The 288,358-nt window shown below is 43.0% G+C and overlaps 4 protein-coding genes and 1 non-coding gene across 8 annotated transcripts; 1 reads left to right on the forward strand and 4 right to left on the reverse strand.

The window, feature by feature from the left end:
• Nucleotides 1–2,325: 2,325 nt before the first annotated feature.
• Itih4 (inter-alpha-trypsin inhibitor heavy chain 4) lies at nt 2,326–18,252 on the reverse strand. Of its 2 annotated transcripts, none has more exons than XM_051204769.1 (23): nt 18,093–18,252; nt 16,846–17,006; nt 15,173–15,277; nt 14,891–15,053; nt 14,643–14,753; nt 14,054–14,182; nt 13,342–13,458; nt 12,990–13,158; nt 12,785–12,910; nt 12,424–12,605; nt 12,153–12,338; nt 9,626–9,765; nt 9,266–9,420; nt 8,988–9,014; nt 8,700–8,756; nt 8,147–8,320; nt 7,416–7,478; nt 7,063–7,095; nt 6,864–6,977; nt 6,097–6,265; nt 3,128–3,282; nt 2,917–3,013; nt 2,326–2,535 (listed from the first exon to the last, which is right to left on the reverse strand). In XM_051204769.1, exons 1-23 carry the CDS (start codon nt 18,180–18,182, stop codon nt 2,466–2,468), a joined length of 2,793 nt encoding a protein of 930 aa, XP_051060726.1. In that variant the 5' UTR covers nt 18,183–18,252; the 3' UTR covers nt 2,326–2,465. The 2 variants fall into 2 exon arrangements, with proteins under 2 accessions (XP_051060726.1, XP_051060725.1); XM_051204768.1 differs by having other exon boundaries at nt 8,147–8,323.
• A 2,079-nt stretch (nt 18,253–20,331) lies between these two features.
• Nucleotides 20,332–70,010, reverse strand: LOC127236823 (store-operated calcium entry regulator STIMATE). The gene is made up of 10 exons (XM_051204664.1): nt 69,722–70,010; nt 38,901–38,949; nt 37,390–37,485; nt 35,204–35,325; nt 30,795–30,907; nt 29,764–29,841; nt 28,801–28,950; nt 27,168–27,275; nt 20,970–21,102; nt 20,332–20,833 (listed from the first exon to the last, which is right to left on the reverse strand). The coding sequence occupies exons 1-10, from the start codon at nt 69,879–69,881 to the stop codon at nt 20,727–20,729; spliced, it is 1,116 nt and encodes a 371-aa protein (XP_051060621.1). The 5' UTR covers nt 69,882–70,010; the 3' UTR covers nt 20,332–20,726.
• Nucleotides 70,011–76,049: 6,039 nt separating this feature from the next.
• Sfmbt1 (Scm like with four mbt domains 1) lies at nt 76,050–190,236 on the reverse strand. Of its 3 annotated transcripts, none has more exons than XM_051204779.1 (21): nt 190,177–190,236; nt 133,965–134,102; nt 130,287–130,381; nt 126,987–127,227; nt 117,672–117,760; nt 114,280–114,526; nt 113,469–113,563; nt 112,502–112,603; nt 110,781–110,931; nt 106,929–107,011; nt 103,513–103,639; nt 102,286–102,399; nt 100,234–100,276; nt 97,787–97,848; nt 96,927–97,066; nt 85,075–85,184; nt 83,929–84,104; nt 80,746–80,924; nt 80,321–80,566; nt 78,817–78,945; nt 76,050–77,800 (listed from the first exon to the last, which is right to left on the reverse strand). In XM_051204779.1, exons 2-21 carry the CDS (start codon nt 133,990–133,992, stop codon nt 77,660–77,662), a joined length of 2,598 nt encoding a protein of 865 aa, XP_051060736.1. In that variant the 5' UTR covers nt 133,993–134,102; nt 190,177–190,236; the 3' UTR covers nt 76,050–77,659. The 3 variants fall into 3 exon arrangements, with proteins under 3 accessions (XP_051060736.1, XP_051060734.1, XP_051060735.1); XM_051204777.1 differs by having other exon boundaries at nt 97,787–97,854; XM_051204778.1 differs by having other exon boundaries at nt 97,787–97,854; nt 190,047–190,188.
• A 29,459-nt stretch (nt 190,237–219,695) lies between these two features.
• LOC127236869 (U6 spliceosomal RNA) lies at nt 219,696–219,802 on the forward strand. Its single transcript, XR_007835809.1, has one exon. It is a non-coding gene; the product is annotated as a U6 spliceosomal RNA (small nuclear RNA).
• Nucleotides 219,803–227,050: 7,248 nt separating this feature from the next.
• On the reverse strand, nt 227,051–263,839 carry Rft1 (RFT1 homolog). The gene is made up of 13 exons (XM_051204738.1): nt 263,754–263,839; nt 259,412–259,497; nt 257,570–257,686; nt 256,425–256,614; nt 255,008–255,109; nt 251,091–251,228; nt 242,087–242,165; nt 239,202–239,252; nt 238,315–238,445; nt 235,837–235,981; nt 233,929–234,034; nt 228,578–228,827; nt 227,051–228,109 (listed from the first exon to the last, which is right to left on the reverse strand). Exons 1-13 carry the CDS (start codon nt 263,817–263,819, stop codon nt 227,942–227,944), a joined length of 1,629 nt encoding a protein of 542 aa, XP_051060695.1. The 5' UTR covers nt 263,820–263,839; the 3' UTR covers nt 227,051–227,941.
• Between the last annotated feature and the right edge of the window lie 24,519 nt (nt 263,840–288,358).

Raw genomic sequence — 288,358 nt, forward strand, 5'->3', positions numbered from 1 at the left:
CAAGTCTCAGAAAGAGACAGCAAATGCTCTTAAGCACAGATCCAGCTCTCCAGCCCCCAGGGATGAGACCTTGAGTCATCCTCCATGATGGGTGGGTTTTACAGTGATGCTGTGTCCTTGAAGTCACGGAGTCACACACGCTCTTGCATGTAACCCTCATCCATGCCTTTGTAAATACTCACTAAGCACATTTACCAACTAGACTAGTGTTGGTGGGTACGTCTGAGGAGCTGCAGTCAGCAATGGATTGTATGGAACAAACTCCACCAGAAAACAAAGTTATGATGGATGCATCCTGGATAGCCAAAGCCATGGGCAGATTGTCTCCAGAATGCCCCTTGCCACGGTGTGATTACATATGTATTGTGTGATTTTTCTTGGGAAAATCTCACTCCTCACTGGACAATTTACTTGCTGATCATAATGAAGATGTATTTTATAAGAGCAATGATGAGATGATTAGTTAGATCTATTATTTAATGAGACTTTCTGAGTTAGCCTAAAAGATACAGATGGTTAGGACAGTTAAGATGATCAGGGACAAGACTTAGATTATTCTTCCAATTGTTCCAATAAGAGATACAAAGAAGGCAAACATGGGCTAGAAGTCACTTTCTCTTTTGTTAGATGTGAGATTTGCAGAGAATGGAAAATAAGAACAAGGAGGTTTCCTGCATTGTAGACCCATGGATTCTGCCTGTGGGGAAACAGGCTGATGGTTATAGAAAACAATCATGTCCCTACACCCAAGGTTAGGGCTGAGGTCCCTTGGTCATGTCACTTATAGAATTAACCACGGGCTGTAAGGATGGAAAAATACAGCCTAATTCTCCAATGACCCCAGGAAGCTAGAAGTTTAAACCTTAAATTCCAGACCCTGCCCTCAGCCAGTAAATAGGTAAAAGGCCACATTCTTTGCTGTACTCACAGGGCCTGTGAGCTTTGTTGCCCTACCCAGGAACCAGAGAGAATTCAAACCTCCAGGGCTACAGAAAACTGATTGGTCTATAAAGTGCGGGCTTGGATGGTTTAAATTGGTTGGTCTGTATTGCATGGGCTCTGGATGCTATGAGATGATTGGTTTAAGATGCAGGGGCTTTGTTGTAATCCTATAAAAGCTGTCTTACTTCCGCCCTCGTGGTCCTTAGTCCTCTGCCCCAGCTTGGCGCATGACTGTGGACCCCAGTGCACTTGGAATATAAAAGACCTCATGCTTTTACATCAAGACCGCTTCTCATGAGTGATTGGGGGGGGGGCGCCTTTCCTGAGTTGGGGCGTGAGAGTCCACGCTCTGTGGGTCTTTCAGGGCTCTGGTTGTAAAAAGAAATTAAACAACCCTACTTTGTGTACAGGAAAGTAGATGACTGGCTGATCCACTTGTTTAAAGTTTCTCTAGAGTAGAATTAAGAATAGAAATCTGCTACCCTGAAACTGCAAACAGATGCCTGCCAGTGCAGAAACAGCTGGTTTAGCTTGCTTCAAACTTTGCTAACCGGTAATAAAAGAATCATTGCTTTGGGGTGAAGATGTTATGGGGGGAAAGCTGATAAAAAGAACAATGTGCCAGGAGGTGGTGGCTGTGGCCTTTAATCCCAGCACTGGGGGGGGGGGGGGAGCAGTCAGAGGCAGGCGGATCTCTGTGAGTTTGAGACCAGCCTGGTTAGTTTAACTGCTTGTGGGCTTCTAAGGAAAACATGTAATTGTGATCTTAATGTGATTTTGTCTCATGTAAAGATTTTAATTTTTTTTTGTTAGAAATACGTAACTTGTGGTAATCTTTTCTTATGTAGAAATTTTTGTCTTAAGCGTAATAAAAGGGATAAGGGAAAAATGTAAGGCTAAAAAACAGGGCATCTGGAAGAGAGAAAAAGAAAACCAAGAACTAAACCTTGACCCTCAGGGGGAAAAAACCCGCCACAGTTCCCTTCAGCTTCTCTAAGCTGCTGAAAGTTGGTCTCCCTGCAGCAGACTAGGGTGGAACCCGTTCTTTGATCTGTCATCAGCACCCTCTTTGCAATAAAAGACATTCATCACATTCACACAACTGTGCAACCCAGTGGAGTGTTCCTGAGTCAAAGGTGGCACCCATGGCCCAGGCAACCACGAAGTAGCCAGGACTCTGCTCTTTCTGGAGCACACTCCAGTCTGCGGCAGCATTGACATTTTGAATGGCTGGCTTTATATTCCTGTGACAAAGGCAAAGGTAGGGCTGAAAATCGCCCCAGGCTACTGAAGACCAGTTGTGAAAGAGTCTAATTTTCTATGAGGCAGAATATTCAGGCTGGGAGCCTAAGTCCCCCAGGACCCTGGCCACATGGAGTCATGACACCAAGTCCCTGGGTTCACACCACCCTTCTTTATTGCTGGTAAGTGAGAATCCTCTTCTCCATTGAGATCTAGGCCTCACTGGTGGCTCTGTTGGCATGTGTCTGCATACAACGGCAGCATGGCAGGGAATACTCTTCCTATATCTTCACAGTCCAGCAGGAAATATCTGTTCCCTTGGACCCTTCCTGGTATTTCAATCTGAGCTGTCTGGGGTGGGAGATAACAGAACAATATAACTAGGTGGTCAACACATCTCAGGCAAGATGAAAGAGATGGGAAACAGCTGCAGACATGAACATGGAGCTAGGGAGACTCAGCATCCCTCAGAATCCCCTCTGACACAGGTCAGGAAGGCCCATTTGCCCTAAGGGTTATTCAAGGGACTTGGCATGGGAGGTCTTCTGGGCCCAGGACTTTGGGACCCTGGGGAAGGGAGAAGAAGAACATGCTACTGCCCACAGCCCAGAGCCTGTGTGTTTTATGTGAGTCTAGGCTGAAACACCCTGTCATCTGTTTTTAGTTCCCAAGCGAGGGGACCAGAGTGCAGATCCATAAATCCCAGCTCTCACCCTCCTCATCCCCACCTACCTGGTAGCAGAGTACTCTGTTCCCTGAACTCTGAGTGTCCGTATTGTGTCATCTGATCCAACTGGTGGATCCCAGATGATACCCTGGTAAAACCGACCTGAGATAAAAGGGTAGGTCAGTGAGGGATACAGACAGCGAGGGCGGTGGGGACATTGTGCAAGGAAACGGCCTGAGCTCAGTCAGAGGCAGTTTCTAAGGGCAAGTGGAGTACCGAGTTCCCCATAAGTGCGGTTGGAGAAGTGTTGAGTGTCATGCACAAGGAGCATCAGTCCCTTCTGAGGCTCATCCATGGGCACGAGGGCAATGTCCACTCTGTCTGGGCCACTGAGCCGTAGGAGTCCCATCTTGTCCATGGTCATCTTCAAGCTGCAGAGAAATCCCAAACCCTGAGCAGGAAGGAAGAGACACCTGTGTGGAGCCTCAGTAGGCAGGACAAAAGTGTTGAGGGGGTGGGTGGGGGTGGGGGCTCTCCTCTCGACCAGGAAGTCATTGTGTGGCCTCTGGCAGAGAATCCCTTAAATCTCCTAGGCTCGGCTTTGTCACTGGGAGAATAGCACCAAGGTGAGCTTAACGATGCCTGATTTTTATCGCACCATTCATAAAACAGAATTATAATTTCTTCCCTCTGGTTTTAAATTTGGTTTCTCACAAATGAATTTTATACGCTTTTATTGGGGGTGATGGGTAACAGTCATTGTCAGTTTGATCAGACTGAGAAACACCTGGAATATTAGTAAAATTCATCTCTGGATGTATCTAAAGGGATATTTCTGGAGGTTAAAGGAAGACCCATTCTGAACATGGACCACACTATCTCAAAAACTGGGGCTTGGATGGAATAAAAGGGAGAAAGTTCTTTCTTGTGGGCATTCTCTGCCCTGGGCTGTTGTGCTGGAGCTACTCTGTTCTCCATGCACTCCTGCCTGATGGACTGGAACCTCTGATGTGCAAAGAGTAAATCCTCCCTCCCTTAAGATATTCCCTGGAGTTTCTGCTCTCACAGCAGCAGCAGAGTCTCATACACCTGCCCTGATCCCTATGTTTTTATAGCTGGTGCCACGGTTTTAGATGACTAATGTTAAACAATGCATTTTCACATGTGTAGGGGAAGTCTTTTCTCATTCTGTCTCATCAAGTAGAGGAAGAACCTGCTGTTCCTCTTTATTGTTGAGATTAAAAGGTGTCACTATGCTTACCTTGAAAGAAAACCATACCCTTTATTAAAATTAAAACCTTCCTTTTTAATTAGACAAAAAGAGAGAAATGCTGTGGGGTAATCCTTTTGTTCACTGCAAAGATTTGTCACTCAAATTTGTTTACTAAAAAGCTGATTGGCTGGTAGCCAGGCAGGAAGTATAGATGGGACAAACCAAACTAAGGATGCTGGGATGAAGAAGGGCAGAGTCAGGGGAGATGCTAGCAGACACAGAGAACACAGGGCATGTAGAAAACGAGGCAACAAGCCATGGGCCACAGGATAGAGAGGCTACTAACAAGCCTGAGCTATTATTGGCTGAGAATTTATAGTTGACATTAAGTTTCTGTGTTGGTTATTTGGGAACTGGCAATCAGGAAAGAAATGTCCATCTACAAAGGGCATTCCAACACAGGTCTGGAATTCCCACATAAAATCTAATTAAAAAAAAAAAAGAATTCTAAACACACAGAAACAGAACCAAGAGCAATTTCCTAGTCTCTCATGCTGGCTGCAGTATAGGGACCTGTCTCCTGGCTGCTGCCTATGGGCTTCAGCCACCAGTGTACCATGAGATAAGCCAAGTGGCAAATTCTTGCAGTCTCTCATGCTGGCTTCAGTACAGAAAAGCATTCCCCAGTTTAAAGGCAGAAAAAGGTTACAGATATACAGTAAATACAGATTCAGATGAGGGAGACCTCTGAATGGGTTATAGTAGGTTTAAAAATATACACAGGCTTGAGCGAGAGAGGAGAGAAAGAGTACAGTCTCAGACAAAAAATTACAGTTTTAAAATAAGGTAAAGTCCTTAAAAAAGGACTAGAGTAATAAAAATACAATAAGCCATGTAAAGATAGAAAATACAGAGTCTGGATACTGTATGCTATTGTGTTGTCTTTGGATTTTTTTGACTGCTGTGAAAGGAGCCATAGCTGCTAAAACACATTCAATTATGAAAGCTGCTAAATTAAACCAACCTCCACATTGTGACACTGGGAGGACCTCAGGTGAGCACACTGGATTTTCTGTGTGTTTGCTTACTTGTCAAATGTGAACAAGGCCCTGCTAAAGGCCTGGCAAGATGGAAACACACAGGACCCTTTGCTTGGGAAAAGATAGGCTGTGGAGTAGCTGGAAACACAGAGGGCATAGTGCAAAGGGTCTTCAGCCTCCTGTGACTCAGCAAACTAGAGAGCTGTCTTCAAAAAGCCTACAGTGGGACCGTGATGCTCCCCAGAATCACGGTTTGCCTCCATTTCCTACTAGCTTCCAAACATGTGATATCAGGTAAACAAACAGCTCTATCCCTGCCAAAGCTTCAGATAGGTTGATGACTGATTTTAATTGTCATTTTGATGGGGTGTGAAATACTTAGGAGATCATAAAGAAATATTTTTGAGTGTGTTCATAAAGGCATGTTAGATAGCAACTCATCAGGGAAGATTGACCTGAATATAGGTAGCAACATACAATAGGGTAGGGGCCCAGAGGGGCAAAAAAAAAAAAAAAACCAGGAAAAAAACGTTTGCTAGACAGGCATGTGCTCCTTTGCTTTCTCTACCTCTTAGCTCCTTCTCACACTTCCCACTGTCATGATCTGCCTCTCCATGCCCATGGACTTCCTTTCCATGGGTCCCCCAGGCCTCTGACCGAGTCTGGAGGAGTCTATCTAGTGATTCCTAAGAGAAAAAAAAAAAGACTTGAAGAATCGTATGGCTTATGAACACAGGATTGGCTCCAAAGCTAGATCCAAACCACAGCATATTTCCATGGTCTACTGACCTAGGTTAGTGATGAGGTCCAGGTCCCAGGACAATGCTTCCAGGACATTAGGAATTTACCCATTCTACCAGGAGTGCAGCCCACTATAGGGGACTCATAACCAACCATTTCATCTGTGGCCCCTGGCCACCCCTTATCACCAGCATCACAGTCGGTACAGCCTGAGAGGCCACATACACCTGGAACCCCACCCTGGGACTTACCCAGGTAATACAAAGAACAGTGTCTGCTTCCATTTGTACTCAGAGTTTTTTCGGTCCCGTGTCACCACCAAGCGTTCAGGGGTTGCGTGGATATGCAGGTGAGGCTTCTGGATGTTCACTTTGATCCATGAGAACCCGCCTTTCCCATACTCACCAGCAACAAAAAGCCCTAAGAAGACCAGACCAGAGAGTTCAGAGTCAATTCTGAGTAATGGCCTGAGAGGGGGCTCCCTGACTATGTCTTTCTGGGCACTGGAGCAGAAGGGTCACTCTTCAGTCCACTGAGCAATACTTCCTCCCCAGGTTTGGCTTTTCTCCTTTTTCTTCCCCATTTTTGAGACAAGATCTCACCTAGCAGCCCAGGCTGGCCTACACACTCACTACGTGGACCAAGTGGCTCTCAGAGGAATGAAGGAGTTGTGACTGTCCCAGAGTACTTAGGTCAGCACAAACATTGATGACTGCTGTATAGCCCTGTGCCTGCCAGGACACTTCGGCTTGATCAGTGAGATCATTCCAGGATTAGTGAGTGGGAATCTGGCTCCCCTCCTCCGTACTGAGACACTGGGCACCTGTGTTCCTCAGCTCTGGCTCCTCTGCCTGGGACACCCTTACCCTTTTCTTGGCTCATCTGACAATCCTGGGTGACCCTGAGGAGCTCCTGGTGAAAGGGACATGGGCCCACGATGGGTACCTTGCTGTGGTTAGGGGTAAGTCATATGTCTGGGGTCTGATTTCTATGTGGATACCTGGGATTTAGCCCTTACCCTGCTCAGGGTCTTCAAACAGCTTCAAAGCCTCCCTAGAACGTATATCCACACAGAGCTGGTCCACACTGGATCCAGGAAGCGGCAAGATGATAGGAAAATGCTGGGATTGGGCTGAAATAGCCAGGACACAGTTCCTGGGTCAGCAAGCGTCTAGGGGGGCAAGGGTGAGGTGGGGTGCTGGAAGGGGACTAATTACCTGGCTGTGGGAGTTCATCCGGAATGGTGCTGTCTAAAAGAAGGGAGAAAAGGTCTGGGTTCCGGTAGTTTCTTTCTGGGAAAAAGGGCATTGTGGGTGGAGTAGTGGTGGGTGACTGTGGCTAGGGCTCTTTCCACTCAAACATGTAGAATACTGTGTAACAGGTTATAGAGACCCAAGGCTCCCCTTATCTCCAGGGCTCCCTGATTTCCAGTATCTCCCAGAGCTGCTGCGGGAGTTCTGGCTTGGGTGTCTTATGCTTGTGTTTGTTTCCGGTGCTGGGAAGCAGATCCAGGGACTTGCACACTCCAGGCAAACGGTCTATTCCCGAGCTACATCCCTAACCCCAGTACCTTTATCTGTTTTCTTTGTGCTTTGTAACACAGCTTGACTTGAAACCACAGGAGCTGCTGTTGCTGAGGTGAGTGTGAGCACAGGAACAGGCATGGAGATGAAGGGAGAGGTGGTTAGGACACACGGCCTGCTGCACCTACAGGGCCCCTGCCCTTCTTGTCCATGGAGCTCAGCCCCACAGGGCAGGGGAGAGGTAAGATCAGTCTGACTGAGTCTGACTTCACACAGGGCATGGGAAGCAGCACAAGGGGCGGTCGTTGACTTTACAAATGGGGAAGGCTTCCTTTTCCATCACAGGGAGCGGAGCTTCAGAGAAAACAAAGGATGCAGAGGACAAAAGCCTGGTGTCCGTTAACTGGTGGGGAAAGAATTGACCATGGTGGTCCAAAGAGCCTTGCAACGAGTCCTCCTGGGCTCCAGGGTTCACCAGGGAGGGAACCCTGTCAAGGCTTGTGGGAGGGCAACCTAGGGACAGAGCAAGAGCCAGGGCACACAACACATGCCTGACACAAAATGCTGCAGACAAGGCAAAGGGGAGGCTGGCTGAGGGGTGGAAAAGCAAGGGTAGCTATTGGAAATGACACTCACCCCAGCCCTGGGTCCTGTCTCTGCTTTAGGACCTGCTTTCTTTGCAGTTGTCCTTGCCTAGCCTGTGGTTGCTTTCTCTCCCTCTATGGGTCAGAGTGACAGAGAGGAAGGCCATTGTAGGTCAGAAAGGAAGGGGGCTCACATAAGTGAGGCTGGTCTGGTATCCTTCCCATTAAACGATTCAGGCTGGGATTGAAGCCAACAAAGCTAGCAGTAAGGTAAAGATCACCAGGGGGTCCACGAAGTCCAGGAAATTTGTGTTCTCTAAGTGCAGTGCCAGCATCATCCAGTTTTGGGTCCTTGCGGAACTTAGTTCCTACTTTAAAAACATTGACATGAGCAGTGTTCTCACAGAGAATGTCCTGGGTCCCTATAGCCAGGACTAGGAACCTTATGCCAGGAGTAGGGTACAGAGAAGGCACATAGCCTCTGTTTCCCTGCTGGAGAGCCTCCCCTAGCCAGGAGAACTTTTCCCCTGGACTGTGCCACTTAAATTACCCTGATTATTAAATCCCTTTCTCTAGGTCAAGCAAGGTTCTAGATGGCCAACTTCTAATTAAACACACCTGATCTGCTACCAGTCACGTGAACTAGGTAGGCTAGGCACTATCCTTCTACAGCCAAGCGCAGAGCCCAGCCTATATCCTGCCACAGTCCTACAAACCTCCCCTTTCTATCCCTTCTTCCATTGTAACCTGCTGGTTGGAGCGGTCCAGGTCTTCTGGCACGAGACTTGAAAAAATGGGCTTGACCTGAAAGACAGTGAGACTTGTGTTTACTCCTCGAAGCCAGCTCTCTAGAGCCCCATCTGGACAGGGGCTGTGTACCAAGAGTCCAGGTCAAGACCTGAGGGGCAGCTAGTATTTGAGTGAGCAAGTGACTAAGCAAACTATGAGTTTGGTCAGATAACACCAGCTCCTGGCCACAGGGAGAGCACACTGGCGACTGCACAGAGGCCAGCTTTTGAGCTATTGGGCCCTTACCTCTTAAGACACTCCTTAGTCCATTATCTGTACAAAGCAAAAGAAAAGGAAAGGGAGGTATTATGGGGTGGTTTTGCCAATTCGAAATGCTTATGTTTAAACTTGCTTCCCCAGCTACAGACTACAGGTGCATGCAGCGAATCTCGGGGCCTGCAAGACCCGTTCTCAGTTTCCTCCTCAGTGGCCTGAGATGGGGCTCCCTGGGTATCTGGGAGTCTGTGGATGGTAGGGGCTTGGTCATAAGGCGGTGGAGCATCAAGACCCAGGGTCACACTCACCAGCTTCCACTGGCTTCCCAGCAACTTGAAATTGTTCTTGGCCTTCAGGTTTGGTGACCACCATATGTGTAAGAGGAGTGACAAAACTGTATTTGAGTGACAAATTCAGAGCTTGGGACTCAAGGGCCTTTAACTCATCACCTGATGCTGAGACCCTGCGGGTTGAAGACGTAAGAGCTTAGGAGGCCCCTGAGTATCTTGGCTGTCTCCCTCCCACTGGCCCCTTGGGAGAATGTGGAGTTGGGAGAATGTCATACTTGGTAGATAACCTGTACCAACTGTACCTGCCCCACCACCCAAAGTTTTATTGATATCATGTGAAGCCCACTGCAGTGGCTCACAAGGCTCAGGGTCACTCACATCTGTTCCAGCTGTTGGTGTATGGTTAGTAATGCCCAGAGTCTCTCCATGAAGTTGTGAAAGATGTACTTGGGGCTCTGGAACTCCTCCTCCTTTTGGGCTACTCTGGCTTCCGTTTGGAAGGTGATGTTCTGCTTATGCTGAAAAGGGGAATCAACCCAAGGGAGAGAGGGAGGGGGGTCTGATGTCTACAGCTGAGCAGGATTGAGAGTTCTAATGAATTAGAACCCTGCCTGGGACTGGGGCCAGGCCAGGGCATGGAGCAACTACGAGGGCTTCATTCCTTTTGAGTATTGTGTGGGTAGGGAGGGAATTCAGGAGTATGAGGGTCTCCCACAGATCATCTGCGGTAAAAGGGAGGCGGGGAGAAATGTTAGCAGCTGTCCAGGCATAGGGAGACAGCTGCATAGCCAGGAGCTTGGGTCAGCTGACCTTTCATAAGAAGGGAGACAACTTCTAGGCCAGTGCAGAAGGAAGGCATCTCAGACACAGCATGGAACAGAAAGAGTCCCCTTCCCCCAAACACAGGGAAAAGGAAAAGAAAGAGAAGGCTTCCTGAGCAGTCAGCAGTAGAGATGGGACTAGAACTTCAGAACTGCAGCAAGCTGCTAGCTCCACAGTGCCCCTCTGCTGGGGCTGGCCTCTGTGTGAGGAAAACAGGAAATCTGTACCTCCCTCCATTTGGCTGCTTTCTTCCCAGGGAAAAGGTGGTCATGGTCTTAGCCTGGTTAAGCTTGGAGCCTAGGAAATGGTTCTGAGAGCAGAGGTGCCCCAAGCCCTTTTTATCAGAAGGACAGCCTTGTGTAAGCCCTGTGTAAGCTTCTGCCCATCCTGCTGGTATTGGCCTCTCCCAGACTCTTACCCAGGGCCTGGCTTGCCAAAGCTTTGGTACATGAAGACCATAAGCATGAGTTCGAATGGACGAACATTTGCATGGGCTAACCCAAGAACTGAGCATGGTGGCACCAGCCTGTGGGTCTAGCTACTCAGGAGGCTGACATGGGGGGGTTAGAAAGCCAAGGCCTGTCTGGGCTACAGGGTGAGTTCAAGGCCGTCTTGGGGAACTTACCAAGGTCTTGTCTCAAAATAAAAAGTAAAAAGAGGAACAGGGATATAGCTTAATGGTAGGATAATTTGCTTGGGGCCCTAGATTCAATTCCCAGTACTAAAAGAAAAGAAACGTGTAAGCAACCCCATCCCTTAGGTTTGACATCTGAGTCATGTTTGTGTTTACAAGGGGCCAGTATTCCTTAGTAACTCTATGAAGCAGTCATGTGAGTTAGACACATTTGTAATCAGGAGGAAAGTGATGCACTAGGAGCTTAAGCAATTTCCTTACTTCTCACCTATGGAAGGTGATGGAGCTTGGTTTAAAGATGGGTTGTTTGTTTGGCCACATAGTCTTTAGGAACAGTCCTACCACTTGGCTGCGTCTAAGACAAGGCTCTGTGTCCCCCATACTTGATGGGAGATGTCATTCTATAAATATGTTTCTCTTATTGGTTAAAAAACTCTGTTGGCCAATAGGAAAGCAAGATATGTGGGACCAGGAGACTGGGAGATTCTGGGAGAGGTAATAGAAAGAGAGTCAAGATGTAGGATGTGAGAAAAGAGGTCTAGACCTTCTCTCCAGTAAGATAAGACCATGTGGAAACACTTAGATTGATAGAAATGGGTTAATATTTAAGACAGAGCTAGCCAATAAGAAGCTCTAGCCATTGGCCAACAGCTTTATAACCAATAGAGTCTCTCCGTGTTATTTTGGGACTGATGTGCCTCTGGGACCAGGCTGGCAACAAACTGCTTGTAACACATATCCATTGTCATTCTCTGCAGACAAGGTGCCTTGCAGGCATACGAGCCTAACAGCCCTTCCTCACTTCTAGGTTCAGCCCCATTCCTACTTATCACTCGATCTTAGCAGGCTGAAGGCCTGGGTACGTGCTGTCAGGAACAGTCTAGGCTGTCTTTCCACTTGTTTACAAGTTGTCTGTCCTAGAAGGGTAAGGAGGGTTGGCCTTATTTACCGCTGCAGCCCTCAACCTAAAGACTCTGTTTTTTTTTTTTTTTTATTTATCTGTGAGATGGCATGCTGAACCTCCAGCACCCAGGGGCAGAGAAGTCTGAGCAAGGTTGGGGTTCTATGAGATGCCTAGTCCTTGGTCTACTCACATTTTTCTCTGTCTACCCACACCCTCAAAGGCCTAGCATGAGGAGAAAAGGAACTGGCACTAGGAAGGAACACCTGCTATCACTGTACGAGCAAGGGGAGGCAAGCGGCAGCGGGCAGAGCCAGTCTTCAGTCCCTGCATGTGCTAGGTTCTCTTGTGAGCATCACTACATTGTTTTATTGGAGTGATACCATGAACCCATGCAGCTGGGGCTGGTGTCCTTCAGGAAAACCCTTTGACACTCACTCAGGATCAGTCAGCTGGGACTTGAGCCCAGTCCCTCTGGCTGCAAATGAGGAGGCTGCCCAGGTGACCCCAGCTACCCCTTGGCTCCAGGATGATTGAGCCACACTCACCATCTGCCCACTGATTTTGGCTGAGAGGACATCAAGACCCTGGTCCTGGAGCTTCCCAGCCACCACCATCTCTGAGCCCTTAAAGTGGTGTCGGAAGTTGTCCTGCGTGACCACCTCCACGGCATTACTGGGGTATTCAAAGGCCACCGACAACAGCAGCGGGTTGGCTACTTCGTGGTAGAAGTCCTATGGGGTGGCATAATATGTCACAAAGGGCAGGCAAACAGGGTCTTCCTGACTGTCTGTATCCCACCTTGGACTGAACTGGTACCTGGAGCTGCAGTGCAGAGTCTGAGTCCTCATAGATGCGCCGGGCCAGGCCACCATTGTCCTGTGCCAGCTTCTCCAGGAAAGAATAGTGGACATCAAAACCAAAGCCCAAGCAAAAGAGGCTGTACTGGTCGTTGATGGCTTCCTGTACATTCTTCCGGATATTTGCGGGATTGGTCTCCCCTAGACTCATGAATTTGGGGAGAGGACGAGAATGGAATCATTTGCTCAATGGATGTTTCTGAACCAAAGGGGTCTCGAGGACTCTCCTTCTCTCTGCCCCAGGTTTCATAGCCCGCCTGGAAACAGTTCCAGCCTTGTTCCATGTCTAGCATGCCCCCAGAATGCCACTGCGTCCTCACCTTCAGTGGGTTCACCGTCCGTGAGCAGGATAATAAGGGAGACACTCCCCGAGGGCAGTAGCTCAGCCTGGTTGCTGCTATCTAGCAGTTTCACAGCCAATAGCATTGCATCGTTGATGTTGGTCCCTGAAGGGCTCATAGTCAGGGTTGATCCCAGTTAGTGATCATGGAAGTCCCCAGCCTCCCACGATGCAGAGACACTCACCTCCTTGAGCACGGATCTTGGAAGCATACTCTGTGGCCCTTTTCAAGTTCTCTTCTGAGGCTTCCACCAGATATGATGCCCATTGGGTTGCTTCCCAATTGAACACAATGAGGTTGAACTGGTCTTTGGGGCTGAGGTCATTCAAGATCTTGATTAGGGCTTCTCGAGTCTAATGGGGGGGGGGGGTGAGAAGACAAGGCAGGTGACTCAGAGGAGCTCAAAGGTGTGTGGTCCTGGTATCTCGGATGGGCTCATGGAGTATGCTTTGGGCCAGACTTGGTCCTAGGAAGCCCCCACCCAGGATGCCGTAACAGGTCAGGCTAATGATGATCCCAGTGTTCAGGAGACCTACCTGCTGGATTTTCTTGCCTGACATAGATCCACTTTTATCAATGACAAAGATCACATTCTTGGGCATTGTAGGAAGATCCTCAGGGGCGAAGTGGTGCACAAAGTAGCCGTTCTCAATCTGTGGCCAGAGTAAGAGCGCACCCAGGTGACCAGAACTTTAAGCCTTGCCATACTTCTGCCAGACCACTGCATCCCAAACCCCTGGTTCCTGTGTTCCCCTTTTATGACTCCTCTCCAACCCCAGCTCCTTAGGTCTCTGAAATCCCCACCACTTTTCAAAGCTCAGCCTCTTGTTGGCAGAAGACGTCCATGTTCATGTATAGCCCTAGAAGTCTCTCCACAACTTTGTCCCCTGTTTTAGTATTTGAAGCAGCTTATACTAAAAGACATGACGAACCCAATATCCATCAAGAGGGAATGCTGGGAAAGCAGGGAGTAAAAGGGAGCACAAATGCTGAACACAGCTGCTGGACTTGCATATTCGACTGAGCTAGGAGCCTCTGGGTGACAACCTCAGTGAGAAGGCCCACAAAGCACTTCTTTGCAGAGAGAAACTTTTCCTGCCTCCAGAAAGGGAATAGTATTCATGGTCACCACAGCTGAACTGCCTATCTTCTGTGTGAGCCAGCCCCTAGTGCACACTATGAAGGAGGGGCCATCATTTTCCTGTTCCAGACTCTGAGGTTTCGCTGCCTTGCCTGGAGTCCACCCACCTGAATGGAGCCCCCAGAGACAGACCGGTCCACATCATAGCGGACGATGAAGTTCCCATCCAGGACTGTGTCCTGCTCATTTTGAGACTTTTGTTGCTGGGAAAGTGTTGGCTTGAACCGGATATGTGCCTGGAGGAGCAATCAGAGCTGATGCTGGAGGAGCAGTGAGGCCAACATCCCCTTCTATGTGCACACTGAGAAATCAGATTCCATATGCAACCATGAGTGAACATTCTAGGGGATGTGTGTTCTGAGCCGAAAGGGGATTGCTTCCATTTGGTGTGCGCGTGAGGACATGTTCTGGGGACATGTAAGCATCTGGGCTCAGGACAATCCAGTTATCTCTTTTGAGGACCCTCCCACCAGTCTACCCTCCAAGCTTGTCCCCCTGTAAACCTAAGCTCCTACAAGAGGCCCACTGGCCCTCTCCAGGTCTTGCTATCCTGTCTTCTTGGCACTGGCATGGATACAGATCTCAGAAGCCTTCCCAGCTCAGAGAACTTCCAACTGTTTGGGAATCTAGACCATAGTCGGCTGGACTAAAGACTGGCCCTGGGGTGTCCTCACTTGGTGGTCATAGCAGGCCCACCTTGGTCTTGTTCTGTGAGGTGGTAAGGGCGTCTGCCAGCTCCTGGGTCATGAAGGTACTCTCTGTCTCCAGCAATCTGATACCCTGAGGCTCGAAGATGTGGATATCCATCTGTAAGCAAGCAAGATATGGGTCACCAGGGGACCCATGAGGTAGGCTGTGCCCCCAGGAAGCTAGGCGGCAAGGAGAGGTTGCCTTAGCTGGGAAGGAACATCTAGAGGGCTTCCTGGAGAGGGCGGTGCAGGTACCTGAAGGTGCTTGACCAGCTGCTGTGGCTTCACTTTGAGGAGTAGCTCATATGTTCCCAGTCGCCGTCTGAGCAGTTCCTGGTATACCAGTTCAAAGGTAATCTTGGCATTAGGGGCCACAGTGACTGACACTTCGAACTGCTCTGTCTGTCTCCCAGCGGTCCTGGAGGATATGAACAAGAACCCACTGGGTCAGGTAGGGGATGGCTGCTGGAGGGGAGCATGGCTAAAGGCCAAGGTAGGGACATCTCTACGTGGATGCACCCTTTCCCACAGGCTCACTTGACGAGGCCAGCGCTCTCTCCGCGGCTTACTGCTGCACTGTACTGCTCCTGGGCTGCAGCCTTGTCTTGGACAATCCCTGGGTAAGTCACACCATCGATGACCCTAGGTAGGGAGGAGAACAGCTAAGAACCTTTTTAGAAGGGCCTTTCTAGAATCTGGGGAGCTTCTTTATGTGACCCCTGTCTTTGTTTGTCTAAGGGCACTGCCTTTATCATGCACTTACTGTGTAGAAGGCTTTATGTTCAACACTGTGAGAGGCTTTCAGCTGCCCTGAGACATACACGGTGTTAGCACACGTGGATTCTACTGCAGGGACAGGGCAGAAGTTTGCAGAGGAGGCTAAACTTAGCCCACATTCCGAGCTGCCCCATGACCCTTGCGAACTATTCTGATGCTCGAGAACAACACAATAATGAATTGTTTTTTACCCAGCCCTGAATCTACCTCTTGTGGGGCCAGACTTGAGCAAGAGGGAGACACAGGGATGCAAGCTGTGATCCAATTCTCTGCAGCTTCTTCCTCACCCCTCCTGCTTAGGATGGGTGTTTGCAGGGAGCCTGGCATCTTTGGAAGCAGGTTTTGGCTCCTAGTGGTGGAAGCAAGCTTCTAGCTGTCATCCTTTTAGGTTGAGAAGGAACTGCTAGGGCCATTTTTCTGCACAGAAAGTGGCTGTTTCTGGCATTCTTTGTGGGGTGAATAGGGACCAGAAAATGAATACCATTCGTTCTGGGAGTGGTGTGCAGAGAGGGGGTGGTGGGAAGGCACCTAGCTAAGTACACAGAACAGGCACATTTCTCTCACTTCTCTGGTCATGGTGCAACTCTGGGTCAGAATGGGGATGAACAGGAAGTCAGGCTCCTTCTGTTTGATGGAAAGTTCATAGTTTCTCCAGATGCTCTGCTGAGATTCCTGGCCAGGGCAGGGGACAGGGAAACCTGCCCTGCATTTCTGTGTCTCAGGCAGTGGAAAGATCTGGGGGTCCACTGGCCTAGGCTCCAGGGTCAGGAAACAGAAACTGTTCTAGGATGGGGGTGGGTGGGGAGAAAGGGAGGAGCCAACCATAGGGAACCTAGCCCCTCCCCTGCAATTTCCCAGAAATACCCACCCTAGCCTTCGCTCTCACTCTCCTCCACCTCAATGTACCCTCCCTCTCCAGGAGGCCAGGGCCAAGCCTGGATTTTCCCCAAGTTTAATAAACATTGCAAAATAGATCAGGGCGGGGGTGTGCAGGAAGGCAGAGGGCAAGTAAGGACTCCTGCCAGCTCAGAGTCCTTCTGGCATCTTCTGAGGAAACAGATCTGCCTGCCCTGTGCAGCGACTAAGAAGACCCCAGGAGTTAGGGCTTATATTTGCCCAGCTGGAATCTGATTTTGGTGACTTCCTGGGCCTAGCTCTGGCCTGGAGTTGTGCTAAGCTTGTACTTCTCAAAGGCAGAGATTCCAAGATGCTGTGGTTTTGGCCTGCCACCTTGCAGTATTTAGTGAGGAGGCTGAATAACAGACAGGAGGGAGGGACAGAATTCTCACAGGGCTTCATAACATCCCTGTTCCCTGTGAGGCTGACAGGTGGAGTAGTGCCCCAAGGAACCAGCTTCTGGAACGACGTTTCAGGCCCAAACAGATGGAGTTGCAGGGCTGGGTTGTGGATTGGAAGAGGTAGAAGCCACCTACATGGAGAAGTTGGTGATGAAGGCTTTCCTGGGTAGCTCTATTTGGAAGGTAGCTTCTTGAACAGAGTTGGCTCTGTTGACCACCCGGCTGGTAACCACAGTATGGGCAAATCGGGAAGACACTTGGGAGTCCACTGTGAGGCTGTAGATATCGATGCCATTCTGGACAAGTGAAGGGGAAGAGGCAGGGCTTCAACAGTAGGCTTTGACTCTGGTCACAGACAAACTCCACCCATCCTCTGACACAGATACTGACCAGGCTGAACCCTGTCAGACATTTCTCATGTGAACATCTGTCTGAAGTCAGAGGCAGCTGTGGACCTCATTACCCATAAGACAGCACCATAAAGCAGGACTCCAGAGCCCCCATGGGAAATAGCAAGCACATGGGGTTAGGTTAATAGTTCAAGTCTGGCAGGATCACACTTGGACAGAGGTGAGAGGTCTGGAGTCAGGGACCTTGTGTCCAGGCTGAGCTCTGGCTAGTAAAAGGGCGGTGAACAAGCTCTTTGATTTTTGGAAATTCTGAGCTTCATGAAAACAGGTCGCTAAGGAGTGACAACATTCTTCATCCATTTTGCCTGCCGTGGATCCTCTGTGTCCCAACCACTCCACAGGGCTACTAGATGCTGGCAATTCCTTAAGAAAGGATATGACCACACATACAGCCCTATGCTCCCCTACCTGCTCCGTGTGTCATGCTACACACACACTGTTCAGATACTCATGGTCACCTGCCCTAGTTTAGCACAGAGGGACAGACAGCACGACTTATTAGCAAGGCTAAATGTCAGCTCTGCACCAAGTGTGGCACTGAAGGCTTCCTAGGCATTATGGGCTTGACTCTCAGCCAGCACAGCTGAGTTGGTTATATTATTACTCTCTTTCAGACGAGGAAACTGACAGACAGAACATATAAATAATTCCCAGAAGCCACTCATCCAGGACAGGAGAGCTGGGCTTGTACAGCCACACTCTGATCTACTTGGCACTGTCAGCCTCAAGGGGCAATTGGCTAGACTTTCCTTCATCTATAAAGCAGCAAGCATAGGATCACTCCTTATGTTAAGTGAAGAATCTGTAAGGATCTCTGGGTAGTGCCTGGTGAATAGTCAGCACCATGTCTTTGCACACACACCAACCTGCACACACCCAGAGGCCCTCTCTGGCTTCCCAGATGTGTTTACTCATTCCCTAGCTCACACCGCATGCACAGGCATACAAAGAGGCACCTATGGGTACTGTTACCTTTTTGGCAGTGGTGGTCTGAAGCACAGCCAGCAGCGAGGGCAGGACCAGCACAATGTTCCACATGTGGGCAGGGGCTGGGCTCTTCATTGGTCTTCAGTTGCTTGCCAGGCTGCTTCTGAACCTGAGAGCAGGTGGGGTATAAATTGGTAACTTGCTGGGTGTTCTGCCCCTACTGGCGCAAGTTCTGGGAAATAGGGGTTTCCAAGCCAAAAATCCCAGAGGCCTCAGATAAGGAGACAAATGACCTATGTCCAGTAAACTTTGCTGACAACAGGACATACTCTGAGGAAAGGTAGGCTCAGGTTGGAGCTGGGTATTCGCTTCCCTTCTGCAAGCTCCAAATTTCCAGGAATCTCAACCTCACACAAGCCATCCTCCATGCTTTGTAGTCTCAGAGGCACCCAACAATCAGGCCAGTCTGCTCTTCATGAGTCTAGCCTGGGAGGAAATAGCAGCTTCACTAGGAAGACTGGGCCTGGAAAGGATACCCCACATGGCTTCCTGGAAGAGATAGACATGTCCAGGGTCCCAGAGACATCGAGAGGACTAGAGGTGTCTGAAGACACCAACATGGATGCTGGCCCAGGAGCCTCTGCCCATCTGGTTCAAGGTTGCTGTTTGGGTCCTATTACTGTAAATGGACTTTAGGTTCAAGCCAAGCAGACCCCCAAAAAGTTCTGCCATTTGACAACACCCAAGAGCTGTAAAGATGCATATCCTGAACCCAGAACTGTGATGCTGGACAGTCTCCGCAGGAAGGTGGGACACAAAAGAGCTGGTTGCACATGGTTCCTAAGAGTTGTAGAGTTGTGTACAGGTAGTGTGGTGGCCTGATTCTGTCGCAGCAGGACCATGAGAGTGTTAAGTACTGCTAGTGGTTTTTCTCAATATGTCCTTGATATAGTTGAAGTACTGTTTTATATAACAAGCCATGGTGATATGAACCAACACTGGGACTTGGTGAAGCTGGTGTTGATGTGCTTTTGTGGCTCTGGATAGGGCCACTCCTGGGTCTATGGATATGAAAGAGTGGCCAGCTGCTGGTGTGCTATCACCAGCAGCTGGCTAAAGGCTGGTGATGTCTGGCCCTGGACAGGGTACCATAGACTTTGAAACAATTTCTATTGCTTCCATTAAAACCTTCCCTTTCCTTGCAAGGCTGTGGCCAGAGGTCACTTCGGTGCACCTGCTCACCCTCTTGGCCCTGGATGGGACACAGGGGGCACAGCTCTTCTGGGAAGAACTTTCTTAAGAGGTCCAATGAGCAAATATAGGCTCTGTTCCCACAGAAGGTTTGCTCCTCTGGGACACAGGAATAGGCCAGTCTGGAGCCAGAGCTACATAAGGCCAGGCTGGCTAGGACATGCAAAACATCCTGAAAAAGTTCAACCTGCTCAGGGCACACAAGAGGCTTCCCAGGAGCAGTGGTCCATGAGCCAGGCCCTGCTTTCAGAAGGAGCCATTCTTAGCCTGCCTGTGGTCTTGCCATCCCATCAGGCAGGCTTTCAGTCTCCTCAAACTGACACAGCACACACAGGACACAGGTCTGAAGAGGTCACACATAGCTAGGAACCTGGTGTCTCACACCCCAGACAACACTCTTGGGTGGTGGAGTCCAGGAAACTCACTGACACTGGACAGAGGAACCACACCTACTTTTGACTTTGAGGTGGGGACATTCAGTAAAGCATCAGTCTAACATAGGTGCAATGGGATGGGCATTGAGGACCTTGGAACATCTCAGTGGCTTCCATGGCAGGCAGAGGGAGCTAGGCTCCTAAGATGGAGAAGTGTCACTGTGACATGCTTTATGGACTAGGCATCAACTCAACTCTCCTGTTGCATATGATGGGAAACCAGAGGCTAGTTTTAAAACTTTTATTTCAGAGGCCAGAAAAAGGTGACAGAGTAAATGGTTGTGAGCCACCATGTGGATACTGGGAATGGAACTGGGGTCCTCTGCAGAAACATCAAGTATTCCTAACTGTGGTACTATCTCTCCAGCCCTGAAATGGAGGATTAGAAAGAACAGAAGCTGGGTGTAGTGATGCATACCTTTAATCCCAGCACTGGAGGTAGAGGCAGGGGGATCTCGGTAAGTTCAAGGCCAGCCTGGTCTACAGAATAAGTTCCAGGACAGCCAGGACTGTTACACAGAGAAACCCTGTGTGTGTGTGTGTGTGTGTGTGTGTGTGTGTGTGTGTGCGCGCGCGCGCGTGTGTGTGTGTGTGTGTGAGAGAGAGAGAGAGAGGGAGGGAGGGAGAGAGAGAGGGAGGGAGAGGTCTACAGTCATCAGGTTTGAACCATATCTAAGGCTTTTTCTAGTACATCTCAAACACCCTGAAAGCACACACATTATTCACCGGATGTATTATATCTCCATAGTTCCTCTTTCTCAGCAGTTAGTAGCCATGGCCACTGACCAGCTGGCACCTTCCCAAGGTTGGAGCCACCCTCTTTATTGGTGTTTCCAAGGTGCTGGGAAAGAAGGGCTGGGTTGTGGGGAGTCATGATGATCTGGAGTCTGGAGGCAGCAGGGGAAAGGCATCTTCCAGCATTAAAAAAAAAAAAAAAAAGCTCGTGGGAAAGGCTCCCGTGTCCTGGTGTTTGGAGTGGTGCAGTGTGCACTTCTCAGCCAAAGACGCTCTTGGCAGGTCCCTCTTTGGGCTTCTCAAAGACTGTTTCGGTACCTGTGCGATTTCGGCTGAACACAGATGGGGCAGCTGAGCCTGCTTGCTCTGTAGGTAAGAGATACGAGAGTGGCATCAGGCAATGGTTAAGGCTCTTTATGCAGGCCCAGAAACCCTCAACACCTCTCAGCTACCCCTGGGAGACACATCTCCAACCCCACCACATGCCCTGGAGTATACTCACCACAGTCCCGCATGACCTGGTATGTCTTAGACTTGATCTCCTGGTTCTTGGCCAGGTTCCCTCGGGCCCCCTTCAAGTCTTCTTCCTTCACAGGGGGGCGCTTCTTCTTGATGGGGTCTTCAGGGCTGCCAACCTTGGGAGGCCCAGAGTCTCACATTTCGAGGCCTTGAGGTGAGCCCCTCCAACTGTGGCAGGCTCCCAGATCATTGACCTCAGTCAAGTCAAAGCCCACTCCTTTCCCAGCCCCTGAAAGTCCTCTGCCCTCTTGGTCTGGCTTGGAGGTCTCGTCTTTGGCCCATAGACAGAGAGCTCCTGGGGGTGGTGGCCACTGCATCTTCATACTGGCCTGTCTGTCTAGCCAAATTCAGGGCAGGGTATAAGGGGCAGATAGCAGAGGGGGAATGGATGGACTTCAAGACTGAGCAGCCCTAGGGAGTCTGTTGAGTCCTAAAACCTGTTTACTGGGGAGCAGAGTCCCATAAGGACCACCCCGTTTCCCCAAACCAAACACTGGTATTTTCCATTATTGTGTTTGGAATGGGGACAGCCACGGAGCAAGCAGCAAAGGACAATGTGCTGTTCTGTCTGCCCCTGTAGAGCCGGGAAAGCCAGACTGCTTATCCAGCCCCTCAACCCCAGGCGCCTGTGAGGCTGACACCTTAGTCCTTCTTAAGCCCTGCAGGCAGCTGCAGGGTTTCCCTCACTGGCCTGGGCTGAGCTCCCAGGGGAGCCAGGGAGACATGGGCCTGCTCAGAGACACACCCTGCTAGGGAAGCAGAAGGACACAGAACTGTGACCTATAGGTACAGCCACCCTCCCCCGCCCTTCCTCCAGATTACAAATGCATACAACTGGACACATTAAGCTATCAAAGCCTGCTCCCCCATACTCATACAAAAGCACACACAGTTCTAAGTAAGTCCTCCCCAATCCCCAACACCTCACAAGTCCTGGGACCACCAAGGCCATTCACCAGAGCCTGGGGACCCAGGGTGTCCTTTTCCAGGCCAGTCTCCCAGGGCTGCAGTGCCGCCTGTTGGGCTGGGCTTTTAGTTCAAAGCAGATACCACCAGTCCGTGTCCAGCCTTGCCTCTCCCAACTCCCTTGGCACCAGCTGGCCCCCACTGGGCCTTCTTACCTCAGACATGGTAGATGCCCAGCAAGTTCTCTCTCTGTAGGTAACTCTGGCAGGCAGTAGCCACAGGAGGAGAACTGTGTGAAGCCCAACCCTCAGGAACTTATATAGCCTGCTTGTCTGTCCTGGCAGTCACTCCCCTGCTTTGGAAGCTCCGATGATTCAGATCCACACAGCCACTAGCTGGCGTTTATTCTTGGAGATGATGGGCAGCGGCCCTGGCGAGAGTAGACAGCTGGGGGTACCCGTGCTTTTGGAACAGCTGCTCAATTTGCAGGTGGAAGGTACTGGTACTGTGTCCAGAGTGTGTTTATGAATGTGAACCCTGCAATGTGTGTGACGTCTGGGCGGGCTGACTGCAAGAATGCATCCCAGTGACAGGGTGGAAGGGGAAATCTCTGAACCAGGGTGGATGCTCTGAGCTTGTTTGTCTTTCTCTTCTACCCCTGAATTCCAGCGGAAATAGCTTTCCCATCTTGGCACACTGACAGGGCAGAAACTTCCTATCTGCTGCTTGGAAGCGGTTCTCAGGGTGAGCACAGATGATTCTCAGTGAGCAGCCACCACTGTTCACAGCAGAGACACCAAGGCTGAGGAGGTGCTGGGAAGCTGGTGTGTTGCACTTGCTGATGCTCTGGTCCTCTACCCTACCAGACCTGGGGCAAGTTTAGTAAAGGGACAAAGTAAGGCAGGGTATGGGCCCAGGAAAGACCGGGAGGAGACCATGCTTGCTGGTGAAGGTCTAGAGAGGGCTGCTGCCCAAGATGGGAACTGGATAGCTAAAGCACTGTTCTTTAGGGAGAGAGCAATGTCCACTTCAGATTTTAAGCTGTAGGGAAAAGGAAGGACAAGGCTCCCTTGGAAAGCCCTTTAGTACTCCCAATAGCCTCATCTTTGCATGCAAAGATCACCCCGGGAACACGTGGGGACCCTAAGCCTGAGGTGGGCAGTGGTAGATGTGGGTCAGAGTTCGGTCTTTTGTTAGACCTATCTCAGCTTCCTCCAGGCTACAAGGGACATTATTCTTACCCTGAAGGTTCCAGGCAGATGAATTCCAACCAGGTACTAACATACAGTTATCCTAAATATCACTGCATGGCTGTTGTACCTCAAACTCCACCCCAGCCTCTGCTCTCTGGTCCTGCTTCCTGGCAGGTCAATGCCGGCACTACCAGGTCTAGGTTGGAATAAGTGTTGATCTGAGCAACACCAGTGGCTCCAAAGAGAAGCCAGGCAGACCATGCCTTGTGAGGAGTGCCCACAGCTAGTTCTGTCCTCATGGACAAGGATATGGAATGTTCACCTCAACCCCACCCCCCACCCCCCAGCAGGTAAACTGGCTTAGATGCTCATCAGCAAGGAAGATGGCTAGATGATGTTTGGTTTCTTTTCTTGCAGATTTGGCCCCTTAGCTGCCAGAAGGTATCAGAAGGTTTATTAGCCCCCTGAGCTATTTCAGTTCCAGAGGACACAATCAATGACCACAAAAGTAATTGTTTCTTTCTTCTTCTTTTTTTAAATTAGTAAGATGTGAAACTTTATTGTAAGCCAATTTACAATATAAGTACGCCATCTTCCCCGCCATCTAAAAAATGTGTTTCTGTGACTCAGTGCCACTGATTAAACTCTCCACAGGACAGGCAGCTGAAATGGGGACAGTTTTCTTCACATAGGTCTGACTTCTAATAAATCCTATGGAAAGAAAAATTAAAAACCAAACCAGGCAGCCAACCAACCAGTCCACTCTCAGAACTCAGGGCGCTGAAAGCAAGGCTAACCACATGTTCCTCGATACAAACAAGTGTCTCACCAGAAGCTGGGTGAAACTTCATTTAAGATAGGTGTTCTGCACCTGGGGGCCAAATGACACTTTCCCAGGGCTCACCTAAGACCATCTGGAAATACATTTACATTACAATTCATAACAGTAGCAAAATTACAGTTATGAAATAGCAACAAAAATAACCTTATGGTTAGGAGTCACCACAACATGAGGAACTGTATTAAAGGGTTGCAGTATTAGGAAGGCTGAGGACCACCGACTTACATCCTACAAGGTGGTTGCTGCCAGGCATGGCAGGAGGGACAGTCTGGGTCTGCCCCTTCCAGGGTCCTGGGGCACCTGTTTAGTGTGGACCCTGAGCTGTAGCCTGCACTGCCAAAGGAAGGTACAACTTGAATTTGAGCTTTTTTGTTTTCCCTGAGGAAAGAGGCACAGTACCTGAGGTGAGCACATAGCTCCTTGTTGCTAGGGAGTTCACAATTTAAAGTCTGAGGCAGGAAGCTACCAGCATGTTCCAGGGTGGAGGGGCCACAGAGTCTCACTTCACACATCCTCTGGTACACAGACTGAGAAGTCACTGCCACACAGGACCTCACCATTCACTGTTGCCTTTATCAAAGCCCCACCAACAGCCAAAATGAAGTTAAAATAAAAAATAACCACCATCTCTGAGTTAGGTGTCAGCTCTCTCTCATCGGTTTATTTCTGTTAGTTACAAGACTCATTCATCACTCTGGCTCGAAAGTTTCCAAGGGCAGCTTGGCCAAGACACTGATTTGGACAAATCAGATTGACAGCACTTCCTTTTTCTCCTCCGTAGCTTTGACGTCTGCCAAAAGCCAGTAAGGGTCCCACCTCATAAGGCACCTTGGAATAAGTGATGGGGACACTCATTCCAGGGAGGTGGACAGCTTGGGAAGAAAGACATCCTGACCAGAGCCCTCTACACCCACTCTAGTGAGGCAGTCCACCACGCTAACAGAAATGCCTCAGCAACCACTGGAGACTCTCCTGAGGGATGTAGAATTGTGTGAGCATGTGTGCTCATGCTGCATGTATGCACACACACATCCACACAGGAAGAGGGGAGGGCAAACACACCAAGCCTGCACAGACAGGCTCCAGGGTCAGAGAGCTGTTGGACCTCCTTTCCGACTGAGCCAGCTTCCCAGGGCAGCTCAGATGGTAGCCCTTAGTGAAAATCAGGGTGCAGAAGGAACCTACACTCACTCACTTCCCCTGTCCTTCAGGCCCTGTGCCTGGGAGCAGGGAGAGCCTTAGAGAATACCTCCACGAGGCCTGTGCAACTGGAGATTCCATCCTTCTCGGTGGTTCCCCCACCTCTGTGTGGTTTGGAAACTCTAGGAGCTCAAGTCTGAAATGAGGCTCCAACCCTGAGCTCCAGAAGGGTGGCAGGGGTGGGTGCAGCACAGGTTATCTCTAGCGCAGTGAAACAGAAGGGGATGTGAGGATGACAGCAGCAATGTCACCAGGGCTGCCCATCTTCCCACAACACTCAGTGCAACCTCACTAGACAAGGGGAAGGGAAGGCCATGGCTGTAGGATAGAGAAGAAACAAGAACAATGCAGGGCCTGAGCAATCTGTCTCACAGGTTGCTGGCCTCCAGCAGCAATCTCTCTTCTCAGTGGTGCTTGCACTAGAAGATAAGCCTAGAGACACTCCAGGACATACCCTCTGTTTAGGACTAGTACGACTTCAAGGGGCAGATGACAGCTCCAGGTACCCTGCATAAGGGCTGGGTTCACATGCCACAAGCATGCAGATCCCCAATGCTCAGGTGAAACACATTCTCATGTAGGTTTACAAGGATGAGGAGAGTTTGCTCCTTTGTGCCTGCCTCTCCTAAGGCCTAAACCCACGAAGCAATGGGGTGTTCTTGTGCCCCTTACCACTGTGCCTGCTTGTGGGACTGACAAGACATCGGACAACTCCAACCTGCTGCTTCTACACCGGGGACAGTGCAGGGTCAGCATGTATCACCAGGAAGTGGCTGTATCCACCAAGGAGGAGCCACAGTTACTACGGACACAGTGAGGCATAGCTCTCTCTCACTGGTACCCGCTCTGCCCCCCCCCCCACTTCGCAACTCTGGAGGTGTGACAACAGGCTTCTCTGGCCAGGCAGAATTCCCCAGACAGCTGAGCAAGCAAGCAGGTGACAGGCACTAAGGCAAAGGTTGGCTCTGCAAGCCACCTACACTGGCTGGACGGCTCTAACATTTGCAATTTGGAGGCTCTGAGAGAGGCAGGAAACCAACAGGAGTAGCCTGGTGGTCCTGCAGCCTCTGGACCCACATGTGTAACTCTTGAGCTCCTTCCTCAATCAACTTTAATCAAAGCCTCTGACATGCCAGCTTATATGCGCTGGCAGGGCTCTGTTCCCACACACTGGAGCACACAGATCCACCCTGAACAGCTGCCTCCTGCCCAGAGCTGACCTTAACACACTGGGTTTCTGATCACAGATAAAGGTTATCTACCCTTCCACCAGGATGCTTTACCTCATCACTAGATGTTACCTAACGATATTCCCAACTAAAAAACTTCTGACTTTTACCCACCTCCCACCAGCTCATAACCCATGAAAGGCAAACAAATCCATTTCTTTGGGGATTAAAAAGAGTTTTTAAATACAGTAGTATGAAAATATAACTTAAAAAATATAAAAGTCAAACAGCATACGGAAGACTTAAAAATCTGTTTGCCCATTAGACGCATAGATACTTTGTAGGAAATAAACACATACTCAAAAAACAGTAACACTGTCACAGCTCATAAAACTGGCTTTAGAAATAAAGAGTTACAAAAGCCATTTTGAGTAAGAAAGCATTCCTGTTCCAACTTGGGCCAACCAGTGGCTGTTAACCCCAAGCATGTCCCATGTCCACAAGGCCCGGCCTCAGCACGAGGCTCCGCAACAGTCTATGTGTGCTGTTTTCTTCTACCATGCCACCTGGTCAGACATATGACAGGGGTGTCACAACACCCCAAAGGGACGACAACAAACAAACAAAGCTCTTCGCTTGCATATTTGGTCAGTGTTTGTAGTGCAACTGAGCGGGACCTCCAGCTGCCCACAGCCCTCTCAGGCACAGGCCCTCTTCCCTCTTTTCAGTCACAGTAGTCTGGGGGTGGGTGGAGAGTGGGCAGAGACAGCAAGAGGAGTGGAGGTAGAAGAGGAAGGTAGAGAGAGAGGGAAGGATGCTGCTGGAGGGCTGGGTCCCGTGACTGTCATCCGCAGCGGGGGAATGTGTCATACAGGCAGCCCAAAGCGGTGCTTCTTCTTCACAGGCTTGTGGGGGGTCAGTCTGCGGAGGTCCTCCTCGGCATCAGACTCCTCCATTTCGTCGTCAGCCGAGATCAGGATCTGAGGTGGTGAAGAGGCAAGGCCTAAGACGGCAGCGGCAGTACTTCCCGTGCTGTGCTTGCCTTCCTTGGAGGCCTCAAGTCTCCCACGTCCTTACAGGGGGGTTGTGGGGAGTGCACCCTTCCAGGGAGATGTGCTACCCCTCACCTGCCGATGTACCAATGCTCCCTTTCCCATGCCTTCATCCAACTTCCAGCCAGACCCAAATCCTATCAGAGCCAACTAGATACACGGAAGCTCAGGGTTCTGGACTGCCTTAAATACAGTCTCTTTCAAACAGACATGGAGTCACCCCAGGAACCACACAAGGCTTGCAATTTAAACAGCCTGTCTTGAGCTAACTCTGTCACTCCTGAAGATGAAGAGGGAAACTTACTCTACTCATCCATGCCGCTGAGACACTGAGGACAAATTTGCTCATTCGCTGCCACAGCTGCTTGGTCTCACACTTCTGAGAACCATGGGAATATCAGAACAGCCCACAAGAAGGTTTAAGGGCAGGGGAATGTGATCCCTACTTCAGGAGTGGGGCAGGCAGCCTCACCACCCTTCCTGTAGACTGAATCAATTGATTAATCGCTCCCTCCTATGGCCAATGTGAATTTCACTTTATTATCAGAGGTCAAACCATGTTGTTATGAGTGCCCGTGAGTGTAGTTTCTACTTTATGGCTATTTGTCATTCATCCAGACTACCCAGGGTTCTTCTCCAGGGTTGCTGCTTAATCTTAGATACAGGACACACTGCAAGTGCAATGATGAGCTATTTGTGCATTTTCTTTTCCTCATCCTCAGGCAGCAGCAATCCTGGTCACTTTTTCTTCCTTCCTTCTTCTTTTTTTTTTTTTTTTTTTTTTTTTTGATAGGATCTCCTATAAAGCCCTTTCTTGCCTGGAACTTGCTCTGTAGACCAGGCTGACCTCACACTTACAGAAATCTGAGTGTCTCTACTTTTCAAGTGCAGGATTAAAGCCGTGTACCACCAAGCTTGGCACTATGGGAGTTTCCTCAGGCCAACCCAGCTGCAACATGCTGAGGCACAAAGGTAAAATGAGCAGCTGGAACACACGCCCTGCCCGCGGCTTTATCTATGCCTACTGCTTCCTTACATCAGGCCATCACAGTTAGACCCCAGCAGATAAAGGAAGATGAGGTTATCTCTGTGAGGTGTAGCTAGTCCTATATTTTAGAAGCTTACAGCCAACACCTCCCTAGTGGAGGACAGGACGCCAGGTATCTCCAGGCTTCCCTGGAATAAGATGCATTTCACCTTACCTGGCTGTCTCCATTGCTAGTCCCCAGGGGCTGCCTGTGGCCAGTCACTTGACTACCTACGGCATCAAGTGGCAGCACTGGCTGGGCAAGGCTCGGAGTGACCTGGACTCCTGGTCAGCTCAGCATTCTCCTTCCCCTGACTAGTATTGTGAGTCAGCATTCAGGAGATGAGATGCACATGTGAGACCTGAGGCTCCTGGAGCCCAAGGTACGATGGCTAGGCCCTTGGGGAGGGTCAAGCAGACTCCTACCTCAGACTCAGACTCCTCATGGGATGCCGCCCTGCGGTAGCGAACCTTGCTCCCATTCCTTGAGTCCTGGTTGGCTTCTCTTTCTTCTAGTTTAGCTTTCGTCTTCCCCTTTCTCATGAGGAAATTGTCTACTACCCAGAACATGAAAGCCTGTGGGAAGGAAAAGTGCAGGTTACTCTGGATAAGCCAAACAAAGCAGAGAAGAAGGATCCATACCCACCCTTCAATAGAGGTAAGAAGAGAACCTCACTCAGCCCTGGTTATCTCCCGGAACATTCAAGAGAAATCATCACTCTACCCCTTTCCTGGGCTTTATTATCAGAAAACAGCAGGGTAATTCTTGCTGGGACTTATGGGCTTTGTTGTATTATAACAGGCAGGTGGATCTCTGTGAGTTCAAGGACAGCCAGGGCTATGTAGAAAGACCCTGTCTCAAAAAAACAGCACAACAAACCAACCAACCACCCAGGCAGACTGTTTTGGGCCTAGAACCAATGTCTCCAACTACATGCAATGAGCCCTTGCAGGTCCTTCACAGGGAGCCCCTGACCCCCTCAGCACTCCATACCACTGGCTCTCACTTCTGGCCACTGTGCTCATGAGTTTCTCTGATGTCTGTACTCAGCAATAACTTTCTGGAGAACAGTTGAAATGATCCTGATCTAGAAGTTACTATCACACATAGCCTGGGATATTTCAGTGGGAAGTGGCCCAGCAGGGAGGCAAGTCATACTTCCTAGGATCCCTCATCTGAACTAGGGGACCTGGAGAGGGCACCTGAAGTCTGAGGAAGGACTCCCATCATTTCCAAGACTGGTTATGGGATGGGAAGTAGCAACTGTTTACAGATAGAAAGGTCTGTCTGGGGGCTTAGGGTGACTTCTGTGTCATACTCAGAGCTCTCAATAGGAACCCTTGAAGGCAGAGTACAAACTGGGGTAAAACACACAACAAGGCACTGACATTGACAAAGAAGGGAACTATCAGCATGACGATGGCCAGCTTCAGGTCTGGGTTTTCAATTGGATTCAATAGGGCCACCTGCAGGAAGAAACAGACAGTGAGGAGGGGACCACAGGGCAGCACACACAGAGCCGCTGGAAACAACCCCTTACACCCATGGCTGCACAGACTCTAGATCTGACCACTGATCAGAGCCACTTTGGGTCATTCGTACTCCAGCAGCTTTCCCCTTGTGGTGGACTTGAGGTCACGGAGTCAGATCCAAGTGGGACCTACATCCAGTAGCGAGCAGCCTGAAGCCCTGGGGAGTTGCAGCAGTAGGCAGGTGCCTTAGGGGACTGGAGGGAGGAAATTCAGTGGGTGGTCATCGGACGCCTGGACAAGGGAGTGCTATAGCACTCCGCAGCAGAAATCCCGTACAGCTATCACCGCAAGCACAGCAACTCTGAAGTACTTCGGCTTATTTTCTTAAAAAGGTAAACTTTCATCCACAGATAAAACCAAGGAAAGCCATATCTAAGCCACACGTTCTAGAAGGCTCCTTGGTTGTTTTATATGGGAATGAGTGGCATAGGTTTATCTAGGTAGCACTGGGGTCAGAGGGCAAAGGGAAGAGCTGGGAAAACCATGGGCTCTCTCAGGTATAAATACATAGGTGTGGACCCAATGGCTTCAGCTGAACTAGCTAGCCCAGACACATGTGTGAAGGATGTTTGCCAGTGTAAGTAACAGTCACAGTTACAAAGTCTGAAGACTAACCAGACCAAGCAACACACCAGAAGGGACTGTGTTTCCAGTAAGTTTGTACATCCCCACAGTTTAATCTAGAGAAGACATGTATTTACATAAAGTGCACAGACGTCAAGTACAGGAATGACAAGTTAATGCTCCTGTAAATAGCTGCTCTATCAGACCAAATCCAGGACACTTGTGGAGCTAAAACACAAGCGAGCAGCTGGGGCTGGGGTGACTGGGATGCTGTCTGCCTGGCTTAGCTGGGAGCTGCAGAGAAGCAGGGGAAGGAGGCAAACCTTTTTCCACTGGAGTATGAGCAGAACGATGAAGACGACAGACTTTTCAAAGATCATGATCACGATGTAAAGGGCACACTGCCCCACCCAGGCCCCACACTGCAGAGGGTCTCCTACAAGGACAGGTAGGTGCTTAGCCTCATGAGCCCAGGATCTGGGTAGGGTAACAACACCGCCCCCCCGTCCCCCCCCCCCCCCCCCCGCTAGCTGTGTCCCAGAGCCCTGGCTCCGAGGCACTTCCTGAGTCCCTAAAGCTCTACCACTCATCTCACTCCTAAAACAGGAGGTGCTCTGAATAAAGTCCTAATTTGGATATACCAGATTGTTTTCCTTTCAAAATATGGTAGGATAGAGTCAAAGGCACTAAAGTTAGTAAGAGCGGGCTGCTGGCTCTCTGGGTGAAGCAAGAGCACTATTATTATCGAGTTGACTTCCCTGGTGACTAGTGCCGTCCTTCCCTTTCTCTGTTCACGATGAGGCTGACACTGTAATTATAAATACAGTAATCGACCTCTTGGTCCACCACCCACTTCTTATGCCATTACCCCCATCCCTGCTGTCTTCAGTTCTGAGAACATCAAGCTGACATAGAGAAACTCAGATTCCAACTGAATTAATGTAAAAGAATGAAAAGTTAATGGTTTCAGGGCCTTTTCAAAGAATTAAAACAAAAACAAATTTGGGGGAGCAACCTAATTAACCCTGGCTAGGACAAAGAAAACAGAAGCCCTCATGACAGGAGGCAGTGGGAACAGGCTGAGGCCAGCAGCTATGAGGGAGGTTTGTCTGTGATTCTGTCAGTGACTATGCTTAACAAATGACTAGGAAGGCCCTAACTGTTCACCATGGGGGGCATTTGGGCCCCAAAGCACCTCTAGAATGTTTCAAAAAAGGGACTCAATGAAGGGTGGAGGACCAGTCTCTCTAGAGATGACCGAGTGGCAGGTAGAGCCTTAGGACAGGACTCCTCAAAGTGGGGGAGTGGGTGCCAGGGCTGTGTCCTGGACGCTCAACAGAGCAGTCTGTGCTCCACTGACCAAAGCGGGCAATTTAACATTCCAGGGAGGCTGTGAGAAGAGAATCTGGTCTGGAGAGAAATTTCCAACTTGTCATTTGATTCTTCTGTTTCTATAGCAACCCCAGGCATTCATGCTGCAGGTCCCAGCCCTGCCTGGGCCTGCAAGCTGAACATAGTGCAAACAAGTGAATGCCTTTACACAGCTGTCATGGACAAAGACCAGGCTATGCTGTTCCCTTTTCTGGACAATGCTAGGAGAAGGGCAGAAAGCGTGCAGAAACACACTGCTTGTTCTAATGGCTTCCTGTTTACCTCCACACTGGGGCAGGGCACTGAGCTGCAGTACAGCTCCTCAGAAGCACCACCCTCCTGGCAAAGTTACCAATGCAACTTTTGCAATGCTTTTGGTAAACCACCTGACCTTACTGAGAGCAGTTCACCTGAACAGGAGAAGAAACTATTTGCTCAAACTTTCAAGCAGGAATAGTGGTACCCATGAAGGAAGTACCACTGGGAAATGTCTGAAAAGGGACTGGTTTGGCTGGAAGTAGGCAGACAAGTAACACCATCTGTTTACTGTCACAAGAATACTCGCTTGCTCAGAGTGTACATTCATTCCATGTGCTCGTAAGCTGTGAGCAACTGATAACAGAGAAATGTTTTTTCTCTGCTTTCTGAGTTTGTTTATACAGTGGAGTTGCCACTGCCTTTTGTTTTTGATACTAAAATAAAAACATTCAAAACCAAAGAGGGAAAAAGCACCTGTGCCCAGCTGATGCACCTCCTCCCCTCCTGTGTATCCAGGTCACAGGTCACTGAAGCTGGGCTGAGTGCACACACGATCGTTTGTTTGCTTATTTCTGTTCCCTTGAGAGTTTTTTAAATGCCCCCTGAAGTTTGTCTCTACAGGACAAATACAGTTAATAAGCATGGCCATGTGTCCTGTTTTCTATTGTAGTGGACAACCTCAGGAACATTGGTTTGTTTTGGTAAATTATTCTCTCAGGCTAAGTTATAGGAATAGGGACCAAAAAAGAGACATCTGTGCTGAGAAACTTCCAGAAGGGAACGTTTAGATGGAGCAGCTGGAAAGTCCATGCCATACAGTGCTGCCAAACACCGCCTTATTTTCAGGGCATGAGAAGCTTGCTCAGCGACTACAGATGTCACAGTTTACTCAGAAACTATTCACCCCTCAAACCAAATAACTCTGCCTCATGTTCCAAGTCCTAAGACTTCTTCTAGGAACCAAGCAAGATATCTAGAGAGCAAACATCTCTTCTTTGTTTACCGGAGAGCTGTGGGGCCTACATGGAGTTCCTGCCTCAATTGGACAGGTAAATTCACAAGTGTAGAAGGCAGAACAATGGTCCTGCAAAGATATCCACATCTCAATCTCCGGAACCCATGCTAAGTGCTGTGACCTAGCCAAGGGGGAATTCTGGCTGTTATGGAAGTAAGGTTGTGATTCAGACTCTAAATGGACTATCTGGAGTGTCTAGGTGCACTCAGGGTAATCACAGAGCTCTTCAAGGTAGAAGGTCAGACTGACAGACCATGAGAACAACTTAGCTACTGGCGTTGAGAGTGGAGGAAGAGAGTCATGAGCCAAGGGACTCAGATAGAACTAGATAGAGGCTGGGCAGGGCAACAGAACAACCATCCTTATCACCTACTGATGTCTCCATGTTAATCCAACAGAACTGGGTTGATTCCTAGAGGAACTATGGATTAAATCAATGGGCTAGTCTTAAGACCCCAAGGTTTCGTTGATTCGACACAGCAGCAACAGCAAACAAGGGCAATCGACAACTGCAAAGCAGCAGGTTACTGGGGGAGATAGCCTAGGACAGGGGGACTTGGGATGGCCCTTGACAAAGGGACATTTTCTCAGGAGGCACTCTGGCTTGAAGACTTGGTTTCCAACAGCAGTGATGGGATTAAGGGAGTGGGCCAAGAGGACAGGACTCACACATAGCCACTGCCTTCCTCCTTTCTCTCCATCCTTAGGTAGGTAGACAAAACTTGCTTCAGAACAAGCAATACTCTTAACACCTGGCATACCAGGACCAGACCCGACCTCTGTTCTCAGTCAATAGTTGATTGTGGAGAATTCACATTATCACCAGTCAGCAAAGGTGCACTGTGAGTGAGCAGTGTTGGCGGAGGCAGTGGAAGGTTCCAGGACTCTTGGTGCAGAGGCAAAAGCCCTCAAACATGCCCCAACTGGGTATGTCATTTAGCTCCTCTAGTTGCCCGTTTTATAAATGAGAATGTGTTGTGGTCCATTTCTGTCAGGCAAGCTGAGAGCTCTATGACTTGGGCATTGCAGAAGCCTTTCCTTCAGCCCTGTGGCACATACTGTGTTGGACACTATCTTAAGTCAGTGACTCATCAGCATCAAGTAACAGGCTAAGAAAAGTCCTCCCCTGAGATCATCTTCCCTCACTGAAGACAAACAATTACTTAAGATTTCTAGAAATACCCAAGGTACACCACAGCCAGCTCCACCAATCATGTGCCCTTTTAAACTGTCAGAGATCTTCATCCACCTGGAAGTGAGTAGGTCTCTGGGCCCAGAGCCATGCGCTGTTTGGGTGGCATGACAAGGAAAGGGGAATGTGGATCCAGATTTCTACCCACAACCATTGAGCTTGCTTGCCCCGGTGCCCTCTTGTGGTGAAGCTCTACTAACATTGTTCCAGAAGAGAAGCTATGCACTAGCAGCTCCTATCAAGGCCACCTTCAACTATTCCTCATGCTTATGGCTGACTTAAAAGAAGTTTCTTACTCAAGATGTGACAAGGGTATCTTACAAGGTAGGCCAGCACCTACAAGTTGCCGGTCTGAAGCCTTGTATCTGAGTGATGACCTCATGTTTGAGTGATTGGGGCATCCATATTTTAGGTGGGGGGCAAGTCTACAGTTAGAAGAAGCAAGACAACTTGACCTCAGAGGGGATGCACACTCCAGTACTTGCCATGTGAACTCTACTCTGTCAACAGAGTATCCTAGTGACAGGGCAAACACAGTGTGTAGCAGAAAGGGCAGGCTTTCACCCCATGGACTGCTTCTCCAAGAAGACTTGCTTCATCCCTAAGGTGATGGGCAGGTGAGGTACGATCTTTGGGAGCCCCAGCAGAATGAGGTGTCTCTGCAGTACTGCGAGGAACCACAAGTGCCTCCGGCAGAAGAGCCGTCCCTGGCTTCTGCTACCTTTTCTCCCACAAAAGTGAGGGTCTGCCCCCAGGAAAGCGATACTCAGACCCTAAAACAAACCCATTTATGTTTACACATGAAGACAATCAACAGCTCCTAGCCCTCCAGATTTCAGAGCTACACAGGGTAAAGTAGTCCCCAACATGCTCCACCCAGTGTCCATGGGCATTACCATATTCTCCAAAACGCAGGGATTCCCACTGCTGCCACTCCACCAAGACACTGACAGCACGTACGCCCACATAAATGAGAAGCATGCCTACAGTGGCGTCCAGAAGAAAGTTGATGAGGTACCTAGAAAGAGAGGCCATACCAGCATGGTCAGGGAGTAAGAGCCACAAGCTAGGGCCTCAGTGCAGCACTTATCAGGGTCTGGGGTAAAGGCTGACAGACCAGACTCTGACCTTACTCGGGGAGAGTGGTACCCTTACATGTATTCATGCAAGAGGCTTTAGAAGTGGTGGTGCCTGTCTCCAGGTGTCTGAAAAGGTGCTAATATTAAAAACTTGAAGAACAAGAAAGAAGGACAAAGAAACTATAAATTTCAAGTTTATGTGCCAAGGCCAAGATTCAGTAGAAGACAGCATACCTGGTAGTAGCTAAGGAAACTGACAGGAAATCAAAATACAATTGACCACAATAAATCCATTAAACGAGTCTGCTCATTCCCTCATGGTTAGGGTCTCATGGGGTCATAGAACTGTGCCACATTCCCAGAACATTCAAGGAAAATGGTTTCTGAGACTTCCTAGACAAAGTAGACAGGGCCACACGGACACATGCTCCTCCCTACCTGTGATTGTGTGTGCAAATGGGAGTCCAGCTCCTATATAGGCTAGAGAAATACTTCATCACAGCCTCACTCCCAGCCTCGACCTTCATATTTCAGAGAGCCCTCTGCGACCGTGAGAAAAGGCCAGAGTATTGGAGGAAGCAGGTGGGGAGGCACGCCACAGTGACCACACATTCCTATAAGGTTTGTTTCCATTTTCCTGTCACAAACCCTTTTTCTGACTAATGGAAAGCACTGTGTTTACCTGTCCTCCCTCAGAGGCCCTATACCCAGATCTAACTGAGCACTGCTGGACAGGATCCAGCTATCTAGGGCAGACTAAGTGGGAAAGAGACCACTGAGGCAGGTCCTGACCTAAGATACCACATGGTTCTGAACTCCCTATAGATAAGCTCAAGGACAACTCAGCTTCAAGGAGCTTCCATGTTGCTAGAGCCTGGGACACTTTATATATAGACTAGCAGACCTCTGCCCCAGTCTGGGCTTTGTGAAATGCACAAGGCTCCAATATGGGGGCAGCCTACTGTGCTACTGGGTCCCTAGAACCAAAACACAGAGAGGGAGGCAGGCAGCTTGCTTTTCCCAATTAAAGACACAAGAGGTCACTCTCAGACCAGAGTCAGGAAGAACTGTCACTGCTTCCATGGCAACTTGTACTCTGGCAGGAGGCTAGTCCTCTGACACTTCACATCTAATTGATGAGGAATGCTATTCACACCTGCATTTACACATCTGAGAAAGCCTGAGAAATATCAAGGACAATGATATATCCAGTCTTGTATTTATAAACTTGCCAAATACTTTCTGAGCCCACTGTGTGCTATCCTTGGAAACTAAGACCAAATTTTTACACTCTGTATTCAACACAGGGGCTCCATTCAGGCATCAGAGCATCATGGGGACTTGGGTGCATGCTGGTTTAAGTCTAGCCCCACCACCTCTGCAGTGTGTGAACTTTAAGTACTATAATCTTTTTGTGCCTCCAACTTGAAGTTGGAGACAGGAAGTAAGAGTTGGGGTTGGGGTAAAACCTCTATCTTTCTGTTTGCTAGGGGAATGGCCACTCCCCTGACCAGTAAGAAGCACAACATCTTAAGGCATGGTTAAGGCATTGCTCTGGGCGTCAAGTGAAAAGCAGTGCACACTGACAGTCAGAACAGTGGATGCTCAGGTCAGAGGTCAGTAACGCTCAACAACTGCCTGTGAGCATCTCAGCACATCAAAAAGCCTATGTGCCCTGTAACTGGCAGAGATGCTTTTGCAGTGTTATCCTGTCCTGCTTTGGGTGGGGTGCTGGGAACATGGAACTCCTAGGACACCAGAAAGACAAAGGACTGAACTTGGACTGATTAGCAGAAAGCCAACACACAAAGTAACCGTCAAAGTCCCGAGAGCCAACCAAAAGCTGAGTATATAAACTCATGAAGGCATGCATAGAATGAAACTAGAGAGGAATCCAGAAGGGAAGGGATGGGTGCCTCCCCCAAGCAAGAGGGCTGCACTAGTAAGGGAGGGAAGGCCAGTCCATATTTTCAACTGAGGTCAAAGTAAAATACAAGACTCACAGTGAACAAGGGTCCTCTTCAGTGAGATCTGCTAGGTACACATTTGCAAAGTGAATGAACAGCATCCCTATGGCTTGTTTGGAAGTGTCTAAAAACCTGCATAAAACAGAACCAGCAAATGTTACCAACGTCATAGGACAGCGGCAACCACTTTGGAGAAAACAACCACCAGACCAATCACCCTGACCAAGCTTGAAAATAATCTCTAAACCCAGGGAAGGAAGAGACAGACATCGAAAGATACCGTGCTTAAGATGCGGAGGACCTCAGATCTAGTCTTCGAGGTGTTCCTTACTAACTAGGAGAGCAGGGCTAAATGCCCAGATTTGGGAGAATCAATGACCGAGTGAGTACAAATGAGAGTTCTCAACATGTGGGAGTATTGTTTTTTACATGCCTGACAACTTTAATTGACATGATAATGACGTTTCTTCTGAAGGAGAGTGGATGTTTCCTTAGGGCAGGAGTAAGTTTAGTGTGGCCCACACTATTACCCGAAGCCTGCCTGTCTCCTTCAAAATGACTTACTGTTTGGGAGTTTCGTCCTTGGAATCTATTTCTGAAGCTTTACCACCACATAATGAACACACAGCTGCTACTGCAGGGTCATCCTACACAAAATGAGTATGTTTGATATTCATGTATCTACACTAAACACTTGATTTCCACCCCTGACCCAGAGTCCCAAACTCCCTGTAACTTCCCACGTGCTGGAGGTGTGAGGAATGTCTTTTGTACTAATACTTGGTTTTGGTCCCAGGTCCCTTCACAGAACTCCCAGTCCTTTGGGCTGTCCTGGGTGATGAGAGCATCTTTTGTTCTAAAAAGTTGACTAGTTCCTAGAGAGCTTTAGGATGGGGAAAGCCCTGAAAGACTAAGACATGATTAAACCAAAACCCACAATACTCCAGAGAAAAGACAAGTCAGTCAGACAAGTCTAGTGATCTTAAAACATGGGGCCTGGAGTATTCTGGAAGTGGTACAGAAAGGATAGTGTACTCTTAAAGCCAAAGTCCCAGAACTGTGCTCTGGAACATCCCAGATCACTGAACCTCTCCGTCTAGTCTGTGTCCTTCATAATAAACCAGGAAATGTAAATACTATTTCCTTGAGTTCTGAGTCATATTCGGTAGGGGGTATTCTAAGGATGCAGACTAATCTCCAAATAAATTTGTATTTGCTTACACATACAGACTGTAGAAGTCAAGAATGTAAGCATAATCTCATAGCAAGTCAATATGAAGAGGCACACAGCAGAGGCTGTTGAGTTTGTACTGACTTCCATCTTGTAGTACCAAGAGAAACATTGTAAATAAAAGGAGGGGGTAAAAAAAAAATAGGACTGCTTTCATATTATAAAGCATGCCTACTAATTAACTCAAATGAAAAATTCCACATATTTTATAGAATATGTAATTTCTCCTAATCCAGACCCATCTGCGGTCAGTCCCCAAACCAAACCCCAACACAGCAAAAGCTACCTAGGGATGGGTCAGCACTTCAGTACATACCATATCCTCCATGGGCGTCTTTCATGCTTTGGTTCTCTGAAGCGTTTAACTGGAAGAATAGACAGACATCAGTGGTTTCTCAAACCAACAGCAAAGCAAAGTACATACACAAGTTGGGTTGCCAGTCCACATGTTACTTACATTGATTGCTAAGCTAAAAATACTTTGTTAGCACAGGAGAACATATATTGCTCAGTGAAGGTTATAGAGAGCCAGTGCTGGTGTCTGTCAGCATGGACTCTTCAGAACTTATCACCGTGTGTGCAAACCTGCATTTCCCCTTGTGACAAAGCTCACTTGGGTAATTACTAGAAACAACAAAGAATGATGTAGTTGCTTCTATCTCTAGCATATGTTCTGTCTGAAGACAATCCACCCACTTACTCCAAGTCAAGCCACACACTGGGGATACAAATGTAAAGTTAGCTATCTAGGAGACAAAGGAGAGCTATGTAACTGTACAGGATGGAAAATGCTAGAAAAGAGACCAATCTGAGGCTAGAAGCAGTAGTTGGGACAGGCTTCCTTAATGGAAATGAAGTAGCCAAGCTGAGTAAGAGCTTGCTGAAAGACCAGAGAGAAGACACTGAGCAGACAACAGCTTCAGGAGCTCACAGGTGCAGCAACAGAAACATGGCTGTGTGTTTGGAATAATTTAGTTTGCCTCACTAGGAGTAGATAACAAGAAAGCCTGCTGCAGGTGAACATGAACCAAATTGCATGGGGGGTGGGGGGTGGGGGTTGGGGGGGCGTGAATACTGGTCAAGGGGTCTATAGGAAAGGAAGAGCCAGGGGAGACTAAGCAGAGCTGGCTTAGAAAAGCAGCCCCAAGAACTGTGAAGACATGGGAGGAGGTACTGAGAAAGGATGCTGGCTGTGTACACAACTCTGGAAGAGACAGCGACAACCTGCTCAACCTTGGCTGGCAAAGGACTCACCGGATTTGCACCTGTGCCTGAGTTGTCTGGGCTCACTGTCTAGAACGGAAGAAATAAAGTCTCACTGCTACAGGCATCCCCTGAAGCTCTCGGCAACATTCCACAAGTAAAACAATCACCAGAAGTGCTGCTTGTGTGAGATTTACCCCACACCAAAGTGCTAAGAGAGGAACAGACTGACTCAAGCCATGAAAGGTCCCTAATCACAGCTGGTAGGAGGAGAGTACCCACTTGTGGAGAAATCCAGAGCTGTCAGAGGGACCCTGCTCTCTGGATAAATAGAGCCGTCCACATTTGGCAGGGCAAAGCTGCCTATGCAAAGGCTGAAGTAACAAGCCTGGTGTTTGGGATGAAAGCTAGTGGGACTGTAAGGAAGCCTGTTGTGTCCTTGACACTCACAGACCCAAAACCTCAACCCTGCCAAAGAACCTCAGGCCGAAGCCAAAGGCTCTGCTGGCCTGAATGGCTCTTGAAATCAGTTTTTCTCCTAGAAGCAGGCCAAGTCTCATCAAGGCGTTGAGGCTCACAAGAGGAAGGTCTAGAAACTTCCAGCTGGGGCCAGAGCGAGCCACTTCATGCTTACCACTTCTATTCTCCCCATTATTATTATTGTTTTAATTTTTGTTGTTGCTGTTTCTCAAGACAGGGTTTCTCTGTGTAGCCCTGGCTGGACTCAAACTCAGAGGTCTGCCTGCCTCTGCCTCCTCAGTGCTGAGGTTAAAGGCGTGGGCCACCATGCCCAGCTCCCTCTTCACCATTTGCATTCACCTAATGTCTCCTGTTTAAAAAGCACTATCAAAGTATTAACCACCCACATACTTTTACATTACATTCCTTCAAGTGCAAAGTATGCACTCTGTAAATATTAATGCTGATGTACCAAGATGTATAGGGTTACTGTTACAATAAAAACCCTGGAAACAGACTGTCAATAAATATTAACAGGACTAAGTATATATAATGTGACATAACACACACACACTAATCCTAGACACTGTTAAAAAAAAGGTAGATCTAAACAATTAATTAATAACTTAATATGGAGACACTTTCAAATTATATTAGTAAATCAATACATATATGAATATGTCCATAGATAAACGGACTTTTATGTAACTTGTCCCAGTCAGGAGTAAATGAGACAAAGTCCTTGCCTTCTGTACATGGGAGGGCTGACTGAGACACGGGATACCCCATTGTGTGGAGGTGAACTCTGCAGCAGGGCAGAGGCTCTGGGAAGTAGAGTATGACCTATTTGTGAAGGTTCTAGGTCATATAACAGCGTAGTCAAACACCTTTTCCCTGCAGCCACAGCAAGTGCTTCTCCTTTCTCCCGTGTTGGTGGGTGCTTTATGGTGCTGCTGTGCTATCAGCAGGGTAAAGGGAGTGATGTGCCAGCAGGAAGACCCACCAGACACCCTGGGTCAAAGGACAGCTTGCTCACATGCTGCCAGGGGACTGAGAAGAAGGAAGGAGATTCCAGCTGCTTTTTAAACCTTGAGTAAAGGTCATGAAAGAAATAATGGTGGGGAGGCCTCTGTTGGTGGGAATTCAAACTTGTCCCGTGGGACCCTGCGTTTCATCTGAATGCTGTAATTCAGGGACAAAGAACCCTGGGAAGACAAGTCTCTGCTGGTAAAAAGCCAGGAGTTTCCACTAAAAACAAAGTTAGCAAGAGCTGGAAGCAAAGTCTCCAGGAGCTTGACTAGCCCTTCCAGGGCAAAGGGAGGACAAGCCAGCAAGCTAGAGACTTGGTGGCCCTGGCCAGCAGCACTTTTCTCTCACACAGGACACCAAACTGCTTCAAGGCCATGGAGAGATCCTAAGCAGGCTCTTGATCTTTTGTGTACACATGCCCTGAAGAGACAGACAGACACAGGGTTTCCAGCCTCTGAAAGAAGAGTCAAGAGTTTGGGCTTAAGACACAGAGGTGGTTTTGATCCTGTCTCTGCCTCTAAATTGCAAATTAGTACCCCCCCCCACACACACGAAAGAGAGGGAAGGACAGATGGAGGGAGGGTGTACCCTTAAGGATTACCAGCTTTGGGAATTCTTTGGGAATACCACCTCCAGTTGGGGATTGAGGGATGGAGGGAGAGTATGGGGAAAGACGACTGGAATAGGGGGACAGTTAGGGGATGATGTGGAAACTTAGAGCAATAGAGACTTTCTGGGACCTCTGAGGGTGACCCTATCTAAGACTCCTAGTAATGGAGGATACAGAGCCTGAACCGGTCATCTCCTGTAACCAGCAACTTCCAGTGGCAGGGCTGAGACAACACCCCAGCCACAAAACCTTTCACCTGCACCTGTCCTACTTGCAAGATATACTGGAGTAGTGGCGGCTCAGAGTATGTGGAAGTCCAACGACTGGTCTAACCTGAGGCCCAAACCAGGAGAGGGAGCTCGTGTTCTATACTGTGGAGGGCCAAGAACTGGAAGCTGGATGGCTGAGACTTAGAGCCAAACACAACTGGCAAACAAACAATGAATGATTCCTAATGATATTCTGCTGTACTCATGGATTGGTGCCTAGCCAATAATTATTACAGGGGTTTCCTCCAGCAGCTGATGGGAGCAGATGCAGAGACCCACAGGCAAACATTAGGCAGAGCTCAGGGAACCCCACAGAAATGGGTGGGGGGCCCACGGGGGGGGGGGAGGAAGAAAGGATTGTAGGAGCCGGAGGGGCCAAGGACACCATAAGAACACAGCCCACAGAATCAACTAAGCAGAGCTCACACAGCCTGAAGCAGCAGCTACAGAGCCTGCGTGGGTCTGTCTGCACATGGTCCTCTGCAAACATGCTTAGTGTTTTTGTGGGACTCCTATCAGTGGGAGTGGGGCTGTCTCTGACTCTTTTGCCTGCTCTTGAGACCCTTTTCCTCCTACTGGTTTGGCTGGCCCAGCCTTGATAGGAGGGTCTGTGCCCAGTCTTACTGTATCTTATGTAGTATTTGGTTGATGCCACAGGGAGACCTGCTGCTTTTTGAAAGGAAATGAAAGAGCAGTGGATGGGGGGAGGTGTCCTGGAGGAGAGGAGGGAGGGGAGACTGAAGTCAGGATGTACTGTAAGAGAGAGGAATAAATAAAATGAAAAAAGGCTACAACAGAATTACCAGCTTATCAAGATTAAAGGAGAGAGTATAGGACTGGCATAAAACACGAGCTTAGGAAATCAAAGTTTACTCCACCGCCCCTGGTTCTCAGTCTTCTCACCTCTTCTCTGGGTTCACCTTCCCAGTCACAGGCTGCACCCCACATTGGCTTCAGGAGTGTATGTGCTTGGCTGCAGGCTTAGGAGCCTGGGCCTCCCCAACTGTGCTCCCTACTCATTCTAGCTTTTCAATGGCATGAACGCTTCTTTGGCTCATTCTCTCTCAACCCTTGGGAAGCTAGTCTCTTAGACATCCATGCTGAGGAAGTGGCAGTTCCCACACCAGCCACTGATGGACCTTCTGGACACATTCCTTTGCTCATATCTACTATCTAACTGATCCAGGCCTTCATGATTTGTATTCCTGTGTTGAGAGTGTTCTGACACGCCTACCTGCTCGTCCACCAGCCTGTGCCCACACTTGTGGTGAGCACATACAACAATGTACAGGGACTGACTTGATTAAAATGTCTCTCATCTCCTCCAACCTTATTCACTTTTGAATTAAAATACACCTTTTAGAAAATGTACATAAACAGGAAATATATTTAAGGTATGTGTTTCCCTGTTTGAGACAGGATCTTGCTGGAGAGTATAGGTTGGCCTTGAATTGGAGATCCTCCATCTCAGCCTCCTAAGTGTTGGGATTGCAAGTGTGCACACTATGAATAGTCCTGATTTTTTTCTTTTTCTGGTAGCATTTTTATGAAATACCTTTTCAATCTCTTTTCTGATCTGATATAAGCAGCATATACATGAGTTTTTGTTATGAGTAATTTTTCCCTGCCGGTCTGGTCCCACCGTGGTGCCAGCCCCAAATAACATAAAAGAGATGCTGCATTAGATATAATTTTGTTGGCCAATTACTAGTTTCTTATTGGCTAGATCTGTCTTAAATATTAACCACGTTTCTGTTAATCTAAGTATTTCCACATGGTCTTATCTTACTAGAGAGAGGGGCGGGCTTTCTGCTCTCTCCGTCCTCCATATTGAATCTTCTCCCTACTCCTTCCAGAATCCTCCTTGTCTCCTAGTCTCGGCTATCTTGCTTTCCTATTGGTCAACAGTACTTTATTCATTAACCAATAAGAGAAACATATTTACAGAATGACATCTTCCATCAAGTTTTTCCTGAAATCTAGTTCATTATAATATGCTCAAACATAGCTCCTGAATCTCTAAACAGCCTACCTATAACTGCTGCCACCTCCTGTCCTAAAGGACAGTGACATATCAATCACAGGACAACTGAATAACAGCATTTCAGGGACTAGAAAACAGAGATGCAGATGCTACCTTTCAAGAGGAACCTTTCCAATAACCCTTGAGAACGACACCACAGGAACAAACATCACATGTCTGTCCAGCACGAGTCATCCTCAGCAAAGACAAGGATGAATCAGCCAGGCCCGTTGTCAGGGCAGGAAATCTAGGCCACATCTGTTAACCTCTGGGGGAGCTTAAGGCCCAAGCTGAAGTCAACTGACATAGCAATCGGAGTCAAACTCTTTTTTCTTGGCCCCCACTTGACCTATTTCTGGGATAGAGATGGCAATGAGACAATATCAGATGCCATCTTCAATCACTCTTTTCCAAAATTTAAATAAAGAGCCTGCTCAAAGCCACACTGTTTTATAACAAGATTGTTTATTGTTTATTCATCTAACCCACCTATCCATCCACTCATCCATCTTTCCATCTACACATACATCTGTCCATTCACCCACTCTTCCATTTGGCTCTCACTGGTCTCTCTAAAATATAGATTATGCTGTTTCTTATCCACTTAATATACAATGACACATAAATTCATTGAATGTCACACTTAAGAAGTGTACATTTTACTTTAGCAAGCAATCCCTTTACAATTATAAATACACAAAGCCATCCCATGCCTTTCCCTACTATGTACAGGAAGGTCTCACTCTTCTGATCTGATCCACACAGTCCAGCCACACACACCTCCTCTTGCACCAAACACCCACATTCCGTTTTCCTGTCAGCAGCATCTACTCCAGATCAACAAGCGACTGGCTTCTCCTTATCTTGTACTGGGTCTCAGGTCATCTCCTCTGATGACCTACAGCAGCCTCTGCAGATGCCCAAATCTACAGGTGTGCACCACGCCCATTCACCAACCTCCTGTTTTATCCTAGCCACTGTACTCAGGAATTAGCATGTTTCTTCTTTCTTGTTTCTTTTGGTACTGGAGACTGAGTTCAGGCTCACATGCATGCCAGACAAGCACCCTGCCACCAAACTATACCTGCAGCCTTGTATTTATTTTTATTTTCTGTTTTTATGTTTTGACATTAAGACAAAGTCTAAGTTTCAAGCTGGCCTAGAACTTGATGTGTTTCCCAGGCAGACTTTGAAATCATGATCTTCCTAGCTCAGCTTCACGGGATCACTGGATTAAGCCAGCACGCCTGGCTTTTCACGTGTTTTACAGGCTTTGTCTTATCTTCTCTGTGGGGTCAGAAGGTTCTGCTCACGCCAGCCATATTCACTAGTGGCACTTAGATGAAGCCTGGCTCACATCAGGTAGCTGAGTAACATTTGTTGAACAAGGGAATTTATTTAGATTGTCATTCAAGTTCCATTTCTTGAGATTGTTTGGGTATTTATTTTGATTTCAGCAAGTTCCATGAATTTTCATAACAGGTTCTTTCAATTTCGCTGTAGAGACTAAAATCGCTTTGGTCTTAAACAGAGAAGCTGCTAGTTAGGATGCAAGACGGAAGGAACTGGTCCACAAGGTTGATTATCTGGCTTTAGAAGCCAGAAGCAGACAACTTGGTTTTTAACTACAAGTGCTCACAAGTAGATTTTCATAAGGACTTAACTTTCTCTGAAGAATCAGATAAGATTCTAAGGCAGCCAGATTTAGACCTCTTACACATATGCTCAGTCAAGGGTAAATGACAAATGATGACCCTCAGAAAAGCTGACCTTTTCTGGGGGGGTGGCAGTGCTAATGACAATGAGCCAAGCAGGAGTGAGTCACTGCACAGCACCCTCACAAGGGACTCTGGTGGAAAGAAACAACAACAGCTGATAAACACGCAAGAAGATAAGCAGTCTTTATGACACTGATTTTGAAAATGAAAACTAGTCATTTTCATCAAAATTAATAAAGATTAATAGATGTGATAAGAATTAAGAGAAGGTATTGCTGGTGAAAAAAAAAGTGGGGAAGGAGGTTTATAATCCTGGTACCCAGAAAAACTCAGGCCAAAGAAGGAACCCTGGCGTCAGGGTGGTTTCACTGACCTGAACTTTCTTTGGATCAAAAATGCTACAGGTAGATGTGTCTTAGATGTTGCTTTGGGGCCTGGTAGGGGAGGTGGCAGGGCAGGTCTTCAGTAGGATGAGGTTTTCAGGATGCAGTCTGACTTAAGGACCATGAGCTGGAGGCCTAAGAGGGATGGAATATTGTGTAACTCCTCTCTGAATACTAATGAGAATCCAAGCAGAAACAGGCTGTTGTGGAAAGACTGTCTTTCAGTTAACCATATGTCATAGTGGTTGAAGGCTATGTGTGTGTGTTCTACCAACATACAGATTGCTTGAAAGTTAGCAGGTAGTCCGGAAATACTTACTGGTTATTGCTTTAATTTGGAAATAAAGCATGACATAAGGAGATGTGATTGTGTGTCAAGTTGACAAGGGATTTGTGATGGCTATTCTTGGTTTTCAACTTGACTACATCTGGAATTAATTAAAACCCAAGTAGCTGAGCATACCTGTGAGGGATTTTTTTTCCTTAATTAAATCATCTGAGTTGGCAGACCCATTTCTAATCCACACTTTTGAGGTGGGAAGATCCCCTTTAATTTGGCCCACATCTTCTGCTGGAAGACTGTATAAAGGACATGGAAGAAGGAAGCTTCATTCTTTGCCTGCTCGTTCTCACCTCACTAGCAAGTCCATCCCTTTACTGGCTTGAGAGCGTATTTCTTCAGCATTCTTGTGTACACAGAAGACCAGATGAGACACCCGCCTCATGAAAAGAACAGCTACTGGGTTCTTGGACATTCTTGTTGGGAGACTGCCATTGTTGGACTAGTTGAAAAACAGTCTGTAAGCCATTCTAACAGATGCCTGCTCTCTCGCTCTCTGTCTCTCTCTCATTCTATAAGTTCTGCTCCTCTACAGAACTATGATTAATACAGATTTTGGTACCAGGAGGGGTTCTAGAGCATCAGAAGTATAAGGATAAATTTTTAAAGTATCTAGAATAGGCTTTCCAATTTGCTAACATCTGTAGTTGCTGAAGCATCTCCTAGAAACTCAGGGAGTACTGAAAGCTCATGGTGTGAACTATTTTTACAAACTTAAGGAGACAAATGCATTTGATTATCCTGATTCACCAATTGTGAGAGGCAAAGGATGTGGTGACTCTGTATATGAATGCTTTGACAGTTTGGAAAAATTTTAAAAAGGATGATGTTGGTCAGCTGCTCCTAGTATCTCTGGATAAACTGACAAAAGGAAAAGAATAAGCTCCAAGATAAAATTTATCAGCTTCAGATATGCATATAAAGTCTAAATGTGTCCTGGAGGAGAATCTTCTCTCCAGCAGTCACAGAGTTTAAGATGAGGAAAATCAAAGCCCTCAGTATAAGGTTGAGTGAATTACAGAAAGACGTCTGGGGAAGAAGTATATAGACAGATGTCCCCAAAGGATGTGAAGGTACTTGTGTCCTATATGAATGCTCATCTAAAGATGACTTCAGCTGAGCAGTTCAGAAATCAAGTAGATAGGATGACTTGTTCTATGCTTCTTTCCCCTGTGTCCCTGTCACTGCCCAATGAGTGGCCATGATGGCAGAGATGGGGATTATGCATGGGCTCAACAACGTTTACTCACCAAGGCTGACATGGCTACAGCTGCTGCTGAGTGCCAGATCTGCCAACACCGAGCCCCAGATAAGGCATCATGCCTCCAGGTAGGGGACCAACCAGCAACCTGGTGGCAGGTTGACAACACTGGACTCCTTCCTCCTTAGAAAGGACAATACTTTGTCCTTACCGGAGTGGACACTATTTGGTTATGGATTTGCCTCCCTTGCATGTGATGCTTCTGTCAAAACCACCATCCATGTACTTACAGAATGCCTGATCCACAGTAGTGGTATTCCTACAGTATTGGTTCTGACAAAGGAACTCACTTCACAGCCACCACCGTGAAACAGTTGGGCTGATAACAAGATGGGATGGCCCTTTGAAGATACAGTTACAGTATGTAACTGAAGATACAGTTACAGATCCAGGTGGCAGCAGTCTGCAGGGCTCCTCAGAAGGTCAGAAGGCAGTATATGCTTTGACTCAGTGTCCAATATATGATACTTTTTTTTTTTGGTTTTCACATACTCAGAATCCACAGCTTCAGGAATCAAGGGTGGGAAACAGGATAGTTCCACTTACTAGTGGACCCAAGTGACCCACTAAGAAAATCTTTGTTTCCTATTCCCGTGACCTTAAGTTCTGCTGGCTTAGGAGTTTTGGTTCCTCCCAAAAGCTACAACAAGCATCCCACTGAACTGGAAACTCAGAGTCCCTCCGCCCCCCACACCACTTTGGGCTTCTGATACCCATAAACCAACAGGCTAAGAAAGGAGCAACAGTGACCCAGATTGCCAAGGGGAAACTGGACTGCCTTTCCACAATGGTATTAAGAAGGATTATATTTGGAGTGCAGATCCCTTAGGGCATCTCTTGGAGCTACCATGTTCTGTGCTTAAAGTCAATGGGAAACTACAACAGCCTAATCCAGGCAGGATGACAAAGGGCACAGACCCTTCAGGAATGAAGGTATGGGTCACTCCTCCAGGAAAAAAGCCAAGGCCTGCTGAGAGTGGAGGAAATACTGAATAGGTAAAAGAAGGTAGTTATAAATATCTGAACAACTATTGGATTCTTGGACCTTCTGTTGAGAGACAGCCATTGCTGGACTAGTTGGACCAAGGCCTGTAAGCTATTGGTTTTTTTTTGAGACAGTGTATCTTTGGAACCTATCCTGGAACTTACTCTGTAGACCAGGCTGGCCTCGATTTCACAGATATCCGCCTACCTCTGCCTCCTAAGTGCTGGATTAAAGGTGTGTGCCACCATTGTCTGGCAGCCTGTAAGCTATTCTAATCATATATTCATCTATAAATATATATTTATGTTCATATATACATACTTCTGTAAGTTCTGTTCCTCTAGAGAACCCTGACTAATAAAATTCACCCATGTAATGGACTACAATTGTTAAAAGATGTATGTGTGTGTGTGGGTGGGTAGATACAGGTATCCTGTCATAAGAGTAATACTTTTAAAAGAATAAATTACAGTTTAGGTAATTACATTAGGTAATTAACAGCCATCCGCAAACCCAGCTAATCTAAACCATCCGCTTCAGAGTAAAGTAGGTAGAAGTCACTGGATGTAGAAAACAGGTATCTTGATCTGGTGTGGAGCCCTACAAGACTTGGGTTACTGCTACAGTTTTAACTACTGTAGGCACAAGTTCCCTGTGGCCCATCTGCCAGACCAGAGTTCCATTCTTACTCCACACTAACAGACACAAGATTAAATGTTGGTTGTATGTTTCTACTTTTTAAGAAATCCACTTTTAAATGTGTATGTATATGTGATTGTGTAAGTTTATGGACACCATGTACTGCAGAGGCCTAAAGAAGACACTAGATTTCCTGGAACTAGAGTTAACAGGCAGTTGTAGGATGCCCCATGTGGGTGATAAGAACTGAACCCAGGTTTTCTGCAAGAGCAGCAAGTGCAGGCCTGCAGATGCAGCTCATTAGTTAAGATAACCTAACCTAGTACTCTTCCAAATGTTCCAGGTTCAATTCCTAGCAACCACATGGCAGCTCACAACTGTGACTACAAGATCTCACACAGACATACATGTAGACAAAACACCAATGTACATAAGATAAATTTAATATATATTAATAAATATAATGTGTAAATACACACACATACATACATACATACATGCATACATAGATACATAGATACATACATATGCAAGTGTTCTTAACCACTGAGTCATCTCTCCAGCCTGTTTCTACTTTATGGATTTCCTACTTTTTCTGCCAGCCAATAATCAATCCTGGTTGTGTTAAATAAGATGCCTGATTATTAAAGGCTCTCTACCTACTAAAGGACCAATCTCCAAAGAAACCTTACAACTCACCAAACTTGGAGAAACGCATGATGCCAGGGTCTGTGTTGTTAGACGTGACCCATGCAGGCCCTCCTTAACACTATCGCAAAGCTGACCCTTACCTTCCTAGGCAGCATGGTGCTTGTCTGCTTCCTGGGCTGAGAAGACTGCCAGCGGCCCTAACACACACCACAGCAATGACTGCAAATTACAAATACAACACCAAACATGACAGGAAGCATAGGGAGGGGGCTTTGTGATGTTTTCTCTAGGAGGACCTTGAAGGAAAGCATGAAGGTGTTGGGACTGAACACCAAAGGACTGACATAAAGTTGTCAACTTGGTCTGGTCACAAAACTCTACAGCAATGTGCTTCATTAATATAGCTGATTTGATTTTTCCTGATACCATTTGCAGACCATAAGTGTTTAGTACCATTAATTAGCATTGTGAAGGGGCCACCTTCACAGAGGCTCTTCGTCTTCCATAGCTTTAGTTAGCAGTGCATGTTTCTATGAACAGTTGGCCCATTTGGGAGATCAGTCTGAGGGTGATCTGTGAGGACAGGTTCATCCCAGCATGGTCTCACAACAGACTTAGCTGCTATCTGACTCAATGTACATTCAGCCGATTTCCTTTGACCAGACGAAGTATTGTCAAATCAGTGAGACTGGTCGCTCCCAGCAGGTACTCCAGATATAACTCACTCACCCCAGGAGGAGGGGTGATGAAGAAACTTGCTGAAGGCCTAAAGGTGGTAAGTGGTGAAGTTGGAACCAGGACATTGCCAACCTTTATGGGCCTGCAATCAGTATCATGAATGAGTCTGGCCTCTAGGTACAAAGGAAAGCTTGTGAAATTCAGACCTCCATGTAATCTGGATTGCAAAAGTTAAGAAGGGTATCTAAGAGATGAGTATCCAAAGAAAGTAAATCTAGGGCTGGAAAGATGGCTCAGCAGGTAAAGGCCATTTCCTGTACAAGCCTGGTTACCTGAATTCAATCCCCAGAATCCATGAAAAGGCAGAAGGAAAGAACTGACTACAAAGTTGTCCTCTGACCTCCACATGCTCCCAAACTTCAATGTTTTCAAAAAGGTAAATCTAGACGGCAAAACAATTCCGGAAGGCCATTTAGTCTGGAAGGTGAAATTTTATGACTTACTGCAGAAGTCAACCCAAATTTTAGTGTAGGTTAGAAGTGAGGGCATTTGACTAGGAAAGTTCACAGATACAGACAAGAGGTCAAACTGGCACCTCTGATGGGCCCGGCGTGTGGCTTTTGCCTACCACTCCTAGTTCTTCAGGCCCTTAGGAAACTCCACATCTGCTCTGCCGGTGGGAGTGGGGCAGAGGCGAGGCTCATGTTTCCCAAGAGTACGCAACAGTCCTCCACCCATAACCGTGGGTTTCAGCCCCCTTCCCATTGGCTGCTTCACCAAGCAGTACTTGTGGGCTGTTGTGGCCAAGGGCACAGTGTCAGTTAGGAAAGTTGGCTTACAGTTCCGGTCCCCATGCCACCGTGTACAACAAACGGTGGGGCTCACGGATGAGCGTAAGTAAATGTGCCCTGAGGTGAGGACACACAAACAGCAGGAACAGCAGGTGCTGCTTGCTGGGGAAGCAGGTAGGAAGGACACCTGAGTCTAGTGCTAGCCCAGTCTCTGACCTGCTGGCAGGCTTGCGTGAGCAACTCAGTCTCCAGTTCCATGCGTACACAGAGGCGCGGAGTAAGGCGAACATATTCTCCTAGTTCTACTGAGTGATGATGCTACAGTGGAAACAGACATAACTCCTCAGGACCATGTGCTATGGAAAGCAGTTGCCAAAGTGGGCTGCACTGGGCTAACTGAAACCAAAACAGGAGTCACACTGTTATACAGCGTTATTAAGTCTCCATACCTTCTAAGAGTCAGTTTCTGTTTCACAAGCCTAATGTGTCTTGCAAACCATGTTTTTCAACCCTTTGCCTTGCTAAACTCCTGAATGTGTGATACCATAGATACAATTACCCTTTTGCCTTACAAAAATGTGTCTTTCCAGATACCTTGAAGACTGCCCTTCCCCCTTCTTTTGCTTTTTTTTTCTTTTTGGTTTTTTGAGACAGTGTTTCTCTGTTTTGGAGTCTGTCCCGGAACTAGCTCTGTAGTCCAGGCTGGCCTCGAACTCACAGAGATTGGCTTAGCTTCTGCCTCCTGAGTGCTGGGATTAAAGGCTTGTGCCACGAATGCCCGGCTGCCTCAGGATGTATTCTTGCACTTATCTACTCCACAGGCAGCCTTGAGCCCTGACTCTCCCACTATTCTGTCCTGGTGCTAACAGCCAGTTATCTGACAGCTGTTTTCTATCAACCCTAACCCTTCCCTATAAAAAGGGACCTCAAAAGCCAGTGAGGGGCTACTCTCTGAAAGCCTTACTTTGGGAGAGGCAGACGCTGGCTAGTTCTAAATATTGCTCACTTTAATTCTTAATCTGACAGTTGTGCGATTGGCCCTCCCACTCCCAGGTCTAACATGAACACTTAAGGCACTACTATTCTAAGTACCTCATCCAGCACAGTTTCCCTAAGAGCCTACCACGAGTGGTGATCAGCACCCCAATCTTGAAGACAAGAAACAATCTCAGAGTTATGTGATGAAGCCACACAGCACAGGAACACTACCACCATGCAAAAAGGTACGGCAGTCATGAGAAGCTAGGGCCCCAACTCAGGCAGTGTGATGCTAGAGCTCATCAACAAGCTCAGGCTGAGCCACATCTAGGAGTCCTCCTGTCGAATGACAAGTATTTGCCTCTAACTGTCTCAAGAGCCACCCAAATGCATTTCTATCGTGATAACATTACACAGAAACATGGCACCACTTTTCCCAAGGACAAGCTGACAGGAACTTGCTTCTTTTGAAGCTACATAAGAAATTAGAGGTGTGTCTAAGTGAGGGCTAGCTCTGCAGAATCTCAGAAGGCAGCATGACTTTCTCAACAGATGACAGGCAGGGAGAAAATAGCTTAATGTCAGAACATCTGTGTGGATGCACAAGGCCAAGGCCAATATCTAGAACCACAAACAACAACAACAAACTGATTAAAAAGCAGTTAATAATTGTAGTATACACTGGTAGGCAGATGCTAAATAAAGGCTGAAGTTTCAAGGCTCAGGATATTCATCCACTGGTAGAATGCTTGCACAGCCTGCTCAAAGCCCTGGGTTCTGCCACCTCAACCCTTCTGCCAGCACTGGATATGGTGGTGCATGCACATAAACCCAACACTCAAGAGGTAGGAGCAGGAGAATAAGTTCAAAGTCATCCTAGACCATACTACAAGAGACCCTGCCTCAAAACAAACCAATAAAAAAGAACACTATTAAAACAAAAAAGGAGCCAGGAGGTGGCACACGCCTTTAATCTCAGCACTTGGGAGGCAGAAACAGGTGGACCTCTGTGAGCTCAGAGGCAGCCTGGTCTACCAAGTGAGTTCCAGGACAGCCAGGACTGTTACCCAGAAAAACCCTGTCTCACTATCCCTCCACCCCTTACCTCCAAATAGGAACTAGTGAGACTGCTAATAATATGGCAATGATCAGTCTTCAGAGGATCACCCTCTGCTGTGCAAATGAGAGATGCTACAAGAATAGAATACACTTTGGCCTAGTGAGAGTACTATGTGTTTACCCCCACACTCCATCCAACTGCCCATCCCAAGTCCTCTGCCTCTAGGACCACCAAGACTTTCTTTACAATTTTACTCATGGAAGCTAATTAATAGGTAGCCTTACAAGAACAACTAAAGGGAGATCAGCTGACACTGGAGGGACACAATTACATTTAAGACCTTTCCCCCAAGATCCTCACCCAGTGAGGGGAGTACACAAAAGAAGCCTTGGAATCCAGCGTCAAGAAGCAGGACAGCAGACAGCCTCCAAGGAGGTCTTAACTTCACACTAACCATACCCAAGAATGCTGAGGACTACAGTGAAAAGATGAGCACCCTCCCCATCCCCATGAGCTGTCATCAGTGGGAATCATATCAAGAGTGGTCTGATGTTTCGGGTGCCAGGTCTCATCTACTTCCACCTTCTGTCCACTGAGGAAGAACAGGTCAATGGGAGAGCAGAGGTGGTATGTGAGAAGTATGAAAGCTTGGAGAAATTCTGTAATGAAAAAAGGCCCTGCTTAGCACACAGGTTGTAGAAGATTGCAGGGTTGTAGTCAGGAAGGACTGCTGAGCTCTGAGGGCTCATCTGGTCACGCTTGGATCCCACATATTGGGGACACTCCCTCTGTGGACAATGACCATGAGAGGCACTAAGTGGAATGGCACCAATAACTAAGGGACGAGGTCTGCCTTGAGGGCTACAAACTCCAGCCACATGGAGTGAGGGGGAGTCACTTCAGCATGCAGAGGTCTGCAGAGGGGCTCGCCTGATGATCTTTTTTTAGTCTGACTCAAAACTCTCTTGTTTTTTGGCTCCAACCTTGCTAAAAGTCTAGAATGGAGATACACCAATTCCAGAGAACCAGTATGTCCTGGTTCTGCTGTTTCTCCTTTAAAATAGGCCTGCTTATGCTATCTATCATCATCAAAACAAAACAAAAACAACAACAACAACAACAACAAAAAAAGCTGTGCACAACCCACAAGGTCCTAGGAGAAAAAGGAGGTATAGGGCTCTCCAACTTGCTCCTAGACTTTACAACCAGGCAGGAGTACTGGCCAGCATTGACCTTTGGATTTGCTCTTCAGCCTCATTACCTGTAGGATACTTGGCTCGGCTCTACCACACCTGATGCTATGAACAGGATCCAAATGCAGCAAGGGCAAGAACAAAGCCAAGGAAAACAGAGTTAAAAGACACTATCAAGAATCAGGACAGGCAGGGCTGCAGAGGTGGCTCAGCAGTTAAGAATTCACTGCTACTGCAGAGAGCCAGGGTTTGGTTTTCAGCACCTACATCATTGCTCACAACCGCCCATAACTCCAGTTCCCAGGGATCCATTGTTTTCTTCTGACTTCACAGACACACATGCAGGCAAAACACCCACACTTACAAAATAAACCTTTGGAAAAAAAAAAAGGAATCAGAAGGGGCTGGGGGATGGCTTAAGTCACTAAGTGCCTACTGTGTTAGCTTGGGGACTTGAGTTTGGATCTTAGTCCTCATTATAAGATTCTGCCACCTTTATGTGTGGCTATAACTTCAGCTTTGTAGAGACAGGTGGGTCCTTGAAGCTCACTGGCTCCCAGTCAGCCAAGCTGAATTGATGTCCTCCAATTTGAGTGACAGACCTTGCCTCAAAAGATGACATGAAAAGTGACTGAGGAAGGCACTCAAGGCCAATCTCTGGCCTTTACATGCTTGCACATGCATGCAAGCATGTGCACACGCGCGCACACACACACACACACACACAGCATCAGGAGAACAGTGACTATGTGCAATCACATTATAAAGGAGAGCAGGCGGTTGAACAAAGACCTACTAATGTATCTATTTCATGGTAGAGGAGGACAAAGCTGGGCTCTGCACTGTCAAACTAGGAGTTGTGAGAGGGCTGCTGGTCCCTCTCAGTGAGAAAGGAACCCATCAAGTGCCTCTCCACATAAAAGAACTGAAAACAAGGGCACAGCCGAGGTTAAAAATGTGGAAAAAGCCAGCACATAGGGAACAGACTTCTTTTCAGACATTGGCCCATGCCTGACTCCCACATGCAATTCAGATACTCATCATATAACAAAAATTGTCTGAAATCCAGGGTGGATTGTAGAAACACAGGTTCCTTACCAGTTAAAAGTATAAGCAGAGAGCAGCCAAGGAGGCTTGTTAAGAACAAGGCAAACCTAAGAAAGACAAATTGCCTCTGTGACTCAGAAGATGGAAGTAGGCAGTGCCCATGTTGGCTTAGATGCTTGCTGGTAAACCCACCTTACAGAACACAGGAAGGCTGGCAACACTACAAGCCACCCATGGAACTGTGGTGGTCCTACTCTCCAAGGCTACATTCCATCTTAGTCCTCACCTTCCCCCTACAGGCAGACCCACAGAAACTGACCTCTGTCCATTCAGCACACAAACCTGAACAGTGAGCTACTTGTTCAAGTAATCTGTTTTCCTAATCACACTGCAGGCTTTTAGAGGGTAGCAATTAAGTTTCTCAACTTATCCATATCAGTTTTGCTCTATCATGTGTCACTGTTACGTTACTCTGAAACCCAGTAGCTTACAATAAACATTTATTATTGGTTTAGATGTGTAGTTCGGACATGATCTTTTGTGAGGCTATATCATCCCTGGATGCCCACTCCAAAATCCACATATATAGCCTTTTGCTACATAACATTTTCAAGAGGCACTTACATACTCCACAGAATGAAAGGAGAGGGTGGAGAAAGGACAGTAAGCAGGAGGCAACAGGAGCACGCGACTCCTGCGTGGCTTGGAGGAGTCTAAAACTATGCTGTTAATGTTAAGAAAGAAAATGAAGATCTGGACACGGTGGTACATGGCCTATAATCATAGCATTTGGGAAGCTGAGGTCATTCAAGGTCAGCTTCTGCACCACAGCAAGTTGGAAGCCAGGCCCTTAGAGGAAGAGAAAGAAGGTGGGAAGGAGGGAGTAAATTCTTTTCTAATGTATATAACCTGCTAACATCACATTGAACTTTTGAGACTAACTAAAAACCATAACTGATAGAGGTCAGGAGCTAAGATGGAATAATGCTGAATCACTTGCTTTAGGTAAAGAGGAACCAAAGTTCCTTTATCCATTTTTTATTAAAGATGTATTTTTAAAAGATTTATTTTTATTTATGTAGTGTGTGTGTGTGTATACCTCAAGAGGCCAGAAGAGGGTACTGGATCCCCTGGAGCTGGAGATACAGGTGAGCTGCCTGATGTGGGTGCTGGGAACTTAACTCCAGTCCTCTGGTGTGGCAGGAAGTGCTCTTAACTGCTGAGCGATCTCTCCAGAAGCTGTAATTCATGAGTGACATTTTTTCACTAGACATAGAATCCCAGATTGACAGGCTTTTACTATGCATATCAGAAAGATGAACCATTGTGTTTTGGTTCAAATAATTTGGTGAAAATCCCACATTAGTTCTTTTTTTGTTGTTGTTGTTCAAGACAGGGTTTCTCTGTGGAACTCACTCTGTAGACCAGTCTGGCCTCAAATCTGCCTGCCTCTACCGCCTGAGTGCTGGGATTAAAGGCACGCGGCACCAACCATCCCAATTAGTTCTTATGTTTTCTTCTCTGCATGCCTCCACAGTTTTCTTTCTATCACTATTCTGATTGCATTGTGGCAGTGTGATTTTGTTTCTTCTGCCTGGAGTTGGATTTGTGACTTTATAGTTTCCATCAACTCTGGAAAATATACAGCCATTTTTCATTTTTTCAAATAGTTTTTTCCTGCTCTTTCCTCTCTCATCCCTTCTGGAAATCCAAGTACACACCAGGTTTTTTATATTTTTATATAAATATAATAATAATATTTATTGCCATTGCTTTGTTCATTTCTCAGTCTGCCCCCCTCCCCGTGCTTCAATGTATAATGTCATATTGTTTTCACATTCAGCATCCTTGTGTGCAGTCTAATTCTCTGTTAAGCTGGTCCACTGAATCTTCTGGAAATTTTTCTATTCCAGAAATTCCATGTGGTTCCTCTGCACTCCCTGTTATGGCCTGAGTTGTCTTTACAGCTTTTGAAGGCAGCAAGGGAGACGGACGGTAAAGCACTTGCTGTACAAGGATGAAGATTCCCAGCAGCCATGCAGAAGCCTGCTGTGGTAGCATGTGTCTGTAACCCCAGCATTAGGGGAGCAGAGGAGACAGACAGATCCCTAGAGATTACTGCCCAGACAGCCTCGCCCAATCAATCAGCTCCAGGTTCAGCGAGAGACCATGTCTGAAAAGCTAGAGAGCAACCGAGGAAGACAAGTGATGTCAACCTTGGACCTTCACACCCTTATGTATACCAATGGATTTAACTAGATCTTCGGGCTTGCCTACCATACTTTTACTCATTTGCTTTCTATTTACACTGGCTGGGTTTTCAAATATTCTATTGCAATTAGCCCAGGCCTACCACTCCAAGGCAATTGTTAACTTATCTGTTGTCACTATAGATTCTATTTATTTAATATCTTCTGCTCAGCATCTTCAAGTGTGAGCATCAGCCACGTTGCTGTAGCACAAATAAGCAGCGTATTCCTTCTGGCTACCAACACTTATTCCATTGTTAAGACATACCATGGTTATCTACTCACATGTTCAAACATTTGAACAATCCCTTGGTTGTTTCCTTAATTTGTTGTGTTCTCTTCTATTGAATAACCTAGGAATAAAACTGCCTGGTTGTATGATTTTTCCAAAGTGGTTGTACTGCTTTAAATGTCCAACTGTAATTTACGAAAGTTGGAACTGCTACTTTCTTTTTACACTTGGTCAGTCTTTTAAATTTTATTCAGTTGTGTGGGTGAATAAAGGAGTCTCATCATTATTTTAATTTGCATTCCCTTGATGATTAAGACTGTCTTTTTATTTGCTTACTGACTATTTGTGGATCTTCAGAAAAATGACTATTAATAGTCTTTGCCTTTTAAAAAAGTACATTGTCCCTTTTCACTGAGTTATAAGAATTCTTCACATGTTCTAGTGCTTGGTCAGATACTGATATTGTAAATACTTCTCTCTTATGATTTACCTTTAAAAATGAACAATATTTTTAATTGACAATCCTTGCATTAGAGGGCACACTGATATTTTGATATTTGTATACAATATGGAATGATTAAGTTAGGCTAATTATGCAGCTATCATCTCAATATGCTTTCTAGTAAGAGATTTAAATTTTCCCCTTTCAATTATTTTATAATACAGATTATACTCCTTTTCTGAAATGATTGAGACCAGTGTTCCTGGTTTGTTTTTTTATTTTATTTTTTAGAATATTTTCATGTGCTTTATGAGCATTCCTAATTAAGAATCTGAAAGTTTGTTTTGTATATTGGTTTTTTTGGGACAGGGTTTCTCTGTGTAGCCCTGGCTGGCTTTGAATTCAGAGATTCCCCTTGTTATAATTTATTTTAAAATGGCTAGAAGAAGTCACACCATAAAACAGGGCTCACATGGGAGGTTTACTGGGAGGAGAGAGAGAAGGGGCAGAGACCAGACCCTAGGGACAAGAGTAGCAGAAGGGGTGTGGTGGGGAGTGATGCAGGTGGGCAAAGCCCACCTTTTAAAAGGGAAGTGCGAATGTGCACAGGTGGTGCTCTTAGTGGCTGCAGCTGAGGACCCCAAGGGCAGGCCAGTAGATGCCTGACTCTGCCTCTCGAGAGACATAGGGTGTGTGCCACCACGTCCTGGCTGAAACTGTTTTTGAAACTGTATGTTCCCATGAGTGTGCAAGCCACAGTAAGTGTGTGGAGGCCAGAGCACAACTTTGCCAAGTCAGTCCTCTCCTTCCACTTCTGTGTGGGATCTAGGGATTGAACTCCAGTGCCCACAGTGGTGTGATAAGCACTTTTACCTGATGAGCCAGCTTGAAATATGGAGAAATATGAAGCTTTTTTGTTTATCATGTGGGATTTGGGCTAGGGATATTCAATTTCTACTCAAAAGAGTAATGTGTTGCCAGGCGGTGGTGGCTCACACCTTTAATTCCAGCACTTGGGAGCCAGAGGCAGGTGGATCTCTGTGAGTTCAAGACCAGCCTGATCTATAAGAGAAACCCTGTCTCCAAAAACCAACAAAACAAAATAAAAAAGAGTAATATATAATATATAAATTATTCTTTTAAAATAATCTATTAATCGTGTGTGTGTGTGTGTGTGTGTATTTGTGTGCGCGCGCATGCACGCGTACAATATGAGAATATGGGTGACCATATAGAGGTTACAGGACACTTTGTACAATCAGTTCTCTCCTCTGTCTTTACCTGACTTACTACTCACATGGGCCTGATGCCAGGACCTCATTACTGTGGTGGCAGATGACTGAACACCCAGCACTTGGGAGGCTGAGGCAAGAGGCCTGCCTTGCGTTTGAGGTGAACCTACATAGCAAGTATCAGGCCAGCCAAGCCCACATAGCAAAACTCTGCCTCAAAAGTGCTGAATAAATAAAAAACAAAACAGCTGACCTCAGAATCGTGTTCCATCCACACCAGTGATACCTGTACCCAACTATAGCATTCTTGTTGGCTGCCTGCTGACTATTTCTCCCTGTTTGGGAATATCAGTTATTTATTTTCTTAAATACATGACCCCCAGAGGGGGAATCACTATTGGCAAGCTGGGCAGTGATGGTGCACACCTTTAATTTCAGTGCTTGGGGGTGCAGAGGCAGGGAAGTTAGAGGCCAGCCTGGTCTACACAGAGTTCCAGGACAACCCTGTCTCAAAAACCAAAACCAAAATAAAAAAGTCACTGCTGGTTAAATTAATTGACATTCAAAGCCACCTTTGTTTACTCTAGTTTCTTGTAACAGAATTAGAATGTTTTGTTGTTATGTTGTCAACAACTGACAAGATTTCTTGCAGAAAAATCTGAGAGCAGAATTGTAGAACTACAGTTTTTTTTTTTTTTCTTTTTCTTATGCTGGGGATCAAAACCAGTCTCATGCGTTCTAGGTGAAATCTCTATTACTGAGCCAAATTCCATCTGTAAACCAGGGTTCTTGACAAAACTAACACTTTGTCTTTCAACACTATGCTTGCAGGAATACACCATACTCTCTGTCTCTGGACCGGTCTTGCTGGAACCACTTTGGGGAGCCCATGGTACCAGTAACTCAGACTTGCAATTTGCTGCCTCAAAAACCCACAGGCAAGGCTAACCGAGAAGAGCCACATGTGTGACGTGTTTGTTTAAAGGTGCTTACTGTCTCCCACACTATCTCTTGGGCAGTATTTCTCAACCTTCCTAATGTTGGGACCCTTAAATACAGTTCCTTGTGTTGTGGTAACTCCTACCATAAATTTGTTTTTGTTGCTACTTCATAACTGTAAGTTTGCTTCTTTTATGAATTGTAACATAAATATCTGATAAGTGACCCCTGTGGGGGTTTTGACCCACATGTTGAGAACCAGTGTTCTAGGTGAACAACACACAGTGTGGGTACAAGGGACCTTGCTTGCTGCAATTTAAATTTTTCATCCCAAATATAACCCTCAAACAGAAAGACTACTTGAAGGCTTCGGGTACCTCAGCCAGCACAGTCACACTAGGCAGGGTCACAACAGGACAAACTGTGCTGCTGCTGGCCTTCAACTCTTTAAAACACAAGTACTACCTTTTCTCTCGATATCGTTTCTGAGGACACTAAAAACATCTAGGAAAATAGAGAATCCCATGAAGTATGTAAGGCCTAGATAGAAAAGATGGAAGGGAGGGAGTATTTGGGGAAAGACAAAGCTATAAAATAGGTTTTAGCAATACATGTGACCTGGCCTGTACATTCAACTTTGTGAATGCAGACATAAAGAAAAACCACAAAAGCCCCTGATACTTATCAATGGTCAGTGACAGAAAAAGCCACAAGAACCTGTACCAAGTCTTTAAGGAGGACAAAACCTTATCCGCCAGGCAACTAGAGCTTTGTAGCAAGTCTTTAATGAAGTGTCAAAGGCAACAAAAATGCTGGGCTGCGAACCCCCAAACCTCCCTTCTTCCTCTGTGGTTCCTTTTCTGCTTGATACCTGTTTCCTCTACAAAACAAACAAATATAAAAAAACCCTGAGTCATGGGGCCCCTCCTCCTTCCCAAAATGGCTTGCCAGGAACCTACCTCTTGTACAAGGTACCCTTTAGAATGAAAATTCCCAGAAGCAAGATGAAATGGCAAGGAGATGACTTTACTGATAATTCAGGATTTCAGTACCCAAGGTAAAAGTCCTTTTCTCCCCGTCAGAAAGGTCCAGGATTTTCGGACTTTGCTGACAAGCAGAATTCTTGTTTGGAGACAATCCGAGGCAAAGACCAACCCCACCAATGCCTGGGGCCATGGCCATAAAGTGGGCAAAGGCAGTTCGCAGAACTTGCATAGCCTAGCAAGATTTTGTCCACACCCTGGGAGGTGCTCGTGTGGTTGGTTATGAGTGCCTTTATTCCAGCATTCTGGAGACAAAAGCAAGTAACAGTCTAATCTACAGGTTCCAGGCCAGACAGAAACAAAAAGAAGTCTAGGGCTGGAAATGGCCTCTACTTTCCCTGCACCTCTATGAAAGTGGTGACAATCAATAAAAGCCAGTTAGCAATGAAAAACCTGCTTTGTTTTTTGCCCAAAAGGAGCCCTCCAGAGGTGGACTGGACTATAGGTTCTGCTTACTGACTGTGTGACCCTGAGCAAAATTCTCTGTAACTCAATGTCCACATCTGTAAGGGGGTACCACAAGACTCTGGGAGGCTGCCAGGATTAAATGCCTAGCAATGAACACATCTGCCCACATCCACCATCTATGCTGGAGCCACTGGGACATGAGGCGGCTAGGAGAGCAATTCTCTTTCATGTTCTGACAGTCCACCGTTCTCAGAGGTGGGGACCTTATACTATACATCTATCACAAGCTGAAACGAGCCATCTGTATAAGGCACAAGATGAACAGATTCAGTGACTTTCAAATAGGGACACAGTATGGGGGTTGCTACAGTGTCGAGTGGGCAGAGAGGCCACAGATACTGCAGAGTGCCCTATAATGAAAAGGACAGCTCTCCATCAGGAAAATTAATCCAATTCCAAATGCCAGTAGGGCTAATCTGAAAAACCCCGGGACACAAGGATAACATGTTAGCAGTGGGGCAATCTCAGAGACTGATTACTTCTACTCAGGCACAGAATAACTTACAGGAAAAGGTAACTTGCTGCTCAGATACCAGTCCTCTGAGGACCATCCCCTCAGCAGGGCTAAGGAAACATTTGCAAACACAAAATGTAACTCAGAATGCATGAAATGATTGGTAAACCACTTCAACTATTCATAAAATACATTTTATAAACCCCTCACACTGTTTGTTTGTTTGTTTGTTTGAGGCAGTTTTACTACATAGCCCAGGCTGGCCTTGAGGACAAGATCTTCCTGCTTCAGTTTCTTGATGTTGGGTTCGAGCCACCGTGGCCAACTCCAATTTTAGACATATGCACACTGAAGTTTTTGAAGCAGGGTCTTATGTAGGACAACGTTGGCTTCATATCATGCCTGGCTCAAATTTATGTTTTTAATGTTATCAATTATCACATGATAATTTAAAGTGACAGACAATATGTTGGGCAAGAAAATCACATAGGGCAGCACATGGTGCCCCCCTGTAATGTTAACACCCAAGAAGCAGAGACAGGGAGAATACCACAAGTTCCAGACCAGTCAGGGCCACATAGTGAGACTCTGTGTCAAACACTAAAGGGTTGGGAAAGGGAAAGACTAAGGAGAAAGAATAAAAGGAGGAAAGTCCAGGTTGCAGCCATGCAGAGAGAGCTGTCATTGGCTTAGTGTGGAGTGGACAGGACAGGTAGGAATGGGAAGAACCTAGGAGTATTGAAAAGTCTAAGGGACTTGGCTTACAATTCTGCTCTGCATCTATTAACATGAAGGCACAGATCAAGCCCCTTGCTTACAAACAAAATATAATCCCTTCTTCCAGGTGAGCACGTCAGGTGCTGAGCGCAGGGTGGGTACACAGGGAGCTCAGGAGAAGCAAGCTGCAGGGAAGAGGCCAGTTCAAGTGACAGTGCAGCCACCGGTCACCAAGTGCCTGTGCAAAATAAAGCCCCTGAGCAGAAGGCAGTCTGCCACGTGGAGATGCTTAGCCCCAGCATGCTCCCTACTCCCCTGAGGCCCCAAATGAGAAATCACAGGTGAAAACAGCAGTCTGGTGGAGCTGTACGGTACCTCCTAAACCATAGCTCTGGGTATGTGCTCATTTGGAATCTACATTGACCTTGCTGATAGGGATGAAGGTTTGTTTGTTTTGTTTTTAAATCTTATTTTTCTTATTATGGACTCTATGAAGAGGGCTAAAAACACTGTCCAAACATTGTTTAATGTACAAACCAGGAGAGTAGGAGGCAAATTCTTAACATTCAAAACCAAGTTATAAGCACTTGGGAAATGTTATTCCAGGGTATCTCTGAATGTACATGATGCACTAAGGAGAATAATGACATCACCCCCACGGGGTACCCACAAAGGACTGACACTGATCCTTGAAGACTTCAATCCCCAGAAGTCCAAGAAAAGAGAATTACCATCCCATCTTACAAAGGAAGAAACCCAAACACTGAGAAATAACCTACATTGCTCAAGGACAGAAACAGAGACACAGGTGTGGACTGGGTCCATAGTCACGGTCCTGCTATTTTTAACTTTTTATGAAGAAACTTCTTGAACACAACTTTATCTTCATGCAAATACTGCACTAATTACAAAGGGGTTAAATAGATCATTAAAGCAGCAGAGGTCTGATAGGCCCCTACAGAGCAACACTTAGCCAAGAGGTGTTTAATAATTTTAAAAATGCATTTGATGGTCAGGCAGTGGTGTCACACACCTTTAATCCCAACACTCAGGAGGCACAAACAGGTGGATCTCTCTGTGAGTTCAAAGCCAGCCTGGTTTATTGAACGAGTTCTGGGACAGGCCTCAAAGCTACAGAGAAACCTGTCTCAAAAAACAGAACAACAACAACAACAACAACAAAAATACATTTGATGAAATTATTCTACAATTCAGATTATGTCCTAGTTCACACAGCTCCAAATTAATAAAGTTTTATTACAAATGTAGTAGAATGCCATTTGAACAAATGCTATAAAATAAATGAACACCCAGAAAGCCAAGTCTTCTGAAATGAATGCCCTGAACTATCTAACTAGCATGCTAACATCAGCCACACTACTTTCCCTAGTGGGCACAATAACCTGGCCAGAAAAAGAAATGCTTTTCCTTTCTACGGGGAGAGGAGCATGTGCTGGGGTGCTGGGCCCTGAGTTCGCTGCCTTTCCTGCCTTACAGCTCCAGCTCCCAGCGAAGTATTGCTTGCTTTCTTTATAAGGAAGTAACCTCTAGGGGAAAGGTTACCAAAGAACAGGTTTTCCACTCATTCTCAAAGCATGATAGTGAGAATGATAGTTTTATAAGGGAGAAATGAGGAATCCTCCCACTTCTAACAAGAAGTAGCTGGCCTTTCTCTTTCTTGAGATTTTGGGTTGTTTTGAGACAGGCTCTCTCCATATTAACTCTGGCTGTCCTAGACCAGGCTGGCCTCAACTCAGAGATCTGCCTGCCTCTGCCTTCCAAGTGCCGGCATTAAAGGTGTGCGCCACCAACGCCCAGCTTTACCTAAGCTACAGCCTCCTCACAGAACTGTGACACACAGAACCTCTTACAGAGTGTTCATACATGAGAAAGTCATATGAATTTAATTGCTTCAAATTGGGGAAATATGGGATCTGTGAAACATCCAGAGACCTGTGGAATGTGGACACCTTACATAGCTACCAGTCAGGAGTCTTCCAAAGGCAATGTCTTTAAAAACTAGAAAGCACTCGAGTGTGTACATAAGCAGTGGGGCTGGAGGTGCAGCCAAGTGCTGGAGCACTAGCCTATCATGGTTCATTCTAAGCGCTGCAACGGCAAAGTCCGCACCAAACACAATGTATGGCGCTCTGGCGAGTCAGCTGTTTAAAACTTCAGCTACAAAAAAAAAAAAAAAAAAAAAAAAAAAAAAAAAAAATATGGCATTTGGGGAAATGTGAACATGCAGTGGATTATCAGATGATGATAATGATATAGAATTACTAATCCTCTCGGGTTTTACGCAGAGGATTGTCCTAGTATTCGGGGGTGAAGTGTGGTAATGATTGCAATTTTTCTTCAAATGGCTCAGGGAAAAAAATCGTAAGAGAGAAGCCTTGACAAAGTGTGAACTTAAAAAACTAGGTAGCAAGCAGGCATTTGCTTTTCTGACATTTTCAAAGCTAAAACTGTAGTGGGATATAGAAACATTGCACCGACTTGGTACGTACAGAGCGCACACAAGGAGGCCAGCCCTGCATGGGTAAAACACCATATACTCTTATCTGAGATTAAGATGCCAAAGCTGAGTGGAAAGGTTGGTGCTTTTGCTTTGGGCCACAGGAAGAGAACTATCACTTCTTATTGCCAGTACCCTGTTGGTACAATCTGGGTCCATTGCTACCAGCTTTCTAGAACCCCTATATGTGGATGTGAAAACACACAGGCAGATTTACCCAAGCTGTCAAAATGCTTGTTTTGTTAAAAACCAGTTCTGTCCACACTTCAGCTCAGAACCCTGACTGGGCATGGGAAGGAAGCTTGAGCCTGTTCTGCACTCACAGTCCTTAGCACTCACACCCCCAAATGCTAACACACTCAGGCCATACCGACCTTTGGCTGATAGCTAGCTGACTTTCCTACACTGGAATACTTGCCAAGCTCCACAACTGTTCAGCTACACTGTGCTGCAATTCCAGCCTAAGTGATTTCAGTGAGTCACAGGCTCTGAGACAAAGACACCAAACAAGAGGGTCTGTTTGACATGCAGATCATGACAAAGCCTCTTGCTTAAAGTAGATATGTAGGTACCCAGTCGGTTTCATAACATCTCCAAAAACTCTTGGAGCGGCTAGAAACTTTATAATCTGGCTTGAGTTTGCTGGACACTCCCTGCCCAAGGGGCTCCTTAGCTGAAAGCTCTGGGAAGCCCCCCTACTTAATTCACAAAGTGATGCTGCCTATGAATATACCAGAGTTGGCGGTCTCTAACAGTCTACATGCTTATACAGAATGCAGAACAGGAGACATACAGGACCTGACATAGATGCCCTTAACTACATAGTCTGAGTCAGTCTGCAACTTCCAGAAATAATACAAGATGTCTACCAGAGCAGCAGGGGGAAAATACTTGTGAGGACCCAAATTTTCCCCAGGTGCTATTAAGATATGTCCACATTCTTCCTCTAGTAAAAGCCCACCCTCACAAGAAAACAGAGCAATAAGGGTACGATTTTACACATAAATGAAAGAATAAACACAGAGGTCTGAGGATCTACTAAAACCAGGAGTGTAAAGGGAGGAAACTTCGCAGTCTGTCAGGCAGAGAAGTGGGTCTATCACACCACAGCAAGAGCTGGTCCAGCTAGAAAACTGAACTGGGATAGGACCCAAGTGTGACATTGACTCTACTGCCCTAAGGGACACAGTACCAGGAAGGGGGCAGACCTGAAAGAGCACAGAAACTCTTAGTTCACATTGTTCAGAAGAATCTGAAAGGCACTTAAAATGTGCCTGAGGGTAGCAAAGATGGGATTGTTGAAATAAGATGGCCTCACCCCACCCCCCACACCCCAAGGGCTTCCACTGGCTCTGGCCCAGAAGGCTGGCCCTTGACTTGGACAGTTCAGCCAGACAGATTCTGTGATCAGGAAGGCAGATGTAGACCAACAGCCAGCAGATGTGTTTCCCCAGCAAAAATCTAGTCCAAAGTTTAAGGGAGCCCCTTAAGAATCTCTTCCTCTTCTAGCTACTCAATGTGAGAGAGCCCCATAATTACATTTCAACAGGACCAAGACCTAAGTACCATGAAAGGGACTTCCCAAACTGGGTTGCAGTGGGTTGGATCTCCTGATCGCGCCACAATCTGGGCTCGCTCCATCTGCTTCCTGTGTCCAAGATAGACCTAGGTATGGCCTTCCCATATCACCCCAACCCTGGCTGTCCCAGGGTCCGCTGGCCATTCTCATAAACTTCTCCCAATCAAGCCTTCCCCTGCACGGAATCTACTTTCTGGGTTAGTCGCAGAAAGTACAAGCAACATGGGATCTGGGCATAAACTCACAGCAAAGATTAAGTAAAGAGGTGAGAGTGTCCCTGAAGACTGGCAGGGCCAGTACTGTCAAACACCTCACCTTCACCGGAACACAGTTCTCATCTGTGAGCAACACTGCCCCAACCTAATCATATTTCCCGTTGACTCACAGGTGTGAAACCCTAGGGGGCATGCCAATACCAGACCAACATCACCAATCAAACCAAGAGAACAGCCAGCTACTCCACACTACAAAATCTCCAGTTTTGCATAAAAAAAAAAAAAAGAGAGAGAGAGAGAGAGAGAGACCTACAGTTCCTTGAGAAAGGGATGGTGATTACAGAAAAGTGAGAAGGGGAAGAATCCCTGTTCACAGTGTCTTGAAAGCACACAGACAGCAGTATACGCACCTGTGGGCAACAGAGTCTGGCTAAGTTGCCACCAACTATTACTGCAGGAACAAAGGGCCATAGGGTCAGCAGAAAATGGCAAGGCAAATAGGGATGAAGAATAAAAAGTGACAAACACATGGGTAGTTGGGCACCTCTTGTTCAAGGCCAAGCAGACAGAAAGAAATGGTGGCCAGGATCAGAGGCTCTTCAGGGCTGATCAAAGCCTGGGAGAGTTTGCTCAAAGAGACCTCTTGTTACAAATAATCAAGGCTAACCCCACACCTGCATTTAGCCACAGACCCCCCCCCCGCAAAAAAAAAAAAAAAAAAAAACAAAAAAAAACTGAAGAGCAGATGCTGCTCCATTCTGTCCATGGAGCACAGTTTTGAGAACGAATCAGTTTTGGAATTAATGCCTCAGTGCACCTTAGTTCCAACTCCCGTCTAACATATTACAGGGATACTCCCAGGCCTATGTGCCAACAGGCCCCCATCCTTTAATAAAGGGAGGATGCCCATCAAGGAAACAACACAACCTCTCAACCCAAAGGTATTCAAGGACCTTCCACGAGACAACAAGAGCCAAAAGAGACTTCTTTCTTTACTACCAAACTCTCAAAGAGCCTCTGGTAACTTAGCATGGAGATTTTGAGACCTTCCCCAGACCCTCTAAGACTCCTCCATCAAGCCAACCAGGATGTAAGAGTTTCACAAAAAGAGTAAATTTAAAATGTAAATAACAAACATGGTTTGGGAAGAACAGCCAGGGGAAACTTCAGATACAACTTAATTAGCAAAGCTTGGGTAGAGCTGAACAGGTGGAGGAGAAAAAGGACGAGACACGGGGGACCAAGGCAGTCCGAGAGGATCTTTCCTGAACAATGGGAGGGAATCGGGCTGGGGGTCGCGAGGTAATGTGGGGAACCGAACTGCACAGCCGGAACACCACAGGTGGGTGTGAGTGAGGGACTCCAACCCCGACAGAGAGGGCAAGCCCTAGGAGTGAAGGCTCCGAGAGGAGCCGGGCGTTAGACTAGCAGGGACCTAAGGCTGTGTGTTCCAAGAGCCAAGGGGAGGGGCGGGCAGCTTTAGGCTGGCATCTGGAAAGAGACAGGTCTACGGAGGCCAAAGCGGCAGCGACAGACCGAGGAGCGTGAGGGACCGGGACTCCCTTGCAGTCTGCGGACGCCCAGCACTGACTGTCTCGTGGAAGCGGGAGGCACCGCAGCCCCCGGGCCGGGTCCCCAGGCCGGAACTCTACCGGCAGGAGTGTCTCAGGGGTGGGGCTGCGCCAGCAGCAGCCGGCAAGGGGCCGAGAAAGGGCCGGGGTCTCCGACTCACGCATCAGTGTGCTGAAGGCCACGACGCCGAGCAGCCCCTGCAGGAAGATGCCGAAGCTGTGCATGAGCGCGCCGCTTTCACAGCGGCCCGCCCCGGACGCCACCGTGGAGGCCGGCGCGCCTGGCAGCGCCCGGCTCACGTTCCCTCCCGGGCCCTGCATGGCAGCCTGGCGGCACGGCGCGAGGGGCCGCCCAGCCTCGCTGCAGCCCGGGCCGCGCAGCCCAGCCGCGGCCCGGGATCTGAAGCTGGGAGCCGGTACCTCGGACCGCCGCCACCTCCGCGCCGCGCGTAACCCGACGTCTGAGATCGCACAGCTTGATTGGTCCGGGCCAGGCGTGAGGCGGGCTTCGCCTCCCTGGGGGCGGGGCTCCGGCCTGCTAGGGGGTGGAGCCGAGGGAGACCGCAGGTGAGCCAGGATGTTTGGAAGGGAAGCTGCAGAACCCTGCGCTCTGTCTAGTCCGCGAGGGCAGTGTCAGAGGCAGGGTTAAGTATTTCATGACCGGGAAACTTCACATACTCACGGATTTTGCCCTCAGCATCATTAAGTGGCGCCCAATAACCCGCAGCTACATTATGCTAAAGCAGGGCGCTGAGTACGACAGTCTCAGGCGGAGTCTTCTTGCCACACCAGACATTGAGTGTTCGTTCTATTTTCATGGTCAAAAGCCAGAGGACTCGATTCACTAACCAAAGCTCCAAGGTGAGTCGTCGTCTTTTTGTGGGGTTTTTGTTGTTTTGAAACAGACTTTTCTGTAGCCCAGGCTGTACTCAAACTTAAACTTAAAACAAGGATGTGTAAAATGAGGATGGCCTTGAACTCCTGATTCCCCTGCCTGCACATCGCAAGTGCTGGGATTACAGGCCTGTGACACCACAGCCCGATTTGCTTGAGATGAAGGTCTTGTTGAGTTGCCCAGGCTAATCTGGAACTTGTCCCAGGGTAGCTAGGCACTACCCTTGTCACCTTTGTAATTTAAATGGTTACTTCAATCCACCCACTTCCACTTTATGGAAAATACAGTGAGTTTAAATGAAAAGTCAATGTGCACATGTCCCTGCTTTGTTTGCTTATCAGTTATAACTACAAATTGAATTTTTGTTGTTTTTTGAGACAGGGTCTGGAACTTGTTATGTGGGCCAGGATCTGCCTACCTCTGCCTGAAGGCACATGCCAACACACCCAGCCTGATTTCATTTTTTAAAAAATGCTAAAGATGGATATTTGCTGATCTCCAACATACCAGTGTGCATGCAGACAGACACCCATTTCACTGTTACTACCCCCCAGCTCCTAGACTTCTCTGGTGTCTCTCTAGACTCCTATTGGTGGTGCCCCAGAGCACCGACTTTCCTGCTACATGTCAATAGACATGTGGTGGTACAGGTCCAACTGACACTGAGCTGCATTTCTTGAACAACAAATAACATCTCAAAAGGAATTTCCCCATGAAGTTCTAATTATCAAAGAGGGATAAATACTATCCAAAGATTTCCTGGTTAGCAGGAATATTAACTCTACAATTCAGGAATCGTTTACAATCTACTCATTCGACATTCTAACTGTACGGATGCTGTTCCCTATTCCTGCCCAATGAGCTGATGCACAAGCTTCGAGCCCACCTGACCTCCCCATCCCCACTGTGCTTGCATCTGCTTGTGTGAGCTGTCCTACCCACTGATACTTTTCAGACTGATAATCACACAGCCATGTCTCTCTCCTACCTCTGAGTATGAGCTTCCTGAAGGCAGAACTAGTCTTGATTCATTCTTGAGTCCAACAGATTTATGCACACAACAAATATAAATTTAACTGAATTTTAACTTAAAAGGTTGAAAATGCTCCATAAATTTATTGACCATGGGGGAAAACATTAAGAAAATAAATGGATAAGGCAAACTTAAAATTGCCTTTAAGTGCAAGAAGGATCTTATTTAAAAACACTTAACAGTTACCAGAGTTCATGTTCAGGGAGAACCAGAGAGTTGTCTTAAAGCAGAAGACATTGTGACTGTATACAAGACTATTAGTTACAACCAGGGGAGGGGAGTGTGGGGTGGGGGTGAGGTGTTGGGTTGCAAGCCTTTAAATCCCAGCACTTGGGAGGCAGAGAGGCAGATGGATCTCTGAGTTCTACAGAGTGAGTTTCAGGACAGCCAGGGCTACAGAGGGAAACCTTGTCTTAAAAAAACAAAAAACTCCCTGTGGAGTGGGGGTGGGGGGGTAGATGGGATGGGAGGATGGTGCGGGCATGGGAGGGAGGGAGGGAGAGAGGAAGGGAAGGAAGGAGGCAGGGGGAACTGGGATCGATATGTAAAATAAGAAAAAATTAATAATAATAATAAAACAAAAAAGATTATGTTACTTGAAGACACAGTTTAAGAAAAATTGAAGACAAAGCTGAAAACTGAAGTTTGGGAGAAAACACTGCTCTATACCTTTAGGTGTGGATGATTCTAAGGCTCACAGAGAACAAAAGAGGAGATGCTGCTTATCCTATATCACCTTTGTAACTTTAAAACAACACAAAAAGTATCTAACTCTAGAAGGGATAGGAAAAGACAGGGGCTTCTAGAATTTCATTTAAGTAGGAAGGACCTCTCTTACTCATTTCAGAAGTGACTCTCTGAGACCCCACTAGGAAGAGTTTGGAAGAATGTACTTCAGCCAAAAACCTTTCTTACTATAAAGTTGGCACAAATAAAGTTAAAGACAGATTAATACCTGTTTAATTTTCTCACAACCACTTAAAACTGCCATATCACAAATTTACTATAAATTTATTTACCAAAAAGAAAGAAAAGCACACATATATTCATTCAAAATAGTTTTGTTTTGCTTTTAATCCTTTAAAATTATAACCATCAAACTTGATGGGAGTTATTTTAATAGGTATTTTAAGTGCATATTTCTCCTTAAGCATACTTGGTCTTCAATGCATAAAATTTTAAATTAAGAGAAAAAATAGCAAGCAGGAAGGATACAATGCCAAAAGCATCTCAGTTTGTTCAAAACAAGCCACTTGGATTTTTTTGTTTGTTTGTTTTTGTTTTTTTTTAAAGCAAAATACATTAAACAAAGTGCATTACTTTCAAGGAGAGAGTATTAGAGAGAGGCCTAAGGACAGAGCTGGAACCAGCCTGGAGTCCCATCCTGGCAGACCTCTGATTGTCACTATAGAAAATTCAACTAAAAGAAGAGGAGGGAGGTAAGAGAAAAACAAATAAGTACTTACAGTCTCGAGAGAAGCATTCAAACTGTCTTCCCCAGAGAGTCTTACAAAGGGACTAGAGACCCCTGCTTCACCTTGGCCTAATAAGCTTTGTAAACTTCTGTATCCTCCACTAACCATCTGCTTTGTGATTTGAGTTGCCTTTAAAATATATAACCTTCCATTTTCTGTGACCACCTCTGGTCTGCCAAGCTAGATATAGGCAGAATGAACCATACAGGAACCCTCAGGCCTGAGTCTCCACACACAGTCCCTTTCATACACATTAGCAATGGTGATACTGTCTTACTGTCAACAGCATCCTCCCTCCTCCCCATGGCTCAGCTCTGCACTTTACTACTGGTGGTGAGTTTGTTGCTTGTTTCCCTTTTACAACATTTCATTGTGGTAGGCCATAATACCATACCAGATTAATCCTACTTTCCTATCCCCTACCTCCCCTATAAACTTTCACTCCTATGTTTGCAGGTTCCTGTGAAATTTTGACCTTAAACACAGTAGCAAAAAAATCAATATGCACTGCACTTAATGCTCACTACACCTTTATGTCTATTCTTCAGGCTGCTCCCAGAGCAATGTTATCTGTTTGGCTAAAGACAAGCACTGAGGAAAACAACCCCCAAGTGAGCGGACCTGGAGCCAGATCCATTTGGACTAGACTTTGAGTTTAGAATTCTTACAACGAAACTCTAGGCTAATAGGTAGATTATTAGGATAAATTAAAATTCCCCTAGTATATACATTCTCATATAAAGCAATCATCAAAATTCATGAATAAAACATATAAAATGGATAAAAAGCAAATGCTAGGAAAGTGACTGTTACTTCTTGGTTGCACAGGAGACTGTGAATTTCTAAGCTAACACCATGGCCACAAGACACAGCAACTTATAAAGGTTGTTAAGACCAGAGACGTCCAGGTTTACAAAAGGAGTATCTTGTTAGCCCAAGTATTCTAGTCCACTTCTGTTAGTGATTTGCCTTCTTCACTTCAAAAGGACAACATAGGTCCTATTGATAAAAACAGATCGCTTAGGGACTTGTATGAATTTACAAACAGGAGTACATCCAGGAAGTAAGACAAGTTCAAACTCAATGTGTGTCCACAGTCAAGACTCTCCTAGCACTTTGGGCAATCAATGAAAGGGGAAAAGATTCTCTTCAATGTAAGTTTTTGATGAGATGTACCAAATAAGATAAGTATCAGTGATAGTTCCTACATTGATTTTACACTCTGTTACCTTTCGTTGAGATCCATCCCCTGATGTTCTGTGTCTCTTGGAAACAATGTTAGTTTGAGTCCCACCTGCCTTAAGCTGTATTCAGGCATCACATTAATAACTAAAGTGGTTCTAGAGAGCATGTAAAATGAACTCAAGTTGTCAGGAAGCTTTGGTCTAATGCCCTTTCTCTCAGAGTGAAAATAATTTTACTTCTAGGAGAAAAGACTTACAGAGGTCAAACTCTGAAGCGGTTTTCTATGTCTGCCTCTATCATAATTCAAAAAATATTTACCATGATCATCATTTCCAGAGGTTGGCTAGTACCCTCCTGGACCCATACCATAAACACAGGGAGCCAAGCACATTGCTAAAGAAAGGCTGAAGATAGAATTCAAAGGCTCCATTAATACATCCCTATATTTGAAAAAGATGAAGATGGCTCTCACAAAGGAAAACAGCAGTCACAAGAAACCCACAAAATATATATAGTAAAAGCATCAGGGCCCATCTGCACAGGTCAAGGTTTCCCTAAAAGACCAACATAGCTGTAATGTCTAGCTTAAGTCAGTTAACTTTTCATGTCTACAAGGAAAACAGAGTCCATCCATGTGTTTCTAAGTTTGTCAACTCATGTTAAAGATGGATCACAAAAAAACGTGACTGCAGGAAAACTGTGAGAACAACAGCAAGGGAAGCCCAGACAACACCACCACTAATAAATTTATGAGGCTGGCTTTCTCAGAAACAGACTTCACACACAAATGTAAAACATATACACCTCTTACCCCAATAATGCAAACTACTACCAAGAGTAAAACCTCTCAGCATCATCATACTTCTGCCATCGATGATACTCAGCATCTGTTAGATAAATGGGGGAGAGAAGTGGGGGGGAGGAAAACAGGGTTTCATATAGTCCAGGCTAGCCCAGAATTCACAATGTGGCTGAGGATGATCTTGAACTTCTGATCCTCATTTCTACTTCCCAAGTGCTGGAATTGTAGGTGTGTGTCACCACACTCAATTTGGGATTAGAATTTTATACTTAAAGTCCTCTACAAAATTCTCATACAATTACCCTCTTACATGTGACGCCTGGGAGGAGGGATGGGGGTGTATAATTCTTCTTTAATGTGGTCACTGAGTATACTGTCTCCCAATAAGAATGCAAAAAATTTTTAGGGACACCCTACTCACTTGTCCAATTTCTCTACAGGAGAAAGGAGACTGAATAATTATGTACAGTCAGACAAGATTGTTGTGTTCCAGCCCTCCCCACCTCAGGACTACTCAAGGCCATGTGCTTCACTTTTCAGATCAAAGACCTATCATCTCTGATACTTGTTATGTTTTATGATCTTTAAAGTCAAATACCTATCATCTCTTGATAGTTCTACATGCTGTGATCTTTGTGGTCAAGAAGGGAGACAAAATGACACAGTCATTACTGTTACCCTTCCTTTTACTAAGACAACAATGTGAGATCCTAAAGGCATAGGTATTATGTCCTCATCATGAGACCCCTTTTGTATTAGTGACTTTACTGCCAAGGTCTTGGGAAATTCTATGAAGACAGCCACTCTGAATGAGCTTGTCAATGCTAGCTGTTTCTTAGTGTCAAGTGTGCTTCTCTCCCAGGGACATGAAACACTCAAGCTTTTAAAAGCTGATCTCTAAGTAAACTTAGATAATGAGCTTAGATGAAGCTCCTTCCAGATACACCTGTACTTGAAGAGTTACTGTTTTAAGACTTGGTTGGAGGGCTTGAGTTAAAGTGGTTCAAGAGTTATCCAATGAAGAACAGGACCCAGACTCAGACTTTCCCAGTGTCTATAAAAACAAGTGGTGGTTGAGGTGAGAAAAAAAAAGTCACAATTTAAATTTGTAATATTACCTTATATTTGTATAGTCATTCAGAATGTACTCAGTTTGCAGTTTTAAAACATTTTCAAATACTTGGGGTATAAATCTATACGGATTAGGGTAACCCAAAAATAAATAAATAAATAATCGACAAGGGAAACATTTAAAGGAGGCAACCTGTGTAAGTATGATTTTCCTTACCCAAGGCTACAATATAGCAAGTGCTATACTTCTATAATAGCTAACAATGTCATTATAAGTGAAAGTTCACCTGGAGTTTCATGTCAACTTGAGTTTAATTGGAAAAAAAATTCAAAAGAATGAGCTACTGAATGGGAATCTGCAGACTGTAAATCACATTCCATTTAAATTGGTTTAACTGAAGACAGGTATAAGCATGGCTAAACAAAGGTTTCCAGACTCCTTAACCACCTCTCTCATTGAAGTACCAAGCAGCTCTGACTGGCTTTCCAGATGAGACAAGACCTGGGACACTGGGGTGGGATGGCCACAGGCCCCACACTACTTCTCTAAGAAACTCCACACTCTGTGCCATCCCCAAACCACATTTTCTCTGCTGTGCTTCTACCTGAACACATCTAGAAAACTGAGAAAATGGGCTTCACAGTGGAGCCAAAGAATACCTGCTGGTTTCCACTGAGAGTAGAGACTCCAGAAATAATGAAACAGAGGTAGTCAAACAACTCTAGAGCAAAATAAACATAAAATAAAAGCCACTCATGTATGTTTCAAAACAAACAGGGTAATTAAACTGAAAAACATACATTGGTCTTTGTGAGGTCACTTTTAAAAGGTGGCCAAAACTGGGTCAAAATGAAGGACATAACAGCAGAATTCTAAGGACAAATTGGTTAAGGGACTGGTGCAAGTGCCAACATGGTATCTTTAAGAAAGCAGGCAGGGCCTTCTCTAACTTCTGTCATAGTTTTAGCGTTCAGTTTAAAAATGGCATCATACAAAAAATGTCACTCATGGCTATAAGCGCAGTCATCAACAGAGGTAGTAAACAAAGAAACTCCTAAGAATAGATTTTTAAAATGGATCAAGTGTGACTATACATTCAAAACCCTAGAGCCACATAATTATCCCCAAAATGAACTGCTTTAATTAAAAAAAAAAAAAAAAGGCTTAAAAACATAATGACAGTGAAGCACTGATGTGTTTTAGGCACAGTCCCAAATCAGTGCTGACTTAAAGCTGTGTCCTCTCTTTTCAAGAAAGAGAAAGCAGAGAACAAAGTTCTATCTATGGTGGGAAGGAACAGAATGAAAATAACCAAATTAGTGCTGTCCAGCTGTCCAGATCATTCTTTGTTTTCCCATTAATGGGAATTCATATTTTTAAGGTTTTCCTCCTCACAACTTTTTTCTTTTAAACTGAAATCTCCTGAATAGAAGTCCGTATTTCCACTGTAGGAGAGCCATTTTTGTGCTGTTTTTGCTTCCTCAGTGTGGGTCCTCCTTCCTGAAAGTGCAAAGAAAGCAAGCCAACATTTGCAGGGCCGACAGCCCCCAGGACCACTGCAAACACCTGTAGAGCAGGGCAAAGGATTTGCTGTACTGACTGTGCTTCAAAGACCCAGCTCACTCTGCTTGTCCTTCTCAGTTGGCAAACTGCTCATAAAAAGCAAACTTGATCCTCTCTATGTGATGGCAAAGCTTGATGGCAGGGCCCAACTTTAAGTCCATGCACTCTTGAACAGTAGGAAGGGTAAGGAGCAAAAGGGCCTGCCCATCGATTTCCTGTTGAGGATAAAGAACAAAGTGTCTGTGACATGCACACAAATGCAGCTCCCTCATGACAGTCCCTGCTTGTACGGACTATCACAACTACTTCCTGTATTAGTTTCCCTTTTAAAATGTGCCAGAGTTAGTAGTACATTTTACCAACCTTGGAACTCTAATCTACAGATTCTGTGCAATAGAAATTCAGCATCTGTAAAGCCCTGTAAAACAACTAATTGTGAAAAGAAAACATAATTTAAAAGGACTTTTTCTTTTTTCTTTCATTTTTCAAGACAGGGTTTCTCTGTGTGACAGCTCTGGCCATGCTGGCACTCTTTTATAGACCAGGCTGGCCTCAAACTCAAGAGATACGCCTGTGTACCACCACTCTCGGCTAAAGGACTCTTTCTAAATTTAAGACTATATGAAAATACTAACTATAACTAATGTTCTCCTACCCTATAAAATTCATAAAAGCCTTCAAAGATGACAAGGCCTATGTTTTATTTTTTGATGCCTCTATTTTATTTTAGAGAAATTGTCTCACCATGTAGCCTAGACTGGCCTCAAATTCACTATGTGCCCCAGGCTGGCCTCCAACTTGTGAGCCTCCTACCCCAACTATCCAAGCACTGAGTTAAGAGTCACAGATGTTGTTTTGAATGTAGCTATGTCTTTCATAACTATCTGTGTTTCACCATACCTGCATTAAAACTGGTTATCATTCTAGAGCCTGGCATATTAAAACTAACTTAAAACAAAAAGGCATCAAATCGTTATTTTTAAAAAGATGAAGTCAATTAATATATGACTGATTTCAAGTTAAATATTTATAGGACAGAATTAAATTTCAAGGGAAAACAAAGCAATAATCTGCTGCAATTATGGTACAAGTCATATGAGTAACAAAAAGGAACTACAACAATTTTTTGTACCAAACACTGTTTTTCTAAATCTTATAATTCTAATCTTCTAATTCCTAGAGTTCTTTGCTGAACAGACGCTGTTATTACTGATTATGCTATCATGATTACCTGGTCAAGGAATATCCTTGCCAGTGGGGCACAGTCAGTGGATCTGATGAACCGCACGACGTCAGCCACACTCCACTTCAGTGGGTTACTGTCCAGGTGGAGCCTTTCGTCAACTTCAATCCTTATTTCCTTTATTCCCAACAAGATGAAACCAAGTGGTGAAGTAATAATTTTTAAAATGTTTCCCCAAAGAAAGTCAATGATCCTTCAAGATAGGAGTTAAAGTAGCCTTAAGACTAACATCCCCTCTTCCCTTATTCTCACTCTCTTGAACTGATTTCTTCCAATAAAGATGACAAGAGGCTCACATGCATTAGTTATCTGAGAAACTTGTAAGATGAATTTTATCATATTTATTTATTTCCAATGTGTTTCTGAACTGTTTTAGCTGTTCTTTGGTATGATGCTAGAGCAAATGGTTATATCAAATGAGAGTAGGAGGAGGAAGAGGAAGAGGAAGAAGAGGAGGAAGAGGAGGAGGAGAAAGAAGAAGAAGAAGAAGAAGAAGAAGAAGAAGAAAGAAGATGAAAGAAGAAGGAGAAGGAGAAGGAGAAGGAGGAGAAGGAGAAGGAGAAGAAGAAGAAGAAGAAGAAGGAGAAGAAGAAGAAGAAGAAGAAGAAGAAGAAGAAGAAGAAGAAGAAGAAGAAATCACTTATTGTACCTGTTAATGGGACATTTATAAAGTTCAGTTTAAAAAGGTAGTTTTCTTTTAGAGGTTTTATGTTGTCCAGGCTAGCTTTGAACTGAACTCCTGCCTGCACTTCCCAAGTACTAGGATTACAAGACTGTATCACCACACCTAGTTTTAAACTCGCTGGGGATTGACCTAGGGCTTCATGCATGCTAGGCAAGCACTCTACTGGCTCTAAAATAATAAGGCAAGCACTCTACTGGCTCTAAAATAATAAGTTAATTATAGCCATTAGTATTATTTAGGTCATACAATGTGTATTTATGTACATAGTAAATGTGTAAACAAGACAGCTGAATGAGAACTAAATGGTTAAGTAATTTGTTTCTAGAAACTACACATACTATAAAAAATTATTTAAACACTTTGCTTTAAACCAAATGGCAGGTTATAAATAAGCTAGCAATGAAACTTTTTTTTATTTAAAACCAGCAGCTTTTCTGAGAATGTCCCTTCATAAATCACCTCCATACAATCCTTGAAGCACATGAGGATTGCTTTATTATGTTTAAAGAAGTCTTTGTATTTGCATTTGTGTGTGCATGCACACAGTATCCAAAGGGGTGAGAAGAGGATATCGGAACTGGGATTCCAGGAAACTTTGTGGGACACAATCCCATGGGTGCCAGGAACCCACTTGAGTCCTCCAGAAGAGCAAGATGTGCTCTCTACTGCTGAACCATCTCTCCACCCCCAGAGATCAATTTAAAGTGACCCTAGAAATCCTTCCTAAGTTTATATGGAAAGAATTAGAATGCTAGCACCTTATAAATGAGAGGGATTCCCTCCCCCCCCACACACACAACAAGGTACCTTTGGTGAAGGTGGCTTATTTTCCTCATCTGAGAATGAAACAGTGCGGGGTTCTTTTTGACTCGTCTGTGTGTCTGGGGGCAGTGGGGTGGACATCTCACTCTGGGTGGGAGAAGAGGAGCATGACTTTTTTTCTGACATTTCAGATTCTTCCTGTAACTCATCCTGTTGCTCAGACGTACTGCCTTCACTTAGGGAATCATCATCTCCATCATCTGCATCTTCCTCATCTTCACCCCCACTTCCCTAGAGGAAAAGGAAATAAATCTCACTGAAACTCAAGACAAACCAGTATTCACTGGACCACAAAACCATCTACTGACCAGAGACCGAAATGACAAAGATGTGCATGTGCTATGTGTACAGACTGTAAAGCAGGGGTCATTTGGCCTTTACAAAAGACAGATGTGTCACAGATCTCATACCTGGGGTGAGCCCACTGGCGTATTGTCAACAGATGCAGAGGCACGTTTCTTCTTATGAACAAAAATATTTTTCCGCCTTTTTCTCTTCTTACTGGCTTTTTTCAGGGCACAAGATAAATTACTATGACCACCAGGTGGCCTCCCAATTCTTTTATTTTTCTTCTTCCCATAATAGTGTGCTAAATATAAATAACCAAAAAGAAGAAGCAAAACAAAACAAAACAAAAAAAACATAGTTTCATTGTTGTTGTGTACTCAAAACCACAGGATTCCATTAGCATGGCAGAAAATAGGTATACTACATTTGTAGTTTAAATTCCCCAACTGGAATAGGCAGAGGAATACATAATATGATTTGTAGTAACATGTAAAACCTAAACAATCCTCACTTTATCAAGGCAGACAAATCTCCATCAGTACAGAGAGTTCATTCGCAGGGCAACCACTCCTCTAATCTCCTTCCCTGCAGATGAACCTGCTCTTTGAGCACCATAAAGCAGGCACTGCTTTATACATTGCTTCTCTATACAGAATGGCTGATTTTAGTTTCATCTGTGCTGAATATAAAACATTTATGCAGCTCATTCTTTATGTCGGTGAGTAGGATTCCATTGTATAGATGTACCCATTCATCGATTTTATTGTTGATGTGCACTTGGGCCATATCCAGGTTCTGACCATAATTAATAAAGTTGTAATGAACTTAGGTTCTTTTCAAGAACAGTAAGTACGCTTAGCCACAGAGCTTTTTCTTTAGGCCCTCAAGCAAGACTCAAACAGGGTGTGTTTCATTACTTTACACAAATACCTAATAATCTGCTGAACCTCAGGACACAATTTAGTTTGTGAGTATATAGAAATTTCTAATTGTAGTTAAAAAAAAATAACAATTACATAAATTTATGTGGTACATCATGGCATTCCAATATATGTATAATAAGTAATTATAAAATCAGGTAAACAACATACATTTCACTTTAAACATATATATATATATATATATATATATATATATATATATAATTAGGAACATTTGGAACCCTCTCTACTAAGTATTTTAAACATAATTAAGTGCTGCCAAAAGTTAGCATTCCATATGATCAGTCTCAGAGTTATCTCCAAGAATAACAAGAGCCTTTGTCTTAAAGAGGTAGATGGCATTCCTGAGCATTGTCAGGGCTCTGTCCTGGGCCTCTACACAGATGTACACACAAAGGTGCACACAAACATTAAAAAGTTAACCTTCCAATCCTAGTGCATTACTGCACCCAAACAACCATTCTCCATTCCTACCTCCTGCATACTTTTCCCAGGCTCCGGTAGGTGAGTATTATTCTATTGTAAGTTTTAGCTTCTACATAGAAATAGGAATGTTTAGTATTTTTCTTTGACATGTTTCTCTTATAACATCCCTAAGTTCTATCCATATTACTACAAATGTCAAACTTCCATTACCCAAGTAACAAATTATACTGAGCCATTTTCATGTGGCCCATTTGTATATCTTCTTGATGTTTGTCCAAACCTTCTGTTGTTCAAAACTGTTTTATGTTATTAAAAAACAAAAACAAAAAAGTGACACTGTAGATTACACCCAAGATTGCAAAAGTTCCCCACCACTGAGTTGTAACCTTTTTATTTTTGAACTATAAAAAAAACTGACAAATTTACATATAAAATTCACCTGGCGGTCTACTATTTACTGGCTTTAGTTCCATAAGTGCTTTGTGAAATCATCAACACTTAATTCTAGACATGTTTCTATTTTTTTAATTTTAATTGAACTAAAACTCATGTAACATACAATTAACTATTTTAAGTATAAAATTCAATGTTAGTATATTCAAAATAGCATACAGCTATTATTTATCACCTCTCAACTTCCCTTTTTATTGCTGAATTGTGGAAACTCATAAAATTTTCTGGAAAGAATTCTTGGCCGGACACACACATTAAGAATATTCCCCCAATATCACTGTTTGGCTTTCCTGTTTTAAATAGCATCATTAAAAAAAACAAAGTTTTCCATTTTGGTGTGTCCCTTATGTCATCAGTATTTCTGGTTTCACTAAGAAATCTTTGCTTGCCCTAAGGTCTTGAGACTACTCTTACTTTCTTCGAGAAGCTTTGTGGTTTTAATTTTTACATAAGGCATTTGTAACAGGTCTAAGATTGGCTTTGGTCACTAAATGAAATGAGAGCCTGAGTCTGGTTTTTGTTTTTCCACCTGGATAGCCACTGCTACTGGTACCATGTTAAAATTAGTTCTTTCTTCACTGTCTGTCACTCCTGTTAACATCATATGATCATGTCAGTTTCAGTTTATGTCCTGACCCTCAATTTCAATTCACTATTTTATTCTACTATTCTTTAATACTTATATCTCTGAATAACTACAATTGTCTTTTATGGTTAAAAATGAGTAAATCCTTCAACTTTATTTCTGTTCTTTTTCCGGGATTAAAGGTTTGGATATTCTAAATACTTCTTATTCTTCTTTAAAGTTTAGAATGTAGAGACAAAAACATGCAGCAGCTGGCATGGTGGCAAATGCCTTTAATCTCAGTAACAGGAAGGCTGAGTTTGAGGGAACCCAATGCTACGTAGTAAATTCTAGACCAATCAGGGCTACATGGAAAGAGTGTTTCAAAATGTGAGCTAGGTATTACAAACCTGGGCTACATAATAAGACCTTTTCTGAAAGAACAAACTAAGCCAACAAATCCCCAACCTTCCACCCTTCCCACACACACATGGGGGACTTGGGATGTAGCTTAGACACATAGTACTTGTCTAGAATGCATGAAGTTCTGGGTTCAATACCTAATACCACACATGGAAGGAAGGGACAGGTCGATGAAGGGAAGGAAGGAGGAAGAAGGGGCAGGAAGAAGGAAAGAAGGAAACAAGTGGGAGAAATAATTATGGTTATATACTAAAGTAATATAAAAATCCAATATAATTTTCTGCAAAAATGAATTCCTCCTTGGTTCTTCCATTTTTAAATATTAAAAAAAAACCAAAACAATAAAACAACAAAAACAGAATAAATGAGATCATTTGACCCCTAGTATATTTATCGTCTGACCCTTTTAGCTTGTGCTTCTGACAACATGAATGTCTCTACTACAAGATGTGATATGGCAAATGTTATGGCTAACACATCTTAAAACCGTTACTCACTGTATTTAGTCTTTGTAAGAACAGAGCAATTCTCAGAACATGTATCCAGAACCATCCGTGGCCCAAAGAGGTTAGGACAACATTCCAGTTTGATGCATGTTTGCCGGCAGAATTCAGTCACTCGATCTGCTGTCTTCACTATCTCAACAGTAGCTCGATAACTCTTTCCTTTATATCTACAATTAGAAAACATCAGAAGCCACCTTTATGCCACCAGTGATTACCCTAAGAAAAATTTAACGGAAGCATTCTGAAAACAATTTTACTTGTCTTTCATAGTTGAGAGTTCTTTTTCATCATTTATATTTATTCTATGTGCATTTATGTTCTGCCTGCAGGCGTGCCTCTGTAAATAAAGGGTTTGGATCCCCTGGAACTGGAGTCACAGACAGCTGTGAGCTACCATGTGGGTCCTGGGAATTGAACCTGCGTCTTTTGGAAGAGCAGCCAGTGCTCTTAACAACTGAGACATCCCTCCAGCCCCCATAATTTGAGAATGCTTAAAACAAACAGGAAATTCTACAGTCTATACTTAAGTCTGGTACACTGCAACTCGAAAATTAAGTTATTTAAACAAGAAAAAGTTCTTTCTGTTCTTAGGTGAAAGCATGTACATACATATGCAAGCATGCATACATGCATTTATTTATTCATTCATTTGAATGATCAAACCAAGGGGCCTTAAGCATACTAGGGAAGCACTCTACCACTGAGCTCTGTTCTGCAGCCTTTAAGAATTTTAAATACTACTTTTTACTAACTACTATAAGAGCACCTTATATTAAATCCTCCATTATCCTGAGCAGTGATCATCAGAGGATCAAGGACAATATGACATGCCAACTGCCATCCATCCACAAAAAAAGTTCAGGTCAGAGAGCAACAGTAAATGTTCATAAATTTTAACACAAGTTTTAAATAATTATTTCCTATATCTTCACTCTAATAAAAGTGTTCTAGTGTTTATGTCTCTTAAAGTTCATATTTCTTCTAATTCATTTTTATCATAGATCAGGAAGGAAATAAAAAGGAAAAAACCAGCCTAGTTCTTCAGCATTAATAGCTGGAGCAGCTTTAATCTAACACTATCAGGAAGCTCCATGGCCTGTGAATATGACAAGAGTAAAGGGTAAGGACGCTACTCACTTGGCCTTTAGGACTTCCCCACATCCATGCCACACAGAATCTTTGTCCAGCTGGAGCTCACGAAGGACACGACTGGGTTTGTAGGCTGCATTGATGAGTAAAGTGAGGACCTAAGATGGGGTTTAAGGCAGAAACAGAGGTTCAGGGGGAAGGAGAAAAATCAGACAATTAGAATTTTAACACACTTGCTAGTGTGAAGACTTTAAAAAAAAAAAAAAGATTATTCATTTGTTTGTACACAGCATTCTGCCTGCATGTATGACCGCAGGCTAGAAGAAGGCACCAGATCTCATTACAGATGGTTGTGAGCCACCATGCGATTGCTGGGAATTGAACTCAGGACTCTTGGAAGAGCAGCCTCTGAGCCATCTCTCCAGCCCAGCCTGAAGACTTTTAAGAGCGTTTTGGAGATTATTTCCAGTTATATTAAGAATGTTAACAAAATAATGAAATCAAGTTAAGAGTGATCAGATTCTTAATAACATTCAGGAAAAAACAATCAAGCACTGCAAATCTGAAAGGATTCTAGGATGTGCTTGCACATGCTTCATCCATCGTGGTGCACAAACAAATGTATTTATTGGGGACTGGGGAGGAAAGGGCTTATAGGCTTATAGGCTACTGTCTTTCATTTGGAGAAGCCACGCTTGGTAGAAGCCTAGTGGCAGAAACTAAAGCAGAGACCATGGAGGACAACTGCTTACTTGCTTGCTTCTTGTGGATTGCACTGCCTGCTTTCTCATACAATCCAGGATCACCTACCCAGAGGGGGCACTGCCCACAGTACACTAGGCCCTCCCATATCATTAATCAAAAAAATGTCCTAAAGACTTGCTGATGGAGGCATTTTCTTAACTGAAACTCTTCTTCCCAGATTACTCTAGCTTATGTCAAGTTGACAAAAACCAACTAGGATACTATACAGACATCAATGTTCTGATGGCTAGAAGAGTCTGGTCCAGAAACTCTAGCTTCCTCAGGCTCTGTCTTGCCCTTCAGAAGACTGACAGGTTCAAGTCCTCAAATTTGTTACTTACAGTACAACACACTGGCCGAAGGTACTGAAATCCTGAGAAATGCAGAGGTTAATCATGGACTCTAGTTAATGCCACACAACCTCTTAAGTTGTAAACTAATGTCACACTGAACACATATACTCACACACACATTTTTTTTTAAATGCAGTCTTGCTTTGAACTCAAAATTCTACTGCCTCAGCCTCTTAAGTATTAGAATTATTAGGCACATGTCCCTATCACTCCTATCAGCCATCCCATCCACTGAGTTGATCTGGGACTGCTTGGAGTCTGAACTTGGAGTTCCAACCATAACTTCAAGCAAGGCATCCTGGAACCAGTCTACTTGCTCCCACATAGACAGCCATCTCATCTACTGCTGGTTCTTGGACCATGTGAAGATGAACCCTGATGCAACTTAAGAGACTTATACTCCTACTTCATGCATGTGGTGTGGTGATACAGTGCTTCCTGGCACAACCCCTCCCAACTCTAGTCTCCATGCAGCTGCTAGCCAGGGACGCCTCTAGCCAGCCATGTGGTATAAACACAAAAGTAACTTACTTGTACACAGGCCATACCAACTCTGCAGCTACTTGTGCCAAATCTATCTTCCAGGCCTAGCCAGGCCCACACACCCTGTGCTCTGGCTCAGTCTGGTGAGTCCATCTGACCCTATCTCTGCCTAAATCCTTCCCAATCACAGAAAACAAATGAAACTATACACAAAATACAAACAGCAAAACAAAATCCCCAAAATTACCCTTTCAATAATAACTTTAAATATTAATGGTTCGAACTCTCAAAAGACACAAGCTGGCAAATGGATTATGAAACAAAAATCAGTTTTAAAGATGGGCACCACATTAAAGTAAAAGGATGTAAAAAAATATTCTAAGCAAATGGAAACAAGAAACAAGCAGGCATTGCTATCCTAATATCTGACAAAATAGACTTTAAACTAAAACTAAAAGTGAGAGACATTACTACTGATCAAGAGTCAAGAGGACAATCAACAGAGAAGATATAACAACTCTAAACACATATGTGCCAAACTCTGTGGAGTACTCAATTTCACAAACTGCCTATTATTAGAATTAAAGACATCAATGAACACCAACCCAATAATAGCAGGTCCTTTCCATACCCCACTGTCTCTATCAGACAGAACATATGGGCAAAATATGAGCAGAGAAATATCAGAATTAAATGACATCATATATCAAATTCGACCTAACAGCTCTCTATGGAATATTCCACCCATACACTAAATAAAACACATTTGACTCAGTAGCCTACATCGTGAGACATAAAACAAATCTTAAGTTTCCAGTGAGATCCCACTACCCTGCAAAACCTTCTCAAGTTCCAGCCCAGCCCTCGTCCTCTTCTGCCGGCTATTGGCCAGAGGTGAGTCTGGGCCCAATCGGGGCTGCCTGTCCCCTTCAACCTCTTTACCCCCCTCCCCCGCCTGAACTCCCTGGATTGGCCCCTGATCCTGCTGCTCCTGTCTCCGGTCCCCTTTGAGAGCACCCTTGGAGCTCTGATACACCCCCACCCATCCCAACCTCCAGCCTACCCCCCCCCACCCTGTGCCCTACCCCACCTACGGTCCTGCCGCGCTGGTTGAGCACTGGGACAGAGGGTGGAGCCAACAGTCCACCCTACTTCGGAGACCTCTCAGAGCAACTCCGAACAAAGGAGACCTGACTATCCACGTGGGACCACCTGTAATTTCCACCGGCTTGGTCCCTGACCCCGCCTCCAGTCCTCTGCTGGAGTCCCAGGCCCCCTCCCAGAGATCCGCCTATCTCAGCGGGTCCACTTGGAGTTCCTGCAGGCAAGATCCTTGACCCCCAAATCCGGGCCCCTGCAAAAGAACGAGGTCTCAGCTGGAGAGCGCCAGTTTCCAGTGAGATCCCACTACCCTGCAAAACCTTCTCAAGTTCCAGCCCAGCCCTCGTCCTCTTCTGCCGGCTATTGGCCAGAGGTGAGTCTGGGCCCAATCGGGGCTGCCTGTCCCCTTCAACCTCTTTACCCCCCCTCCCCCCGCCTGAACTCCCTGGATTGGCCCCTGATCCTGCTGCTCCTGTCTCCGGTCCCCTTTGAGAGCACCCTTGGAGCTCTGATACACCCCCACCCATCCCAACCTCCAGCCTACCCCCCCACCCTGTGCCCTACCCCACCTACGGTCCTGCTGCTCTGGTTGAGCACTGGGACAGAGGGTGGAGCCAACAGTCCACCCTACTTCGGAGACCTCTCGGAGCAACTCCGAACAAAGGAGACCTGACTATCCACGTGGGACCACCTGTAATTTCCACCGGCTTGGTCCCTGACCCCGCCTCCAGTCCTCTGCTGGAGTCCCAGGCCCCTCCCAGAGATCCGCCTATCTCAGCGGGTCCACTTGGAGTTCCTGCAGGCAAGATCCTTGACCCCCAAATCCGGGCCCTGCCAAAGAACGAGGTCTCAGCTGGAGAGCGCCAGTTTCCAGTGAGATCCCACTACCCTGCAAAACCTTCTCAAGTTCCAGTCCAGCCCCTCGTCCTCTTCTCCCGGCTATTGGCCAGAGAGAAGCCTCCTAGAGAGCTTGGACCACACAGAGATACAGACATTGAATCTTTGATCCACATAAGCCCATCTGGGAAGGACCATAGAGAGAGGGAAGAGACACCACCAACACCTACAGGAAGAAACTATGGGAAGAAGGCAATACAAGAGAACACCTAACAACAGAAAGACAAACATGACACCACCAGAATCTAGGGAATCTACACCAACTAGAATGGAACACAACAACAAAGCAGAGGAAGCAGAAGGGTATGACTTAAAAATCACCATCATAAAAATGATAGAGGCCCTCAAAGAAGATATGAGAAAATCCCTTAAAGAAATAGAGGAAAAAACAAACAAAAAAGTGGAAGAAATGAACAAATTCCTTAAGGAAAGTACAGAAAGCCAAGAAAAAACAATTAACCAGGTGAAGGAAACGGTTCAAGATTTGAAAACCGAAATTGAGAAAATAAAGGCAACACAAATGGAAGGAAAGCTGGAAATTGAAAAGCTGGGCAAAAAATCGGAAACCACGGACACAAGCATAACCAACAGAATTCAAGAGATGGAAGAGAGAATCTCAGGCGCAGAAGATAAACTAGAAGAAATAGATTCATCGACCAAAGAAAACCATAAATCCAACAAATCCTTAACACACAATATCCAGGAAATGTGGGACACCATGAAAAGGCCAAACCTAAGAATAATAGGCATAGAGGAAGGTGAGGAAGCCCAGCTCAAAGGTGCTGAAAACATATTCAACAAAATCATCGAGGAAAACTTTCCAAATCTGAAGAAGGACATGCCCATGAAAGTACAAGAAGCATACCGAACCCCAAATAGGCTGGACCAAAAGAAAAAGACCCCTCGACATATAATAATCAAAACACCTAGCATACAGAATAAAGAAAAAATATTAAGAGCAGCGAAGGAAAAAGGACAGGTAACATATAAAGGCAGACCTATCAAAATTACACCTGACTTCTCCATGGAAACCCTCAAGGCCAGAAGGTCCTGGATAGATGTTCTAAAAGTATTAAGAGAACACGGATGCCAGCCTAGGCTACTATATCCAGCAAAACTCTCAGTCAATATAGATGGAGAGAACAAGATATTCAATGACAAAACCAGATTTTCCCAATATGTATCTACAAATCCAGCCCTACAGAAAGTATTGGAAGGAAAATTCCAACCCAAGGAAGGTAACTACGCCCACAAAAATGTAGGCAACAGATAATCCAACTACACCAGAAACCTAGGGTGAAGCAGAACAAATATATTCACAATACCACTGCCAACAACAAACCTAAATCAAACAACCATCAACAATCAATGGTCCTTACTCACCCTCAACATTAATGGTCTTAACTCACCTATAAAAAGACACAGATTAACAGAATGGATACGAAGACAGAATCCATCCTTCTGCTGCATACAAGAAACACATCTTAGCTCCAAAGATAGACATTACCTCAGGGTAAAGGGTTGGGAAAAGATTTTCCAATCAAATGGAAATAAGAAGCAAGCAGGCGTAGCTATCCTAATATCTAACAAGCTAGACTTCAAACCAAAACTAGTCAAAAGAGATGAAGATGGTCATTTCATATTCATCTCAGGAGAAATCCATCAACACAAAGTCTCAATTCTGAACATCTATGCCCCTAATACAAAGCCACCCACATTCGTAAAAGAAACACTACTAAAACTCAAAGCTCATATAAAACCTCACACACTTATAGTGGGAGACTTCAATACACCACTCTCAACACTAGACAGGACCACAAATCAGAAACTCAACAAAGAAACAAAAGAATTAACAGAAGTTATGTCTCAACTGGGGCTAACAGACATCTATAGAACATTCCATCCAAAGACAAAAGAATATACCTTCTTCTCTGCTCCACATGGAACCTTCTCTAAAATCGACCACATACTAGGAGACATAACAAACCTCAACAGATACAAGAGAATAGAAATAGTCCCCTGTATCTTATCGGACCACCATGCTTTAAAATTGGAATTCAACAACAATACAAATAGCAGAAAACCTGCAAACTCATGGAAACTGAACAATGTGCAATTGCACCACTCCTGGGTCAAAGAAGAAATAAAGAAAGAAATTAAAGACTTTCTAATATTCAACGAGAATGAGGATACAACATACCCGAACTTATGGGACACCTTGAAAGCAGTGCTACGAGGGAAGTTCATTGCACTAAGTGCCCATATGAAGAAAACAGAGGATAGTCACATAAATGAATTAACAGCGCAACTGAAAACCTTAGAACAGAGAGAAGCGAATTCACCCGCAGGAGCAGACGCCAGGAAATAATCAACTTGAGGGCTGAAATCAACAAAATAGAAACCAGGAAAACAATACAAAAAATCAATGCAACAAAGAGTTGGTTTTTTGAGAAAATCAACAAGATTGATAAACCTTTATCCAAATTAACGAAAAAGCAGAGACAGAACATGCAAATTAACAAAATCAGAAATGAAATGGGGAACATAACAACAGACACAGAGGAAATCCAGACAATTTTCAGGTCATACTTCGAAAATCTGTATTCCACAAAAATTGAAAATTCAAAGGAAATGGACAAGTTTCTGGATAACTATCACTTACCAAAATTAAATCAAGAACAGACAAACAACTTAAATAGACCTATAACCCGAAATGAAATAGAAGCAGTCATCGAAAGCCTTCCAAGGAAAAAAAAGTCCAGGGCCAGATGGATTCAGTGCAGAATTCTACCAGACATTCAAGGAAGAACTAATACCACTACTCCTCAAACTGTTCCACAAGATAGAAACAGAAGGTTTATTGCCAATCTCTTTTTATGAGGCCACAATAACTTTGGTACCCAAACCTCACAAAGACACAACTAAGAAAGAAAACTACAGACCAATATCCCTGATGAACATCGATGCAAAAATACTCAATAAAATAATGGCAAACCGAATTCAAAAATACATCAGAGAAATCATCCACCATGATCAAGTAGGCTTCATACCTGGATTGCAGGGATGGTTTAACATACGAAAATCTATCAACGTGATCCACCATATAAACAAACTGAAAAAGAAAAACCATATGATTATCTCCCTAGATGCAGAAAAAGCCTTCGATAAAATTCAACACCCTTTCATGATAAAGGTATTAGAGAGGTCAGGGATAACAGGAACATACCTAAACATAATAAGAGCAATATACAGCAAACCAACTGCCAACATCAAACTGAATGGAGAGAAACTTAAGCCAATTCCTCTAAAATCAGGAACAAGACAAGGCTGTCCTCTCTCTCCATATCTCTTCAATATCGTACTAGAAGTTCTAGCTAATGCTATAAGACAACAAAAGGAGATCAAGGGCATCCAAATTGGAAAGGAAGAAGTCAAACTGTCTCTATTTGCAGATGATATGATAGTTTACATAAGCGACCCAATAAACTCTACCAGGGAACTCCTACAGCTGATAAACACCTTCAGCAAACTAGCAGGATACAAGATAAACTCAAAAAAATCAGTAGCCCTATTTTTTTCAGACGACAAAGAGGCAGAGAAAGAAATCAGAGAAACATCACCCTTTACAATAGCCACAAGCAACATAAAGTATCTTGGTGTAACGCTTACCAAACAAGTAAAAGATCTATATAATAAGAACTTTGTGACTCTAAAGAAAGAAATTAAAGAAGATACCAGAAAATGGAAAGACCTCCCATGCTCTTGGATAGGTAGGATAAACATAGTAAAAATGGCAATCTTACCAAAAGCAATCTACAGATTCAATGCAATCCCCATTAAAATCCCACCACAATTCTTCACCGACCTTGAAAGGATAATAATTAACTTTATATGGAAAAACAAAAGACCCAGGATAGCCAAAACAACCCTATACAATAAAAGAACATCAGGAGGCATCACCATTCCTGACTTTAAGCTCTACTACAGAGCTATAGTTCTGAAAACAGCCTGGTATTGGCATAAAAATAGACAGGTAGACCAATGGAATCGAATTGAAAATCCTGATATTAATCCATGCACCTATGAACACCTGATTTTCGACAAAACAGCTAAAATGATACAATGGGGCAAAGACAGCATCTTCAACAAATGGTGCTGGCACAATTGGATGAGGGTGTGTAGAAGACTGCAGATAGACCCATGTCTGTCGCCATGCACAAAACTCAAGTCCAAATGGATCAAAGACCTCAACATCAATCCAGCCACATTGAACCTCTTAGAAGAGAAAGTAGGAGGTACCCTTGAACAAATTGGTATAGGAGACCGCTTCTTGAACATAACTCCAGGGGCACAGACACTGAAAGAAACAATTAATAAATGGGACCTCTTCAAACTTAGAAGCTTCTGTAAGGCAAAGGACACAGTTGACAAGACCAAACGGCAGCCCACTGACTGGGAAAAGATTTTCACTAATCCTATATCCGACAAAGGGCTGATCTCCAAAATATACAAAGAACTCAAGAAACTAGTCAACAAAACACCAAATAACCCTATTAAAAAATGGGGTACAGAACTGAAGAAAGAATTCTCAATGGAGGAAATCAAAAAGGCTGAAAGACACTTAAGAAAATGCTCCACATCCTTAGCTATCAGGGAAATGCAAATCAAAACAACTTTGAGATACCATCTTACCCCTGCCAGAATGGCTAAAATTAGAAACACCAGTGATGACTTATGTTGGAGAGGATGTGGAGAAAGTGGAACACTCCTCCACTGCTGGTGGGAGTGCAAACTCATACAGCCACTTTGGAGATCAGTATGGCGGTTCCTCAGGAAAATGGGAATTAGTTTACCACAGGACCCGGCAATCCCCCTCTTAGGCATATACCCAAAGGATTCACATCAATGCAACAAAGACATCTGTTCAACTATGTTCATAGCAGCACTATTTGTAATAGCAAGAACCTGGAAGCAACCTAGATGCCCTTCAATTGAAGAATGGTTAATGAAGATGTGGCACATCTACACAATGGAATACTACTCTGCAGAAAAAAATAATGGTATCTTGAAATTCGCAGGCAAGTGGATGGCACTTGAAGAAACCATCCTGAATGAGGTAACCCAGTCACAAAAAGAGGAACACAGTATGTACTCACTCATATATGGATTTTAGACCTAGATCAAATGATCACCAGCCTATAATTCACATCACCAGAGGAACTAGGATACAAGTTGTATTCTAAGAGATTCATATAAAGTCCCTCACAGAACTGGGAAGGGACAAGTCCCCCAGACCTCAGGTATAGTGGGGGAGGACAGCTAATGGAGAGAGAAGTAGGAGAAAATGAGAGGGAGGAGAGGAAGGCATGTGTGACTAGGAGGATTGAGCCTGGTTAGGAATGGAAAATAGGAAAGAGAGAGAGAGACAGAGACAGAGAGAGAGAACATAAAAGAGGGAGCCAATATTGGTTTGAAGATAAAGTTGAACACAAAGAAAGGTCGAGGGAACTACAAGACTGCTCCCAAATAACAATCTCAGCTTCCGTGGAAAGGCTATCATAAATGCCCTTCCCGGAGAGTGAGATCAACAACTAACTTCTCCATGGAGTCCTCAACTAATGCCTGTTGAAAACAGGAGCAAACACCCATACATAAACACTGAGTCAAACTAGAACCCAGAAGCAGATGGAGAGGACAAGACCATGCGGTAGAAGTACATAGAGACAGCTTACCTGAACAAGGAGGAGCTAAGGGCCACTAGACTGATAGCTGGGAAGCCAACAGAGGTCTGACTCGGACTCCCCTGAATATGGGTCTCAGCCAGAAGGTCTGAGCAGTCTAAGAGACCTCAGACAGTGGAGCCAGGATGTATCCCTGGTGCACAAAAGGACTTTGCAAACATATCCCCCATGGAGGGATAACTGCCTTATTCTAGAGATAGGAGAGAAGCCCTAGTCCCTACTTCACAGGACCTGTCAGATCTACATGACCCCAACTGGATGGCATTCCCCTACATATTGTATTGTGGTGGGGGGTTGGGAGGGGAGGGTGTTTAGAGTGCATGGGAGAGGGTAGAGAGGGCAAAAGGGAGGGAAGGAGGGAGGGAGGGCTGAGGGGGAGGGAGGGAGGGAGAGGGAACTGGGATCGACATGTAAAATAATAATAATAAAAAAAAAAAAAAAAAAAAAAACGCTTTGACTCCAAAATTTAAGTTGAAGAACAAGTTACTGGGGAAAAGTATTTCTATTTTTGTTTCCACAGAAAATGAAAAGATGTGGATTCCTTCCAGACTAATGTGGTTTGATCACACCAGACCGCCTGAAACAGAGTACAAGCTGATCCTACATTCCAAACAGCTGGACAAAACAGCCCTACAGACTACAGCTAGGATATCTGAATCTTCTTCGAATCCCCCAAGACAGCGCCCCTTACCAGCAGGAAGTAGTTTGGAAAGAACGACGCCCAAATTCCCAAATATTGTGTATAAATGTTTGTTTTCATTTAATTGGACTTTGTTATATAAAATTAAATAAAAAATACTCTATATGCAAAAAAAAAAAAAAAAAAAAAAAAAAAAAAAAAAAAAAAAAAAAAAAAAAAAAAAAAAACAAATCTTAACGAAATCAGAACTGAAATACTTGTTTATCCTATCTGATCTTAATGCAATAAAACTTAAAACTTAAAATTGACAACAAAGAAATACCTCCTAAGTACATAAGCTCTCAGAAATTAAACTATTCATTACTGAATGATGAATGGGTCAAAGAAGAAATGAAAAATTCCTGGAACTAAGTAACAATGAAAACACAACAAAATGCCTGGGACACATAAAAAGCAGCCCTATGGGGAAAACTTAAAGCTCTAACTGCCTACATTAAAAACAAAAAAAAATTTCAGAAAAAGCACAAATAAATTCCTTAATGACATAACAATGATTTGGAAAAACAAGATCAAATCTAGATGACAAGAAATAATAATAATAAAATCTGAGCAGAAATTAATGAAACTGAAGAACAAATCAATCAATGACTCTAAGAGCTAGTTCAAAGACAAACACAGGACTGATGGGCCTTTAGAATTACAGGCACACATCACAACGCCCAGTTATGCAGTCCTCTGCTACACAGTACTCATCAGTCTCCGCAAACACCTTCAGAGAGAGGTGAGCCTATCTCAAGATTTTCTTGAGTAGACTCGGAAGGCCACGTGGGAGGTTGCCATGGTTAGTTTTAATTGTCAATCTGACACAATGTACAATCACGTGGGGTAGGGGTGTCAGTGAGGAATTATCTAGATTTGACTTCCTCATGGGCACATCTGTGGGGGGTTATCTCCATTGACCCATCCTAAAAGTGAGTAGCACCGCTCCCTGGGGTTGGGTCCTGGATGTGTAAGGAGGAGGACGTGAGCTGAGCATAAGCATGCATGCATCCATCCATTCACCTGTGGTACAATGTGAGCAACTGTCCCAAGTCAATGATGAACTGTAATCTACATTATGTGTTTTGTCAGATTCTTTTTCTTTTTTTGGGGGGGGAGGGTTTACAGCATGAGCAAATGAAACTAGAAGTCCTTAGAAAAACTGGAAACATGACCTTAGAAGGGACAGTAGGTCTCTTCTTCTTCTTTCTTCTTCTCCTTTCTTCTTCCTCCTCCTTGTCCTCATCCTCCTCCTTCTCCTCCTCTTTCTTCTTCCATTCGTTCGTTTGTTTGTTTTGTTTTTCAAGACAAGGTTTCTCTGTAATGCTTTGGAGCCTGTCCTGTAACTAGCTTTGTAGACCAGGCTGGTCTCAAACTCACAGAGATCCGCCTGCCTCTGCCTTCCGAGTGTTGGGATTAAAGGCGTGCACTACCAACGCCTCTCCAGCTTCTTATCTGTCAATATGATTCTTCCTCACATGCGTAGTTTTCATTATGATTTCATAGTCGAGAGGAGCTTTATCATAAGCCAAACTGATAGTACTTGATCTTAAACTTTTTAGCCTCTAAAACTATGTACTAAATAAACCTCTTTTTCTTTGTTAACTAACCTCCCTCAGGTATCTTGTTACAAGAACAAAATAGTATTAATAAAACACATATAGGAAAAAAAAAAAAAAACCAAAGAATCTATAAAAGTTTGGTACTTTTCACATTTCTAGGCAGTACCTGAAGTCTTAGAATTATATCATCATGGATAAAAGGGAACTACTGTATGTGAGAAATCAGTTATATTTGATTAAACCTATAGTTGTTATATCGATGGTACATGGTTCTCTGCATGAATGAGCCCTAGGAGACTACTATTCAATTTCCTAGTTCTGCCCTAGGTCATAAACTTACCTCTCTAAGTACCAGAACACAGTTCCCAGGTCCTACACATTGAGGCAACTCAGCAATTCTTCCCTTGTTAAGATATGGCCCTGAGAAGCAACGGTGGTTGAAGTATATCTTTGGACAACAATACTTTCCATTGGTCATAACTGGAAACGAAGAAACAAGTATTTAAAGTAGTCAGTCTCACTCTACTCCATGTCTCTGAAGATGAGTTGGGGGTGGCAACCAGCATATACAACATTATATGGTTTTTGCGCATGCTATGCAGGCTTTGAACTACATTCCCAGTCACAGAAATACATATTTTGAAGCTCAGCATCGTGTCTGACAATACTCTTAAATATCTTACTTAATGCTAGCTTACAGAGCTTATCATTATCCTGGAGAACAAACGTTGATTAACTTCTGTGTTATGTGACACAAATCTATAGCCCCACACTTCTAATGAAGTAGAGGACCAACTTCATGATCCCACTAGTCTTGACGGTCAGTTCCTTCTTTCTGGTCCTCCAAATATTAATTATTCAATAATCTGTTCTGTAGCATTCCTAGATATAAATGTTGAACATTACCCAGACTTGCAGCTTGTCTTCTAAGTCCTACATTCATAAATACTACAAATGTACAGGGGCTTTTGGTTTATTTTATTTCAATATAAGAGTCTTACTATGTAGCTCTAGTTGGCTTAGAGTTTTATGTATAGACCACTCTAGCTTTGATTTGAGGTTATCCTCCTTCCTTTTTCTCTCAAATGGTGGGAATACAGACATATGCTACCAACACCTGGCTCAAATGCATTGTTTCCAAATACAGTCCATTAAAAGGTAACCAAGGATCTCTTCTCCACAATGTCACAAATACTATACCTGAGTGTGTAGAGTTCAGCTGATTCTTCAGGCCCTCATGAACAGTTCTTGAGGACAGTATTCTGGGTCAAGAAAACAAAGGAAAAAAAATAGTGAAATTACCTTTAATACCAGCGAAGCCTACAGGTTAGTTTCCTTCAAAAAAGCAAATGTGGCAAGTCGTACATCTAAAACAGAAGAATGTTCTTAACTCATAAACTCACAAACATTATTTTTAAAGTAGAAACTGTTTTTAAAACCATGCAGAGGACAAATGAACCAGCAATCTATAGATGTGATATTAAATGTTCAGAAATTATAAAACTGTATTAGAATCTATAATTTCTTGTGGGATTTTGATTGAGACAAGGTCTTGGCATATATTTCTAGTTGATCTGGTACTCAAACTTATGGCAATCATCCCACCTCAGCCTCCTGCTTACTGGAATTACAAGCAAGACCCACTAAGCCTGACTTTGTTGTCCTTAAAGCATTGTGCCCACATCTATTACTTTCAACTTTGTAACTGCAAATAACTACCAGCTGACATTAGTGCTTTGAGGGCAGGATGTGTCTGACTCGATATAGTTAAGTCTGCAAAATTGCTGAAGTCTATGTCTAGAATAAGGTTATGTAGGGGAAGGTGTATTTGGGGAAGCATTAAGGGGAACAATGGGGACTTTCATAATGATCACGATATATTCCATAAACTTTAATGTATTTCTTAAAGTCAACATTAGAAACCAATAATAAAGCTTCTCATGTAATCTTGGTAAGAAAAACTCTATTTAAATATAAACAAAGACAGCCTGAGCTATTTTAGGGCTACCTGAGTGCAATCCACTTGGTGGTCAGAGATTTTTCTTGTACCAGTCTGAACTGGGACCTGAACCAGCGCTGATGCTGGATCCTGGGTACTCAAGTAAACTATTCAGCTTTTCAGTCACACAACAAAAAATGTTTCTTGCGTATGTTTATGTATATTGATGTATTCATGGGTATAGAGGCCAGAGGTCAACTCAGGTACCACACTTTTTGAGACAGGGTCCCTTACTAGAACCTGGGCTGACCAATTCAGCTAGACTGACTTTGTAGCAAGCTCTAGGATCTGTTTGTCTCTACCTCCCTATCAGTAGCATTCCGAGTGCATCATCATGCTGCTTTTTATTTGGGTCTGGGCATCAAACTCAGGTCTTCATGCTTGGCCAGCCAAGCACTCCCAGAAACATTTCTTATATAGTCTGTCAATATATATTTTCTCATATATATGTATATATATACACACATATACATGCATACATACACACATATACATTTAAAACAATAGAGATACATTCTACTTGAAATCCTCAAAATATTTTTGAGCCCTTTAAAATGCTTCATGACTAAAACTTTAGCTTGATCTTATCAACTAAGTATCCAAAGCTATTTTTTTGTTACTATTAACTCACTTATGTACGGGATAAAATTCTATGGCCTTTCTCTTTACTTCAATTGTCAGTTTTATTACCCACATAGGTACAAAGGTATAAATTATTTACTAGGTCACTATAGAAATTGCTAGAGATGGAACTGTGCCCTCAAAATGCACTTGTTCAAACCCTAACCAACAATGTAACTGCATATGAAGGTCAGACTTTTAGGAGACTTATTTAGAACTTCTAAGATCCTACAGTGGGATCATCTAATAGCCTTATAAGAAGACAAGGACAGGTCCTCAGTGTGGGAAGTCCTTACATAGAAGGTGTCTGTCAGTAGGCTGGGAAGCAAGGCCTTAAATGGAACCAAATCAACTGCCATTTTGATCTGATGATTTCCTAGCTTATGGAACACTAGAAAGTTAGCTTCTGTGGTTTATTTCACCCAGTCTATGGTAATTTCATATGGCAGCTTATTAGGAATGCAGTTTTTCTTTTCCAGTTGCTGTTTTGTACATCAAGATACTATGACAAATCATTCCCTGACTTACTATTCTTGTTCTTCTTTTATTCAAATGCCTTTGGTTTCTAAAAGCTAAAAAATACATACATAGGTGTGTGTCTGTGTGTGTGTGTGTGTGTGTGTGTGTCTGTGTATGTATATATATAATTAATTTGGGGAACATCTTGAGGATATATTTGCCCTTTTGGACATAGTAAGAGGTTTTTTTTTTTTTTAAGATAGGGTTTTATTACATAACCCAGGCCTAGTACCCACTATACAACCCAGGCCTGCCTTAAATGATCCTGCTGAGTCAGACTTCAAAGTAGTTAAGATTATAGATATACACCACCATGCTTAATTTTACAATGCAATTTTAGGAAAGGGGTATACTGAGAGAAATATATAAAGTTATTAAGTTTGCTTAGAAAGTTTATGCTTCCATCTGAGAAAATAACACAAAAGATATATATTCTCTTAAACAGTTATATCCTTGGATATTCTAAATTTGAAACCTGAACTGTTTAGACATGTATTATATTACTTACTGTTTTTCTGGTTGAACCACTGCAATTTTCCTCTGTTTATGCACTATACGAGAAAATAAAAAAATACCAAAAAAAAAAAAAAAAAATTAAAGACAAAGGCAAAGACTTCAAGTGTGTAATTACCGTATCTGACACCTGGTTGTATGTAAATAATGAACAAGTGCTTTTAAATTGGTCTTTAAGTGTCAGAATTCTCTTTGTCTTGTTTGGGTTTTATGTTTTTCGAGACAGAGTTCCTTTGTACTGGCTATCCTCGAACTCACTCTGTAAACCAGGCTCAGAGATCCACCTGTCTCTGCCCACTGAGTGCGGGGATTAAAGGTATGCGACACCACTGCCAGGGTAAGTGTCAACATTCTAACTAAGGAACATTTGTCTTGGTTGGAATATTCTTAGAAAAAGCAAAAAAAAATATTTTCAAGGATCACTAGGCTAATCAATACCTACAAATACTTTAACAGAATAAACAGATACTGAAGAGAGGCTCATCTGATGAGGACCCTGGAACCAGTTAATGGAGAAGGAATAATTTTCAACACAGTGCTAGGGGGAAAAAAGTTCATACGTACAAAGCTAGACTCTTAACTTACATCATATATAAGAATAAAGTACTAAACATAGAGATAAAACTTCAAAAATTCTTACATATGAGAAAAAGTTCACAGCACTGAATTTGTAGAACCATTCTTAAATACGACACTAAAAGCAGAAGTGATAAAAGAGCCAATGAATTACACTGGGATACATTAAAATTAAAAACGTGTATAAAATGAGAATAAAGGGTTGACAAGATGGCTCTGTGGGTAAGGGCCTTACCACTAAGTCTGACAGCCTGAGTTTGAATCCTAACAGCCACTTGGAGGAAAAGGAAAACGTGCATGCAGTGCATCACACATAATAAATGTAGAAAAAACAACCACCACATGACTAAGAGAGTGAAGGGGCTGCAAAGACGGTTCAGCAACTAAGAGCACTTGTTCTTACACAGGCAAATCTGAATTTAGGGTCACTTTGGTCTATATAATTAGTTCTAGCCAAGTCTGAGTCTATCTACATAGTGAGACCTTGTGTCCAATTTAAAAAAAAAAAAAAAAAAAAAAAAAAGGCTACCTAAGACAAATGGCAGTTTCTGAGCTGCTCTACGAAGAGATCCATTTGGCAAAGAACTACAGCCAATGGTCAGTAAAGAACTAAGTTCCTTGATTCAAAAATCTATGGAAATGAGTTCCTGCTGGTACCGTCTGACTGTACTCTCAAATTAATTCTGAAGCCTACTTACCACATTTGGTAGGTGATTAGATAATGAAGACAGACCTTTCATGAGTGGGATTACTACCCCTACAAAGGATGCCCCAGAGAGTAAGCAGTCTGTTTTAGCAATGTGAAGACATAGCAAGAACATCTCTGAGCTGGAGACACGGCTCAGAGGTTAAGAGTACTTGCTGCTCTTGTAGAAGACTGTGGTTTAGTTCCCAGCCCCAACATGGTAGTTCATAACCATCAATAACTCCACTTCCAGGAACTCTGATATGCTCTTTTGAATTTGGAGGACATCAGGCACCCCACCTGATACATGCAGGTGAAACACTCATTTACATATGATAAAAAATTTTTAAATCGAAAACAGAAAAAAAAAAAAGGGCCTCATCTAGGAAATGGAAAACAAATCCTAATATCTGCTAACTTGAGCTTCCTAGCCCCAGTGATTATATGTTACTTTATAGAATTTTGCTATCAAAACCAGAATGGCTAAGACTCTTGCCAATCAATAATTACCCGAGTAAAAATGGTGAGAGGATCCCCAGTTCAAGCCCTAAGCTAATACCTGCCTTGGTGGAATCCTCTATTACAGTCTGTGAGAAATCAAAATTACCTAAGTTTAGCCCAGACCTCTAAGCTAATAAAAGGCTGTTTCAATAAATAACTTTCTACACAAAAAGATACTATCTTTTGATTTTCCCTTAAATGTCTATATTCATCCTAACTGATAGCACCTGTGTAAGAAATCATTTCTGGTTTAGATCACCCTCTAATCCAAAAATAGACAAATACCTCGTGCCCGGCGAGGAGTACTGAGAGGATGGCCATTGGTTTCACACCAGCCCAAAGGAAATATATCCATTGACTCCACACTTACAATAAATTCAGGTATAGGTTTCTTAGAACCTGTTAGATTAAGAAAACAAAATTTGAACTATTAAACAGCTTCCTTTATAAGTTTCATTGTTTTATGTTGTTTGTTTCTTTAGTTTTTCAGACTGGGTCTCATCTCACTAGGTAAGGCTACCTTTGAAATAGTGATCCTCTTGCCCAGCCTCTTAAGTGTTGGGACTATAGGCATTGTACAGTCATGCCCAGTCCTACACATTAGTTTTTAAACAATACAGTAATGATATAGACACAACTCTCTTAAGCAATACTTTTCTCATGGGAGCCTTAGTTTATGTTATATAAATCCTATGAAAAAATAAGTTGCCTTCTATATGTAACTGGTAAGAATCAAGAGGGAAGTAAATACACAGAGTAATCTTTGGGAAAGGAACAGCAGAGAAGCAGCTGAAGCAATGAGTGGTATCATTCGGAAGGCTAATAAGTGTCACGGGCTTCTCCTTCAAAGAGCCAGAGTATGAAGGCAAAACATCAAGTTTACTTTAACTACTAGGACCAATGTCTTGTGTTCTTGGAATAAACCTGAATGTGGAACATGAATGCAAACCAGGAAAAGATCTGTCAAGTGGCTTGGCAGATGTTGCATTGATATCTGCAGTAGTAAATATTGTCCTTGACATCTGCATTACATGTCAATTCTACAAACCAAAAAGAGAGGGCATCTTTTTAGCGATTACCTGGCAGCAGGATTTAAAAAAAAAAAAAAACAGGCAGGCATTGACCATTTACTTAGCTTCATCAACAAATCTGTCCAATCACTAGATATTATTTTGAGAAAGACAAATCAAGCTCCTCTACATTTTACTTGGTTCTATTGTCTTGAGGCAACCAAAACATTATCTCTTCAGTAAGTGAAACAGTTAATGTTACATTACTGTATTTTGGTAACATCTAAATGTATTTTATTTTGACTTGTCCTTATGAAAATAAAGGACTTGCAAAAGAGCTTCTATTGACTTTCATTTCCTAAAATTTAAAAGCCATCAACAAAAAGTAAAATGTTAGCTTAAAATCTTGGATTTTAAATTTTATCACTATTTAACAAGTCCACAGAGTCTGGACGAGCAAAGTGATGGCCACAGGAAACTTGTCAGGGGTGCTGACTCTTACCTTCTAGCTGGAGCCACAGATAGGAGCCTCTTACTGCAGTAACAGTGGCAATGCACACTTCTTCAGGAAGAAGAGGGTTCACTGCCTCCAGTTTCATATTCTTCTTAAACTGGTGCTCAGAAATTGACTAGAAGAAAATCAAATTCATTAATTAGATCAATACCTAGTATTAACACACGTGTTCAACTGGAATGTTTTGTAAGCAGTATTTAATCCCTAGATTTACAGTAAAGAATGAGTACATTTTGTTCTGTTTTGCTTTCAAGGAAGCAAAAGAAAAATAGGAGGAAACAAGTTTTAAGATTTAATTGCTTTCCTTCCTGATAACTCATTAAAAATCACTGTTGGTTTTTGGAAGTATAAACATAGGGCTATCTAGATGGGCTCAGTAGGTAAAGATACTGGTTTGATTCCCAGAACCTACAAGGTGGAAGGTTAAAAAAAAAAAAAAAAAATTCAAGTCCCAAAAATTGATCTCTACATATGTGCCATGACATGTGCACATGGACACATACACACATACACACAAAAAAAAAAAAAAAACCTGAAAAATAAAACCATAACCTAGTAGGATGCATATAACAAGAGATGGTAAACATCAATTGGGAATGAAGAAACACAGAACTGTTAGAACCAGGACTGATGTAAGTAGGGCACGAGAATAGTGGCCTAAGCAAGGTATGGTTGATCTGCATGTTTCTTCTGGTTTGTTTGAGACAGGTCTCATGTAGCCCAAGCTGACCTCTAACTCTTGCTACATGCAAAGATGAGACCTTTATTCCTGATCCTCCTACTTTCACCTTCCAAGTGCTGGGATTTCAGGGATGTACCACCACACCTGGTTTATAGTTCCAAGGACCTAACTCAGGGCTCCATAGATGCTAAGCAAACACTCTAAAAAGATACCGAGCTAAATTCCCAGTCCCTCATTTTTTTAAAATTAAGAACAAAATGTTTTTTGAGACAGGGGTCTTAGGTCTTACTATTTAGAAATGGCTGGCCTCCCATTTACATCAGTCCTCCTGCCTCAGCTTCCTAGAGCACTGGAATTATAGATGTGTCCCTTCATGCTTGGAGGACCTTTTTCCTTCCTTCCTTTCTTCTTTCTTTTTTTCCAGAAACATTTAAAAAGCATTTACATTATGCCATTATGTATTATTACATACCTCAGGGCAACTGTGTCTTTCCCTTCCCTACAGAAAGTGAGATTTATTCTCTGGAAAAGACAAAATACAAGATCTTTGGGCAGGAGGACACAAACAACTGTTAAGGGTGTGTATGTAGTGAAGGCCCAGCCATAGCCTCTATAATATCACACAGGGGACAAGAAAAGATCTTTTACAGAAATAGGACAACACATGAAGATATAAGTTTAGCTTTTCTCAGTAAATGGCCAGCCAGATCCCAGTCTATAGGAAAAATCAAGGTTGACAAATCCCGTCCAAACATGCTCAAAGTTTCTAATCAGTTTTTTGTTTTGTTTTGTTTTGTTTTACTTTCCCATTCTTAAATGTACGCAGTAACCTAGAATGATCAGATGTTGAAGAATATAAAAGCTACAGACAAAACCAGCAATGAGAGAAAGCAGAGAGCACAAAAGTAAACCTTCAAACTAGTAGTGTTAACATCTTCTGGGAGACAAGAAAATCTATTTCATTAAAAACAAAGAACTATCAGAGCTTTGTTTGATGGCGCATGCCTTTAATCACAGCACTTAGGAGGGAGAAGCAGGTATAGCTCTCTGTGAGTTCAAAGCCTGTCTTGTCTACATAGCGAGTTCCAGACCAGAGAGAAATACAGAGACCCTGTCAAGAGAGACTTTACCTCAAAACACAAAACAAAATAAAGAACTACTCAAAGAGAAATAGTTCTGAAAAACAAAAACTATAGTTAACAAATTAAAAACTGCGGGCTGAAGAGATGGCTTAGGGGACAAAAGCAATTCCTACTTTAGCAGAGGACCTGGGTTTGGTGCCAGAATCCACATGTTGGCTTACAACCCTCTATCTCAACTTCCAAGGGATCTGATGCCCTCTTCTAGCCTCTGAGGGCACCACATGCACATAAACACAAAACAGACATATAAAACAAATACATCTAAAAAGTCATTTAAAAATGAAAACTCTTATAATCCCAACACTTGGTAAACTGAGGCAAGAGGATTACCATGCGCCTTGTGCCTCCTAGATAGTTTGAGGCCATCCTAGACTACACAGTGAGAGTAAATCTCAAAAAAAAAAAAAAAATCTGTAAATTTCTTTTGTTTGCTTTTTGAAACAGGGTCTCAAAAATATACAAAGCTCTAGTTGGTCTGGAACTCATGTAAACTAGGCTGGCCTTAAACTCAGAGATCCATCTGCCTCTGCCTCCCAGGTACTGGGACTAAAGGTGTGCACACCAGGCTCTGCTGAGGTGCTATATTTTCTAAGAGGAAAAAAGACAGGCTACCTGCAACTTTACACAAGGAGGAGAGAAAAGGCAAGTTCATCTACGGAAAGTGAAGAATAACCTGTCTCAAAAAATAACAACAAAAAGCTAAGAGTAAAACTGTCATTTGACTTTTAAAAAAACACTAGAAGTAATACAAATGAGTAATATTTTTTTTACTGAAGTAATGTCCAACCTAACTTTCTTATTAAAGCTAAACGATGAGTATGTCAGTAGAATGAAAATGTCAATATATAGAACTTATTAAAAATTTACATAGTCCTTATAACCATGCTTTAAGAAGTAATAGCAGGCTCCATCCTCCAACCAAGCAAGGGGCTGGAGAGAATAGCAATTGCTGTGAAAGCAAGAGGACCCAAGTCAAATCCTCAGTACTTATGTAAAAAGCTACCCATGCTAATGGGTGCCTGCAATACCGAAGTTGTGATACAGAGAGTCAAGTGGACACCAAAGCCTCTCTGGAAATGGATCAGCCTATCAGAGACAGAAAGTTTCATGTTTAGTGATAGACCCTTGAGAAAACAGTATCAGGGAACAATGACCTTCCGATTGGACAAACTTTGTGGAATTAATAACAAGAAGCTACTGCAAGGTATAGGGAGAACACAAAGATCATTAATCAAATAGCAACAAAACAGCAATTATTAACATGACAAATGTTTTAAAAAGAAAAACGATCATAAAATACTACAGCAGTGAGCTAGTAAAGTTTAAATGAATACAATGTAAAATTTTAACTGAAACTTCTTCAAAACTAATAGTGATGATTAAGACAGAAGGGAAGGTAATATGAGACATTTAATATAATGTCACCATCAAGTGTCTAAAATTAATTCCTCAAAAGAGCATACCATATCATTTTGAAAATAATGAGATATAAATACAAGAATTACAATGAAAGGAAAAAAATGTGGTCACTGTATAAACTAAGTTCATGATCTATCTGAGGTGCGGCTGAGGGATCTCACCGGAGGGAAGCATTTCTGGGGGGCAGCTTCAGCACCACACTGTTTGAGGTAGTCAGCCCAGTCAAAATCCTGGCTCCGGAAGCCTACAGAGACATAAGAGTAACAGTTCACTCCCAATTCACTTCCTGACTAGCATCTGCCAAGGTGTCCATTCACAACTCCTAATGCTGATAATTTATGTACTTTTATCAATGCAGAGGAGCACTCTATAATATAAACCACAATTAGTATTTTTCATACTAGATAACTGAACCCAGAACTGAATACACCTAATTTTATAAACCAGAATAACTCTGGGGAAATTATAATTATGTAATAAAATTAATGAAATAAGTATTTAAACTTCCAAAATTCAAACTAGCTATTTTTTTTCCTTATTTAAAATTTTGTTTTTGATTTTACATATTAACCCCAGCCAGTTCCCCTCCTTTTCATTCTCTCGTCTCACCACCTCCCCTCACCATCCACTTCTCAGTCAGACGGGGTGAGGCCTCCCACGGGGAGTCAACAATGTCTGACACACCAAACTGAGGCAGCACCGAGGCTGAGCAAGGTATCCCACCATAAGGAATGGGCTCCAAAAAGCCATTTCATGTACCCAGGATAGGTCCTGGTCCCACTACCGGGGACGTCCCCACCACCACCAAAGATCAAGTAACATAACTGTCACATTTAGAAGGCCTAGTACAGTCCCAGGCAGGTTTCCTAGCTATTAGTCCATAGTCCATGAGTTCCCACTAGCTCAGGTCAGCTGTCTCTGTGGTTTTGTGGTTTTGAATAGTACTTTTGTATGACTAGTTACTGCCAATTTGCCAAGAGTTTAAAAAAACAAAAAGCCTGGAATAGATTTTGTATATAGAAATTTAGTTTTAATGATTTTATGAGTGCTTTTTAATCAGTGAGGTCTTTTTGTTGATAAGGCAATTTGCTTTTCTTTACATGTCTTATGTCTTTAGTCCCAGCACGAAGGAGGCAGCAGCAGGCAGATCTCTGTGAGTTTGAGACCAGCCTGGTCTACAGAGCTACAAAGAGAAACCCTGTCTTGAAAAAACAAAACAAAACAAAACAAACAAATAAACAAAAAAACAGGGTCTTAGGTAGTAGTTCAGGGTATCCTGGAATTCATGTAGCCAGGGCTAACCTTGAATCCTTGACCCTCTTGCCTCTACCACCTTCCAAGTTCTAGGATTACAGGTATACTCCACCACACCTGGCTCTGCTGCAATATTCTTTAACAGACTACAGCATCTGTCTAATATTCTCAGGGATGGAGAGGACAGTAGTCACAGGGATGCAGCTGGACAGGAGGAATAACATTTCTAATGTCACTACTTTATGGTTAAAAAAATTAACTGAACATCCCAAACTACTAATAGAAAAGATTTTGACTGTTCACAACACAAAGAAATATTATATCTGACAGATAAATCCATTATTACAACCTGATCATTATGCTTTAAATATATGTATTAAAACTAAATATATGTATTAAAACACTACCCTGTACTGCATAAATACATATAGTATATATCAATTAAGAAAACATTTTAAAAAACTAAATGCTCTCTTATGAGCTGAATCATAAATTCAACTCAGACTAAAATAAATAACTCTCTAGTTCAATCTATCAAGGTTCTTGACAGAAATATCTCCAAACTAGTGTGAGAGGAGCTACATGATTGCTGTCTACTTTTGTCTAAATTGCCGTCTCAGAGTTTAATAACAGACTATTCAAAATTGTGTCCTCTGACAGGCAACAGTACATGCTATCCTTTCTTGCCCAAACAAAAAGGGCCTCGGCTCTTCCTCTGACTTTCTGATAAAAACATTCCTTGACATGTTTCTTTCTTAAATATTTCTATCTTTACATATGTATAAATGTATGCGTATGTGCGTGCATGTATTCATACTGGTACCTGCAGGGCTCAGAAGGGAGCACCAGATACCCTCTAGAAATAGAATTGAAGCAGTTATGAGCCAGCTGATAAGGGAGACTGGAATTGGACTATGGACTTGTGCAGAAATAGCAAATGCTCTTAGCCACTGTACCATTGCTCCAGGCCCCACTGTTATTTTCAATAGCATACGTCACTACTTTCCCTCTGTTTACAAGTTCAGTTGACTTGTCTACACTATGCCCAAAGCTCCTATGTCTTTAACACTTGTCTTCTCTTTTTCATACAAAGGTGGCAAGCAGTATTAAGAACTTAGAACACCTGCACCTTCCTGCAACACATCAAGTTCCTAGCAAAAGTGTTCAATGCCGCACTTTCCCACCAGGTGCTCCTTGTCTTCTGTTCACTGATGTGGAGAGCCTGGGAAATTCTGTGGATGTTTTCTCCCATATGCCTCTTGAAAGGCTAGATTATACTCATCTCTGCTTTCTCGGTGATTAAATTCAATACAAGTTCACAACAAACATTGCATAAATGTTTTTTGAATGAATGATGGCTGGGTAGAGGAAAGAAGTTCTGTGTTTATGACCCTTGCTAATAGGAGTCAGCATTCAGAAACCTTGCTTACCAAAGCCTACCAAGTCACAACAATCTGGTTTGCTAGTGTAAGTAAGCAAAACTAGTATCTAATACTTTCTAAATTTTAATACTAAAAATTTCAGTCAAATTCACTGAAATCTTATTTCAGCGCTTTGATTAGAATGTCAAATGTCATATTTGACAAAGTCACAAGAACAAGAAAAATGAGCTGTTAATAGTCATTTTAGATCTTCTTTTGGCTTGTTTTTGTCTTTTTTTGAGACAGGGTTTCTCTGTGTAACAGTTCTGGAACTCACTTTGTAGACCAGACTGGCCTCAAACTCAATGAGATCCACCTCCTCTGCCTCCTGAGTGCTGGGATTAAATGTGTGCTCTACCATCTCTGACTAGTCATCTCCATAACAAGGCCTCAACACCTAAAACTCATCAACCTTCCAGCTCTGGCCTGAAGAAGCCAGGTCTACATGTTCAATGTTTGTCAAACCTACTGTACTAATTAGTTTCTGTCAACTCCACACAAACATAAGACAAATATGGGAAGAGAGACTCTCAATGAAGGGATAGCCTCCATCAGACTGTCCCGTGGAAGAGTCTATAATGCATTTTCTTGATTAATGTGGGAAGGCCCAGCCCACTGTGGGAACTGCCACCCTGGACAGGTAGTCCTAGATTGTATATAAAAAGCATTCAGCTATAAGGAGCAAATCATTAAGGAGAAATAAACCTTTTATTCTCCAAAGTTGCTTTTGATCCATGTCTTATCACAGCAACAGAGAAGCAAACTAGAATACCCACCCCCTTTGACACCTCCCAACAGATTCCAAATGGAACAGACTAGGGAACAAGAACAGAATCCAGGCTTGAACCTGTCCCTCTAGCTGGCTATACAAATATATGTCAAAGTATGAGAAAAAAAATACTAACACTTTAGCTTGAGACTTCAAATATTACAGAATGAGCTGGATGTGGTGGCACATGCTGTTAGTCCCAGCATTCAGGAGGCAAAGGAAGGTAAATCTCTGTGAGTTCAAGGCTGGCCTGGTCTACATAGCAAGTTCCAGGCCAGCCAAGCCACACAGTAAGACCCTTTACCCTTACTCATTAAATAAATAAAATTATGGAATCTAGATCTCATTTGCCATATCTTTGACCTCCATAATATTCAAGACAGGAGGTATAAAAGATCTTAGCAATGCTATCCAACATACATTTCAAGGGCTAAAGTTTGTAAATGAGGAACCAAAAGCCAGAATGGGTCATATAGTGAGTGTGAGGACACACTCAGGTTCATAGTGAGACATAATTAATTATGGTAATAATATTTTGAGAAACAGCACAGAAGAATTCAAATCCACACCTGGAGGAGGGTTGATGTGCAAACCATTCTTTAGACTCCACTGCACAGGAAAAATGCCAGGACTGTTAGCATGGCACACAAATGACCGTCTTGTATGGTCTTCTGGTCGAAGGTCATCCATTTCCACCAGAAAGTACTTATCATCAAAAACCTGTGTAATTAACAGATAAAACTGACACATGGATCTATGCATATTGCATACATAATATATTAGGGGTGTGTGTGCATATATATATATATTTGTATGTATGTATGTATATATATGCACAAATCTATATCACAAATTTGTTTTCCTTAATATAATCAAACATGTTAAGTTTATTTATACTCACACTAGGTTATAGGTTATTAAAATATTCAATAGATGTTAGTGCTACATCATGTACTATTTTAGATAAATATCTTTCACATATTTACTCAGTTTTACTCTTTGTAACAATCTAATGAGGCAGGTACCATTTTCAATTACATTTTTCAGGTAAGAAAAATTAATTCAAAGAAAGGTAAAGTAATTTACCTTAGGTTATTCAGTCAAGAAACTGCAAACCTGAACTCAAACTAAGATTTTGGGCTCAAATAAAAATTTAGTTTAAGCTTAGTAAGGGGTCAATTACATTACTATACTAACTTCAAATGCCAAAGCAGGAAGTTAAGGAATGACATCTGGGTCCTAAGCAGACCATATCTCTTCAGACTCCAGAGAAGATTAGTAGGTCTTGGCCTCAGTCTCTGCCTGTCTCTCTCTGTGTATGTATCTCACATGTGTGTCTATGTCTGTGTGTATATATATGCCATATGGTTGTAGGTGCTGAGGAGGCCCTGAAACAGTCATTACAAGTGGTTATAAGTCATGTGTCTTGGGTGCTGGGAATTAAACTGGTCCTCTGTTAAAAGCTCATAACCACTGAGTCATTTCTCTAGCTTCCAGAGAAGGTCTTCCAACCAAGTACTAACCAGGCCAGACCCTGCTTAGCTTCCAATATCAGATGAGATCGGGTGTGTTCAGGGTGGTATGGCTGTAGACCAGAGAAGGTCTTAAGACTACTTACAGGCTCAAAAACCTCTCACAAAGACAAAGAAAATGTAAATCTCATCAAGTCAGATAATTAAGCATCCTAGCAATTATTTCCATAGTTATAATCCACCTTGAGGTCTATGTTCAGGAAAAGGGCTTCTTCTCTAGTCCTAAATCAAATACTCTCTATTATCCAGTAATTGTACCTTGAAAATATGTTCAGATCTTGTGGTTACTCTTAACAAGAGCCTTAATTTTGTCAGATATTGGAGAGATTAAAGCCTAATTCCACAACACACAGCTGTAACTACCCTGGTAGTGATGCTAACTCTGTCTCCCTATGCTCCCAAACCCGTTCCTTGGTTAGGTAAGTGATAACACTGCCTAGATTCATACTTTATAAACACCCAAATACTAGTCAAATCCTTTCTAGTTATACAAAAGAAGCCTTACCTCTGACAAACATTACCTTCTACTGCTTTGTGCCCTGAGTTTTCTCTGCTTTGGCCCTACAGGACTACCTAAGCTATGAAAAGCAAGGGCACACAAACACTGAACAATACAATACAATACAAATATACACAAGAGGCTCTGGCTTTACAATGAACTAACTGTATTAGTATAGCCTAAGATTAAGCCACCATAATTTCCTGAACTAGTCACCCTGATGGCAATTCTTTCCAGAAGAAAATTACTCTCATTTCACCTTAGCAATTGTAGCAGGAGAAATTCCAAAAGGAGACCATGGGTCCACAGCTTCCAATTTCATATTTACAGAAAATTCATGGGTTCCAATAAGTTGCTTATCCTGAAATGTATACAACAAAGAGAAAAAAAATAAAATGTCTTTGAATTAATTTATAGTCACATGAAGATGAATATTTGTGATAGTTAATCTCCATTGTCAACCAGACTGAATTTGAAATCATCTAGGTGACAAGCTTCTGGGTGTGCCTCAGGGGCATCTCCAGAAAGGTTTAACCATGGAGGAAGAACTACACTCTGAATGTGGAGAATATTACCCTATGAACTATGGTCCTGGACTGGCTGAGAAAGCAGGAAGTGAGCTGAGCACCACACTCATTTGCTTGCTGACTGCATGTTTACTGTAACCTGGCATATCAAGCTCCTGTCTCCATGCCTCTCAGCCACAATGGTCTACATCCCTTCAAACAGAATTATTATGGTAAAGCCTGTAATTTTTCTTCCCAGGGAAATGCAACAACAACTCATGTAAAACATCCCTCTCTACATTTGGAATACAATGGACATGTGGAAGAAAGATTATATAGTTAAGATTGGAAAAGTAGACATTCAGATAGCTTTTTTGTTTGTTTTTTGAGACAGGGTTTCTCTGGATAGCTTTTTGGAGCCTGCCCTGGAACTCCCTCTGTAGACCAGACTGGCCTCAAACTCACAGAGATCCACCTGCCTCTGCCCCACAAGTGCTGGGATTAAAGTCGTGCGCCACCACCCAGCTGACATTCAGACAGCTTTAAAAGGACTGCTGGGAGACAGGGGTGATCATTCTCCCTCCAGTTCGACCCCTCTTTCCCACACATAGGCTACAGCACTCTCCTGCCACCAATGATTAGTTTTCATTCTTTACCTCCCCTAATTGCTATTCTCTACTAAAGAGAAAATTTGTATTTATCACGAGTTTCTGTCTTTACCTTAAATAAGTAAGAGGGTAATGGTTCTTCCTCCTCCTCTTTTATTCTGGCCAGAATCTCTTGCCAGTCAGCTTCATCTTTCAGATGCCTGATGGCTTTAGTGAAACAAAACAGCATGTTTTAAGAGGAGAAAACCTACAGATGCCTTAACTTCTGAAAGCTTTCACATAAACAGAAGTACTTTCTACTATAGGTTAGGAAAAAATTCAGACTTGCCCCCCTATCCCTCAGACAGCATTCTCTGTGTAACCCTGGCTGTCCTGGAACTTGTTCTGTAGACCAGGCTGGTCCCAAAGTCAGATATATACCTACCTGTCTCTGACTCCTGAATGCTGGGATTAAAGGCAGGTACCACAATGCCTGACTTTTTTTTTTAGGGGTAGGGTTTAGGCCCACCTTCATACAAAATAACTTGTACCCTAATCTCAGTACTGGACTCTGTTTAAGAGACCAAAATATTAAAGTTTTTAAAAATGTCTACAGTAAGAGTATACAAAATACATGTGCTACAGCACATAAATAATGCAATAAATATTCAACCGGGGCTACACAGTAATAAATGCAAGAGACGACGAAATATTGGTTAGGGAAAAGTCTGAGATATAATCAATAATGTATGTTAAACTATAAGTATAATAACAAACTCAAAGAGAAATATACGCTTAATGTAACTAATCTGTATAAATATGAAACACTTTTTATGTAAATTCAGAAATGTTTTTATAATACGTAGAATATGTTTTCACCCTCAAAAACATTAATAACAAAACAGTAATACAAGCTTATAGAAAGGTACTATGTCATTCTTTACCTAGTGGGGGCTGAAGTTCATATCCTTGCTGAGCAGCCCAACCGATGTGATGAAGAAATGGATCTAAGTAATATAACCAGTGATCAAAACTGTCAGCACTATCAAGACCTTCATAACGCAGCTTCAGCCGGCCCCCAATGTTCTCCACAACAGTCACAATCCAAGTGTTTACAGAGTCCCGAAAAGCCTGGCATTCTAGTCTGGATCCAGGGGCAATAAGATCTAAAGGGTTCCTTCCATTACGGAGCTGTAGGTCAAAAGCGTGAAATTGGATGGTTAATGTTTCTTTTTAAAAGTCAAGTTCTTCTCAAACTAGTCTTCCTATTCTTTTACTCATCCCAAACAAATGGCATTAAATTAAATTGTCTACATTCAGCCTCCTATAATATCACTTTTGGATGATATGAATATGTTTATCATAAAGAAAACCTTACCTATAATACAATAAAATTATTTTAACATATATTTCTAAATTATTATTTTATTTAATATAATTTTTAAAATATCTGATTATGAAAGCAAATATGATCATCATTAAAGAGAAAAATCAAACATGACTATCCTTTTCTATAATCCCTAAACACCTAAAAAGACCACAGAGACTAGTTGGTATACACAGTAAATATCTACTTTTGCTTTTCTTTGTTCTGTTTTTTTCCCCTCTTTTCAAAATATATACTATTTTTCCACTTATTAAATCACAGATCTCTTTTTATTAGAGAAGATGTCAGCTTCCCCTACCTTTTCAAGTGTTCTTAGTATTTTGCAATAATATACCCACTTCTGATGAGATTTTACTTGTTTCTGATTTTTTTCACCCATTCCACATGTTCTTACGCACACAGAAAGAAATTTTGGTTACAGTGAAAGGAAGGAATGATTTAACTATCTAGATTTTTTTTTTTAACTAAGAAAAATTAGAGGCTTCATAACAGTGAGGAGCATGTACAGCTTTTATATAGGACATGAGTCTGGTTCCCAGTACCCATGTCAAGTGGCTCAAAACTCCAGCTACAAAGGCCTCAACAGGTACTCATACTCATATGTACAACCCATACAGATATACACAAGCATACATCACTAAAAATAAAATTATAAGCTGGACATGGTGGTACACATCTTTATTACTAGAATTCAGGAAGCAGAGGCAGGCAGATTTTTTTTTTTGTAAGTTCAAGGTCAGTCTGGTCTACATAGGGAATATGAGGTTAGCCAGAGCTACAGAGTGACTCTGACACACTCTCTCTCACACACTTCCCTACACACCATGATAATTAAAAGAGGTGAGAGTTAGTGGTGCACACCTTTAATCCCAGCACTCAGAAGGCAAAGGGAAGCAGATCTCCTGAGGTGTAGGCCAGCCTGGCCTACAAGAATGAGTTCCAAGACAGCCAGAGCTACACAGAGAAACCCTGTCCCAAAAATACTTTAAAAAAAAAAATTTACTACCTAGATATGCATTTAAAACTACAATAAAGAATAGTGGGGGTCTACAGAGATGGTCCAGGGTTAAGATCACTGGCTGCTCTTCCAGAGAACCTGGTTCAATTCCCAGCACCTATGTGGCAGCTCATCAGGGAATCCAACACCTTTACACAGACATACATGCACACATTAAAATTAACTAACTAAATAAAGCCAGGTGTGGTGGTGGCACACTCCTTTAATCCCAGTATGTGGAAGGCAGAGACAGGAGGATCCCCATGAGTTTCAAGCCAGCCTGAAAAGAAAAAGAAAAAAAAAAAAAAAAGAAGAAGAAAAATAGGAAAGGGAAAGGAAGAAAGGAAGGAAGGAAAGAAGGAAAGGAGGGAGGGATGGAGGAGAGAGGGAGGGAGGGACAGAGGGAGGGAGGGAGGGAGGGAAAGAGGAAGGAGAATTAATAGAGTCAGATTCCCACAACCCATGTATAGTTGGGTGTGGAGGAAGGTACCATAATCTCAGCACAGGGCTAGGAGGACCCTGAAAGGCATACTGGCTAGTCAACCTAGCCAACTGGTAAACTCCAGGACAAGTCAGAAACTCTCAAAAAATAAGTGGAGAGCAACTGATGGAGGCATCCATGCCAACCTCTGACCTGCACACGCACTCCACACACATACAAACGTGCACATACAAACAGAAAAGAGACCGGAGGAAACTTTATTCATTCAAGTCTCAGAATATAGGAGTGGGGATGGGGTTAAACAACAAAAACATCAGTGAGCTCATTCCAAAGTCATCACTTAACCTGGCCCCCAACCTCCATGGTCTTGGTTGTCCTGGTGAAAGGAGTAAAATGGGAAAAATTAATAAAAGTCTAAAACTTGGAAAACCCTTAAGCCTGAGTTCCCAAAAATGCAGCCCAACAGATAAGACTAAAAGAACTGGGTACAGATAACACTCTGCAGCTGTGTCAACATTTCTCTGTCCTAAAGATCAGAAAGTTGTCAATTCCTAGTTGTAAAAGTCCCTGCCTAGGAGATAATTAACAAACAGTATTTCCTCTACATCTTTCTGCTTAATTGCATTCTGCCTGAACATATAGTTATTGTTTTATCCTATGTAATCATAAAAACTTTGTAATCTCAAGACATTCAGTCTTTTGAACTTTTCCCCTTTAAAAATCCTCAGTCAAAAAGCGGCTCTCCACTTGTTCCAGAACAAGTGGGGTCCTTGCTGAAGCTCGACTCAATAAAGAAACCTTTGTTCTTGCATTCAGTGACTCATTTCCTTAGCAGCAGTCTTTTTGGGGTGTTGCAATCAGGGTATAACACTGGAATTCATTATGTAGACCAGGCTGGCCTCAAACTCAGAGATTTGCCTGTCTCTGCCTCCTGAGTGCTGGAACAAGAGATATCTGACACCACTCCCAGGATACTGTAACATTCACTGTAACATTTTTTCCTAGTATAAACTGCTCTGTGAAGCTTTCATATTTAGGTGTAGAAAAGAACAAATAAACAAATAGAGGATTACATTAATAGTTACAAGTTTTAACTACCAATGCAAGGCAGGTATTTTATCTGCTCATTTTTCACAACCTCACATATGCATGCATGGATCCATTCATTCATTCAATTTTTACCAGGTGTTCAAGATTGCCAGGCACTGGGTTAGAATAAAAAAATTAATCTGAGTACAGAAAAAATGTTAAAGTTGTTTGAAACAGTGTTCACAAATGGGCATGGAAGTTATGTATCAGTAGAACCATAAAAGGCAACTGATTCAGAAGCTTCTCAGATACTGAGCAAACCATCAAAGTACAACTTCTGATACTAAATCTAAATATTCTAATAATTATGCTTATGACTCTAATAACAATGTTTCTTTTTCCTCTAAGCAGTAAATTAGCAATCAATTTTGGAACCCTTGCAAAGGTTTCCCGTACTGGTTTAAGAAGCCATGATACTCACGCCCTCTAGCAGAGACACAGGAGGACCACAGGCTCCCCTCAGGGAATGCTGTAGAAATGCACCCCAATCAGACACTTTATCTCTGATGCCTAAACAAAAGAAGAGATCATTATTATTCACTTCAGTCACAGAACACAAAAAAAATGTGACATACAGAAATGGCTTAAGGGTATGTTTATCACTTAAAAATCAGTGTATTGCTTCTTTGAGAGCTTGAAAAGAGAAAACAAAAATAGTTACAAAACTTCCCTCTCTGCATTGAGCCATGTGCTGCTTAGTTTTTGTTACCTTGATACAAGCTAGGGTCCTCTGAAAAGAAACCACAATTGAGAAAATGGTTCCAGTACACTGGTATGGATGCAAGTTTGTGGTACATTTTCTTGATTAATGACTGATGTGGGAGGACTTAGTCCATTGTGGGTGGTAATATCCCTGGACAGGTGGTCCTGGGGTGTATAAGAAAGCCAGCTAAGCAAACCACAGGGAGCAAAACAGTACAACATTCCTCTATGGCCTCTGCTTCAGTTCCTGCCTTGGCTTCGTACAATGGACTGTAGCCAGAAATATATGTACACCAAATAAACCCTTTCCTGCTCAAATTGCTTTAGGCCACAGTCTTTATCATAGCAACAGAAACCAAATTAAGACAGCTACTCTCTGGTTAGCTCAATAAGAATTGTATGTAAGAGTCCAAGATGTAGGCTGTTGGAAGAGTAACACCATGCTGGGCATTACTGGGTAAGTCGCAGCCTCATGGCAAAACATAGATTGATAGAAATTGGTTAATAATTAAGACAGAGCTAGCCAATTAAGAAGCCCAAGCCAACAGTCAATAGTTTCATAGTTAATATTGTGACTGTGTGTTTATTTGGGGCTCCCGGACTGCTGTGGAACTGGGCTGGAATGCTTGTAACAAAATGGCACCTGCATCGTGGGTACTAAAAACTTCCACTTAAAACTTGGCAAAAACTTAAAAAGGGATTTTAAAAACAAAACAAAAACAAAAACACAGGCAAGCACAGCTTCCTGGTAACAGGATTTTGTTGGATGAGTTCTGTTTACCAGGCATTTTCCCAGGCAAGTGGAAGGGGACAATTGCAGCTCCTTTAAAAGCAGCTTCCTGATTTGCATAAGTGGACAAAAACAGACAAAAACAAAAAAAAACCAAAAACAAAAACACCACATGCTCTTTTACCAAAAAAGTGGTGTTAGCGAGCAGGTAAGACTCATGTGGTTAACAAAAGATAAATATTTACAGTAAAGAAAAATATACATAGGCTTGGAAGAGAAAAGAAAAAAGGATAAGTGATTAAAAAAGGAATGGAGTAGCCGGTTGTGGTGGTACATGCTGGTAGGATTTGCTGAAGGAGGCAGAGACAAGCAAATCTCTGTGATTTCAAGGCCAGCCTGGTGTACAGAGTGAATTCCAGGACAGACAAAAATAAACAGAGAAACTATCTCATAAAAGGAAAAATACCTAAAATATACTTGATTATAATTGTTGCTGAATTAATCCAACAGGTTACTTGGGAAAAGAGGTTCTGTTTTTGTTTCCACAGAAAATGAAAAGCTGTGGATTCCTTCCAGACTAATAGGGTTTGATGAAGCAGGACCCCCTGAAGAAGTGTCCCAGGTGATCCAGCATCTAAAACAGCTGAGACAATGCAGCCTTGCAGACTACTACTACAAGGACTTGGCCAGGTTTCTGTGTTTTCTAAAGATTCCCCATGGTATTTCAATGGCCCCTAACAATAGGAAGCAGTTTGGAGAGAACAATGCCCAAAATCCCAAATATTGTTTATAAATGTTTGTTTTCATTTCAATGAGACTGGTTATGAATGGTTAAGGATCACAACCAATCTCTTTTTAAAGGAAAAAAAAAGGGGGGGGGAATAGGATATAGAAATGAATACTTTGTATTGGAATGGATTTTCATTTATTGATACAAATTTAAGGTCAATTTTGTGATATGTATATTTCTCTTCTTGTTCAGGTATTGTGCTTATATAGTTCACTTAAAAATGTAATGTATAAGAGTTAGTTCCATGACAGGGTCCAAAGCAATACAGAGAAACCCTGTCTCGAACCTCCCCCCCTAAAAGTAATATATAATTAAGTACAGATTATAGATACTTACTATAATAGTCAAAACGTATAGTTAGATTAGTTAGGTTTTCTAGATATATAGAGATATATTTCAATTGAATAGGCAATCTTCAAACCTTTCAAAGACCTACAGAATATGGCATTTAAAATGGTTTAGGGTTACTCATGGCAGTGAGACAACTGCTCCTGGCAACACCAATTACTTCAGAGAGGAAGAGGGGAATCAAAGAAACTTGTTATGGAGTTTGCTTTTGACATAGCAGAAATAGGCCGTTGGGCAAGAAAGTGCTCTGGTCTGGACTCTTTGGCTGTATGCTGTACAGACTGGACATGCAGGACCCACAGGAAAAGTGACTGCTGAATTTGCAAAACAAGACATCCCTGAGGGGTTCTTGCATTGTGAGGAGTCTCCCAGACATTCTGCAGGTCACAGAGAAAAATGGCTGACAAACTGCCAATACAGGCGGACAGTTTAAAATTTCCTCCTTCACTGAGAAGTCTGTCAGACACTGTGGCATTTGGCTGAAGTTGAATGCTCCAACATTACAGAGGAACTTTGGATAACTATCCAAGTAGCGAGATGTTCCTGTCAATTCTAGACTTTATATACTATCCTTCTGTGGTTGTTGATGGAGTTGAAGACAGATAGTTATGGTCTGTCAGGATTAAAGTTACAATAAGGCTTTAGACTCAAAAAAGATAGGATATATGATAGAATATTTTCTTTAAATCTTGCTAAATGTTAATGGATTAAATATTGTAACTATAGTTCTTAATTGATAACTGTTTTGTAAATAATTTGACTATGTTAAAGTTAAAACCTTTCTATTTATTTAGACAGAAAAGGGGACATGATGGGATGACTTCTGTACATATATTTCTCTTATTGGTTGATGAATAAAGCACTGTGGCCAATGAGGCAGGATGGTATAAGACAAGGAAGAGTCTGGGAAATGCAGGCAGTCAGTTCATTATGTAGGACTCAGGACTCTTTTCCCAGTAAGATAAGACCACATGAAAGTACATACATTAATAGAAATGGGTTAATAATTAAGACAGAGCTAGCCAATAAGAAGCCCAAGCCAACAGCCAACAGTATTTTTTTTAAAAAAAGAACTTTATATAAAACAGAGACTATAAGTTGTATACAAAATAATTCCCTTACTCAATTTTTAAAAAAAATGTCTACTTTATTTTTAATATTAAAAAATTTCAAAAATGAATAAAAAATACAAAAAAGAGGGCTGGGTGTAATGATGCATGTTTTTAACCCAGTACTTTGTGTGCCTGAGGCAGGCAAATCTCTATGTGCTCAAGGCCAACCTGATCTACACAGCAAGTTCCTGAACAGCTAGGGCTACATAGTGAGACCCTGTCTCAAAAACAAAACAAACAACAAAAAACACAGAGAGAAAGAATACTCATGTTGTTTGTTTCTCTTGTTCCCTCTTCCTCCCTTCCTCCCCTCCCCCTCCCCCTCGTGTGTGTGTGTGTGTGTGTGTGTGTGTGTGTGTGTGTGTGTGTGTGTGTGTGTGTTAGTAGAGACTGAACCCAGGGCCTGTACTTGCATATCAGGCAAGTGTACTTCCAGTAAGTTAAACCACCAACTCTGAGCCTTCTATTTTCTACAAATCAAGATTTAGATCCAGAGCTTGATAAAGCTCAGGTTTGATTTTTCTGGAGGAGAGTAAAAATATTTCACAAATAGAATTATATCCTTCCACAAAGACACATATAAGGTCTAGTTGTCTGTCCCTCTGTGTTTTAGGGTTTTCTACTGCATTGACAACACACTATGACCACACAAGTTGGGAGAGGGGAAAGGTTTTATTCTGCTTACACTTTCACATTCCTATTCACCATTGAAGGAAGTCAGAACAAGAACTCAACAGGACAGGAACCTGGAGGCAGGAGCTGATGCAGAGGCCATGGAGGGTGCTGCTTACTGGCTTGCTCTCCATGGCTTACTCAGCCTGATTTCTCATAGAATGCATAATCCCCAACCCCAGGGATGGCACCAACTACCACGGGCTGCACCCTCATCCCCAGCTGATCACTAATTAAGAAAATGCCTTACAGGTGTACTCCACAGAGGCATTTCCTCAACTGAGGCTCCTTCCTGCCTGATGACTTAGCTTGTTTCAAGCTGACACTCAAAACCTGCCAGTACATTCTGTAACATTAATAGCTTTGTTAAAAATTGTATATGCATGTATATGTGTTGTGTATATATAACTGTGAGTATATATAGGAGACCAACAGAGAATGCCAGGCATCCTGCTATATCATTTTTCACCTTATTCCACTAAGATAACTTGTATTCTCTTTGTTCTACATACAACTCTTACTAAATTAGCCAGAGAGAAATGTCTTACTTTGGTTTCTATTGCTATTTTTCAAGTAGAACAGCTAGCCAGAAAGCCTTAGGGATTCTCCCATGTCTGCTTTCCACTGTGCTGTGGTTACAAGCACATGTGGCCATGTCCAGCTTTTATGGGGTGCTGGCCTCTCAACTCAGGTCCCTCAAGTTTGCACAGCAAGCACTTACTCACTGCACCATCTTCACAGCCCCCAACAACTTTTAACTGTCACTACACAGACAGACAAATTGTTCTGTGTAGTCATTTCTTGTTCATCAATTAAATGTTTCTATGAAGAGAAGCTTCTCTTTATAATCCATTCAACGAACTTGAATAAAGTGTATGGAAAGAAAGCAGACGGCATAGATGATTCTTTCATTCTTTCTCCATTATTTGCTGGCTTTTAAAATAATCAGTTGGTTCCCTGGCATCTTCCAAAGGCCATCAATGAAGAGGAAGCCCATTTGTTGTTCTTATTGATATATCCCTGGTTTTGTCATATTATTAAATGTTAAATGAATTACTTGTATATGTATGTCATGTTTACTATGTGATTTCTATTTGAATATATAATTTTTAAGCCAATGTTTTGAAGTTTAGATAGGTTTGTATTTTATACTGCTTACATTTATTTATCTATATAATTCAATGTGTGTGGTGTATGGGTCACACACCCCCGTAAGTGTACATACAGATACCAGAAAACATGAGATATCACTCAACAATTTTTTGGTTAGGCTGATTGGTTATCAAGCTCACAGGACCTGCTTGTCTCTGCCCCTAAACTCTGGAGTTACAAGCCTGGTTTTAACATGGGTGCTATGAATTTGAATTCAGGTCCTTTCACTTTTATGAGTAATCTCACCAGCTAGGCCATCTACCCCACCATATACAAATAACTTAGTTTTTTTTTTTTTTTTTTTTTTTTGAGTTTTCATACAAAGTCTTATTATGTAGCTCAAACTGGCCGCACATTCATATCCCTCTTGCCTCTGCTAACTAGCTATAGAGACTACAGACATATGCTATCATATTTAGCTCACAATACCTTTATACAATAATATCAGTCCTTTCAATTTGGGGACTAGTTTCTTATTTATGTTGTGGAATAAATTATCTGTTAAAGTATGTAAAGATGTGTTGCATTTGTTTGTGTTGCAGAATAATTATTTAACTATGTAAAGATGTGTTGTATTGTTAATACTGCATTTGTTCAACTGTGTAAAGGTGTGTGGCTTTTGTTTTATGCTGCATTTGTTAAATTATGTAAAGATGTGTTGCTGTACACCTTGCCTGAATAAGGTACCTGACGGGTCTAACAAAAAGCTGAATGGACAATAGCCAGGCAAGAATAGGCAGGGTTGGCAGGCAGAGAGAAAAGGGGGGCCATCCAGTCAGACATGGAGGAGGCAGGGAAATAAGCCTCAGGGCAGTACACAAACTAATAGAAATGAGTTAATTTAATCTAATTAAAAAAAAAAAGCTAGCTAGAAATGAGCCTAAGCTAAGGGCTGAGCATTCATAATTAATCCACATCATGAGCTGGGGGCTTTCGATTCAAGAAAGTCTGTTATATATTTATTTTCTTTTTCTCCCTAAATAATATTGAACATGGATATGTTTAACCTCTTTTTTTTCCTCCTCTCTTTCAATATCTCAAGTAACATTCTTTCACTTCCGGTCAACAACTTAAAAGTACCTGATTAATTAATTCCATGGGAATAAAGATGGAAAGAAAAAAAAAAAAAAAAAAAAACAAACAAAGCTGGAGAGATGGCTCAGCAGTTAAAAGTTCTTACTGCTGTTGCAGAAGACCTGAGTATGATTCTTAGCACCCACACAGCCACTCATCAGTCAGAGCTCCAGTCCCAGGACATCCACCCAGTGCTACTTCTAACCTCTGACAGTACCAGGGACATACATGGTACAGAGACATACATGCAGGCAAAAACACTCATACACATAAAATAAATATATCAAAAAATATAAATAAACCTCAAAGTACTGAGTTTACACCACTATATACATGGTCTCCACTGCTCGTATTTGGTTTTTAGCAGGGATATTCTACCTACACTACATTCTTATATGTTAATCAGATGTCTCTTTGTAATAACAAAAACTCCTTCATTTAGTTTTCTGAACCTCGTTGTTTGGGGGGGGGGGAGGAGGACAGTTTTAAGACAGGGTTTCTCTGTGTAGCTCTGGCTGTGCTGGAACTCATGGTGTAGACCAGGCTAGCCTAGAACTCAGCTCTGCCTGCCTCTTCCTCCCAAGCTCTGGGGTTATAGGTGTGCATCTCCCCTGCCTTGCCTGAACATCACTGTTTAGTGGACTCTTATGAAAGGCTCATGGGAACAATATTCCTCAAATGTTTTCTATTTTTCTGACAGTTTACATAAGTTCATCTTATGCAAGAAGTTCATCTTGGATAGCTATAAAAATTCTCTCCAGCAACGCTGAATTTCTTAATCAAGTGATGAAAGCCGCAGTACAAGACAGATCATAAACACAGATTTTGTGACTGAGTATACATTAAAAGTAAAGAATTTCTTCATTTGTCCTACAAAAAGCACAAATCTAAATTGGGGATGCATAAGCCAGAACCAAATTCGGAGAGATCCTACATAGTACTTTTCAAAAATGTCAAAAATAAAGAAAGACTAAAGAAGTTAAAGAGATACAACAGCAAAATGTCAGCTGATCCTGGCCTGGCTCCTAGATCAGAAACAGAAATAGAGAATTGCAAATATTCCTGAAATTAGAACAGTGAGCACTACTGGAAAACCTAGCCTATCTATACTCTCTAAGATGTCCAAGTTATGAAAGACAAAGTGAGGACCTGTTCCACACTAAGGGACACTTTTTGTTTGTTTGTTTGTTTGTTTTGAGTTTCTCTGTGTAGTCCTAGCTATCCTGGACTCACTCTGTAGACCAGGCTCACCTTGAACTCATGGAGATCTATCTGCCTGCTTCTGTTTCTAAAGTCCTGGGATTAAAGGCATGCAACACAATGGTATGGCTTGGATGGAAACTTATTTTTGACACATGACAACAGAAAGCATCATGTGATCTGGAGATTTTTTTTCTAAAAATGCTAGCATAATTAATAAAAATATAAAAGCCCTGAAAACTAATAGCATTTTACCTGATTTACTTTCCTGATTTTGATATTTTACTGCACTGTACATCAATGTCTTACTGTTAGAAATACATTAAAGTTTCTATAAGTAAAAAGGGCATCATGCCTAAAGTTGATTCCCAAGCAGTTCTTCAATAAAAGAAACCTGTGAGGAGGGGAGGGAGGGGAGGGGAGAAGAGGGGAGGGGCTTGTGTGGATGTAGAGAAAGGATAAAGCAAACATGGAAAAACATCAACATTTGAGAAAACTTCACAAAAAGTCACCAAGAATTTTTTATACTAGTCTTTCAACTTTCTTATAAATCTAAAACTAAATCAAAATTAAGTTATAAAAATAAATGTCCAGTGTTTTCTTGAATCTGTAGTCTCTCCTTATATTCTCCTTTTAATTTTTTTTTTTTTACATTTTCTTACTTTATTTTAAATATATGAATGTTTTGTCTATGTAAATGCCTGTATCCAAAGTGCATTCCTGGTATCCACAAAAGTCAGAAAAGGGTATTGGGCCCCTAATATTAGTGATGAGTTCCACGTGGTACTGGGAATCAAACTCAAATTCTCTGCAGAAGCAGAAAGTGCTCTAACTGCTAACCCACCAAGCCACCTCTCCAGTTTCTTTCCCTTTTAAAATTTTATTTTATTTTGGCCTTTTGTCCTACTCTAACTAGCTTGAGTTAGCTCATTTCAAAAATTGATAGAGACATGTACCTATAATCCCAGCATTTGGAGGGTTGAGACAATGGACCTTGACAAGTTTGAGGTTAGCCTGTGTGCTATAGAGACCCTGACTAAGAGAAAAAAAAAAAAAAAAAAGGTTAGTAATATTATTTATAAGGTTCCTTATAAATAAAGGACAGAGAAAAAATAAAAACAGAACTTGGGAATGCTGTCACAGGTCTGAAACCTCAGTTATGTGGGAAGGTTAAGACGGGAGGTCTTCAAGTTCCAGGGTCCCCTAGACTAAAGAGTCATACCCTGCCTCCACAAAACAAGGTGAGGCCAGCCTGAGCTACACAATGAATGAAAGCATAGCTTAGCTACATCCTGTCTCAACACAACAAACAAACAAACAAACAAACAAACAAATAAGGGAGGTAGGGGGAGCTAGAGATGGCTCAGTAGTTAAGAGTTGCTCTTTTAGAAGACCTGAGTTTGATTCCCAACACACACGGCAGTGATTCCCAACACACACGGCAGTAACTCCAGTTCCAAGAGACCTGACATCCCCTTCTGGCTTCAGTGATTGCCCCTATGTACATCACACACACACATGCACAGGCACACATACACACAGTAAAAGAACAAAAATTAAATAAAAAACTAACGTGTTAAGATCAATTATAGATAATATGATTTCAGATTAAAAACAGGGAAATGTACATTATTCCTTATAAAATTTTTCATCAAAAAATGTTAGCCTAAGCTGGATGGTGATGCTGTATGTCTTTAATCCCAGCACTCAGGAGGCACAGGAAGGCAAATCTCTGTGAGTTCAAGAACAGCCAGGTCTACAAAACTAATTCCAGGACAGCCAGGATTACATAAAGAAACCTTGTCTTAAAAAAAAAAAAAAAAAACCATAAAAACATTAGCCTAAAAAGCTATGCAAATCTATGTAGGAGTACCCTGACGAGCCTCAAGGCTGTGGCCAATCTAAAATTTCTTACAGCAATAGCCCATCACACTTTGTAAGGAAATATTTTACTACCTTCTGGAGCTTCAAGGGTCTTCTTATTCTGCTCACACCAGCCAATGGGATAGAGGCCAGCTTTTCTGATATCACACCAGAAGTCTGCTTTCCGGTCTTCCCCATAGCCTTCATAACGGAGTAGAAGCAACTGCTCACAGGCAGTAATGATGGTGGCAACCCAGTACGTTTCAGGATCTTTTTTCACAGCTACCTCCAGCTTCATCCCAGGAGCAAATCCATTTTGCAAACGTATGTCCACCTGAAGAAAGAAATGCTATTAGACACCAGACAAACAAATTATATGAGTGGTTCTCTGCCCAAATTATTTTTTAAGACCTAACATTTCTGAAGTACTACTAAATGCCAATAAAATCCTCTCAAAGGAAACCTGGGAAATTCCAGTTCTAACTCATAACAGTGATCTAAACAAAACAGCAGCAGCTACAGGGCTTTGTCTCACATAAGAGTGATAGAACTTGTTATTTTTAACAATGTGATAATTATGATTATAGAAAATATCTTCTAGAAAGCATATATATTACTCAACATTCATATTTTTATATCCTTCAACATGTTTTCAAGAGTAATTTCTACATCACTCAACAACAACAAAAATTTTTAGGAAACATTAACAGGGAAATTTTAAAAAGACATAAAGATAATAAACCAGTAGTATTAGTAATATTAAATACAATGCGCAGGAAGCTATTATAATAAAGTGTTCCAATTTAGATGAGAAGTTACATGGTGACAAAGGTATGGATTAGCAATTCTTAAGTACATTAAAATAAGTACATAAACGCACTGTGGATAATGACAATCATTGTAGGGAAAGTTACAAATTAGTAAAAGGCTGGAGGGGGGCAGACATGCTGGTATACACCTTAATCTCAGCACATGGGAGGCAGAGGCAGATGGATCTCTGTAAGTTCAAGAACAGACTAGTCTATAAAGCAAGTTCCAGGACAGATAGGGCTGTTACACAGAGAAATTCTGTCTCAAAAAACCACACACACACACATACACACACACACACACACACACATACACACACACACACACACATACACACACACATACACACACACACACACACACACACACACAATCTCACCAAAAGGGGTGAGTGGGACTGGAGTGACTCCTGTCATTCTGGACTGAAATCAGAAATAAAAACATGAGAACTGATAGAAAAGCAGTATAGATGTGGACATAAGTACATGTATATTTCTTAACAGATATGGAAGTAAACAAATCGAGTGCCAAAATCTTGGTTTTAACATATCACCTTCCAATAAACAAGAACAAGGGATCATAGAGAAACTATTGGTTACAATTCTGGAAAAATAAAGCAGAAGCTTGAACGTCTTGTGATGTCAAACAGATATAACCAAAAAGTATGGAGGGCATGTTAAAAGGAAACAAAAGACAGCTAAAAGGCTCTCCCAATGGTCACAGTTGCAAACCAAATGATAAATATAGAAAAAAAATAATGGAAAAATATGGACAGGTGGTTCCCAACTACAGTCCCATGCCGGAGGATCATGAGCTCCAAACCTGCCTGGACTACATAATGAAACTTATCTCAAAAACCAAACAAAAAATGGAAGGAAAATAACTGTCATCAAACGAACATCATATAAATAAGCACAGCAAGCAAGAATTATTCAGGGGCTAGAAGAGATGGCTCAGCAATTAAGCACTGACCATTCTTCCAGAGGACCTGGGTTCAATTCCCAGCACCCACATGGTGGCTCTCAACTGTCTGTATCTCTAGTTTTAGAGGACCTAACACCCTCACACAGATGTACATGCAGGCAAAACATGAAATGCACACAAAATGAAAATAAATTTAAAAAATAATTATTCATAAATGCTAAAGCTACTATGATGAAAAACAATATTTGCATAATCTCAAAGGATCATGCAATAAGCCTCTTATCAATTATAAAAGGCAAAACAGTAACAATACAATGAAGAAAACTAGCAGTTATCACTTTAAATTTATCAAAGTTAAATAGCTCCTAAAACATCAACATTGCAATTGCATACACTTGCCTGACACCATACAAGAAAAGGACTTTATTTCCTTTGGCATGCTTGACATATCTGTATATACTCAGTTTAATCATAGAGGGGATACAAATTGAGAAATACTGCTCAAAACAACTGACACGTAATATATATTCTTTAAAAGAGTCAAGTTAATGAAAGAAGAATGATAACTGGAGGAGACTCTGGATATGACAAAGCAATAAAGAGTTGGTAAGAGATGATGGTATCAGCCGGGCATTGGTGGCCCACGCCTTTAATCCCAGCACTCAGGAGGCTGAGGCGGGGGGGTGGGGGTGGGTGGGGGGGTGTCTCTATGAGTTCAAGTCCAGCCTGATTACAGAGCTAGTTCCAGGACAGGATTCAAAGCAATACAGAGAAATCCTGTCTCAAAAAACCAAAAGAGGGGGGGGGGGGCAGGGAGGGAGGGAGGGAGGGGGAGAGAGAGATTATAGTATCTGCCACTAAGCATGATAATCTGAGTTCAATCCCTGGGAGAACTCCTGTAAATTGTCCTCCCATGTCCAGGCATACTCTGTGGTACACCCACACAAATAAAAATGTGATAGAAATCTTAAAAATACATGGAAATGTAGTCAAAATATTAGAAAATGAGAGTCAAGTCCTGATGAGCCAAAGAAACAAAGTCCCATGTTTTTGTTTTAAAAAAAATTAATATCCATAATTTTTTAAAAGACTATAGGAACTTTTGAAGTTGGACTAAATGCAAAATGCATTATGATACAACTATAGGCCTATGGGGGCTAGGGAGGGAAATGTAGTAGTTTCAGTGGGAATGATCCCCTAAAGGTTCATATTTGAATGATTGGACTCCAGTTAGTGGAAGTGTTTGGAAAGGATGAGGAGGTGTGGCCTTGTTGAAGAAGATGTGTCACTGGGGGGGGGGGGGGCTTTGAGGTTTCAAAAGCCTACTCTATCCCCTTAAGTTAGTTCTCCCTGTCTCATGGCTGTTGTCTCAACAATATGAACTCTCAGCCTGACTGCCTACTGCCCCACAAATTCTTTCTTCTGTAAGTTCTGTAAGTTGCCTTGGTCATGGTGCTTTGTCACAGCAGTAGAAAAAGTAAGGCCCAATACAAAGATTAAAAGAAAAGGGGTTAAGTCAGGCATGGTGGCAAACATCTTTATTCCCAGCACTAAGGGAAAACAGGCTGGTCTATACAGGAAGTTCCAAGATAGCCAGGCTTATATAGTGAGACCTTGCCTCAAGAGAAAAAAATTAAAAAGTCAAGAGGTGTTGCCTACATGTTTAAAGGATGCATAGGGAACTGTGGTGGAGCCCGTCTCTTCTAGGTAATCCTCCCAGTTGAACTCTATTTCTTCTACACCAGGCCCCGATTCTGCAAGAGAAAACAACAACAACATCAAGTTCTATCTCCAAGTAATCTCTTTTAAAAAGGGGGAGGACTAGACGCTTAATCCTTGATGACTAGTTTTCACATTATTAGAAGGTACTATGTAGGTTGTTGAGGAGAAAAGTTACCAGTAATTTTACTCAGTCATGGACCCAATAGAGTTCACTACCAAGCTATTGGTTAAGAAGTGCCCACTGGAGTGGCCAACCCATGACTGGTCCAACTTGAAGCCCATGCCATGTGAGGGAGCCCACACCTGTCACTGTCTGGATGGCCAGGAAACATAGGCAGGACAGCGCAGAGACCCAAGACAGAATGAAATATGACTGGGGAAAAAAAATCAATGAAATGATTCCTAACAATATTCTGTTATATTCAGATTGGAATCTAGCCCAACTGTCATCAGAGGGGCTTCATCCAGTAACTGATGGGAGCAGATACAGACACCCACAGCACACTAGGCAGAGCCAGGGGAACCTTGCAGAAGAGGGGGAGAAAGGTCTGTAGGAGCCGGAGGGGCCAAGGACACCATGAAAACACAATGTATAAAACCAATTTAGCAGGGATCATAGGAGCTCAGTGACAGACTCAGACCTGTGTGAACTAAGTCCTTGTCCTTTGCATATGCCTTATGGTTGTATAGCTTGATACACTTGCGGGACTCCTAACAGTTGGAAGTTGGGTGAGCTGTCTCTTTTGCCTGTGCTTGGGGCCCTTTTCCTCCTACTGGGTTGCTGCAACCAGATCTGAGGATTTGTGCTGATCTTATTTTATCTTGTTAGGCCATGTTCAGCAAATACCTCTGGGAGACCTGCTCTTTTTTGTTGCGGGGGGATAGAGGAGGAATTGTTCCGGGAGGATACTTTAATCAGGAAGTAATGTGTAAGAAAAGAATAATTTTTTTTTTTAAATGTGCTCACTGGTACACTAACAGCATGACTGTAATGGTGATAACCAATTGCTTTCTGGTTGGCCAGCTCCACAGGGAGAAAATTCATACCCAGTACTGTAAATTTGGTCAAAAGCCCATGGCTGAGGAGGTTTTGGTAAATGAATATACTGTGTCTATGAAATCACTTTATAAACATATTTATTTATGCCTACAGAATAATGCTACTATCCACTCTGATCAGAAAAGCTTCTTTTTGCCATGGGTGGAAGTTACTTCTGAGACTCATGACTGACAAAGTGCTGAAAGTAAGTAAGTGCTCAGGCCTAAATGGTCATAGCTATTTCCCACTCTGTCAGGCTCAGAGAACGTGGTGGGAAAGGGCAAGAATGAAAGGCCCAGAAGAACTGATGGAATGTTGTGGAACAATGTCTTTAGGGCATGACATAGATGTTACTACATTCATGAACTCACAGTAGCTGTGATTACCTGTGTTAAGAACTACATAAGCCTGGGCTCATCCACATCGGCCCATGAGGTTCTACCCTTCCCTGAGGAGTTATAGGCAGATAGTGGCTGCTGGAAGAGGAAGAGACATTTTCAAGGTACAACCAATTGTAAATTGCCCATGCTGCTGTAAATAATTTCTCACCAGTGCCCCCTTTGTAAAAATATTTTAAAATAATTTCTTAAGATTTATTTATTTTATGTACATGGTACTCTATGCAGAAGAGGGCATCAGATCCCTCACCAGTGCTCAGTACTCAGTGCTCTTATAAGCAATGCTAATTAAACTCACTGGGTCACCAAAAATAAAAAGGCATGAAGTAATAGGAACTAGTTGGGAAGAAGAAGGAGATAAGAGAGTATAATGAGAAATGAATATGATCTAAGTGCAGTATATACATGTATGAAAATTATCACAATAAAATGAAACCTACTACTATGTATAATTAAGATACATAGAATTAATAAAAAAATTTAGAAGAATATAAAAATGGTATGGCCACTCTGGATAACAGTAGTATGGTTTTATCACTAAAGCCTATCATTTTTAAATTGCACTCAAGAGTATAAAATGCTCAGTCCCACATGGAGCATCTTTATTACACTACCTCCTCCTCAAGGCTCAGAGATCATGAAGCTGTGACTTCCTCAAGCACAAAACCTGTACAAAACCTGACCAAAACCTGGTCAGAATTTCAGTAGTCCCCCAACCAGCTGAGGAGCTTCTAACAAGTAATGGCTGTTGGAGGAAAGTCAGTTTTCTTTGGATGCAGCCCCTGATCAGACTGCCCATGTTCCAGCAGATGGCCCTATCTATACCTATGCACATAGGTATGAGTCCATTGGATTTTTAAAAAGAGTACATGAAATTAATAGGTAAAAGTGATTAGGGGTTTTGGAAGAGTCGAAGGAAGAAAAGTGGATTTGATAAAAACACATTCATAGATAAATTCTCAAACAAATTAAAATAAAATTTTAAAATGTACTCATTGGCATTTTCCCCCAAAATAATTATTGATAGAAACTTATTTGCATTAATTAAAAATCAGAAAAATCAAAATGTACTAAACATGAGTGGTTGATATAAGTGCAATATATTCATGAAATGCGATCACAATACAAAGTTAACAAACTGTGGCTGGCAAGATTGCTCAGCCAGTAAAGACACTTGCTAACCAAGTCTGACAATCTGAACTCAATCGTTAGGCTCACGTATTGGAAGAAATGAACCAACTCTCCCTCTCCATGTGCACCATGTCATGTTCACGCCACACAAATACATATACAAATTAAGTAATTAACTGTTTTTTTAATTAATAAGCTTTGACATGCAAGACTGTCAACTCATCAAAAGGCTGTTATTTTGGAAGAAAACTTCAAATGGTCATTTACTAATTTTATTCATGTGACATTCTTTAAATGACAAAATTGTGGACATAGCAGATGAATAACTTCCTCAAATTAAAAAGTGTAGTAAGAAGGCTGGAGAGATAGTTCAATGGTTAGGAACACTGACTGCCTTTCCAAAGGATCTGGGTTCAATTCCCAGCACCCACTCACAGTTCACAACTGTGTAACTCCAGTTCTAGGGGACCTGACACCCAAGGCAAAACACCAATTCACATATAAATAAATAAATAAATAAATAAATAAATAAATAAATAAGCAATTTAAAAAGTGTAGTAACAGAAGAGTCATGTATCTTGACTGAGGTGATAGTTACAGAAGGTACACGAGTAACATAAAAATAACACAGAACTAAGAAGCTTATGCTGATTTTTGTATTTTATATGTACAATTCTTACATTTTTATTTCATATTATATTTACATGAGAGAAGAGAAACTGAATGAAGAGGAACATGGAACCTGTTGACACTATCTTTGGAACTTCCTAAGAACTTATAAAGTCTTTAAAAACAATTATGAAGTAATCAGCAAAATCCAATTATTTAGAAATGAGGCCTGTGCATAAAAAAACTTTTTTTTTCCTTCAGCAAACAGTAATTGTAGTCCCTAGTGCCAGGTTCTCTGTCAGGTCCAAGAGACAGCAATGAAAAATGTATGACTTCAAAGAGCTTCCAGTGTAGTAGTAGAAAATACAAGTCATTCAAACTAACACAGGCAAATAAGTTGCATCTGCATACTAGAGAGGAATTTAGCAAAACCAATACCTGCATCCAGATGCTGCTCCCCGTTCATCTCCACAGCACATGGGCTATCTCTTCCCAGGCAATGAAAAAGCTGAGGCTCTGCTATGATATGAAGATAATCTGAAGTTCAAAGTTTCTGTCCAGTGGACATCCAAGGATCTAAACAAAAAGTGTTAAAAAAAAGTTATTAATGTGGCCAAATTTCAAACTTGTTTATTTATTCATAAAACAGCAATTGACTGGGTTGAGAGGTAAGAGAAAAGTCACTTAGAAGATACAGGATTATGGGGACTGGGGGGTGACAGCTTTTCCAAATTTGATGTTTGCCTAGTGATATAGATATACAGACCTGTGTGTGTAAAAGGACTATAGAAGCCTAGATAGCTAAGGATTACATTAAAGTGTACTGAAGAGATGGCTCAACAGTTAAGCGCACTGGCTGCTGACTACGGGACCCAGGTTCAAGTCCCAGTAGCTACACGTTGTTTCATAACCATCTGTAACTCCAGTTCCAGGGGATCTGGATTCATTCTAGATTCCTTAGGCATCAGTCACAATGGTGGTATAGGACATACATTCAGGCAAAACACTCATACCCATAAAATAAATAAAATGCTTTAATGACGATTATAAGAACTTTCGCATGTGTATGAGTCCTAAACTTTAAACTTCGTATCATGGCTTATAGCCACAAAAATGCTAGTTCTTCCATCCATAAAAACTTCAATACCTAAAAGAATCACCCACTTATGTATTAAAACAGCTTTACTGGCCAAGCCTTTAATCCAAGCACTCAGTAAGAGGCAGGCAGATCTCTGAGTTTGAAGTCAGCCTGGTCTATACTGCAAGTTTCCAAACAGCCAGAGCTGCACAGTAAGAACCTGTCTCAAAAAACAAAACAGAACAAAAACAGTTTTACTGGAATAGCATTCACACATCAAAATTCACATTTAAATTGTACTATCTAATAACTTTTGATTGAATTTACAGAGGATTTAGCTATTACCATTTACCAGTTGTAGAATATGTGCATCACCTGGAAGAGACTTCATGCACATTAACCACTACAAGGTGAGCATCATCATCATGAGTTCACAGGCACAAATCACTCATCACACCTGCCTGGGGCCAACAGCTAGTAAGCAACATAGCCAGGCTTCAAAAACTGGCACTAATAAACACCTACAAGCGTTTCCTTTTAGAGACAAGTTCTTCTAATGCCCAGGCTGGACTTTACTTCCTGCAAGCCTCTCAAATATCAACACACTGGCAAACAATGAAAAAAGTTAAGGAAAATATGGCACAAGAATATAAACGTGCAAAATATAGCCATTAAAATTTTGTTTTGAGACTATGTCTCTCTATAGAATCCTGGCTGTCCTAGAACTTGCAATGTAGATCAGATTTGTCTTCAACTTAGAGATCTGCCTGTTTCTGCCTCTCTAGTACTGGGGTTAAAAGGTGTATACCACCATGCCCACTCATTAAAAGTGTTATTAATGTTTTAGTTGAATGACATACTAATTCTTTAAAAGGATATATGTATCCAAAAGGTGAGAATGTAGATCAGGGCTGAGGATATAGCATAGTGATAAGTCATCTGTCAAGCACAGAGACCCTGGATTTGATTCCATTAACAAGAAAACAGCAATAACGAAACAACAGTAACACTTTCATACATACATGGCTTGGGGCTGGTAAAGCACTTGACAATCACAAAAGAGTATCCTGATCCTGATTCAATCTCCAATACTAGGGAGTGGGGAGGAGGTTGTCAGCACATGCCTGAAATTCTAGTACTTAGAAGACAGACAGGACAATCAGAACCTCAAGTTTTTCATTGTAAGTTCCAGACCAGCCTGTGTTACATTAGATCCTATAATTTAAAATATAGTGTTTTTAAAATTTGCTTTGAACCCATTAATGAAGACAATATATACAGTGGTCACAGGACATGGAGAAATTAAGTTGACACTGTCCATGAGGCTAGCTCCTCCTTGTAGGCTAACTTTCTTAGTAACAGAAGAAGGTGTCATGAAGGCTGCTGGGGGGGGGAGGGAGGTCAACAGTCTTACCTAGCTGTGAACCCTGTGACTGCAATAGGGACAAGCAAGGCAGCATGTGTACACGGACACAATAGTGGCACGAATATTACGGAAATAACCGTTTGCTCATTGAATTTAAGGCCTGCTCTACAGGCAGAAACACTGCCTGATACTGTTAATCTGGCCAACAATCCATGGCTGGGAAGCACACATGACCTAAGGATGAACCTATTACTATTATTTTGCTAAATGAGCTCTCAGATCTCAGATCAATTCAGAGAAAATTATGCAGTGGAAAGTGGTTAATGTAGACACCCACAACAATTAAAGTGCCAACATTGGTGGCACACTCAGTCACAAATGGACCATCTACATTGTCTACATGTATGTGTCTGAGGAGGCTAGAAGAAAACACCAGAACCCTAGAACTAGGTGCCCTTTTAAAGAACAACAAGTGCTCCTAACTCTGACTCTGATCTCCAGTCCAAATGAGATACATCAATACCACATAAACCCTTACCCCAAGGCTTGGGGCTCATGAAAGAAGAGAGAAGCAAAAAGATTATAAGAGCAAGAGGTCAAGAGATCAAAGCAAAAATATCTTCTGAACATGATAGTTATTCTCATGAACTCACAATAGCTGTGCCTACACAAAATCAAGCAAGTCAACATTCAAGCATGGACGGGGAAGTGGTTCATGAGCCCTATCCCTGATGAGCTATGGATAGTTGATTACTTCTCTGGGAGGAAGAATCAGTTTACAGCAAGATTATTCACAACAGATAAAAAGTAAACATTATCTGTGTTTACCAACCAATTTTTGGATAAATAAAATATAGGGTATCGAAGACAATGGAATCTAAATCATCCACAAAAAGAAATACTATTACATTTTATGACATAGTGTGGTTGTTTAAATAGGAATGGCCTCCACAAATTCATGTATTTGAATGCTCAGCCTACAGGGAGTGGCACTATTAAGAGGTGTGGCCTTGCTGGAGGAAGTGTGTCACTGTGGAGGCAGGCTATGAGGTCTCATACGCTCAAGCTATGCCCAGCATAGTATACAGTCTCCTTCTGCTACCTATAGATCAAGATGCAGAACTCTCAGATCCTTCTCCAGTACCATGTCTGCCTGCATACCACCATGTACTGCCATGATGATAACAAACTAAATTTCTGAAACTGTTAGCCCACCTCAATATTTTCCTTATAAGAGTTGCTGTGGTTGAGAGTAGTAGCACACACCTTTAATTCCAGCACTCAGGAGGCAGAGGCATGCAGATCTGTGAATTCAAGGCCAGCATGGTCTACAGAGTGATGTCCAGGCCAGCAAAAGCTACACAGAGAAACCCTATCTTGAAAATCCAAGAGTTGCCATGGACATGGTATCTCTTCACAGCAATAGAAACCCAAACTAAGACATACGGATGTCTTGAAAATAATGTAAGTGAAAGAAACCAAATATAAAAGCCAACTATTGTATGTTTCTAATTATATTAAATTTCCAGGACAGGCAAATTGTCTTCACTCTATAGGTACAGAAAGATTAATGGAGGCCAAACACCAGGGGATAGAGTTCAATGATTAACACAGAGTGGCTTCTTTTCTTTTTTTGGTGGAATACTAAATATCTGAAAACTGGATTGTTGTAGTGATAGCTGTATCATCCTGTAATAGATGGTAATGATACCTAAGAACCTGGTACTTCTCTATGTATTTTTGTTTTTTAAAGAAAAAAATCTCAGCAAAGCATAGTGGCACATGCCTCTAATCCCAGAAGAGTTTGAGGCCAGTCAGATTTACATGGTAAATTCCACCAGTCAGAACTACACAATGAGAGTCTGTCTCAAAAATAAGTAACAAATAATTCAATGAAAAAAGAAAATATTCTTAACTGTGTGTGTACTAGTGGGGGCCAGAGGTCAATGTTCACCCTCTACTTTTTTTTTTTTTTTTTTTTTTTTTGGACATTGGGTCTCTCCTTCCTTCCCTTTCTGTTTTATCTGTCTTACCAAACATGGAACTTACTGGATTAGCTAGACTGACTGGTCAGAAAGCCACAGAGATCCCCCTGTCTCAGCCCCTCCAGTTCAGTGATTACAGATTTATGCACTTGACTTTTTTTTTTTTTTTTTCCTTCAATGTAGGGCATTAGGGATCTGAACTCAAATCCGAATGCTGACCAAGCCATCTCCTCAGGCCCTGTATACTCGCATAAGAGAATTTCATCACATGCAAAATATAGCCCTAAAGTTTGTTTGTTTTAATGGTACTTATACTGACGGAATCTATTGTTGCAGGATATTTGATCACACTGAGAAACCCACAATTGTGTTTTTTACTGGAAAAACCTGTTTCTATTTGTGTGGCTCAGTCCTGGCACATATTTTTAAGCCCAGAGCTTTCTGCTTGAATATTGTAAACAGGACTAAATAAAGTCAACCATAGGTTAAGAGGTGGAACATGCAATCATTTGATAGGAAAAGACAGAGTAAGAGGGAGTCAGGAGGAAAGGCAGATGCACAGGAAGTAGGAGGGAGGGACATTAAGTTTGAGAAGTTTTGTTTGAGATGGTATAAGAAAAAGTTCTCTTTTGGGGACAGGGACAAAAGAGGAAGTTCAGCCAAAGGCTTTCTCTGCTTCTTTGAGCTATCGGTTTTCAGCCCAGCATCTGGCTCCCAAGTCTTTACTGGTAAAACTGAACGATTGAAATTTAGATAAAGGGGGCAGGAGAGATGGCTCAGAGGTTAAGAGCACTGGCTGTTCTTACAAAGGTCATGAGTTCAATTCCCAGCAACCACATGATGGCTCACAACCATCTGCAATGAGATCTGGTGCCCTCTTCTGACCTACAGGCACATATGCAGACAGAGCACTGTGTGCATAATTAATAAATAAATCTTTTAAAAAAAAATGATGTAACTCCAAGGTCAGAGTGCATAGGGGGTGGCCTGGGGGGGGGAGGTGAAGGGGTGGGAAAGGGGAAGGAAGGAAACTGGGGATAATATGTAAAACAAAAATAATTTAAATAAAAATTTTATTTTGCCAAAAATAAATAAAATGAAATAAAAATTTTAAAAAGATTAGGTTTTAGGGAAGGCACTGGAGAACTATGAGCAGAGGAGGGACACAATCTGAACTCCACAGCTATGTTGAACAGTGTTGAAACAGACTGTAAGCAAAAGTAGAAACAGATCAACTTAAAAGATACTGGAAGAGTCCTAGTGATAGACATTGGTGTCTAGGCTGAGGACAAAAACAGTGAAAAACGCTGAAGGGAGCAAAGATGGATGAGGAGAAAAAGTATTGAGCTTAAACACTGGGAAGTATTAACTGTCACAAAGACTGAAATATTTGAAAGAAGAGTGGTTTTGGTAAGAAAACCCATGAATTTCAAAGAAAACTAGGGGAACATGCCTGTCTGCTCTCATCACTACTGATGAGCTTTCAAGAAAATGCCATTAATTAGCAAAAATATAGCTAGATATCTTACATGTGTAATAGTTTTGGTTTATAAGTTATTTTCATTTGTGTGTAATAAAGATTTTTTAAAATCTAGAAATAGGACTGATAGGGGCAGGGGTTGGTTTTCTTACTTTGGCAGCTCTCCTGTCAGCTTCAAGCCCATCTTAAAATTGACTTTCTCTAAATGTACTACTTGGCCATGAAGGGATTTCCCCATGCTAAATTTACAAGTATATGGTTTTTATTTTATGTGTATGGGTATTTTGCTTCAATACATATCTATATACCACTTGTGTTCGTGGTGCCCCCAGAGGTCAGAAGGTGGCATTGGATTCCCTGGAACTAGAGTTATAGACATTTGTTAGCTACATGTGAATGCTGGGAATAGAAGCTGAGTCCTCTGGAAAAGCAGTCAGTGCTCTTAACTGCTAAGCCATCTTTCCAACCCTTGAATGTCAATATTTCTAAGCTTTAATACACATTTTTAAAAGTTCAGGCATAAATACTGTATTAACTACACAATAATAATATTGGAATCCTAATTCTGATCAATTTATAAGTCCCTGTTTCCACATTATTAAGTACGAGTATTTTACAACCATTTTCACAGCAATTACTTATTAGTAACTGCTTCTATTAAATTATTAAAATTACAACTAAAATAAAATTCTATGAAATTATTCAATTATGACTTTGATTTTTTTTTACTGTACCCAAAGATGACAAGCATTTTAAAATCATTTATCCTACTATTTTGTAAGCTAGAGAAATGATTAATCTCCTATAGTTGATATATTTTTCATAAATTAGAAGTTTTATTTATGGATACCAATAACAAGAACACTTTTTTTGTTGTCGTTTGATTTTTTAGACAGGTTCTGATTGTGTAGCTATGGCTAACTAGACCTGGAATGCTCTATGTACATTAGGCTGGCCCTGAACTCACACAGATCCACCTGCCTCTGCCTCCCAAAGATACTATCACATCCAAGATACACACATTTAAAGTCAGTATGTCTTGTTCTAATGAAATAAAGAGAACTCTAATTCATCAGAATAAGGATTGTCAAGATGTACCGATTTATTATTAAAGGATTGCAAAATCTGGGCTGCTCGGTAACTGTTATCAAGAAAAAAGGAAAGAAGCAGTATTTAAGTGCTCTCAAGTGAACTGGATAGTTTTCAAAAGTAGTAGTACAAACACCCAATAAATATACTTAAAATTCTGAATTTTTACTCATTTGGAAAAGGGAATTCAAAACCATATTGATTCCATCTTACACCAAAAAGAATGGCTTACCATGCAAATAATAAGAACTAACACTGGCAAAGACAAGCAGGAGGATCCCTTTTAAATACTGCTGATGGGAATGTAAAAATATATAGCATCTATGAAAATGAGCATGATGGGTCCTCATAAAAACAAAACCTAAAACTATCACATGACCCAGCTTCATCACTCCTGAGTACATTTTCCAAAGACACTAAGTACATGAAAGGCATGTGTGAAAATGTAATAAAACTCATTTGCATGTAATTTTTAACTGAATAAAGATTATAAAGACTCTACAACTCCAGTTCCAAACCCCTTTTCTGGTCCCCTGTGTTGCATAGTCATATATGCAGGCAAAACATCCAGACACATAAAAAATATATAAAATACATAAAAATATGCAAAATGTAAAAATGTCCAGCAGAATAAAGCCTCAAAGATACTAGCTACAATGTTTAAAAGACCTCTTCCCAGAACAAATGTTTCCTATTTCAAAGATCATTCCTAGAACATAAAGATTTAAGATACCTAGCAAGTATCTTTCTAACCAGTCCTAGTAGTTATATGGTATGTATGTATGTATGTGTATATATATATATATATGTGTGTGTGTGTGTGTGTGTGTATGTGTGTGTTTGTGTGTGTATATATATATATATTTATTAATTTTTAATAGAATAGTAATGAATTTAGAGAACACCCAAGCTAAAAAAGTTTTCTATGTGAGAAACAGCCATCAAAAAAACCTTCTAATCAGTAGGGGAAACACACAAATAAAGCTTTTGTCCCCCAGAAAAGGTGTAGAGGAACTCTTCCTTATCCCAGAGGTTTCAAGAGGAGAGTGGAGGGCAAATTGTAGCGATTGACATCTGGGCCCTTGGAAGGCTGCCTTAAACCAATCATCTACCCAGGAAAAGTCCTGATTGCTGCTTTTACTTGGTTACATTAGGCACACAGAAAGTTTTAAGGGATTTATGTCACAGACATTACAGATTTCAAAACTAGACATATACATTACAGAATTAACTCACTACAATATTTTTAAGAGTTTTAGCCTCCCCCAAAAGAAAAATACTATTAATTTGCAAATATGGAGGGCTTTTAGAAATTTCTGCCCTTCAAATTCGTTATAAACTTTTTTTTAAAAGAGTGTCCTACAGAAAGAGAAAATTATAGCCAGTCCCTTAAGAAGCCATCCCAACTCTAGGATGATGATGATGATGCCGGAAAATTAACATAATGGTGAACAGCCACCACACATCACTGAGCCAGCCATTAGGTCAAGGTCTACAAAGCATGTTGAACACTTACTTAGTAAGTTATTTAGAAAAGCATGTATTCAGAAAACAAGTCTTCTGTAGCTTTAAGGCTTTAAATAAATGAATGTCTGGTTATTACGAGACACATTAAAATGTTACATCTGGAAAACAATTCAGTGCAAAAGGTTAGATAGACCTTAGAGATGAAAGTAGACTAAATCATTGTAATTAATTAGGGATCTAATCTAGTCACATTCAAGGTGTAAAACTAAAATTTTCACTAGGAAAACAGCTGATAACTTGCAGAATACTTTTGTTGGGCCATTAATAGAATTAGTTGCATGTTACTTGATTTTATCATTTTCACACTCATACATTATTGTGTGTGTGTGTGTGTGTGTGTGTGTGTGAGAGAGAGAGAGAGAGAGAGAGAGAGAGAGAGAGAGAGAGGAGAGACTAAACACTAAAAAGGCCTGTGTTAAATATAGGGAATTTTTTTGTTAAACATATACAACTTCTAATCACATTAATAACAGTAAATGATTCCTTCTACCTCTACTTTTCTATTCTTTCCCTAAAGATAATTTGGGATTTACCCTCTACTAATAAGTCATTATTCAGGCAAGCTTAAACACCAAGATTGCCAATTTTCTAAGACTAGGACTTACCAACTCTACTTTCTACAGTATAACTACAAAATTACCTAATTTTTAACCCTAATATTAGTGCACTGCTGATGTTTTCACACTTTATAGGAAACATGTTTTCCATAAAGCTTTTATGTTTTATTTTTTGAAATCACATTTTCAACTATAGCATGTCTTTCAGTTTTTGACAAAATTAATTGAAAAAAGTGTGAAATCATAAAAACAGCTACCAAAAATTAAAAATGTCATTATATGCAAATGAACAACACAAAAGGAAGGGGCTTGGGCTTGGGTAAATGACTGGCTATTAGTTTCTCTTCAAGAGAAAAATAAAGTACTGATTATGAAACTCTTCGATCTATGCTTCAAAGCTAGTTGTTTTGTGAGAAATTAATTTGAAGGACAAGATTCATATTTAATTTGTTATATTTAAACAGCCAAGGACTCAAGACAAACACCATCAAAAAGCAAAGTTGCAGCATGGTGGTGGTGGCACACGCCTTTAATCCCAGCACTTGGGAGGCAGAGGCAGGCAGAGCTCTGTGAGTTCAAGGACAGCCTAGTCTACGAGAGCTAGTTCCAGGACAGAGAAACCCTGTCTGGAAAAAGGAAAAGGGAAAAAGGAAAAGGAAAGGAAAGGAATGGAAAAGAAAGGAAAAAGGGGGGGTGAGGGGGAGGAGAAAAGGAGGATGGGGAGAGAAGGAAAAGAGAAAGGAAGAAAGAAAAAGATAAAACTCGATTCAAAAAACATATCTGAGGCCATTGTGCTGGTTACTTTCTGTCAGTTTGACACAAACCTAGGCATATCTGGGAAGAAGGAGTCTGAGCTGAGGACTTGCCTCTACCATATTGGCCTATAGACATGTCTATGGGACATGCATTTCTTTCTGTCCTTCCTTCCTTCCTTCCCTACCTCCCCCCTCCTTCTCTTCATCCCTCCCTTTCTCCTCCTCTCTCTAGTTTTTTGAAGCAGGGTATCACTATGCAGCCTTGGCTGGCCTGTAATTCAGAGACATGCCTGTCTCTATCTCCTGAATCCTAGAATTAAATGTATGGGACACCATACCAGAACTGTGTTTGGTTTTGTGGGGTTTGGTGCACTTTCTTTATTAAAGAGGCTATGAAAGGCCCCAGTCCTCTCCCCTGAGGGGAGGAGAAGGAAGGGGAAAAAGAAAACATTCAAGAAGTCACTCAAACACCAGTGTACTTCTGGATCTTCAACACAATGTCAATTAAGTTCAGACTGCTAGACAAAGAACTGCATTAGTAAAAATGTCTTCAGGAGGTTAGGGGAAAAAGGCAACAAGGAAGATGTTCTAGTTTGGTTTCTATGACTATAATAAAGACAGACTATGATCAAAAGCAGCTTGGGAAGGAAAGGGTTTATTTCATCTTACAGTTTACTCCAAAGTTGTCTTCTGACCTCCACATGTAAGTCATGGTGTACGCAAACAAATATGTATGTATTCTTTCCTTTCTAATAAGAAGTATTCTAACTTCTTGTGTAGGTCACAAGAAGGCTTTACACATACTAACCTTTACCTTACTTAAATTTCACTAGCTTGGAAAGATTATCTTGTGATTTGGGGTTCTGAAATGGCGGCACTGTTTTTAGGAAGTTCTTAAGAAGTTCTTGAACCGCTACAAGAAAGTGGATCATTGGAGTCAGTTCCTTTCTTGTCATGGCAGTGAGCACATGTGGCAAAGACTGCTTACTTGCTTCTCCCACATGCCCCCACTGCTAGGATAGTCTGCCCAATACATGCAGCCAAGCTACCATGGACTGAACTCTTAAACTATGAGCCAGAACAAATCCCTCGTTTTTTCTTTTTTAATCAAGCATTCTGTAATAACTGGTTTACCAAAAACATCTTTTCTACAGACTATCTATTAAGGTATAATTAAATGGTCTGTTTGGGACTATCTTCCATATAATACACATCCAAAAGTGGTTCTCAGTCACTTCTAAACAATTTATGATAAAATATCACTTCTAGGGGCTAGAGAGATGGCTCAGTGGTTAAGAGCACTGACTGATCTTCTGAAGAATCCAGGTTCAATCCCCAGCACCCATATGGCAGCTCACACTACCTGTAACTCCACACTCTAACACCTGTATACATGCAGGCAAAACACAAATGCACATGAAAATAAATAAATTAAAATATATATATATACATATATATATTATATATATATATCACTTCTAGATAATCCTAACAAGGAGACTTCTAACATCAAATAACTTCCCATATTAGGAGGCTATTAAGAAACCTTTTCATTGGGCAGTGGTGGCACATGCCTTTAATCCCAGCACTCGGGAGGCATTTGAAGCCAACCTGGTCTACAGAGCAGTTCCAGGACAGCCAAGAATGTTACACAGAAAAACCATGTCTCAAAACAAACAAACAAAAAGGAAAAAAGCAACTTTTTCTAGGCCTTTAATCCCTGCACTAGGAGACAGAAGCAGGTGGATCTCTGTGTGAGGCAAGTCCCTGACCAGCCAGCCAGACCTACATAATGAGACCCTATCTTTAAAAAAGAAATGAAAAAAAAATAATAATTCTCCACTCCAACATCCAACATCCTTCCCTTTACAAAAAGGAAACTGAACCTCTAATTTAGAGATACCGAACTACATAGAGCAAAAGCAAAACCCTTTCAGTCACAAAGAAACCAGCTCTGGATTAGGTTCTAAATACTTGGACATGTTCTCATTTCATATTTACAAGTCTAAAGCAAACATCATAACAAGTTCAATAACAAGCATAATAAGTTTACAGCTCAAAAGCCAAGGCTCCAGCAAAACCAAGAAACACCTCAGTACTCAAGTCTGACTCCAAAACTCAAGCATCTCCCATATGCTATTTCAGTTATTTCCAACCATGACTGAGAATAACACTGTACATGCATGTTTTCTATATCCTATGCACCCAAATGACTTCCTTACTCCAAGAGTTCTCAGTGTTGTTTAACCTCTAGGTCTGTCCCCATCACCGTCTCCTGCAATTTTCAATAAACTCACCCATTCCCTTATCTTACACACTGTTGGTTAAGTATCACCAGTGCAAAATAAGGCAAATTTACTAAAATGCATTTATACCTTAAACAATTTACTTTATTCCTATTGCTTATAGAAAGGTTTTTAACTTGAAATTCTAAAGCCCACAAAGACAATCAAGAACTGAGTATGGATGAAGAAAAGGTTTTATATTTTTTACTAGTCTGTAGAAAAACAAACATTCTCTTCCAGTGTAGGCAACAAATCATAGTTAACATTAGCAGTAATCATAACTTACCACCACAGAGCACAGACATTTATATTACACCAGTACAGATAACATGTAACTGATTTCTTTTTAAATTTTATGCATTTTAATTTTAAATGTTTACACACATTATTCAGAGAACAATTCATGAGCTGGTTTCTATTATCATTCCCAAATCCAAAGCCACAGTTTTGTAAGTAAAGTATATGAAAGACCAGTCATCTAGAAGCCTGCTCTGTGAACTGCTGTAACATGGTCTTTTATTATAGCAGTGGCAAAACATATTTTTCTATCTCTTCCACTGGTAGCCTTAAATGGAGACAGGACAACCCACTCATAAAACGTGCTAAATTATAACATTTACATTACAATGATTTGTATTCAAAGTGGTAAAGGTAGTCATTGTTCTACACTCTAAATGCAAAAAAAAAAAAAAAAAACAACAACAACACTTCCATACAAGGCATTTAAAAACCAAACAAAATCAAATAAACCTAAAATCGAGCTAAAATAGTACTTTGGGTACAATTAATAATATGAGAAGTAAAGTTGTCCAAACCAGATCAGAGAAAACCTTTCTGTTCAATTTACTTTTCTAGCAAAAAAAGAAAACACAAGAACTATATCACCAAATAAAAAATAATCTGACAACAGGCTCCTCCTAATAGAGTCTTGAATTTATCCAAAATGTAACAAGCATTCACTGTATTTAAAGAAGCATTACTCAAGATGCAAAACAAACCCCACCTATGATGACTTACTGGCTTACTTAACATAAAAACAACAGTTTTCTCAATTAAGACACATTCATGGCTTTCAGTACAAGGATGAAATATAAATCCTTAAATGTATGATCTGCTATATATCAGCATCCTCACAAACTATTGATGAAAAAAAAAAAAACAAACAAACAAAAAAAACATAAAAAAACAAACAAAAAAAAAAAAAACAAGTAATTGGCTGGGCAATGGTGGCTCACTCCTTTAATCCCAGCATTCAAGAGGCAAAAGCAGGTGATCTCTGAGTTCCAGACCAGCCTGGTCTACAAAGGGAGGCAGCCAGGGCTATACAAAGACAGTCAGAAAAACAGTGGGGGGAAGGGGAGAAGTAACTCATTTTAGAGTACAAGTAATGATCTCTTCCTGTAAATAATTTGCACTGGGTACTAGGTATGTACTTTAGTTGTTAGTGCATTTGCCTAGCATACACAGAGGCCTAGTCTGAATCCTCAGCACTATAAACAGGGTTGGTAGCTATAATCTTGGCACTAGGGAAAAGGAGGCAAAAAGTAGAAACTGAGGTCACTGTGAGTTGGTCCCATCTGGACTACAAGACTCTGCCCCCAAAGGGGAGGTTAGGAAGAAGTTCTTACTAATATTGTATCTTAAAATAGTAAGAGTCTAGTCAGGTGTACTAGTTTTACAGGGCTACATGGGAGGAGGAGAAGAAAGAAGAAAAAGAAGGGACGAGGAGGAGGAGAGAGAGAGGGAGAAAGAGAGAAGGAAGATAAATGAAGCCGGGCAGTGGTGGCCAGGCAGAGGCAGGCGGATCTTTGTGAGTTTGAGACCAGCCTGGCCTACAAAAGCGAATTCCAGGACAGGCTCCAAAGCCACAGAGAAACCCTATCTTGAACACACACACACATACACACACACATACACACACACATACACACATACATACATACATACACACACACACAAAAGAAAATAGAAATAGTAAGAGTCTAATTTTTTTTAAAAAAATTATAAGTTCTAATAATAATAGTGGTTTTAAATTACATCAATTTTTTGCTTATTCTAAGAAATTAATTACAAGTATCTTTCATCTGATGTCTGTCAGAATGTTTTAAATTTCAGATTCTAGAATATTTGCATCGACTTTGCCAGTAAGCATCCTTAATGAACAATTCAAATTAGAGAAGATCAGTATGTATAACTAAGTACATTACTATATTTACTCTTGTCAAAATGGTCTCATCATCTTGTTACTTTCAGATAACAACCAGTTTAATTACTTCAAGAAGAAACACTATTATTTATTTATAAAGGATCTTCTCCTTTAAATAAACTGCTCTGAGGTGAGGGACAAAAAAAGGGCTGACATTTGAGTGATTGCTGTACCAAGCACAATGCAATACAATCATTTCACCCATCCCATCAACATCTGAAATACTCCCATTTTAAAGGCCAAGTAATGGAGATCCAAAGAAATTATATTATTTAAACACAACACAAATTCAAAACCTAAGTTCTTTCTCCATCATTCTAATCTATCCAAAAAAGAGAGAAAAATACTCTATGTGAAAGGCTTTTCCCCACCACAAAATGGATTTCTTCATCTTCTCTCATTTCCTCTCAAACATTTTATGTATGTTCTAAAGCCTCAACACAAGAAAGAAACTTTTAGAACCACAACCTAGCAAATTAATAATAATAATAATAATAATAGACATACCTAAGCACTGTTCCTTGTAACGGGTTATCCTCTGTAAAAAGCTCTAGAGAACAACAGTACATCTAGATGTTTTAAGCTTTATTCAGCTATGCTACATTCTTTACCCCCACAACACAAAATCAAGTGTCACCAGCATATGCTCTGGCTCTCTCATCATTGGACTCTTTAGTTTTTTTTAAAGATTTATTTATTTGTTGACACATTTGCATGTATACACATGCATACTTATGCACTATGGCACATGTGTGGTGGTCAGAGGACAACTTGTGGGAGTTGATTCTCTCCTTCTACCATGTGAGTTCCTGGGTCAGATCATCAGGCTTGAGATGAGTATCTTCACCCACTGAACAATCCCAACAGCCCAACTGGACTCATAAGTATAGGGCAGGCATGGAGCCCACATTTATATCAGCAACCTGGAGGCTGATGTAGGATGATTGCAAATTCAAGGCCTGATTGGGCAAGATTCTTTTTTTAAAAGGGGTGGAAATAGCACTCAACATATGTTAAGGTGAACAGATGAATAAACATACAGTCCGACTAAACAGGAGGTTAGTTCAGGGGTAGCAGCACTTGCCTGGCATGTTCAAGGCCCTGAGTTTCATTCCTAGCATGATGAAGAGGAGGGAAACACAACCAATATAAATGTTAATAGAGCCTAGATTAATTTTGGAACAGGAGGACTATCCAAAATGAGAACATAAAAGCAGCCCCATCCCAGCTAGAGCCACTTAAAAAGCTAAAACAATCTTGGAAGTCATATAAAAAATAACATACCTCTACAATAGTCACTTCCTATAGTCAAAGTTTTTAATATTTACAACTTTAGTGAACACATAATGGCATTTTGCTGTATTTTAATGTGTTGTATTTCCAATTAAACCCACAATGATAATTACAATAATATTTTAAAAGAAAAAAAAATAACAATTTGGTGAGGCTGCAAAGAAATATCTTCACAGAGTACTTATAAGAATATAAAATAGTATGGGCAAAGCCAGGTACAGTGCCTCAGGCAGGCAGAACTCTGAGTCTAAGGCCAGCCTAGTCTACAGAGTGAATCCCAAGGATACACGAGAAACCCTGTCTCAAAAGACAAAAAAAAAAAAAAAAACTACTGTTATAAAAAAATAATTTGGACCCTCTGGCAAACAGTTTGACAATTCCTCAAAAAAGTTAAACATAAACTTACCAATTCGACTTCCAAGATTAATTAAAACATACATCCACACAGAAATCAATACAGGAATATTCATAAAAACATTAGTGATAACCACCAAAAAGTCGTAACAACTCAAATGTTCATCCACTGAGAATGGATAAATAAAATGTGATCATACACACACACACACACACACACACACACACACACACACACACACACACACCCCTTCATCAGAATATCAGAATATTATCTAGTAATAAAAAGAAATGAAATATTGATACACAATAACTCATGGATGACATTCAAAATTTTTATGCTAAATTAAAGAAGCCTATTATAGGAGATCACATATTACAAAATATCACTTACTCAATATACCCAACATCGAAGACGCTAGACACATAGACTAGTGATTGCCTTGAGCTAAAGTAGGGACACAGGTAGAGAATACCTACTAATGTATATAAGGTTTCTTTTTGGAATAATAAACTATTCTAAGATTAAACTATGGGTACAATCATACAACTTTGTAGGTATACAAAAAACAACAACAACAAAAAAAAACCCTTTAACTGTATATTTTAAAGTTGATGAGCCTTTTCTCTGATGTAGGATGTCCTTCTGTAGGCTGCATATATACTATGTGTTGCTTTTATTGGTTGATGAATAAAGCTGTTTCAGCCAATGGCCAAGCAGAATATACCTAGGCGGGGATTCCAAACAAAGACAGAGAAAGAAGGCAGAGTCAGGGGATGCCATGTAGCCACAGGGGAAGCAAAATGCCAAGGAATCACTGGTAAGCTACAACTATGTGGTGACACACAGTTAATAGACATGTGTTAATTTGTAAGAGAGAGCTAGACAGTAAGAAGCCTAAGCCATTGGCCAAACAATTGTAACTGACACTAAACCTCAGAGTGGTTATTTCATAATTGGCTGTGGAGATCCAGTGGGCAGAGAGAAAATTGGTTCAGTGAGACTGAAAAAGACAGAAAAGTCTCCCTCTACATTTCTCCTTATTTAAACCAAAAAAAAAAAAAAAAATCAAATAAGGTAAAAATAAAGCTTATTACTGACTATCTTTCTTGTTTAGATGGCATTAGATGACAAGTTCATCAAAAATAAGATTAGGGTGATGGGGTGCACCTTTAATTCCAGCACTCAAGAGGGCAGAGTCAGGTGGATCTTTGTGAGTTCAAAGCCAGGCTGGTCTACAGCCAGAATTACTTAGTGAGACCTTGTCTCACCACAAAAAAACCACACACACATGCACGCGCACACGCACGCACACACACCAGTTAGGATGAGGAATGTAGCTAACTGGTACAGCAACTGCTTGGCATGTATGATGTCTGATTTCCAGCACCACAACCACCACCACCAAAAGTTGCTTTTCATTGTCTTTCTGGTATTTGCCATGTATAATATAAAAGGAAAGCAATTAAGATACTATCTAACACTTCAGACACAGTCATTTGTAAACTTAAAGGACTAAGTTAAAAAAAAAAAAATTAGAATTTCAAGCTCACACACCTAAGTACAAAGCAGGCACAGTTGAGTGGTTCTTAACTAAGCAACCCTATGAAATACCCCAAACCCTCTGGTATACGATTAACAGTCTTAGATCACAGCAACAAAAATTTCACGCACTGTCTTAGAACACCGGCAACTCAATCCTCCTGTGTATAGGAAGTAGCGATAAACTTTTGCTCTTTGCTTCTTTAAGTCAAAGTGGAAGTCATTGCATACTTAGAAAATTGAGATACTAGCCAGGTAGTGGTGGCACATGCCTTCAATTCCCAGCACTTGGGAGGCAGAGGCAGGTGCATCTCTATGAGTTTCAGGCCAGCCTGGTCTACAAGATCCAAAGCTATACAGAGAAATCCTGTCTCAAAAAAAAAAAAAAAAAAAAAAAAAAGGAAGGAAGCGAGGGAGGAAAAGAAAATTGAGGTACAAGAATTAGGTAACTGTTTTTTAAAGTTAATTATGCAGTCATGTGAATGCCAAGAAAATAATCTTTATTTTTCCACCACTTGTCATTCTCTAGACAAGTGTTTCTCAACCTGTGAGTTGACCCCCTTTGGGGTTAAACAACCCTTTCACGGGAGTCATACATCAGATATTTACACTACAAGTCATAACAGTAGCAAAATTATGAAGTTATGAAGTAGCAATGATAATAATTTTATGGTTGGGGGTCACCACAATATGAGAAGGAACTGTATTCAAGGGCCACAGCATTAAGATAATTGAGAATCATCACTCTAGACAAAACCCTACCAAATGACACCCTGTTCTTCTTGCTCTTAGCATAGAGTCTCCAGTTACCCTTTCTGTACCAAGCTCTACTGGATTGGTTCAAAGGGCAGCAAAATCATGTTCTAATGCTGCCACTTCAATAAAAAAAAAAAAGGCAACTCGAGACTGTTGCTTCACTGCCCAAAAAAGAGTTACTTCTCCTTTCCTCAGCTTCATTTTTACAGCAAGAGGTTTCCATTCAGCCTTGCCTACATATGCCATTTCCCTACATCCTCTTCGATTTCACCTTGGTTTCCTCTATTTCACTGGAATTGTTTTTTTCCAGATCACAAACAGCCTATCACCAAATTCCATGTCTTCCCTCTACCTTATAAGCTCTTCTTGCTCTGTTCTACACAGCAACAAAAGCAGCAAACGTCAAGTCTCCAAAGCATTGATCTTCTCTGCTACTATGACTATTCTCCTGGCTTCCTTTCTTCCTGTGGAGCTAATCCTCTGAAAGGGTAGAATTCTACAGGGTTTGGTATTGAGTTCACTTTTTTTTTTCCCCATTCATATTTTGTATTCTCTTCTTAGCCAATGTTATGTAAACTCATAGCTATAAATATTATCAATGATTATTTGGGCTCATTTTCTGAACCCCAGGCACATATATCCAACTAACTCATTTGGAATCTTCACGTAATGTTTTCTGTGCAACCAAAACTGAATTCTATTTCCAAACATAATTCTCTGATTTTCTTGTCTCAATACTACAGTCAACCGAGTTTTCCTTTACTCTATCGACTGACTAGCAAACCCTACTAAGTCTACATTATATCATATTAACATTGATCACTTCTATTTTCAGGGCCACCATACTAACTCACTTTGACAAACTTGGTTGTCTCCTCAACTGAACTTCCAAATCATCCCCTCACTCCTGAAGGAAGTCCATTTCCCACATAGCATATAGGAAAAGTAGGGCTCACCACTGTAATCCCACCATTGTGGGAAGATGACTGCTTTGAGTTTGAGGCCAGTCTGGGTTACACAGTGAGTTCTAGAACAGCCTGGAGTATTTAGTGACCTGAATTCATAAAAACTAATCAGCTATCTTGGCTATTCTTGTCACTTTGACACTACCAAGAGTCATCTAAGAGAAAAATCCTCAACAGAAGAACTGCCTAGATCATATTGGCAAAGCAACAACCATGGGTGGGGGGTTGTTTTGCTTATTAATGCAGCAGGATTTAACCCACTGTGGGTGGTACAATTCTTGGGCAGGTGGTTCTTTTGTGATATTTTGTTCGTGTTCTAACAAAGTTTGCCTGGTGAACTAGCCACTAGTTAACCATAGAAGCTCATGCCTTTAATTCAGGTACTCAGGAGGTGGAGAGAGGAAGTGATAAGGTGGGGTGGAGACAGGATCTCAGTTTGGACAGAGGAAGGAGACAGGTAGGAAACAACTGGCAGCTGCTCCCAGTTCTCTGATATTCCAGGTTTTTACCCCGTTAATTGACTCATGGTTTTTTACTGATTAACATTAATTAGATTAACACTTCAGGTTCTGGGTTGTGTAAGAAAACAAGCTAAGCATGAGCCTGTTGGTGAGCCAGCAAGCGACATTCCTCCCTGATCATGCTTCCAGACTCCTACCTTAAGTTCCTGTGCTGCCTTGACTCAATGGTGGATTGTGACCTGGATGTGTGACCTAATAAACCCTCTTCTCCCCAAGCTGCTTTTGGTCAGAGTATTTTATCAGCAACAGAGTGCACCGGAACATAAGCTGGTATCAGAGCGGGGTGCTGCTCAAGTGTGCCTGACCCTCTGGCTTCTTATGCTCTTCCACACTCTTGTTGGGCAGCTGTGGGAGATTTTACAACTTTGGGCTGGGAAAGCATTTAAGTACTCAAAGCTTCATGAGCTACTGTTAAGGGAGTTTGGAAGATCTGAGAGAAATGTAAACAAAAGAGGATTGGCTTATGAGGTTTCAAAAGAAAACATAGACCCTATCAGGGCCATCTGTGTGATGCTTTTGGATTTAGAAACTATGGTTACCAGGCAGCTGAGATTGAAGAATCATCTGTGATTAACAAAATGTGAGCACCAGCAAATTTAAAAAACCTGTGCCTCACTGAGAAAACACGATTCTGGTAAACTGAGATTGAAAAAAAGAACCCACCTGCCTTTGTTTTTCTGTTGAGACAGGGTCTCACCATGTAGCCCTGTCTGTCCTGGAACTCACTAATTAGACTAGACTGGCTGGGACTGATAAGAGATCAACACCAGTGAGGTGAAATCTCCAGGGAAGATTTTTCCCATCATGCAAAATCTGTATATGCATGGGGGTGGGAGAACGGAGTGCAAGGCTACTTGCAGAATTTGGCATTGGGTAAAACTCCCCAGAGGCACTATGTGGCAGGGTTAGAGTCCCTGCAGAGAGCAGGAGAGGCCACTTGTAAAGGTGCAGCTTCAGTTACAATGGAAACTCTTGGATATAGGTGATGTCAGGACTATGGGATGTCCACCAAGGACAATAAAAGGTGAAGAATGAAGTCAGCCTCAGCCCACAAGACAAAGTGTGTGTACTTCAGGTGGTAGAACTGGAGAGGTAGGCTACTGGACACTGAAAGCATCTTGAGTTGCACTGCTATATGTTGGTTTTGCTTTGATCTGATTGTTTTTATATGATAATTCTTCCCTTTGGGCAAGTGCACAACCTAACTTATTTTACAGGGCCCCACAATTAAGAGATTCAGAATTTTTAAAAAGAGCTTGAACTAAAGACTATGGTACTTTAAAAAGTTGGGACTGTCTTATGCTATAATATTAACAAGAGCTCTAAGGAACAAGAAATTGAAATGTTGTAGATTAAAGCAACACAGTTTGTTCATCAAGTTGACAAGCAGTAAAATATTCTCATTAGTTTTAATTGTCAACATGACATAGCCTGGAGTCATCTGAAAAGAAAGCCTTGATTAACAATTTCTTTAGATCAAATTAACGAGTAAGCATGTCTACAGGGTGTTATTTTATTAATTGAGGTAGGAGAGCCCTGACTACTCTGGGCAACACCATCCCTAGGCAGGTGGTCATAGACTGTGTAAGAAAGGTAGCTAAGCATGAGCCTATGAGTGAATCATCAAGCATCGTTCTTCCATGTTTCATAGCATGAGTTCTAATTGGTCTTAATAAAAACCTAGAGTCAGATATTAAGCTGTGAAAGCTGAAAGATCAGAGAAGCAAGCCACTAACTAGCTTTTAACTATAGGAAATCCTATAGTTAACTATAGGAAAAGGGATGGAGTTCCTGTCTCCTCCCACTTATATTCCTCTTTCTGCCCAGTCATCTCTCTTCCTGTTTTCTATGCAGATCTATCTACAAAGCTCTATCATTAAGCTAGTGGCTAGTTCTGCCCTCTGATCTTCAGGCAAGCTTCACTTGTTAGAGTATAAACAAGGAATCACATTTTCTAGCTCCAGAGCCCTGCCTTGAGTTTCTGCCCTGACTTCCCTCAATGACAGGCTGTGACATGGAAACATAAGTCAAATAAATCCTTTCCTCACCACATTGTTTTTGGCCAAACTACTTTATCACAGCAACAAAATGAACTAGGACAGTCAATCAATAAATAAATCAATGACAAAGAAAATCATGTCAGAATCTTAAAAGTGTTGAATATTACCTAAGTAGTGAAATACAAACTCCTATCAGGATCTACGGTCCCTGCAAGGTCTGGTTCCTGTTCCCCATTCTTATCATCTCCCCAGTCAAACTCCCTCTTTTTCTTTCTGTGATGGTTAACCTTGGTCTCAACTTGATTATATCTAAGACCAACTAAATGACAAATCTTTGGACAGGACTACAACAGTTTCCCCCAGAAGGATTAAACAAAGGGGGAAGACAATCCAAGTAGGCAGCAACTTCTTGCCACAGACCAATACAAAGATGATCAGATGTGGTGGCTCACTGTTAGTCCCAGCATTCAGAAGGCAGCAAATCTCTGAGTTTGAGGCCAGTCTGATCTACAAAGTGAGTCTCAAATAACATAAAGAACAAAGAGTTACAAGGGAAGAACAGGGCTGCTTTTGCCTGCCTACCTTCATGCCCTGCTATTATGTGCATCTACCTCGTTGCTACAACTGTGGCTGCCATCCTTCTCTGTCTGACATCAGAACCCAGATTCTTCACATTTCCAACATGAACTAAAGACTACCAGCTCTCCAGGAATCTTCCAGGTCAGTACAACACAGGGAGTGCTGAGGCATCTTTAGTTAAACTACTCAGGCTGTATCCTGTAATAAACTCTTGGAATACAGTCCCAAAATGAAACAATGTGAGGAGAATTCTGAGTGCTTATGAGCGCCAAGAAAACAAGATGAGGGTCTTGTGATCTCAGTTTCTTCAAAAACACAGAATTGTTTTTGGAATATGTTTTTTGTGCTCCTCCCAGGTATAGTGATAAGAGTGAGTTTACTTCAGCTGTTGTTATTCATATGCCTCTGTGGAAAAACACATTTTTGCCTTGTGTGGCTTGCCCTTGGCGTTGTACACTTTATTCAAGTGACTCCTCTTAACCCTCAATGTCTACACTGCTTGATGGCTATGAATAAAGTTAGCTATTGCATAAGACTTTTAGCCTGTCTCATTTTTAGGTCTGGCTCTCCCAGGTTCACTCCACAACTAGAGCAATACATAAACTGTAAGACATACTCAATCCACTGTTTCTGTTTCTGTAGACAACTCTGAGTAGTAGAATATCTAATTCACCAGACTCCAACCTCGGGCTTTTACAAGTATCAGTTCCTCACCCTGAGAGCTCTTCACGTCTTAGTCTAAAAGACACCAATACATTAAAATGTCTTATACTGTATTAAATACAAACATCTCCATCCTGTTCCTCCCATATCACTTAGATTTGCTATCTAGCAGTTATCACAATAACCAGATTTCACTTATTTCCTTGTGTTTGTTATTTCTCTACCTTCCTATAATACAGTCTTTTGTCTCTTTGGGGTAATACACAGCAACAATTGATATTTGTAGAATGAATGAATCAAAGATGGAGAAAGACGAGCAAGGAAAAGTGAACACATTTCCAACTAATACCTCAGTTTTGTAATAATAATTCCTAAAGAAGTGACACCAAGCCTTCTCAACTACTGTGAGTTACAGACTTCTACCTTAGCACCTTCCTATAAGAGTCTCCAGTAACCACTTCAACAACAGAGCAACTGCAATGAAGAAATAAGATCATTTGAAGGGAAGTTAAAAAAAAAAAAAAAAACCTTTTATCTTCAGATCATTCCTCCCAATATTTTGAAGAGCTATAGTTCTAGAGTGGCATTTCCCATTGAGGAATAGATTTAGAGAATACTACACCTAAACACAGCAGAAGTTGGCAGTCTACAAAGAAAGCCTTCCTCTCCAGTCTATATACTATACTCCAGACCCTTTCCACAATATAAAGTAATAAATTATGGCTGTCAGAGATTAAAGGATGAAAAAATAAGCCTTCATTTACTAGGGGAGACAAAGAATGAAGGAATCAAAAATAATATAACAGGTTCAGCAGGTAAACTGGTTTGGCCGGTTCTTGCTGTTGATTTTCTTTTAAAGCATTTACTGCATATGACAAGGGAGTTAGATCCCTTCAACCCACAAGCAGAGATTAACTACCAAATGTCCTTGACCTCTGTTATGCACATAACCTCACTTATACAAATAAGTTATACGGGTCAGAATACACAATAGTAATAATCTTTAAACAACATATTATTGCAAATGTTGGGGGTTTTGTTTGTTTTGGTTTGATCTGGATACTGTAGTTTTTGCTATGGAACTAATCTGACCTATAGTAAACAAAATAATATTAGTTTATTTGGCTTAAGTAATTTTTAAATTCCTATTATAAAATCAGAGGATTGCTACTAGCTACAGGTTGTTTTGGTTTGTTTGTTTTGTTTTTCAAAACAGGGTTTCTCTGTGTAGCCCTGACTGTCTTGGAACTGTTCTGACTAGCCATTTTTAAGAAACCCATTATATCCTTATAAATAAGTCTATGAGGATAGAAAAGTGGATCCAGACAAGAACAGGTAGCAAAAGGGCAGAAATTAAAACCCATTTGAGGGATGACTTAAGCTGGAACTTGACAATAAATTACTCAGCTCTTCATTATGATGCATTATTCTCTCAAGATATTATTTTATTCCATTGAGACGAGGTCTTGGTTTGTATACAAGGCTGGCCTCCAACTTGCAATCCTTCTGCTCAACCTCCAGAATTCTGGTATTATATAGACTTGCACCACAATGCTCGGTTTAAATGTACTTTTTAAACATCAAAATCCCTTAGATTTTTGGCTTCTAAGAAAAGAAATAATATAAATTTCAGGAAAGTAAGTTAAGGCAGAACTCTATATCTATAAATGGGATCACCAGCACAGGATACCTCTCTGCCCCATCCCTTCTCCTATTTTTATTCTAAGATGGGGGTCTCATTATATTGCCCAGGTTGGCCTCTAACTTACAACTTCAAGCAATTCTTTTTAGGTAAAGCTAGAGTAAAGAAATTTCAATAACAAACCTCCTATAACTTAAGAAATAGATTCTGTGGGCCATTCTTAACTGATCTAGAGAAAAGGACAGGGCAAAGGGCACAGAAGCACCAATGCCTATCATCTTAGTATTTCCTGCCTCTATTTAGAAAAGAAAAATATTATAATCTACAATGGATTAGCAAAGTAAAATAGAGACCATGAAATACTATTCAGCCTTTAAAAGGAGAGAAATTTTGACACAGGAAAGTGTGTTAAAGTTATAGCATGGTTAAACTTTGAGGACCTTACGCTAAATGAATTAAGTCGGTCACAGATAATAACCTATGACTTGACAAATACTTACATGTATTATCTAGAGTGGTCGGTTTCAGAGAGAGAGAAGACAGAAGTAACTTACTGGAGCTGGAAGGGCAAAGTGAGTTTACTATTTACAGAGTGAGTATGATATTTCAATTTTATAAAACAAGTCATAGCAATAAATGATTACAAAACAATATGGGTATATGTAATTTCACTAAGCTGTACTTTCAAAAAGATCAGGATAGATTTTATTTCATAATAAAAGTGCTAAAAAAAATAGATTGCCATCTCTAATTTTTTAAAGCTAGTTAATAAACAGATTCATGTCATAAATCATGATGAACACCAGACATAAATGTGACTGGCAATCAAATACATTTAGATTTCAGTGTCCTTAGTCATAAAGTGAAAAGAGAAAAGACAAGAGAAAAAAACTCAATCCTGGCAATATGTCCTGGAGATGTGAAGAGGTAGCAATGACAGAGAGTGGGAGGCATTAAATAAAAACTAATACACAATCCTGTAGTATCCTAGACTTGTGACAGGAAGTCCTCTATTCATGCTCTAAAGAGAGGCTGGTTTGATACCTGAGGTAACATGTAATCTGGGATATCACTGAACCTAAATACAGATTTACTGAACTCAAGGACATAAGCATGTAATCACACTGCGATCATAACCACAGTGAAAATGTGTTTTCTGTTAAGAGGCTTAACTCAGCTTTGTGGTCAAGACATAGAACACACAGAAGTGACTGGCTAAATCAAGACTATTCCTTGGCTTTCTTAGTATCAGGCACCATCCAAGATATTAACCTATGCTAGTATTTGGTGTCAACATTCCACAGTATCCTGTAACTGAGCTTTTCCTGCATATGAGTATTTTCCACTAAGCTACTGTCTAGTTAAGGTTTCATTGCTGTGGTGAGTCACTGTGACCATGGCAACTCTTATAAAGGAAAACATTTAATTGGGACTAGTTCAGAGGTTTAGTCCATTATTCTCAAGGCCGGAAGCATGGTGGCATGCAAACAGAGATGGTGCTGGGAAGAGGTAGCTAAGAGTTCTACATTTGGATCCACAAGCAGTAAGAAGAGAAAAGTGAGTCAATAGGCCTGGCTTGAGCTCAATGGCACAGTAACTCCAACAAGGACATACCTCCAATAATGCCACTCCCTATGAGTCTATAGAGGCCATTTTTATTTAGACCATCACAGCTTCATAATATATGTTGGTATGCAGCCTCACACCCACCCCTCAGACTCCTCTTGAAGCACCAGGCCTCAAATCTACATTTCTAACACATCAGCAGTGCCCCATCAAGTTCCAGGTATAAGACTAGCAAAAGCACAGGTTCCTACTTGATTTACGGGTCCCAAAGCACTGGTGAAAACAGGTTTTGTGGGCTCTGGTTTATAGATTTTTTTTTTTTTTTTTTTTTTTTTTTTTTTTTTTGCTGTTGCTCCTTCAACACTTCATTTTGTGACAAATTCCTAGAATTACATATTCCCTTTAGATCAAAGCTTCTGAAGTTGTTTTCTGGCTGTATGTCAACTTATACTTGTGGAGATTAATTTTTGTCACTTGACACAAACCTAGACACACCTAGAAAAAAGGAAATCTAAATTGAAAATTATCTTCATCAGACTGGCCTGTGTCTATAAGACATTTTCTTAACTGCCAATTGACACAAAAAAGTCCACCACAAGCAATACTATCCCCAGGCAAATGTGTAAGAAAGATAGTTCAAAGTCCAGAGAAGGCAAACCAATAAGCCATGTTCCTCCAAGGTTTCTTTTTCAAGGTCCTGCCTTGTAGTTGGACTTTCCTTTGGGCTGACAGCTCAATCCCAAATAATGACATGGAGACTTCTTATTAATTATGAAAGCTTGCTTGTTTCTAACTAGCTCTTACAACTTGAATTAACCCATTTCTATTAATCTACATCCTGCAACACAGCTCATGGCTGTTACCTTCCTCCTGGATGTCCTGTCTCACTGGTGTCCCTGATATACGATCTACTTTTCCTCTCTGCCCAGAGGTCCTGCCTCTCTCTCCTGTCTAGCTGTTGACCTATTGACTGTTTATCTGTTTATTACACCAATCACAGCAATACATCTTCACAGTATACAAATATCCCATAACATTTTTGTCTAAATAAAAAAGGGAAGGTTTTAACTCTAACACAATAAAACTATATAAAATAAGAACAATTATAAAGTAAGGAATATGTTCACAATGTCCAGTCCATTAGTATTGGCAAGTTCAAAGAAAATACTCTATTGTCTATAATAACCCAATGAGTCCAAAGTTTTGTAACCTGAACCATTTTATACCATAAAATGTATTACCATCCTAAAAACATCTTCTTAGACCTAAAAACATCTTAGATAAACAACTCAAGCTTTTTTTTTTTTTTTTTTGAGACAGGGTCTCTGTGTTGTTTTTGAGCCTGTCCTGGCACTCACTCTGGCTGGATTTGAATTCACAGAGATCTACAACTCAAGCTTTTATGTTTCTCAATCTTATAAAACTTACATCTCTTATGTAAGGTTTCTCTTCCAAATTTTGTACCAAGAAAAAAAAAATGTAACTATAACTACCTAGTCTTTAACCCCATAAAATATCCAAGAAGGATATAATATTACCTGAGTAAACAATGTAATAAAAAGTGTACAGCAAGCAACTTCCAAAATTAAAGAAATGACAGAGACAGCCGACTGCCTGAACAGTCACCTCAAGATTCCTCTGCAATGTTGGGTCATCCATCTTTGGCCTACAGACCTAGAATATCTAACAGGCTTTTCTGTGAAGCAGGAATTTGAAGGACTGTCCCACCTTGTCTTGACAAAGTTTAGCAGTCATCTTCTTTTGTGTCCTGCTTGTCCAATTTTGACAGCACACTGTCAGCAGCTGAGGCAAGGGCAGTTTCTTGCCCAGTGGATAATTTTGCCACAATGAAAGCAAACTCCAAATGGAGGTTCTTTGGTGCCCATCATCCTTTTTTTAAAGTAAATTGGTGCTGCCAGGAGCAGATGTGCTTTACTGTCATGAAAAGCTTTAGGTTATTAAATTCTATAGGTCTCTGAAGTATTTGAAGACCATCTACTAAAATATTTGGCCTAACATAACTTACATGGCCACAAATTTGATTGTTAGATGACTAATTACTAACCTGTATATCCTAATTATCCTAAATAGTTTGTAATAGTAACTTTCAAGGGCTAGAAGTGAGCCCTTGTTCTATTACATTGTTAAATGAGCTGCATATGTACAATACCTTAAAAGTAGGAATATATATTATATATTACTATGTATTTTATATATATATAAAACAAAATAACCTTAAATTTATATCAATATACAAAAATTTTAAACAAGAATAGAAACGCATATAGAAGAAACAGAGAGAGAAACATAGTCTAGCAAAGGAAAAATAATATACAAGATAAATAAGTGAATGAAATATTGGAAAAGGGTGAAATTTTAGTTATACTAAGATGATTTCTGGGAAAAGACCCAAGGCAACAAGGGATCAATCACATTAACAGTTACAAGAAGAACATTCCAACAGAAGGTAAAACATGTGCCAACGCCCTAAGGAAGGAACCCCCCACCCCCCCACCTCCTCACCCCCTCACCCCCCACCCCCCACCCCCGCCAAGCAGGCTAGATATAGCAGACATCCTCTGTGGTGACAATAGTTAATGGAGAAACTACAAAGTGAGGAGGGAGGCAGACTCTAAGTAGAAGAGGAACATGATGTAACTCACCTATCACTGGAGCCCTGCTGTATCAGCAATAGATGGTACTGGACAAGTACAGTAGACAAGAAACAGCCAAATACACTTGAATGGAAACTGAAACCAAAGTGGTAACAGTGGTGATACTGAGAAAATTCTGATCTTTAGAAATCCAAGAGATGGTCCCAGACACTTCCTGGAATCCAAACATGAGAAATTTCTATATAAGGACAAAGATGACTGAATAGGTAAGGATACTTGCTACAAACCAAGTAACCTGAGTCAATACTGGGGCTCATATGGAAAGACAAAGTCAACTCCCAAAAGTTATCCTCTGACTTCCACATGGGTTACCATGGCACACATACGCAAAAACATACACAGTAAGTAAATAAGGAGCTAGAGAAATGGCTTAGTAGTTAAAAGCATTTACTGCTCTTGAAGAGGACCCAAATTGGGTTCCAGTACACATGCTCTGAATCCCAGCACTGCTAGAGGCAGAGGCAGGCAGATCTCCATGAGTTTAAGTCAGCCTATTCTACACATCAAGTTCCAGATCTTCTGGGGCTTTAAAAACAAACAAACAAACAAACAAACAAATTCATAGCTTGCCTCTCTCTGTTGCTGTGATAAAACACTAACCAAAACCAACACCAACTTGGGAAAGAAAGAGTTCATTTCAGCTTACAACATTCGGGTCACACCTCCATCACTGAGGAAGCCAGGCAAGAAACCTGGGGTTGGAAGTGAATGCTTCATACTGTCTTGTTCTCTATGCCTTCCTCAACTTAATTATTTTACTTTACATTTATTTATTGGTGAAGGGAGCACATGACATGGCATGCATTGGTAGGTCAAGGCAAACTGTGACCACCAGTTTTCTTCTACCATATGGGTCCTGGAAATAAAACTCAGATCATCATGTTTAGTGACAAGCACCTTTACCTGCTAAACCATCTCCCTATGCCTCAGTTAGAAATTTTTATGCTGCCCAGGAACAGCACCAAGGACAGACAGCTAGACCTTCTCACGTGAATAATTAATCAAAACAAACATCCTTCTGACATACCCACAGGCCAGTCTTACAAATTTTCTCAGCTGAATTTCCTTCTTCCAGATGATCCAAGCTTACGTCAAATTGACTAAATAAATAAATAAATAAATAAATAACCAGCACAGAAAATAAAGGTATTTCCCCCTGAGCTGGTGAGGATACTTAGCCTGAGTCTCAATCCCAAGACCTACATATTGTAGAAAGAGAGAACTGACTCCCAAGGGCAGTTTTCTAACTGCCACAGGTGTGCCACAGCATCTGTGCACTCACCTGCACACACATACAAATAAATAAATAACCAGGGTTGGTGGTGAGCCTATAATCCCAGCAGAGAGGCAAAGGCAGGTGGATCTCTATGAGATCCAACCTGGTCTACAGATTGAGTTCTAGGATGGCCAGGGCTGTTACACAGAGAAACCCTGCCTGGAAAAAAAAAAAAATCAAACTAAATAAATAAATGTAATTTTAAAGTTACATTAAAAGCATCAAGTTTTTAATTAATTAAATTTCTAGCAAAACACTATAAACTCTACCTGAAAAACAAATTGCAAAGATAATGCTTTGAAATAAGTATCTTAACATAAGTACTTTGAAAGTATAAACAGCAAAATAGTATACTGTTAATAAAGAGCACTTCATCTCTTCTAAAACTTGCTACCCTGACAGTATTCTCCAGCAACAGACAAGAATTAAGTTTTTTGGCCCTTTTCCTTCCATTCTATTCCAATCGACTTCATTTTAAAAATTAGTAAAAAGTTCTATTATGCCAGGAAAGAAAAATGCTTAAAAACACACAGCACATTAATCAAAACAGCAAATGACTAATATATAAGCACTCCATATAACTCTCCCTCAACAATGAGAGAGAAATAGGGAAGTTTTACAGATAACAAAGTTTACTTCATACAATGTAATTCTTACAGTGCGGTTATGTTCACAGCCCCATGTTAACAGTTTGCCCACCTTCCTGATGTCAGGGAGCTAGCTCACTCTACTCCCAGGCAGTCTCTGTGGACCCACCCCACAGCTCTGGGTCTAACTGCCAAGGGATGAATGGCTCTGGCTGCTGCTACTTTCAACGAGGAAGAACTGGTAGGGACCTCACAAGAATTAACAATTACATTAATGAGGAGGCAGCATTAAAGCTCAAAACTTAGTAAGTTATTTTAAAAGAAAACGTCAAGTCACTTTCTTACTAAAAATTACTTTCTCCATTAAAACCTGCAATATTTTGCCTAGTACAGTAGTGTATACTATAATCCTAGCACTTGGGAGGTGCAGGTAGGAAGAGAAGTTCCAAAGTCTTCCCTAAGCTATCCCTGCCTACAAGTCCAATCTTGTCTCAAACAATTTAAAAAATGCAAATATTTAAGCCTATTAGTAATTTCTACATTAACAATACACCATCTGAGAATCCACAGACCAATTAACTCTCTAGGCTTTACTCTGACAGTAACTGTTTCTCAAGGCAACACTACAAAAAAACGGTAGCACATGCATGTCCTGTCAACATCTTCCAGAGTAGATGCTGTTCCTTTCTGACAGCACTTCAAGCATAAGTTCTTTGTGTCACATCCTATCCTGGTACTGTAAACTTCTCAAGGGAATAGAACCTACTCAACTGTGCATCATATCGAAGCTACTTAGCATTTGTCAGATGAATTTGATCAAGGTACTTAATTAACTCTCTAATGTCTAGTCCTAGTGTGCCCTGTGCAGCTGGTAAGAGTGCAGGAGTCATTAAAGAGGCCCCTGTACATTCCTTAGGCAGCATCCAGAAGCATTTAATTGGGTCTTAGTCCTTTTGAAATACTATCAAGTTAAAAGATGCCTCCACAAGTGATTAAAAAAAAAAAAAATGGGGTCAAGACCAGGCTACAGAAACCCATAGAGACAGCTGACCTGAACAAGAGGGAGCTAATGGACCCCCCAGACTGACAGCTGGGAAACCAGCATTGAACCAACTCAGACCCCCTGAATGTTAGAAGGCCTGGACAGTCTAAGGGACCTCTGATAGTGGAACCAGGATGTATCCCTGGTGCACAAAAGAACTTTGGGAGCATGGTCCCCATGGAGGGATACTCTCTTAACCTAGAGGCAGGAGGAAGGGCCTAGGCTCTACTCCAAATGACTTGACAGATTTAGATGATCCCTCCTGAAGGCATCACCCCCCCTGTGGTGTTGGGGGTGGGGTGGGAAGGGGGTCAGGGGGCATGAGAGGAAGGGAGGGAGGAAGGGAAGGAGAGGGAACTGGGATCAATATGTAAAATAAGGAAAAATAATAAATATATTTTTTTTAAAAAGATGCCTCCAATGTATTGGAACACACACACGTGTTGTGTAAACACAGTATAGTACAACTTGTCAGGTTGCCCTGTTGTTTATAAAGTCTTTCACAGTACAAAGAACTAGACTAACCCTAAGCAGTTGCTGCAGGTGGTTAATCTTAATTGTCAATTTGATAAATCCTCAATCAACTGAAGAAGCAAGCTTCTGAGCATACCAGTGAGGGATTATCTTGATTAGGTTAATTGAGGTGGGAGAGCCTATCCACTGAGGGTAACTACTGTATAAAAGGAGGGAGCTGAATGAGCCACAGCATTCTTCAGCCTCTGCTTCCTGGCAGTGGATGCAAGGTGACCAGTTCCCTCAACCTCCTGCCATGACCTTCCCACCAAGACTAACCATACCTATACACTGTGAACCAAAACAAACCCTGCTTTTATCAGGGTATTTGGTGACAACAGGAAAAGTAATAGTACACTGCTGAGATCCACATTTCTTTTGCTCAGAACACTTCTAGAAATTCCATAAAACTCAAGTTTTGATTATAGCTGAGACTTTCTTTGTCACAAATCCAAATGTTTAACATCCCTTTGTTTACCTTCATGAGTTTAAAACAAACAAACCTGCTAGAACACAAAATAAATGTCAGAAAGACAGCCATGGAAGAATGAGAAGGACTCTCACAGGGAAGAGCACCAATGCTCCCAGAGTCACCTCTCTGTAACAGCTACGGACTAGGAACGTACACCATGGGGGAAATAAAAGCACACTACAACAACTGCTAAATGTTGCTGTAGTTTGGGTCTTTTTAAAAATATTTATTACTTATAATTATGTGTAGGTGTGTGTCTGCATGTGGACATATGAATCTCAATGCGGGTCCCACGGAGATTAAGAGAGGTTGGATCCCCCGGAGCTGGGAGCCACCTGATGTGGGTGCTGGGACTTGGGCCCTCTAAAAGAGCAGCAAATGCTCTTAACTACAGAGTCATCTCTCCAGCACCTGAAGTCCACCTCCACAAAGGTCCATGTAGTAAGAAGATTTGGTCCCTAGCCTTTGGCATTTCTGGAAAGTAATAAAAATTTAAGAGATGGAGCCTGATCTCATGGTTAGGTCATAGAGGTGGGCTCTCAAAAATGACTGTGGGGCACAAGTCTCTGTCTTTGTGTCCTGGCTACTATGACATAAACCACTTGCTTTGTCATAGCTCCCCATATTTAGGTATTATCATAGCTTGTCCCTAAATCACAAAGCCACGTGATCACAGACCAAAACCACATGTCAAAATAAAGTTCTCTTTATAAATTGACATGTTAGGTATTTCTTAGGGACAGAAAGCTAGCAAACACAAGGTTTTGAGACTGGGTCTTATGTATTTGAAGTTGGCCTGAAACTCAGTAAGTTTCTGGTCCTCCTTGCCTCTGTCATATGCCACCATGCTCCATTTATGTGGTTCTAAGTGACAAACTCAGGGTTTTAGACATGCCAGGCAAGAACTTGATCAATAAGCTATGTCCCCAGGAACCGACCCCCTGGGAAAAAAGAACTGAAAATTTATACAATATATTCTGATTATTGTTTCTTCTCCCCACCTCCCATCCTCATGCCTCCATTCCGTTTCTCTCTTTAGGGAACAAATCAGGACTGGAGAGATGGCTCAGAGGTTAAGAGCACTCACTGGCTACTCTTCCAGAGGGCCTGAATTCAAATTCCCATCAGCCACAGGGTGGCTCACAGCCATCTGTAATGAGATCTGGTGCCCTCTTCTGGTATGCAAGCAGAGCACTGTATACAAAATAAATAAAACTTAACAAGGCTGTTGGTGGCATACACCTTTAATTCCAGCACTCTGGAGGCAGAGACAGGCGGTTCTCTGTGAGTTCGAGGCCAGCCTGGTCTACAGAGCAAGTTCCAGGACAGCCTCTAAAGCCACAGAGAAACCCTGTCTCAAAAAAACAAAAAAACAAACAAAAAAAGCAAGTCGGGGAGAAAAGGGTTTATTTGGCTCACACTTCTGATCATAGTCCATCATTGGAGGAAGTCATAATAGGAACTCAAAGCAAAACCTGGAGGCAGGAGCTGATGCAGAGGCCATGGAGAGGAGATGCTTACTGGCTTGCTTCCCTGACTTGCTCAGCCCAATACCTTCTTAAAGAACCCAGAACCAATAGCACAGGGATGGTACTACCAACCAAGGGCTGCACCACCCCCTCCATCCCCATTGATCACTAACTGAGAAAATGCCTTATAGCTGGAACTCATGGAGGCACTTCCTCAACTGAGGCTCCTTCCTCTCTGATAACTCTAGCTTGTGTCGAGTTGACACTCAAACTAGTCAGTACAGCAACCAATAGTTTTGGCAATAACCTGAGATGTTTAGGGCTTTCCACAGGGTCCTTTTGGTGAACAACTCAACTAGATGTAATCCATTCCTGATACTGGAGATTTTACTTGGTGGTAAAAGCTGTCTAGTTGGGGAGAGCTGTCTTCCTTGTTATTTAGTGACTCCGTTTAGATTTGTTTCATATATGTGTATGTCCTAAGAAATTTCGACAGTAATAGGTTAGGAAAGCACTTTAATGGGAACAATACACAGAGAAATGTGAACAAACTGAGAAATATTCTAAAGTTCTTCCAATAAAGGATAATAATTACAAATTTTGACTGCTAAGTAATACTTATTTTTCCAAGCTAAACAGCCACCATCTTCGTAAGATCGGGTGAGCCTGCTTGCAAGAACCCGTGGATTGTTAATATTTCCTTATGGGAAGGGAGGGTGTGGCAAAGCACTGTAACCTCATCTCAACTGTTCCAACCTCTAGTTGTTCCTTCTAGCCTTTTGTGTGCAATTGTGCCCTAACTGCACAAGATCATGGAAAGGGTTACTCCCGCTCCTCCTACCAGTAGCTCTTTACCCACACTGTGAATGAAGGTAATAAGCTCACTGATTCCACAGAGTGAATTATAGTGGAACCCAACTTCAGTTTGTCACTGGGGATTTATGAGGAAGCAGGCACTATTTGTCTCCTCAAAGGGGGGGGGGGAATCTTTAAAAATTCTACAACAGAACTGGAATACCATGTTTTATATTCCTAACTACCCCCAAAAAATTGGGGGACCAACAAGATGTCTCAGCAGGTAAAGACTCTTGCAACACAAGCCTGACCACCCAACGCTTCACCCCTGAAATTCATGTAAAGGTGTAGTGTCCTACACCTGTAATCCCAGTGCTCCTATGGCTCACAGGTCAGCTAGCCTTCAGTGCACAGCATGACAGAAACAATAATAAAAATTCTGCAATAACAAGGTAGAAGAGAACAACTCCCAAAAGTTGTCATGTGACTTCCATATACACGCAGTATACATACGTATGTGTCCACAAATTCATTTACACACTCTATACATGCACACATACAAACACATAATAGTAATTTTTGAAGCCAACTTTTAAAAATGTCTCTATATTTCTGTCGATGAAGAAAAGAATATTTACAAATTTAGAAGTCAATATGTTAGCCAACGTTGTATAATGCTGTCCTCCAAACAAAACAGCTATTACCATTTTAATCAGAGCAGCTGTCATTACTCACAAGACACTCTCAAATTTGGGTCTTTTCAAGTTCCCTCGAAAAGTATGAGAAGAATAACACTCTCACCTGAGATTCCAGCTATTCACTCTTTGTCCTCCACCTGACCCCTCGATACATACAATTCTGCCCAGTTCTAGGACGTGCTACAAGATATGGAGAGACCCCTCGATACATACAATTCTGCCCAGTTCTAGGACGTGCTACAGTATATGCAGATTTGAAGGTTGGGAGGGGGCAGGGTAGTCCATCTATGCAATTACAGAGAAGTCCTCTCCCATACTAGGATGAGACATTTCAGTGTTGTGTCTCTTTGGGGGTCATAACTGTGAGCCCAATAAACTCACTGACTCACCAAAAAAGGTTAGTGGAATTATTCCTTTAGTCTGCTGTGATAGCCTACCTAGGGTAAGTAGAAGTTTGTTCACATCTCCACTGTCAAAGTTCACTAAACAGCTAATTAAAATAAACAAATCTGCTAAATTTTTAACAAGCAACACATACACAGGCCTTGGACTTCTACAACTTGGTAGTCTACGGTCATCTTCAGAAGCTCCTTTCTCCTAAGACTCAGAAGAAAAAGTAATGCCTGTAAGAGTACTTTTTCTATATTAATACCAGCCATGTACCATGAAGCAACATTGTTATTGAGGGATTGTGTACACACACTGGTACCATTAGATTCAATCTTCTAGAGAAGTTGTAATTATCACAGATGCCTTAGCTTGTGTTTAAGTACACACTATGTTCTCACTATAATGAAACTGCCTAGTAACACATTTCTCAGATAATGTCCCTGCAAGGCCATCTCCTAAATTCAGTAATACAGGCGGGTGAAGGACTAGGCCTATGAAGCAGTCCCTTCTTCTCTCCTTCCTTATAACTATAGTAACTTTCTATTTGTGTCACAGTGCTAAAAATATTCTACTCACTTTTTAAAGTATATCCCAATTTGTACATATTCCATGATAACCAGTTTAAAATACTCAAATTACCTAGTAAGTCTGCAACTCAAGTCCAATTACATTTCATGTTAATATGAAATGCTTATCTCTATGAGCAAATGGTTTTTTTCTTTGTAAGCTAGGAATTATAAAATTACTGAAGTCTAAATTTCTTTAATTTGCCCCCAGTCAATCCCATTCAGTAATACAACTAAAGGTTACAGCACACATACACATGCACTTCAGAATTTCCCTAAACTTCCCCATATTCAAGGAAAATCAGAAAAGAAACCCTCCCCGCCCCCCCAAAAGACAAAGCATATGCCTGTGAGGCCCTCGTCCACCACTGTAGATGTCTCCCTGCCACAGGGGTCACAGGCTCTACAGATGCAGGCAACATCAATGTTCTCCAATCACAGCACACATTTATTGACAATGGTGGGAGGCAGTTGACTGATAGACTTGTTTCTGTAGTTGCAATCCTGTTCCTGCAAGGGACAGGCTCTCATCAGTCACCCCAGGGCAATGGGAGTCGGGAGCTATTCCAGCCCACTCCCACACAAAGCCTGAAAACTGGTGGCTTCTTTGTAACTACTACCATAAAAAATAAAGCCAAAGCATGAGAAAGCAAAATGTACTGCCAAACTTCTAAAGAAGCTCAGTTTGCTTGGAAAAAGGAATATTATAAATTACTATGAATTTTTTAGCATTTTTAATTTTTATTATATTTAACATGTATGTGTTTTGCCTCCATGTATGTCTGTACACCATGTACGTGCATACCTGTCTGCAGATGCCAGTATCAGATCCCCCAGAACTGGAGTTCAAGTCAGTTGAACCTGGGTCCTTTGAAAAGAGCAACCAGTGCTCTTAATCAGCCATCTCCCAAGCCCAAACTACTATAATTTTTTAACATGAAGTTGAGGAAAGTAATAACCTTGCTAACCTAAAACATTAATCAAAATAAGCACTGTTCATCAAGTGTGGTAGGACATGCTGTAATCCCAGAATTTAGAAGGATTAATGTATCATAAATTCACTGCCAGAGTGAGACTACCTAGGAAGAAGGGAAGAGGAGGGAGGGAGGGAGGGAAAAAAAAACTGCAAGCAGCAAAACATGACAAATACTCGCTTTTCATTTTTAAAACTGAGATAAATTTCCAAATTACTTATTGTACACAAACCACCACTTAACATATGTTTGTCCAGACACTGTTCTTAGTACCAGAAAGGACATGATAATTAAAAGTGTTGTACAATTCTGTCCTCCAAGCTAACAGCCTTTACCACCTTCACCAGAGCAGCTGTGAGTAACTGCGAAAGACCTTAAGATTAAGCCATACCCTCCATAGAGAAAGAGGTACATCCTCAACTTGAGATTGCACATAGTCTTTGGAAGCCATACAGTATACAGAATAAACAGAGCTTAGAACATGCAGCTATGACTAAGTCATTACACTGGGGTGAGACTTGGTGAAGCTGCTATTTTGTAGTTACCTACAGACCTATAGGTAACCCCTTACCCATACTGTTTTAAAATAAATAAATAAACAAACAAACAAACACATTAGTTCACCAAGCTGGGCTCTGGTGGAATGGTTACTTTGGTTTGTCCTTGGTGCCTTATCTAAGGGAAGTATCTGTTTGTTTTAATCACTCCAGGAAAAGCTAATACAAAAAGACAAACACAATTCTTGCCTCCATGGAGTTCTCAACAGTAAATACAAGCAGCAATGCATTAGAAAAAGTACTTTTTTCTCCAACAAGGAACAATATGGAATATATTCTTAGGTATGTGATGTTAATATTTATTAAGTATAGTTCAAATTCTTATAATGAATTAATTAAAATTAGCTAAAACCAAGAACATTTCACATAGTAGCATGCATCACAAAGGAAAACAATGACAAAAAAAGGTGCACCTAGAATGAAGGTGAAGATAGTTAGGGACAAGTCCATCAAGCTGAACCCTCGAAATGAAAGGAAACTAAGTGCAGCGTATTCAAAAGTACGATACACCTAGAAATGGTGGAAGTGGGCAAGGATGCAGTCACAAAGGGCAGTGTGGGTCACACAGGAGTTGGGATTTTATTTTCATCATCATGGAAAGCCCTGACGGACTCCACACAGGAGAAAAGATGACTAATAAAGCCTCAAAGGGTCAAGAAAGGAAGGTCTGGCCTGAGAAAGCAAGCAGGAATTATTTTGATGGAACATTCCTCTTAAGTGCTGTCCCCAAACCAATGGGGATATAAAAGAAAATATAGACACTACTGAAAAATCTTCCTTTGAAGTATTTACATATGAATGGGGGAGAGAGTTAATACATAAAACTTGTAATTGTGACTTCACAGGTATTAATAGTTAGAACACAGTTTGTCTAAAAAAAACAAACAAACAAACTCTAATGATATGGTAGGGTTTCTGTTTTGTTCTGTTTTTAAGACAGGGTTTCACCTATCACAGACTGGCCTCAAACTCTCTAGGTAGCAGACAATGACTTTGAATTTTTCATTTTCCTGCTTCTACCTTCCAAGTACTAGAATTATAGGCATGTACCTATGTCATGTCTGCTTTACTTGGTGCTGGAGTTGACCCCTAGGCATGCTAAGCAAGCATTTTCATCAACTGAGCTACATCCTAGGCCAGATGATCTCGTTTGTTTGTTTTTTCTATAACACTGAAAGTATGACAATCTATACAGCAACAAGTGGGTCTACGTTCTTCAGAAGTGCAAAGTGCACATATGTGCTCTATCCACTGTAATACGTTCATTAAAATTTAGTGCTTTCAAAAATCTAATAATGTACCTCAAAATCTTAAACAAATATAAGCCAGGCCCAAAATTAGACAGAAATAATAAATTTCAGAAGTGAAATGGAAAAAAAAGGAATAATACCTCTCCCAAATATCACTAAAACAAAGAGTTGGTTCTTTGAAAACAATAATGATGAGGCAAATAAACCCATAGCCAAAGGTAAAGAGCAGACCCAAATTAATAAAGTATTAGGTAAAAGGGTAGGTATGAGAATGGATACCACTGAAATCCAGAAGATCAATAGGGGATATTTTGAAAAGGGAACCCCTATAAATTGGAAAATAAGAAAGAGACTAAAAATAATTTCTAGACATGCATGACCTAACAAAACTGAACCAGAGGTTATTAAAAAAAAACTAATCAGATCTATAATGAAGTAGTAATTAAGGATAAAATAACATCAATGTGCCTCAAACTAGTCTATGAAACAAACAGGAAAGGAATAGCTCATCTTGGCTGACAACTTAACTACATCTGAAATCAACTAAAACCCAAGTGGTGATATTTTGTTTATGATCTAACAAATAAAAATTGCCTGAAGATCAGAGTACAAAGCTAGCCACACTAGTTAGCCATAGAGGCCGGGCAGTGGTAGCACACACCTTTAATCCCAACACTCGGAAGACAGAGGAAGATGGATCTCTGTTAGTTCAAGGCCACTCTGGACTACACGAAATTGATTCAGTCTAAAAGAGAAACAGAGCTCACACAAAGGTGATTCCCAGCACTTGGAGTGGCATGCCTTTAATCCCAACACTAAGGATGTAGAGACAGAAAGGAAGTTGGGTAGGAAGGAGAATAAATATAAGGTGGGAGGAGACAGGAGCTCATGACGGTCTAGGGAGTCAATCTGAGCATTCAGTCTGAGGATTCACAGAGACAGGATCACCCATTCAGTTTGAGGTAGAAGTAAGAGCTAATGGCTGGCTACTTTGCTTCTCTATATTTCGACACACAGACAAAGACATAGACACCCACCCACAGACACACAGACACACACATACCCACCCACACCCACCCCACACACACACACCACCACTGCCCAATATCTAACTCCAGGGTTTTATTATTAAAAACAATTAGAACTCATGCAACACCCAAACATCTGGGCATACCTGTGAGGGATTTTTCTTAACTGGATCATTTGAGGGGGGAAGACTCTCCCTAAATCTGGACCACATCTTTTGGTGGCAGTCCACATAAAAGGAAATACAAGAAAGCTTTTGCTTTTTGTCTGCTTGCCCTTACTCTCATTGGCAAATTCATCTGTCCTTCTACTGAGGCATTGATGATACAAAAATCCACTTCTGGATTCCGACACAGACTGAGGACCAGCTGAAACATCCAGCCTTGTGACCTGAACAACTACCAGATTCTTGTCCTTCCTGTGAAAAAAACAGCTTTGCTGGACTAGCAGGACCACAACCTATACATACATATCTATCAACACTGTTCAACATACACAGATTAGCATAACAGAACAAGGACAAAAACAGCACGGCCATTACAACAGATGCAGAATAAGTCCTTCACAAGTTCAATATCCCTCTATGATAACTCCAAAGAAACTAAGAACTGAAGAACTGTATCTCCACATATAAAGACTAAAGTCAACTACACAGAGCCAACAGGGATGGGGCAAAACTGAAAGTGTTCCTAGTCTAAAACAAGAAGGGGCCAACTCTCACCACTCTTAGCTGGTTCAATGCTTGAAGTCTTGGCCAAAAGTATGTAAAATAAAAACACAGATAAATTAAGAAGACAAGAATTATCCCTTTTGCAGATGATATGATCCTGTACTTAGAAGGACTAAAGCCTCTGCTGTAACACTCTCGGATCTCATAAACATTTTCAGCAAAGCAGCAGAATGTAAAAAAAAAAAAAAAAAAAAATCAGTGGCTTTTCTATTTACTACTACTAAATTTGCTGAGAAAATTAAACAATCCTATTCATAATAGCTTTTTTAAAAAGTACCTTGAAATAAATGTAACCAAAAGTGGAACATCTACAATGAAACAATGAAAGCTTTTTTATTTTTATTTTTAGCTTTTTACAATTTATTTTCTACAGGCGGTGGTGGCACACGCCTTTAGTCCCAGCACTCGGGAGACAGAGGCAAGCAGATCTCTGTGAGTTCAAGACCAGCCTGATCCATAAGAGCTAGTTCCAGGTGCCTCTAAAACCACAGAGAAACCCTGTCTCAAAATACCAAAAAAAAATTATTTTCATTTTATGTGTTTTGGCTGCATGTTTATCTGTGTGAAGTTGTCAGATTCCCTAGAACTACTTACAGAGAGTTGTGAGCTGCCACACAAGTGGTAGGAATTGAACCCAGGGCCTCTGGAAAAGCAGCCAGTGCTCTTAACTGCTAAGCCTTCTCTCCAGCCCCTATGAAAGCTATTTTTTTTTTAAAAGAAAAGAATGAATTCATTAAAAGATGAAAAAAACCTCTCATGTTCATGGATCAGGAGAATTGCAAAAATGGTCGTACCACCAAAAACAATCTACAGATTCAGTGTAATCAACATCCAAAGTCCAATGGCATTCTTCACAGAACTTGAAAGAAAACCTTAAAATCCATACAGAAACCCAAGCCTCAGAAAAGCCAAAGTGATACTGAACAAAAACAGTATTGCTAGAAGCATCACACTTCAAAATATCCTACAAGGCCATTCTAAGAAAAATAACATGGCATGAACACAGACACATGGAGAAATGGAATAAAACAAAAGACTCAGAAATAAACCCATACAAAGGGTGCTGAGGAAAGTGTATTTCCACACTCAGAGATCTAAACTAGATCCCTCTCACCACCACCCCCAAAACATCAGTTCAAAAATGAATAAAAAATCTTGATGTAATGCAACTTTAAAACTGCTAGAGGAGAAGTTGGAAAATATTTCAAAATGCAAACATAGGCAAGGACTTTCTGAATAGGGTTTCATTAGCCCTGGACATAATCACAAAATTAACAAGTGGGATTGTATCAAATTTGAAAGCTTCTGTACAGAAAATAAAACAATCTCCAGAGTAAACTAATAACCTACAGAATGTGAGAAAGTCTTTTCTAACTATTCATCCCACAGGGAATTAAAGATTTATTTTTAATTATGTGTTGGTGCCTATGTATGTACACAAAAGCAGGTGTCCACAAAGGCTAGAGGTTACGGACCTCCCTAGAACTGGAATTACTGGTGGTTACTGGGAAACAAAAGTGGGATCCTCTGGAAGAGCAGTTTGTGCTCTTAACTACTTAGCTACCTTTCCAGCCTTTCAATGGGGGAATGGAATATCTAGACTATATAAAGAATTCAAAAATTAAACAACAAAAGAATAATCTAGTCATTAAAAAGGCAAATTAATTGAACATTTTTCAAAATAAGAAGTACAAATACCAATAAATATGGAAAAACATTAAAGCTTCTTAGCCATCAAGAAAATATAAATCAAAACTATATTAAAGCTGGAAGCGGTGGTGCACACTTGTAACTCCAGCATTTAGGAAGTGAAAACACCAGCCTTGCTATACAACCACTTCAAGATCAAGCTGGGCTACACAAGAGACAGTCTCAAAGAAAGAAAGGAAGGGAAGAAGAGGAGGGAGAGAGAGTAAAAAAGAAAAGAAAAGCTCCATTGAAATCCTATCTCATCTCAGAATAGCTATCACCAGGGGAAAAAAAAACAATAACAACAATCGTTAGCACAGGTCCCCCACTAACCCCTGTACTCTATACATTCCTCCAGGCATGATATGACCCTTGCAATCTAAAACTGTAATAACCTACACAAGACTTTATGAGGCTGGCCCATCAGCACTGCCTCTTGGAGAACTGCTCTCCTCCCTGGGGTACATAGGTAACCCCTCACCCGTGCTCCTGTACATAACCACATGTTTTAGACTGGTCCCCCAATCTAGATGTGGGCAGTCATTTCTTTGTCACTGGCACCTATCTAGGGCCACAATGGATGCTTGTGAAATTCTGTCAAATTCACGTGACAACACTGTTAATGGGGGTGTAAATCAGTGTGGCCAATATGAAATTAGTTTGGATGTTCTTCAAAAACCTAAAACCAAAAAAAAAAAAAAAATCTGTTCCAACAATACCCTCCAACACTCTAGATATATACTCAAGAGAGTCAAAGTCAGTGTGCTACAGAGATCGCATCACTATTCACAGTAGCCAAGTTATGGATCTCACACACACACACACACACACACACACACACACACACACACACACACACACACACACACACACAGGATTATTTATATAGCTGTGAAGAATGAAATCCAGCCAGAGATATGGCTCAGTTGTTAGACTGTTTGTCTAACACACATGAAGCCCTGTATGGTATAAGCTGGACATGGTCTGTAAGGGAGACAGGAGAATAAAAGTTCAAGGTAATGGACAGAGATAATTGAATCCACATAAAAGTGAAAGAAATGATTCCACAAAGGTGTTCTCTGACTTTTCCACATGTGTCTTCACCCACCCCACATATGTACATCACACACACAGACAGACAGACACACACACACACAACACTATTTAAACAAAAACAAAATAAAAAAACTTAAATAGCCATTGTTTTCTGTAGTTGGCATTTTCTTTGGGCTGTCAACCAGCTCTCAAATAATGACACAGAGACTTATGCTCAGCCTTAGCTTAGGCTTCTCCCATTAGCTCTTTTAACTCAAATTAACCTGTTTTTATTCATCAACATTTTGCCTCAGGGCTTTTTACCTTTCATTCTGTATGTCTCTGTCATCTCCTTTTCTTTCTTCCTTCCTTTCAAGCCTAAGTTCCTCCTCCTACTTATTCTCTCTGTCCACAAGTTCTGCTTATACCTCCTCCCTTGCAATTGGCCATTCTCCTTTTTATTTGACCAATCAGATGCCTTGGGCAGGCAAGGTAAAACAGCAACACATCTTTACATAATTAAACAAACATTCTGCAACATAAACACTGAGATCCCATCTCATCTCAGAATAACACCAAGAAAAAAGACTTTAACAAAATTCTGAAACAAAAAGAGTTTTAAAAATTCAAAATGTCCTCTACCTTTGATTAAAATGTTAAAATTCCTTTTTAAATGTCTCACTATGTAGCCCTAGCTGTCATGGAACTCACTATGTATGCCAAGCTGGCCTTAAACCAGAAGAAATCCTCCTGCCTCTGTCTTTGAGTACTGGGATTAAAGGTATGTACCACCACAATAGGCCCAATTTTCCTGATACATATATTCAAACATGTAAGCACATTTTATGAGGCACTTGAAAAAAATGAAAACATCATACCCCACTCCTGAACCCTTCAGTCTGTATTTCCCAATAAGCACATTCTCCCACATTACTACAATATTATTATCACATCTTAATTTAACCCTTGTTTTGTCTGGACCACAGTCTCACTATGCAGCTTTGGCTGGCTTGTTTGAAACTTGCTATGTCAACCAAGTTGGCCTGGAATTCATAGAAATCTGCCTGCCTTTGCCTCCCAAGTGCTGAGATGAAAGAAATGCTTTAAAAAAAAAAAACAAAAACAAAAACAAAAAAACAAAAAGTCTGAAATTCTTTAAAAAAAAAAAAATCTCACTATGTAGCCCAGCCCTGAAATCCAGAATCCTTATGCCTATTCCTTGTATGGGATATGGGTTTTCTTTTGTATCAGCTATTATCAGATATGTTATTAAAATTCTAAGTACAAAGGACTTACTTAAGGAATGCATTTTAGTAAAATAATTATTACTTGCACAACATTCAAGGATTATGTCTGCCTTCCTGAGGAGTCTGGGCTCTGTTGTGGAATTTTTACAAGATAAAATCCAACTTACAGAGCTCTATTTGCCACAGTATGTTGGACAGCTGAAGAGGACAGAAGATAGCAGCATCGTTTGAAGGCAACAGAATAAGATTCATCACTACAAATACTTAATATTTTAGTTTTATTACATGCTGAATAAATGTACAATAACAGTAAATAAACAAAATTAAACTAAATTGGATTTATCTTAAATATTCATGATGGTAGAAAAGTGCCTTTAAAGGGGGGGGGGGGAAGAGCCAAGTGTGGTGGTATATACTATAATGTCATGATCAGGAGGCTGAGGAAGGAAGGCTACAAATTCAAGCCTCACACACAGTAGTTCCCTGACCAAAAATAGGGTGATGCAAAATGAAGAAACCATGGACATTTTTGAAGGTTTTAGCATTAAATGACACTTTTAAGATTTATCTGTTTTTAATTATGTATATATACATGTGTTCCTATATGAGTTCCCATGTACACATCCATGCAGGTACCTATGGAGGCCAAAAGAGGGTGTCAAATTCACCGGAGCTGGAGTTATTGACAGCTGTAAGTCACTTAGGTGGATGCTAAGAACCAAACTCTGGTCCTTTGCAAAAGTTCTTTAATGGCTAAGCCATTTCTCCAGCCCCCTGGAAGTTTGGTTATTTGGGGTTTTTTGTTTTTGTTTTTGTTTTTTTTATTATTATTATTTTTATTTGTATGAGTGCCTACATTTACAAAGGCATACCAAATGCTCACCATCACACACATACATTATAAATAAAATTTAATAACAAAACATTTACAACTTTAGCATTCTGAAAACATGTAACTTCTCAACTCCTAAAATCCTTAACTGTTTAAAATCTTCTTACTCTCCATCTATAATTAGATATTTGGATTTTACAAATATAGGATTAAATATTATACATCTAAGAAAAGTGCTGTGTACAGCATTAGTATGTAAGTCAATAAACTTATCTAAATACTTTCTCGTTTTTTTATTAATTCAGAAATGACTGAAAGGTGATGACACTTAGCCTAACCAGACAGCTAGGGTAAATCACTATGCCTTTCGGATAGCTGAGGGTCATAAGTACAACTTTTAACATACTATAGTTTATAGTTCTGGACAGCATGCTTTAACTTAGGACAACACTGAGAACATGAGTGACTATAATACGGCCATCTGTCTTATGAGCCATCTGTACCAAATGAATGAAACCCCTAGGCTCTGGACCTTTGCTTTTTTAGCAGATTCCACTTCCTACCTTGATGTCACAACTAAGTATGTCTTGACTGCTTCTGCAGAAGCAGCAGTTGGCTCTCACTGCTTTGCTAGGCACCTCCACAGTTTTCACAAGGGAAAGAGTCTAAGACCTTTACATTCCTGCCATGAAAGTGTTTTTATAATTTCACTTCCTCAAAAGAAAACTCTGATACATTACAGCATGGACAAACCTTGAGAACACTATGGTAAATGAAATGCAGTAATCACAAAAGAACAAATACTGTATGATTCTGATTAAAAGAGGTACCTAGAATCTGTGTCAAAATCACAGGCAGAGAGTACAGTGGAGATATCATAGCTGAGAGAGGGAAATAGCATCACTATTGACTAATTACCATTTCACTCTTAGTTCATTTTTAAGAGATGAAGAGACAGGCAGAGGCAAGAGCTACATAAAATCATGAACATATTTAAGGTAGCACTGAACTATATATATTGAGAAGGTTAAAATAATACATTTCCAGTCATAATTTACCTCTACTTTTTTTTTTTAAGATATATTTATTGTGTTTACAATACTCTGCTTACATGTCTGCTTCAACACCAGAAGAGGGCACCAGACCCGATTACAGATGGCTGTGAGCCACCATGTGGTTGCTGGGAATTGAACTCAGGACCTTTGGAAGAATAACCAGTGCTCTTAACCTCTGAGCCATCTCTCCAGCCCACCTCTATTTTTTTTTTTTTTTATTTAAAGAAAAATAAAAATGCACTTGGGACTAGAAAGATGGCTCAAGCAATTAAAAGCACTTGCTGCCCTTGCAAGGGAGCCAAGCTTGGTTCCCATCATCCACATGGCAGCTCAGACCTGGCTGCAACTATAAATATAGGAAATCCAATGACCTCTTTGCCTCTGAGGGCTCTTGCATGCAAATAGTGTATATGCATACAATCAGACACAAAACAAACATAAGATGATAAAATTTTTAATACATCTCTTAATTTCTATGCTCTAGACAGAGATATGGAAAATGTACCTGTGTAGTTATCTAATCATTCTAAGGTTATTTTACAAAGACACAAGTAAAAACCAACCAAAATAATATCTCAAAATGACACCCCAAACTGCTATACATTATTTTTAACAAGAGAGGTTTGTGTGTGCACATGTGTGTTTGTGTTTTGTGGAGAGATACTTATGTGAGTATGCCTGTGCAGGCAAGAGGACCCTCTTGTTTCTCAGACACTGTGCACAGTTTGTTAAGACAGGGTTACTCACTGGCCTGGATCGCCAAGTAAACCAGGTTACCTAGCCAGTCACCTTCAGGGATCTACCTGTGTGCTGACCTCACCACATCCAGCTTTTTAAAATGGATTCTTGGAACCAACTAAGGTCCTTATTCTTCTTTCAAGGCAAGCACTTAATTGACTAACTACTAAGTACTCCCCAGTACTAAAAAATATGGTTTATTAGAACTAATCACTAAGAACAGTGGCAAAAACTGAGAGCAGATGAGCACTATATGGGGGGCTGAAGATGGCTGCTCTTCTAGAGATTCTAAGTTCAATTCCCAGCAACCATACAGTGGTTCACAACCATCTATAATGAGATCTGGTGCCCTCTTTCTGGAGTACAAGCATATATGCAGACAGACATTGTATACACACATACATACATAGCACTATATGTAAGTACTAAACTAATGTGAAAATATACTAAAACCAAACAGCAACTAATAAATAGCTTTACCACTGTGGCCATCACAAATACATTTCAAAAACTCCTGGGGGTGGGGGAGGCTGGGGATTCAGAGCTCCTGGAGCTGGAATTATGGGTGTTTGTAAGCCACCATGTGAGTGCTAGAAATAGAGCCCTGAACTTCTGTAAGTGCTCTTAATGCATGAGCCATCTCTCCAACTCTGAAACTCTTCTGAGTTTCTCCAAGCACCAGGCAAGCATATGGTGCATATACATTCATGCAGGCAAAACATTCTCACACATAAAATAAATAAGCCTTAAAAACAAGTTTTAACTATTCAGGGCATAAAAATATTAATTTAGACCTTAAGCAAAATATTTATTGCTTAAGTAGCTTTAAACTGAACATCAAAAAGTAAAATAAAAAATAGCCTATCAGCAAGAAAAAATTTTGAGCTATTTAAATAATTGCTAAATTTCTTATTTCATCTTATGTTTTCATTCCAAGTATGTAACACCTGATTGCTATGATGGCTAATCTTGGCTGTCAACTTGACTACAACTGGAATCAACTAAAACCCAAGCAGCTGGGCATATTTGGGATTTTTTTCTTAATTGGATCATTTAGGTAGGAAGATCCATCCTAAATCTGGGCCACAACTTCTGGTGTCAGCCCACATAAAAGGAAGTAAATTAAGAAAGCTTTTGCTTTTTGCCTGCTCATTCTCACTGGCAAATTCATCCGTCCTCCTGCTGAGGCATTCTTTTGATATTAGAACCAACTTCTTTGGGACGCCAACACAGACTCAAGACCATCAACTCTTTAGGAATTTTCTGGGTCTCCAGCACCAGATTGAAACTGCTGATATAGCCAGTCTCCATGAACTGAAAAACAACCAGATTCTTGGCCTGTCAGCTGGGGAAAGACTACCTGGATCATAGCCTATAAGCAACTCCAATAAATCTCTCTCACATATGAGAAATGTATTCCTATAAATATATTAATATGTATTTTATATGTATATATACATACACATGTATATATACACACTCTCATTTTTTTCATTCTTATCGGTTCTGTTCCTGTAGGAAATACTAATACAACTTCTAACAAACCATGTTTCATCTAAGACCCTCTAAATACTGTAGAGATGGCTCAGTGGTTAAGGCAGTTCTTCCAGAGGACCTGAGTTCAGTTCCCAGTTCCCAGCACCTATACTGGACAGCTCACAATTGGCTGTAATTCCAGCTCCAAGAGATTCTGAATTCTGGATTCTGATGGCACTGACACACATGTATACATACTCATATGCACACACTCATATAATTTAAGATAATAAAAATAAATCTTTAAAAAAAAATACTCTCTAAATATTACCTCATCCCAAAATCCAATTCTCCCCATAAAGCGGATACTCTTTAACTACTCTATCTACCCCAAATCAGTTCAATAATTAACCTCTTTCTATACTAAGCAAACAATTAAAAAGAAATGTATGCAGTACTGTATACCACAAAGGTCAAGAAGTAGTTCACATCATTTAACAGAATATGGACTAGGGGCTGGAAAGATGACTCACTGGTCAAGAGTGAGTAAAGGTTCCAGACTTATGTGAGGTGGCTCACATTCACCTGTAACTCCAGCTGCAGGAAACCCAACACTCTAACTTCCTCGGTCACTGTATTCATGTACACATCTCTCTCTCTCACACACACACACACACACACACACACTCTCTCTCTCTCTCTCTCTCTCTCACACACACACACACACACACACACACACACACACACACACACACAATTTCCAACAGAAAATAGACCAAAAATTTTTGCTTTCAAAAAAGTCCTGCTGGAAGGTGGGTCATGCATGCCTTTGATCCAAGCCTGGACAGTCAAGGCTACAGAGAAACTCAGGCTCAGAAAACAAACAAACAAACAGTTCTGAAAGACCACCTAAAGACAAAGAGAGCTTAATAAAGGTTGAGATTTTTTTGTTGTTGTTGTAGTGGGTCTTTTTTTTAATCAATTTTATCTTTATTCAGTTAATTTGATATTATATTGAATTTGTGCTTATTTTGTAGCCCAGGCTGTGCTGAAACTCATACTGTAGATCAGACTGGCCATCCACTCACAGAGATCCACCTGCCTCTGCTTCCTGAGTGCACTACCACACCCAACCTCTGAACCTGGATTTATTTTGGTTAAATTAAAATTACTAAATACATTTATGCCTTCTATAGTATCTTGACTTTCCATTTACATATTTTATCTCTTAAAATGTAACTAGGCAAATTTTCTTTAACATGTTCAATTTTCAATAACATGTTCCATTGCATGTTTACATACAACTGTTAGATCTCATTAAGGCAGGATAGAAACACAGGGAAACTGTGGAAATGAAAAGTGAAAGGAGCCCCTCATCCAAGAGCCTGGTCAAAGCTTCTTGCAAACTGAGAAGCAAGAATTTCAGCACAACCACCAACATATGTTGTGAACCTGCTAACAAAGAAATAATATTCATTATGTTACAATAGAAATAAACTTGGCTTCCGCCTAAATGTATATGACTGAGGACAGGGCTTCATCCCTTTTCCCCTGGCTGGTTTGTTGGCTGTCTGCTAGGACAGGATCACACTACATAGCCTAGGGTTAACCCAGTGCTGGGATTACAGGGCAATGCTCCTATGTTTGGCCTGAATATTGTTTTTATAACATCCTTTTGAATAAAAACAGACTAGAACAATTACATACAAATCCTCAGGTACTTCCAGTTATTAAAAAAAGGTGTACTCTGTGCAGGGAGTAGTATTTCTAACATGGTGCATAGTACTGAATGCATTGGTTTCTTTTTAATGCTTTGCTTAGTATAGAAAGAGGTTAATTACTGAACAACGTGTCTGGAGTAGACAGAGCAGTTAAAGAGTATCTGCTTTGTGGAAAGGACTGGGTTTAGGGATAAGTGACATTTAGAGAAGGTGTTTTTAAAGACCGTTGTTAAAACTTCTGCAGTGGGTTTGCAAGATGACTTAGCTGGTTAAAAGAAAGAAAGAAAGAAAAGAAAAAAAAGCCAGACTGATAAAAAAAAAAAGTACCATGACCTGGAGAGTTGGCTCAGATGTTAAGAGCACTGGCTGCTCTTCCAGTTCAATTCCCAGCACCCACATGGCAGCTCACAACTGTCTATAACTTGAGTCTTGAGGGATATAACCCCTTTCTGACCCCCAAGGGTACTTGGCACACAAGCCATGAATGAATGGACATACACACAGGCAAAACACATGATAAAATAAATTTTTAAAAATGTATTTTAGACCAGGCAGTGGTAGCACACACCTTTAATCCTAGCACTTGGGAGGCATAGGCAGGCGGATCTCTTGAGTTCCAGGACAGCCTGGTCTATAGAAGGATTATCAGGACAGCCAGGACTGTTACAGAGAGAAACCCTATCTTTAAAATTGTGTGTGTGTGTGTGTGTGTGTGTGTGTGTGTGTGTGTATTTTTTAACTCTTAAAGGGGGGGTAATCTGTAATCCCATCATTCCTATAGTTAAATAGGTAGAGACAAGAAAATCAATATGAAGTGCAGCAGCAGAAATAGCATGAGACTCTGTTGCCCCTGCCTCAAAAACAAGGCAGAAAGGACTGGAGAGATGGTTCAGCAGTTAAAAGTGCTTGCTATTTTGCTATTCTTGACAAGGACAGGGATTCAGCTCCCAGAACTTACATAGTGGCTCACAACTACCTGTAACTTCAGTGCAAGGAATCTGACACCCCCTTTTCTGTCCTCCACAGGCACCAGGCAATCAGTATACATACCTATATGCAAATAAAACACTCATTTATGTAAAATCAAATAAATACATTTAAAAACATACAAAAAGCCCAAAATCAAACAAGTAAACAAACTTAAAAATAGTCATCTGACCTCCAAACATGCACTGTCATGCCCACAATCAAACAAAAAGAAATAAATGAAAAAAAAAAACCTTTATAAAAAGAAATTTTGTTTTGATTTTTGAGACAGAATTACTCTGTGTAACAGCCCTGGCTGTCCTGGAACTCACTTATAAACTAGGCTGGCCTTGAACTCAGAGATCTGCCTGCCTCTGCCTCCCAAGTGCCGGGATTAAAGACTTGTGACACCATTGCCTGGTAGAAAATTTTGCAGTAAAATCTACATTTTTGTCTTTAATAACTTTTTTCTTATCCTTACTCTCACTTTTGAAAACTTTAGACATGAATTTTCAGCAACCTAACCAAATCTTTTCTATTTTTAAACTATTTTCCAGTGGGGCTATATCACTTGAAGAATGGTAGCTGCCTAACAAAACCCCACTCCCTAAAGTCTAATGGCTCAAAGCCTCCTGGGTAACCAAAATCCCCAGACACTTGCAACCAACTTAGCAACTATGTACATAAAAAAGCTGCTTGCAAATACAAAAAAATATACAAGCTGGATAAAAATGGATTCACTGAAAGAAAATTCTCTGCCACAGAAAAATGCACCATTTACCTTTTTTAAATTTCACTGAAATTGTTATCAGCCAAATAGTGACATAAAAATAAGTGTTTAAATGTTTTAAATGAAAATATTTAAATTAACAATATTTAGCATTCAGTAATACCTTTATAAGTAATATTTCATACTTGTCACTTCATGTGAATATAAGGCCATAATAAAAGGTCAATGACGTTTGGTTCATTCCACTTTTCTACAGTTATTGAAGTCAAATGACATCTGCTATTACACCACATTTCTAACACTAAGCCCAACCTAGTTACTGCAATGAAAGCAAAGATCACTCTACAAATGTGTGGGCAGGCAAAGATTTCTGCACTTCAGTGGTTGTTTGGTTTAGTACAGTATGGTTTGGGTTTGGTGTTTTGAGACCAGGTTTCATGTAGCCAATAATGGCCTAAAACTCACTAAGTATCAAAGGATGACTTTGAATTTTTAAGCCTTCTGCTCCCCAAATACTGGGACTGTGGACATATGTCACCATGCCCTATTGGCAAAGCATTGTTTTTTCATTTATTTATTTAAAATCTCTGTGTACTTGTGAGCACACATTTTTAAATGGAAAAACCATGGTTCCCAAAGAAACAAATATTAAAGAGAAGAAACTCCCATTTGTATTTTCCATTTCTTATATATGCCTTCAATTTCATTCCAAAGATTAAGCAATTTTTACAATGAAAAGCCAAGAATTCCAAAAAAAAAAAAAAAAAAAAGCCTCAGAAAAACCAAGTTCATCAACAACAACTAAATCATGTACTCTATTAGTTCATGAGGCCGAAAACTTTGAATGAAATGTCCAAATTCAAATTGTTGTTGGCCTAGCAACTAGCTGATTAAACAGAGAATTATTCAGAGAAACACACACATACACATGCACACACACACACACACACACACACACACACACACACACACACACACTGAGCTTTGTGGTTTTTTGAGACAGGGTTTCTCTGTGAAGCTCTAGCCGTCTTGGAACTCACTCTGTAGACCAGGCTGGCTTGGAACTCAAGAGATTCGCCTGCCTCTGCCTCCCCAGTGCTGAGATCAAAGGCATGCACCACTACTGTCCAGTCCCACTCCCACTTTCTACCACACAGATGTCTTGGGTGGAAGGGACTACCATGAAGCTAACAAGAGCATTCACTTACAGCCTAACCCTGGTAGGAACAAAGATACATTAAAAGATACTTGGGAGACACAGGCAAATTATTGCAGCACTTACTTCCAGTGAATATTTAAAACTCAACTTTTGGATAGGGTTCTAATACAAAAAGTGACTTTAATCAAAGGGACTTTAAAAAAACTGCACCAATGTATTTTAATATAAACTTAATTTATATTTTGCTCTTACTTTTACTGCTGGACTTTTAATGATTTGATAAACTAGGTGCACATCTTAAATGTGTAAGTCAAGTTAACTGCTGTCATTTAAAAGGTTGTTAAAGCTTTATACCCATATTATTAATTCACTGGACTTTTTTTTAAAAAATCAATTCTCATTCAATTTTCTTTGCAAAGTCTATGCTTTAAGGAATTAACTCACCTACTGATTGATACCTTTAACTCTAACTTCTTGGAAAAATTCATGATTCTTCCTTCAAACCTATTCTCTACAAATATATCTGTATCCCCAAATGGGCAGTGATATAATAATGTAACTGTAAACTTAAAAGACTCCCAGAAACCTCTATCCAAACACACCAAATACTACTCAGCTAAAAATGTCCTTATGACCACAAAGATCAAAGGTCAGAATATTATGTAAGACATTGTCAAAACCAGAAAAGGCTTACACCATTACAAAAACAAAGCATCATGACAAAAAAAGCTCACAACTCCTTTCGAGTTCACATACTTACTATTCTTCAGTTATTAATATTGCCCCTTTCACATTCTAAAAGGTCCTGCTCTGAGGCAAAATGCATAGGTTTTCATAGAAAGCAGAGTGGTAATTGCCTTGGGGGAAGGGGCAACCAAACTGAAATCAAGGAATCTCTTTGGAGTGGGGGCTGAAAATTTTCCATTTCTTCAAGTTTTGTGGCCATCAGGACATGTATGTATACAAAACAAGGAGGGTTCTGGGTCCCCTAGAACTGGAGTTACAGACAGTTGTGAGCTGCCATGTCCGCTGCTGGGAATTGGGCCTGGGTCCTCTGGAAAAGTGGTCAGTTCTCTTAACCGCTGAGACATCTCCCCAGGCCCAAAAAGCATAATTTCTTGTGGATTGACATGTCTTTTCTAAATGCCTGTGTTCAAATAAAGTTCACAAAATTATCCTGGACATAGCCAACAAGATGGTTTTTCCAATCTATTTTTATAAAGGCACATATTGTGAGTGCTTTTAGAACCTTTTGAAACACTTAAATCTCATTTTAAGAAGTCTCCAAATCTTAGAACCAAAAGAATGGTAATCTACTTATCCTACTTTTGCAAACAAGGGAAAGCAAATCTACATTGGGTAGATACCTATCCCAAGATAAGGCAGCTCGCCAATGGCAACGTTAATAACACAACTGTTTCCTTATCTAAGGCCCCTCTAGTTCCAAGTGGCCGTTATGTTCCTGCCGTTGCAAACAAATCTGAACTCTGAATCTACCTGTGGCCTACAAGAGTTCAACATCTGCCACGAGTTAACAAGGCCCCAATATGTATTCCTTCTACCCTATCGAAACAACTGCCAAGTCAACCGTGATATGCTCGGACATTTTGTTTGCTTCAGATGAAATTAAGTATGACATCTTAAAAATCGTGTTTCGGGAAGAGGACACAAGCAGAGATATTGACAAAAAAGGCACCTTACTTCCTTCAAATCTTTTTGATGAATACAGGATTCACCAGACACCACTTGGGGTCATCAACCTCTTTGAGTGACCCGCGGGGGTAGAGCTCCCACCAAGTTTAAAAAAAAAAAAAAAGCCCCACTTGAGCCAGGAGCGTCCCAGCCACTCCAGGCACACAGCAAGCTGTAGGGGTGACCCGGGTTTGACAGCTGAGTTTCAGACCCCGCGCAAACAGCTGGCACCTTGGGAAAAACTTAACGCGATCCAGGTCCTTTCCGCAAGAATGTATTGCTGGTCTCACAAGGCTTTCCTGCTCCGCAAAGACCAGGCCTTGTTGCCCAGCGCACTGGGCTCGCCCCTCCAGTCCTTGTCACAGTGAACAAAACGAGACTCGGGGACACAAACCCAAAGGGTCACGGACCTGCCCAGTGGCCTCGGGATGCTGGCCGGGTCCACGCAGGGTGGTCGGGCGGCGGCGCCTCACGAGCCCAAGAGCAGGGGAGGCCGGGCCACCGGTTGCGGCGGCGGCTGGACGCTCGGCCACCTCGCGACTGCTGCCTGGGCCCAGCGAAGTTGAGCGGCCGCGCGGGCTGCGGGTTCGCGCCCCGCCCGGAGCGAGCCCGGGGGGGGGGCGGGTCCGCGGGGGCTCGGCGGGCGGGAGCTCGATGGGGGGCGGGCTGGCAGAGGGGAGACCCGGAGCCCGCAACTTGGGCGCCAGCCGCAACCGCCCGGCCACTTTCGCCTCCCGCGCCCTGCTGCGCCGGCGCGCGCCGCCCGCCCGTCCTCTCGCCCCGGGGCCGCCGGCCTCCGCCGCGGCCGCGATCGCCCGGGCGCGTCCCCGCAGCCCCGCCGGCCGGCGCGCCGTGCCTCGGGACCGCGCCAGGCCGCGCGCCGGCGCCGCGTTACCCCCCGCCGTACCCCCGCCCAACGCGCCGCCGCCGCCGCCCGATGGCGCCTCGACCCGTGCGCCCGCCACCCGCCGGCTCGCCGCGGTTCCCGCTGGCAAAGTTGCTCGGCCTCCTGAGGACGGCGCCGCGCCCCCCCTCAGGCCGCCGCGCGGGAAGGCCCAGCTGGCCGCCCCGCTTTTTTACCTGACGGAGTTTTCGCGCGCGCGCTCGCTGGCTCGCTGGCTCGCTCTCCCCTCTCGCCCGCTCGCTCGCTTTCTTTCTTTCCTTTTTTCTGCGCTCGCCCGCGCGGGGCGCCTTTTCCGCTCGCGCCGCCCGCGCCCGCCCGCTCGCGCCCTCCTTCCTGCTGGGCCCGGCAGAGCGGGGCGGCCGGCAGCTCTCCCCGCCCCCCTGCACCCGCGCTCCGGCGGAGGCGGCGGCGCCGCTCCGCGCTCCGACTCATTCCAATATGGCACGGACGCAGAGCGCATGCGCCCGCGCCCCCCCTGTCCCCCCCCACCCCCGCGGTCCTCCCGGCAACCCGCGCCCCTCGCCTTGCGCGTAAGGCACTCACGGCCCAGCCTCCCCGCTGCCACCGGCTCGCGGGGTTCGGTGCCAGCCGCACGGAAGAGGATGCGTCCGTGCATCCGGGGGCGGCGCAGCGGGGGCCTCTGATCCCCGACGGCGCCGTGAACTGAGCCGCGCGGTTGGGGCGCGCGCGCGCTCGGGCTCCCGAGGCGCCGCGTCCTGGCCTGCCTTTGCGTGGATTTTGGAGAGGAAGACCTCACCTTGGCCTCTGGACAGAGCGGTTAGGGACCCGGCAAAGTCCCTGATCCGTCCATCCCGGACGAAGCGCGCCGCTGTGGCCCGCACGTGACCACCTCGAGCAACATGGCATTAGCAGAGAGGCAGCGGCTCGGCAGGTCCCTAACAGGCGCGTGCCGCTGCGCCCGCTGGCCCCGCCACACCGGGGGCCATTGAAACGTAGCCGGTCACTACCAGATCCGACTCGAGGACCTCGGCATACCTGATGTGCTCGCCCACGAGGCGCTTTGTGAATCTTTTTTCCTGCAGCGAAGGAGGTACAGCGTAAACTAAGGTCTCCGGGAGGATGAGAAGAGCAAACACCGCGAATCAGCCTCGAATCTCGAGGTGCCCACGGGCAGTTAGGCTCGGCGACTCATCCCTTCCTCCGAAAGCGCAGGTGTCGGTAGGATGCACGTACACCTGCTTCAGAAAGTTCCCCCAGAAGGGAGTCCCAGCGCTGATGGGACCCGGGAGTGCCAATGAGACCAGACTCTACAGCCCTACAAGGTCTCATTCTGGGCTCCTGCCTTTGAGAGAAGAGGAGCTGCCCACGCAGACACGCACCCGCCACACAACATGTTGGGATCTTCACACTAGGCATCTTTCTCTGTTTTGGCAACCTTAGGAAATACCCACATTACAAACTCCAGATTTTTTTTTTTTTTTGTAAGAACCACTGAAAAGACAAGGTAACAGGAAAAAGGAATGTAAAAAGAATACCCATTGCCACACAGTTTGACTTCTCAAACAAAACCTTCTATCTACATAGATACTTTTACATGCTTGCAAACACACGTTTTCTTTTATTTTCTACTTTGACATGTTTTGTTTGCATGATCATTTTTAAAGTATGCAGTTACTTTTTTTTTTTCTCGTTGCAGTTATTGGCTAACAGATCTTTGAGTTCTAACATGTGGGGTTAATTTCTAGGAGTGGGAGAGTTTTCAGGTGGAAAGCTGTGAATGGCCCTGTATTGCCCCAATTGTTCTCCTATCAGGAAGGAACAGCATCAGGAATTTAAAGCACGTTTCTAAACTGCAAGTGGCATCTTTTCTCCCCTGCATTAATAATGCCTACACTAATAATCTTGAACGGTCAAAATTGGCTTACCTGGAATTTCTTCGATGACTAAACACTCAAAATTTCCCCATTTGCTATCTGTATTTCCCCTTCTGTGAATGACCTGTTGTTTGTATCCATTGTCTTGAGGAGCTGAATCACTTCTAACTTTAAACAAGCCTTTTTTTTTCTGTTATTGATGCAAATATTGCCCAACCCTGATGCTCCTTTTTTAGTTTATAGTTCATTTGTCATTCTAGTCCTCTGTTTTCTTTTCATCGTTTGAATGCTAACAGAGTGAGCTTTCATGCACCCATCTGCTAGCTTCTATATTCTTTGCATATTTAATTGTTTTATAATCACATATCCAACTTTATTTTTGCTGTACTTAGGAGTAAAATGTAGGTTTAATTCCTGTCACAATGATTATTGTTTATGCTGTCACCATTTATTAAATAATTCTCACCTTGTTCTCTGCTCAGCAAAACCTACTTTTTTGCTATGCTTTGCTTTCACCTTGTGTATTTCAGAATTCTCCATCCCCCCCCCCACACACACACACATACTCACCGCCACAGACCTTGGTTTCAACAAACACCGTATAGTTATAAATATTGGTTCTTTGAAATAGTTTTCACATCTGACAAGGGTCAATTCCCACCATGAGACAGTTTTTGAACAGCACTGGTTTACATGCCCATACACATTCTAAGATAATTATGTAAGGGAGGGTTAAGAGCATTGGTTTCCAGGGCTAGAGAGACAGCTCAGCAGTTAACTGTGTATATTGCCCTTGCAGGAGACCTAAAGTTCAGTCCCCAGCACCCACATGGAGTTCATAGCGCCTCTACTTGAGTTCCAAGTGATCCAGTACATCACGCACCAGCACTCATGTGCTCATGCCCACACAAAGACACATAATTAAAAGTAAATACATCTAAAGAGAAAACAAAACATGTGATTTGAGGGTAAACCAGGTTCAACACTGATCAGCCCTGTGACCTTGGCAAGTTACTGTTTTAGGCCTTATAGTTTGGGTCTGTAAATGGGAATCAGGGTAACACCACCTCACAAGCTCAATGGCTCACACTTAGTAAATCCTTAATGGTGGCTACTGCTGTTAACCATATTTTCTGTTCCAAAGAAATATATGTATGAAAAGTGTCCCAATGAAACCCATTTCTTTGTACACTAGCACTAACAATGATAATAACAACAGCCAAAGGTTGTAATAGTAACGTTGGAGCTAGGAGTGGTTGTATATGGCCTGTAGTCCCAGCACCAGGGAGGCCCCAGAAAAGTGAACCAGCTGTAGTAGCATAAACCTTTAATCCTAGCATTTAAGAGGCAGAGGCAGGCAGATCTCTGTTAATTTGAAGCCTACCTGGTCTACATAGCAAGTCTCATACACACACACACACACACACACACACACACACACACACACACACACACTTGGCAACTGACATGGAGGCACATTAATCTAGAAACTGATTTCAGCAGGTCAAATACTCTGTATAACATTTCGTTTTTCAACCCAGGACCTAGGCTTTCAATCTATTTAAATTCTCAGAAGTCAAGTCCCTTGTTGCCTCCAGTATTTCTCAACTGCTCACCTCATGACCCCTAATGACAAGGGGCAAGGAGCCACAATGAACTGCTGAAACTATCATTTGCACATTTGTCTGTTGTTGCACCTTGGAAGGGTGTGTGCCCCTTCCAAGATCCCTCTGGACAGCTCATGAATGCATTCCCTAGAACAAACTAGGAGATTTCAAATCATCCACAATGTGAGACAAAGTTAGGCCACAAGGGCTGCCAGTTCCTCAACCCTTTAATAAATGTATATGTATTTATTGGGGGGTACAGGTGTGGTTATATTCCATAGCACCCACATAGAGGTCAGAGGACAACTTAGGGACTTGGCTCTCTCCTTCAACCATGTAGACTTTGAGGACTGAATACAGGTCATCAAGCTTGATGGCTACAGCAGCACCTCTACCCACTGAACCATCATCTCACCGGCCCCAGCTCTTCAACCTTTCACCACTGGGGAATGTGGTTTGGGGGTGGTTGATAGAGGAGGCACATGAGGACAGGGGTAACTTATGGCAGTCTGATTTATGGTCATAATACCGCCCCCATAAAGGTTCTCTGGGGTTTCCTGATGCACTTTGTAGAGTTCAGAGAGCTTCACTTGGAGCTGCTGTTGAGACTGGCCCCACCCCATCCCTCCACCATATCCCACCGTGTCCCACTTGCCTTCTTGATCTGTGTTTGCCAGCTTGATCAGCAGAGGCAGTGTTTCAGCTTCACAAGTTTCCATTCCCTTCTGTGACTATGCCACGATCCTTACCACAAGGCACCGGCTGGCACACTCCCCACCCTGCTTCCTGAACCCACCTTCCCATAGTTACCATCATCTCATTGTTGCAGTATCTCTTTAATGAGGTAATTTCCTTATACCTCTGACTATACTCCATCTAAATATGTGAGTCGGGCTTCCCCCTCTCCTGTCCTCCTCCCCTTCCTTCCTTCCTTCCTTCTTCACTCTCTCCCTCTCTACTAGTTTCATTGACAGTTTATACTTGCATTTATCATTTGCCTCCCTGACAAAGACAACCGTCCCCTAAGAAAACAGACATGCTTAACTCATCATTGAGCCTGGCCCAGGTTCAACAGCTAGCCTGTCAGATGGCAGCAGAGGCTGGTTCCTGGTGGTGATGGCACTTACCTTTATTCCAAGCACTCAGGCGGCAGAGGCAATGAGATCTCCAACTATAGAGTGAACCCCAGAATAGCCAGGGCTACACAGAGAACATTGTCTCAAAAAGCCAAAACCAAACAAAAGAGCAAAGACCGGCATTCCCCTGAGGAACATTGACAATCCCTGCTTAGTCTCCATTCCTCACTGGCTCTGTTGCATGACCTGCAGTACCATGCCCTCAATGACCAATGGGTCTAGACTCCCCCCACCCCACCCCCATGCAAATCTCTCTTCCCAAAGCCACACCTACTCACAGGTAGTAGATATCAACTTGGGGCTTTGTTTCAAATGAGGATATGAGATCTGGACCCAGAGAACCGAAAAGAGCATCCTGATTCATTGATTCTTCAAATACAAAAACCTGCTGGGATCTGCTGTCAATAACCAGCAGTTCACCACTGCCTATAATCACTCCAAGAGAGGCAGGTATAGTGACCAGTCACCCAAGTGAGCAGGTATTCCACTTACTGCATGCCACTTTCTGCCGATGCCCAGATGGCTTGGATGGCCCTACAGCTCTGGAATCCACAGGCCATTGCTAAATAACCTGTGACACCTACCTTGTTCCATAGCCTTGTCTTGGCACCTGCCAACATACTACCACTCCCAATTGTCTGCACCATGTAAATGAAAAAGTAATAGATTTGGAGGTAGAAAGTGTGGAGTCAAGTTCAGATTGTCTCAGCCCTTCTATGGAACTCTCTTTGTGGGAGCTCAGTTTCCGCATCTCTATAACCAAGGATGAAACCTACCTTTCTTGAGAACTCAACCAAGAACAAAATGTTTATTAACACTCTGCAAATTGAAAATTACATCAGAATTAAAATAAATAATTGGCTTGAGGGGCTGAGGACGTAGGTCCATAATAGATTTTCCCAGCATGCCCAAAGCTCTGGATTTTAGTTGGGCAGTGGTTGTGTTATAGCTCTAAAGGGAAGGTATCCTGGCGGTAGGAAGCCAGGCAATACCTACAGCTCTGTTCTGGTTGGGGATGGTTTCCCCCTGCAGGAATGTAGCAGCTCTGTTTCTCTCCTTGAGAGCCTTTACAGCTCTATGCTGCTGAGGGAGTTCGCCTTCAGAGAGCTATGCTCCTGCTCTTTCTCCATTCCAGAGAAAGATCTCACCCAAACCTCATTTAAGAGATTTGTTGGGAGGGAGAAATCCAGGAGTGTGGTTGCCTCTGCCAGGGTGGAAAAAGGCAGCCCCAGGCTGAACATGTACAGGGTTTCTTTCTTTCTTTTCTTTTTCTTTCTTTCCTTCTTACTTTCTTTCTTTCTTTCTTACTTTCTTTCTTTCTTTTTTTTTTTTTTTTTTTTTTTTTTTTTGAGACAGGGTTTTGGCTGTCCTGGAACTCACTCTGTAGACCAGGCTAGCCTCAAACTCACAGAGATCCTACCATCTCTGCTTCCCAAGTCCTGGAATTAAAGACTACCACCACTGTCCAGCCCAAATCCCATTTTCTGTCCTTGAGTACCACAGGCCCAATGAATCCCCTCTTTATACTCATAGCCCTCTCTTTGTATTTGGGGAGGGCAAGAGAATTCATAATCATAATTTTCCATGAATTTTTTTTGAGACACAGGGTTATTGTAGCCCACACTGGCCTCAAGTTCTGTGTAAAGCTAACTAAATGAGGGAGCTGGGAAATAGCTCAGTTGATAAGCTCATAAGTACCTAAATTTGGACCTAGAATCCATATAAAAAGCCAAGGGCAATAGCATGTACTTGTAATCCCAATGCTGAAGATAAGGAGACAAGAGATCACTGGGTTTAGGATGGTGAGAGAATGTATTTTTTAAAAGCCAGTGAGCACTGGGTGGTGGTAATCTCAGCACTCAGGAGGCAGAGGCAGGCAGATCCCTGTGAGTTTGAGACCAGCCTGGTCTACAAAGTAAGTTCCAGGACAACCAGAGCTACACAGAGAAACCCTGTCTCAAAAAAAAAAAAAAAAAAAAAAAAAAAAGAAAGAAAGAAAGAAAGAAAGAAAAGAAAAGAAAAACAAAAGAAAGGCCATTGAAAAGGCTCAGAGGATAAAGGAGCTAACCATACAAACCTGGAAATGTAAGCTCAAACCCAGAACACACATAAAGGTGGAAAGAGAAAACCTCACAAAATTGTCCTCTGATCACCATACATACACAGTGGCACGTACATCCCTCATATGATATGTCTACACAGTAATAAATAAATACACTTACCAATTAATTAAATAAGACCAGGAAGATGGCACCTGGGGAACACCACCAGATGTTGCTCTGGTCTTTATACACATGTACTTATGCTTACATTTGCATGTGCACACATGTCCACCCACATATACCCCTTCTCTCACACACACACAGAAAGATTTTATTGTTTGTGCATATTATTTGGATCAAATAGCATGAGAAATATATATGGTAACTGGTATAGATGATACAGACTGGTTGCCCTCATGCCGAATGTGGCCCCTGTGATGCTTTGCTCAATCAGCAGTTACCACACATACTCTTTGGTTTTTCAGGAATAATTTTGTAAGCAACAACAACACACACATTTCATACACATACAGCTTCTTGAGTGCGGGCAAAGGCATAGCCCCTGAAAAGATCACTACCACCACCAAAGTGCAGGATGTGGCCTTGGGTAGCAGCATGTGCCTATAATCTTAGCTACTTGGAATGCTTGGGCAGAAGGATGGCTGTGTCCTAGGTCAACCTGAGTAATGCAGCAAAACCCTCATTCAAATTTTTCTTTCTTAATTTAAAAGGATGGAGGACATGGGTCAATGTTAGGATGCTTGCCTAATATAGAGAAGGCCCTGCATAGCAGCCCCCTGCCATGCAAAGGAACATCATAGAAGGGATAAAAGGGATGAAAAAGTGAATGGGAGGTGCTGGATTTTGTTCCTGCTATGACAATTGCACCCATGAGTTCACACTAGCTGTGGTTACCTACTTAAGACCTATACAAGATCAAACCAGTCAAAATTCCAGTATGGTTGGAGGAAGGGCTCACAAAGCCCCTCCCCTAGCTTAGGAGTTATTGGCAGTTGATGACTGCTGTGGGAGGGTTATTTTCCCTTGGGGTTGTTGACTGCTGGTAAATTGTCTATGCTCCAGAGGATTATCTAACACCCTCAAGCATATGGACAGTGCTAATTGGAGTCAATGAGTTATCAAAAAAATAAGAGAACATGAGGTTGAGGAGGATATGTAATGGGACAGTGGTCCTAGGGGAGCTAGAGAGGGAAAGAAAGAGGCTGTGATCAACATACATTGTATACAGCAGGGCGTGATGGCCCAGGCCTTTAATCCCAGCACTCAGGAGACAGAGGCAGGTGGATCTCTTCCAGTTGGAGGCCAGCCTGGTCTACAGAGCAAGTTTTGGGGCTAAAAAGAGAGATCTTATCTCAAAACAAGAACAAAATATTTGTACATGTATTAAATTCTCAAAGAATCAATAAAAATACTATCTTAGAGGGGCCACTAAGAAGGGGCAGTGGGTAAAGGGCTTGCCACACAATCATGAAGACCAGAGTGCAGATCCCCAACACCTAAATTATGTCAGCCTAGTGCTTGGGAGGCAGAGATGGGATTCCAGAAGCAAGACAACTAGCTAAACTACCTGAATCAGCAAGCTCTGATTCAAAATACAAAGTAGGGAATAATCAAGGAAGAAACTCCCTCTGTTCTACACATACACACATGCACTCATACGTATGTACGTACATGTGAACATACATTTATACATGCACTCCACGCACACACACAGATAAATGTGAAAACAGTTGTGCATCCACACATCCAGACTTGCACGGGAATATTCAGAACACTTTTGTTCATTAAAATCCAACACAGGCAAGGGGAGACTAGACCAGCAACTGTAGGTCACCTACTCTGACAGCTATGACTATCAGAGATGATAGGATGAACTCTTGGCTCACGGGGCAAAAAGGATGGACCTGAATAATGCTATGTTGTTCAAAGAAGGCAGACACTGAAGAGCTGACTGCTCTTAGATGAAAACTTGGGACGACACAACTGGCCTTTGTGGATAGAATCCACATGATGTGCACCTCTGGGGCCAAAGGAGTTTCCCAGAGTGGCAGACCTTGCTCAGGTCAGTAGTTACATGGTCTAGTCAGTCACCATCTATTGATGGATTTTAACATGTGTAAGTTATTCCTCAGTAAAATGGAAGGAAGGAAGGAAGGGGAGAATAAAGGAAGGAAGGGGAGAAGGAAGGAAGGAAGGGGAGAAAAAAGGAAGGGGAAGAGGAAGGAAGAGAAGAAGGAAAGGAGGAAGAGAAGAAGGAAGGGAGGAAGGAAGGCAAGCCTCCAGGACACAGTCCCAGAGGAGCCTCTCAGGCCCCACAGGCCTGCACCCTCCCACCCTTCAGGACTCTGGATGGGAACCGCACCTCCAGGTGTAGCATTAGGACTCAGGAATGTATACAGCACCACTAGTGAATGAGGCCATAAACATACAAATTGGTTCATAATAATTTCAGAGGCTTTTATCACCATTGTGCCAGTGCCTTTTATGGCAACTCATAAATATACCTCCCAGCCAGAGGGACCAGCTGACCTGCTGGCTATGAGTAAAGGATGAGAGATGCCACATGCACCGCCAGATACTAGGATTTTCTTTTCTTTTTGAGCCATGTATCATAGGCTGGCCTCAGACTCCCTATGTAGCTAAAAATGACTTTGAACTTCTGATCCTCCTGCCTTTAACTACTAAGTGCTAAGATTATAGGCAGGTCTTACCATGGCCAATCTTCTGTGTTAAGAAGGTCAAACCTGGAACTTAAACATGCTAGACGAATGCTCTATATGTGCAGTTCTGAGCCTGGGCTTTTCTGAAGTTTGGGGAGTCCACATCTGAGTGGGGGGCATGATTGCCAGCTGGAGCCAACCTTGCTCAGGGCACTTAGCTCAATACTTTCTTGTGTGTCACCTGAGTACAGGAGGGAGATCTTAGCAGACTTTAACACAGCACCCCATTTAGCCTAAGCTAGTCCCATTGTCTCCTCTGTTTCCTTTTTCCTTCTTCCGAACACTGCAAACTTCAGACTTCACTGCTGTTCTGTAGGAGAAACTACCCAGGGTACACATACACCTGTGCTATCATGGAGCTCCACATCTGAAAACATCACACACAGAGCAATGTGCATGAACACGCAGATGCACACAAGTCCTCACAGACATGAGCACACACTTGAACAGGCTCTAGAACAACAGTCTCCATTCTTTGTGCTCCTGCTAAACATTTAGGTTTCCTGAGTAAGAGACACTTTTAAGAGCTGAGCACCAGTGGCACACAACTTTAATCCCAGTGCCCAGAAAACAGGGGCAGACAGATCCCTGTAAGTTCTAGGCCAGTCTTGCATACACAGAGTGAATTCCAGGACAGGCAGTACTACACAATGAGACCCTGTCTCAAAAAAAAAAAAAAAATGAACAATGAGTTGCTTGTGTATACTATGTTGTATTAAATGTTATATCTTCAATGCACTCTTGTTTTGTTTTGGTTTTTGGAGACGGGGGGGGGGGTTCTCTGTGTACCCTGGCTGTCTTGGACCTTGCTCCGTAGACCAGGCTGGCCTCAAACTCCCAGAGATCTACCTGTCTCTGCCTCCTGAATTAAAGGATTAAAGGCCTGCAACTACCACCCCACTCTCTAATGGACTTAATCCTTACCATAGACTTAGCTGGTAGGCAGTATCTTGCCCATTTTGCAGACACCAGAACAGAGACTCAAAGGACACCTGCCTATGATCCATCTACCCACATTTGCCAATACAACTCTCAAGAGCTACAACAAACAAAGCCTGCTCCCTACCCTTCCCCCTGCATGCCTGTCTGGTCACCTTCTCCCAGATAGGCCCTTCTGTGGTCACAGGGAAGTGAGCTCAAGACCTCCCAAGAGGCCACCCCCATCTTTAGCTGTTTGTTCCCTGCAGGCCTTCCTTGGTGGCTACTAGCCAGGAAGTCCCAGGTACTTTGTGAGAGGGCAGGGAATAAGACAGTGAGCTTAGGGATGGTGGGAGAAATGTCTGAGACAGCCCTAAAGACCCTGAAGCCTCTCCTGGAACCTGGTCACACTGAGATCCTAGGCCCTGAGCTTAACTCGCCAGCAGCTGCCCATCATTTCTCTACTTTGGCCTAAGATCCTTTCTGCCCAGCTTCTGAAGAGAAGGGATGTGATTTTCTCACAAAGCCAGACAGAGGTCAGGAAAAGCCATCTTTTCAAGTGGCTTACTTTTGGACAGTAACCCCTAATTTGGTTTATTTAGCCCATGCAAAGGCCATGCCTGCTGCAACTTCAGCCAGACAGGTAATAGCTTTTAGGCAGGAACCTGGGACTGGGTAGAGGCAGGTCCAGTCTCAAGGAGGAATCCAGAAAGACAGCTGACTCAAATCTGCAGGATTTTCTGGACCCCAGCTAAGGACAGGAGTATGGAGCTAGTGGTCTCTGTTTCAGGAAAGGCTAACCACACAGTTCCAGCATTAATGCTAGCAGACATGTAGGCTGGTATAGGATCTGGTATCTGGGTACTGCCTGTCCCTCCGTGTGGCCAATGGGAGAGCAGATGTTGGCCTCTGGCCCAGTGAGATTCTGGGGCTGGGCTGGTGTGGTGAGGCTCATAGAAAACAGCAAAGGAGGAAGAATAGACCCAGACTCCAGGAGAGCTGACAGGAAGGCCAGCCAGCACACTCCCCACCCCCATCATAGCCGCTCAGACCAAAGAGAACGGCCTCAGAGGAGGCAGGCAGGGGCTGGCGGTGGGGTTCTCAGCCAAAAGGCTGAGGGGACACTAAAGACTTTTGAAATGCTTAGGAAAAGGAGTGTACAGAGGCCTATATGTGGGAATGTAGAGTTTAGGGGTGGAGGAGCAGACCCTTCAGGCTAAAGTGGAAGACATCCTTAAGACCCATCCTACTGATATGGCTATTAGCTCGCTACTGCCTGGGCACCTCTGATCTCCACAGCAACTCAATAGGTAGGAACTACTCCACCTCAAATCTCCTTAATAGCCATGAAGACTGAAGCCCAGACAGGGTGGTGCTATTAAGGTTTTGGCAAGCCCATGCCTTTAGCCCATGTCCTGACCCACCACAGGCTGAAAGCGTAGAGTTGATCTGTTAGATACACTAAAGAACTTCAGCAAGGCCCTCAGAAGACAGAAAGAAAGTAGATGTCTATAAGACAGGTGACACAAACATAAAGCCACAGTACAAGCAAAGGATGGGGGCGGCGATGGGGGGGGTGTTGCAACACATATAACAAAGGAGTGATATCTAGGATACATAAAGGCCCAAAAATCAATAGGAAAAACATAAAGATATAGTAAAAACACAGGCAAAGGCTACAACAGACTCTTTAGGGAAAAGGAAATAAAAGGGCTGGCGAGACGGCTTGGTAGCTAAGAGCATCTATTGCTGTGTTTCATAGGACCTAGGTTTGGTTCCCAGCACCTACACTGGGTGGCTCATAACCACTATAAATCCAGCCCCAAGGGTCTGATGATCCCTTCTGACCTCTAAGGGTGGCAGGCACATAGGTGGTGTACATATACACCTGCAGATGAACACTCATACACACAAAATAAAAATAAATACATTTTAAAATTAGTTTAATAAAGACAAAAGAAAGTGAAACAAAAATAATCATTAAGGGCCAGAGGCAAAATGGTTCAGCAGGTAAAAGCGTCAGCCGCTAGGGTTGGTGACCTAAGTGCTGACCCCAGGATCTGCATGGCAGGAGAGAACCAACTTCTTCACTTTGTTGTTCTCTGACCTCCACATGTACACGTCAAATAAATAAATGTAATTACAATTTTCAAATGATCACTAAGTAATTTTATTGAGAATTTCTAACCCGCACACATGTTTTAATCAGACACATCGTCATTCTCTCCCTTCCAATACTTTGACTACCCATTTCACGACTACTTTCGTTTCCCAATTTCATGTGTTCTTTAAAAAAAAAAAAAAATCCAGTCTACTTACTACTGACTGTGTGTGCATGAGAGCAGGGCAGTGGCTCTCAAACTTCCTAACACTGGAAATCTTTAATAGTTACTCATGTTGTGGTGATCCCCCCTCACCATAAAATCGTTTAATTTACTACTTCATGACTATAATTTTGTTGCTGTTATGAATCATAATTTAAATATCTGATACAAAGGCTATCTGATATGAGACCCCCATGAAAGGGTCATTTGACCTCCCGAGGGGGTCACGACCCACAAGTGGTATAAGAAGACCACATCTCTGCAGCAAACTGATTGTCCCTCCTCAGCAGCCATCAGCTGCCAACAGATCTTCATCTAAAGCCCCTCCCTATCCATGATGAGATTCTGGTTGGCTTGATATTGTGCAGGTCTTGTGCATACAGCCACAGACACTGTGAGTTCATTGTGTAAATAGTACTGTTTATGTCCAGAAAATTCTGTTTCTCAGCAGATGTCCATGACTTATGGCTCTTACAATCTTTCTGACCCCCTCTGAAGCAATCCCTGAGCCTTCAAGGGTAGACGTGTAATATTGGTATCTCATTTAAAGCTGAGCACTCCAGATTCTTTTTTTGTTTTTTGAGAAGGGTTTCTCTGTATTGCTTTGGAACCTGTTCTGGAACTCGCTCTGTAAACCAGGCTGGGCTCGAACTCACAGAGATCCACTTGCCCTACCTCCCGAGTGCTGGGATCAAAGGCGTGCACCACCACTGCCTGACTGCACTCCAGACTATTACTCTCTGCATGCTGACTAGTCACAACTATATTAGTCAGTACATAATGCAAAAAGACTGAGAGATGTGTATATGTCTGTCACAAGTATATTTGAATATTTTATTTATTTACTTATTTATTGAGTCAGGGTTTCACTATGTAACCCTGGCTAGTCTGATACTTTCTATGTTAATCAAACTGACCTCAGACTCATCAACTTGCCTCTGCCCTCCAAGTGCTGGGATTAAAGACATGTGCCACCCACCCCGACAGAAGTATATTTCTTTTTCTTTTTTCTGAAACAGGGTTTCTCTGTGTAGCTTTGTACACCAGGCTGGCCTGGAACTCACATAGACCCACCTGCCTCTGCCTCCCAAGTGCTAGGTTACATACTGATAGCCTATCTCAAAATACCAAAACCAAAACTGTACCAAACCAAACAAACAACAGCAAAAATTTGTAACAGAGATACTGCCTTTAAACGGCAGTATTTTGAGAAAATACAGCATCACCATAAAAAGGTGTAAGTCCCTATGCTTGGGAGTGGACACAGACTCTTTAGAGCTCAGCGATTTTACATCCCAGGACCTTGGGACAGCCTCAGGGAGGGGCCTGCACCGTGGGGGTCCATAGCCACACTGTAACAGCATTCTACTGGAAACATCCTAGATGTCCAGTGACAGAGATTGCAGAATCATGCAGAAGTGATGTGTCAATTACAAAGACAGAAGAGGAGAGGAAAGGAAATGGCTTGTTTGGGAAGCTGTATCCATGGAGAAAGAGCATACCCCATGTCCTCCACAGAAAGCGTAGACTCTTCTGGAAAACCCTAGATCTGAGGTCTGAGCTATGGGGTTGGAAACCAATTTCCCTCAACTCCCACCTGTCCCCATTCCAATTAAAGCCTAACCATGGTCAGTGGGAAGAAAGGAGAAAGTAATTTCTGAAAATTGGGAATTTAAGGGGTCTTTTTATCTTTACAGAGAGTCTCACTCTAGCCCAGCTACCCTAGAACCCATTATGTAGGTCAGGCTACCCCTGAATTTACAGTAATCTTTTTGCCTCAATCTCCTGAATATGGAGATTGCAGGCATGAGTCATCATGACTGGAGGGGTTTGCTTTTTAATTATGTCTTCATTGTGTGTGTATTAGAGTACGACTTACAGAGAACTTGGATCTTGCCCATTGAACTTAGCAGTAGGTATGTTTGTTGCTGGTTGAGTATCTTACTTGCCTGAGGTTTAAGGTTTTAAAGGAGCACACTGAGTTCTGAATGCCAGAATGAGAGGGAAGAGATGGGAAGCCAGGGTCTCAGCAATGTCACGGGTTTTGCTCCTTGTAGGGACTTCTGCAGAGATAGGAATGACTTCAGAAAGACAAACAAAACTTCATTCACTCAATATTTGATGAACCCATTATGTCTTTTGAATTTCTTAATTTTTTTTTAATGATTATGTGTTTGTTGATTGGGGTAACAGGGCTCATGCCTCAGGTGCTCGTAGATGTCAGAGGTCACCCTGACCTGTGGAGCTCAGGCTTCTTTGTGTGGGTTTGGTAGTCAGGCTGAGCCATCTTGCCAGTCCTAAACTAGTTATGTCTTAGATATACAAACCACCAAAACGCTTTCTTAGAAACACAATAATTTGTTTTGTAGTACTAGTATTATTCTCTCTTTATACAGGAAAAACACCAAAAACCAAATTGTTAACCCTCCTGAGGTCTGAGCCTGTGGAGGGCAGACAAAGGGGATCTTTTCATTTCATTGTATTGCATTACTTATTTTTTTTTTCTTCAGGCAGAAGTCCAGACTCCTTATTAAAGTCTTTTTGTAGCTGGGGCTGGCCTTGCATTTGAGATCTTCCTCCCTTAGGAGTACTGAGCTTACAAGCACTGACCACCACTGATCTGCTGGGACCTGGGGTTTGTGTGAGCTCTGATGGTTATGCTACCTAGACAGACCTCCTACCTGTCTCATGCAATCCTCCCCCATCTTGAACAGTGGGAATACAGATGTGTACACTGTCTGTCTTGTGTTACAATTTTTCCTTTTCTTTTTTTACATTTATTTGTTTTGGGACTTGGTCTTTCTCTGTAGACCAAGCTGGCCTCAAATTCAGAAATCCTGAGTACTAGGGTTAAAGGCATGTGCCAGCCTGGCTTGTGTTAAATTCCTTCTGTTTGTTTTGAGACAAGGTCTCACTATGTAGCCTTTACTGTCCTAGAACTTTCTACACATACCAGACTGGCTGCAAATTCATAGAGATCCACCTGCCTTTTCCTCCTGAGTACTGGGATTGAAGGCATGTATTACCACACCCAGCTCTTGTGTTACATTCTTTTGTTTGTTTTTGATTTTTCTTCTCTGTGTAGCTTTGGAGCCTGTCCTGGAATTAGCTCTGTAGACCAGGCTGGCCTCGAACTCACAGAGATCTGCCCGCCTCTGCCTCCCAAGTGCTGGGATTTAAGTCGTGCACCACCACCACCCAGCTCTTATGTTAATATTCTTTAAGTGAGGTTGTACTGATGTTTCTAGTGTAATTAACACTAAGTAACTGGGATGGAAAAATGACTCAGGAGTTAAGATCAGGGTCTCCACTGGACATGGTGGCATCTGCCTTCCAGGACAATCAGAGCTATGTAGAAGGAAGACAAAGAAAATAAAATTAAAAAATAAAAAATCACAGCTGCTCTTTCAAAGGATGAGGTCCAATTCCCAGTACCCACATAGAGATGCACAATGTCTGTAACTCCAGTCCCAGGGAGACTCCCACTCCCTATTCTGACCTCCTCAGACACAAGACATGCACGTGGTACACAGACATACGTGCAGGCAAAACATCCAAATACATAAAAATTTACAAAAAATTTTTTTGGCTTTTTGAGACAGGGTTTCTCTGTAGCTTTGGAGCCTGTCCTAGACTCACTCTGAAGACCAGGCCGACCTTGAACTCACAGAGATCTGCCTGCCTCTGCTTCCTGAGCGCTGGGATCAAAGGCATGCAGATGCTTTGTGGGACTTCAGGCTTAGAAGGTCAGGGAAGCTCTGTTAGAGGTTTGGCAGCTTTGTCAGTGGCTCTGGGCACCAATTGATGACAGACACTATAAGGGGGAACACAGAATGTAAGGACCCCATCCCAGCCTGGACAGAGATACACTTCTATCTCTCATTAACTCTGTGCCGATCATTGTTCGTGGATGCCCTGGTCCTAGGCACTCTTGGATCTCCCTCTTAATGGCCTGAGACCCTGTGGTCCAGCCTAGGACTACTCAGGACCTCTAACTGGGCATCACCTCTAGAAACAGGGACCTCAGGACTTAAGGGTGCTCACAGATCAGGAACCTTGGGTCACATTTCTTGGTGGTCTGCCTTTGTGGCATGAACCTGTGTACCAGGCACTGGAGAAAACAGAGGGACCTTGGGACCCTTGAGAGAAGAGACCCAGCAGCGCAGCTGCTAGGGGCCGGGAGTCCCCATCTGTTTCCCCTGAAGGCTGCGAGCAGATGAGTAAGGACAACACACACTGCAGCAGCAACCTATTGCTGCAATTGCAGAGAAGCTGTAACCAGGGTCCAGTAGAGGTTATAATGTTAGCCAGAAGCCCATGTGGAGCCTAGGCCTCAAAAAGCAAACAAACAAAATAAACTCCTCCTGTCAGGCCAGTAAGATGGCTCAGAGGGGAAAGATGCCTGCCAACCAAGCCTTCCAGGAGAAACTGACCTAGGTTTGACACAAAAGATGCTTAGCCTATGGACACTCCATCTGGGAAGCAGAAACACAGGTTGTGGGGGATGGGAAGCAAGGTGGAAATCTCACTCCTCTAGGAAGGGTCTCAGGACCTCTTTCCCAAGGGAAGAAAAGGTGTGCTTTCCTTTATCAAGCTGCTGCCTAGACTAAACCAAGGGGTGGGGGTGGGGGCTTCCAGGGAGCCCCTAGTCCCCCATTTCCTTACCCCGCCCCCTGTCTTTCTCAATGGGCCCTGAACCCCTCAGAGACCAAAGCTAGCCTGCCCTGCCTGTCCAGGGGTCACTGGAATGAATGGGTCGTAGGTACTCGGTGTGGTCTGAGCCATCTGGAGAGCAGAGGACTCATTGTTCCTGGTTCCAGTGCACAGGAAGTCCATGGGGTGGGGACGGGGGGGGGGGTGTCCCTGAACAACACTAACAGCCCCAAGGGATCTCTGTTCCTGTAGGGAAGAGCCTGCCCTAGGAAACTCAAAGTCTCCAAGTTCTCACAAGGACGTCGGAGCTCCAGATCTGTACCTGTCTCGTGTGCACACTTGCTGATTCCAATTAGCACTAATTGGACATGTGGGAAACCCACAGTCAAGCAGCAAAAGAAGGAAGATCTACTGGGTCTCATGGAGGTAATGGCTTTTAGGGGCCACATGAGAGGGACTGGGGGAGAGGGGTCCTCAGGTGTGTCTCTCTGAGGGACTGTGGTCCTTCTGGAAGATGGAAGTCATTCTAAGGACAGTAGGTGGGGATGAGGAGCCAAAAACCCTTTTCTCGGCCTGGCACTTAAAGCTTCCCAAACTCTGCCCTACCAGATTGCTGCCCTCAAATTGGGACAGTTTCCTGTCTTGTACCCCTACTCCTGAATACCCAAGTCAACCATGCACACATCCACTCCTGTTTTAGATGTCTGAGGAGTCCCTTCTTGAGCCATCCCTGCGGACCATAGAGATGAGCGTGCCTGATTTGGCTGGTTAGGAGGCCTCAGAGGCGAGCTGAGTTGCTAGGCTCCTATTCTAAGGGCCCAAAAGTGTTGATTGGTTAGGAAGAGAACAGAGATGTGAGAACTGGGGACAGAGAAGGCTTCTGATGCCTAACTGCTTCCCCACTGAAGCAGCCTTCTCTTCCACCTACTGCTATACACTCCTGGGGCCGGGCATAGACCGAGGGAAAGCCAGCAGCCAGCTTTCAGTGGAGAGGGAGAGGCCAGGCTGGCAGGCTAGGGGCTTGTAAATGGGGGCATCAGCTGTTGGCACTCTGGCTGAAGCTGTGGGTTTTCTGATCCTTCAGACAACACTCTAGGGATGTGCCATGCTGTGCTTACACACCAGGCAACAGGTGGGAGCTGAATCAAAAGGCAGGAGGGGTTAAAAAAAAAAAACAAATATGGGCTCTCTGGGGTGGGGCTAGCCCTCTGGAGAAGGGCACGGCCTGAGATATCTAGTCCTTAAGGACAGCAAGCATTCCCTGAGCAAAGGGTTGCCTCTGGAACTTGGTATGGGCAATCTGGGTGCTCTGCTTCAGAATGAGAAACTAGGGCCAGCCTGGCCCATCTGCCCTACACCAACAGCTCAAACACTTACCCTGAGCTGGGGTAGTAGGAAGAATGCTTTCTATTCTTTACAACAATCTCTACCAAGGAGATGGAAGCTTGACTTTGCACACCCCACACCCCTTAGAGACCAACCTGGTCCTGGGCAATTTGGTGTTGCCATGACAACTAAACACTTCTTTCTTACTTAACCGATTGGATCAGAGTTGCAGATTAAATCCTGGTGAGTTGTCTTCAGACATATGAAGAGATCTTCCATCTCACACACGCCTCTGACACCTGCCCCTTGTCCCCTGTCTCTTGCTGTCTGAGGCAAGAGAGGTCCCCTTATACACTCTTATGCCCCTGGTGTAGACTTGTTATCAGAGTTCACTTGAGATGTGGCTATGGGAATACACACATGGCAGTATTGTAAATGGCTGCAAAGGCAAGCAGGCCTTGTAGCTGAATGGTGGTCCTTAGATCTCTCAGTTCAGGAGGTTCCCTTAAAGCAGTGGCTCTCACCCTGTGAGTCAAGGCACCATTAGGGGTCAAATGACCATTTCACAAGGGTCGCCTAAAAACACTAAAAAACACAGATATTTACATTATGATTCATCACAGCAGCAAAATTATAGTTATGAAGCAGCAATGAAAATAATTTAATGGTTGGGGGTCACCACAATATGAGGAACTGTGTTAAAGGATCACAGCATTAGGGAGGTTGAGAACCACTGCCTTAAGGACTTGGTTCAACAAGTCTGGGACTTGTGTGAACTAACACTTTTCTGGGACCTTGGACCTATGTTCCCAGCCTAAATTTTTTTTTCAGCCTAAATCTTTATGAGTTCTGTACCACTGACCTCAGCCTCCTTTGACCAGGCATAGAGAAGAAAAATCACCTGCAGTATAGAACTTGTTGGCGATGGTCTCATGGCCCTGCAAGACAGAAGAGATGCAGGCAAGCCAGGTGTGGTGGTACATGCTTTTAGTCCCAGTACTCAGGAGGCAAAGGTAGGTGGATCTCTGAGTTTAAGGCCGGCCTGCTTTACAGAGTGAGTCCAGGACAGTCAGGGCTACACACAGAAAGCCTGTCTTGAAAACCAAAAGAATAAAAAGAAAGGAGAGGAGGAGGAGATGCAGGGTAGCAGTTCCAGGGAATAGCCAGGTGCAGGTACCTGGGATGATGCTTCAGCCTGGCAGTAGAGATGGTTTAGCACATTTTAATAGAAAGCAGCTATGTGGTAGCTTTAGAAAGGCATGGCCCTCCCTGTCAGGCCAAAGTTAAGGTGTAGCCTGCTTCAGATCTGTCTGAGAGAGGTCTTGGATACACTAAAGTCTCTTAGGATGGACACGAAATCTACCTCTGCCCGCTACACCAGAAGCAGAGGCCAGCTGGGCTTCATAGCACCAAGACTGCTCTGCCTACAGAGTGAGACCCTGTTTATTCACACACCAAACACACAAACACTGTAGTACGTACCCGTAATCCTGACACTCAGGAAATTGAGGAGGGAGGATTGCTATGAGCTTTAGGCCAGCCTGGTTTATATATAGCAAGAATTAATCCTGTCAGGGCTAAACACTGAAATCATGTTTTAACAAATAAAAATCCAGCTTAAGGATAAACAGGATTTTAAAAGACAGGAAACAGAAGCCTACTTTACTTAGCAGAGAACAAAGCTCACATACAATAGCTTTTAACACATAGACACTGAACATCAATTTACCCTGTATCATGACATGGGGAGGATAAAGAGGGCATGTGTGGAAGTGGCTACAAGAATTCCCTTTCACAAAAGAAAGGCTGGGTCCCAAAGGTGAAAAAGCAAGACGCGACAGCACAGGAGGCACAGCAGGGGCACGCCAGCTCAAAGCAGCAGGGGACTGGGATGCTGCCTGCAATCTGCTAGTTTTACTGTTTTTTAATTTATTTTTATTTTATGTGCATTGGTGTTTTGCCTGCATGTATGTCTGGGTGAGGGTATTAGATATTGGAGTTACAGACAGTTGTGAGCTGCCATGTGGGTGCTGGGAATTGAACCCAGGTCCGCTGAGCCATTTCTCTTGCCTTTTTAAACCCAAGGAAGGAGCAGATGGGGACCTCACCTCGGCTTTTCTGTTTGTTTACCAGGTGACACACCCCCCACCCCACAATCCCCACACGCTACCTCAAATTCCTCACATAGCATCGCATCCTCTAAGTGGGAGCACTGGATTGCTAATTATTTTATTGACGCCCAAAGAAATTGCTTATGGAGAAGCAATACACCCTTGGTGGCTGAGCCTATCTGTGACATCTCTACCCTTCTGGCGCTGAAAAATCAGAGTCTACAAACCCAGGTCTTGGCTGCTTACTTTTGTTCAGTAAGAGACATAAAACTCCATTGTCCCTGCAGGATTTTCTGGTTCTTCAGCAAGAGAGACTATCAATTGGTGGGACATAAGATAGGCTACACAATGTCCTACTTAATATTGAAAATTGCCTGGCATTGTGTAAAGCCCCCTTCAGACATGGAAGCCAAGAGATAGGAGCCAACTGCCCCCTGATCTACAGGTCTTAAGGCCTGAGTTCCATGCAGGCTACTCACTCACATAAATTAATCTCAGCAGGCTCCCTTCCATCCCATGCACCCTGAGGGTGGAGCTGGAATGGAAGGGTGGTGAGCTTTACTCCAAAAGTTCAAAGGCAGAAAAATGTGTAAGTTGGCTGGTTTCTTGGAGGTCTCTGTAGGAGATATTCTCTACAGCAACTCAGAACCTTGCCCACAGTGGGAAAAAGCTGCAATGATATCACCCAGCAAAGAGACCCATTGCAGAGGGCAAGGCAAGGCACCCAAAGAGGGAAAAGGAATCACAGGATGGAGCTGAGGGCCTTCAGTATCTACAAGCCACTGGCTGCCCTCAGTAATTTAATGTTTATAATTTGCCATCAAGAAATATGTGATACAGATACTGGAGAGATGACGTAGTGGCTAAAATGCTTGTCAATCAAGCATGGGAACTAGAGTCTATATCCAATCACCCATATGAAAGCTTGTGGGTGTGCTGGCCACGTGTAATCCCAGCATTGGAGTCGTCAGGGCAAACTGGCTAGCTAGAGGAGCTGAACTGAACCTACAAGCTCCAAGCTCCAGGTTCAGTGTGAGACATCAATAAATAAAGTGGGAGCAATTGAGTGACGATACCCCAGGTCAACTTCTGGCCTCTACATACATATATACATGCCCCTACATACACAAACACGTCCATATATATGTGGACATACATATATGCATGCATTCATAGACATGTACAAGAATAAGTGATATACATATCAGGAGATAACATTACTTATCATTAAAAAACACAACACATGAGATATTCAAATCCCATGGTGGCTGTTATCTGATCTAGCACTCCTGGGCTGTGCCCAGGCTCTGGCCTTGCCATGCACAGGCCCATTAGCTCTCCACTCCCCATCCCATCACTAAGAGACTCTTTAACCCCAATCCCCCGGGCCTCTACAATTATTTATTTATTTATTTATTTATTTATTTATTTATTTATTTTGAGACAGATCTCATTCTGTAGCCAAGGCTACAATCAAACTTCCTGCTCACCTTCCCAAGTGTTGGGATTACAAGAGTATGCCACACCTGGTTTCACAGTGGTCTTGGGACCACAGTAAGCAAGCATTGGAGCCCTACATAGAAATTGAACTTCACTAGCTAGAATATGTTCCAGATACCAAATGTCAACCACTTCATGCCTCACCAAAGATCAGTTTCAGGAGCAGTCTTACCTGGTGTTCCCTCCAAGCTATGAGTCCTAATGGGGACAGAACACATGTCTTCCAAGGAGGGACATGAGCAGTCACACTCAGGACAGCATACCCGTCATCAGTTCTAAAGCAGTGGCTCTCAATCTTCCTAACCCTGCCACCCTTTAATGCAGTTCCTCATGTTGTGCTGACCCCAACCACAAAATGGTTTTGTTGCTACTTCATTCATAACTGTAATTTTGCTCTATTATGAATTGTAATGTAAATATCTGTGTTTTCCAATAGTCTCCTGTGAAAGTATCATTAGACCCCAAGGGAGTTGTGGCCCACAGGTTGAGGACCACTGTTCTAGAAGGAGCTAGCCAGTTAAGCTGAACCTTTACCCACTGCAGGGAAAAGCAGTAAACAGAAGTAGAGTTTACAGGATTATTAAACTGAGTCATCCTGACAATGACTCAGGAGACAATGGTTGGCTTTAATCTTTTGTTTTATAAGACTAAAAAGAGAATTAAAAAATTAAACATATTTCTGGATCAGCCTATGATGGATGGGTTCAAAGTAAAGCCCCTGACAATTGCTAGTTGCCAAGCAAGGCTGTATACAATAGTGTCCTCGTGGGTTGCCCTGGCAAAAGGGAGTGTGTGTCATGGCCTGCACACCTTACAGAGACATTCACTGCAGCTGGCCTCCCTGGACAAAGCCACATTCTCTCCTGTCACCAGCTGCCTTGTTTTTCTGTCTGGCTTAATCTAAGGCTACAGAAAAAAAAAATCTAACCAACCAGCTGAGGCAATTTCTGCAATTGCTAAAAATCACTCAACAAGCTTCTGGAGCATCCGTCTTGGCCTCAGGAGAGGCCCAGGCTGTGTAAGAGGCACATCTGCTGGCAGCCCTGGAAGCCATGGCTTTGATTTCCCAAGCCTGGTTTTTCTCAGACTCTAATCTGGATGCCTAGCTCCTAGTCACCTGTCTCACCCTTCAAAGAATCTACAGGACCAGCTGGGCCAAGAGGGTTTCATTTCTCTTTTACATCGTGCATTCGAAGAAAAGATTTTCACTGAGAAAAACCCCTCAATTACATGTAGGCCTCTTCTGTAGATTGGGCAGAAGGGGTAAGGCTAACATCCTTCTCTACAGCTCTGTGGACACACTTATAATTCTACCTACTGAACTGCACTAGGCTAGAGGGTTTCATTTAGTCTGGCCACCCCATAGGAGCAGGTGCTTTTAGGCCCATTTTAGATGAGTAAACTGAGGCTTGGAGAACTGTGTGCCTACTTCAAAGACACAGAGCATGACAGGATGAAGGGGAGCAGGACTGGGATGTGTCTCAAGCATTTGTCTGGAGGTTCTTGACACCTGCCTTCCTAAATTCAGGGAAGAAAGAAATCAGGGATTCAGGAAGAAAGGGGATGGGGATGATACATACAGAGAGGTCAGGGGATAGGAGCACAGGGCCATTGCAAGGTTCCAGTGAGGCAGAGACCAGGGGAAGGGTGTGAGGAGTGGAGGTTGGACAACACCTGATTTGGGGGCTCAAGGAGACACCCTAGGAACCAGTTCACATGGAAGCCAAGAATGGGATGGGAACCTTTGTTCACCAGCAAAATGTGTCCTGGGCTAGGTGCACTGTGGGGTGTCAGGGATAACAAGAAAGCTGGCAATTACCTAAGAATCACATTAGAACTGGGTGTGGTAGCATATACCTGTCCCTAGTACTGGAGAGGTTGAGGCAGAAAGATTGTGAGTTCAAAATCAGCCTGGGCTACATGGTGAGAGTCTGTCTCAAAAAAAAAAAAAAATGTGTGTGTGTGTGTGTGTGTGTGTGTGTGTGTGTGTGTGTGTGTGTGAGCCAAGTTCAAGGCCAGCCTGGCATACAAAGCTACACAGAGGAACCCTCTCTCAAAAAAAAAAAAAATCAAACAAACAACAACAACAAAACAAACAAGTACGGAGGGGTGAGTACTGGGGAGATGGCTGACTAAGAAGTCAGATCCCCACCCAGAACCCAAGTAAAAGACAGATGTGGTAGTGCAGGTTTATAACCCTTGAGGTGGGTGTGGGGTGGGGTGGGGTAAGGGCCAGGCAGGGGCAAAGACAGGCAGATCTTCAGAGCTCACTAGTTAGCCAGGCTAGCCAACTAGCTAGCCCATCTCAAGCAAGCAAGCAAGCAAGCAAACAAACAAACAAACAAAAAACCAAGGGGGAAGTGATATATCTGACATTGACCTCTTGCCTCTGCACATACACAGTGTCTTAGTTAGGGTTTCTATTACTGTGAAGAGACACCATGACCATAGCAACTCTTATCAAGGAAAACATTTAGTTGGTTAGCTTACAGGTTCAAAGGTTTATTCCATTGTCATCATGGAAGGAAACATGGTTGCATGCAGGCAGACATGGTAGCTGAGAATTCTATATCCAGATCAGCAGGCAGCAGGAAAAGAAAAACAGCACCAGGCCTGGCGTATGCATTTGAAGCCCCAAAGCCAGCCCCCAGCAACATGCTTCCCTCAACAAGGTCATGCATCATAGTGAATAGTGCCACTCCCTGTGTGTCTGTGGGGCTATTTTTATTCAAATCACCACACACACACCATATGCACACACACATACATATACTACATATACATACACATAAAGTTTAAGAAACCATTTATTTCATTTTCTGTTTTAACAACTGTTAAGCTTTAACTTAGCCAAAAGCTGCTAAGTATTTTTGTTCCAGGTTCTTTGTCTCACCCACAGCAGAACTTAAAGTTGGATGAACAGAGACACTAGGGAAGGACAGCAAAGCCTGAGAGAATGGCAATAGAACATCGGGAGACCATAACCCTGCCATTTTCTCCCCATCTGTGTGACCATTTTTCCATGCCTGGGTTTCCTCACCTGTCACATGTAGAGAGTATGTTTCATAGCTGACAAGGACGGAAGACATGTTCAAAGTTGGTGAGTTGGACAAGGGCTGCCAGGGCAAGGATAACTAAATGCATGAAATGCAGCAGAGTGCCCTAAAAAAATCACACTCACATGCATGCACCACACACACACACACACACACACACACACACAGAGAGAGAGAGAGAGAGAGAGAGAGAGAGAGAGAGAGAGAGAGAGAGAGAGAGAGAGATGCCTGATGGATGCTTAAAAATACAGACAAGGACATAAGTCATTTCTCCATTGATGATGTACAAAGAAGAAATAAGAAAACAGGACACCCCTCCATCCCATGCCGGGCCATCTATTCCCAGGTTTGCTGCAGGGAGAGCCAAAAGGAAGCAAAGGCAAACACAATCCATGTATTTGGGCATTGTGCCCATGAGCCCTGTTGGCAGCCAGAGCACCACATGATTTCACTCAGTTACAAAAGAAATAAACATAAATGGTTCTGTCCTTCAATTGCCCCCCATAGCCTGACATCTGCACACGTGCAAGAACATGTTCTTGTCTTTAGAGAGATGCCTTTTAGGGGTATGAGAAGCCACATGGGGAAAAGAGCAATCTTCAGCTCTAATTTGAGAACATAAAGATGTACCATACTAATCTGTCTTTTTATGGAATTATGTCAACACACCAGGGAAACAAGGAAGGTTCTGTTAGCAACATTGCTAGTCTAGTCGGAATGTGTACAGAGGAAAACACTATTGCTTGCCTTCTGGCTGTGATGTCTTATTATTGGGGTCTTTGTGATGGCTCCTGTGGAACCCAAGGCAGGCTCTGTTTGGAGTAGGGGGCTAGACAATGTTCTGAGGCTGAAAGACTAAAGTTCCAGGGTCACCAGCTTCCCTCTGTGAGTTGCTCCTAACTCTCTTGAGAACTGAAAGCCCATCTGAAAGAGGATTCTAGCAGTCTGGAGTCACTGTTGACAATGCCCTCTTCCTCTGCTGCATCTTTATCCTGAGATAGGGTCTCTGTAGCCCAGGCTAGCCTCCTGTCTCAGCCTTCTTAGAGCTGGTACTGTAGGCCCATGCTATCACACCTACTGTTTCGTGATTTTCAACAGCAGGGTCATATAAATGAGTGGTGAGCTAGGGAGAAGTCAGTGCTACCCAGAGTGAAACCTGCTCGGCACCAGGGCTGGAGAAAGCCATGCACTATTAGTTCCAAATAATTAGAGTGTCAAGACCTCCCAGACAAGAACTAGAAACATAACAAGAACAAAGAACACCTCCCAAACATGACTACAGCAGTCTTGTCTTTTTTGTTTGTTTGTTTTGTTTTTGCTTTTCAAGCGAGGGTTTCTCTGTAGCTTTGGAGGCTGTCCTGGAACTCATTCTGCAGACCAGGCTGGCCTCGAACTCACAGAGATCCACCTGCCTCTGCCTCCCCAGTACTGGCATTAAAGGTGTGCACCACCACTGCCAGGCTAGCAGTCATGTCTTAGTCAATGTTCACTGATGAGCACTAATGGAATGAGTATCCAGTTCCCATTCCCAGGCCCAGGCCTCTGACAAGATGGTACAGATGAGATTCAGAATAAGAGGTAGGAGGAAGGCCCAAGGCTGTGGGATTTTCAGCTTCCGTTCTCACCAAGCACAGGAAAGACAGGGTGGCTTCTGCCTAAGGCATTTGTGAAGCCAAAGCAACAATGTCATGGTAACAACAGCTTTGTAACTTTAGGGCACTTTTTACTGGAGGGAAGAACAGAATGTAACAGGTGATGATCTAAAAGGTTCCTCTGCAAGGAAGCTGTTATATGACAGGACCTCATGGAGCACCAGAGGCTATAAGTCAACCCTAGATGAAGCACGTTATGCTACAGAACCTCTACCTACAAACAGGTGGGCTAGGGCTCACCTGGTACCAGAGTGACACGCCTGCTGACTCTCTACAGCCTACGGGAGTTGCCTTGAATGGGAATGGGCCAGCTCCCTTTCTCCTTCACAGGTTCTGTGCTAGAAACCTAGAGGCAAAAAGTGGGCAAATGATTGGCTCACCAATGGAGAAACATAGCCACAACCTTGTATAAAAAACTCCTTTTTTATTTAGACAAAAAGGGGGGAAATGGAACATACATCACCGTGCTTGGTTTAATAAAGAAGCTGACTGGCCTACAGCTAGGCAGGATAGAGGACCAGACTAAGTGAATGCTGGGAAGAAGGGCAGAGTCTCCGGGTTGTGAAGAGGCACGGAGAGGAGGAAGATAAACATGCTGTGCTAAAGAAGGTACTGACATGTGGCAGAGGGTAGATAAGAAATATGGGTTAATTTAAGTTGTAAGAGCTAGTTAGTAACAAGTCTAAGCTACCGGCTGAGCATTTATAATTAGTAATAAGTGTCTATGTAGTTATTTGGGAACTGGATGACAGGACAAAAAAGTCTGCCTAACCTGAGAAAGCTTAAAAAAATGTTCTAAACATACAAAAACAGAGCCAAACTTGGCTTCCTAGTCTCATGACTCTTATGTTGGCTGAGGTGAGATGCATCTCCTAGCCGCTGCCTGTGGGCTTGAGTGGCCAGCATGAATGCCCCCAGAGTGAGTCCTGCCAGCACACTCTGAGCTAAGCTGCATGGTGGGTTTAAGGTTTTGCTCTTGCAGGCAGGAAAGAATACAGATACCAAGTAAAGACAGATCTAGATGAAAAAAAAAAATCTCTAAACAAGTTACAGGGTGTTTAAAATGTACATAGGTTTGGGAGAGAAAAAAGAAATGGTATAGACAGTCATAGATTTTAAAAAATAGTTTAGAAATAGTAAGTCCTTAAAAATAAAAATAAAGTAATAAAAATATAATAAGCCACATAAAAATAGGAAACACACATAGAATTTGGTTTCTGTATGCTATTATGTTGTCTTTAGATTTTCTGATTGCTAATGTAGGAATGACAGCTGCTAAAATACATTGGATTATGAAAACTACTAAATTAAACCAATCTATACATTTCAAAAATGTCTTGACTTCAAATGGAAGTCAAAAGATGTTACTTTGGGGAAGAGGCTATACTTTTATTTCCACAGGAAATGAGAGGCTGTGGATTTATTCTAGGATGATATGGATCAGGTTTGTTCAGGGAGACCCCTGAAAATCCAGGCTACAGATATAAAGAAATAAACCTAGAAGAACTACAAGACATGTGATGTATATTTACCTACCCATATATAAAACAAAGAATCATCTTTGGCTGACCTGTATACAATACACAGTCTATACTTGTATTAATGCAGATAAGTATGTTACCTTTAAAAGTTTATGAATTTTTAGAGCAAGAGACAGACATGAATAACAACAGATTGCCCAGGTGATCCAGCATCCAAGACAGCTTCAAGGCTGTTGCCTGAGATAATCCAGCCTCACATAATACTTCAGTCAAGACTTAACAATGACCCTGATTTTCTCAAGGTTCCCCCAAAGACACTAGCACCCAACAGACATCAGGGAGTAGTCTAGAGAATAACACCCACATTCCCAAGACATGTAGTAGTTAATGGGTTATAAGTGTTTGTTATTGTTTAGGGTGGTTGGTCATAGTTATAAAAAAGCTAAACAAGAGTTAAATTCAAAGATCTCTTTCTAAGGGAAAAAAAGGGGGAATAAGATATGGAAATGATGGGATCAAAGGGTAGATTATTAATCTACTTTAATCCAAAAAACAACTATTAAGGTCAAAATATTTTATATTGGTTCAGATCTTGGTTTATTGATAAAAATTTAAAGTTAATTTTGTTATACTGAATGTATGTCTCTACATTGGGGTATTATGCTTATACAATTCATTTTAAAATGTAATATATAATTAAAGATATAGGTTAGTGGTTAGTCATCTAATAATCAACTTATAGTCATGTTAGGTATACTTTCAAGGTCATACACAGATATATTTATATAGACAGATGGTCTTCAAACACTTCAAAGAAGTGGCATTTAATATGTTTAATAATATAAGGCTTTTTATGAAGAGACATGTTTGCTCCTGGCAGCACCAATCTACTTTAGAGAAGATGTTAGGCATCCAAAAAAAACCCATATGCAGTTTGCTTTCTCTTTAGCAAAAGCTAGCCATTTGAGCAAAGAAACTGCCCTTGCCTTAACTGCTGATAGTATGCTAACTGGACCAGCAGGATGCAAAGAAAGCAACTGTCAATCTTTGCCAAGACAAAGTAGGACAATCCTTCAAAACCCCATGCTTCTCAAAAATGTCTGTCAAATATACTAGGCCTATAGGCCAAAGTTGGATGTCCCAATGTTACAGAAGAACTCTGGGTGACTGTCCAGGTAGCCATATGTCCCTGTCATTAGGTAAACATTAAACCCTTCTGGGATCTTTGAGGGAATTAAAGACTAAATAATTAGACTTAAAGTTTTCCTTAGTTATGATAAAAAGTTAAATTAGGTATAAAACTTTAGACTCACATGCTCACTTCTGCAGCACATATATTAAAATTTGAATGATACAGAGAAGATTAGCATGGCCCCTGTGCAAGGATGACATGCAAATTTGTGAAGTGTTCTATATTTTGCAGCAGCTATACTTTACCAAAAAATCCAACTATGCAACTCTTAGTCTCATTGTTTTGCAGTGACTCCTCCCTCACAGCCTCCTGCATCTCCAAGGCAACACAACTATGTCATTATTAAATGCCCTTATTTATCTGTGTATTTGGACATAAGTGCTTGTTTTCATCAATTATCAAACAAAACAAAAAAACTTTAGCTTACATAGATGAAGTAGGTAATGGGATATTTTCTCTTATTTTGCCAAATACAAGTGAACTGAATATTGTAACTGTAATTCTTATTTGATAACTGCTTTTGTTGTATATAATTTTATTATGTTAAAGTTGAACTCTTCCTTTTTAATTGTACAAAAAAGGGGAAATGCTGTGGAATAGCCCTTCTGTACACTGTGAAGACATGTTTGTTCTCATTGTTAATAAAAAGCTGACTGGCTGGTGGTGAGGCAGGGTTTTCGGGACAGAGAGAATGTGGGGGAGGAGGGTAGACTGAGAGGAGATGCCCTACAACGCATGGGAACAGGATGGGAAGTGCATACATGAGGTAAACGAGCCTCAGAGCAGCACATAGATGAATAGAAATGGGTTGATTTAAGTTATAAGAGCTAGCTAAAAATGAGCCTTGGCTGAAAATTTATATTTAATGATAAGTCTTGTGTGGTTATTTGGGAGCAGCTGCCAGGACACAGAGAAACACTGCCTACACTACCTGGAAAGCAGTGCCTGCCTCTGGGCCTCCTTTCTCCTTCAGCAGCCCACCAGCCTGCTCCCTGCTATCAGCTGTCTAGGCTCCCCCAGAAATGAGAACTATCCTAGGTGTAGGCAGGAGGAGCTGCATGTCCAGCCACTGTCAGTCTCAGAATAAGTCAATCTATTCAGCTCCTTAGGAACCTAAGAAATGATTCAAAGCCTCAGTTGCTGTTCTGTGAGGGGCATGATTGAAATGGGTAGAAACTTCAGGTGGGGCCTAGAAGGGAATTATGTCACTGGGGCACATGAAGGGCATGCTGGGCCTGCTGACCTTTTCCCTCTGCATCCTGGCCATCATGAGACAAGCAGCTCTGACCACACATACTTGCTACCATGACAGTCTGTGTCACTACAGGCCCAGAGCAACAGGACCAACAGACCTCACAGTGAATTCTGTGAAACTGCAGCCAGCACCAAACCCTTCCTTCCTCCTTTGAAACTGCTTAGCTTAGCACGGACCTTTTGTTACTGCAATGGAAAGCTATTGCAAGCAGAAACAGAATTTACTGGCTCCAAGATACAAACAAAGCTTCCTAAATAATTTTTTAAAGTGCAAAGAATAGCACCACAATAGCTACCCAAGCACAGCATATACGTTTGACAAGCTGAGGTGAGGATGTTTCCACAAGTGAGTTTGTAAGAGGCGTGAAGAGGTTGGGACCATTTGGTCACACTCACTGTACTGCCAAGAAGCTATTACTGAAAGACCCAACTTCTGTCAATCTCAGCTGACATGCTTCCCACTGAAGTCTCGTGGGTCAAGAAGGTGGAGAAAGTTAGCAGGCAAAGAATGGACTGCATTTTGGGACAGGAACAATCAATAGCTCCTGTCAATTTGTCTGAAGGACAAAGAAGTAGTATTTATAACTTCCTTCATTAAGCACCTAGTGGAGTTTAAACTACATTAAGAACCCATTTTTCCTATTTGCTCTTATGTACCCAGCACTGGTTAGAAACAACTGACTCTCAGCAAAGGGACCGATAATGCCAAGGTAAAAGGGAGCCGGCAGATAATGTAATGAGTCCCTTCTCTCCCAAAATTCCTCAAATAAAACACCTTTTCTGCTACCCTTAGAAGCAAATCAACAAATATAATACATAATTATATTAATGGTTAATTCACTCAGGTATGGTAGACAACAGTAAAGCAAAATTATTCTGTATCTGGATCAGGTTAAACACAGGAGCCCCTTCCTGAATACTCATGGAGTGTGTGTGTGTGGGGGGGATGAGGTGTGGACTCATTTATTCTTAAATTGTTACTTACTATGGGGATGTGTACACATGCCATGATACACACATGGGGATCAGAGAGAAAACTCTGTAGTGTCAGATTCTTTTCTTCTACTTCTTGTTGTTATTGTTGGTTTGCTTTCCAAGACAGGGTTTCTTTGTAGCTTTGGAATCTGTCCTGGAACTGACTCTGTAGACCAGGCTGGCCTGGAACTCAAGAGATCCGCCTGCCTCTGCCTCCCAAGTGCTAGGACTAAAGGTGGACACCAGCACCACCAGGCTCTTCTTCTACCTTGTATGGGGACTCCAGGGATCAAAATCAGGTCATGCTTTCATGGTAAGTGCATTTTTCTGCCGAGCTATATTGCCAGCCAAAAGTTGTATTTGGGAATAAAATTCTTGCTCAGTTGCTTTTTTCGGGCCTGATTTGCCTTCAGTAATTTCTATAGGACCTGGGTACTTGCACCTCAGCTCATGGCTCCACATCTGATTCTTGCTGATAACTCCCAGAGCTTTTCCTTCAGGGCCACTGAGGACTTCACTTGGGTGGCAACCTGATGTAGCAGGTCAGCTCCCAAGGGTTCTCAAGACTAAGTCGCAAGAAGTTCTCATGAGCAAGTACCCTGCACCCCCCTCCACTTGGCAACAAGGGCCAATGGTTCACCTCCTGCCTGTCCTGTCCTGTCCTGTCCTACCAAAAGCAGATGCTGGGAGAGCCTGCTCCCGTTCTCTTCTCTAGCCCACCCTCCACAGGCAAAGCCCGTCTTCACTTGTGGCCCTTTCAAAACGGAGCCAGAGACCACAATCTCCCTGATTCTCTGCTGGAACTGAACCCCATTCAGCCCAGAGGCCCTGCCTTTTGAAGGCCCACCATTCACCTGGCTTTCAGGTTCTGGTCTCTGTCAGTTCTGCCTTCCCAACACCAGGGCAAGGTCTCTGATGGGGTTTGTGAATGTGAATGAGTTGCTGAGTCCACTCACCCTTCAAGCTCAGGGAAGGCAAGTTCTAGCACACAAATGAGGAAGAACTGAGGGTGAACAGGCTGCTCCAGATTCCCTAAACCATACTTGCCCTATTCCACACTGACATTCATCCTGATCCCACTAAGAATGGTTGCTTAAGGGGTTGGGGATTTAGCTCAGTGATAGAGAACTTGACTAGCAAAACATGGCCCTGGGTTCAGTCCTCGATATGGGGAGGGGATGGGAGAAAGGAAAAAGAAACAAAACAACAATAAAAGATTGGCTGGAGAGATGGCTCAGTGGTTAAGAGCACTGACTGCTCTTCCAGAAGATCTGGGTTCAGTTCCCAGCACCCACATGGCAGCTCACATCTGTCTGTAGTTCCAGGGGACCCGACACCCATGGCAAAACACCAATGCACATAAAATATATTTTTAAAAAAATTCATTAAAAAATGGTTGCTTAATAAACAAGATTTCTTTTTTATAACTAACCAAGATAAAGACCAGGCTAGATGAAGAGAGGAAAAAAGTACAATATATAAAGAACATAGGGAGTATTTAAGAAGGAACCAAACTGAAACCATTTTGAATAAATCTTCCATCTTGAATAGGAGTCAAACAAAGTTTAAGTTCCCCAGACCTGGTAACTGACATCCCCAACTTCTTGGCTGGCAAGGTGACACATGAATGATGGGGCAAGCTGCCCGCCAACACTTCAGTGAACCAACAAATGAGAACAGAAGTGCATCACAGAACAATGCCCCTAGTCTTTGGATCCTGATTGGTGGGGGAAATGTAACTATAAATTGGCATAGATGTTTATGTCTATTCTGCTTAAGGACTTGCTGAGATAATGTTCGGGGGATGTGGTCAGCTGCTGTATCTGTGTCCTTGTCCCTGACCAGTTTTTGCTGTGCTGCTTGCTTTGCATGTCCTCTTGTGTCTGCTTGGGTTGATTAGGAGACTTGGACCCATAACACGATTAGGAGGGGGTACCTACCATATGTGATGGCGACAGAAATGTACAATAGAGGATGAGGGTAGGAGATGAGTACAATATAGGTTGGGGAACTACCAGGGTGGTGTGATGGCTAATTTTGGTTGTCAACTTGATTGGATCTAGAATTAATCAAAACACAGGACACACTCCTGTGAGTGACTTTCTTGATCAGATTATTTCAAGCAGGAAGACCCACCCTACATCTGGGTGGCACCTGCTGGTGGCAGCCCAAACAAAAGGATATGAAGGAAGAAAACTTTGCTTTTTGCCTTCACTCTTACAGCTAAGTTCACCTATCCTGCTGCTGCTGCATTACTCTGCTGACATGAGAACCAGCTTCTATGGCCTTCCATGGAACTGAACAACAGCAGCATTCCAGGAGTCCTCCAGGCCTCCAGCACCAGATCAGGACTGTGGAGACAGCCAGCCTCATGGACCGAGCAACAACCAGATTCTCAGCCTCCAATGTGAGACTGTTAGACTTATCCAGACCATACTGTACAAGCCAAGCTAATAAATCCTCTTTTGATATATGTACTCATTCTATCTGTCCTGTTCCTTTAGAGAACCCCTACTAATGCCAGTGGAAGACCCCAAGTCTTTTGGTCCAAAATCAAAGAAGCCTCCTGGTAACTGTTCCTTCCAAAATTAAGCATCAGAGTCACCAATACAGGCAGCAATGACCCAATGAGGAATATAAGTAGTTTGCATACTCAAGATATTTGCCTAGCTGGGTGGTGGTGGCATACACCTTTAATCCCAGCACTTGGGAGGCTGAGGCAGGTGGCAGATTTCTCTGAGTTCAAGGCCAGTCTGGCCTACAGAATGAGTCCCAGGACAGCCAGGGATACACAGAGAAACCCTGTCTCCAAAACCAACCAACCAACAAACCAACAAACAAAAAAGGTATCTGCCTATGTTTCTTATGAACTTTGTAACTTTGAGGAGCTAGGGATCAAAGTCAGGGTTTTATGCATGTGAGGGGAGCATCTGCCCTAAGCTACATTCCCAACCTGACTTAAGAAAGTTAAGACTTTCCCTCCCTTTGGAGAGAAACAAGGTACAAAAGAAGATCTTCATAAGAACATGAAAAACGTTTTAAACCAGGGGGTTCACATGAAATGAGCATCACTCATTCACATGACTGGGTAGGGGCCAGAAGGGAAGGGTGGAAAGTGGCAGAACAGAAGCCAAAAGTCTCTGAGACAGGAGCGCTAGGGAGCTCCTCACTGAGAGCCCAGGTCAGGTCTGAAGTGATTGTTATTCTCACCACCAAAGCCGTCCTCCCTTTATAAAGGGGGTATCTTTGAGACGTGTTTCCATGGAGAAGCCTCAGTTTATTTTAAACAAGAGAGCTAAGAGTGTGAGACTCCTCAAAATCCTTCTTGGGCACAATGAGGCAGCCTGCCCAGTGTGGATGCAATGCAGCATGGGTGCCAGAGGCCATGTTTGTTTCATCCGGGCTTTGGAGAGCTGACCAAGTGGTTGAAAACTGTGGAGGGCCTGGCCCAACATGTCAACAGCTGAGCAGGTGGGCATTAATGATGAGAAAAATGTATGGGTGCTTCTCAAAACAAGAAGGTGGGCACGGGCTGAGCTGCCATGTAGCTGGCCATCTTTAACGAGATGGGCTGTTACAGCAGCATTTGGTGGATAACATGAGAGAGGCAAGCTGAGAGGTGGAGCCTGCAGTGGACTGCAAAGCCCCTCCACTTGCAGTAAGGATGTTGTGGTCCTGCTCCCATAGACTCGGAAGTCACATGCCAGGAGCAGAAAACAGATACTATGGGTATGGGCATGACTGGTCAGGGCCTGCAATGAAGGAGGTTAGATAACCTTGGCAGCATCATCGTCACATGGACATGCCAAGGAGCTCATCCCTGAGCTCTGCCCCAAACAGCTTCTGAAGGTGTGGAACAGACCCCGGGGCCCTCCATTTCTGAAGCTCCTAGAATCCGGGAGACTCTAAGTTTGGCATTAAGCGGGCATGCAGTGACGGGGAAGAGATGGGGAAATCAGTAAAGAAAAGGAGCCCATGAACTCTGATGTCCCATTCCTGTGTGCTCAAAAGGACACCGAGAGGACAAGGGAGTAAGAGAGCCACTTTCCATGTGCTTTCCCACTACCCCGTGGAACTACTCATTTTCCTCAGCTAGCCTGACCCAACCTTACAAAACCACAATCGAAGCTGTACTTTTAGAGGGCCTCTAGTTGCCTAGGACATCCTGCATTTAGATACTGTCCTTGGATAGGTGCAGAAGCCACTGGCCCTATACACTATCCCAGATATTTAGGAAGATGAAGATCACAAGTTTTTAGTTTGTTCTTTTAGAGACAGGTTTTCTCCATGTAACCTTGGCTGTAGAATAGATTGACCTCCAACTCACAGAGATTCTCCTGCCTCTGCTTCCCGAGTGCTGGAATTAAAGGTGTGCAGCACCACCGCCCGGCTGAGGATCACAAGTTTAAGGCCAAACTAAGCATCTTAATAAGACTCTTACAAAGGGGTTATGGTGTAGCTCAGCGTCACAGCACGTGCACAGCTTTCCAGCACCACAAAGAACAAAAACCATGTCAAGGTGACTGGGCCCCACTCTTGCTGTGCTACTACTGACTCTTGCTGTTTAGGCATCTTGGCATTAGCTCCAAGCACATGGTTTTAAATGAAGCACTGGCTGCCAATGTGGCTCAGCAAATGAAAACGCTTACCATGTAAGTCTGACAACCTGGATCTCACAGAGGAAGGAGAAGACCAACTCCTAACATCCATCAGCATCACGTCACACGAGTGTCACACTTGCACACATACACACTCGATTTAAAAAAAGATAATGCATGTTTTTTGTTGTTTGTGTTTTGCTTAGAGACAGAATCTCACCATGAAGATCAGGCTGGCCTTGAATTCACAGAGATCTGCCTGCCTCTGCCTCCTAAGTGTGAATGCTGGGACTAAGCATGTGCGCTACCACTCCTGGCTCAATGCATGTTCTTTAATGCATAGCACTAGTTGCCCTTGTTGGCCATCTAGAGGGAAATATGGAAGATCTAAGAAGCTGTGTCAGAGGATTATTAACTATTGACAGTCAAGATAAAGTTTGTGCACACAATGCCAAAGGGAAACCATATCAAGGGAATTAAAAGGGAAAAAGAAAACTATGTTACAACCTAGAGAAAGGCCTGATAATCTCACCAAAAGAACATCGTGCAGGGTGTAGGAAGCCTGGCTTGTGAGGGCCTGCCACTCTTGCTCTGTGCTGCAATACAGTTGTACTGACCATTACTGGAAATAATGGGTCAGTGAAGAGGGTTTGATTCTGATTCTTGCCACATGCAATTTGTCCTGTTTTATTTTGAGGATAAAAAGAGGTATCTATGTGATTGTGGTCATCACCTGTGAGACTTCCATGGCAAAATTAAAGAAAGCTGAAAAGCAGCAGCCTTAAGGGACAAGGTGGCACTCTTTCAAGTGGCTGGATCTAGATCTAAAGCCACCCGACACACTCTACAGTTTAGAGATCCCGAGTGCCTATTCTGGGACATGAGTGGCTCTGGGAGATACAGCATGACCATGACAGTGAAGACCCACCCTAACCCCTTCAGTGAAATGAGATCTGCATCTCTTGGTTTTCAACATTTGTGAGGGCTGGGAATATGGATACAGTTCAGTGGTAGAGAGCTTGCTTAGCACAAATGAGGCCCTAGGTTCAGTCCCCAAGATGGCAAACATTATTTCAAATATTTAAAATACTTCTGAGTAGGACTTTTCTTCTCTAGCCACCAGAACCACAGCACTGACACACGGAAAGGCACAGATCTTAGGCCACACTTTGTTCCTGTTTGGTGTGTAAGTTCAGGGGCTCCTTACTCTTTTTACAGACTCTTGTGAAGGGTCAATGGATACATTGCTTTTTCTTGGCCATCAGATGACTATTAACATCTAAGACAGAGTTTTTAGAAGATGTAACTTCAAAGGTCAATCACACGCAAAGGGAACGAATTCCTTAACAAAATGCTTTTGGTCTTCACTTAGGAGACACTCCTTCCTCGGTCGGAAGACTCGGGCTGGTGGTCTCTCCTCTGCCACCGCACTTCCAGGGTGGCTCTCACTCCACGGTTGGACTTTTGCACAGCAGCACATGCTGTTCAAGAAACACTCCATGGTGGGCCAGGTATCAAAAGTGTTAAAGCATCATCAAAGTCATGTCATTTTGTCATTGAGTCTGGATCTACCCAACTGAGTCCTGAGAAAGTGGATCAGCTTGGTCTCTGTGAAGAATGCTGTCCCAAGGGTCACTCCTAAGCAGATGGTCCCCACAGCAATGTGTGCCAGCCTAGCAGGCCAGCCCTGCTCACAACACAGGAATGCCTGGGGAGAGAAACTAGTGTCACTGCCAGATAAACCAGGGAAAAGCTATTGCCCAGCTTCTTTTTTACATTTATTTTATTTTATGTGTATGAACATATGTGCACTCCGTGTGTGTGCCCCATACCCGAGAGACTAGAGAAGCCATGAGAAGGCATCAGATCCCCTGGAAATGATGTTACAGATAGTTGTGAGCCACCATGTGGGTGCTGGAGACTGAACATGTGTCCTCAGAATGAGCAGTCGGTGCTCTTACTGAGCCCTATCTCCAGACCTATCACCCAGCTTCTAAGTCAGATAACAGGCACAGTGATGAGGTCAGGGGTTAAGTACTGCCCTAGAGGTCTGGAGAAGATGGAGCAGACAAATAGTTGATCAGTCTGTTCGGGGTGGGTGGGAGAGGGGAGTCTAGAGGGAAGACCACTGACAGCCTTGCAGAAGCAAGTGTGTGAAGGCTGAAGGGAGTCTTACCTCTGAAACACTAGTAATGCCACCGCTGAGGACAAATGCCCCGAGGAGAACTGGAGACAGGTGCAGGCCAGCCAGGGGTCTGTGAGGGCTCCTCTGGAAGTAATGGTGGATGAAGTAGAGGCTCTGTGTGATCCGAATGCCCATGTTGAAGCAGTTGGCCAAGATGAAACCCACACTGCCACACCAACTGGTCAGGAGGTAGGACAAGACCAAAAATGAGGAGGACAGTGCCAGCATGGTGAAATTGTACCTGGGGAGACAAGCAAAGTCAGGAGGTAAGTATCTTGCCCTAAGACAAGACTATTATACAAAAGGGGCTGGAGAGATGGCTCAGAGGTTAAGAGCGTTAACTGCCCTTCCAGAGGTCATGAGTTCAATTCCTAGCACCCACATGGTGACTCATTGTCATCTAAAATGAGATCGCCCTCTTCTGGTGTGCATGCAACATGCACATAGAACACTGTATATAACTAATAATAAATCTTAAAAAAGAAACAATGTAGCTCAGGTTAGGCGTGGCAGTTTATACCTTTAATTAGAACACTCACTCAACAGGAGGATCTCTTTGAATTCAAGACCCCTGAACTAACAATATTACACAAAAAAGTGGCCATATCAACTCACAGAAACATCTAAGTTCACATTACTCCAAATGAATTCCCATAATCCAATGTTTTTATATGTGTTGTGGGCAGGAATGGTTTGTTCAGTTATTGTGCTAAATTAAACCCAAGGCCTTACTTACATATGTTAGGCATGCTCCTTTGCCTCCATGCTTTTTTTTTTTTTTTTTAGATACAGAGTATCACTTTGTAGCCTATGCTGACTTTGAACCTCCTGAGTATGAGGATTATAGGCCTGAACTATAATACCTGGCTCAGCCCTTGGTTGATTTTTGTTATTGTTTTGTTTTGAGACAGAGTGTCCTTATGTAGTCTAGGCTCATCTCCTAACTTACTATATAGCTCAGGCTGTCTGTCCTTCTGGAATCTCAATCTCTGGCTCCATCTCTGTGAGTGTCTCTCTCTGAGGTGCTCAAGATCAAACCCATGGCTTTGCACAAGCTAAGAAAGTATTCTTGTTTTGTTTTGAGACAGGGTTTCTCTGTGTTGTACCTATGGCTACAACTGGAACTGTTTTGTGGATCATGCTGGCCTTTGTAGCCTACTCACAGAGATCTACCTCTCTCTGCCACTTCCTGAGTGCTCAGTTTAAAGGTGTGCGCCACCAGCCCCAGCAAGGCAAGCACTCTTGACTGAAAAGCATCTGCAACCCTCAGGCCTTAAACTCATAATCTTCCTGCCTCAGACTACCAAGAGCTAAAAGGACAGTTGTGTGCTTCCATGCCCTGCCAAAACCCATGTTTTTGTAACACTGAATACTAGTTAACATGGAAATGTGACTTTTTCTTGACCCCTAAACAAAACATACTGAATTAAAGATACTTAGACTTTATTTACTTTTCTATTTTTGTTTTTTCAAGACAGGGTTCCTCTGTGTAGCCCTGGCTGTCCTGGAACTCACTCTGTAGACCAGGCTGGCCTGGAACTCACAAAGATATACCTGCCTCTGCCTCCCGAGTGCTGGGATTAAAGGCATGTGTCACCACCACCAGGCAATACTTGGGACTTCAAAGGATAATACTTTATTAGGTGATACTTTGTAATCAAAACACAGAAATCCTTTTCAGCTGAAATCTTCAATGAATGTGACCTGGGTAATAATGCCAACTCCGTAAAGGAATGTGAGGGGAGCTAGGGACACTGGCAAGCAATTAATATGCATAATTCCTATCCTGTGCAGCTTAAGTTTGTTCAACAGAGAAATGAGCCAGCACAGTGAGGCTGAGAACCCACCCATCCTGCTAATGGATGAATGCTTTAGTGCTTCACCCTGCTCTTCTTGGGAAGTGAGGCACTCGGGAACTGAACCTCACTCAAAGCAAGCCATAGATCTCCAGAACAACCTGTGAGCATCGAGCAAAGCTTGGACACTCCCTAATGTTTTCCCCACGTGCACAGACTTCCCGGGCTCTCTACACCTCTAGTGTTCTTTGGACTTTGGAGCTGAATCGTTATGCTACTTCTCTCACCACTGATTTCAAGCACCTATCTTCAGTGCTGTGCAAAGGAAAGACCTGAGCCTTGGCATCATAAAATTAATGCCACAGTCCTCAGAAACTCTGTGATACAACCATGAACTAAATCCTCAGCATCTGTGTTCTGCCTACTTCACAGGGAAGAGTAAACCAAATGGTTATCCAATACCAGTGATCAGCCCACCTGGGACATACATGCAACTATCATACAGACTGAGTGAGTTGTTTTTATATATTTAAGAATACATACATACACACACTAATTAAAGGAAAAAAGGCCATGAAATTGAAAGAGAGCAAGATGGATGGTACATGGGAGGGTTTGCAGCGAGGAGAGGGAATTGGGAAATGATGTAATTATATTAAAATCTTAAAAATATTATTTTTTAAAAAGAAAAGATTGCTACCACCTGCTATCTAAATTTCTTTATGATCTGGTCATAGGACTCGCTGTTTATCTTAAACAGTTCAAAAGTGTTTTAGTATTGCTTCACTATCTCCACATTAACGTTGAAATTACTGTTAAAATTCCCTCCCTACCTGTTGGTGCACACCTTTAATCCCAGCACTCAAAAAGCAGAAGTTGGTGGGTCTCTGTGAGTCCAGAGCCAACTTAGCCTACATAGCAAGTTCCAGGACAGATAGCAAGAAATTGTCTAAAAGAAAAAGTGTGTAATGTGTGGTAGAGTTCTAGTTCACACACTGCCACATCTCAGCATTCCTTAGATTAATTTTATATTTAAATTACTCAGTGTTAGAAGCAGCTTTCAAATATTGAAATATGGTATTTTTCAAAGTTGGGCTTTTTATCCTGCAGTCCTGTAGCTATAAACCTAACTGGGTAAGGTAAAGATGATGTGTAGACGACTATTCTAAGATCATGGGTTATGATCTACTAATAGGCTAGCAAATTAATTCAGTAGGTCATAATGTGTCTTTAAGACTTTTGAATTATATTTGTATTTATTTAGCTTGTTTTTAGCATGTCTGTCTGTCTGTGTGTAGGACAGTGCACGTGTACAAATTAAAGGACAACTTGCAGGAGTCACTTTTCCCTGGGTTAGAACTCTAGTGTTCAGGCTTGGCAGCAGGCACCTTTTCCTACTGAAATATCTTATCTTAGATGTAGGGGTTTGGTTTTTTTTTTTTTTTTTTGAAGAATGAGACAGAAGAGAATAAAAGGAATCAATGTATCCTGTGCATAAGTGAGATCCTTTTTACTTTATGGATTCTGGCTTCTGTCATATGCATTTACATGTGTACTGGGTCTTGTTTTACTCAGACCAGCAGTTTCCACAGCTTTGAATTCAGAATTGCTTGGTGCTGGTAATGAATATTTTCCCTGGCTTAAGTCTCCAAAAATTCCAATCCTACTGGCCCAGGAAAAGACCAGAAGTCCCTAAGATAACTGCTTCCATCTGGGCTAGCATCTTGGCTACACTCCAGTCACTGTGCAGCAAAGGCTCCTATGTTCAGCTGCCTAAGACGAGAACAGAGGTTGCTAAGATGGGAGAAGGACCCCCTGACTCTGGGCTGCCCCTTCCTCACTCCACACAGACCAAGCCTCTGAAGTTTTCAATGGTACTCAAGGTAACAGAGGCGGCATGGAAACTTTCAAGGGTCCAGAAATCAAGGGACAGTGGATAAATAGGAGGGCCACTCACTCACCACCCTCTCTCCCTTATCTTTTTTTTTTTTTTTTTTTTTTTTTTTTTTGAGACAGGGTTTCTCTAGGTTTGGAACCTGTCCTGGCATTCATTCTATAGACCAGGCTAGCCTAGAACTCACTGAGATCCGCCTGCCTCTGCCTCCCAAGTGCTGGGATCAAAGGTGTGTGCCATTACCGCCCAGCTCCTTTATCATTTTTATCCTTCTCATCTTACAATGACATCATAAGGTACCACCTTAATATTTGTGGCATTTAGGATTCAAAAAGCAGATGATCTTGGGCATGAACCAAAGATATTAAGCTATTTCACATCAGAATAATGAAGGAGATTTTAAAATACACATGCATGCCGAAGGGCCTACTGACCAACTGTACAGATGTGATAGGAAAGAGTGGTACAAGTAGGGAAAACAAGAAGCTGTAGGCAGGAGACATGGCTCAGAGGTTAGGAGCAGTGGCCGCGCTTCCAGAGATCCTTAGTTCAATTCCTGACAACCACAAGGTGGCTCACAACCATCTGTATTGAGATCTGGTGCCCTCTTCTGGCCTGCAGAGATACATGCAGACAGAACACTGTATACATAATTTAAAAAAAAGAAAAGAAAAAACAAGCTGTGGTTATAACTATCTCCATGGAACACAACCAGTGTTAAAATTATTGGTGAAAGCTCCAAGGCAGGAACCCAATCTAGAGCTAAGAAGTAAGAAAAACTTGTGCTCAAATACATATATGCCTTTGAGCCTTTTACTTAGGAAAGATATCATAGACCTGAGATTCTTGGAGAACTACAAATCTACTTTTTGTTTGTTCGTTTGTTTTTGAGACAGAGTTTCTCTGTGTAGCTTTGAAGGCTGTCCTGGAACTAGCTCTTTGTAGACCAGGCTGGTCTCAAACTCACAGAGATCCGCCTGAGCCTGCTTCTGTGTGCATCACCACTGCCCAGCCTCTTAGGGACAAGAATTTACATATATATATGTGTGTGTGTGTGTGTGTGTGTGTGTGTGTGTGTGTGTGTGTGTGTGTGATTTCCCTACATCTATGTCTGTGCACCACATGCATAGATTGCCCAAGGAGGCCAAAAGAGGATGTTCTGTTAGAACCCAGGAATTACTAAAGATTGTGAGCTACCACACAGGTGCTGGGACTTGAACCTAAGTTCCTTAAAAAAATAGCCAATGCTCTTAACGACTGAATAACCTCTCTAGCCACTAAGAATTTGCTTCTTGAAAAGGCAAAATAAACCCCCTGGAGTTGAGACCCACTCTTAGGGACTGAGCAGGGATGCAGTATCACAAAGGCTAGCTTTTCCTAAGGCTGTCTGCACACCTAACAAATACAACTCTCCCAGGGTGATATCCACCCCTCATTAAAGGAAGCAGAATACCTGCTTCCCAGACCCACTGTGGTAACAGTAGGTAAACTATGCCAGGGCAATGGTGGTCCTAGGGAGGTACCCACTAGTGTAGTGTGGCTTCTGAAAGAAGTATAAACAATTCCATGCTCAGAATGAAAAGAAAAAGATGAGCAGTTAATTCATTTTGGCCAAAGGCCATGATTAAAGGTGTGCTTTCTACATTACCCACCTGTCAACCTCTTCTTTGCTCATGGCAGCAAAAGTAAAACACTCAGTCACACCATTGATTGCAAGCAGGAGAACATAGAGACAATAGGAACGCATCAACACAGGACCTGCAAGGAAAAAATCCACAGAGATCATTAACTCCATCATTTGTTCAGTCAGGTCATGGGACCTGATGGTAACAATGGGAGACTGCAGCATGCACACTTGAGGGCTCCTAGTATCTCATGGCACTGACTAAAACACTCAGGTAAAATCAAAAGGACAGTAAGGAAAACAAACATAGATCTCGTGCTGAACAACCAAAAGCTTGCGGCCCACCAACCAAAGCTTCGAACATTTTCAATCAGCAGAGAGGTGATGCTCCCTAGTTTGAACACTGAAGACACCAGCATGTATTAAGACAACTCAATTGAACAGGCTGCAAATGCCCTTTGGGAATAGCCAGGGCCCAGGACCAGCAACAAACTTCTGAGACAGAACCTTCACAATCCACAGTGAAAACCAGCAACCCCCCCCCCAGTGGTACTTTTTCCTAAAATAAACTAATAGATATGGTGTAATATCCAGCAATACATTTTTCTCCGTATAACAGTCCTGGCTGTCCTGGAATTCACTCTGTAGGCCAGGCTGGCCTTAAACTCACTGAGATCCACCTGTCTCTGCCTTCCAAGTGCTGGGATTAAAGGTGTGTGCCATCATACCCAGCTGGTCCTAAATTCTTTTCTAAGAGCAATAGTACTGCTGATATGTGATGCAATGGTCTAACCTGTACAAAACCCAGTGTTTGATACCCAGCACCACACTCTATTAAACAAGCATGGTAATGATTGGACAGCCCTCTCTGCAACATCCTGTGGTAGGGTTAAAGCAGAGGCTGTTTCTTGGGGACTGTTTTCTAAGGGGGCAGAAATGGTATGAAAAAGTTGGATCCCCTATCTCTTCACACAAATTTCCTAATGGCTTCCTAATGAGGCCTCCCAAGCAGTTGCCTGATGAAAATGTATTGCTTAAGGCACAAACCCCAGGGAGTCACAAATCATATCATAGGCTTCACAGCACATATTTCCTCAAATTTAACAACCTCTGCTCTGGTGTAGAAACATGGTCGTCCCCCAATACCAAAAGTCTGAGCCCCATTGTGACAGCTGAAACATGGACAGGGCCCTTTATATGGAGATGGGTCAGCAGAGAATCTTCCAGGTTCTTTTCTAGTGGCCTGAGAAAGTAAAAACATCTCTGCTCGTCCCAAGATAAAAACTACAAATGGATGGTCAGTCTAGAGCCCAGCATAGTTTGAAATAGGTAAACACCCCAAGGACTAGCAAGTGCACTGAAATTTTTGGCAGCCTGGGGACCAAGCATTTCAATGATAGATGCAGTCCGTGCTGCTTTTCTCCTTCCAAACCAAGAGTCAGTAGATTAAATATACAACTTTATTGCTGAGATCAATTTTATTCTAGGCAAATGGTTCCAGGTTATCTTTCCAAGGCCATCACAGTCTGAGATTTACATGGCATTTACTATCTCAGACACCAAGTAGAGACCCATCCTAACCTGCTCTCTGCTTTCCTCCCTCACTTAGAGGAAACACAGGTATGTACTTGGCAGAATATACTTAAGGGAAGATAGATAGATAGATAGACAGACAGACAGACAGATATAAGACCTGAGAGGAAAGCCAAAAGCAGGATTCACCACTTCTTCAAGTGAGGGTGGAGAACTGAGTGCAAGCCCAGTAATTGTGCACTGATAGTGAGGGCCCAGCCCCAAAGCCCCAGCTATCCAAAACTTCCCCCCACAATGACAGGGGTCAACCATGTATGTATGCACATGGCCTGAATTTCAGGAGCCACTTCCATTTCTCTTCAAAAGTCAGAACAAGCAGATCTTTACAAAGTCTAGCACATACCCGATCCTGAACTAAGCATGGCTCCTCCATAGATGTCCAGAGCTAGTTGAGAATAGGCAAAACCAAAAACAGTGATGGTCAGGCCAGTCAGCAAGGCCAGTTTGAGGAGGGACTCCAAAACTGCAGCAGCCACAGCAATGTCCTCCTAGCAGAGGGGAAAGGGAAGGAAGTCAGCTGAGTGTGAGCTCGAGTCCCTCATGCAGGCTGCCCTTCCCATGAGGGCTCTGTGCCTCTCTGAACTCTGTACTTGTCTTTTGTGACAGCTGGAATGAAAGTGAGAAAAGTGAGCCCTGTCTCCAGGTGGGAAGTAGGAGGCTGTTTTCACCTCGTCCAGGATAAATTTCCAGTGTCGCTAAGAAAACACCTGCTTTACCCTCGTATCTTCGCCTATGCTAATAAGAACTGCACTGCTTCTCATTGATGGCTTGAAATTCTGTTATTGTCAACATACACTTAGGGGAATACTCCTAAATCAGACATCCAACCAGACCTTACTTTAGGTACTGGGCATAAACTGCACTTTGTCAACTATCTTCTAAGACACAGAAGAGGTGGACCTAGATTGCTTTAAGTTGCAAAATAAGTCAGAGGGGGCAGAAGAGAAGACTCCTCAGGTAAGAGTGCTTGCTCTGCAAGCATGAGGGCCTGAGGCCCTGATTTAAAATCTTCAGCATCCATATATATATATATATATCCATATATATATATATATATATATATATATATATATATATATAAAGAAGCCAGCCAGCTGAGTCAAAATGGTGAGCTCCTGGTTCAGTGAGACCCAATCTCAAGGCATAAGGCAAAGAAGACACCTGATGCCTTGTTGTGGTCTCCACATGTGCAGGCATGAGCACCTGCATACTCATGTTCCAGTCTCGACATGTACATACATGGACACCTGTGATGGGAGATGTCATTCTGTATATGTTTCTCATACTGGTTAATAAATAAAACACTGTTGGCCAATAGGAAAGGAAGATAGGAGGGACTAGGAGGAAGAGGAAGTAGTAAGGAGGAGTCAAGATGGAGAGTCTGGAGAAAGCAGTATGCAGGCTGGCTCCCCGGTAAGAGAAATACATAGATCAGCAGAAATGGGTTAATAATTAAGACAGAGCTAGCCAACTAGTAATGGGCCAACAGATTATATCAAATACAGAGTCTCGGTGTGTGTTAATTGGGGCCGGCGCGGCGGTGGGACAAGGCCAGCCGCGGCAGGCGGAAAAACCATACTCGTTACACACCTGCACCTGCATACTCATGTTCTATTCTCCACATGTGCACACATGGACACCTGCACCTGCATACTCATGTTCTATTCTCCACATGTGCACACATGGACACCTGCACCTGCATACTCATGTTCTATTCTCCATATGTGCACACATGGACACCTGCACCTGCATACTCATGTTCTATTCTCTACATGTGCACACATGGACACCTGCATACTCAGGTATATACATCTCACAAACAGTGAATTAATAAAATAATGAAGGTTAAAAATCTTTTTTAAAGCTAGGCAGTGGTGGCATACACCTTTAATCCCAGCACTTGGGAGGCAGAGGCAGGCGAATCTGTTAGTTCAAGGCCAGCATGGTCTATAGACCAAATTCCAGGACAGCCAGGGGCTGCACAAAGAAACCCTGTCTCAAAAAACAAAACAAAACAAAAAGAGTCAAACTTTTTTAAAATAAGTCAGAATTTTCAGTGATTACCGGGCTATGGACCTAGTTCATTTGGGAGCGTGCTTGCCTAGCATGTTCAAGGCCCTGAGTTTAATCCTTCACACTGCACAAACTGCCTATGGTGATGCACATCTGAAATCCCAGCACTTGGGAGGTTGAAGCAGGAGGCTCAAAAGTTCAAAGCCATCTTATGTGTAAGACCCTGTTTCACAAACAGACAAACAACAAAAATAAAAACCCAACAATTAATTAAATAAACAAAGAGTAAGGTGATATACGAGGACAAAGGGGTCAGACTCAAAGGATAGCCAGGAAGAAGAGAGAAGTCAACTCTGGGTCCTGCCAACACTGAGAACAAGAGAAGAACAATCTACATGTGGTGACGCGTACTTTTACCTCCACTACTTGGGCAGTAGAGGAGGCAGAGGATCGAAAGCTTCCAGGTCTACCTTGGCTACAAAGGGAGTTCAAAGCCAGCCAGGGCTACAAGGCACTGTCTCAAAAAAAAAAAAAAAAAAAAAAAAAAAAAAACACAAAGCCAGGCAGTGGTGACACACACCTTTAATCCCAGCACTTGGGAGGCAGAGGCGATGGATCTTCAAGTCTGAGGACAGTCTGATCTACAAAGCAAGTTCCAGGACTACATAGTGAGATCCTGTCTCAAAAAACAAAAAACCAAAGCAAAACAGAAAGAGGAGATCTAGAAGGAAGCATCAAATCAAACTGAAGGAAAACTGAGTGCCCCAAATTTCTTGTCATTCACCTGATGAATGAGAACCAACTTTACCTGCTTCTGATGTGTGGCATCCTTCTCCCTCTCTAGTACCTTAGCAAAGAAGATATAAAAACTCTCCTCTATTGGCTGGAAAATTAGCCTAGCCACAAGGGACCCAAGATTATTCACTATGTCATATACACCTATAAAACAGAAAGGAAGAACAATAATCATGTTAGTTCTTAATTTCACAGCCCTATATGAAAATTGTTTTTCTAATTCAATGTTTAATTTAAAATTTTAATCTTTTTTTTTTCTTTTGTACACAGGGTCCCCTGTAACCCAGGCAGGCCTTTTACTCTCTACACAGCCAAGAAAAACTTGAATTTCTGATCCACCCCTCCACCTCCCAAATTCTGGGACTATAAGTGTATCGCCACATCTGACATTTCATGGTGCTGAGAATTAAACTCACTGCTCCATGCATGACAGGCAAACACTGTACTAACCAAGCTGCTCCCCCAGCCAAAAGTTTGCTGTGTATTTACATGTAGTTGAAGAAATGATAGATCTATGTACCAAATGGCAATATCTTGCAAAATCTGAAGTACAATATTGCAACTATGATCTATCCATTGATATAGTCAAGATAGAGGCACTTTTATCACTAGTCCTTTAAAGATTAAGTCATCAACTCCAAGCTGACTTTTTCTTTACTTCTATTTCCATGACTCTGGTGTCACATTGATATAAAGCAAACCCTGAGAGACTTACCCAGCCACACTAACTGGAAGCAGATCTTTGTGACTACAAGGAGCCTCACCCCTCAAAATGACTAGAGGAAACAGGTAGAGAATGAGGGTCCCAACAAGACTGCCACTAAGTCACATGACATCAAAGACCTAGAATCTATTAATGGTATCCATCTTTAAGTAAAACACTACAGACTTTCATCTTACCCTGATCGCCAAAGTTTAATACATTCAAAAATGTCATCACATATCGCTCGCCTATAATAGAAAAGCAAAATTAGCATTTCAAATGCAACTTTCATTTTTTTCCTTTTCTTTATGATCTATCAGTGTTTCCAATTGATAAATACACCCACCCACCCTACCTTACCAATCCCCCTTTTTTTGAGTTCAAGAATGGACCCGAACTTGAGAACCCCCTGCCATACCTTCCTGGATGCTAGGCTTGGAAAAACAAAACAAAACAAAAAACAAACAATAAAACATGGGGAGATTTCAGAAATGTTAATTAATAGTGAAATGATTTCCAAGTCTTAAGAAAAGACACATTCTCTCTCCGTCTGTCTGTCTGTCTCCAGAGTTTCTCTGTGTAGCTTTGGAGCCTCTCCTGTCACTCACTCTGTAGACTAGGCTGGCCTCGAACACAGAGATCCACCTGTCTCTGCCTCCTGAGTGCTGGGATCAAAATCATAGTCACCATGCCTGGCTTGAATTTTATTTTCCACAAAGAAAATGGCCATGATAGAGACAAAGCACCAAAGAGTGGCTACAGTCCCAAAGAGCAAGTTCTCACCTCCTGGCAACTCAAAAACAAAACCATTACAAGGTCAAGTTCCCACCTTCTCACAAGACTACTCTCTCTCTCTCTGACCTGTCTCCCTGTAAAGACAACTGTGTGTGACAGGGACCCCTGTGGGTCTTCTCATGTTTCCATCTCTTATGCTGCTCTGATGTACCCTGACTTTGAACAGTTCCAGCTTTTGTAAATACAGTCAGACTCCATGTCTAAGAGTTTGTTATTCTAATGATCAAACCAACTGTAAACCAAAAACACCCAGAAAAAAAAATGCATTTGAACTGAACATGACTGAACATGTCTTATTATTATTCTCTAATAATACAGTATAATGATAATTTTGCATAGCACTTGCATTACACAAGGTACAATAAGTACTCCTGAATAATTTAAAGCATAAAAAAGGGTATGCCTAAGTTATATGCAAAATTATACTATTTTATACAGGGGCTTGAGCATCCTTAGATTTTAGTGTATCTAGGATTGGTCCAGGAACCAAAACCTGATACCAAGGGACAGCTGTATAGTCCCCTTTCAATCCCTGAGTTTTCTCCTTCAAAATGACTCATTAGTATTTGCAAAAGTCCAGGCTCAAACCCAGCAGTAGTGATTGAGCCTTTAATCCCAGCACTATGGAGGCAGAGGCTAGTTCAAGACTAGCCTGGTCTATAGAGTGAGTTCCAAGATGGCCAGGGCTACACAGAGAAACCCTGTTTCAAAAAACAGTCCGGGTTCCTTAATTCTGCAGTTGAGGCATTCTGTACCCTAAGCCCAGCTATCTTTTTGGCCTCCTTTCTCCATCTTCACCCTGGTCACATTTTCATCCTGTGAGCCCTGCCTACCTGAGTTTCCCCTCAGCAGCTCTGGTTCAGTGTGCACCTGACTGGGCCATCCTCACCACCTACAATGGATTTTTTTTTTAAGGCCCCTCCCTGTTTTCTGGCAGGACAAGGCTCCATCTTCAGTTTCTTAAGAGAGCTCTAAGAAATGAGGAGTCCTCAAGGAGCTTTTGATGACTGAGTTAAGATCTCTAAGCACAGCCCCACAGCCAGCTAACAACCTCACACCAGTGGCTTTCATGAGAGTGAACTTCTTGAGACCATGGCCTGTTACTTATCTGTCTTTGTTCTCAGCATCCAACAGTGTACAGGAAATGTGGGGGCAAACGGGGAGAGCGCACACTCTCACTACCACATACAAGACAATTCTTCATTTTACTGAAACAGGGTTTTTCTGTGTGGCCTTAGCCATCCTGAAACCTGTCTGTAGACCAGGCTGGTCTCAAACTCAGAGGTCCACCTGCTTCTGCCTCCCCAGTGCTGGGATTAAAGGTGTGTGCTACCACTGAGCAGCTGAGAGACAGTTCTGAATACGGTTGAAGAATGTATAAAAAGTTAGGCTATCATAATGAGATCATTTTCTCTAATTTTTAAATTTTCTTTCATTGATATAACACTTTTATAATAAACATATTAAGTGATATAATATGGGCTTTTCCAGTTAGATTTTGCTGCAGTTTGGCTGTGAAATGTCCCATGTGTTGAAGCTTTGAGCCCCAGCCATGGTGGTACAGGAAGCTTCAGGAGACAGCAGGGACTAGAGGGAGAAAGTGGTCACTGGCACATGTTGCTGAAGGATACATTAAAGCTCTTGCCCTCTCTGTCTGTCTCCCAGCAAGCCTCCTCTGCCATATACTTGCACCATGATATACTGTATTAACTTGGGCCCAAAGCAACATAGGCTAAAACTGTGGGTCAGATCAAACCTTTGCTGCTTTTAAGCTGACTGTCTCAGGTATTCTGCCACATTACAGAACACTGACTAACAAAGACTTAGATTTCAATTAAGCTATCTTTTGCTATACTGTAGGACTGTAAAGCACAACCCCTGGTTTCCTGGCCCCTATACAGAGGAAGACAATGTCCTTTATAAGGCTGTGGAGAAATTTAAACTAGACAGTTTGAGTAAAACACAAAGACAAAAGCCAGGCAGTTGTGGTACACGCCTTTAACTCCAGCACTTGGGAGACAGAGGCAGGAGGATCTCTGTGGGTTTGAGTCCAGCCTGATCTACAGAGTGAGTGCCAAGACAGGCTCCAAAGCCAGAGAGAGAAACCCCAACCCCCCCCCAAAGAAACCCATAAAGCCAAGCCAAATAAATATTAGCTCCCCTATCTTTATTTAAAGCAAAATAAAGCAAGCATATTTCTAAGTGTCGTCTGCCAAGGGCTCCAGATAAGTGCTCTATGCCATCAGTCCTGTGAGCTCTCCCAGCTCTCAGATGACCTTTTACTTACCTTCTGTCAAAATCTGTTTCAGGAAAGACTGTTTGAAAAAACTCCAAGTCAATTTAGCCTCTTCCCAATTGACAAATGCCTACAAGAAAAACAAAACATAAAACAAAATTTCCAGCATTTCTAAGCTAAGAGCTACCTGAGAGGCAAACTCATGTCTGGCCCCTAAGATCCCAACTTGAACAGCTCCCTTTGAATCTTCAATCAGTTCTAAGCACACAGAACAAAAAGTAGCAGACAACAGCTATGATTTGAATCTTGAGTGTCCCTGAAAGCAGTGTGCTGAAGTCCTCAGTAGGACCCAATTGGAAGGCCAGAAGGTGGCAGAGTCTTCAGTGGTGTTCAGTGAGAAGAGCTATGGCCACGAGGGGCGCGCTGCAGAGGGCATGGTGGGACTCCAGCCCCCTCTCTTCTTTCCCTTTCCAGACAGGAGAAAACTGTTTTTGCTCAGCCATGCACTTCTGCTACAATGTGCTGTCTTAACACAGGCCAAAAGCAGCAGGGCCAACTGATCATGGATAGAAACCTTTTCTGGATGGGCATCTTGTATTGTCAGTACCCAGAAGGTTGAAGCAGAAACATTCTGAATCAAGGCCAGCTTTAGTTATAAAGGGAGTTCTAAACCAGCCTAAACAACAAAGTGGACCCCATCTCAAAAAGTGAAACAAAAGCCCTCAAACAGGAGTGATGACTCCTGTATCTCAGTATCAATCAGGAGGCAGAAGAAAGGACTGACCTCCTTCAAGACCATTCTGGGCTACAGAGTGAATTTAAGGCTAGCTAGACTATAGAGTGAGACCTTGTCTCTGAACAAAACTAAAACTAGACTAAACTTTCTTCATGATTTATTTCAGGTATCTGTTATAATAACAGAAAGCTGATTTCCAAAAAGGGAAGGCAAAGTTTTAGGTATTACTGTTTAGGTATTACTGTTGTCCCTTTGGATGCCTTTGAAGTCCAGACAGTATACTACCACATCTAAAACACAGTTCACATTCAGATCTTTTCTTTAAAACAAAATATAGCGAGGCAGTGATGGTGCATGCCTTTAGGCCCAGCACTCAGGAAGAAGGTACAGCTCTGTGAATTCCAGGCCAGCTTGGTCTATATAGTGAGTACCAGAACAGCTATCACTGTTACACACAGAAACCCTGTTTCAATAAAAAAATAAAAAAATAAAAAAAAAAAATAAAGAATAAAGTGTGTGTGTGTGTGTGTGTGTGTGTGTGTGTGTGTGTGTGTGTGTCTGAAGCATATGAAGCTAAAGAACAAACTCCACCCCTTGAATTCCTTATCTTAATGCTAGGTTCAACCACTCTGGGTCCTTGATGAAGTTATAAGTTGTAATCAAGTATTCCAGAAGAAACTCAACCTTCCCAGGTGAGATAAACCACTCAGAATTGATACAATTGGGAAAGGATAGATTAAAATGATAACAGCAACAACAAAACCCTAACTTTACCTATGACTTTTCTGAAACCTCCAAGAGGCTCAAACTGCTACTTCTTAAAGACAACAAAGATTAGAAGGAAACAAATACCCAGATAGCACAGATTAGCCTATGAGCCTTAAAGCCAGAAAGCTAACTACAAAGTGAACAATTGAGTAACTAGTTCCCCTCAGTTCCTAGTGGTATCCTGGAGTCTCAGATGTTAAGTCTAGAATTATAATTCTTTGTTTTCTAAAGCTACAGAAATCAGGAAATAGAAACAAGTAAACAAGTAAAATCATTTTGTTTTCTTTCCTTTTTTTTTTTTTTTTTTTTTTGGTTTTGCTAGACTAGGTTTCTCTGTAGCTTTTGGAGGCTGTCCTGGAACTCATTCAGTAGCCCAGGCTGGCCTTGAACTCATCGGACATTCGCCTGCCTCTGCCTCTGCCTCTGCCTCTGCCTCTGCCTCTGCCTCTGCCTCTGCCTCTGCCTCCTGAGTGCTGGGACTAAAGGTATACGCCACCACAATCGCCAGGCATTTGTTTTGCTGTTCAGAAAAGGTTGTAGCTATGCAGCAAGATAACAATAAATATGGATTAGTTACTTGTCTCGTCACTGTGGCAAAACACCGGACAGAGTAACTAAAGGAAGGGGGAAAGGCTTATTCTGGCTCGCCGTTGAGCACAGTCCATCACGGAGGGGAAGGCAGGGGTAGGAGAAGAGGCACTGCTCACACTGTATCCACAGTCATGAAGCAGAAAACAATGGATCCCAATGCTCAGCTCCTTTCTCCTTTCAATTTAATCCAGGACCCAGGGCTGATGGGACAGCTCTGCACACACCAAGGGTGTGCAAGGGAGGGCCTTTCCACCTTAATTAACCCAATTCAGAAATTCCCTCAGAGATGTGCCTACTTTTCTGGATGATTTGGCTCCTGTGGGGTTGATAATCAATATTAGCTAGTATACTATGTTACCCAGGCTGACCTTATTTATGATCATCCTGTCTCAGCATCCCGAATGCTGAGATTACAAATATACAAAACGTGTGTGGGTGCGCGTGCAAATTTGTATAGGTGGGCATGTGCCACAGTATATTACGTGTGGTGATCAGGAGACACCTGTGTGGAGTCAATTTTCTCCTTCTACATTTACATGGATTCCAGGGCTTGAATTCAGGTAACCAAGTTTGTTCAGCAAGAGCAACTTTACCAACTGAGCCATCTCATTGACTAAATGTGACTTTTGAACTCTTTACCCTCTTGCTTCCAATTCCCAGTGCTAGGATCACAGTCCCACACTACTAACCCTCCTTTATGTGGTTGTTAAAGATTGAACCCAAGCAAAAACTCTAACAAATGAGCTAGGTTTTTTTTTTTTTTTTTAAGATAGGGTCTTATGTGGTTCATGTAACCTTTAACTCAATATGTAGCTGAGGATGACACTGAACTTTGGATCCTCCTGCTTCTACCTACCAGCTGCTAGAATTGTAGGTACATTATCACATCCTGCTTCCTAATTTTAACATACTTAACTCAAAATATTATTCTGCCAGGCAGTGGTGGCACAGGACTTTAATCCCAGCACTCGGGAGGCAGAGGCAGATGGATCTTGTGAGTTCAAGGCCAGCCTGGTCTACAAAGTGAGTTTCAGGACATCTCTCTCTTGGAAAACCAAAACAGAAAAAAATATTATTTCGCCATGTGCTGAATACAAAGTATAGCTGCACTTCATATTATTTTTTCTCGCCCTAACCTTCCAAGTGCAGTATGCATTCTAAACTTACTGCTCCTTCGATCCAGATTATTTCAAAATGCTCTACAGTCACACATGGCTCAGGCCAGATGACTATTTTAGACAGGGCAATCCTAGGACACCTCTGAGGAAGTGGGGCTCTTTTCAGCCCTGATTCTTCTCTTTCTCTCTTTTTAGACAAGAGGATGAGCCTGAACCCTCCCAAACTGTGCCACCTTCAGGGTATCAATGAACTCTGAGCAGATTCCAAAGTATATCTCTAGCCCCCGAAGTAAGCCTTCCCCAAGCAGAAGGAAATTGGGCCACAAGATGTTTAACACTGGGGACTGGACAGATAAATGGCTCAGTGGTTAAGAGGACTGGCTGCTCTTCCAGAGGACCTCAATTCCCAGCAACCAGGTGGTGGCTCACAGCCATCTGTAATGAGATCTGGTGCATGCAGGTAGAACATTGTATACATAATAATAAAAGCTTGAAAAGAAAAAAAAAGTTTAACATTGAGCAGAACAAAAGGTGCCAGACAACCTCAAACCACTAGAGGGCACTGTGGACCACTCATCCTCAGACTCAGCCCATGTCTGGTGAAGTAAGGATACAGCATCCCCAATCTCACATTGCCCCTGCCCTGGCACAATGGTGTTGCTCTGAGGGAACCTGTGCTGTAGCACCTGCACTATTTTCAAAGGAAATGCAAATCTGAAACTTGCCCGTGGGTTCTTGGGTCCTGCCCCCACCCCTACACCCCACCTGCCCCAGACAAATTCTCACTTAAATAGCCTAGTTGGCTACCTTAAAAACTTGCAGCCATCTCCCCCATCTTCTCGAAAGCTGGGATTAGCAGTGTGTGCCACTATGCCAGACCCCATGATGCTCTTGTTGAAGCCATTGAGTAGTAAACATGTTTGGGCAAACGATGCAGCTTTCAAAAGAGAAAGTCCTTGGGAGAGTAAGTCCTAATGCCTTCTGTGTAGATGACCTGTGGTTCAGAAAGAATGGCCACACAACACACCCAAAGTGTTCATTAAGAACACACTGGCAGGAAGTCCACTCTGAGGCTTGGTTCTCAGGCCTCTGAGTGATAGAAAAGAGGAAGCAAATGCTGGGGACTTACATCCTTCTATTTGGAATGGATCTGTCACTTGGGAGGGTGTGTGGCACTATGTTACTGTGGAGCTCAGGGCTGAGACAGACATTAATTTCTCTGAATCCTCCTAAGCAGACATCTGATAGCCTTGCTATGCTAATGGGCACATTGAGGCTTGAGAGGCGGAAGGTGATAGGCAATAACTACGTGTTGTCCTTCTGAGTTCCCAAACCTGACTGACTCAGCATGATCAGCTGTGTCTCCCACATTGAAAGTCACTGGGAAGCCTGAGGCCACAGCCACCACCTCCATCACTCCACACAGTACTCCTTCCTTTCCCCTTGCTCTTCCTATCACAATCCTCACAGGTCACTGACTGCCCCAGATTTGCCCATCCTCCATTTTCATCTGCCTTATGACTGTCCTTACCACTTCTTACCTGGAATACTGCCGTGGCCTCCCATCAAGACATTTCACTTAAACTTTTGCTCTAGCCCATCCTTTTCACTGTAGGTTCAGGCTCTGGCAACCAAGCTTAGCTCTAGGCCATGGGCAAGACAGTTAACTTTGCTAAGTCTTGGTTTTGTTATCTGCAAAATGAGACAAGCTCTACTGGTGTGGGATGTCCTTCTGAATTCTGTGAATATGTGTTGCTATTACTGGTGGATGAATAAAGCTGCTTTGGCCTATAGCAGGGCAGAATATAGGTAGGTGGGAAATCCAAGCAGAGATTCAGGGAGAAAGAAGGTGGAGTCAAGGGGACACCATCCAGCTGCAAAAGGAGAAAGATGTCCAAGCATCACTGGTAAACCACACCACGTGGCAATATACAGATTAATAGAAATTGGTTAATTTAAATGTAAGAGCTAGCCAATAATAAGCTTAAGCCATTGGCCAAACAATTATAACATTAAGCCTCTGAGTGACAATTTTATAAGTAGCTGTGGGACCTGTCAGGACAACAGAAAAGCTTCCAGCTACACTCTACCTTACAGTAAGATTAGCTAGACATGGAGGAATATGCCTGTGACAACAGCACTCAACTCTGAGGCATGAGGGACTAAGAGCTTAAGGCTGGACATATAGTGAGACCCTGTCTCAAAGAGAGAGAGAGAGAAGTTGTGCTTCCTGGAGTTGGTAGGGGCTGAATAAGAGAAAAGTGAGATACTATGGAACTCCTCCACAAGGCACCATTAAAAACCTTTCAGATCTGTGTGGTATCCCAGCACATGGGAAGCAGAGATAAGAAACCACAAGTTCAAGGGCACCCTCAGCTACATAGTTAGAAGCTAGCCTAGGTTACATTAATCGCTGCTTCAAAAAGAAATTCTGAGAAGGACAACCAGTGTCTTCATTTATATACCCAATGCTGAGCCCACCTCGTTCCAACTGATAATTCCAAACTGATGACTACACAGATGGCCCTTGCTAAACTCAGTGGGTCACAAAATAAAACAGAAAGCTGTGGAATTCACCTCAGCAAGCATGCCTTCAGTGTGAGGTCATGTTGAATGCACTGTGGTGGAGAGATCTGATACATGCTCAGCTAACCACACTGCAAGACAGTGTGCATTTAGTTGGACTAAGAATTCTATCTGGAACATTCAGGAAGGCTTCCTGGAGGAAGCTGCCTTTGAGCTAGATCTTAACAGGGGTGGGCAAAAGTCAACTGTGTATTCAGAACCACAGAAGTTACGCTTAAGCCTGTCAGTGGGTTGGGATTGAGAATATGGTCATTTCTCATGGAATGAGAAAGAGGTGTGCAGGAAATGGTAGGTAGACAGGGGAGGTAGGCAGCTGAAAAAGGGTGAGCCTGGTCAGTAAAGTACTACATGTCTGCAAAACTGTTGAAGAACAAATTCAATTTTAAAAAAATTAAAAATTACAAATATTTTTCTAGTTTAAGACAAAACAAAACCGCCCTTAAGTTCCATTGCCCCTGACCTAAGCTCAAACTCTGCTCTACTGGGTTACTGCTACCAGGTGCTAGCCCAGTATGCCGTGTTCCCTCCCTTTACAATTCTGTCAGTCCCCCTGTCTGGTCCACTCAGATACTCCAGTTACCCCCTATTCTGAAGCCTTCCTGAATGCTCCAGACAGGCTTCTCAGTCCATCCTGAGCTGCTGTTCTGATGACACTAAATGCAGACAGTCTTGCAGTGTGGTTGGCTGGGCACGTATCAGATCTCTCCACCACAGTGCATTCAACATGGCCTCACACTGAAGACATTCTTGCTGTGGTGAACTACGCAGCCTTACTTAAATATTAGCAGCCTTTTCAGGTTACTCAGACGTGCCAAAGAATACACAACAGTGATCATTTTGCGGTGCCATTAATTTATTACAAATCTAAATGAAGCCAGGTGGTGGTAGCACACGCCTTTAACCCTAGCTCAGGAAGCAGAGGCAGGCAAATCTCTGAGTGCAAGGCCAGCCTGGTCTACAGAACAAGTTCCAGGACAGCCAGGGCTACACCGAGAAACCCTGTCTTGAAAATCAAACAAATCTAAACAAATACCTATAAAGAAAATGGAATTCGAGGAAGACTAGGAAAGGAAACCTTGCAATTTGGTTATTGATTTGGCATGAGACAACGAGAGTAGTTTACACAGGAGCCTGGTGCCTGGTGCAGAAAACTGCTCTAAGGAGACAAGCAGGCTGCTCCTCGTGGGAGAGCTGAGTACAGACTATTCTCTTCTTGCCTTTTGTCTTGTTTTTAAGGCAGGAACTCACTATGTAGAACAGGCGGGCCTTGAACTTACAGAGATCCACCTGACTCCCAAATGTTAGGATTACAAGAGTACACCACTACATCCGGCCTAAGACTCTTCTCTTTATTCCTTTAAAAATAATAAGCCTGAGTAATTTTCATACCTGGGAATTCCCACCTTTAAGTAAATAAAAAAAAACTACATGGGCAATAAGCCCAGTTCTTTTGTAGCTTAGTTACCCACATAGACCACAGCTGGTTCACTGAAAGCAATTACAAGGAAGTGGATCCAAATAAGGTATATGGTCTAGGGTTAGTCACTTAACTCTGACCTTCAGCCCTCTCACCTGTAAAATGGAGTACAGCATTTATCTCACAGGACCTTGTGAAGATATAACACAAAACCCACATTAGTGCTGGCAGAGAGCAGTTACTGCACACCGTTCCTTCCTCCCCTCTCTGGAGCTCTCTGTCTCTCCCTTCATCTACTTCTGGCACTACTTGGAACTGAACCAGGGCCTTACAAATACTAGGTTCTATCTCCAGACTTTCCTTTTTTTTTTTTAAATTGTGAGACGGGGTCTCACTAAGCTGCCTAGGTAGTCCTTGAACTCTTGACCCTTCTGCCTCAGCTTCTTGTGTAGCTGTCATTGCTATTAGGCTCATCTTCGATGGCTCTTTTCAAAGTTCAAGTAACTTCATGGAGCTCCTGAAGCTCAGATGAGCCTCATGGGTCATATAAGCCAACAGTTTCAATTTAAAAGTAAAGAGTTGGCCAGGCAGCCTTTAATCGCAGCACTTGGGAGGCAGGCAGGTCTGTGAGTTCAAAGCCAGCCTGTTCTACAAAGCTGGTTCCAGGACAGCTAGGGCTATTACACACAGAAACCCTGTCTCAAAAACACAAAACAAAAAATAAATAAATATAGTAGAAAAAAAAAAAAAAAAAAAAAAAAAAACTCTAGCCAGGTGTGGTGGCATTCTATAGTCCCAATTATTTGGGAAGATGAGGCAAGAAGATTGTTTGAACCCAAGAGTTCAGCATTAGCTCAGGAAAAAGAACAAGACTCCTCTCAAACAAAACAAAACCCAAGTCTGCAGGCTTGAGATCTATCCCTGTTGCCTTCCAAAGCTACAGGAAACTCTCTGAGGCCTAGAAATGTCCCTTCCTGGATATCTGTGTCCTGAATCACACCAAGCATGATGACAGCCATTTCAGAATTGGGGCATCTATACCAACACTATAGGTGCAGGTACTTTTGGTGTGAAGCTCTCACTCCATTGCCATCAGTGTTAGCCTTGCCAGCACAGCCAGCTCTGCCCTGGAAACAGCAGTGTGAAGATGGTGACACCCACGTGTACCAGGCTAGTGTTATGCCTGTACAGGTCCCATCCTATCAGGCTCTCAAGACCTTAAAAGGGAAGGATCATTATTAGCCTTATTAGGCATGTAAAGAAGCTATTAATGATTCAATTGCGCCTTTCCAAAACATGCTGGAAAACAGGCTGGTCCAATATGAAAAGCTGGTCAGGTAATGGTGGGTACTGGTAGATCTTGGTGGGGGAGAGAATCTTCTAACCTGGAGTCCTAACCATCTACACCCACAGATGAGACACAATGGTAGCTAAAATTGTCCCTGATTAAGGTTTGCTAGGAGCAGCTGTTGAGAATGAAGCATTCCTTGTTAATAATTGAGAGCACACCTGGCTCTGACATGGGAATAGTTTAGCCCCTGGGGAGATACTGCTGAGTGCTCTATCAGTGGGCATTAGTGCTAGCACCATCAAGAGACCAGGGATGCTAACACTCTCTCTGCAGTGCACACCACAGTCCCTATATCAAGAAATGTTCTGCCCAAAACTCACCAGTGCTAAAATTTGGAAATCCTGACCTGGTATGTGGCAAGGACTCAATAAATACAACCTGTAAAATTATCATTTCTATTATAACAATAAGCCAATTGGAGTTTCTTTATCTCAAGGGTAACCATCATGTATGAATAAAATTATAAGAGCTAAAAATGTGTTACTCACTCTGCTTCTTGTAATACTGGGTAACAGTTGTGTTATTTTGGAGACAGGAAGAGTCAGTTGCTTGACTGATTCTGGGGAACGCAGTAATTTTATTAAATAGATCACATAGCACAGCACCAGAACGGTAGTATAGAAAAGCTGAAACATGAAAATAAAGGGTTGAAATTAAATTGTTTTGATAAAGACATAATTACAACAGGACTATAAATATTATCTCCATGGTAAACAGAACTGTCTTCATTAACTGCACTCCACTCAGGCCCAGCCCCACCGCAACACCTTCGTGCACAGGCTCCAAACACTTCACTTGGTTGGAGAATATAATCATCATGGCAGATGGCCACAAGCTGAAACCCCACAACATCAGGGACCCACCCAGCAAACTGTGGCTCCAGGTGTCCCCACTGTGCTGACAGACAGGCATCTGCCATCATTTAGGACCCAGCTTTCCACAAACTGGAACGGTTGCCACTTATGAGTACAAAGCAGAATTGAGCTATGGATGTCCCCTCCCTGCCTAGAGTATTGGCAGAGTGACAACTGCTTCAAGCTGCAGGAGTAAAAGGTGGCACTGTGAGAAGGTCCACCTCACCCTCACCCATCTGGGACAAAAGAATCGATTCTGGTCAGAAGTGGGCCATCTAGCTTTTGTTTGAAGACTGGAAAGGGTATCCAAAAGGGCCCTCTTTCTGCTTGCCTGCACCAAGGCAACTCCTGTCAAAAGGCATGTGACAGGGAAAATGAGGAGTCATGGTTTGGTAGGCTGTCTCCTTTGAACTCTCCTCTCAATCGTACATAAGGATGAAGCCTGCTGTCCACCAGCCTTCAGACTCAAGCCCTTAAAAGACAAGCAGTGTGGCTTTGAGCCACAGCAGTCAATACCATGTCCTCTGGGATAAGTGTGCTTTCCACCTTTCCTCAATTTCCTGCTGAGCAGAGTTTTGGGGAAGAGTGACAATCTGAAGTCAGGACCCTCCCTACTATCTCCATCAGGAGAAAGTCACATGATAAAACTTACAATTTTAACTACAGGATTCAGTGGCTTGTAGTATACTTACATTGTTGTAAAATCACCACCATCTAATTCCTTAATATTTTCATCAGCTCAAAACAACCTATGGAGCTTTAAGCAAATACTGCTTATTCCCCCACCATTCAGCAAATCTGCTGTGTCTGTGGCCCTGCCAACCATGGACATTATATATCAATGGAGTCATATAACTGACCCGACTGCTTCTTTGACTTACTGTGTTTTCAGGGTTCATCCTCATTGTAGAAAGCATCAATAGTGTATCAGTAGTTGTCTGTCCTCACCACTGACCTCTGGCTGTTGTGGGACTCTGGATTACATGTAGGCCATCATACAAGGCAGTTCCTAGAACTGACTGATACTCCTTTACATGAACACATCAAATTTTGTTTATCCAATTCATTAGTTGGTGGGTGTTTGGAATATGTCTATCTTTTGGCCACTATGAATAATGTTATGAGCATTCTCTTTGGTGTATATATTTAAGAGTAGAAATGCTGGGTCATATGATAGGTCTGTTTAATTTTGGAAGCACCGTCAGACTGCTTTTCATGGAGGCTGCATTATTTTATGTGTAGACCAAAACTGTACTAGTTTCAATTTCTCCACACCTTGCCCATATTTGTTATTCTATACCTAACAAGAAAAATTTCCCACTCTATTAAGCATGAAGTGATACTACACTGTGGTTTTATTATTTATTTGTTTGTTTGTTTGTTTTTACTTAGATTTTTCTCTATGTAGTCCTGGCTGTCCTGGAACTCACAAGGTAGACCAGGTTGGCCTTGAAGTCCCAGAGATACACCTGTTTCTGCCTCCCCAGGGCTGGGTTTAAAGGTCAGGCCAGGCCCTCACTATGGTTTTGATTTGCATTTCTCTAATAATTATTGATTCTAAACATGTTTTCATGTGTTTGATGTCCATTTATTTTATATATTTCTTAGGAAAATGTCTATTAAAATTCTTTACTCAGTTATTAACTGAGTGGCTTATCTTTATTGTAAGGAATGAGTATTCCATATTTATTCTGAGGTGAGTTTTATGGGCAATTTAAGGAAGACCTTGGAGGCTAGTTTGACAAGGGAACTCTCAGTGCCTGGGCAGGGCTCATGTGTTGCTATGAGCTATCACTGGATCACACACATCTGTCAGTGACTGTTCTGTGGAGCTCATAGAAGTCTCATGGTAAGGAAACAAATGCCTTCCGTTCCTTTTGCTCAACTATGACCCTGTCATGGGTAGAAGCTGTGACATCAGAACACAGTGCCCGGTGTCTTTCCCACAATAAAAGCCAATCATATTGGGCATTTCTATCCTACTAGGCCTTCTATCCTACTAGGGAGAATGCATAAAAAAAGGATAATGATGAAAACTATAGTTCTAGGTCTAATAAGATATGGAAAAAATAACCACAGATAATTTCTCTAAACTATGTATCTATTTTCAAATTGGTTTTGTGAGCAATTTTCATTCTTGATTAATTTTAAATCTAATTACTTTGTTTCCATAAAAATAACTGTAGTTTTCAGAGGACATGGGAAAGAATGTCAAATAAATCATTACCAAGCAGCATCTTAATTTGCCTTCTCAAACGCTAATAAAAACTACAAACTAGAAATCCAGACATGGAGCTCATGTCTCTAATCCCAGGAGTTTCAAGGCTCATCTAGGAGTACCTCTATAAATTCAAGGCCAGGCTGGGCCACAGTGTAAAACCCTGTCCAAAACAGAAACCACAAACAAACAAACTAAAACACAAGAAAACCTACAAACTGAAGCCAAGAAAATTGAGAGTTCAAGGTTACACAGCAAGACTAAAAAAAAAAAAAACTAAAAACAAAAACCCAAAAAATCCTACATACTACTACTTCATATGTCTTTTTGATGTCTGCTAAATCTTAGGCTTCATTTTTGTCTGCTTTCATTTCATTTATTTTTATTTATTTAATTAGGTTTTTGAGACAAGATTTCTCTAGGTAATTTTGAACTCTATGCAGGCACTGAGCTCACAGAAATCCAACTGCCTCTGTCTCTTGAATACTGGGATTAATGGTATGCACTACCATGCCCAGTTTTATGCTTCTTCTTTTTTTTTTTTTGTGATTGTTTTTTTTTTTTTTAAAGATTTATTTATTTATTACATGTAGTGTTCTGTCTGCATGTGTGCCTACAGGCCAGAAAAGGGCACCAGATCTCATTACAGCTGGTTGTGAGCCACCTTGTGGTTATTGGGAATTGAACGCAGAACCTGTGGAAGAGCAGCCTGTGCTCCTAACCTCTGAACCATCTCTTTAGCCCTAGATTTCATTTTTAAAAATAGTACTTTCACTTTAGCAATATCTTCATTGCAGCTAGAATTATGGACTATATCTAAAATACAAGATGGAGCCGTAATTGCTTAGACTGAAAACATATTTGCTTGGGCTTAAGTCATTCTCTCTGAATTATGTGAGATTTCAATCTAATTTTAAAACATACTTGGCAGAGCTTCCTCCTATTCTGCAAACAACTGATTGAAATTCAAGGAAAATAATACACATACAATTTAGTTCCCACACCACCCCTTTGCTCCCCTGCCCCTCCTCCGCCATAAGACTAGCAGACAATCAAAGATCAGTTTGATATGATCTGAGAATGTCTGAAAGGACTTTTTGATTCTGGACAATTGGAAAGTATATGACCCTCCCCCGGTCCCTAAGGACACACTAATGGTGCCCTGTGTGAAACAGGATGGATAAAGCATCTGGAGAAGTGTTGGCAAGCCAAAATCCTGGAGTTTCCAAGTATCCCGATAAGCATGAGTATTGTGAACATAAAACACATGCTGGTGGGAACAAGAAGGGAAACAGAAATGTGAATTATGTAAAGAGTAAGGCATGATTCTCACCTGAGCCAGAGAAAAAATGTACAAGCCCCAGTGAGGCAACCACAGCACAAGGGAAGCTGTCAGAGCACTCCGGAGGATGACCGACAGGCTCTCAGCAAGGACCTGCACACAGAGGTAAAGGTGCGAGAGGGTCACAGAGTAAATACGAAAAGGCACAACAAACACAAAATTCAGCATGGTGGTTACCCTGCTACAAGGGATGCGGCATGTTTAGACAGAAGCATCAATAGTAATGCTTTATTTCTTGGGATAGGTGGGTAGTTCATTCATCTTTAGTGTTATGCCTTAAGATATAACACATATATATGCTTCTATGCATGAAATAATGTATTTTAAAAGAGGAAAAGAAACACCACAATCCTAACTATTATCTTCCTTATCACAAAACCTGCTTTTCATTAATGATGAAAAGAGGTAATCCCCACCCGCCTGTGTGTGTGTGACCAATGCATGTATACATGTTTATGTGTGTACAGCAGACATGTGTGGGCGCATGGGGGCCTGTGACGACAGTCAGCTGTCTCCTCTATGACCCTCCACCTTGTTTTGAGACAGGGTCTTTCACTGGACCTGGAGCTCAGTGTTTGGCTAGGCTGGCTGGCCAGCAGGACCCAGGATCCTTCTAGAGGTGTAGTTTATAACATGGGTTCAGGGATAGTAACTCAGGCCCTCATTTCTTGTAGGCAAGCCCTTCACTGACTGAACCTTCTCCCTAGCACCCACTTGTCTTCGAGATAAACTCTTGTAATGTAGCCCAAACTAGCCTTGAATACACCATCCTCCTGCCTCAGCCTATGGAGTACTGGGATTATATGTGTTCACCACGACTCAATTGGCAGGAACGAACTTTAGCATAGCCTACCTGACATTTAAAATAATAAATTTATGTCACCCTTTTCCAATTAGTTCTCTACAATCAAATCTAGAAAAGTCATTCTTTCCTTAAAAAAAAAAAAAAAAAAAAAAAAAAAAAAAAAAAAAAAAAAAAAAAAAAAATAGCACACATCTGGAGGCTGGACAAATGATTCAGCAGTTAAATGTACTAGCTTCTCTTCCAAAGACCTGGGTTCAGTTCCCAGCACCCATACTCACAACTGTCTGGAACTCCAGTTCCAGAAGATCTAAAGCCCTCTTCTGTCCTACAGAAGCACCAGGCACCAGCTAGTACACAAACACACATGCAAGCAAAAATACCCATACATATAGCAAATAAGTAAATACATAAATAAAACATCCTTCCAGGTAATGCTGGCCCACACCTATAACCCAGCCCTTGGAAAGCACAGGCAGGTGGATCTCTATTAGTGCCAGGCCAGCCAGGGCTACATGGTGAGACCCTGTCCCAAAACAAACAATAAGTAATAACAACAAGACCTCCCACTTTCCCTTACTACTCACACTTCCTGTTTACACTGACCTTGAGTTTGACAAACATATGTGCTTGTGCCAAGACCCAAAAAGGCTCTCCCAGAAGTTCCAGCACTGCCGAGAGCCCAAAGAGCACCACTCCAGCTCCATAGTAGGGGACCACATTTGGATCAGGCACTTCGAGCAACCGCAACCAGACCCAGCCCAAGAGTAAGGACCAAAATACACCCAGGGGGACACTAGAAGAATAGAAAAGATGTTTTTTAATTCACAAACTTTTGTCTTAAGTATACAAATACATTAAGATAATAATATTGAATGAAAACAATAGACATCAAAAAAACAATTTCCACAGTAATAAACTGTTATCAGAGAATGCAGACATCACCTACATGCCTGGCACAGTCTTAACCCTTGATCTCACCGACACTTCACAATGATCCTTAGTCATTATCCCCATTTAGGAGGAAACTGAGGCTGAAAGGAACAGGTAATTTGGCCAAGAACAGAGACAGGACCCAATCCTGATCTAACCCAAAGCCTATACTACATCCAATGGTTTAGTTAACAAGGAAATTTTCCAGAAAACAAAACAAAACAAAAAAAAAAAAACTGTTGCCTATGCTTAGAACAGCTGACCAACATTACACAGACAGCTTTTATACTCCAAACTCCAATAGTCCCCAGCATGGTACCCATTACATGTGTGTATCACAGCTTGTCAGTCCTTCCAACAGGCATTTCTGTGAGGCAATAGAGTTATACATTGAGAAACACCTCCACAACCAATGTCCCAGCAGGGATCTAGCTGAAGAAGCCATTTTAATTTTCAGCTGACATACTTGGTCTACAAAAACATTCTAAAGAATTGAAGGAAAGTGTAAAGTAAGCCTTTCCAGACTTTTTAAAAACACTAAGTAGTTGCTAAAAGCTCAAAGGAAACTATAGGGCAAAAAGACTAGGTATAAGAAGAGTGGAGCAGGAAGCCAGGAACCCTGCCCTGAACCCTTCCTTGCTACGGGAGAGGAGATCAAGTAAGCAACATCTCCAACCCAGATGCTCTCTCTTCCTGCTGCTAAACTAGCCCCCAAACCCAATCTGGAGACAGTCAGCCTTAGCAGGTTCTGTCATTTTACTATAACACTTTTGGCATGTGTGTTCTTAAAACTTGTCATTTGCTAAAGGACAACTCACGTTAGCCACAGGAGGTTGAGGGTCTGACTCCAGTCTCGCTGGGCACCCCCACTCAGACAGGCTCTTCGGAAGGCCTCCCTGGCCAGGAAGATGGTCGTTGAGTAAAGCAGTGTTAGTCTACAAAGCAAATGCAGACATGGGTAAGGCCTCCAGGCTTCTTTTTAATTTTTTATTGAAAGAACCTTTGAGAGTCTTCTAGCAACAGGAACAAGAAAATATATTCGTCATAAAAACCACTGGTGAGCCTGGTGGCCCAAACCTGTGACTCCAACTACATGGGAGGCTGAGACTAAAGATAGCAAGTTAAATGCCTGCTTGGCTACAGAATGAGTTCAAGGCCAGCCTGAACAACTTAGTGAGACCCTGTCTCAAAATACAAAGTAAAAAGGAGACTAAAGGTATGGCTCAGTGGTATAGCACTTGCCTAGCATGTACAGAGTACCGAAGAAAAGACAGAACAAACCCTGAAGCTGTGGGTGGGGATGTAGAGAACAATGCATCTTACAAGACTCCCACCAGACCAATCCACATGGAAAACAGAGTTAGGACCCAAACAAGACACACTTGATTGTGTGTGCCTACAGCTACATCTGAGATACACAGCGTTGCAGTGACCTGAGAGCCTGCAGCCTTACGGCTGTGGGCAGAGGTGTAGTCCTGACCATAGGTAGGAAAAGAGCTGCTTACCATCCCACACAGCAAGGGGGGGGGGGGTGATAGGCATGGTAATGTCTGAGAGAAGAGGGGGTTCTACTACAGGGAGGTGACAAAAAAGTTTCAGGAAAAACAGCAAAGCAGGTGGCCATCAGAGGCTGCTGCAACCCCCACTCAACTCGGTAAGATCTGCCTCAGTACCTCGAAGGTGGCCAGCACCTGGGCCAGTCTTCCTGCACCCAACCAGCACTGCAGGTAAGGAGCCAAAGCCACACCTTAAACAGCGAGGAAGAGCAGGCAAAGACTGTCAAGGCAGGCACCTGGCAACCTGGGGGAGAATGCATGGGGAGAAAATCTGAGCCCTCTTTCGATCTGCTTTTTAAATGGTTTCTCAATGATTCTTCTCTCTTCACCACCGCCTCATGAAACTATACAAAGCTCCAGGAGACTCTCTGACAACCCCAAGTTTGAACACCACTGTAAATGTTTAGATGGTAAATACCAGGCATGAAATTCTGTCTTGAACATACTGTCTTGTTTATCAGGATCTGGAGAAACGGCTGAGAAGCTGAGCTATTCTGGGGACATCATTTCACTGGTTTTTGTGTCATTTGTGAAGACAACGTAAGTGTGGGTGTCCTGGAGCAGAGAAGGAAACAAGCTGAGTCTAAGACAAAACAAGTTCCCTTTGCACAGAATCAACCGCGGGGACTCAGGTTCTGGTCCCAGCTACCAGATCTCAACTCTGAAATCACTGAAGTCGAAGCGGAGGAGGTGGGCTGTTTCAGTCCTGCAATTATGAGGCACATCCTCATCAACTACAGAATTCCTGCTTCCTGTGTTGTGTCAGCAGGACAGGAACACTGGATTACACCTGAGACAAGGTTTGCAAGGAATTACTCCCACTCTTCCCCTGTGTTCTGAGAGCAGAAAACAGGAAGAGATGGGGGAGAAATGTACATTTGGAGGCTGCTAATGGAAAACGCTGCATGGGTCCATTAAACACAGCAGGGCCTGCTCATCCTGCACCCTGCACTTCTCTTCAGCCCACTGCTAAAACACTCTGCTACTGGGAAAAGTATACAGTTCTAAATCTAAATCTGAGGGTGGCACATGGGTACAATCTGAAAAAAAAAATTGTGATACATGATGGGAATTGTGGACAGTGCCTGGGTGCATTCCTCTTACCTGACATTCACTATGCCCACAATCTCCTTTGATAGGAAGCGAAGAATAAATGCATTCAAGACAAAGGTGATCAGTCGGAACAACACCTGTAAGAAAATGCATTAGTTACGTTGGCGTGTTGACTACTGAAATGAGGACCGGGTAGCTGTCCTTCCCAATGTGATATGACAACACACAGCAGCTCTGCTATGGAGACTGGGCTCTAAGATGCTCACGTACCTCACTTGCTTTCTGTGAATTTCCCTAGAGCAGTGGGCAAAGAACCCGGAAGGTATGGAACTCTCCCTTACTTACTAATAAGAGAAGCCTGGGCTTCTGGTTCTAAGTCAAGGAGATAGAGAGAGAACTGCTATGATGGTTCACATTATCCAGGGCCCTAGCTAAAACCTTCTCCAGACATATCTAACCTATAGCCAATGGGCCCCTTGAGTCCCAAGATAGCTTTGGATTCAGCCCAACACGTCTTTGCATGACAATGTCAAAAAGACAGACTCCCAAATCCTATTCAGAAACTGAACACCCTGAAACAAGAGCCTGCAGAGTACAGCAGGCTCACTAGGAATCTGGGGGCCAATTTCTGTCTCCTCTGCCTGGCAATATCTAGGGCTTCCAAAGACATTTAATGTCTTTGAAATTTGGTTTTCTTAGTTACACAGGAGACATTACGTTTATTGAATACTTGCCCCTTTCCAGAGAGGAGTTGATGCATCTTTTAAATAACAGTTGTAGTAATACGATAATGTAAAATGGGAGTGGGAAAACAGAGTGCAGCTATAATCATTTAACAGGGACACATCCTAAGACTTTCAAATCTGTCCATTAAAGAAAACCACCTAAAAGCAGTGGTGGTTCATGCCTTTCATCTCAGAGTTCAAGGCCAGCCTGGTCTACAGAGTGAGTTCCAGGGCAGCCAGGGCTACACAGAGAAACCCTGTTCTGAAAAGCAAAGAAAGAAGGACAAGAATGGAGAGAGAGAGAGAGAGAGAGAGAGAGAAAGAGAGAGAGAGAGAGAGAGAGAGAGAGAGAGAGAGGAAGAAAGTCACCTAAACAAAAAGCCCTTCCAGTGAGACATAGAAAAACAAGAAGCTACAATGGGGCTCTCAAATGGAGCTGCTGAATAGGATGCTTGCAAATCTAACTCAAGTCCTCTCCTCATCCCAGCTACAAATGACAAATCACTTCAGTGCTAAGCAAGCTCAAGGTTACTGTTATACACAGCTGCCATTCTGGCAGATTCAATCACTGTAGACTAGAGGACTATTATGGTCTGAAAATCTCTGGGCCATTAATGCTACTCATTAAGTGACAGCAGCACCAAAATTATCACCATGTTTATGGAGTCACAGATGATCTTTTCTGTCTGACAGAAGCTCTGTAGCTTCTTAGGAACATGTAAGTCCACATACACAAACCAAATTCTGAACTCAGTGCTGGTGGCTGAGTCGCAACCCATCACTTAGCTCTTAAATGCAAACATGCATCATCTTCTGATTTTTACAAGTCTCAATTTTCTCTGTCAAATGAAGCTAAATATCTCATAAGGTTGATTACAAGACTAATACGATTATAGAAGTGAAACCATTTTTAATGTATAAATTAAAAGCAATCAAAACGTACATTGTGACTAGCTCAGAATTAAGACTCACAAATTACATAATAAAATGTAGCTGCAATGCTACCATAAGTTTCAGCATTATAACTTAAAAAAGCATATACAACTGAACTAAAACAATCAAGGAATCTATATTTTATGACTATTCTAAGAATCCATATGTACAATTATAAAGTCCATCATTTTGTACAATAATATGTGCTTGTTACAAACTGTACATTTAAAAAGTTATTATTGTAAGATCTTAGGTCATATCAATATCTTCTGATATGATCTGAATAAAAGTTTGGTCTAATAAAGTCAAACAAAGCTAATAAAGGTTTTAAGGCCACCCAGTGGCCCTTATTAGCAACATAACCTCTATTTACTTTCATAAAGGACTTTACATTTATAAAAGCTTTTAATTTGTTAATTATTTGACCTTTAAAAACAACCTAGCAGGCTAGTCATGGTGGCACAAACCTTTAATCCCTGCATTTACAAGGCGGAACCAGGCCAACCTCTTTTGAGTTTCAGACCTAGAGAATTCTAGTCCAACCAGGGCTAAAGAGTGAAACCCTTTCTCAAAAGCAAAACAACAAAAGCCAACCAGACTGAGAATACAGCTCAGTGATAAAGCACTTGCTTAGAGCCTGTGGGGCTCTAGGTTCAACTCCCAACACCAAACAGCAACCAGGCAAATGTGCCAGAAACAAAACTCATAAGGAAAGGGCCTGCCTAATATCAAACAGCAAACAAATGATCCAGTTTAAGTCTACATTAGGTCATTTGACTCCTACTCTTTCGGGTCTCCTATGACCAGTTTCTTTCTCTGTGGAAAAGTGACTATGTATAATACACTGAAGTCACATATACTGTGAAATAGGAAAACAAAACGCTAGAGAGATGGGAGTTAAACCGAGTGGCTGGCATTGACTAAGCGCATACTGTGTGCAAAGTGCTTTTCTCTATCCTTATTTCATCCCCACACTGTCACTTACAAACCTATGACACTAAGAAAGCAGCTTACACTGATGAGCACGTTATATCGGGACAGAACAGGATTTCACCTAATCTTCCTAATGACCCTGTGAGGCTATATTTCTGTTGTCACCCAAAATGGTGGTGCATGCCTGTTACTCCAGCACTTTGTAAAGGGAAGCAAGAATTCAAGACCAGCCTGGGTTACATAGCAATGCCTGTTCTTAAAAATATAAAGTTAAAAAGCCAGGAGTGGGTCGAGAGAGATGGCTCCGTGTAAAGAGTACTGACTGCTCTTCCAGAAGACCCAGGTTCAATTCCTAGCACCCACATGGCAGCTCACAACTGTCTGTAATTTCAATTCCAGGGGACCCAACAAATGCGCACATAAAATAAATATTTTTTTTAAAAGCCAGGAGTGATGACACATGCCTATAAACCCACCACTTGGGAGGCAGAGCAGATCTCTGAGTTCAAGGTCAGCCTGGTTCACACAGTGAGGTCCAGAACAGTCAGGGAGGCATAGTGAGCCTGTCTCAAAAAACAAAAACAAAAGGGGGAGGGGGGGAGGAAACTGATGCTCAGAAAAGCCAAGCAATTGTATTTTATTTTAATTTAACTTCAAGACAGAGTCTCACCATATAGCCCTAGCTGGGCTGAAGCCAGCTGGCCTTGAACAGTGAACCACTTGCCTCTACCTCCTGAGTGCTGGAATTAACACCTAACACAAGTTATTTTAAAAGTAGTCACCTAACCTGAATCTAACTGAGCGTGTCACCTAACCTCCTTGTGCCTAAGATAATGGTGAGGGAAGAGTTTAACTTCTGTGCAGTTGGGTTAAGCTGGAGAATATGGCATCAAGAAAAATGAGAAACTTGACTTAGAACTGACTTTTAGGGCAGAAAGAATCTTTAGATACTATTTGGGTAAATGGTTCTCAATCTTCCGAATGCAGCAAGCAACCCTTTAATACAGTTCCTCATGCTGTGGTGACCCTCTCCAACTGTAAAATTATTTTCGTTCCTACTTCATAACTGTAATCTTGCTACTGTTACAAATCATAATGTAAATATTTTTTGGAGACAGAGGTTTGTCAAAGGGTTCGAGATCCATAAGTTGAGAATGGCTCATAAGGATGAACTGGCAAGTGTCATCTAGTTAAAAAAAAAAAAAAAAAAGTTCAAAATGGCCTATCCAAGGACACACAGAAGATGGAGTTTATTAAATGCATTCTAGATACAGGTACTGTGGCAAGTGTGCTTAATTCAAATGATCCCAAACAACACTTGCAAACTGCTTTCTGAATTAGACAGATACTATTACCCTCATTCTATCGACAAGTAGCTAAGGCTCTGGGATCGAAGTGATTTGTCCTGGGTCATGCAGCAAGTACTGCCTGAACCGTAATCCCGGTCCTTAGCTCTGCCATATGGTCTCTAAATGCAATGCGAACCAGAGTTGAAGAGAGGTGTTTGATAACCAACGGTGGAACACACAAGAAACGATTCTTGAGCACTAAGTAGCCTCTGCCTCTGCCACTTGATTAGAATGCCTCCTACTGCAACACGGAAATGCTATCTTCAGAAAGCAAACGCCATGTTTGTAGTCACTCAGCCAAGACTCCGACCTCATCTCCCAACTCCTAGACCCGGCGCCCCTCCCCGCCGCCGCGGTCTCCTATGGAACCTCCGGAAGCGCGGGGAACCCAGGGCAGCATCCCCGCGAGGCTTGGCAGCGGTCCCGCGCACTGGAGCAGGCGCAGCGGAGTACCTGCAGCAGGAGACCCGAGGAGGCCAGTCGGGCAGCCTGGCCCAGCACCTCCTGGCTGCTACCCATGGCCCCAGTGCCGCGGCTCGGAGGAGGAAACACGGCGTGCGCCCGCTCCGGCGCGAAACGATGGCGTCACGAGCACGTTCTCTCCTGATTGGGAGCTATGACTGGGGGCGGGGCACGGGAAGCTGCGTGTCCAAACAACCTGTGAGACTGCCTCATAGTCTGTTCGTGGTTTTGTTTTTGTTTTTGTTTTTGTTTTCTTCATTTTATTTTTTGTGTGGTTATTGTTGTTTTGAGAGTGTGTTTAACTTCGGAGCCTGTAGTCCATGTTTGCCTAGAACTTGCAGCGGGAACGCTGGGATTACTGGGGTGCACCCCCAGGCCCAGATGTTGTCTTTTGGCTTGTGTGTTGGTTTGATTTGATTTTTCTTTTCTTTTTTCTCATTATGTAGTTCTAAGTAGCCTGCAACTCGACATGTAGACCAGGCTTGCCTAGAACTCAGTGATCTACCTGCCTCTGGCTCCCAAGTACAGGGATTCCCACTGTTAATTTTGAAATAAGGTCTTGCTGTGTAGCCAGGACTGGCCTGGAATTCACTTACAGAGTCTGGGAAGGCCTTGAACTCCTGATCAGGTGATGGCATTACAGGAATAGACCACTGAACAAGCTGGCATCTTCTTTGTTGTGTTATTTATTTTTATGTGGTGTAAGATGTGTGTATCAGAGAACAACTCTCAGGAGTCAGTTTTATCCACCTTTGCATGGGTTCTGGGATCAAACTCAGATTGGCAAGTTTACATTGGCAGGCACTTAACCTGCTGAGCCGATTTGCTAGCCTGTTTAGTTCTTCCATGTCCCATTTCCTAGTACTAGGGATTGAACCTAGGGCTTCATTCTTGCAAGGCAAGTGCTCTACCACAGAGACCACAGCCTTCTTGTTACTTTTTTTTTTAATAGAAGCTGTTTCCTTTTATGAATGTGTCTTTCTTGCAAATAAATCAGATACTGCAGCCAGTCTTGGAAGATGTCGTCATAGGCTGAAAGTGCTTACCTAACATGCACGAAACTCTAGGTTCAGTCCCAGCACCACATAATCCCACCCCGGTGGTGCGTACCTGAAATCCAACACACAGTGAGTGAAGGCTGAAGGATCAAAAGTTCAGGGTTATCCTTAGCCAACCTAGGCTACAGAAGACCCTGTCTCAAAACAAAGCAAAGAAAAACAAACGGTGTCAGGAAGAAAGCTCTCAGAAGGGATTCATTAGTCAGATTCTGGCCATTGGCTCTCACACAAATATATTCATAGCACCCTTGCCCAGGTTAGGCTAGACAGGACTTCTCCCAATTTTGCAGAGGAAGAACTGAGGGCTAAAAGACACAGGATTTTCATGTGTGTAATTTTGTAGAAACCTTTCCAAAGTTCTGATACTTGGGCCCAGTTGTAAGGAGGAAAGCAAACCTTGGAGGTATAAAGTGCCTTGTTCAATTCTGTACAGTGTAGGCCCAGGCAGGATGGATCAAAGAGCAAACTAGAAAGAAGTACTTCACACATTTTTTACAAAGTCCCCAACATACCAGATCATTAAGCCTTCCTTGATCTCAACTAACTTCTTTCCACCTTTCCCATCATCACTGCCTTTAGCAATACATTCTAGGCCCCTCCCCCCAATTTGGAGCCCTTAATCACAACATTTCAGGAGGCAACTTTAACTTTGTGAGTTTGAGGCTAGCTGGGTCTACATAGCAAGTTCCAGACCAGCCAGGATGGCATCTCCTCAAAATTCATATAATGACAGACCTGAATGTGGTAGCGTTAGGAGGATACTTGGGAAGTAATTAGGTTATCATTATGTGACCTTTATGGTGGAATCAGTGGCCATATAAAGAAGGTATTTGAGGGATGGGGATATAGCTTAGAGATACAGTGCTTGCCTATCATGTGCAAACATATGGTTTGACCCTCAGCACCTAAAAACAAAACAAAACAAACAACAACACACATTGGAAGAGATGATTTCATTGTGAGAGGATACAGCAAGAAGGTGGCATCTACAAACCAGGAAGAGTCCCCTCACCAAAACCAAACTGGCTGGCACCCTGATCTTGAACATATAGGCTCCGGGATTGGAGAAATACATTTCTGTTGTTTAAGCATCCCAGTCTATGGTATTTTGTTACATCAGCCCAAGCTGACCATGATAGTGCCTTAAAGGACTTTGTACTCTCGTATAGATCTTTGTATAGTCTATTTTACAATGAAAAGATGAGAATGTGTGTCTCAATCTAACTAGCCTGTGAGCTTCAAGCAGGCAGGAGTCAGCCCAGCAGGATTTGCCTTCTACAGTAGTGACAGAGAACATTCCTAAATGCTCATAAATGCCTCCTGGCACATCATTGTTGCTACCGCAGCCAAACTTCATGGCTCAGGGCCCCTGTGTCTTCATCATCTCAGCTGAACTGCTCTGTTGAGTGTTGAGAGTCTGAACATGAGGTTTTGACCATCAGACAGACTTATCCTTGAATCCTCATTCTGCCACTCACTATCTGGGTGGCACTCTATGAGATGATTGTTTTAAACGAGATTTTAGAATTAGGTTTATAGCTCAACAGTATAGTGACTGCCCAGCACGTGCAAATGCCTGGATTTAAGCCCTGTATCTATGATATTGATGTGGGTATGGATATAGACATTAATATAGATAGAAATCATATGTTCTATTAAGGTAGGTGTAAGAATTTTAGCAGACAAGTTTGGCCCACAAGGAGCTGAAATTATCCTGGGAGACCAAAAAAAGAAAGAAAGAAAGAAAAAATCTGGAGAAAAAAGTCATAAAATCCAAATAGGAATTAATCAGAAAAGAGTAAAACAGAATGCTTGAGAATTTGAGATTGCAAACGGTGGTCACTAACAGACCTGTCTCCTCAGGTTTCCTCCCTACCACTCACTTGCTTCTGTGCCAGGTGACCTCCCTGTCAGGGAAATCTGATCCCAGCCTCCAATTTCATTACTAAACTGGTGGGAGGTGCCAGGGCTGGTGCTAAGCCAGTTAGGCTTCCAGGGCAATGGGGCAGTGGGTGGAGGCTGCCAGTGGGTGGAGGGCAGAGTAAAGGCTATGGTAAGCCAAGCCCTGGACCTCAGCTGAATGTAGGCACCAGGGCTAGGCATGTCCCCACATAACAGCCACTAGATGGCATGGCTTGCTGGGCAAGAGCCCCCTAACCAAAGGCTTCCTGCTGTCTAGAAAACCTTCAAAAGGGCTCCTCCTTGAAATAGATCAGCACTCTGCTCCTCACTTGAAAGTTCCAGTGCATGAGAAGGCTGCTGTGCTCATTACAGTTCACATTGTCTAGTCTACAAAGCAGTGTGCTGGGTTCTTTACTTTCATGAGCACACTGAGCTCTTCTAGCAGCCCAACAAGACCATTGTCCCCTCTCTTTTACAGACAAGGACACAGGCGTAACAAAAGTAAGGGACTTGTTTGAGGAGTTGATTGGAAATGCCAGAATGGGAACTGGGCAGTGTGGTTGTCAGTGCCATAATCAAGATTACACCAGAGAATTGACTGTTGTCACCTCTGAGCCCTAGGCTATGCCTCAGCAGCTATGATTCAGGAAGAGTTCTGGAATCTGCATTGCTTTTTGTGATATCTGTTTGTTTGTTCTGCCTTTAGCACAGAGTCTTACTCTGTAGCCCAGGCTGGCCTGGAACTTACTACATTACTTACTGCACAAAACTCTGGGAAGTACTACCTGAGGGTGGATCTTTAGCCACCTTGAGGAATCCCTGTGCTTCAGTGGGCTGAAGAATCTGTCATATGTCTGCCCAGAGTAGATAAAGCGAGATCTGAGATCTGTCCTGGGCTTGTTCAACCTTCCAATAGGCCATGCTCCCAGGTAGTCAGAACAATAGCACCTACAGACAGTGCTTAAATAAGAGTCTTGGAGAACATCTGTGCTAGAAATTATGCACACATGATGGGAGATGTCATTCTGTATATATGTTTCTCATACTGGTTTAATGAATAAAGCACTGTTGGCCAATAGGAAAGCAAGATAGGAGGGATTAGGAGAAGGAGGAAAGAGGAAGTAGTAAGGAGGGTCAGCATGGAGAGACCGGGGAGACCAGACGCCTGCCCCACTCCCCGATAGGTGAAACCACGTGGAAATACATAGAAATGGGTTAATAATTAAGACAGAGCTAGCCGATAAGAAACAAGAAACAGGCCAACAGAATTATATCAAATACAGAGTCTCTGTTATTTGGGGCTGGCGCGGCGGTGGGACAAGACTAGGCGGCGGGCAGAAAAAACCATACTCCTTACACACACAACAGTCCCTGAACCCCAGGTCTTCTAGGAGTGGTATGAGAAGCTTGGAAGGCAGCCACAAGACCCTGGTTTTGCCTGGCTTCTCTGAGCATTGATTTGTGCAGAGTAGCCTGCAACACCCACAACATTAGTATGGCACTTTCCAGATTCGGTGCTCTGAGCTGGGCACTGGAAAGGGCACAAGAGTGAATGAGCCACAATTAATACCTTCTTAGGGCTCAGGGGTCTCTCTTGGGAAAAACTCAGAATGGGAGCAGGGAGACTGAAGTGCTTAAAAGTTGCAAGAGAAACAAACATAGGGATGGGAGTGGGCGGAGAGATGTTTCTGGCTGAAGCATAAAGGAATATTCCTTTCAGGAGATGCTTTTGAAGGATAAGAGAGACTGATCAAACGGAGGGACATGTGGGGCAGTGAAGCCCAGAGGAGGGTACTTGCTGAGCCTGTGCGTGGATGCAGAAGTTGGCCGCTGCAACCCTTGGTGCAGAATTCTTGTACCCACCAGCCTGTGGCCAGTGTTGAGCTGGTAGCCATGAGAGCATCAAGTCCTTGGGTGTGAACACAGGCACGTGAATGAATACAAATTAAGGGCATATTGGTGCACATTAGTAATCTCAGCGGTCAGCATGATAAAACAAGAGGGTTTTCTGTGTTTGAGGCAGCCTGAGCCTTATAATGAGACCCTGTCTCAAAAAACAAAATCAGGGCTGAAAAGATGGTTCAGTGATTAAGAGCACTTGCTGGTCTCACAAACAAAGGTCCTGAATTTAGTTCCCAGCACCCACATGACAGTTCACAATTGTCTGATGACTTCTTGTGTGCAGGTATACCTGTAGACAAACTAGTCATATACATAAAATACATAAACAAATATTTCAGCCCATTGTGGTGGCACACGCCTTTATTCCCAGCACTCTGGAGGCAGAAGCAGGGGATCTCTGTGAGTTCAAGGCCAACCTGATCTACAGAGTGAGTTCCAGGACAGTGTGGAAGGCTGTTACACAGAGAAACCCTGTCTCAGAAAAAAAAAGTCAGTCACAGTCAGTGTAAATTTTCAAGGTCTTCTTGCCAGATCTGCTTTGAGATAGTGTGCATGGGTACATATGTGCCCACATATGAATAAGCATACTTGTGAATTTGTCTGTAGATGTGGAAATCTGAATGCAAGGTCACATGCATGCAGTATGAGGAAGTGTGAAGATGAGCGTTGAGTATGGCATATGAGGACGTGGAGTGGAGCATGCCTGCACACTAATGAAACGATGGTATAAATCTGCAATTTCAGCATGTAGGAAGCAGAGGCAGGATCATCATGAGTTCAAGGCCAGTCTGGGCTACATGTCAAGACCTAGCCTCATAAATGAAAAAGTATACAAAATGTGTATTAGTCTGTCATTTTTTGTTTCTCTGATTCTGGGTCTTTGTCCAGGCCCCATTTTCTGCATTTCACCTCAACAAATCCTCCCATCAATCTTTTAAGGAGGGCTAATTACAAAATGTAATCACTCCTGTTTTATAGTTGGAGAAACCCAGGCTCCAAGGGGTGGCAGAGCTGGGGTTAATCCCAGCTGCAGGGCCTCATAGGTTCCCCTTTATCGGTTTCCTTCAATCCACTTCTTAGGAATTCAAAAAGTCCCTGGTGAGGAAATGTCCCCTGGCCCACTCATGGCTGGCCTGAACCTGGCACAGAGTTCCTCATGGGATGGGTGGAAAGGAACTGTCCCTGGGGCTTGGCTCTTGAAGCCCAAGGCTACACACATAGAAAGGTCACATGAGGCTGCCCTTGTGTATCCAAAACCCCAAAGAATTTGAGTGAGAGTCAGTTGAGGGTTTAGGCCACGCCTCCTCTAAGCACGTGCTGAGTTTCCTCTCCCTTGAAACCACAGTCTGGCTGGAAAATAGTTTTTCAAAAGCTACTCCCAGAAGCCATCACTCCTGGTCTGTTTCTTGCTGAGGACGGAACACAGGGCTTTATGCATACTGGTCAAGCACTGTACCAACTTAGGTATATCCTTGGAAATAGCAGGAGACAGGTGCCTCCTGTCACCATCTATGTGTGCCTGCCAGTCCTGTCTCTCATTGAGGCTGTGAATTGCCATGTAAAAGGAGACAGGCATGTCACATAGAACCATTTTTGTGAATTTTGGAGATAGGCTGATCTAAGCTCAAATGCTCCTTGGGCAAGTCATTTTGCCTCTGGGCCACTGTTTCATGGTCTATAACATGGACGTGGTAGTAAAACCTGCCCTGTGGATTACAGTAAGAATTAAATTACTAGGCACATAGAATGAGCATGTTCAACAAATACAAATGATTACCATCATTTTTGACATATTTACATCAGGGCTAGAATTATTTCCTCCCATGAATGATGAAAAACAGTCAACATTTTTGGACCTCTGTATTCCGTTCCCATAAAATCACTTTTTAGGGTATATAACCCTGAACCTCTATGCAGATCAGACGGGCCTTGAACTCAGAGATCTTCCACCTCTGCCTTTCAAGTTCTGGTGTTAAAGGCAGGCACCATCAAACTAGGCCATAAGATTCTTTTAACTGGCCTTTGTTTTCCTCTTTCCCTGCCTCCCTCCCTCCCTCCTTCTTTATCTGCCTCTTGTTCTTTCTCAGGAGATCTTCACTGGCATATAACATTTGGATGGCTGTTTCACATTCCTAGTTGATTGGCATGTGGGCTGTTCCCATTTTGTTTTTGTTCCCACTTTTTTACTGTTATGATTAATGATGTGTTACCAATAATTTCTGTGTACATGTTTTTATGTGAACATCTGTGTTCAGTTCTCTAGAAGTGGGATAGCTAGGTCTTGTGGTAACTTGTGTTACTACTGAGGGACTGCCAGGCTGTTTTCTACAATGCATGAGGTCTCCAGTTTCTCCACAACCTTGCCAATACTCACTATTTCTGTGTGTGTGTGTGTGTGTGTGTGTGTGTGTGTGTGTGTAAATGCACATGCAAGTGTTAGAGCGCATGTGGAGGCCTGAGGTGTATTTTTTCCTTGTTTGTTCGCCATCTTATGTATTGAGGCAGTGTCTCTGGCTGAGCCCGGAGTTCTTTGTTTCAGATAGGCTTACTAGCCAGCTTGCTCCGGTGCTGGATTATAGGCAGGCAGGTTATTTGGCTTTTTTTTTTTTTTTTTCTATTAACATGATAAGGAGGACCCAATTCTTGAGTCTGAGTGGCAAGTGATTTCCCTGCTGAGTTATCTCTCCAGCCTCCTATCTATTGCGGTAAATAAGGGTCAGGATAAACAAATAGGCCGAATAGATGTTTATTCAGGGAGAAATAACTTACAACCTAGACAGATGAACACCAGGAAATTCAACCCGATCCTCTCCTGTCCGAGTCACGCCAGAAAGAGAGCGCCTTCCTGGCCCCCTCCGACCTCCTTCCTCAGGTCACCTCCGCCCATCGCTCCACCCCCCAATGGGCGTGGTCAGTGCTACAGAAGGACTACCTCACTACACCTATCTTCTATCATGGGCATCCTAGTGGGTGTGAAATGGTATTTTATTATGGTTTTGATTTGCATTTCTCTAGTGACTAGTGATGTTGGGTAACCTTTTATGTTCTTATGGTCATTTGAATATCTTGTTTGGATACATGTATATTTAAATCTTTAGTTCACATTTAAATTATGATTTTCGATAACATTTACTAAGTGGCTGACTACATCCCATCATACCAAGGAATGGGAAGGGGAACATAAAGCCAGGACAGTGCTTGCTGCATGAAGGCTTGCCCTACTCTGCTCCCCAAGGCTGTAGAATGGGAAAAGACATAACTCGAAAAGGGGAAGTTGTGCAGATTGGAAAAGGAGCTCAGGTTTCAGAGACTCTGTCTGTGCAATCCACCCACCCTCCCTGAGATGGGCCTCACTACACCCAACACTGCTTCGATCAATACCTGGCAGCTAGAAGCTGATCCGGTATGGCTGCTACCCAGGGAAGCAACAGAGCAGGCATCCTCTACGCATACACCCTTGAGAGTCAGTTTAAATCCACCATCACCCAACCAGTCAATTACACAGACCTTGGCCATCTCTAGGTGGCAATGCAGGGCGAGGAGTGACAGCAGAGTGATAGAGACTGAGAATAGAAAGACAGAAGGACCCCATGATGCCCTGACTGATAACGTGTCTACACATGTCCCTTGATCTCGCTGAGCCTCAGTTTTCTAATCTGTGGAGAATAATGGCACAACCAACCCATTGGTTATGAAGCTGAAAAGAAAAGGGGGGCATGCGTGTACGTCCTCATGTATGTTAGGGTAAAGGAAATGATCATGATATAGAACTTTTATTTTCAACCATATAAAAATTTAGAGGGACCAGCCTGGAGGTGGTGGCACACACCTTTAGTCCCAGCACTCGGGAGGCAGAGGCAGGCAGATCTATGTGAGTTCAAGATCAGCCTGGTCTACAAGAGCTAGTTCCAGGACACAGAGAAACCCTGTCTTGAAAAAAAAAAAAAAAATTTAGAGAGACCAACAAATCTACAGTGCCTTATTAAAAACAAAAAAACAAGGTGAGAGCAGGCGGTGGTAGCCACACCTTTAATTCCAGCACTCAGTAGGCAGAGGCAGAGCCAGACAGAGCTCTTGAGTTTGAAGCCCACAGAGCTCTTGAGTTTGAAGCCTGCTTGGTCCACAGAGCTAGTTCCAGGACAACTAGGGCTACACAGAGAAACCCTGTCTTGAAAGACAAAACAAAACAAAAACAAGGTGATGACTGACGGGAGGGAGAAACCCTGGTCAGGTGGAAGGAGCCGGGGGTGAGGCTACCTTTCAGCTACAGCTGCTTCTGAGAAGGTGACCCAAAAGGTCATCAGAGGCAGCTGCCAGACTGAGGCTGCCAGACCATCCCGGGGAGCCTTCCTGCCTCTGACTTTTTGTTTTCCATCCTAGTGTGACCTTAGACCTCCTAGCCCACAACATGGCAACTAGAATTCTTTTCACTGATCTGCCAAGCTCATGGCCAAGGGGAAATATGTTTCCAGATAGGGTGAAAATAGATTCCTCTCCAAATATGCTCATCATAGCTAAGAAAAATAAATAGAACCAAGAAGGAAAAGAGAGTAGGGGCAAGCTGCCCATGGGAGGGGCGAGGCTAATGCAGTAGAAAAGGCTGGGCATGTGTGAATGTGTCTGTGACTGAATGAATTTATGTGTATCTGGATGTCTGAGCATGCACAGCAATAAATGTGTGTATGAGTGTATGTGTTCATGTGTAAAGGTGTGTGTGTGCTGTATGAGTAGTAGTGCAGGTTGTATATGAGCATGTGAGTGAACATGTATATAAAAGTGAAAATATGTAAGCATACCAAAGAATGAGCGTAAGAGTATATAAGCACTGTATGCATGTGTGTGGGCATAACTACATATGTAACGATCCAACTGATGTATGATCACCTGGTCATGAAAATGTGTGTGATTGTATGTGAAGGTGCATATATGGTTTGTGTGTGTGTAAGGATACACATGAGTGTATGCATGTGGTGTAGCATGTATTCAGGATGAGATTTTGTGTGTGGTTCTGAGCTGGTGTGGCAATGTGGAGTAGTGGTAGCTACAAACGTAATGGTACAAAAGAGTGAAAATATGTGTGATAGTTTTTTTGTGCTCTTGAGTATGTGGGTATATGTGAGGATGTGTACATGAGCTTTGTGTATGGGGGACATATATGAGTACATTTGTGTGAGTGTTGAGTCATGTGGTGCATACATATGGGCACATGCAAGCAAGTGTAATAAGGACTATATGAGTGTGTGTGAGTTTGTTGAGTATAAACATGTATATTGTATACGCACTTCGCTCTCTTTGTGTGTGTGTGTGAGAAAGAAAGAGAGAGAAAGAGAGAGAGAGTCTCAAACCATATGCTATCAGAGGCTGCCCCAAGGGAAGGGAGAATTCTCTGGGCTTAGTCACTCATGGCCCAGGCACAGACATTCTGAGAAAACATTTCAAAATAAATATGCTTGTATCGTCATGGCAACTTCCTGCTTCACAGTGGCCAACAAGGCTTCCTAGAGTTACAGCCTAGCAGGGGGCCCTTAGAGGCACAGAATATTGGGACCTGAAAGGTCTTGAAACCCAAAAGACCTAAGGATATCAAAGGAGAGATTGAGGCCCCAGGCCCCACAGCTGTTGAAGGCAGAGCAGCGTCTGGAACCCTGGCTGTCTGCATTCTTATCTGCTGTTCTGGTACCTCCCTCCAATGTGAACCTTTGCCTGCATGTTTACTATTTGTTCATTCGGCAAGTATTCCTTAGTATCCCTCAAGTGCTAAGCACCAAACAGACTGTTCTAAGATACACTCAAGGAATCAAGGCACTTTCCAGCAGGTGCTTGAATTAAACAGTAAACCAATAAATATAGCCAAGTCAATAAGATAATTACAGGTCCAGACAAGTGCCTTAAAGTCAAGAAGGCAGGTAATGTGATGTGGGGGTCAGTGAGGATCTCTGCAGATGGGCAGTGGAGCTGAGACAGGGTAGAAGGCTCCAAAGCCTCACAACTGGATGTCCTGACCCATATCCTGATTGATCTAATGAAGGAAATGGAGCCAGTTGAAAGGACCAAAGGTCAGAAGCCCTGGCTATACCCTTAACCTATTCAGTGATGGATGAGCTCCCTTTCCTGTAGATACTAGAGGGATTCTGCTTCAGGGAAAACAAAAGCTGGGATACATTGCATGGGCTTGCTGGGAGCCAGGAACCACTCTAGAGATTGGTCTCTGGACCAACCCTTACAGATACCATAGTGACCACAGTTATAAATGGTCATAATCCGTAGCATTGGGTAAGCTTGTGTCAGGTGCATACCCAGTGCTCTGAAAGGTCATTACATTTAATCTCCTCAACACATCTTATTAGAAAACAGTCATTTGTGCCTGGCCACAGTCTTAGGAAGATGCAGAGATGCCATTCACACACAGGCCAGAGCCTCTGAGCCAATTAGCAAGTCACAGTTTGACCTTCATTCTCCCTGACATGGGAACCCTAGGTCCTTGGGATGGGATCACCCTTCTTGTCCTCCCATCCACTTGAACTTCAGGACCTGCCAAGAAGTCTTGAATCATGTCTCAGTATTTACTGGCCATGGTCATTATCATTATCCTTGTCTGCCTACTATGCTCCAGGAGTATCTGGACTTTTATACATCCAAGCATAGTCCTTACCATAGTCCTTTAAGATCTGATTTACAGTTTAAGAGGTAAAACAGTTAGCTTAAGGTTCTGTCCTATAGAAAAGGGTCCAGAGCTTGATTGTCCCTATGCCTTCCTAATGGGGTGCTGACCGAGAGCTCAGCCTGGTTCTCTTCATTTGAGCTTCAAAATGTGTGGCTTTCTCCCAATACCAGCCTTGACTTAGGCAGGACTCAAATTCTGTGCAATGATGCTCAGACAGAAAACGCCTGATCCCTAAGGTCATTCTCAAATACTTGAAATCCCACATGTTGCCATGGTAAATACCAACGGCTCTCCATCTCTGTGCCTTAGGGCTAAGAAATGACATAAAATTTCTTAGCTTCATCTTAGTGTAACTTGACTATATGTCCTCAGTTTTCATATCTGTAAAACAGAGTTATATAATAGTATTCGCCTTATAGAGTAGGAGTCAAGTAAAACTAAGGTAGTAATGCAATGCCCGGCACACAGTAGACTCTGGGTCCTTTGGATAGCTGGAAGTTGGCCTCAAGACTGAGTGGAGTGGGCATGGTAGTACATGCTAATAATCCCAGAGTTTGTGAGGCTGAGGCAGAAGGGTGGCAAGGTCAAAACCAGTCTGGGCTATACTGTGAGACCCTGATCAAAAAGAAAACAAAAAGACTGTGTGGTTGGTGTCGGACTTCAGACATTTGGTAGATTTTGATTTCCTGGGTTTCCAGAGTGTTGCTCAGAGGGCCATGGTCCTCAGCCGTATCCTTGAGTTCCTGGTGCTAGGGTTCAGCAGACCCTGCTCTCTCCTTGGGTATAATAGGGCAGAGGGACACTGACACAGGCTCTAGTTTCTCCAGCAACCCTGCAGAAGAAAGCGATGGGGTTTCCAGCCAGTTGTACCTGTAGAGCTAAGGGAGGGAAGCAAATCCTCCATGCAGGAAGGTCCCGCCAAAAACACTGTTAAGGAACATGGCAAGAAACCCCCCTAAGCTGCCATTGCAGACCTCCGGGGTAATGCTGTACAGAACCCTCACATCCTTTGTTCCCTTCAGCCTGGGTAGCTTCCTCTCTGGGCCACCTTTCTGCTTCCTAGAGCTTATTCACTCTTCTACTCTTCAACAAAAGGTCTCCTACATTCAACTCTGTGTCTAAGAATGAAGTACCGAAGAACAGCTTCTCTTCTGCTGGCGCCTAGGTGTACAGGCTAGGCACATCTGCCATAGACAAAGATCAAAGTAGGGGAAGGAGAAGAATGATGTCAGGCAAGCAGGCTTGGAGTGTGTGCATTCTAAGTACTGTGCTGGGGAACTGGGCCAGATAATTGCGGACGGCCTTGCTAACTCAAAGTCCACAGATCAAAAACTTTCAGAACTAGGGCACAATTTACCTATTTTTTAGTCTCAATTCCAATTCTATATGGTCTTTTTGATCCCTCTTGTCTCTGGCCTTAGTGTTCTCAGTGGGGATGCTGGTGAGGTGGTCCAAGAATAGGCTGATTTCTTGTCTACGTTCAGAATGGGAAGCTGCTTTCAAGAATCTGCAGACCTCATCATTCCTGCCCTCTTGAGATCTTTTCCGTTCTGCAGACCCATGCTGGACCCACAAGTCTTTAGCTCACTTTTCCCCTGGTCTCTGTATGTCTCTGAGCCAAGGGTCTGGATCCCACTTCCTGTGGTCATTAATTCCAACTGTGCAGACTCCGCTTTTGGCTAGATTCAGAAGCCCTCTCCTCTCAAAGAACTAAGACGCAACCTCTGGTCTGTGCTTACCCATGCACCCTTAGATTCCACTGTCCCTAGAGTCCCTTGGGTGAGGGCTACAGGTATGCTAGAAGAGCTTGGGGCTATGTAAGAGTCTGGCCTGTTGGTCCACTTGAAACCACTCTATTTCCCTCTGATGAGTGGACTGCAAGTCCAAGGCCTGCCTGGGCTATAGAATGAGTTCAAGGATAACCCAGGTGACTTAGTGAGACCTTGTGGTACTGGGGAGGGTATTCAGTTGTAAAGTGCTTGCTGTGCAAGCTAAGAACCTTAGGATTCACAGCATCCCTAGGAAAGCTGAGTACAATTGTAACCCCAATGTTGGAGGAAGGGGAGTTTGGTGGATCCTGAGAACTCATTGGCCAACCAGAAGAGCCAATAGGTGGGCTTTAGATTCAGTGAGCTATCCTGTCTCAAAAATGGAGGTGGACAGTGGAGCGCAATTAACAAAGACACTCAGCATCAACCTCTGGCCTTCTCTCTCCCTCTCTCTCTCTCCTTTCTTCCCTCCCTCCCCCTCTCTTTCTCTCTCTGTCTCTCTTACACACACACACACCAAAAGAAATTACCATGTGATTGTTAGCCCCATTTTACCATGACGAAACCAGGATGACAGAAGTTCAGCTGTCCAGGACAACATGGCCAGGGGTACTAGGGCACCCTTCTGTCTTTCTCTAAAACCAGCCTCTCCCTACAGCTTGACCTTTGTTTGTGCTGCACCTTGTATGCTCAGATTCCTGGCTTCCCCTTGGAGTTCCTTGGGTGGGGACTTTAGGTCTGTTAGAAGAATGTGGAGTTTAAGAGCCCTCTCCCTGCCAGTGTGCTCTGAGTCTCCTCCCATGGGTGAGCTTCAGGGCTCACAGTTACCTACCAGAAACCCAAAGATAGGAAAGCAAACACCATAAATGATCAGGAAGCCATGTAAATATTTTATAGCCAAGGCAGTAAGTAACACAGCTCTCTGGCTATGCCCAACCCAGTTCTTTTGTCCCACATCTAGGACAGTCTGTCTGAGTTCCTGCCTTAGCTTAATTTATTATTTATTTATTTATTTATTTATTTATTTATTTATTCTTTGAGTCAGGGTCTCCCTCTGAAACTCAGGCTGGTCTTGAACTTGCAGTAATCCTCCTGCCTCAGCCTCCTGAGTGCTGAGATTACAGGTTTGGGCTACTGTACCCGGCCTGACATGTAGTTTTTAAATAATTGCTGTGTTCTTGGCTGAACCTGTTCATATACACCAGCAGTTTTCAACCTAGGGTTGCATATCAGACACCCTGCAAATCAGATTCATTAGAATTTATAACATAGCAAAATTACAGTTATGAAATAGCAACAAAAATAATTCTATGGTGACCACAGGGTCACGGCATTAGGAAGTTTGAGAACCACTGATATGCACTAAGCACTGCCTTTGCCGTTGCTTAGACCTGGGCTATTCTTGCCCTTCATCTTTTGGGAGCCATTCCTTCAGGAAGCTTTCTTTGATTTCCTGGGTGGGAGAAGGGTGTCTCATGATCCCTGGGACACCCCCTCCAGACTCTGCTCCCAACTATGTGGTCATCTCCTGCTTCTTATGATGTGATTTCCAGTGACTTACCTGCTTTTCTGTCAACTCCAAAAGAATAGTCATTCCTGGAGGCTGGATGCAAGAAGGTGTGTAAAGTGGGCTGGTGTGTAATAGGTGCTCACTCACAATGTAGAGGGTAGAGGAGAATGACTTGTTTAGCTTAATTCTTTGATTTTTGTGCTGCTGGGATGACACCCAGAGCCTAATACGTGCCAGGCAAGCACCCTACACTAGCAGGTAAGTATCACCGTGTTTATCTTATTGACAAGTCAGAAAACTTAGGTCCAAGTGGCAGGGCAGGGCTTGAGCTTGGTTCATCTGATCCAAGTCTAATTCTTTCTCAATAATCCTCTGAAAATGCTGGGTATGGTGATGCACACCTGTAATCACAGCACCCAAGAGGCTGAGGCAGGAGGATTGCTATGACTATAACGTCTACCTAAATAGAACCTATAGGACCTATAGAACCTACATAGGCAGTTCAAGGCTAGCCTCAATAAAGCAAACAAAAGAACTCACTTGAGAACTTACTTCTTTCCCCTATTGACCTCTAGGGCCTTGAGTCAAGTCCCTTTGGTTTTCTGCTCAGGGAGAATTTAGACCCACCTTCCCCACCTCCAGGCTTAAGTAAACAGTGAGTTCTAATCCATATGTTTGAATGTCTGAAACTGTTAAGAGAGAAGGCAGTTCTATCATTTCCTTGGGAGGGAGCAGAATGAGCTGCTTGGTTTTTTTGTTTTGTTTTGTTTTTTTGTTTTTTTGTTTGTTTTTTGTTTTGTTTTGTTTTGTTTTTTGGTTTTTGGTTTTTGGTTTTTTTTTTTTTTTCTTGTCTTTTCCAGAAGGCTGGTCCACAGCCCTGCAATCCTCAGGTCCCACACCAGCTTTGTGGAGACTTGCATCAGCCAAGGGCCCAGGATGGAGACAGGACAAAGTTCTCTGACACTTTGGGGCTATGTCCCCAACCAGACTATCATAGCCTTGCGGGAACCTGAGATAAGAAGACAGATGATCCTGTCTGCCTTCTCATCCTGGATCAGGCACTGAGAATGAGGACAGAAATCAGGGCACAGGCACTGTGAGGTAGCACAGGACAAGGACAGCATTACACAAGGAGCCTTGGCCGAAGCCTGGCTGCAATTTTGGGCAGGAGGTAGGGTGTAGAAGGGAGGGTAAATAGGTTTCTACTTTCAGGAGAGCTCTCACTGGTTACCAGTGGTATCTGGAGCTGTGAGAGGATGGTGAGCCATATTCTGAAGAATTGGCAAAAAAAAGCATTGATCAAATAGCATGGTAGCCCACTTAGACATTTATACTCCCTCCTTCCACTCAGCAGTCAGCACAGAGTAGGTACTCAGTAAGTTTCATGTCCCTTGTTGATTAGTAACAAGGTCAGTGTAGAGGTCATTTGGAGATACCATTCAGTGGAGAGATAAGAAATATAAACACAGGATTTTTTTTTTTTTAACTCTTAACATTACTAAGAGCCAGGAAGGGAATAAAGAGTAAGATAATGGAAGTCAATGTCATGCAACAAGGATTCAGTTATTAATAGATACCTACAAGAATTTTCTAGTAATATGGATAGAAATCCTGAGTCCAGGGACAAGGGTAGTCACAGCTTGGCCCTCACTGGTCAGTGGGGACCAGGAGTATTTCAAAGCAAATTCCAGAGATAAATCTTGGCAGAGGCCCAGGCAGTAAGTCCTTGTGCCAGAAGAGGTGGGGCCTCAGTCTCTATGCCTATCAGATTTAGGCATCCCTGCTAGGTCCAGGACAATGTGAATGCAGAAGAGTCCTGGATAGGAATTCTTGCTGGAGACAAATAAGTGGTAGGCTCCTGACGGGCTAAGAAACTCTGAGCAGGCTCAAGGAAGGTGGCATGGCAGAGAAGACAGGCAGTAAGGCAGCCAAACAAGTGCCCACCATTGTCTCTACCACTCTGTCACCTCCTCCAGACACTAACTCACAATGTCATCAAGCCATTACAGGTGGGGTACACGCTCATCTGTGCCCTCCAGCTGTGGGTACTACAGGGCCACTCACTCACCTTACTCCCTCCAGTTACCTGCTTACTTTTGCTCCTTTGGCTTTAGAGAGGAGCTAGCACTGTGGCTGTGAACTTTGGCCTGAAACTCAGCACAGGTTAAGATGGGAGGCCCACTCTGTCTACCTACTAGCTGTGTGACAATGGAAATGCCATTTAGACTTCCTGGGCCTCAGTGTCTCCTATAAGATGAGCTAATGACGGCACCTACAACATAGGGGTTTTATGATCCACTGTCAGCTCAACAGCAGGTATTAGCTCAGAGCCTGCCAGGGTACTGAACATCATGGGTGTGTGGAAGCTGGAATTAGTGTTTTTATAGGGATTCTAACCTCACATTCTCTACACCTTCTTCAGAGTCTAGAGTTCATCCAGACACTGGGGGATCCCTGACAAGATTAGGGTGCAAGTGAGCTGATAAAAGGCATCAAAGCTGAGGATCCTAAAGGCCTAGGGCAGAATAAGACTGGGAGGGGAGAGCTCCATATAGTTCTTGGCCCTGGGCCCAGTAAGCACTGAACTGTGGGTAGAGTTGGCCATTGCAGGCCACCTATAATTACCTTTCAGCAGAGTTCTGCAGTACTGGGTGGGGAAAGCATTTTTCAGGTTTTATTTGGATGCACAGACAGTGCCCTGAGGCAGCCTTGTGCCAGGTAGCTGCTCCCAGATGGGAACAAAGGTTGAATTTTTGGGGGGATAGGGGAGAATTATAGCCTTCCAAGGAGGCTGGCCTCTGAAGGCTGACCTCTGAAGGCAGGGTTCAAGGTTTGCAAACCATGGTCTGCATAGAGACCCTGTTACCCTGTTTTTGCAGGGGTGGGGCTAGGGGATATTCTTCTTTGGAGAGCCCAGGGAAGCCTGAAAAGCCAGTAAAAAGCACACCAGGGCTATAGGACATGCACAAAGCAGGCAGAAAGAGCCAGGGCAGGGACAGTAGGGTCTCTATCCTAGCTATCTCTGACTCTGTCCTTTTCCTCCTTCCCTCAAATGCACATGCCTTGGCTTACGCTGGCAAGGTGTTGTGTTTTGTTTTGTTGAGAGAGGTTATCACTAGCCCTGGCTGCTCTAATAACTTATTATGTAACCCAGAATAATCTCAAACTGAGGATAATCCTCCTGCCTCAGCTTTCTGAGTGCTAGGATTATAGGCATGCATAACATCTGGCCAGCACAAGTTTCACTGGAGTGGCATGGAGCGCCTAAAGGGCATTCTAGAGGTCATGATCTGGTATGCTTGTTCTGGCCCTTCTCTTGTTCTCTCACATTGCTTTTAATGCTTGCCTGCCCACGCCTTTAATCTCAGAACTTGGGAGGCAGAGGCAGGCAGATATCTGAGTTTGAGGCCAGCCTGGTCTACATAGAGAGTTCCAGGACAGCCAGGGTTATACAAAGAAACTATCTCAAAAAACAAAACAAAACAAAACAAACAAACAAACAAACAAAAAAACCCACAAACATACTCACTCTCTAACCATCCACTATGCAAAGGAAGAAAAAGGTGGAGACTTAAATGCTCCATCCAAAAGCAGTGGGAAAGGCAGGGAGCCCAGGAGACAGATTCCAGGGCCAAGTACCCTATTTGTGCCTGTGTGGTTTTGGACACTCACAGACATTAACACAAATAGGCTTCCTGTACTGTTGCCCCCCCCTCCCCAGATCCCTTGAGTACTTACTTACCTGCTTGCAGCACCTGAACTCTTGGCAGAGCTCTGATGCCTCTGGGTCTTCTTGCACACCTGGGTATAGACATCCACTGAGATGCAGAATAACCCCATCCATTTTGACTTCCACAGAGAAGATCCTCCCTGGCCAGTTCTATACAGACACCCAGCATGCTGGAGAAGACAACAAGCATGTTGACAAATGTTGCTAGGAAGCTACCATGGGAAGCCTGCCATTGTGAAGCACCTGCTTGCATACTCAGCCCATATAGGGTCGGAGACAAGTGGGTGGCAGCGATGAGGAGTGGGCAGGAGGACAGGGCAGGATGCTCAGGCATGGGGGCGGGGCCGTGAACAAAGGCAACTGGCAGGACACTAAAGCCTGGGAACCCAGAGACACTTTCTCAGTGTTGGAACTTGACAGTGGCCCGAAGATCTATAGCTCACTGGTAAAGTGAGTGCAATTCCATTCCCAGCAAGGGAAGGAAGGTGGAAATGGACAGGTGGAGAGCGAGAGGGGAAGAAAAGGTAGGAAGGAAGGACCAAAAAGCAGAGAAGGAAAGAACTGCTAGAGAAGGGAAGGAAGGGTCTTTTCAGCAGCCCTGAAACTCCACGGACAAGTTGACACCTTTATCCATGAGTCACCAGTGGGTCCCCTTGCCACACACACACACAGCTGCCCATCATTAAGGGCTGAACCAGCTAAGCTGTCTGAGCAAAGGTCAGAAGGGTAAAGACTGAAAAGGGCCCCTTGGACTCATTCATGTGTGTCCTTTCATGTGGGCAAACACGCTCCTGGAACGGGCTGTTACCAGCCTCGTCGCTTCCTTTGGCGAGGGCAGCTGGATATATAGGCAGGAGGAGGAGTCAGTCAGCTCTCAGTTTCTGCTCTTGTGGTGGCACACGGGCATTGCCTATGAGGCAGGACACTCTGGTCCCAGCTCTTGTGGCCCTAAGCCCATAAATTACAAAGGCTTTGCCTTCATCTTTCCTTCAGTCAAGGGTCCAGTGCGCTGACAAGTGTTTTCAGCTTCCGCCTGGAAACCCCCTTTTCTGGAGTTTCATTTCTCTTCAATACATGCCCAGGCCAGGCCACTGCCTGGCATGCTAGGCCAGTGAGGGTGCTCTCCTCACTGACGCCCGAGGGGAAGCCCATGCTCCAGCCCTCAGTCTATGCCGTTCCCCCTGGAACCTGGAAGGAGCATTTCTACAGCACCTGTACTTCTCTCATGCCTCTTCCTGGGCTGTTTTTTCTACCTGGGGTGTCTTCTCAGCCTTCCCACTTCTGCCACTAAGGAATTCCTTCTGGATCATCCTGGCTGGTGCCAGTTACCCTTCCACAGAGCCTGCTCAGCTTGGTTAGGCCTAGTGCGGAGGCTGGCATCTAGTGGGTATTTACTCTTGACTCCAGTGAGTGATGTCTGTTATTAGAAAGTCACTTTGCTTCTTGGGACCTTAATCTCCCTGTCCTCTAGGTTTTGATTGGGGCTACACTAACAGGATTTTTAGTAAGCTTCTACAAGTCTTAGAAATTAGACAAACTGCTTCAGGCCATGTACGTTTCCCTGTCTCACTTCAAAACTCACCTTGTTAGTAACAACACTATACAAAAGTAGCCCGGCAGTAGTGGCACACGACTTTAATCCCTGAACTTGGGAGGCAGAGGCAGATCTCTGTCAGTTCAAGCCCAGCCTGGTCTGCAGAGAGAGAGTTCCAGGACAGTCAGAGCTGTTACATAGAGAAACAAAACAAACAAACAAACAGAAATTCAAAACTATACAAAACCACAGTAACAGTCAGCAGCGACCTGTGGACACTTTCCCTGATGTAGGCACTGGGCTAATCCCTTCTCTTGTCTGAGTTCTGGGGGCTAAGGGGGAGCTACTAATAGTCCTATCTACAGATAGGGAAGCTGAAGTCAGAAAGGGAGGGTGACTTGTCCAAGGTCACATAACTGAGTGGTTGAGCTCCTCCATAGAAGAGCAACACCCCACAGTCCCAGGGGATTCTGCCTTGGCCATTCCCCTCCAATAAAACCTGTAAGGTTGGGGTAATTCCTCTGCATACTGACTTCTAACTCCTTCAGGAAGCATGGACTCTGGCCCTGGCTAAGGTGCATACAGACAGAGGAACAGGCCAAAGACCTATAGACAAACACAGTACCTGGCCTTTAGCCTTAGCCCCCTGTAACATCCTGTGTGGACTCAGGCAAGGATTTACCCAAGTCCTGCTCTCTTCACCTGTGGCATGAGTGGGAATATGTGATGTACCTCAGGGGTAGGCCATGAAGCCATTTGCAGTGTCCTCTACTCAGGACATGGCCTGGGTCATCCCCATGGGGCCTGAGAGAGGCTGCTTACCAGAAACATAGAGGCAAGGGGAGCTGTAGGCAGCTGCTCAGGCTCCGATCAGATCCCAATGCATGCTGAGGAAGGGAGAGCAGTAAAAAAGAGGGAGAGGAAGTCATAACCCTGCTCCTCCACACCCTCACTCCATCATTGCACATCAGGAGCACTGACAGTTGGGACTGTCATCCTCTCATCATCTTTTAGAGAAGATGAGCTACCTAACTAAGGCCACACAGTGAGGGGTCACTGAGCTGGGAGGAAGGGTTGCATACAGCTTAGGCATCTCTGTCTCTGAAGCCAGCAGGTTTTTGTCCTGATATCAGGAAAGTGTAGCCTTCCCAGACTGAGGGGAGATGGCTGGGCCACCTGACCTACAGAATGGCCTTGAGCACACCTTTCTGAGCCTCAGATTGTTCACAGCTGTTCTAATTTTACAGGGTGTCCTGAGATTGAACAAGCAGAGCAACCTGGTCTAATATCCACTATCTACTGCTCATCTAATACATGCTCACTGTCATCCTCTAGACTACCCAGGATTTGCTGCTTGTGGGAAGCATCCTCAGGCCCTCTGGGCATCCTCTGCCCTCATATCTTCCTGGTTATGTTCACACTTTCTCAATAACCTGGGGTTGAGGTGGAGCATCAGGCTGGGGCTTGGCACCTGGACAGGGATGCTGATGGGGACAGGACAAATAAACATTTTACCTGGAGGAGGTATCACTAAGCCATCCCCCACTTAAACACAGAGAGGGCTTCACTAGGCATTATATCTCAGGCAAAGCAATGCCATGTGCAAAGGCCAAGAGGAAAGATATTGTGGGGTCTGGAGGCTGACAGGGGAGGAAGGAAAGGCTAGGTCACATAAGCTAACAACAGGTCAAACTCTGGACCTCATTCTAGGAGGCCCAGGATCAGCTCACAGCCTCACTCAGGACGCTGAATACTTTATAAGAGGATCACATGGCTGCTATGGAGAGAAAAGATTGTCAGGGCTGAGGGAGGCAGTCTCTTGAGTAAAGAGGACTGCAGAATGGTCAGACAAGAGACACGGCAGTGTGGTAGAAGTGAAGGTGAATGAAGAGCAGTCAAGTTGCAGATTCTGAAGCATAAGGGCGATGAAGATTTGTACAAGTGCCCACAGTGAGTGCAGATTGGCTAGGGTGGGGCCCATTGTGGGGTTTGAGGTTAAGAATAGGGGCTGAGGCAAAAGACAGAACAGTAAAGGCCTACTGCTATCTGGCTAGAGTTGGGAATCCACTCCGCTGGTGCCTTCTGACTTGGAGAAGGCTCTTCCTAGGGGAGAAAGGTCATCCTGTGTTCCTCAGGGTTGTAGCTCTACCATGAACTTGTGGCATCCCCATGGGGGTTGACACTGGGCTGGTGTTGGTCTTCTTGGATACCTGGGGGTGAGAGAAAGAGTCTTGGGGCTTCTGGAGGATTCCAGTGCCTTGTATGGATGGTGTGAAAGGGAGGGTTAGAGACACAAGAGGGAAGGTGGAGTGCTTCCAGTCTCTACTCCTGCTAACCTTCCCATTCACAGGCACCTGCTGGCACTTCAGTACACATGCATGAACTCACTCTCACTGCAGCCCCTAGAGGACAGCACTCCGACCCACTGGCCCCTCTGTGTTCCCTCCTCAATTTTCTGGCCTCTAAATAGCACCCTTCCCCCATGCTTGTCAGAAGCATCCCACATCCAGAGGGAACTATCCTCCCATTCTACCAAGCCAGCAGGGTTGGTCTGGACATGAGGGAGCTAGGGCAGACCTCAGCATGAACTTCCCAACATCTAGGTTATAAAACCTGAGGACAAATTAAAAAAATCTAGTTCATCTTTTTTCTCAGAGCTTTCAACTGGGGTCCCAGATCTCTTTTGCACCCAAAAACTCCTGTGATCCTGGGCCTGGTATCTGTAGCTGAGGCCTCATTTCCAAAGCCCGCTTTAAGGAAGCCTGGTGTGGCTGGATGTCAGAAGCCAGCTGATTCCCTACTCTACATGTGGCCTACTTGAGAGCTTAAATTCTGTACTCCAGCCCTTGACCCAATTTTTACTCTACATCAAGAAATTATAGCTTTCTCCTGGCACTCCATTTGCCCTGTAGTCATAGGTCCCGAAGTGCTGGCCCGAGTATTGACTGTGTTTTTAACCTCAAGGGCTAACAATTCCTCCTGTCCGAGCCTGTTCAACAATCTGGCTGCCTGCCTGGCCACTGAGGCCAAGAAGGCCACAGCCTATGCCCACAAAAGGCTGTGGGCAGAAGCTTGGCTCAGATCTGTGAAGGTGGTGGGTTGGGGTTAGGTGGGCAGCAGCTGGAGGACAGGACTCAACATACACTGAGGAGGCACCTTCCTTGCCAACTACTGCCTACCACAAACTGCTGGAATCGGCAAATGGTGCAAGTCTCTGCCAGGGGAGGTCTGTGGCAGAGGCCCAGCTGCCTGTTTCCAGTGCTGGGCACAGGGCTGGGCACTCCGTGTCTAATGTTAATTTAGTCTCAAGGCAGCCCCAGGGACTATAGATTTCACAGCTGAGGAAAATGAGGATGAGAGAGGATCGGCACTTGCTCCAGGTCACACAGCCAGCCAACATGGTGACTGCATACTGGTTCTTCCCAGTCTAGGGCCTCTGCTCAGGGGCTGTGCTTCAGGAGAGGCCCTGGGCAGGATGTAGTAGAGGTGGGCTCATGAGAAGCAAAGGCTTTCTGCAGAAGGGGCCATTTGTGTGGGACCTTGTTGGATGCTAAGAGTGGGATGGAAAGACATTCTAGGGGCAAAACACAAATGGGTGGAGACTAGGCAGTAGTGAGCTAGTGGGGTTTTGGCAGAAGTGCCCCAGGACCTCTCAGACCTCAGGAAGACTTGTGACTGTAGGCTGCTGGGTCTGGCTCTGCTGGTCCAACTGGCCCAACCACTTCTCTTGGGCCCTACCGGCTGCCTCTGCACAGAGCCCTGCCAGGAGATGCCAAGTGAAGTCTGCAGGGGCCTCAGCTCCACTTCCCAGTCTCAAGGCAAGGACAGAGAAGTCCTGAATCTCTGGCTGCTCTGTTCAGTCTGGAAGAGTAGGTGGCAGGCAGCGTCACTTCCTTCTGAAAAGGGATGTGGGTAGGCTGCAGAGATCTGTGCAATCCTACTTTCTTCTGTAAATACGACTGTTTCATTTTCTTTAAAAGACACATCCCTTTTTCCATCAGAACAGCCAACAGGTCTTTTTTTTTTTTTTTAAGGTTTCTGTGGCTTTCCATGCTTATCTGTCATGTCCAGCTTCGGGTCCTCAACAGCAAGGCAGTACTAGGGCAGGTGTCAGTGACTTGGCAGCCTCCAGGTGGCTATATGACCCAGGCATAGAGCTGGGTCTTTTATAGTCTGGCCAGAATCACGTGGAGGGCTGGCACCTTGCCCTTCTTGCTGGGAAATGCTCCCTTAGGGCAGGGAGGGGCAAGGTTGCAGACCTGTCCATACCAGTGCACAGTACCAATGTAGTAAGGGGACTATGTCTGCAAGGGTGGTGGCGGTGGTGTGCAGGAGAGGTTGAGGGAGGAAGGGTGAAGGGTTAGGGTGCAGTGTGGCTTGAGTCTCTGGAGGGACTGTCTACAGCTCTTGACCCCTCCAAGGACCTTCTTTCATCCCAGGGCTACCCCTGTCCTCGGTTTCCTATAGGCCTGGAAATGTTCAATGAGCCATCATCTGCAGAGGAACTGAGCTAACCACACAAGAACA

This window comes from Phodopus roborovskii, unplaced genomic scaffold (genome assembly GCF_943737965.1).
Source record: "Phodopus roborovskii unplaced genomic scaffold, PHOROB, whole genome shotgun sequence".
NCBI lineage: Eukaryota > Metazoa > Chordata > Mammalia > Rodentia > Cricetidae > Phodopus > Phodopus roborovskii.

What these genes read in the sequence shown, in the direction of transcription:
- Itih4 (XM_051204768.1), bottom strand. Translation starts at nt 18,182, where the DNA reads ATGAAGAGCCCAGCCCCTGCCCACATGTGGAACATTGTGCTGGTCCTG. An exon ending in ACTAAGGAGTGTCTTAAGAG is followed by an intron (nt 8,757 to 8,987) that starts GTAAGGGCCCAA and finishes ACTGTCTTTCAG; the next exon opens with GTCAAGCCCATTTTTTCAAG. An exon ending in CACAAAGAAAACAGATAAAG is followed by an intron (nt 7,096 to 7,415) that starts GTACTGGGGTTA and finishes CCCTTCTTTTAG; the next exon opens with ACAGCACCATTCCGGATGAA.
- LOC127236823 (XM_051204664.1), bottom strand. Translation starts at nt 69,881, where the DNA reads ATGCAGGGCCCGGGAGGGAACGTGAGCCGGGCGCTGCCAGGCGCGCCG. An exon ending in TCATACTCCAGTGGAAAAAG is followed by an intron (nt 29,842 to 30,794) that starts GTTTGCCTCCTT and finishes TTCTTCCTGCAG; the next exon opens with GTGGCCCTATTGAATCCAAT. An exon ending in CCAGGTCATGCGGGACTGTG is followed by an intron (nt 20,834 to 20,969) that starts GTGAGTATACTC and finishes TCTTACCTACAG; the next exon opens with AGCAAGCAGGCTCAGCTGCC.
- Sfmbt1 (XM_051204777.1), bottom strand. Translation starts at nt 133,992, where the DNA reads ATGAACGGGGAGCAGCATCTGGATGCAG. An exon ending in TACCCTCTTACTTATTTAAG is followed by an intron (nt 112,604 to 113,468) that starts GTAAAGACAGAA and finishes TATACATTTCAG; the next exon opens with GATAAGCAACTTATTGGAAC. An exon ending in GGGGAAGTCCTAAAGGCCAA is followed by an intron (nt 84,105 to 85,074) that starts GTGAGTAGCGTC and finishes TTCTAATTGTAG; the next exon opens with ATATAAAGGAAAGAGTTATC.
- Rft1 (XM_051204738.1), bottom strand. Translation starts at nt 263,819, where the DNA reads ATGGGTAGCAGCCAGGAGGTGCTGGGCCAGGCTGCCCGACTGGCCTCC. An exon ending in CTCAACCTCCTGTGGCTAAC is followed by an intron (nt 256,615 to 257,569) that starts GTGAGTTGTCCT and finishes CTATTCTTCTAG; the next exon opens with TGTCCCCCTGGGTGTATTTT. An exon ending in CCAGTATTACAAGAAGCAGA is followed by an intron (nt 242,166 to 251,090) that starts GTGAGTAACACA and finishes TTTTTCTTGTAG; the next exon opens with GCATTTGTCAATTGGGAAGA.